This window comes from Bombyx mandarina, chromosome 16 (assembly GCF_030267445.1).
Source record: "Bombyx mandarina strain Sakado chromosome 16, ASM3026744v2".
NCBI classification, from domain to species: Eukaryota; Metazoa; Arthropoda; class Insecta; order Lepidoptera; family Bombycidae; genus Bombyx; species Bombyx mandarina.
This window is the reverse complement of record NC_143222.1, coordinates 9361614-9604074: the sequence shown is the minus strand read 5'-3', so window position 1 is coordinate 9604074 and position 242461 is coordinate 9361614. Positions and strand designations below refer to the sequence as shown.

Genomic DNA, 242461 nt, shown 5'->3' with positions numbered 1-242461 from the left:
TTAATATACTATTTGATATTTTATTAAGTTAAATTTATTAATAAATGGCAAACATTTCATAAAATTAAATATGATTCTACATTTATCTATCATTTGTAGATGCGTGCAGGTATCTATACTATAATATTATAAAGAGGAAAGATTTGTTTGTTTGTTTGTTTCGAATAGGCTCCGAAACTACTGGACCGATTTGAAAAATTCTTGTTCCATTAGAAGCCGACATTGTCCCTGATGAACATAGGCTACTTTTTTTTAAATTTTTTTATTTTTTTATTTTTGGTTTCATGTGTGTTTTAATGTTTCCGAAGCGAAGCGAGGGCGGGTCGCTAGTTTCCAATAAGTGCAGGATATCTTGCTGCAATCTTTCGCAAATATTGAGAGCTGACAAAAACGGACAGTTTAGTATTGTTTTATATTGGATAGATTTGAAGCTAATATAGGTAAGTTACTACCTACCAAAAGGAAAAATCTTCGATGGTAAAATGTTGAGACATTAATTGCGATATTCGATGGAATGCGCATATCGTTTGTGCTAGGCCTAACTTGTAATTAAAGAATTTAGCCCACTGAGTTTCTTGCCGGATCTTCTCAGTTAATATCTTCCGATCCGGTAATAGATTCTACGAAGCACTGCTCTTGCTAGGGCCAGTGTTAGCAACACTCCCCGTTTAAGCCCCGTGAGCTCACCTACTCTCTCGGTTACGCTGACATGGGCTCTCAATCTCAATAAGGCTTGGGTGGATGAGGTTAGGTAGGAAAAAAAACCGAATATCGCATATTATTTTATCATTTTTTATTTCTAGTTAATCTACGTCCTGACCACAGACTCTACTAAGAGATGCATGGCTGACTGACTGACACTGACAGTGAGTGCTGAAAGGTGATGTCGAATTGTGTCAAATTGATTTTGATATGGTGGACGGGCGACGGACGTGGCGTAGATCTTTTTAAATTATGTTTTTTTAAGAAAAAACTACATTTATCACATTAAAATGTCTGAAGCAATTGTGCCTAAAGGTCAACCGATACCCGGGGATCCTGAAAAAAAAGGATGGCTTTTCAAATGGACGAATTACCTAAAAGGATATCAACGAAGGTGGTTCGTGTTGTCCAACGGATTATTATCCTACTACAGGTATATGGCTAAACGAATTTGTGTGTCAACTAGTGTCCAAATGCTAATATACAAACCCTTTTTTAATTTGTTATCAACACCGACTAATCATATTGATTGTTTGATTTTTGCTGTTTCCATATGACGCATTGGATCTTCACGTAACTTTTTTTTGTCCAACCACATAATATTATTATCAACTGTAGTCAATAACTCCTATAGCATTAGAGTTTTCAGTTGTGTGTGTGTTGTGTAAGTTTAAAATTTACAGTATACCCATATATCTTGCCTGAAACTACAATATTTCTTTAAAGAAATAATTCAATTTTATTTATTTAACATTGATAGAGGCTCAAGGACAGTCGGTCCAAAATTTTTCAAATAATCCATTGACACAAAATTATCATTTATGATTCATTAATTTTTAACAATGACCTTGCCTGCATGTAAACTTCAAGGTTATAGTGATTTCCTCAGTAGTTCTTAATATTGTTAATTAAACAGTACATATTTACATCATGTTTAGTTATGGATTGACCATCTCAAATTGCTGTGTAAAGAAAACTAAGAACTAAGTGCTGAAAAGTGGATAGTAAAAATGAGTAATTACTAAACTAAGTAACATAAATCAGTACCTACTCTTAAATTAGAGTCTATGCAGTTTCCAATTATTATTTTTATTTTATTAGCACTGTAAGCCACATAATTTTACATATCTCTGTTTCTTAGTTAATTGCTGAATTGGATATTTGATTTCAGTTTAAAGTTGAGACAAACTTATATTAACATTGATTGATAAGAACTATCATTGATAGTAATTATTAAATGAAAGACTAATAAGTTGACCATGATGGGTAGAGAAAAGGCTTACATTTCATTTACGGTTAAGTAGTTACCGAATATGAAATGTGACACTAACAGAGCTGACAATACAGAACATACCATAGTAAATACTAAAATATGTGTTAGACTAAAAGTTTAAATATCAAACATATAAAATTTTGTGGTTTCATTCTTCTTACACAAGTTTACCAATAAAAATTAATTATTACTTATTTGCTAAAAAGAATGAGTGCTTGCCATTATGCATGAAGTCTAGTAAATGTGGATCTGATCTTATTCTTGTTATATTTTTAAGCCATACATACATACATATATCTTTACTGTTTTTGTGAGTCGTTGACATATTTATTAGGAGATTTATATAATATAATTTATTATTCTCATTATAATATTTACCATGTGCCTGTGACGAAAAAAAAAATACAATTATTGAAAACAGAAATAAAGTAATAAGAAAAATAAATGGAAAGTTATCATTTGTCGATTAACCCGAACTAATAAATGATTTATTTGAATATTAAAATAAAGATTTATAAATTAATTTTGCAGGAACCAAGCAGAAATGGCGCATACGTGTAGAGGAACTATTTCACTGCTCGGTGCTCTTATTCACACTGCTGATTCATGTACTTTTGTCATCAGCAATGGTGGCACACAGACATTCTACATTAAAGCTCATGATGAAGTAGAACGTCAGAGTTGGGTTACAGCCCTAGAATTGGCCAAGGCTAAAGCTATGTAAGTACCAGATGAAAATATCGATTCAGTAATTTTTTTTTTTTTTATTTTTTTTATTAGGCTCATAATACACATCACAAGCTAAAAGTATACATAAAAAACACAAGTAAAAAGAAACAAAATCTGGCTTGCAACATAAGTTATGTGCGCACGACAAAACAAGACATAGTGCTGAATTTGTACAACAACGTTCCTTACAATTACGACAAAATAACACGATAACGAAAAGTAATCTAACTTATAATGTAATGAAAAAGAAAATTATGTCACAATATAATACATTAAACAATTACATTAACCTACGTATTACTAACGTGGAGGATGCCCTTGAACATTTTTCTAAACGTAACTAACCTACAAGTAAAAATATCCAACTCTGTTTACAGGGTTTAAGGCAAATATCTACTATAGAAACAGTAATAATATAGAATATAACCATAAACTAAAAGCAATGCTAATTTAAGTATTTATGCTGAAGTACAAATTAATATTTGCTGGACCTGAATAAATTTAAACAAAAGTCAGTAGTGGGCAAACAAATTTCATATCTCACCATTTAATAGCCTCAGAATAATCATGACCAATATTAGTTTTCGTGAATGTTTCCATTATTTATTTTTTGCTAGTGTAGGTGAACATCATGAGGTTAAATAATTAAAAATTTATAATTTACTTTACCAAGTTCCATATTTATATGAAACCAGGAAACTACCAAAAATAATGCATCTATTGGGCTTGAATTGGTGTAGCTAGGGTGTGCTAAAGTTTTCAGTATATATACCTAGCACATTTTCACTAATTATTTCAAGCTGAATTAATAATGTATTATAATAAAATAAAGTCTTATAAAGTATAATAGGCTTTATGCGAACACTCATGGGTATTTGTCATTATCCTCATTAATTCTGCCCATACCATTAGCATTCTAGCTTGAAGTGTGATATGTATCAGACAATCAGAAGACCTTGTGTCTCAAGGTAATCATTTCACTTGAATCATGGGGTCCAGGCTGTCCAACCTGGCTATAAGTATTGGCTGCTTTTGATGATAAGAAGAAAATTTCTGTGACTATAAAGACATACTTTTTTATACCAGCATATTGTTACTGTGCAAATCTTTTTTTACTCAGTTTATTTAAATATAATTGAATTGGCTTTTACAGTTCAATCTCACCGTTATCATTTTCATTTTAGCATTTCATATACCTTAAAAAAAGAATTGTAGTAATTATGAAAAAGTAAATTTAAATGGGTTATTTTCAACATAGTATGTCTTAAGTTGAAATGCATTGATCATACGCTAAAAATATAACTACTGTAGTTAATTTATTTTCCTAATACATATATAATGGTAATTACGGTATTTAAATAAGAAAAGACGAAATTGCGTTTCTTCTAAACAACAAGAAAAAACATTTAATGCCCTTTCTTCAATAATTCTTTAACACACATTTCACAACGTCCATTAACCGAAAAATTATTTAAACAACTATCAATTATTGTCATATGACAGATTGACATTCAATCATTCATTACATCTCCCCCGCTGAAAAGACAATTGTAAGAGGCAGTGAATGGTTTTACAATTGTTCAACACATCAGATAGACACTGGAGACAACTTTGTTATATGGTAGAGGTTTGATTCTGCTTTTTTGTGTCCGGTGTCAACTTCATAGATCGATTCTGAAATCTTCTTTAGTATTTTGTATGGCCCTGTTCTCAATTCATCCATTTTCTTCCTGTTTAGTTTATTTCCATTCTCCACATAAACACTATCTCCTTCTTCCAATTTATACCCTTCTCTGTACTGGTCAAATATATTTTTATTATAATTGTGAGATTTTATTGTGTTTTCTAAGGCTAATTTTCGATCTCTTCTCAAATCTTCTGTTGTACAACTTGTTTTCAAATGTAGTGGTAGAATACTCACATTTTCACCCTCTAGAAGGTACCTGGGAGCAAACTTTGTAACTGTGTGTTCTGTTTCATTATATTTTTCTACGCATTCTTGTGCAATTGTTGTCCAAGATGTCTTCTTATCGCTTTCGTTTATTTTACATCTTATCTTATTTGTTAGTGTTTGATTTAATCTTTCGTTAAGCCCATTCGAAAAAGGCGCATCAACAGCTGTGAAAACTATTTTGATATTATTATTCTTTAGGAATTCTTTAAATTCTTTTGAATTTATGCCAGGGTATTGGTCTGTTAATACCATATTAACGTCATAATTTTTTGTTACCTTTTGCATTAGCTTAATAAAATCATTGGAGCCTTGAGTTTTTGATGTACAAATATAGGCATACCGTGTGAAATGATCCACTAGAAGATGCAAATACCTTTTGGTTGATCGGGATCCTCCAAAGCCCCCAATAGTATCGATGGATACAATTTCAAACGGGTGTGTGGCTGGTCCCAAATGTGACATTAAACCATATTTCGACTTCCTCCTGGACTTGTTTTTAATGCAGGTTTCACACGCATCACACATTTTATTAATGTTTGCTGTAATATTTTTGGCTGAAAAGAATGGTGTTATTTTATTTGTCATCTGGGTTCTTCCAATGTGGCAGTATGTGTCATGGACTTTTTTTATTAGAGCTTTGCTAAGTTTTTCTGACAGTATAATCTTATTTCTTCTTTTATTTTTCTTGTAATAAACTTCATTCTCTAATATGTGCTTATTCTTTTCTTTTTGTAGGTCTGGATTTGTTAGCTGGTCATTCTTTATTTCTTGTAGGTCGATTAAATTTACGACCTTTAAAAAATCGTCGTTATTATCATTTGCTTCTAAGACAGGATTTCGGCTTAAGCAGTCCGCTTCTTGATTTGATTTTCCTGGGTTGTATTTAATTTCAAAATTATATTGTGATAGATAATATGTTAAATCACCTAGTTCCTCATCAGTTCGAGCTTTAATGTTCATATTTTCCAGGGGCTTATGATCTGTGTATACCATAAATTCTTTTCCCATAAGCCAATGTTGCCAGTATTTGACTGCTTCTTTTATCGCCAGACATTCTAAGTATATTGCCTTCTTCTTTTTCTGTGCTTCTGTTAATTTCTTCGAAAAATAAGCAACCGGTTTACTCACGCCGTTTTCATCGTCTTGTTTCAACACTGCTCCAACTCCTTTGATACTAGCATCTGTGTAAATTCTTATCGGTGAATCTGGGTCAAATATTTTTAGGATTGGTTCTGAGCAAAGCAATGCTCTAATTTTATCAAATGCTTCCTGGCATTCTGCCGTCCATACAAATTTCACATCTTTCCTTAATAAGTTATGTAATGGATCGAGGATAATTGCACTATGTGGTACAAACTTATGATGAAAATTTACTTTTCCCAAAAACTGCCGTATATTTTTCCTTGTTTCTGGAATTGGGAAGCTTTTGACAGCAGTTAAATAATCTTTCAGAGGTCTAACTGAATTGTCTTCTATTATATGACCCAAGTATTTAGCATGGTGACTTGCAAATGTACATTTTGAAAACTTCAGTCTAAACCCTTCCTTTTGTATTGCTTCCAGTAGTCTCGATATGTGTTGTATATGTTCCTCAAAAGTTTTAGAAAAAATTAAGATGTCGTCAATAAAGTTTACTGCAAAGTTAGATAGTCTGTGTTTTCTTATAATATTGCTCAATATTCTTTGGAAAATCGCTGGTGCAGTCTTTAACCCAAATGGGAGACAAGTCCATTGAAAATGTCCTTCTTGTGTCACAAAAGCAGTCTTATGTCTATCTTGAATTTTCAATGGGATCGACCAAAATGCTGAGTTTATGTCTAATGTAGAATAATACTTACAGTTTACTGTTTTGGTCATTAAGTCCTCTATAAGTGGGAAAGGTTGTGATTGTGGAACTACTATTTTGTTTAAATCTCTGAAATCTATGCATAATCTTGTTTTTTTATCATCTTCTTTCTTATATGCTAGAGTTACAGGAGCAGCAAACGGGCTGTAAGATTCCTCTATCAAATTTTTCTGTAGTAGCTTCGATATTTGACTTTCAATTTCTGTTCTGTCTTCAATTGTGCATCTGTACGGACGCTTATAACAGTATTTATCTACCATCAAGTCTATATGGGCTTCATAATCCTGCACAGAGCCAACATCATATTTGTCCTTAGCAAAAACAGATTTGTATTTATCTACTAACTTCTCAATTTTTGATTGCTGATATAAATCTAGATGATTTACAGACATTTGAAATTCATCAATGTTTACATGTTCATTGAAATTAATTTCACACAATTTGTTGGTATTTATAGTAGTACCCTTTTTTACTATCTCAGAGTATAGTTCCATCTCTATCTTCTCTTTCTCTTCTATTCTCTCTTTAAATTTTTGTTTTTTATTTTTGTCACCTAGTACATCAGGAATTCCGACATTTGTTACATTATTCTCATTAGAAAAATGTTCATTTGAGATTATGCTTTTCTTTTCGGGATATTGTATGATGTTAAGTTCTTCATTTTGTATTAATTTGAATTTTTTTATACAATCCAAACCAATTAAGAAGTCATAGTTAAAATTTTCATTATCCACCACAAAAATATCCATATTTCTTTCAATATTGTAGATTTTTATTTTTAGCGTTACCATACCTTTCGTTTTTTTCTCACCATTAATAGTTTTTAAGTTTACAACTTGCATATCATTTGTCTTCTGTTTCTCTTGTATTTTCAATAATCTTGCATTAATTAAAGAAACATTAAATCCAGAGTCATAGATTCCAGAAACCTTCAAAGTGTCATTTATTTGTAAACTTATTTTTATTAATGGTGGTATTTCTAGTTTTTTGGATTTTTCTCATTCAGTTCTATTTCCAATTCTGAATTATTTACTGTTTTTACCACAGCTTTTTTATTTTTTTCTTTGAACCAACAGCTGTCCTCTGGGTGGAACCGTTTCCCTTTTTTCTCATTTAAACAGATTGGGCATGGTTTCTTTTCGTCAATCTTTTTCCCTTTATTATCTAAATTATATGAGCTGTTCCTTTTTTCATATTTATTTTTCATCACCAGATGTTCCAATTTTCTTATCTCATTGTAAAGGTCTTCCGTTCTTTGTAATGTTTCTTTGTCAATCTTGTCCGCCACATAATTGGGTAAACCAAATGCTATGAGATCAATAGTTGTTCCGGTATCCACTGTCTTCCTGACTTCCAACAATAATTTCTCCTTCTTTAAAGCATACTCAAGTAAGGATCCCGATTGATATTTAAAGGCAAGAGCATATCTAGTGGAGGACCATCCTTTGTTCGCAAATGTCTCACAAAAAATTTTCTCCCATTTGCTCCATTCTGATTGTACTGTAAGCTTCATCAGCATACAACTGTATCAATCTACACTAGCATTTTCTAAGAAGTTCTTCAAAATTTCAATTTTTTGTTTATCCTCGTTTATTTGAAAACGTTCACATTCTTTATTAAAATCTTTGATCCATTGTAATGCATTTAAATTACGACCGTTGAATTTTTCTATAATAAAATCCTTTGCAATTTTCCCTAAATTTTGTTTTTCTGATTTCTGCTGTTTTTGTTCTTGTAGTTTTTCTAACAGTTTTTCAAGCATGTGATTAGAATCACTAGATGTCGATTCGTAACTAACAGGTTGTTCTGAAATCTCTTCCAAATAACAATCATTGAATTGCAAATTTTGTTCTTCATCCAAATATGTTTTTGAAATTTCCTCCGTCACAGTTATCCATATTTTCCTCATTTGATGCCTTTTTACTAAAGAGTTTTTTACTCTGGTGTAGTTAGGAGTAGTTGTGATCACCTTATGAAGATTTACGGGTTGATATTCGACTGGAATTCCAAAAACTTGTCCACTTGGTGTAGCAATGGAAGTTATGCATATGACGTTTATTTTTCCATCCGCCATTGATTTCATTGTAAAATCAAATCTTAATTTCTCCATTTTCTCAATATATTAGCAAAAATGTTGTTTTATAATGGTAATTACGGTATTTAAATAAGAAAAGACGAAATTGCGTTTCTTCTAAACAACAAGAAAAAACATTTAATGCCCTTTCTTCAATAATTCTTTAACACACATTTCACAACGTCCATTAACCGAAAAATTATTTAAACAACTATCAATTATTGTCATATGACAGATTGACATTCAATCATTCATTACACATATATTACTTTAACCTGTTTTAGAAACCAGATTGACCAGATTCATCTGTCAATTTATTTTAATATATAATATGTTGATATTCCTAACTCATTCATTCATAGTCGAGCTCAAGAATCAGACGATGATGAAGACCAGGTGGCATCTGGAGCAGTAGTAATTGGTGGGGCTGGTGAAGGTGAAGGAGAAGACACTGGCGGCATTGCAAGAGAACTGGCAGCAAGATTTCATGACCTGCGTACCTGTTCAGAATTAGTAGCAAGACATGGAACAGCACTACAGAGATCACTTGTTGACTTGGAAATACCACCTTCGGATACAACGAAGCAAGTTTCTGAACGAGCGACACTCTTTAGAATATCCTGCAATGCAATGATGAATGTAATAATTTCTTCTGCTATATTAAAATTTTGGAATTTATTAGAAATGAATTATCAAAATCTAACTCAGACGGACAGCCCTAAGATTCTTCTGTGCCATGGACCTCAACTCTAATCGAATGCCTATAATATTTTACATAGAATCATAAAAAAGTATTATTTACACAAAAAATAAACCAAAATACTTAGATAATATTTTTAATAGAAATTAATGGCTGCCCATTAATTACTTTTTTATACATACTAGTAAATGAGTTCATAGTTCACAAAATGTGAATACCGTCACCTGTCTTGAGACAAGATGTTGAAATGTAGAGTATAACTGCTATCTCGTCATTCAAGACGTAACTCATTACTACTTAGAGGCAAACCGGGCAAGGTGCGCAATACCTACCCGTGCAAGCTCTCACATCACGCTTCCGCCAATAATTATAAATATTATAATTCATACGAATTTGATTTTTAATACCCAACGGTATTCCCTCATTGTGGAAATTGTTTATGAACATGTGTTAAGAACTGATTTCATTACAGTAAATAGATATCTATCTATGGGATGCATATTCTGTATAGTCTGTGGCATGTGTAGTACGGGATATTTGCATAACTTCATATGCTTAAACCCAGCTCTTTATCCTTTAAGTCATGGTAATGACAAAGATTATTTTACAATTATGATTGTTTTACCCCTAGGCTTGTTCTGAGTTTATGAGCGCAGCAGCCGGATCAAGCGCACGACTTTCGCGAGCTTTGCAACACGAGCGAGAACAGAAGCTCCGTCTACAGGAGGTGGTTGAACAACTCGCTAGACAACATGATACGCTCGAAAAGACGGTCACGGCACGCTCCACCCCGCACACAGGTAAGCCACTTCTCAATATTTAGAAACACAGTTTCTAACCTTGGTATATTAAGAATTATCATCTTTAAAGAATACTATTCACTGGATACTTTTAATGTAAAATATTTCAATTTTAATGCAATATAACCATTTGAATAATAATTAAAAATGAATATAAAAGATTTCATATGCAAATATGTTGTAATGTATTCTTTTCCTATATAATGAAATAAAATCTGGGAAATTTGTATTCTGATAAATACGTAGTTGATAGTATAAGACTACGTATCTGTATATACTAGTTTTTCTAGTTATCAACAAACACTGTTAACAAGGATTCAATTTATGCAATATATCATTTTTTTGTTTTATCAAAGTCTTCAATGTCTACTGAACAAAAAAAGAAAATCATTTGACAAATAGAGGAGAAAGTTGTACATACCTTATTGTTTTATCTTTGTCCATTTACTTTTTTTTTTTTATCCCTAAGCTGAGAGCCTTGGGATGCCATATCAGCGTAGCCTTAATTAGTAGGTGAGCTCACGGGGCTCAAACCTGGCGACGTTGCTAACGAACCCTAGCAAGAGCCGTGCTTCGCAAAATCCACCACCGAATCGGAATCGCGACCCACTGAGAAGATCCAGCGAGAAACTCAGTGGGCTGTGTCTGAGGGTTAATTTACTCGTTGAGTCCTTCGTCGCAAGCGACGGGTTCGACGAGAACGATGACCGGTGCTTGAAGTACCTAAAAGCACCGTTAGTGGATCGGGAGGATCCGAAATGACGTGCTTGGGGCGACGCGACATCGACTGCTTTCCATTCTGCCCGGATGGGAGGATCGGGAATGTAGTTACTGGCGGCCACGATGAGAGGGTTTTCGTGTCGTGCCGTTCTATCGAAGTGGGTCTATTTACATTTTTTTTTTTTTAATATTTACAAAAAAAATCACGCCACGTTAACTGGTCCCGTGATAAGTTTGTAAAGAACTTGTGTTACAGGTACCAGATAACGGATATAAATGTAAGATTTTTATTATACACATACATATATTTAATAGACATCCATAACCCTGGAAAAGACATTTATATTTATCATACAAATATCTTCCCTTGGCGGGATTCGAACCCGCGACCCCCTTGTGTAGTGACCATGTCACTTACCACTACACCAGACGGCCGTTAAACATTGTGTTGTTACTTATAAGAAAAAAAATCTAAACACATGTTTGTCCTCAGTGGACCGATGGTCTGAATGTTTTTGTATAGGGGATTCACGTATATATATTTTTTAAATTTTTAGTGACTTAAGCTTTTATCTATTATTAAATTTTATCTATTTGCTGACACATAGCACTGAAACTTTGTATAAGCCGCGCCAATAAAGAAACGAATCGAAAATGGCGTCTATGTACCTGCACTGACAGATGGTAGGGTCAACAAATAAAAAGAAAGATAGAAAGAAAAAGTTGTTTATTGGAAAAAATAAAATAAAAAAAGGTGTGGCACTAGGGAACTACCACGGTAAAGCTAATGGCACAGCATTTTTTATCAACTCTTGCAATTATAATTAGACAATGATAATTTCATATTAAAACAATAATAAAACAAGACCACGCTATATTAAACATTAATAAAAGCAAATCTTAACTGTCTCCTTCACACTCATAAGCTAGACCGCGCGAGAGAGATGGGCAGACTTTTCATGATGCGCATGCAGTGTGACGTCACGCCACGCGCTTATTCACAAACACTACACAAGCGCAACGTGTGAATGTGTTGAACGCGAGCTACATGGTAGGCGGAGTGAGGGGTGTAAGGTATTTTTCGTTACGGAATTTCATGATTCGGTCGCCGCGCTCAAGGCCCGAGATAAAATCTATGCAATAGCTTAAAACAAATGAGAATGTACTTTACTTTTGTGCCCTGGCAGAGGGGGAGGTGTAAAATAAATAACAAAATAACCACGAAATAACGAACAAATGCAACAAATAACAACAGAATTTGAGAGAAAACAGAGCGCGTCTGAGAACAAAGTCAGAACTGATATTTTTTTGCATGCAGTACGCGTCGTGTGCGACTAAAGACAGCAATAGCTTAGAGTGAGCACGTATGATCGCCGCCGCCATTTTAGATTCGTTTCTTTATTGGAGCGGCTAATGCAACCCTTTTCACCTAAGAACCGGACCAGGACAGTAACTGTAAAGATTATGCTAACATTGGGCTAAGTTCTTAAAATATGCCATTTAAAAAAAGGTAATAACTTTTGTTTTCTTAAAAATCTAATTTTTTCGTTTTATTCACTCAAAAGTTTTCTACTGACTTCAATAGCAGTGTCATTTCTCTTAACTAATGGTAAGTACTGTTCACCGTCCATAGATACTGCTACAGGTACAGCCAAGCCGATGCGTACTGAAAATTGGCACACGCTTCTTGATATATAGATTAGAGTAAAATACACAATTTAATTTCACAACAATATCATAGTTGAGTGTGTGTGTGTGTGTGTCACACAAGAGTGCACATTTGTATATTCGGATTGAAGGATAGTTTTAATAATACAGTACTATAAATAATTCTACCTCTTACCTCAAAACCGGTAGCAATATTCACTTTCTGATCTCTACGAATTTTAGTAACCATTTAACGCGTGTTAGATTTGAACTCGTGAACCACCAAATAAATATGAAAGAAGGTTTATTAAAGCTGAATATAAAAATGAGCTTATTCGCTACATTTAAAATAAATACATGACATTAAATCTTAATACTGGTAATAAATAAGTGAAAATAGTTTTAGTAAGTCCATGAATTACGGTAACAACTGCCTATAAGTTGGGCCATGTGATCCTCTACATCAATTACAATAAAAACTAAATTATTAAACTATAAATTTGTCTAAAAATTTTATTTTGGTTATTGCAAATGTCTAAGATAAGACCTTAACACACGTCAAAATTTTCAAATTAATCCTGTGTTTTAAGTTGGTAAAAATTATGTTGAAAAAATCGCTTTCATAGATGTATAAATAGATATAGTTTTGTCAGGCAAAAGCATCAATTCAAAAGCGAAATATCTACCTACCTACCTTGGAGGCAAATGTGTGGCAATAATGAATTGATCTGTCAGCTGTCAGCTGTCACAATAAGTCGATTAATAAATTTACAAAATTCTACGTGGTATGGAACGCACTATCAAGTGACGGAAGAAAAATCGAAAAATATTTTCGTTTGACTATAAAATTACAATTTTGGAGAGTTTCCCACGAATTGTTAAATAATTATGCGTACAAAAATAGTGTACTAAATATGTGTTAAGTGATAAAAAAAACTGACATCGGTACGTAAACGTTGAAGCAAAACGGCCAATTTGTCATTTATAGTAGACAGTTTTTTTTTGGCGAATTCAAGGTTGTTTTCCTTCGCAATGTATTTCAATAGATAATTGGTAGTGCTACGTACACGTTTAGCAAATTATCGTCTGCTGTTTTTGAATGAGAAACGAAACTACAACGTGGCGTTCATTTTCCATCTACAAGTGGTAAAATATTAAGAATCGTATATTTTCCTATGTATAATATTTGCCTTGTTATGTGTGTGTATTCGTGCTTAAAAAAATCTTGTCGGCTTGAGGTTAGGCTGTGAATATTTGGCGGTTATGGGCGGTAAGTCGAAACTATAACGAAATTGAATCGTCACAAATGCTTGATGATGGATTGCTTTGAAAACACGATTCTCTTTTGAATATTATAAACACAGAATAGTGAATTGCATTCAAAACAAGCATTAATCAAAGCGTAGTTTGATAAATAAAAATTCTACTTCAACAATAAATGCAAATTCTAGTCTAATTCTAGAGTCCACAAATAAATGCATCAAAGCACATGATGAGTTGCACGTCACATACAATCTGATAACTCTGCAGTACATAAATGCCAGAGTAATTCATGTTTTTTTTATTCCTGATATGTATACAAGAAGAACATCATTAGTACACTGCTTGAAATAAATCACAATTTACATGTTTTAGGTTTTAAAGAGGTGGTTATGCAAGAGATGAGCAGTACTTTGCAATGGTGCTTTAATTACATATTGAATATGCTCTTTCCGCTGCAGAGCCAACAAAGTGATCATTATTTATTTAATATTCTTTTCTTGGTTACTCGTAGAACAGTTACACTAGTTTTAGAATATATTTGGTTCCATACAATTTTAATTTGTTTCCTGGGAATACATTTTTGGATCGGGTTCTGTTCATCATACAATGATTTCATATGTAGATTTCTTGTTGAGCAATGTAATATTAATTATCGGTATAAAATCAATTTAAAAATGTATTAGTATGAGTAAGTAGTTACCACATGGAGACTTTGAAAAGCAAGGAATTAATTTTAATTATTTGTGTTCATTATTCATTCATCATTCATTATTTGATTAAATATGTGCTATATGTGTGAAATAAAGGAAAATAGCAATATGTATTTTAGTATTCACAAATTAGAATGTGGCATTATTATAGTATATTATTAAAGGTATTTGAAATAATTGAGTTCCAATAAAAGTAATTGTTGTTTAAAATAAAGAATGTAGAAAAAATTAAATTTTGCCATAAATCTGCACGATATGTATTTTTTTTATAAACTCAAAATTTAACTATATAAATCTAGGGAAGGCCTATGTTTGGAAGTGGATTCCTTGCATTATAGCTTTAAAGTAATAATGGCTTTAAAATAAACCTGCCACATGTTGAGATTCTTAAATCTTAAGAATACAACAACAAATTTTTAAATCTGACATTACTTTTCTTTTATAGGTGGTAACGGGACAACTCAAGGAAACGAAACTGAGGATGAAGACCATGAATTCTTTGACGCAGTGGAGGAGGGCATCTCAACCAACATGGATGATAAGACTTCATTTGTAATTAAAGTACCAGTGAGTAGCAGTGTTTTAAGTAAGATCTACGTATCAAGTGATGTCCTTTCTTCCATACTACTATATTATTTAATGACACATGACATGCTAAGTGCCACTATGTTCGACTTGGTTAGGTGTGTCCTCTAGGTGGGAACTCTTCCAGTTCACAGCACTGCTGGTGCTATGTCGTCACCGGAGCCCATAGACATCAGCAACCTAAATGCTGTCTCCCAACTTGAGACATGAGTCTCAGTTTTACAGTACAATAGCTGTACCATCCTTCAAACGCATTACTGCTTCACAACATAAATAGACAGACTTGTATAAGTAATGGTTGAAATGATTAATAATAATTCATTTTTTTTCAACAAACATTTCACTGCAAGTAAACTTCTTCAATAACAAGTACATTACAGTGGCTTATATAAACTTTTCTTCACAAACCTCCAATTTCTGTATTTTGAATTTCATATACATATACGAATTTCAAGCAACAACGATGACCATACTCAACAATAAACAAGAGACGGCCTTGACTGAATACCAATGATGACAACCTTAACAAAACATTCCTTTTTTCATTTATATAATAAATATAATTGTAACTTTTTTTTTGTGAAAATTAGTAATTCGATATTTAGTATCTGTCATGCTATTTTGGAGTGTATTTTAAGTGATCGAATCTGTATTCATGAAATGTGTATTCCATAATAAAACTTTTAAAATCGCTAGCATGTTGCATCCTAATTACGTGAGTTCATCGTGACCTTCAGAAAAACATTAAACATAAAATTATTCATCGCAGCTAGCAAGGTCAAATTGAAACTTAGAATAGTGTTGTTGCACCATCCGAAACTGAACATTGACATTGACACATTTGTAATGGTAAATGTAAACTAAGTTGTTAGTAGATCCTAGAGTACTAGCCGATAAAATGATGTGTAAATCTTGTGTTTAATCTTGCCGTGGCAAATTTTTATAATAACCGTTGTAGTTTAAAGATAGTTTACACTTTTAATAAGATTATGAAAGATATACTTAAAATTACAATAAATTAACCATTGTAATAATGACTGTTATTCGTTTAGTGGTGATGTCACTCTTGTATTGTTTACAGGTTAATAGAAAAAACAAAGTGAAGGACGGTGAAAGTTCGGATGAATCAGAAGGTGAAACAGTGACAGAAACACAACAGGTTAGTTGTCTGAATATAATTCAGAACTTTCACCGATTGCGACCTCTTTGAATTTACATAAATAGGTAATCAATAAATCAAACTTGTTACATAGCTGGTTGGTAACAATATTCAGTATTGAATGGATCATAATAATAGTTATTAGTAAATAAAAATCATAAAAGTTATGTGATATATTCCTTGAAATGCAATAAAAATAAATTAAGGAATAATAGCTTAGATACCTTATAACCATGTACTGATTCCTTCCTAGGCAATTAAATTATCTAACATGTAGATTTATTAGTAGTTAAGTAAATTTATGGTTTTTATTCTCAACTGAATTGTGTTATTATCTAACGGTTATCCTACTACAATCTGGAACATATGATAGAGTCATGTTATAAACAGGCAAGACCGAGCAACTGGTTCTGAGCCATGTGTATCCCATTTAGAGGGAGTTGGGAGAGTAAGAGCAGAACATTAAGGTAGAATATTGCCGTTGACATATAATGAAAAAGTTTTTGCGGTGGCATTTTGATATCCATGGAGTAATGCGGCGGCCTTATCACAACTATTTGGTTTTGTGTGTAATGTTTTATCTAGTGTGCCTTATTCTTTGCATTTGACTTGCCCATATGGTTCAAGGAAACAGAGCATCTTTAAATTAACAAGGATTACATCAGTTTGAAGCAAAGATTAAGTTTGTGGAAAATATTTGATTAAAGAAATGACCCAGATAAGAGTATCGCAAAATCTAAATTTTGACAAAAGCACGTGTTTTAACTTTACGATAATGGATAACAATTGGATTGAATTTGACCGCAATCTATGGCCGTTTTCCAATTACAGCATAAAAGCGCATTATGCGGCACAATGCTCAACTAAGCTTCAGCATAATTCGGCATTGTGCGTCCCTGAGTCGCATTATGCTCTTTAATGAACCATTACTTAATGGTAGTTTTCCAATTACAAAGCATAATGCGACTCAGTGACGCACAATGCCGAATTATGCTGAAGCTTAGTTGAGCATTACGCCGCATAATGCGCTCTTGTGCTGTAATTGGAAAACGGCCTATGTGTCTATACAGATAATTCAAAAGTGTGTTTGTTTGATAATACGTCGTAACTAAACAATCGATGACGATGATTTTGTACACAAACGTCATTGTGCTGACGTTATCAAGGGTACAAAAAAAGGACATGAGTACCAGGCTCATAGGGTTTCATGTAGACAAAAAGAACGATTCCCGAGGGATGTTGTATCGAGGCTTGAGAGGCTATTTGGTATAAGCGACATTTTTGCGACTTTACAGGAGAGCCATTTAAAGTTTAAAATTTGGAAAAAAAATATAACAAAAAACTTTTTCGCCTATTTGAATGAGGTAAATTTAATTGAAGTTCAATTAAAAACATTTAATTTGTTGATACTAATCCCAAATAAAACAGATCTTTAATTAGTAAAACTTAAACCAAAGTATTAATAATTAATATGATTTAATTAATTATTAAGTTAAGTTTAAAGTAATAAGCGAAATGTCGCATAAAATCAAATAGCTTTTCTCCCCTCGATATATTTGTTGTACATTAAAGCGTTTTTCTTTTATTTAATTTATGAAAGCACAATTCACTTAAATAATGCATAAAGCTCTCTTGCTCCATAGACCTATATAGTAGGGACACGACATATTGTTCTATACGTACAATTGCTTATATAAATAGCACCCATTTTGAAGGCACACACATAAACATATATCTATCTCGTTCTTACTCAGCACTTTAACTCGCAGGAAAACAATATAACAGTATTTCAGTGCGTACATAAAATGAAACATGAATATACGTAAATGTCTCCGTCTCCGTCTAATGAGGCCGAAAATCCGCCATGTTTAGCGCGCCAAATGTCATTGTCACGTCAGTTCGGCCGTCTGTTTTGGGTTGTACATTATTTAATGACTTTGATATCGATTTAATATGATTGCTTATATAAAATATATAATTTTATCATGCTTAAAACATACAAAAATAATAATTAAAACATATTTTATAGGATCTCAAGAAAGTCGATGCCCCAAAACTATTAGCTATATATATTTAAATTCATTATGGAGCCCTCATCCGAAACATAAATTATACACTGAATATATTTGAATCCGAAATATCGGACACCGTTTTTCGGTCGGAATCTATTCATCATGACACTAATCATAAATACCTCTTTAAAATATGTCATCAAAACATATTTAGACATTCTGTTTAGATATTTCGGGAAAAAGGCTACCGACAAAATCTCTTCGGAACTATTTAAATAAAATAGTTTTATTCCGCAGTGAGTAAAACACTATTGTAAATTCGTTAAATATTTATTAATTAAGTGATTTTAGAGAGGAAGTCACAAGGAATGACGTTTGTAATTTCATTAACGAATAAATGTTCTGTAGATGTTTTTTTTTATCAGGCGGTCTCTTGATAAGTTTAAAATTTGCGTGCGGTGCGGTAGTGCGGTGCACCTTCCTTGAGGTGCGCTGCGGTAGTGTGTTACGGACTTTAGGTCAGCAAAACAATTAATATAGATTGTAATAGTCTAAGAAAAACACGTACTCAAAATACGATAACATTCAGCATGCTAGAAATGGGCTGATGGCACTGTACTATGCCATATTTTTATGTTTTGCGGCAAACGACAACTTTATAAAATCAGTGTAGCAAATTTAAAAAATCGTCATATCGTTTACTTGGAAAATTTGAAGCACGAACTCGTCTTAGATTTCACATAATATCTAAATCACATCATCTTTGCACATAACAATATACTTACTTCCTATTAAAGTATAAATTCTACAAATACATTAATACTCAACAATATTTAAAATAAAATAAGCCAAGAACGTTTATCGATAAAACCTACTAACATTAAAATCTTCTGGGCAGCACTAAAGCCGCCATGTTTTCTGGCCAGATGACGTCACAGTGGCACGATTTTTTTGTTGACGTTTCATTTCCATAGGTTTCCTACTTCAGTGTCTTGCTCACGTTTATTCATCAAACGATTACTGGTGGTAGGAACACTTGTGAATCCGCACGGGTAGGTACCACCGCCCTGCCTATTTCTGCCGTGAAGCGTTTCGGTTTGAAGGGTGGGGCAGCCGTTGTAACTATACTGAGACTTTAGAACTTGTATCTCAAGGTGGGTGGCGCGTCTACGTTGTAGATGTCTATGGGCTCCAGTAACCGCTTAACACCAGATGGGCTGCGAGCTCGTCCACCCATCTAAGCAATAAAAAAAACGAAGCAGCAAAACCACCACGTTAATTAATAGTTTATGAATCACAGATAACTTATTCGCTGTTAATATTGTACTTGTAACGTAGGCTCAATTCGCTATCGGCATATCATTAAATTCCATTAAACGCCCTAAAAAGCATTCTTCTGGTGAACATTAGTTTTATGCTTCGTCAAACTCAACTACCTACACGCGTGGCGACCTAGATTTTTAACACGTCTTTATTGCTTTGACCTGTATCTATCTATGTACCGGAATCAAAAATCTTACATAGGTTAGGTGAGATATGTTGAGGTGTATATTTATATATGTTTATTTGTTGTTGATGATTTAAAACGAATTCTATCATTAAATGATATTGATTTAATTTTTTTAATATTTAAAATAATGCCCGTGTTTTTGTTTGTTGACTAATTGAAAATTTTTAACAGTTTTGTTGACATATTTCGTGGTGGGTTTTATCATAGTAGTATCAGATTACGACAGGTAGGCATGCTTGTAGTATTGGTTTAATCACACGTTAAGGGACAGTCACAGAGCGTGATCGGGCTTCACTATTAGTATACGCTATGTTATATGTGCAGGTGATATTTGTGGAGGATAAGGAGCGAGCGGAGAGCGCGATGGGAGGCGCCGACGGAAGCACCACACCGTCGCTTCCGGCCAAAGACACCGACATTGTCGTCTGGGTACGTTACAGTCATATTACATGGAAATCTTCTCGTGAAGTAACCTATTTTATTGTGGGACATCAAAAAATACTTGGCACCGAAATTGTGGTCGATCTACCGGTGGGGGGAAACACAACGGCTTATTCAAAGTTCCGACTAAGCTACCGGTCGTTAAAAGCGGAGTAGAGTTCATTCATACTACCTGGAGCCACTGCGGTCATCCACAGTGCGTTTCCAGAGGTCTTTTTTGCCACGTACCATCCGGCTATGGAACGAACTCCCCTCCACGGTGTTTCCCGAGCGCTATGACATGTCCTTCTTCAAACGAGGCTTGTGGAGAGTATTAAGTGGTAGGCAGCGGTTCGGCTCTGCCCCTGGCATTGCTGAAGTCCATGGGCGACGGTAACCACTCACCATCAGGTGGGCCGTATGCTCGTCTGCTACAAGGGCAATAATAAAAAAAAGCACTAGTGTTATTTTCTAGCATATCATGAAGATTCTATAGAAGTAATGTCTAGCCACAACATAGATGATAAACTATTTTATACATAACCAGATTTTAACTGCTAAAAACTGGTATTATGGTAAAGTGCGTCACTCGATTCACATGTAAATTGGTGCTAAACTGTATGAATCTGGATATGAAAACTCATTGAAATATATATCGAAATGTAAACTCATTGTTTAAGCTTACGTTAATTACTGGTAGTAGGACGTCTTGTGAGTCCGCACGGGTAGGTACGACCGCTCTGCCTATTTCTGCCGTGAAGCAGTCATGCGTTTCGGCTTGAAGGGTGGGGCAGCCGTTGTAACTATACTGAGACTATAGAACTTATATCTCAAGGTGGGTGGCGCATTTACGTTGTGGATGTCTATGGGCTTCAGTAACTACTTAACGCCAGGTGGGCTGTGAGATCGTCCACCCATCTAAGCAATAAAACACAAATTGAATGTGGCACGTGTCGCCCGCAGCCGCACGTGTCGCAGGCGGCGGGCTGCGTGGACGGGCGCCCGCGCCGCACGCGCGTGCCCGACAAGCCCAACTACCCGCTCAGTCTCTGGTCTATCATGAAGAACTGTATAGGTGAGGAGCTGCACATTGTATTTTTTTTTTTCTTACCTAAACTGATAGCCTTGAGAGGCTATATCAGCGTCGCCTTAACTAGTAGGTGAGCTCACGGGGCTCAAACCTGATGACGTTGCTAACACGAACCCTAGCAAGAGCCGGCTTCGCAGAATCTACCACCGGATCGGAAACGCGACCCACTGAGAAGATCCGGCGAGAAACTCAGTGGACTGTGTCTGAGGGTTAATTTACTGGTCGAGCCCTTCGTCGCAAGCGACGGGTTCGACGAGAACGATGACCGGTGCACATTGTATTGCCACAACTAATCAACTAAATTTAATGCGAACAATTTATATGGAGAAGCAATTAAATGTTCAGCAATTATAAAATTTGGTGAGGCACAAAAAAACAGCATTGAAATAATATGGTCGGCATACAAAGATAGATTTTGTTTGCAATAAAAAAAGTCAGGCAGCAGTCCTTGTTCCGCAAATAATTTTGATAATGGTCAAAATTTAAATCATAAATAGGCAGCTTGCAATAACATGAGTTTGCATAATAAACATCCAGTCCGCAAAATAACTATTTGATCAGCAAGATTTCATGATTGATCAGCAGAGAAAATATGCCTTTAAGGCTTAAAGTTTAAGCAGTGTGTTTCATTCATATGCATTTTTAAAACATGATGAGCAAAATTACTAATTGAATTGCATTTTTGTTGAAAAATCGACAATGTACGTCAAAAGTGCGAGGAGTCGTCGTGGCCTAACGGATAAGACGTTCGGTGCATTCGTGTTGAGCGATGCGCCGGTGTTCGATTCTCAGGCGGGTATCAATTTTTCTAATGAAATACATACTCAACAAATGTTCACGATTGACTTCCACGGTGAAGGAATAACATCGTGTAATAAAAATGAAACCCGCAAAATTATAATTTGCGTAATTACTGGTGGTAGGACCTCTTGTGAGTCCGCGCGGGTAGGTACCACTACCCCGCCTATTTCTATCGTGAAGCAGTAATGCGTTTCGGTTTGAAGGTTGGGGCAGCCGTTGTAACTATACTGAGACCTTAAAACTTATATCTCAAAGTGGGTGGCGCATTTGCGTTGTAGATGTCGTATGAGCTCCAGTAACCACTTAATACCGGGTGGGCTGTGAGCTCGTCCACCCATCAAAAATAATATTTTTAAACTATAGGCAAGGAGCTGTCGAAGATCCCTATCCCGGTGAACTTCAGCGAGCCGCTGTCGATGCTGCAGCGGCTGACGGAGGACTACGAGTACTCGTCGGTGCTGGACCAGGCTGCCAAGTTCGATGACCCCGCGCAGCAACTCGCCTACGTCGCCGCCTTCACAGTCTCCTCGTACGCGACCACCGCGTGCCGGTACGTATGCCTACTCTATGCTAATTCTCCGTCTTTTTTTAAGTGGTTACTGGAGCTCATGGACATCTACAACGTAAATGCGCCACCCACCTTGAGATATCAGTTCAATTTTTTTCTATGATGTTTTATTTAAATCCTAGATTGTTGTACCTCGTTTGATAGCTGATGAAACGTAGATATTGTTAAGCACATCTGCCAAACAGGCGTCATAATATTTTTTTAAGATATCCTTGAAAGAAAAATAATCTTTCTAATTTTTTATTAGTTTTTATAAGTTTTAATCGTCTAAAACGACTTGTTTATTCATTTTACGTACAATATTGGTTATTGGAGTCATACAGCATCTTATTTTACAAGTAAGAATCATGTAATAATAATAACAACACTTACCCATTTCAAAAAATCAAAAAAACAATTAAATTGAAATATCTCTAAATCGGTTAGATTTAGGGTAGGGTGTTTCATAGTCAAATCAGTCAGAAACGATGTAAGCTACACGCTCTTAACGGGAATAGGTCGACCTAACCTGTAACCCTGTGTATATTTATATTTATATACAAGAATTGGTAATTTAAAAATATAATATAAGATAATAATAATATGGGTGTATTGATGTGGAAGTTGATCGTTCTCAGGACAAACAAACCGTTCAATCCTCTGCTCGGCGAGACGTTCGAATGCGACCGCATGGCCGACCTCGGCTGGCGAGCCATCTCCGAACAGGCAAGTACAATAAAAAAATCAAATCAAAAAAAATTTCTTCAACATAAATGAAAGTACATACTTGTTGAACGTCAAAAAAACTAGCCTCCATCCTGAGAAAAACTGGCAAGAAACTCAGCGGGCATGTCTTTTTTTTTAATTCATAAAAACTAGCCTCCGTCCTGAGAAGAACTGGCAAGAAAATCAGCAGTCATGTCTTTTTTTTTTTTTTGGATTATTTTTAAATATTCATTTTTACAATGAGTATTATAACGTAACATTTATTGCAATATTGAAATGCCCGGAGCGAGCAACTCATTCCCACTTTGTTCAATCTTCTAAACCTTCTTTATTCTCTATCATCTCTTTTTAATACGCTTTCATTAGCTTCAGACGTTATGTTAGTATGTGTAACGGAATCTTTGAACATGATTTTGACCCCCTTTAAAACGTCGGATTAACTCGAAACTTGGTATACTTATTAAGGACCGATGACAATTCAATATTTTAAAAAAATATTGAAAAAATGAAAGTTAACTAAAAATAAATGAAAAATAAATAATAGTTTAAAAAAACTAAGAAAATACGCTTTTATAGAAAATCCAACTAAAAAATAGAAAATAAATTCGAATTAAAAGTAGTGTAAGAAAAAATTATTTTATTGTAAAAAAAGCGTGGGGTGCTTTTCAGGATATTATCAATTATTTATTTTTTCCTACCTATGCTGATAGCTTTAAGAGGCTATGTCAGCGTTACCGGACGAGTAGGTGAGCTCACGGGGCTCAAACCTGGCGAAGTTGCTAACACTGACCCTAGCAAGAGCAGTGCTTCGCATATGATTTCAATAAGCTTCCACCGCACGGGAACGGGTCACTGTTGTCCACGGACACCGACGAGGCTAGGTCCCTGCCATGAGTACCTTCTGTACCAGAACCTATAGAGTGCTTGATTTTTGTAGTCGCAAAATAAACGGATACAAGCGAATATCGGTTTAACTCTGTGAAGCTGATAAGGCAACGTGAATACAGCCTTAAACTGTGAGGAATTCGGTCGAACTTCCAATAATAGCACAGCTGGTTCGCTGTTCAAGAGGTATTAATAGTTGACAAAGTGGAAGAATGAAGTAGACTCTATTAAGTACGGAAACTAAGCCATAGCCTTCATTGCTACGATGCAATTTTCACAAGAACACTTATTTTTATTGCCCTTGTAGGCAGACGGTCATATGGCCCACCTGATGGTGGGTGGTTACCGTCGCCCATGGACTTCAGCAATGCCAGGGGCAGAACCAAGCCGCTGCCTACCAAGTGCCTACCTATATAGACTTCTTGCACGAAACTAGGATATTAGATTTTTATTATTTCGCACGGTTCGTCTTACCGATGTCATCAGTACATTCATAATGATTTTCTTAAATTAAATATTTTTTAAACTGACAGTCGGCTAAAAAAAAAAAACATTTTTCCTCTCTTTATTAATTAAAGTTCCGTCTTTACTCATGTTCTCTATCATCTTTCCCATCTCATACATTTTCATAAACATAAAATCTAGGTTTAATTCTAAAGTAATGTAATTTTTTAAACATATTTTGTTTTTTTTTTATTTATTTCATTAATATAGTTCCTTAATTTAAAACTTTATGTTGAAATCGATTAATTTATTTAGTTGTTAGAAAATTACATTAATATCGTTTGTGAAAGAAACTGTCCGAGCCTAATTAATATGAGAGATTTTGGAATACCGCCTTTTTTTAAATAAATTCTTTGTAAAAATCACCTCCATTCATAAACCATTATTTGTATTTATTTCATTAACATTAGATATGTAACCAAACTTTATTTTACATGGTGTTATGTTTTTTTATGTTTAAATAAATAATTATAAAAAAGTGTAGGAAAGTTTACATATCGAAGGTTGAAAGGTGGTTTAAGTGACATTTCGCTCAATACCCGATATTTATCTTTGTAATTAAAGGTCCATTTTATTTGGTATTAGCATCAACAATTCAAGGTTTTTAACTTCAATTAAGCTTACCCCATCCAAATAGTTTCAGAATTTTTTTTTGTTATGATATTTTTTTCAAATTTTAAACGTTAAATGGCTCTTCTGTAAAATTGCAAAAATGTCGCTTATAATAACCAAATTCCACCTGTCGATATAATTTTTTTCAACACACAAATAATGTAATTTATAATTCTTGTTAACTGAGAAGTGGTTGTTGATTCAGTGGAACAATAGAAATCCAACGTCAGGAACGTTTTGTTAAAGAGGAGATACCAACGCTTCAAGAGGAAACAGGCTTCGATCAAAATCAAAATATTTATGACAATAAAAAGGAAAATATATAGAATGTTTTATAGGAAGTTGTGTATGTAAAGATGTGGTGGGGTACGTAGGTATCGCATCACCCGCCGATGGTGGCGCAGTTCTGCGAGGGCACGTCGGGCTGGCAGTGCTGGCAGGAGTTCACCATGACCACCAAGTTCCGGGGGAAGTACCTCCAGATCATACCGCTCGGAGCCGCCTCCGCCAAGTTCCTCGCGCACGGAAACAAGTACACCTGGAGGAAGGTAAACCCCCCCACCCCCGCCTTCGGACGATGCATGCTGCTTGACAAAATGAAATCGACGCAATTGAACTTAGTTTTACGGTAATTGCCGTGGGATCGCTGGGATAAAGATAAAAATCAAAATTAAGATTTTTGTTTCCTCCATTAAAATGATCGCAGTGTACGTCACTTTGGGACTGAATAGTCTCAACAAAGAAAGGACCCTTTCATCCAAAATCACGTCAAGAATAACCCTTCAGATTTGTAAATAAGCTAAAATATAAAACTCAATTACCATGACCGCATTTTACAGTGTAGGTCACTTTGAACAGCCGTAATAAAGAAAGGACCCTTTCATCCAAAATCACATCAAGAATAACCCTTCAGATTTGTAAATAAGCTAAAATATAAAACTAAACCTTTGCATGACTGTGTGTGTATCTATTTAACTATGTGTGAGTGTTGCAATACTAAAATAAATCTATTAAAAATATAATTATAAGCTGCTACATTCTCATTAAGGATCTGCGTGTTGTAGTCACGACAAAAATAGGTATGTATAAGTCGATTCATCCGTATCATGGAGGATGATAGAACTAAGGAGTACCGTCTTGAATAGGGGACCAGTTGAAAAAGTGTCCGTCTGTAAACAGGAAGTTATTGTTGGAAGATTCACCGTGATAGCGCCAGTGTTGGAAGTGGAAATGATATGAATATAGCAGTTTTAAACAGTGTGAAGTGTGTTTCTTCTTTCTGGTCGTTCCCTCAATGCTGAGGATCGTGACTGTATGTCAATCTTCTCCACTCGGTCCGATTCTGCGCCATATGTACCGCTCCCTGTATCTGGCCTCCAGTCACCTCCTTGAGTTGGTCCACCCATCTAGCTGGAGCTCTTCCTCTAGCGCGCTTCCCCTCAATTTGTCCGAGAATGATGAGTTTCCCAGGCTGGCAATGGGGATTGCATTATGTACCCAAAGAAACTTTCCTGGCACGTAGTCAGCAGGCGCTTGGTGACCTTCGGCTCTTCGAGGATGGAGATCTTTCCACGCGCTACTATGGCGTCGCGTTTATTTGGCTCTCTATCAACGGGCACTTTTTAATACACTAAGATGGTGCTCCGTACTTCTCTCCTCCGTGATCCGTATCGAACTTACCATAGTAGTCACAGATGTAATAATAAGGCAACGTTATTTTGAATATGGCAACTGTGTTTTTTTTCTATGTGAAGTTTTCTATTTATATTATGTCTGTGACTATTCTCATAGTCGAGATAACGATGAGTAAAGACGGCACGAAAACTAAAAGGTTTGTATTCTAGAAGCTAAGAACAATTTAAAATTTCAGACAATTTAGTTGTAGTAAAAAAAAAACAATTAACATAAGAACAGTTTAGGTACTTTTTAAACAACACCAATATGTTGGCAATGTTCATCGATAGGTAACTCGTTAACGATTATGAAGTTTATTTCCACAAATTCGTGAAAATCTTGGATTATTCCAAAATTATCCTTTTAGTATTAAATTAGTCTTCCTATTTATTACTTTATTTACCGTAAAACGGGGGGAATCGGGCGGGACACTTTTTAAGTTCGACATTGATTTTTATCGTTTTTTTTTTGAAGTTATAGCAATAAAATGGAAATCATAATGGTTCCGGTAGTTTAAGATATATTTTATTAAAGAATACTCATAAAAAGTTACAAAAACTCACTTTCCCTATTCACCTAGGCGTTGGGTGAATCGGGTCGCTTAAGGGGTCAATAGGGGTGGCAATATTTACTTATTAGGTAGGTACCTAACATTAGGTAATTAACTTTTTAATATCTTTAATGAGTTACAAAACTTTGATGACTAAATTAAACTATTGAATATTCTTAAACACTAAATAAAAGTCATTTTTTGTTCGACAGAGTTAAATCTATCAATTCAAACGTATTGTGACATCCCAGATTTATCCTTAGTCCCCCCAATCTACTGTACCGACTTTAACAAAAAGTCGATGAGAAATTTTGCATCGACGTAAAAAGCAAATAGAGATCAAAATATGAAACATCACGTTGACAAAGGTAAGTGGATAAAGGTGGAGCACCATCCGCCCACGAGCGCGCTGCACTGCGAGGGAGCTAACGGGTGGGTCTGCTGCTACTCCTGCTCCCTCTCCACCTGCTTCCGGGGACAGTTCATTTCAGTCACACCTTGCGGCGCCGCCGAGGTCGTCTTCCTCTCCACGGGAAATAAATATCAGTGGAGTAAGGTTTGTGAACAACTCCGTATTGCTTGTGTGTGTGTGTGTGTGTGTGTGTGTGCGCGTTTCTACTAAACAACGTCACGCTGTGGCGACTAGTGTGCTTAGTGTGAGTTTCTTAACGTTCTAGATAGCGTAAAAATTAACCCAATTTTGTATGCAGTTGGAACAGCGCCCCTAGCGGCAAACGTACGCAAACGATCCCATTCCATACTTTAAATATGAGCTAACTTTTACGCTATCGAGAACGTTAAAAAACTCGCACTAAGCACACAGAACTACCCATACGCTGTTTAGTTCTATTGATTAATACATCGTTTTAATGACATTTTTATGACAGTGACGTTTGAGTGCGTTCAAATGTCTGTCTGGCGTTGACGTCAGCTGAACGAATTCAGTAGAATTTGCATACTAGAATTGTTAGCCTTGTACATATATTATATGATACTATTTTGTAATTATATTTCTAAGTCGATATAAAAAATATGTTTTTTAAATTTTCCTTTTGATATAGACTTGGTGGTGGTGTTGCATTTGAAATTTGTAATTGAAACTGTACGCGGTGTGGACGGATCTTACAGGTGACCACCACCGTCCACAACATCATTGTGGGCAAGCTGTGGGTCGATAACCACGGCGATATGGACATCGTGGGCGACGCCGGCCCGGCCACCGGGTACGTCGCGCACCTCAAGTACCTGCCCTACGGGTACTTCAGCAAAGATACACAACGGAAAGTGACGGGCGTTGTCAAGGATCCCAACGGCGTGGTACGTCTCTCTCTCACTCACTTTCTATGCCTTTACGATAATGTATAAAGAAAATTTAGATAATTTCCGATGCTTTTTATTTATTTGTTTAATATATTTTGTATACACAGCTGTTAGAAGAAACACGACAATAAGGATACAGAGTACAAGGGCACTACTTATTTCATGTTGAAATCTCTTCCAGTAGGCCCACAGAAGGAAAGAAGAATTAGGAACACAAATCTAGTGCATACAGTGATACATAGAATACACACACACACCATATACTTACTTTATATTATAATACATTATACAAATATATATAGTTTTATTTTTGTAATGTTTCAGCCGAGGTACGTGCTACAAGGTCACTGGGACAGCCGCGTGGAGGTGGCCCCCGTCACGAGCACGTCGGCCGACAACTCCGTCTGCAAGACCGGCAAGTTCGTGACGGCGTGGCAGCGCGTGGCCGCCCCGCCCGACTCCGACAAGTGGTACAACTTCACCGTGCTCGCCGCGCAACTCAACGAGCCCGAGCCCGGCGTCGCGCCCACCGACTCGCGGCTGCGCCCCGACCAGCGCCTCATGGAGGAGGGCTGCTGGGACGAGGCCAACACGGAGAAGCTGCGCCTCGAGGAGAAGCAGCGGGGGGCGCGGCGCCGGCTGGAGGCGGAGGCCGAGGCGGCGGCCGCGCGCGGGGTGTCCGCCCCCGCCGCCCCGCCCCCGCTCTGGTTCACGAGGGACGCGCAGCCCGGCGCCGGGAACACGCTGCGCCACCTCTACAACCACCGCTACTGGGACTGCAAGCGCCGCCAGGACTGGACCGGCTGCCCGGATATTTTCTAGCCCTTGCGAGGCGAAGCTCTGAACTTTGTTCCCAGATACGCCGCGCTCCACCTCTGTACATAAAGCTTTCACCCGCGTCGCGAAGATTGCGTCATTCTCGCGAGTAGGTCATTGGACTCGACGCGAAAAAAACCTCGACGGGGCGTCGTCCGAACCCACGGCAGCCGGGGCTCCGCAGACCGTGTGTCGCCGTCACCGTGCATGCCGTAGGGAAAGTATCGATCCAAAGCTTCCTCGTGTTTAATAAATTAATATAGTGTATAGTGCGACGGTCGCCACGTTCCGTCGGCTGGTGCTTGTGTAAAGATTTGCGATTTATATTTCGTCAAGCTTACGAACTAGACGATAAATTTGTATAGGCGTCGATTTAAAATGTAGCAGCGGCGTCCCCGAAGCAGGGCGCGTCCGTCGTCGGTAGATGAGCGATGAACGTTATCTAAGTTATAATCTGCGGCGAGTCGTCACATCGACTCGTCGGCCGCTAGGATATTGTAAGATCTACTACGAATGTACATTTTCAACTGGTGTAAGATAATTTGTTAATATTTTTATTATATTAAAATAATATTTGAATAAAGCCATAACATCTGTATCATGTTGATTATAAAAATAAAATATGTCACGCATTCTGTAGTTTACATTACCCGTACAGCGCCATACCCTATAGAAGAACCCTCGCTTATAATTGCAAAGGATGAACGGTAAAGACACTATTACCATTTTTTTTTATTGCTTAGATGGTAGCTCACAGCCCACCTGATGTTAAGTGGTTACTGGAGCCCATAGACATCTACAACCTAAATATGCCACCCACCTTGAGATATAAGTCTCAGTATAGTTAGTTACAACGGCCTCCCCACCCTTCAAACCGAAACGCATTACTGCTTCACGGCAGAAATAGGCAGGGTGGTGGTACCTACCCGCGCGGACTCGCAAGAAGTCCGACCATCCAACAAGTAATTCCGATTGAAACCAAATCGAGACAGTATTTTCAACATTTTTATTAAGAAAACGGAAACAGTGAAAAAGTTTATAACTGTAAATTGCGGTTGGTTACAATATTGTTTTCGAATAAACAATCTTTTACAGTCAAAATCGATGTTAAGTTTAATTAACTCTATTCACAAAAATGTAGACGAAAATAACGAAACCTAATCCAATGAAGCGAAACCAGATCTGATATTAGTTGAAGTTCTACTGTAGAATTGTTATATGAGTCGACTATTATCAAAGCCGGCAATGTGACTTTTGGACAATTATTGGTAAATCAGAAAAACGAATTATTGACTTTGTATTCCATTGGCAGTCACAAAACTCTTCTGAACGACATCTTAGATAAATAACAGGTTAAGTATTAACCTTTATTTAATGCAGGTTTTGAACAGTATTCTTTGAAGGAGACGATTATATTCAAATCAATCTGTATTGACATATCAATAACATTTTTTTGTCCAAATGCACAGATTGCCACCTTTGATAATAGACGACTTATATACAGTAACAAATGTTAACAATTTCGCATTCTTCAAATGACTTCAGCATATTTTAATTTAAGCTCCCAAGTACACAATCGTATTGTACTTAATTAGTTTCATTCTGATATCAACACCTCAGTTGCAAAGAATAGGAAATTTAAAATTCAGTAAAATTAAGGTAAGTATGCGGAATTCTTTTCTATTAATTATTATCAATTTGTCAAAACAATTGAGAAGCGAATCTATAAAAGAATGCCGTTTAATTACAACCCCTTTCTCAACTACGCATTATTTATTTTCCATAAACTATTAAACAAATTAAAAAAAAATTAAAAAATTTTTTTTTTAATTCATCATCCCAATAAGCGTTAGTCATCGTTAGCCATAAATTATTATGTACACTCTAGATTAATTTAGAATTACTTAAAAACACGAGCGCAACTACCCTGACTCATTTAATTTCCATATTCTCTCAAAATAACTTACCAACTGAGATATCGATATTATTATTATTATTATTAGAACAGATAAAGAAAAGACGACTTAACTTCTAACATTTAAGAAGAATAGAGTTAAAACTTAAATACATTATAGTTAGATGTAAAAGCAGATAAATAAAAAATTCTCACATAATATGATACATGTCGGTTGCCTCAAACTCTGAACAAAAGACTAACCCTGACGTCTTAAAGAAACACAATATTATTTCACAATAATTGCCGAGGTTTTATTGTCAAGCGAATGGCGGTCTTTGTTGAGCTTGCTTCTGAAGAAAAAAAAAAAGTCCCAATTGACAAAGTCACAGTGAAACGTGTTACACAAAGCTAGCACTAATTACACCGGAGCCGTCAAGCCGTCGACGCAACCTCGGCCTACAAACAGAATTTCATCAGAGTCTAAGACAACCGCCCTCTTATACATATATATATTTATATATACCAGCATTATTTTATATATTTTATACATTTACATTTCGCCAAATAGCTTTCCTAAGCATTATCACTCGATTACCTCTATATAAAATAATTAGATTTCAGCTCAATAGAAACAATTAGTTTTTTATTTCATCCACATTCTCGTATGAGTAAAAGATGGCGAAGTTACCATTAATAACAAACATATTCAAACTGTAGTTTATATCGATAGAAGATTACGTTTGTGTTGTAGGGACATGTGTTACATTTTATTAAATTATTTATAACAACAACTAACTATTTGTAAGAAATGTTCATAACATGTTTTGTATTGTGCCTCAAAATTCCCGCCATATACCCAATACAACATTCAATACGTAATCTTAACCACAGATTAAATATAGTATTGATAAGTGATCATGAACCTTCATGAAACAAAGGAGTACCGCTGTCACTTAATAGTCGTAACGTAACGCGAATAACGCTAAGAAAATATAGAAAAAATCAGAATTATATGTTCATTTATTACGTGTTCAATCGTGATCTGCAGTTTCCATTACAGTTCAATGGCAGAGATCAGTGCTCTTTATAGTCTACAAATGTACTAACAACATAAAAAAAATCCGTTAATATTCTGTTTACTATTTACATATTTTACACGGGAAAGAAATAATAAATAGTTAACCCTTTAAATTTAAGTATGTTTGTTTTATTCCCAACGTAAAAACAGAAACACACTATATATTGTGGCCATGTTTTGTTGGTTTCAATTTTTTTTAATTGAAAATCTGATTTATAATTTGAAGACATTGTTGGGCAAAAGGGGCATGGGCATAATGCTAATCATATACATTCAAATATTTGAGTTTTAATTCTTTTATATGCACGCAGGTGTGGGCTTGCCTTGATCGTAATATTCTGCAGATATTTAATATTATTGTTGTAAATTAACGCTAAACCTACTGAGAGTTCTTATGTAGCTATTCCTGCCGCGTTCCATCTTTTTTTCCTTTCTTTATTGCCCTTGTAGGCAAATGAGCATACGGTCTACCTGATGGTGAGTGGTAACCGTCGCCCATGGACTTCACCAAAGTCAGGAGCAGACCCAAGCCACTGCCTGCCTACCATTTTATTGACCAGTATTATTCAAAGCAAATAAGGGTCTTTTTTCATGAAAAAAACAAAAGAAATATATAAGTGAAGTATTAGTAGAAAGAATTAAGGAGTGATGAAAACACTATATGCATGTTCTAAGAATCATCAAATAGTTTGTTAACAGTATTACAGCAATTACAGGTGTTCATTTCATAAAAGTTTGAAAACGGTCAATTTGACCGGTAGAGGTAGGTTTAGTGTTAATTAATACACAATGGCACAGATTATTAATATTATTAATTGTGAATATAATTTTTTGTGCATACTCAACTTGTCTTTTTTATTTAGAATGATGATTCCAAGTCCTGTAACGTTTTAAGATATTACAACATTTATAAGTTTTAGCTACATAACCCCTTCTTCCAGTTTACTTTTAATTATTCTATAAGCATATTATGGTTAAAATTTTAAAACTATAGCACACAAGAAAACTTTAAGTGAGTGAATCTTTCTAAATTAATATAAACGTAACATTCAAACATGTAGATTTATAAAATCGAAATTAATAATTATTTTAATAGACAAATCATATATTTTTTTTTATATTTTAGAATCAGACTTTTATTACTTTGATGCCAACTTACATAATATTTTACTCGTTAGAATACATTTTCATATTTTTTGGTATATATCAAAGATTTTCAACAGAAATTTGTCATGCGTTTAAGGATAATTTTTTCTAAACTATTATTGTTGCCTTTAAGTAAAAAAGATCATTTTTCATTGTATTATATTTTAAATAATTTAATATATAGTTTTGTGTTCTCGTATATGTATTCTGATAGTTTGAGCAAGTATTTAGTTTTTTTTCGCAGATATGTAGACTATTCGAATTGAAAATTAAACTATTTAATGTGGAGTGGTAAAGAGTTAGTCTGTCTGTTTGTTACATAGCTGAATCAGGAAAGAGTGCAAAATAGATTAATTAAATCCTACTCTCTCATATCACGTAAGCAATTCAGGAGCAAAAACAATCAACATTAAACAAATGACAGACAAAAAGCATCAGTTCCTGAACAAGTCCACAACAAACCGACTCTTAAATATAATTATTATCACTAAAAAATTTTTTATAGTATTTAATGAGTTTATTGTTTTTTTTTATGTTTTTTTTTCAATTAAGAGACTAGTGTATCATCAATTATTGTTCGCGTATCGACGTGGATGCGTCAGGAACATTTAAAAATAATCAAAATAAAAAAATATGGATCCGCTCATGTAAACGCTTCACATACTTCATACGAGCATTCGTTCACTGTAACTAAATCTGACATTTCGTAGGTATATATTCTGGGCGTTTTATTAAAGAGAAGTTTCTCGAACACGTGATGAATAATTGGAATAGAACGTTCTAGCGAAGTAGGTACAAATTTAAGTTCATGAGCGGCGCATTTGCCTCTAGGTTTAGGTTCCAGTTGAAAAATGTTGAACCAGTTATTTTTTTTGAAGACCTTATAACGTCAACTGTTCCTTTCATCAAAAGGGGGCTTGTTTGTGTTAGTTTGTAGCTAATGGCTTCATAACACCTCTGTTAGAGTCCAAGGGACACGAGTCTTCACTTTAATTCATGTTTTATTTTATTAGAAATATCATTTATTTTTCGTAAAAATCACTTTTAATGGGATGGTGTCAATTTATTTATGTCTGGATAATAATTGTTTTAAAAAAAATTATGAAATTATTTATTCTCAGATCTATTTCATAATAAATTATCTCATGTTCGAGAAACATTCCTTTTGGTTTTCCGCCCTCAATCAATAATTTGTTTGAATCACTAAAATAGCCTACAAATTCAACATTGACTTATGAGCCAAGCTCGATAGACTTTTCACAAGTTATTTACAGAAGGGAATCCGTACCCAAAGGTCTATGAGTTACAGTTCATTATTCCATAACACGTATGTATACACATATACAATGTTTTTATTAAGCCTCACACAAGATTTTCGTATATGGGGATTCCTTTAATATAATATAAACTTTAATAATGATGTTACATTTGAAGCTCGCCTTATACTATTGAGACATCTTTGGTTTTAACATTTAACTTTAAACAAATGAAAATCGGTAAATAAAAATTAAAGTACTGCAGCAATTTATTTGTCGGATGAACTTTAAATATTTAAGTTTAATTCAAACTCTTTTAATTCCCACAATCAATGGTTGTTATTAGTATATTCATATACAGTGTAACATCATATTAATCTCGATGAGAAATCTATGTATTTTAACAAACGTAGATAAAATATATATTCTCATTAGAATTTGTCTCATTTTAGCTCAACACGCTCTGGCAACACTCGGCCGGTGAAGTAATGTAAGTGCCAATGGACTTTGTATCCGTCTAATAAATAAATTAAAAAAAGAAGTAATGTAATTCATTACAAAAAAAGTTTGATTAACAAGTATACTGCAAATTCCGTTTTTTTTTTTAAATTTGTGATGTCCGAATACTGAATATTAAACGTCTTCATCATAGGCGATTTTTTTGCGTCGGTATTTCTTCATGAATATTTAGTACACTAATTGACCGGTCGAGTGTAAAGGGACAGTCCACGCGCTGGTGTCCCGGCAACATTTCAAAAGATCTCCGATTTATTTACATTAAAATAGGTGTAACTTAAAAAATACATAACAAAATAAACTCGAGCAGTCGGTCCTAGGACCAACATCAAACGTTCGCGATTAGTTGGGGGGCCGGCCGCGGCGGCACACACTACACCAGTGCAAAAATAGTAATCTCAAAGTCTCTCTTACACGTTTAACGTTCAGCAGAACGCGAGGCGCTCGATCGGTTCGTGCGGCAGTTCGCGGCAATTCGCGGCACTCGCAACAAAACACTTTAGTCCTGTCCACCCCGGGGCACTAGGCTTCCTTGTTACGACAAGAAGCGATCCCACAGTTCATTTTGTGTCCGGTCGCCGCCCGCCCTACTCGCTGTAGTACCGCACCTTGCCGCCGCCGCACCGGACCACCTCCTCCCAGGCTGCGAACAACAAACGTCATTGGTCAAACACTACAAAATTACTCTCTTACATAGCGACCCTAAATAAAAAAATAATCCACAAGAAATTTACTGTTTTTAAAAGAAGTAATAGAACCGGAGAGACCATGCGATAAGACATATATTTTAGAGCGTTTAATGTCACGCGATGACAAACTGACTAGATGTTGCTTTTTTACAAATTTTAATAGTACCTACATTATCTAAAGGATAGTATAGTAAGGTAGTAAGGATAATTTAGTCTCAAAATTTTTGAATTCAACAAATCCAGTGTTTGCAACATTACCATGGATTAATTAAAATGAGGTCTTAAAACTGTTGCTGTATATGAAAATAATTTGATAAAAACATTAATTACATGCATATTTTAAATACATGTAAATTAGTGAAAGCGCCACACGCACCGTTGCCGACGTAGTCGACGATCTGCAGCAGGTGGTGCGTGTCGGCGGGCGGCGGCGGCGGCACGTAGCGCACGAGCAGCGCGCCCGCCCGCACCGCCACGCCCCCCGCCCCGCGCGCCGCCCCCGCAGCCCCCGCCGCGCCCGGCAGCAGGTCCACGCGCCGCCCGCCGCCGCCCACCAGCTGCTCGTTCACGTCGAACCCGAACGTCACGCCGTCCATGTCGGGCGGCCGCGCGCCCGCGTCCAGCAGGATGACGGCGGGCCGCCGGTCGGCCACCACGTCGGGCGCGGGCGGCGACCGATCCTTGCCGCGCTTTGCGTTCGCGGCCTTCCCGTCACGGCGGGGGCGGACACCGCCGGTGCCCGGCTTGATGTCGGCGGGCAGGGTGGGCGGCTCCGCGACGCGCTCACCCTCCTCCTCGCCCTCCGCGTAGTAGTTGCAGGACTCTATGAGGTCGGGGATGTTGTGCCGGGTGCGCGCGATGTCCGCGTAGGATGCGGGAGGAGGGGCGGGCGGCGCGGCGGGTGGCGGCGAGTGTGCAGACTCTAGCTCGTCACCAGAGTCGTTCGGGCCGGTGTGGTCGGAGGGGGGCGCCGGGGGCTCGTGGCGGCGACGCGGCTGCTCGTCGAGGCGACGCCGCGGCTTGCGTCGCTTGGTGACGGTCTGGAAGTCGGTGAGCTCTCCGACGGGCACGGGGTCGGGATCGGGGTCGTCGCGCGTCTCGCCCCAGGAGCGCCGCTCGGGCTTGGGCGCGGGGTCGGCGCGGGGCCCGGTGAGTTCCTCGAGCGTGGTGCGAGAGAGTTCCTCGAGCGAGGAAGCGCGTTTGGCCTTGTGGTCTTTGTCTTTGCGGCGTTCGGTTGACCGTTTCTTGGCCGCCTTGTCGTCGTTGTCGTCGCGGTGCTTGGCGCGGCCGAGCTTGGGTCGGGCGCTCTCTGCGTCGGACTCGATGAAACGCAGAAGTTCGTTGACGTCTTTGTCGCCCTGGTACCCGTCGATCTGCCTACAATCGATTACGGTTTCATTTTTCGACGACTTTTTCCTCCTCGGCTTCTTTTGTTGCCCGGAGCCCGCTAGAGGCGAACTAAACGCCTGCACCGCGTTCCCATTCTCGTCTAAAGACTTCTGTAAACGATAAAGCACAATTAGAATCGGTAGCCGAATGTGTCTTTTTATTTATTTAATTTAATACACGCCGATGCCGCGCCAATTTATGTGTTAGTTTGGCTAATAATTAGCTGCGAATGTGAATTAATGGATCGTTGGGAATGTTGACGTGTGCAATTTTAGTAATAACGGGGGTAGTTTGATTGCGAAAGATGTAATGAATTAGCAAGGGAAGCGGCGGCAGCGCGCGGAGTGCGTGAGACCTTGTGTTCATCGCTAGCGGTCGACGCGGTCGAGCCGTAGTTGGGGCGCGACAATGGCAGCCCGTTGAACGCGCTCGATATCACGCCGCGAGGCTGTTTGCAAACAAAATATTAAATACTACATATAGGTAACAAGAACACTAAGAATGCTGCAAATAAAAAAAAAAACTAATTCTACAACATCGAACGGCGTAATGAAATATACATAAGTACATAATATATAATTAAGATATATTAAACATAATTTTCGATTGGAAATGAATTCAACTGTTTCCCCCTCCTCTGTATTACTTCATAAAACGTTTCATAGAAGACAGCACAATGAGACAGAAACACAAATAGGGATCTGTTTTATCGTTGAAAAAAAAAAGGTTGTTGTACAACTCATCTCCGAGCTGGTCACATAAATAAATCAAATACGTTCAAAATAATTTAAATTATTTAATATCAATTAATTTTAAACGTTTAATTTATAAATTTATTCTCATGTTCGTAAAACTCATGTCAAATCCCTATGCAGCATTATGAGACTACATGCTGCACCGACCCCAAAAATTAGTGGATAAGGACAACAAGAAAAAGATCCACTTGATACCACATTCATATGTATAGATCTTCTCTTATAACATAGCATGCTATATTCTAGAGATATTCATTTTAAAAATTTATTAAAATTAATAATAAATTATATTCTAACAGTAAACAATTTATTAATTTAATAAGTACATCCAATTAAAGACTATATTTAGTTAGAATGATTATTTAGTTCGCTTAAATTGTAACTGTTCTGAATATCATCTAAAGGAATTTAGATAATTGATTTAGAATTTAATTTAAATAATTATTAGTAACATAGAAAATATCAAGATAATAAAAAATTTCAGAATAAAAATATTGTTTGTTAAAATTAACGATGATTTGTTCTACCTAGGTATAGTATAGCTGTTTATTATTAAACATAAAATAGGTCCAGTTCTTCCAGTGATCAATCGAAGCAAACAAACAAACAACTTCTACATTTCTTACCTAAATATTAACGTAGAAGGGTAGATAGATAGTTAGTTACCAAATAAACGCATAATCAGTTTTCAAATAAAATATAAAATACAAATAAACATTTTGTGATGCGAAACAATAAAATTAATATCCATCTACTGCAATGACTGAAGCCACAAACTATGTAATTGTTTATTTACCAAAGCGTATTTGAAGGGTAGTTTTAAAAAGCTGCAATTAGTTTGTATAGAACTTTTTGGCGGAAACGCGAGGAGTGAAGTTGTGTGATTTGTTTTGTCTATTTAGTATTTCTTCAGATTTAAATGTGTAATAACGGTGGTTTATTGACTGTTTAGTATCTGTAAAAGTGCACAAATGTGGGAAAATAAAGCCGCTGGACGTAAACTTCTCTGAATCTTACAAAAAGTCCACTGAAAAGTCTCAGTAAATCACCACCATTTTACTGAGATTATATTTCATCCCATATCATTCCATCTCATTTCATTTAATTTCACTCCATAATATAATTTTTCATAAAAATAAGAATATAAATTAAAATACTAAAGTTGACCTTAAAGGTCCTAGTTACCGGGTCATAAAATCCCTTAAAAAAAGTATGCATGGCGTCATGGATATATTTAAGAGTACGAGTCACCTTTGGATCGACGGCCGCCGCCGACTGCGAGGCGGATGGGGTCGTGTTGCAGCCGCTCACAACCTCCGGCGTTGTGATGCAACTGAACGGTATAGCGGAATCGACCTGCGAAAACACAAGCATCGTCAGAAACGTATCCTTCGAGGCCACAAACTATTTCAATGCTTCATTTGCTATTAGGCAATCCTACCTCTTTATCGTTATCAGTAGCTTGCCCGTATTTCCCTGACTCGGTTTCGTCATTCCTATCATCGTCATGAGAAAGATCTTCAAACAACAAAACTTTTAGTGCGTTTTTGTGTATTAAAGCATCTTTTTTCAAATTAACGTTACCGGGCCGTGGCTTTTCTTTCTTTTTCTTATTCGCTTTCGTTGCTGCGTTTTCCGAGACGTACGGTTTGATGTTAGTGCTTTTTATTATATCTTGTATTTGTAGCTTTTCATTATTGTTATTGAGCGAAGCTAGCAACGTGGGTTGTGTTAAAAATATATAAGCATTGTAAGGAAAGTCAGTTATTGTAAACTTTTCAACCGGCTTTCTATCTGAATTTCTATTTTGGATTATTGCTAATTCTTTATTATCGATCTCATCGTCGTTATTATTGTTCGTAACTTTTTCTATACAAGCTATTTCAGTACACTTATTTATGGTGAGATCTATTTTAATCTCTTGTACAGTTTTTTCTTTACACTCAGCGTCAGTTATAACGGAATGTTCTGGAATGTCTTTGTTGATGTCTTCCACGACTGATGTGGACGCGTTAGCCTCTTTTACAATATTACTCTCAGCCTTCAGCGCGTCCATAAGTTTTTGTTGATTGTCCATATACTGAGTGAAATTCGATTTCAAGTATTCATCATCTAAATTCACATTAGATGGTATAACCACCATTTCTATTCCATTTTCCGTAACAATATCCACGGTCTTACAATCTATTACCTCTAAAATTTCATAGCAAACCTCGTTTGGCGTTAAATAGTTATCGTAGTTCACTAAAGCTAATTCAGATCCTTCTTTATCACAATAATCATCTGTAGATTGTTTTACATCTACAGTTAAATCTACATCTACAGTTTGGATGACCTCTGTACGTTCTTGAGAAATTTCTTTAGGAACTTCTACTAGACTAGAAGATTTTATGGAAGGTGACTTAATTTCATCACCAAGCAAACTAACTAAGTTATTTTCATTATATATTTTTTCAAATTCTTCTTTATCTAGAGAGCATGTTTTGTTTTTCGAAATATTCTCATAACTATTCTTTGGTGGTGCTTTTTCTACTGCACTAATATTATCTTTGGAGATAGAGCAATGTAAATTCGTCGATTGCTTTATATCATGTGTTTCTGTAGTATTCATACATTGATCACTAAGGCTTTCATCATATAAGTCTTCTTCTTTTCTAGAATCTTTAGAATAAACGTTTATTTTAGTACAAGAAAGAGTTTTATCGACAGAATTTATTTCATTCTTCGAAGGAATATCATCCGTGGTTCCAGATATTGTTAAGCTTTTAGAATCTTTTGAGGTAAACGTAATTGTTTTGTCTATTTCCTTTTCTAAAGTACTCTCATTGTTATCTTTTACTTCTATTATTTTGTGAGAAGATTTTTTATAAGAGTTACAAGACTTCTCATTCTCATTACTTTTTACATTTTCCACAGCGGAAGGCGCACTTATAGTCATAACTCTAACATTGCGTGGATTTATTGCCGACAAGTTCGGCATAACTAAATCTTTTCCTAAGCGTTCTCTACATCCATTTTTAAACCTAGTAACACTTTTTGAATTAGCGTCCTTGATATTTTCACAGAAACAATCACAATTTATATTTGTTGTTTTTGCCCGAGGGACTTGATAACATTCATCGGGTGTAGCTTTAGAACTTTGTCCTCCATCATAACTTCGAAAATCTTGTGACGAGTGAAATTTTAAAAAACTATTGTATTTAATTTTGCTTTCTTTGTCGTCGTGGATTTCATGGGAGGAGTTACGTCTCTGCGGCCGGCCGACCATCTCATGTGAAGCGGCGTAGGCGGCCAAGCCTTCGTACCACGAGTCCACCCAACGCAGCCAGTCGGCGGAGCTGGAGTCCGGGCCGCGCGGTCCGGCCCCCCCTGCTGCATCGCGGTAAGGTCTCCGCATGTTGCGGCCGGGCTCATCGGGCGGAGTGCCGGCCCGCGCCCCGCCGAGACCCACCTGACGGCGAGGGAGAGCTCCGTTTTGGTGTTTGCGTAAGTTTGTTGGGCGCGTTAGTGTGGGGGGCGACTTACGCACCTGGTTCGAGGCGGTGGTGGTGGTGACCGCGCGGCCCGAGCTCACGCTGCCGCTGCCGATCTCCAGCGTAGCGCGCGCCGTATACGTCATCGGGAACATCGGCTTGCTCCGTCTGCGAACAATGCCGCTCGGTTTCACTAGAGGTCACGCGAACGATACCCGACTCTTTAATCTGCGTCACGCTTTACAACGAAAACAATTGAAGTGATCATACACTATCGCGATACCGTAGGTGATTAATGCAAGCGACGTTTACAACTTAACGTATTTTAATTATTATTGACATATGCTTTTTTTATATTTATTGTGTGTGGTATAGAGCTTGACTTACCTGTTGAGCGATTCCATTTCGTGGGGCGAGTTGGCGTCACTGGCGGACACTCGGCGTTCGGCGAGCGGCGGCGGATTCACACACCGCACAGTGGCCAAATAACCCGCGCCCCGGGCCGGTTCCTCGCACAGGAGTGATGCTGGGTTGTGAAGACGTAAATGTGAACGTTTAATCGAGCGCAGCGTGAAGCGGAACAAATTGCATAGCGTTTACTAACAGGTATCAACTCCGGATGGGAGGCTTCCTCCGTGTATGGCCCGAGCGGAGACGGAGGCGGTGGCGGGCACGTGGGCCGCGTGTCGGGCGTGGTGTCGCCGGGACGTGGGCTCGGCGGCCAGTGCGGCCACGAGGTCCTGGAGTGAGTTGGAATGAGGGAGGGGTGGCCGCGCCCTCGCCCCTCGTCTTGACCCGCGTCCTCCTCCCGTGCACCGCGCCGCCGCCTCACATGCTTGCTCGTCTTGTTCCACTTCCTCAAGAAGTTCCTGTACCATATTCAAACACGCTATTCGCAACTTGATACTAGTATATTAATCATTAATTTCAAATAAATTGACCGTAAAGTGTTAATTCTTCGTATCATTTTCATTGAAGCACTTCTTTGAGGTCTGGAAATTGTTTTCGATGATCAGAATTCGTGCATAAACATTTTCTTGCTCTTTTCATTTTTACAAGTGTATTATCGCCATTTACTTCTGTTAAATCTGTTTGTTATACAATTTCTCGTATGACATTTGAGAGATCCTTTCAGTTTCCTGTATTTTGTTATTGTCTCCTAATAATTATAAACACAAGTGACACACAAAACAATATTTTCCCTCTTCCGCATAGTACCAAATACAAATCTATCGCTTTTAATCTATAATATGAAAAATTATGATCGAGGAACACTTAAATATTTGTACCTAAACATTGGCATGGGAAACGACATTTTTTTATTAGGATTCTGTATCTCCAGATCAACACCCCGCATATTGGGGCAGTGCTATGTCGGTGTTAAGCCCAATAATAAAGCCCTTACTCTTTTTTTCACCATTTTGTACTATTCCTACATAAAGCAACACCTGCTCAAATATAACTTATACCATACTCTTGCGCCCTTGTTTAAGAGATATATAAAAAAAAAACACTGTGTTTAATTCCCACATCGAACTAACGTTCGTGAGGCGAACAGATTTGTTTGCTTTTTATCAGATATCTATGTATACAGGGTGTCCTAAAACTCAACGATAACCTGGTACCGGGCGAGAGGCCAAGGTATACCAGTTATGAAAAAAATAAGAAAAAAATCTATGTCACTTAGTCAAGCGATGATAGACATTTTTCACATACATAGTGTAGTACATTTTTTTTCCAACGTAGAGTGTCAAAGTTGACTGACATATATTTTATAAACCATAACTCGTCAAAATATAATTTATTTCACTTAGTTAACAATGATTATTACTTTCATTTGTGGTTACGATTAATAGCACTGTTATTTGAGATAACATTATTAAAAAAATCACTGTAAAATTGTGAAAATTGCGATCACAGTACCTAAAAATGCGACCAAGGGTGTCAAATTTTTTACTTTTTCGAAAAATGTTTATCATCGCTTGACTAAGTGACATAATTTTTTTTTTCTTATTTTTTTTCATAACTTGTATACCTTGGCCTCTCGCCCGGTACCAGGTTATCGTTGAGTTTTGGGACACCCTGTATATTTCAACGCTTATAAGTATGGCTTTGCGTTTCCAATAGTTCTGGGAGATCCTTTATTAAGACCTGACGACTATGTAATTATTTTTTTTTGCCATATCGCTTGTTAAGGTATATTCAATTTCGGGATTGTCCGAAATATTTTACAGCATAAAGAAACAGTAAGAAACCTTCTGAGAAACAATAACGTTTCAGCAATTGCCGGATAGCAAAATTGGGGACTGACCTTGAAAAGACTGCTTTTGCCCTCGCGATCTTTGGGACATTTGTACGTGATGGCTTCATCGAGGAGCGCTCGAAGCTGACCGTCGTCCAAGGTTTCGACATGTTTATTGTTCTGCAATGAAGTTTCCAATAACTTAATATCAATCGAGCAAATAATTATTGGGAGCAGTTGTGAAAGATTAACATATCGTCACGGCAACCATCTTGTATCTAAGCGTTAATCTTATTAGTTGAAATGTCAAAATCTCCAAGTGCACATGGCAGTAATGAATTTGTTCAGATGAAGTTCGCCTTTGAAATTTACTAAACTCTTTTGTATGGCACCGATAGCGAAATTTAACCACTCTCCAAATCACGCAAGAGAACGGTAGTAGATTTATCGGTAGTAGATTCATTCGCGAAACAATTGCTCTTGAGTTATTAGGTCTCCTTCGGAGGCGCTCGGGCAGTTGTAAGCAAAACCCACACCTCCTGGCTGAGCATTTGCTCGCCCACCTGTCCTGGTGAAGCTGGAAAGGCATTCGGGCCACCAGTAATGTTTCGATCATAAAAAAAAAAGCAAGAGAACTAGGGGTTTTGCTGTTATGAATCTGGCATATGCTCACCACGGAGTAACGAATATTCCTTAGAACTTCAAATTATCGAAGAAAAAAAAAAGATTTAGAGAATGCTGAGTAACTTCAGAGCTCGATCTACTCTTGCTACCAGTCTTTTGGAAGTGGTAGATATTGAGAGAGGTGTGTCCTGCGGAGAGTGAATGTGGGGGTTTTGATGATGATCAAATACTAAAAAATGTTGCGTGTTAGATACAAACAAATAATACGACTATTGAAATGTCACTGCGCAATCTAATTAAAGTATACAGCACCATTTATTTGATTTTGTTTCAAATCTTCGGAAGGAGGTGTCCTATTATTCTAAGACAGTGGGATTCATGTAAAAGGAAACTTTTTTGTTATCAATGCAAATACTGCATTTTGTTTCTCAAATAAATGTTTTTTAAAAATAAAATATTTTCTATTTGTCTTTCAATCTATTGTTTACCAACTGCTAGCTTTTTATTTCACTAGTAAAAAGATAGAAAGAAGTTCGACGCTATCATTGTATTATAAAAAACGGTGCGCGTGCAACTTGATGCACCTGAATGAAGTGAAGCTTCTTTACTAATTCAGTTGAATATAGAATAAGGATGTGGTTGCTTGTAAATCTCACTGTCGGTCTTAATCTAAAGACAGAATATAAACAAATTCATATCATAGCAACAATCGCGATTTGGGCGAAACTATAAAGTCCAACTATCGACGCAGCAATATTACATTAATGTCAAAAATAAATAAGCCTTCTTTATCTCGCTCACCAAAATGTCTTGTACCTATACGGTATAGTAAAAAAAAATGTATTATAGACAATTTAAATATATATCAACAGGGTGATACAATCCAGAAATGGCGAACATAATAATAATTCTCAACCTCGTACATCTAATATTTACGAGTATCACGACCGTGTTGCTCCTCTGTGACACAATCATATTTAATTAGGTCGTTTTCAAATTTGGGGCCAAAAGCGAGTTATTTGATTTAATTCTCATAACCTTAATGTTACCGTAATTATAAGTACAGTAAATTTGTTGTCATGACAACAGGCACTTGCTCCTATAACTATACGAGTGTATTCTTAAACACTGTTAAATTCGGAGTTATACATTAAAAACTACCCCCAATCTCATTCGTATCACTGGTTCGAAATTCAAATTCTAAGTTGTTTGCTATTTTTCCACTAATGCGTGTTAAAATTCGGCAATTTTATTTAACCAGTATATAATACAATAATAAAGGAAAACTAACTGGATATTAGAATATTATTAAAGACAAAGGAAGTACGATTTCTGAGCTTTTAAAAAAAGTTCCTGTTTAAAATGTCATCCGTGTTGGCGTTATTAAATGCGTGAAATGAAAAATGTAAATGAATATTATATAATATTGTCAATAAATGTGTGATTGACTTGATTGTGATGAAGCATTTTTTATTCGGAACATGCCTAAATACAAAAAATTGGAAAATTAGAGAAGGTTTAAATTCATGAAATCGTTACTTTTTTTGGCCGCGTAATTGGAAACGACTAAGTTTAGTGGTGGAACAAAATCGGACATTTTCCACTAGATCATAGATTTTTCCTGTCAATTTCAATGCTAAACTGAATTTTGGCACTGTATAGGGAGGGAGTTACAAAACCAGAAACAGTCCAGAAAACAAAGACAAAACTGGTGCTCACTCTGGTCTTTTCCATTTTTATATACGGAGCGGAGACCTGGACCCTTAAAGCAGCTGATCGCAAACGCGTGGATGCTTTTGAGATGTGGTGCTGGAGAAGAATGCTGCGGATACCTTGGACAGCGAAGAGAAGCAATCAGTCTATCTTAGATCAACTGCAGATCAAGACTAGACTGTCCACACTCTGCCTTCGCCGCGCACTCGAGTACTTCGGTCATATTGCTCGGAAAACACCGGATAGCTTAGAAAGACTATTCGTGACAGGGAAGATCGAGGGAAAGAGACCGCGCGGGCGCAGTCCGACAAGGTGGTTCGACCAAATCCGCACCACACTAGAGATCCCATTCCACGACGCCCTTCATGCGGCCAATGATCGGAGGCGCTGGCGGGACATCACAAGGAGTAAAATCATGTCGAATTATAATGGTCACGACCCTCGGCAGTGAGGAAACGACGCGAGGAGGAGGGAGTTACAAAATACGTGCTAAGCATTTTTGTTTCTTTTAAACGATTTTCACTACCACCAAAGGAGAACATTTTATTTAGAAAATTAATGGTTCTTCTACAACCAGTTCGACAAGGAAAGCTGATATGGACAACATGGCAAATCCATCCATCTTCCAATCTGACGTATGTACGCTTGTACGGTTGAGAAGCTGAGAAAACAATTCCTTCTAATTATCTTATCATTCAATTATTAATATCCTCATTAATAAATGAGGATAATTTTTAACACACACTTTCATTAACTACTTTAAGTTACATTATATATTAAGTGGCAATGGGCTGGCCATATATGCCGTAGGACTGACGATCGCTGGAGCAGACGGGTTCTCGAGTGGAGACCGCGCAGTGGAAGACGTAACGTGGGACGCCCCCTGGCTAGGTGGTGCGATGACCTCCGAACGATGGCCGGCAAGAAGTGGATGAGGAGAGCCATAGACCGGGCTCAGTGGACTGGGAGAGGTATATGTCCAGCAGTGGACGACTCTGGGCTGTTGATGATGATGATGATGATGATGATGATGATGATGATGATGATGATGATGATGATGATGATATTAAATAATATTAAGTTCTCATTCCAAAGTTGCGAGTATAAACTAGTCCTTTACCAAATAATCGTTTTGACGTCAAGAGGCGATTACGATAATTTGCGGGTTCAATTTATGTAATACTTTTGGCAGATTTCTTAACGGAATAATGGTATTTTCGTCATCTAATATTATAAATGTTATTCGTTCATAGGATCACTGAATAACGTCTCGATCGTATTGTTTTTTTTAATTGTTCGAAATCATCTCGAATTATTTTAAATGGGGATTTGCACAGGAATAATCAAAACCTATCTAAATTTAACGAGACATTTTTTATTCCTTAGATGGGTGGAAGAGCGCACAGCCCACCTGGTGGTAAGTGGTTACTGGAGCCCATAGACATCTACAACGTAACACCCACCTTGAGATATAAGTTCTAAGGTCTCAGTATAGTTACAACGGCTGCCCGACCCTTCAAACCGAAACGCATTACTGCTTCACGGCAAAAAAGGCAAGGTGGTGGTACCTACCCGTGCGGACTCACAAGAGGTCCTACCATCAGTAAATAATTAGTCACTGTACTAATACAGTTTAAAAATATAAAAACAAGTTATGACACAATATTTAATTTTCGGATCCTAAAATTATACATGTTCTTGTGGTCTAGTGGTCAATTATACTAAAATAAAGCAGGACCGCGAATCTAACAAGAGTCAGAGTCGCTGACTGTTTAAGCTATATTATTATATGATATCCCGGTGTAGATGCTACCATGTTGTATGTATTCTTATAATGATATTCTTATAATTATAAGAATGATTATATAATAATCTATACTAATATATAAATCTATAGTGGTTTTTACGGATGTTCCGTTATAACTACTGAACCGTGCATCCGATTGACTTGAAACTTGGTATCCATGTAGAAAATACATGTACTTAATGGATAGGCTATATTTATATGAATGTTAGACTCCCTATCAGTTTCGGGGGAGTTAATGATGAGAGTTAATGATGAGAATCTTTGTGGGGGTGAGAAATAATAATGTTAATTTTAAATGCCCAGCGAAGCGGACGTGTACAGCTAGTTATTTTATAATTCCAGGTGCAGCGGCTTGGCTATGTCCTGGCATTGCTGACGTCTATGAGCGACGCTAACCACTTACCATCAGGTGGGTCGTATGCTCGTCTGCCTGCTCGGGAAATAAAAAAAATAGAGTACTTCAGAACGAATAAACAATAAAAGACTTAATTGCGTTTACTGTTATATAATAAAAAAAACAACATTTAAAACCCTTAATCTCTTTTAAAACTAATATTTTAAACAAACTGAACTTTCTTTTAGACTTCACTGAATGACACTGAAGAAAAATCCTTTTTAAAAACTATAGAGTTTTAAGTAAATAATAAATTTAAATTCTGATAACCATATAGATAATCATAGCTAGAAACTTCTAAATATTAAGGTTTCTACTAAACTAGACTGTAAATTATTTTGTCCCCTGCGGTCTACGCAACATATCAAACAATATCTATATATATGTCGTGGATAACGACTTTTAGTAATATTAAGATGGTGGTTTTGATTATTATTTTAAATGATGAAATGTTGTTTTGATAAATATCACAAAATGAAGGGTAGACTCCGTAACGCCACAGTATAAAATGGCGGTACGTGGACAGAGTCGTGGCATTCGTGTCAGACAGTGATTCCGTCCGTCTCAGCAGTGAGTCTCTGACAGTGAGTCAGTCAGTCAGTCAGTCAGTCAGTCAGTCAGTCAGTCAGTCAGTCAGTCAGTCAGTCAGTCAGTCAGTCAGTCAGTCAGTCAGTCAGTCAGTCAGTCAGTCAGTCAGTCAATCAGTCGGTCGGTCTGTCGGTATGTGCAACGAAACTGTCGGTTTATCCTGTCATCCTGTGAAAGTTGTGTGTTGAGTTTCAATAATTATTATTGAAAAGTTTTATTGACTAAACTGAGTTCAATCGAATACGAGTGATGACGAAACTACCGCTCAGCCATCCCTGACGTGTGCCGACATATATATAAAAGAAAGTTGTGTTAGTTACACTATTTATAACTCAAGAACGACTGAACTGATTTGATTGAAAATTGGTGAGGAGGTAGCTTAGAACTAGGAGAAGGACATAGGATACTTTTTATCACATTCCCTTGGGACTTGACATAAAACGTGGTAACTATAACAAAACGCAACTGACAGCTAAACGTAATATACTCTATGGTTAATTGTGTTAATTATAGTAGAATAACTTTTTGGCGGGAACGCGAGGAGTGCAGTTGTGTGATTTGTTTTATTTTGTCTATTTAGTGTTTCTTCGGGTTTAAATGTGTAATAATGGTGGTTTATTAACTGTTTAATATCTGTGAAAGTGCACAAATGTGGGAAAATGAAACAAAGCTGCTGGACGTAACTTCTCGGGTTCCTCCAAAAAGTCCACTGAAAAAATCTCAGTAAATGACCACCATTTTACTGCGATTATATTTCATCCCATATCATCTCATTAAATTTCATCCCAGTTGATTAATGTCTCAAATCAATCATCTTCATTTCATTTCACTCCATATTATCATTTTTCATAAAATTAAGAAAATAAAGTAAAATAAGCCATGACTTAAAGGTCTTAGTTACCAGGCCATAAAATCTCTTAAAAAAAAAAATTATAGTAGAATTTTGAAGTTGACTGGTTGATTGATGTGTTTGAAACAAACCGTGTGGCGGAACAAAGTTCGCCGGGTCCGCTAGTTGTTTATATCGAATGACAAAACACTTTCGTTATCAACACAGTGATAAACGTTACGTCATACACAATAAATATATAGTATCGTTCAAAAACCGATTTCGTTTGAGCTCGAATTCCGAATGATTAAATATTATATAATATACTAGCGGATCATACACGCACCGTCTTAAATACGAAATTTCAAACGTTTTCATATTGGAAATAAATAAATAAAACATTTTATACTGGATCGAATAGCGAATCTAAGCCATTCTCGAATCCACATAAACACACACACACACACACACACACACACATAAAAAAAAACATCAAAATCGGTTCACACGGCAGGAGTTCAGTCACAGTATCCTATACCTATACCATGGGGTTCAGATTCAATTTCCTATCAGAGTCAGTTTTTCTTATAGAAAACTGTTTCATATTCAGTGTCTGGGAGTATTTTTTTTCTCGGACAGGTGAAAGAACCTCACGCATGAAGTTTCCGCACCCAGAGGGCGTGCGGGGTATATGGGTCTTGACGGTTCGCAGATGTTCGGAGTGGATCGCAGGCTCAAGCAAACTTTTAGAGTTTTACCCATCAAACGACTCCTCCTGCACTCTCTCACCCGACTTGAAAACTCAGGGGTTAGGGGTCAAGACCCGGGCAGAGTATGGGGGTTGCGCGTTCAACACTATAACCCAGCTTTTCTCAAAGTGGGCGATAACGCCCCCTTGTGGGCGCTGCAAGCCTAAAGGGGGACCGTAAGAGATCAAGAAAAAAATGGGGGCGTTGTGTAGATTGGGAAGCGAGTTGTAATTTCATCTACGGGTACTCTTAGACACCGACTAGCACATAATGGTTTTTAGGTAGGTGAAAAAAGGGGGCGCTAAAAAATAATTTATTCTCAAAGGGGGCAGTAAACAAAATAACTTTGGGAGCCCCTGCCATAACCAGAATCGTGATGCCACCTCGAGGACGCCCGACCGACGGATCGTCGACGACCATCGACGCTGGTCTTCGCGGTACCATAGCCAGTTAGGCGGGCCGGGCGTTGTCGCTGGTTTGGTCTAGATGTATTCGTTACGTTTTTTTTAAAATAGCCACACGGCCAAAAAAACGTTAGGCGTAGTACAAAATAATAGATGTTAACAATTTTGGCAGTCAGGGGCTTTGGAGACAAACGAATTGAAGATTTAAAGTAGAACCAAAGATAATTAGAGGTATGGATGTACTCAAGCATAAGTCATTTGTGTTTTTTTTTATTAATTGCTTAGATGGGTGGACGAGCTCACAGCCCACCTGGTGTTAAGTGGTTACAGGAGCCCATAGACATCTACAACGTAAATGCGCCACCCACCTTTAGTTATAAGTTCTAAGGTCTCAGTATAGTTACAACGGCTACCCCGCGCCCATAAAAGCGAAACGCATTACTGCTTCACGGCAGAAATAGGCGGGGTTGTGGTACCTACCCGTGTGGACTCACAAGAGGTCCTACCACCAGTAAAATTTCCTAGGCTTCAAGATGTTGAAAGAGGAATGTTTTTGTTAATTAATGAAATATCTTTAATTACCTTTCAATAGACATCGGCATTGAGAAACTATTAAGACAGGCACTCATTATAAATGCAATCTGATTATAAAGTGCGTATTTATTTTTAATCACAAAAAGATCACGTCTTTTCAAAGAACATTGACAGCGATCGTTAAACGGGACCGTTTAACAATCACGTTGTAATCTCGTAAAAAATTCACAATCATCGATGTCAGATAAAGAGATAAATGAAAACTTTAAACATAATTTTACTATCGTGCGCTTTGACAAAAAGTAATGCTCGTGGACAGATGCCAAAGATTCGACGAAAGCTTAGACACACAGTCTCAGCATACCTCTTTGTTATTAAAAAAAACATCATAAAGACTGAAACTATTTTCACTGGCACGATGAGTGTTTTAAAAGTGCATAAAATGAATAATTCGCAAAATTTGACAATTACTCATGTCATTTTTTTTGTTTTTGTTTTTTGTTACCTTCGACTATTTCGTTGTAGGTAAGTATTTAACCCACAGACACAGCCCACTGAGGTTCTCGCCGGATCTTCTCAGTGGGTCGCGTTTCCGATCCGGTGGTAGATTCTACGAAGCACTGCTCTTGCTAGTGTTAGCAACACTCCGGTTTGAGCCCCGTGAGCTCACCTACTAGCTCGGTGAATCTAGAATAACCCCTCGAGATTACTAGAACAGGTAGGAGGAAAAAAAAAAGTAAGTATATTTTTGTCAACATTTTTTGATATGTCATCATCATCTCAGTCTACAGCTGACCATTGCTGAACATAGGCCCCTCCAATCGATCTGCAGTGCGGCCGGTTCGTTGCCAACTGCATCCAACGTGACCCAGCGATTTTCACTGGGTCGTCGTCCCACACTGCGCTTGCCAGTACGTGGTCTCCACCCAAGAATTTTTCTACCTCATCATCCTTACACATGAGTGTGCTTAGTGCGAGTTTTTTAACGTTCTCGATAGCGTGAGAGTTAACCCAATTTTGCATGCAGTTGGAACAGCGCCCCTAACGGCAAACGATCCCATTCCATACAAATATGAGGTAACTTTTACGCTATCGAGAACGTTCAAAAACTCGCACTAAGCACACTGTTTATAATAAAAGTGATATTATAACATTTGCTATTAAGTTTGTTTGTTACGCTTTCACGTCTCAAGCTCTCAACCTGAACCTGAAATTTTGTATACATGTCATGATGAGTATATAAAAGGATACAGCAAATCTTTTATTCAGTAAAAAACACCATTCGCGAAAGATAGATTATTTCGGACTATCTTTAACAAAGATATTAACGACGATAGAGAGCCGGCAGTGTCCTAACAAGTCACTAGACGGTAGACCAACGAACAGATCGAAGAAGACAATTCGTCTGTCTGCCGTAAAAACAAATCTCACTAACGAGATTTAAAAGGTGGCAACGAAAGATAACAACATAATATACACAAGTTCGGAACATCAATGGTCGGATTATCGGTTTACCGACCAAAAACACACTCGCTCCGTGTAAGATCTCTTCTCTGTCCTCACCTATAAAATTCAATGTTATAAGTTATTTTCCCGGCTAATATTTACAATGACCTTTTTTTTTACTGTTAAAAAAATTAAATAGCCGTTATAAAATTTATAATTTTATTTAACCATAAAAAAAACATATCCTATCTCCCTATTATCCTAAAATTCCCAGGGCCTCTTATTAATTAAATTAACGACGACCTTTTACTTAAAATATCATACAATAACCGAGAAACAAAATCGTGAGATTGCAAATGTAGTAAAATTAAAATTGCAAGCAGAATAATTTATACGTATTGTTCTAACTAAGGTTCACTTTTTTGATTGTACAATGTCATAATTAATGAATTAAAATCGGTTAACCTTGAAACTAAATCAATTCGTTTCGGTTTTAACGCAATAAAACATGACACAATTGCATCAACTTCAACTGTTATTTACTTTACAATTAAACATATTTTGTTTCTTGTCAGGCGTTACGAATCAAATTTAAAGAAATAAATTATAAAATTCGAACCGAACATAACAACCGACCGCGATAAACATCTATGTGATAAATGAGTTTCAAATCTATATATTAATACGTGAAGCAAAAACTTTGTATCCCTTTTTACGAAAATTGCGCGGACGGAGGAGTATGAAATTTTCCCTACTTATAGAGAACATAGAGAAGAAGTGCACAATGCTAATATTTTTTTAAAATAATGCATAAAAGATACATTAAATCAATAAAGAAAACATTACACACACTACATACCATGTATTTGACGCACACACGCATGCATACTATTTATTGTCAAACTTTTGTTCTTGACGTCTGTGGTCAAATTGAGAATAGATTAAATATTGTTTGTCTTTATTAATATTTTTTTATAGTGTAGTCTTGGCAAAATTTGTGATTATAGAAGTATAAAATACAATCATAATAGTGTACAAACTTACAATTCAAATTAATTATAGTCGAATTTCGACTACTACGGGACCTCTAGTATTATTTATTATACCAGTTTTTTACTGGTGGTAGGACCTCTTGTGAGTCCGCGCGGGTGGGCACCACCACCCTGCCTATTTCTGCCGTGAAGCAGTAATGCGTTTCGGTTTGAAAGGTGGGGCAGCCGTTGTAACTTGAGACCTTAGAACTTGTATCTCGGCGTTGGTGGCGCATTTGCATTGTGGATGTCTATGGGCTACAGTAACCACTTAGCACCAGGTGGGCTGTGAGCTCGTCCACCCATCTAAGCAATAAAAATAAAAGTTAATTATACTCCATCAATTAGGTACGTTAGATATAAAGCGACAAAAATTGTTCTCTTGAAATCCTACGGAGCGTGTTATTAGATATTAACTGGCGCGCACAGATACGCCACGTGTGTCAACGCGGCACGATGCTGATCATAGCACTTCCCACACGGATCGACTTCTAATTTCTTAGATCACCATTGGAAGCATTACTGAGTAAACAATTACTCATGGCCTATACACAGAATGTTGAAATTTGAGCCTTGCGATGCATTACAACAGTTAAATTTTAATTCTTTTTTTTCTTTCTTTCAAATATTTTTAATTTTGTTTTCCTACCTTTTTTTATTGTTTAGATGGGTGGACGAGCTCACAGCCCACCTGGTGTGAAGTGGTTACTGGAGCCCATAGACATCTACGACGTAAATGCGCCACCCACCTTGAGATATAAGTTCTCTAAGGTCTCAAGTTACAACGGCTGCTACATCCTTCAAATCGAAACGCATTACTGTTTCACGGCAGAAATAGGCAAGGTGGTGGTACCTACCCGCGCGGACTCACAAGAGTTCCTACCACCAGTAATTAAGCTAATTATAATTTTGCGGATTTCATTTTTTCGCTAGTAGCCTAAGAGGCTGTTCCAGCTACGTAGCGTACGTACATAAAGCGGTAGGCAGCGGCTTGGCTCTGCTTCTGGTATTGCTGAAGTCCATGGGGGACGGTAACCATTTACCATCAGATGGGCCGTACGCTCGTCTGCCTACAAAGGCAATAAAAAAAAAAGTCCAGACGGGTTCTTTTTAATATACATATGATTTATGCACAATCGTTATACTGCCATGTCAATAGCTTCATCAAGTATATATTTAATAACATAAGTTCATTTAATGTACAATTTTTTTCGACTCTAATTTAGATTGCGAAGATTTTCTGTTATAATTATCATCATCATCATCATCATCATCAGCCAGCGGCAGTCCACTGCTGGACATAGGCCTCCCCCAAAGCTCGCCACTGAACCCGATCTTCGGTTCTACAATCCAGTTACTGCCAGCTGCCTTGCGCAGGTCGTCGCTCCATCTAGCAGGAGGGCGTCCTACACTGCGTTTGCCGGTTCGCGGTCTCCACTCCAGAATTAATATAATTTTATAATATAGTAATAATTATAACTTACAATTATTATCAAGTCCAATGTACTTAGCTAACAAGGTAGGGCTTATTCAGAGTACTTGGGTAAACCGTCGTCACAACAATTTCCAATTTTGAACGGCAGATGACCCGCGTTCTCAATTACAAAATATACAAGGTCATACTTGTGGACTTACCGAAAAAAACTTCCTCTATTAATCTTATTCAAATAGTTTCGCTCTAAATATGTATTTGTAAAACAAAAGAGTTCGTTTATGCTTGCGATAGTCCTCAAATTATGTCCAAAAAGGCCGGATGTTTGTTTTGTAATTTACCATAGAGTGGAGGCATATTTTTAAAAAGTTGATAATATTGTGACTAATTCGGGAGATAAACAACAAGTAAGAGATAAGCGACAGCAATCATCCCAACTCGAACGTCTAAAAATACAATAAGGGAAATTCAAATTACCCACTTTAATATTATATGTTAAATCAGTTACTATAAATAAATAAATAAATAAATATAAACATAAATATTTACTAACAATCACACCACGTTAACTGGTCCCGTGATAAGTTCGTAAAGAACTTGTGTTACAGGTACCAGATAACGGAAATAAATGTAAGATTTTTATTATGCAAATACATATATTTAAGACACATCCATAACCCTGGAAAAGACATTTATATTTTTCATACAAATACCTTCCCTTGGCGGGATTCGAACCCGCGACCCCCTTGTGTAGTGACCATGTCACTTACCACTACACCAGACGGCCGTTTAATCTAGATAAGTACAAACGATTTGTTTTTGAGCTGTAAAGAAAAAGAGCACTCGCCGTTGCACACAAAGACTTTTAAAATTATCTTCACAGTTTCAGTTACACGCTCGCGGGCTTACTGTTTCAATATAGCGGCCGAATAACGGTTTCCTCATCAAATGAATTTTATAGTTCACGGCTGCAGCAGCGCTCTTTCATTTTCTGCCTTCTTTAGGTTCGAAACAATCCGTTTTTAATCGCAATTCAGTTTAATATTCAAAAACCACATCAAATATTTTGGAAATATAGTTCTTAGACGTTAGGACTCTTCACTACATAGTATAAAACAAAGTCGCTTTTTCTGTCCCTATATTCCTATGTATGCTGCTTAAATCTTTAAAACTACGCAACGGCTTTTGATGGGGTTTTTTTTAATAGATAGAGTGATTGAAGAGGAAGGTTTATATGTATAATAACATCCATTAAATAGTGGAGAAATCAATAATAAATTACAGTTTCCGAAGCGAAGCGAGGGCGGGTCGCTAGTTTTTTTTATATAATTTTGTATAGCATTTACGTCATTTCATGTAAACGTCCGTTACAGTTTTGAAATGGTGTAGGCGAGAGAAATTATTCGTAGATACAGGATTAATCGTAAATCGCAAAATCCGTGGGTGGATGTCGACGTCACAGGTAGGTTTCCCGCTGACGTCATGAGTGTGGCTCGCGCAAGCAGATGAGCGCACGGGGACATCTCTCTCGGGTCAGGGTCAAAACTGGAATCATTACGGGGTCCATCTCGCGACCTTTTCCCGTTCGTCAACGTAATTCCGCCTTTCAGTAGCTGTCTGTAGACCTGTTATGAATTTAGCTTCTTTTTTTTTATTCTCTTTGTAGGCAAACGAGAGCATACGGCCCACTTGATGGTGAGTGGTGACAGTCGCCCATGGACTTCAGCAATTCTAGGGGCAGAGCCATGCCATTGCCTACTGTAGCTATCGATAAGACAAAATATGTTGTGATAACAAAGGTATGAAAAGCGCAAGTGACTCATTAGCGAAGTGCAGCTAAGTTACATCTCTGTGCCAGGAAATCGGAATATTCAAACTGTACTAAAATTTTGGATCAATGCCAAGCGAACGGTTCGAGAGGATCACGACGAGCTGTTCTGCGGTCGAACTGCGACATATTCCGTAGAAATTGTAAAAGTACGCGCTTTCGTTAGTTCCCAAAATTATTTACTGGAACTATAGTTTCTTTTCGTACATCGATTAAATCAGTAATCAGCATTTAAAAAACGTTATAATTGATGTTCGAATTGAATGTTACAAGTCAGTAAAGGTCTGTTGTTATCAGCGCAAAGGTAATGGTAATGGTCAAATGGTTAATGACATTCGTGATTATTGCATTTATGGTTAACGCACTTAAAACGACCGATTGTTTCGTTATTATTTATTACAAACGACAATATTTAATATTAATATATAATATTATAAAGAGGAAAGATTTGTTTGTTTGTATTTAATAGGCTCCGAAACTATTGAACCGATTTGAAAAATTATTTCACTGTTTGGAAGCTACTCTATTCCCGAGTGACATAGGCTATAATCTTTTTTGAAAAAAATCAGGGATCCTTACTAAAACTCCAATAATGTAACCCAAGGTGTAAGAAAATTACCTAAAATATTCTTTACATGGCGTGCCCTGCGAAAACTATTGATGATAGAATAAAATAATGTACTACGACTTTGTAGAACACACTATTATTTACAAAAAGTGTCGCGGCATCATATGTCTAACTATTATAGTTATGCCGCAACAAGTGTTCTTTTATTTAAAAAAATAAAACAACGTCAAATATCGTTGAAACTTTTGTTAAAGACCCGAGCGAAGCCGGAGCGGGTCGCTAGTATTTAATAAAACGGTCAGACCACCGAGAAATAAAAAAAAGTAAACTTATTTTTTTTATTTTTTATCGAATGTTAAATTCATTTTACATATTATTAGATATAGGTGTAGAGCAGTGATTCTCAACTTTTTTTTTCGTTGCGGCACATATTTAACGATTTCAAAATTTGGCGGCACACAAAAAAAAAGATAAAAATTATTTACTTACTACAACACACTGCATAAATAGTTTATCAAAAAATTTTAATATGCGAAATAAACTAAAATATACTATAATTTTTTTTTGTGGATTTAATTATATATTCATGTTTAAAATATTTTTCTTTTAAAATGATATAATTTAATAATGTTAACATTATTATATATTCGCAAAATTTGGCGGCACATTTTTGAAATTTGACGGCACACAAAAGTGCCGCGGAACAGTGGTTGAGAATCACTGGTGTAGAGTATCATTTAGCAGGTGCGCCCTTCACGTGTAAACGAGACATTTGGGACTAGATGTATTTTCGTTTATAACGCAAATGGCACGCTGACGAATACCAGTAGGCTTAGTGCGAGTTTCAAAAATCGAATCGAATGACTCGCATCGAGTGTACGCTCTTCACGGTGAAACGTGCGGAGCTCTGAGTGCGAGTTACTCGATTTGCAGGACGTTTATTCATCTTTAGAAGCAATAATTTTTTCTTTTATATTGGTAGCACGCAATTTTTTTTTTAAGGCGTTTAATTGAAATGCTAAGCTTTCTAACGATATTTATAATTAGTCGGGTAATGGGTAATGTACCTGTGCTTAGTGCGAGTTTTTTTAATTACTCAGTCGATGTTAATGTTATGTTTAATTTGTGTGAGTTTGTATCAGTGCCACCTAGTGGTAAGCTTATGAATCTCATTTTGTGGGAGAGAGAAGGTTTGTTTATGTTGCTGTCTCATGTATCGAATAGCTTTACCGAAGTGAGCCTCTCGATTATTGTATGTGCGAGTGCGAGTTACAAATTAATGGATTTTGAGAGTATTTCTTCACTTTCAAGCAAGTTAAGTAGTCACTAAATATTTTGCCGTGAAACCAATACAATATCAAGATTTTTTCTTTCATTTTTAATAATAATGTTGTTTTTTAAGGTTTTATCTATTCTAATGGTTTATACACATATATTTTTTCGGTTAGAAAATTTTATAGACGTCTAGCTAGTTGTAAATACATATTAATTCTTTGCTTTTTCATTTAATTCTTATTAAATCATTGCTTTTTTTTAAAGAGTTGTTTGATGAGAGAGAGAGAGCGAGATAGAGTTGTTTTTTTTTTATTGCTTAGATGGATGGACGAACTCACAGCCCACCTGATGTTAAGTGGTTACTGGAGCCCATAGACATCTACAACGTAAATGCGCCACCCACCTCGAGATATAAGTTCTAAGGTCTCAGTATAGTTACAACGGCTATCCCACCCTTCGAACCGAAACGCATTATTGCTTCGCGGCGGAAATAGGCGGGGTGGTGGTACCTACCCGTGTGGACTCCCAAGAGGTCCTACCACCAGTGAAAGAGTATTCTTTATTGTACACAAAATTAATAAATATTGTGAAATATTTTTTCTTGGTCTTATCGCTAAGAGTGATCTCTTCCAGACAACCATTAGATGGGCAAGAATAATTTCGAAATGAATTGCACACTGTGTATCTATCTATTATCGAAATATATACACACACGCACATACACACGCGCACACACACACACACACACACACACACGCGCGCGCAATATACATATTTACAGGTACATACGTACAGATTTATATTTATAAATTATATAGAAATTTGAACAATGTAATAATAATTTTGCTTCTTTACACATTTATAAATAAGGATGGATGCTCGTAATAATTTTAGTATATTTGGGCCACCTAATGAAGATCATCAACACTATTACCGTAAATACAATCATTTTATAAACGTTCAACGGGTAAAAGATTAAACCTATGTAAAACATAATTTTTTTAATTAAAAAAAGCTGAAATAATTACCTATTCCAAGATTAATTATGTTAAGTATGTCTAAATATGTAATTACAATTAAATAAATTCTATAATAAACTTCTAATTCTAATACTTCTATTAAAGTTACTAAAAAAATATGTTTATGCTGGGCAGTTTTCGTGCATTTTAAAGGTTACGCCATTACGGCAAAGTTTTTTTACGAAATTGCACCCTTAGAATGGAAGTGGTATAACTAAAAAATTTAAGATTAGTTTTATATTTCAAAACACTTATGTATTATTATTAAGAACCTACATTTTAAGTAGGTAATACGTGCAGCAAAAATGTTGGACTCCTTTTTACGAAAATTGCGCGGACGGAGAAGTACGAAATTTCCCACACTCATAGAGAATATAGAGAAGTAGTGCAGATTGCTAAATTTTTTTTTTAATTGTGCATAAACAATAAAAAAATAAACTAAATGAATAAAAAAACCTTACACACATTACCATGTATTTGACACACACACACACATGCATTTATACTTTTTTTGTTTATTGATTTATCAATCTGTGGTCAAATTGAGAATAGATTAATATTTTTTGTCTTTAATATTATTTTTCTATAATGTAGCCTTGGCGACATAGAGCAATGATTATTATAGAAATGATGATAATAGAAAGGTGACAATAGAACTATATTAATGTTCAAACTTAAAATTTAAATAAATTATGGTCAAATTTCGACCACTGGACTACCATTAGTAGATAATAATAAAATCATTTATTGCCTTTCACACAGATTTAGATTATTACAGGCAGCCTACAAGGAAACAACAAAAAAACAAAGCACTATTATATCATTTCTGGCAAGCAGCTCAACATTTGCACTTGTATATTATTAATAGGAATTTTATTAAGAATATTGACAATTTATGAGGAATTTGACAAATACGGATTAGTTATAGATATATGTAGTTACATATTGTAAATTAAATTAGTTTTATAAGTGCAATAAAAAATAATTTAAATGATAAAATGATAAAGCCATACCTTTTTCCAATGTGACGATTAGAGGGTATCCTATTATTCTTTTCTATATTATTCTATCAGCTTATAAAATTAAACAGTCTCTTTTAGTCTAGAAAAGGACAAAGTACTCTTTCTGTCTTTTTCAAATAAAATGGCATGCCTTAAAGTGTTTAAACCGAAAAACTAAAAAAATACAATTATTGTATTACAATATTGAAGTTTACCAGAAACTAAGAATTTTGGGTTGAGCCACTTTAATTCTAAAGGTACAAAATAGTATTGAACACGTGACATTACCCGAATAATTTTGAAAGTAGTTGGTTCCCATTAAAATGCTGTTAAAATGCGTTGTATTTCATTTAGACGGTCTAATGCCAAAACATCACGTGCTACCAATATACGAGAAATAATATTATTGCTGCTCTCGGTGAATAAACGCCCTGCGAAGCGAGTAGCATATCTCAACTCACACTCACAATTCTTCATTTTTCACCGTATAGAACGTAAACTCGATTTGATTTTGATTTATTCATTTACAATTGAACAACTAGGAAAAAAAGGTGAAAAGACATTTTGGAGGGAACGCGAGGAGCTAAATTGTGTGAATTGTTTTATTTTGTCTATTTAATGTTTTTTAGTTAATGCGTATTTAATATTTCTTCGTGTATAAGTGTAATTTTGAGACCGTCATGGCTTAAAGGTTAAGGCGTCCGGTGTATTCGTATCTTGCAATGCACCGGTGTTCTAATCCCGCCGGCGGGTATCAATTTTTCTAATGAAATATGTACTTATCAAATGTTTACGATAGACTTTCACTGTAAAGGAATAGCATCATGTAATAAAAATCAAACCCGCAAAATTAATTTTTGTAATTACTGGTGGTAGGACGTCTTGTGAGTCCGCACGGGTAGGTATCACCACCCTGCCTATTTTTGCCGTGAAGCAGTAATGCGTTTCGGTTTGAAGGGTGGGACAACCGTTGTAACTATACTGAGACCTTAGAACTAATATCTCAAGGTGGGAGGCGGCATTTGCGTTGTAGATGTCTATGGGCTCCGGTAACCACTTAAGATTAGGTGGGCCGGGAGCTCGTCCACCCATCTGTGCAATAACAAAGTAACGTGGGTTTATTAACTGTTTAGTATCTGTGAAAGTGCGAAAATTTAAAAAAATTAAACAAAACCGCTGGACGTAGCTTCTCGAAGTCTTCGAAAAGGTCCACTGAAAAAAATCTCAGTATATAATCAGCATTTTGCAGAGATTATATTTTATCCCATATTATCTGATCTCATTTCATTTCATTCCATGCCAATTGATTAATGCTTCAAATTAATCAAATCCATTTCACTCCATATTATCATTTTTCATAAAAAAAAATTAGGTTCTATGGCATGATATTTTTGCCTCTCTAGTTAGAAAAATAAAACTACTAAAGAAATACTCGATCGAAACGTTAAAATCCACTAATTTGTAACACGCACTCGCACAAATGTCATTCGTAGTACTCATTTCGGTAAAATTACTCGGTTACGAGATCACAACGTTAATATGAACTCGCACTCACAAAATAACACCGAGTACGTTTGCCGCTAGGGGCGCTGTTCCAATTGCATACAAATTTGAGCAAACTGGCTCGCTAGTGAGAACGTTACAAAACTCGCACTAAGCACACAGGTATTCAAGTTTTGTGGGACCGGTGACGAAATATACATAGACGACAGTGATGTATTTCGGTGACATATCAGAGACTACTGCACGTCGCACTTCACTATTTGCATCCTTGTATTTTTTTTTTATTGCTTAGATGGGTAGACGAGCACACAGGCCACCTGGTGTTAAGTGGTTACTGGAGCCCATAGACATCTACAACGTAAATGCGCCACCCGTCTTGAGATATAAGTTCTGAGGTCTTAAGTATAGTTATATATATATATCCTTCTTCAAACGAGGCTTGTGGAGAGTATTAAGCGGTAGGCAGCGGCTTGGCTCTGCCCCTGGCATTGCTGAAGTCCATGGGCGACGGTAACCACTCACCATCAGGTGGGCCGTATGCTCCGTCTGCCTACAAGGGCAATAAAAAAAAAAAAAAGTTACTACGGCTGCCCTACCCTTCAAACCGAAACGCATTACTGCTTCACGGCAGAAATAGGCAGGGTGTTGGTACCTACCCGCGTGGACTCACAAGAGGTCCTACCATCAGTAAAATCAATGAACGATTGTTTATTCTCACAATGATGGTGCTATTTTAATATACTTTTAAAGTACTCATCATCATCATCATCAGCCTATATCAGTCCACTGCTGGACATAGGCCTCTCCAATTGCACGCCACTGAGCACGATCCTCAGCTTCTCTCATCCAGCTCCTGCCAGCCACCCTGCACAGATCATCACTCCACCGAGCCTGAGGGCGTCCTGTACTGGGTTTTCCAATTCGCGGTCTCCACTCAAGGACGCGTTTACCCCAACGGTTATCGGTTGTCCGGCTAATATGGCCAGCCCCCAAATACTTATCAACTGCTTCCCAACTTCGTAAGCGACTTTAGTTACTAATGTAACGATCGATAGAACGTTATTATTTGTTACTTAAACAATTTTCAACTAGTGACGATAATGCAAAGTGTCGTTATCTTCCCGAGATACTGTGTAGTAAACATAATATTAAAAAATTTCTCTTCGTAACAACGAGTTTCAAATCAATCTGCTAATTACTGGTGGTAGGACCTCTAGTGAATCCGCACGGGTAGGTACCACCGTCCCGCCTATTTCTGCCGTGAAGCAGTAATGCGTTTCGGTTTGAAGGGTGGGGCAGCCGTTGTGACTATACTGAGACCTTAGAACTATATCTCAAGGTGTGTGGCGCATTTACGTTGTAGATGTCTATGGGCTCCAGTAACCACTTAACATCAGGTGGGCTGTGAGCTCGTCCACACAGCTAAGCAATAAAAAAAAAAAAAAAAAAAAATACAGAGTTTAATGAAGATTTTAGTTTTTATAGCTAAAAAAGTAATCCTGAAAAAAATAATTTCAACAACCCCAAATTTTGTTTATGGCCGACCTATGCACTTTCATATCTTCCGTGCACTCTTATCAAATGATTCGAAAAATATTTTCTCCTCTTTCCTATTACGAATTGAGTATTTAGTTAAACAATCAATTAAGATAACTTCCTTAGACTATTCTGTTCATATTTTCCCCAAGTACTATTCCATTTGACTGTTCCAATATTGGTCTTTTAATGCAATATTAATTTGAATATTAACAGAAATAAGAGGGACGTTTCTGAAACATTAGCAACTTATGAATTGGGTACAAACCACAAAGTTACCCGCAGTTCACGCAACGCTAGACTCTTAATGAAGCTGTCGCGTATATTATGACTAATTAAATGGAATTAATGAACTGTATTCGTGCTGTGGGGATCTCTGAACGTGGGTTATGATTTTTTTCTTTGTTTAAAACATTACAGTGCATTAATTTAATATACAATTATAAAAAAAATGTTAATGTTAATGATACTTCGATAACGCATCACTTTATTATTATTCTGTGACCGAGAATATCAATAATTTTCTTTCTATGAAAATATATTACGATAAAACGCAAACTCTTTTAAAAAGAGAATTTGTATATAACGAAGTTCTATTAGATTAATCATTAGTTAAGATTACTAACCCACGATCGAGGACACAGCATTACAGATATGCGGCAAGCCAGCGACACAGTACCTGTTCAGCCCGTGACGGAAGCACAATGAGGTACCTACCCACCCGCAAGCTTCCGTTACATGGCGCCGGCCCAGAGCCAGGTAAACTTACACCGTCTGTGGTCACTATTGTCACAGATACAGAAAACGGCCAGCTCATTTTTCTTGTTACCATGGATACGCGAGGATCCATACGTCTATCTCTATCTAATACCGGATACGGAACTCTTCCAATCTCTCTGGTTGGCACAAGAGTTAACAAAAAGTATGCTTTTCGTGAAATCCAATCACGAATAACCAAGTTCTGTTAATTCATTAAAACACAATTCGCCTAGTAAAGGGTTAAATAAAAAATAAAAAGTCCTAATGTTGCTATTAAACTATAGACACATTCAGGAAACATTCATAGACTTAGTCCCTTGATGATCAACATTCGACTATGTTCACTGACATCAGAAGATTTAAACTATTTTAAGCGTTACATTTTCTCTTTCGTTTTGTTATTAACAAACCAATGTCTTCAATGATTACTAAATAAAAAAAAAGAAAATAATTTGAGAAACAGAGAAGAAAATTGTACTAACTGTTTTGTGTGTTTTGGCTTTTTATAAGTAGATAATTGATACTGATATAACAAAAGTGCGCGAAAACGGTGTTATGCTACATTTTTTGTCTGGATCGTATTAAGCATTATAATTCTTTATTCAGTGGACGTAGTCACGTCTAGATAAATTTAGCACAGGAAATTCGGCACGAACATAAAAACGTTTATTGGTCCGATGCCGCGATCGGTACACGCGAAGCCTGACAAATTTCAAACGGACTTTCGCTGTGATTTCAATTTAAGATTCCAATAACTGTAAGCTCTAATAAAAGCCGATCTTTTCACATACGAGATTTATAGTAAGTAATCCGGAGGAGAAAGACAATGTTAAGCTAATAAAAACTATTAATTTAAGATGTGTCCAGATGATACACATTAAAAAAAAAACACGTTAATTTTTTTTTAATACTTAAATACGTTTTTTTTATTGCCCTTGTAGACAGACGAGCGCGCATACGGCCCACCTGATGGTGAGTGGTTACCGTCGCCCATGGACTTCAGCAATGCCAGGAGCAGAGCCAAGCCGCTGCCTACCGTAAATGCATAATATTTACAGAATTTATAACATTCAAGCAATTCTTGCGTTTTGGCAACAATGCTCGCCAGACGGGAAGTTTAGTCTGATTCGGCTTTCGCAAAAACCGATTTCTTTGTCGGTTGTCATTGTAACCGTTACCGATATGTTTTCGGACACGAAGATACGAAATCACGTCCTTTTTAGTAGGTGCTTGAAAGCCATATGGTCGAGTCAGTTTGAAATACATTGTTTACTGACACCATTTTTTTCGCTCCTGTCAACGTAGCGTAACAATTTTTTTATTTTTTTATTGAAATATTTAAACGACACCAGTTAATGTTCTGTGAAATATTAAACGCGATCTTTTTGATGACACGGCTTACAATATCAATGTTTTCACTCTTTGTATTTCGGTATGTTAAGTCGGTAGTTATGTAGGTAGTTGGTACAAAAATTACTACCCGAATCGAGCGTGTAAAATAAGTACCGAAATATTTTATGTATTATATTACTAGTGGTAGGACCACTTGTGAGTCCGCGCGGGTAGGTACCACCACCCCGGCTATTTCTGCCGTAATGCGTTTCGGTTTGAAGGGTGGGGCAGCCGTTGTAACCATACTTGAGAATTTAGAACTTATATCTCAAGGTGGGTGGCGCATTTACGTTGTAGATGTCTATGGGCTCCTGTAACCACTTAACACCAGGTGGGCTGTGAGCTCGTCCACCCAAATAAGCAATAAAAATATATGTATAGAAAATTTACCCACAAATCTGTTACATTTTTACCATCCGAATTGTTTGTTAGAACTGAAATCGAAAGTGGACCTTAATTAGACGCGTTGTTAGTTTTACTTAAAGTAAGACTGTGTGCCCATTATCGCTTCCGCAACGGTACATTCTAACTGCATTGTTATAATTAAGACCACTCGTAAGAAACTAATAGTGATAACGACGTCAGACGATTAAGATTTTGCGATAAAAAAAAATCTATATATTAATACGTGAAGCAAAAACTTTGTATCCCTTTTTACGAAAATTGCGCGGACGGAGGAGTATGAAATTTTCCACACTTAGAGTATAGAGAAGAAGTGCACAATGCCAATTTTTTTTTAAATAATGCATAAAAAATACATTAAATCAATAAAGAAAACATTACACGCACTACATACCGTGTATTTGACGCACACACGCATGCATACTATTTATTGTCAAACTTTTGTTCTTGACGTCTGTTGTCAAATTGAGAATAAAATATGGTTTGTCTTTGTTAATATTTTTTATAGTATAGTCAGGCGAAATTTGTGATTATAGAAGTGTAAAATACAATAATAGTGTACAAACTTAAAATTCCAATTAATTATAGTCGAATTTCGACTACTGCGGGACCTCTAGTTTTGTTAATTTTTGGATACTCAAGCTAAATAGGAGGTATTCGTTTTTTTTTAATGAAGGAAGGATTACTATGTCCCGAAGGCCTTTCCAGTTTCACTAGGACAGGTGGGCGAAGAAAGACTCAGTCATGGGGATTTGTACTGATTAATTAAGACATTATTATAACGCGAACTAATAATAGAAATTGAAGGTAAAAAGAGTCCATAGCATTCCCGTGATATTGATACCATAAGTCAAATAAAATCGAGGAAATTACGAATATAGAACAACGAACAACAATAACAAATACCAGGAATGTTAAATACATTAAAACGATCATTCAAACGCTATTTTTGTGCAATATTAAAAATTTAAAACACCCCAAGTATTAGAACTAATCCTATACAAAAACAGTCAATCGGACTCCGTGACGACATACATTGTGGGTAATGTTGATCTTTAGTGTTCATTCTATGGTTCGATTATTGTACGTATCGGTAACGATCCATTTGCAGAAGTCGGTCAATGTTACCAAAATCGACATGGAAAGCACATTCTATGGTCAGTCCGCCCCTTATTATCGCCCCGAATGACGTCACACGTAATAAAGCTCCGATCAGACGCCTTTAGTAACGTTTGCGTGGCAATTTCGTAAGATAAGTAAGTCCTTTCCGTGGTGTTATCGTAATAATTTTGCATGAAGGAGAATAAAATACTTAATATTATCATTTTGTTTCATCAATGTTTTCAACAATACACCGTAAAAAAGAAGTAAATTTAGTACGATAGGTAACAACCCTCTAGTTACACTGGTATTGCCCAGGTCTACGGGCCACTTATTATGAGGGTCATTGTGCAATTTTTTGTCGAGGGTATCCTGAAAAAGCAATAGGTGGAGTACTTTAATAATAGACCTTAATAATAGATATTAATAATAGATCTGCAGTAAGAGTTAAGCCCGAAAAACTAAAAGCTAAAACTGAAAACTTTAACTTTCGTTCATTTTGGACGATTGTTTAGGGTTTAGAAAAGTGATAACCGTTTCCTATTTTCATCGGAAGTAACGAATACGAATACCTATCGGGATCTCCGCACTAATGCTGAGTAATAAGCACCCAGCACGTAACGGGCTTCGCTCTAAGCACGTGGTATTTTTCTCATTTTGACACAAATAAAATTGTTTTGTCACTTCCACCGAAGGCTGCGTTTAGTTTTGAGGTGATTTGAAATCTGTTTCAACTAAATACATTCCCAATTATTCCAGAAGCTTCGGGTCTTATGCATAAATCAAACTTTTTCAAACAAAAACGCATCGTACGTTGCCCAGTGGTAGCCGGCCCCAACAAAATGTCGATTCGTACTTTGAATTCAATCCTTAACGACCGTCAACATTTATTTTAGAGAAACAAAGTTTCCCAATTAAAAGTTACATTTTATATTCCTTATTCCTTAATCAGAGCAATCAGACGATCTGTATTCGCAACAAAGGAAAAAACAATTTCGAAAAATAAATTAACCTGGAACTTAAAATTGTAAAACAAACTCCGGATATTTGAGGTCAAAGTTGCCAGTGATAAGAATCCGAAATTCGAATCCGAAAAAATATAAATGATCTATCTAGTTTGGTTTTGAATTTTTGATTTTGATGATTAAAGATTTCCCGCGTTAAGTTCTTCAAATTGTACAATAATATTATTAGTGAGCCTAAAACTCTTTTAAAACAACAATTTTGTTTAACGAAGCTAAAAAAATAACTCAAACAAGTATACATATTCTTCAACTAAGTAATACCATTTCCTAAACTGTTCTGAATCACAAGCATTATTTATTTTTGTCTTCCATGTAGCTTGTTACCAAGCACAGTCAATGCTTTATCTATCATCGGATCAATTAATCTTACATTGATATTTTTTTCATATAAATTTCGATCTCTCAAATCTAAATCTATAATTAATCTGCATCGCAATTTTGGCGCCATGAATCGAGATACGAGACGCATTCACTAACGACGCTAAGAATATACATAGAGTGGTCAGCTCTGATGAACGGTACGATTCATTATTTATCAGTAGTAGTTTTCAATTAATTGGTCATGCAATGATATGTCACTGGATCTTTAAGCAGATGCATTCAAATTGAATACTCTAATGTATTCTGATTTTCTGTCTGAGTGCAAAATGATGTGTGTGCTGGAACGATATTTGCCATCAAGCTTCATCAAGGCGGGCGAAATGTGGATCTATTGGGTGACCTAGACTCAGGATCCTGTCATGTGATACCACCCAGTGCCCTAACTTGCCAGTAAATTAAATTAGTTTCACAATTAAGGCATGTTGTTTACTGTAATTATTCACATTAGGGCTTAAATAGGGATCATTGCAATAATCTTAATAATCATGATGACCATCATGAATTTTAATAAACTGATAAGACCTAACAAGCTATGAGGAGATAAATAAAATGCAATAGGTTAATTTAAAGTATATACTGGACCAAATGTATGTGTTTCAAATTGTGGTCTACACAACAACAGTACTGAGCAGATATTTGGCCAGTGTAAGTTTCTGACTAAGAAATGCAGACCTGCTTCTACTAATTATAGTCACTTTATGTACTAAATTCATCATCCATACTAATATTGTAAATGTGATATTGATAATTTGTTTGTTCTTTTTTATACCGAAATGGAGCGACAGATTGACATGTTTTTTAAAAGTGATAATATTCAGTCCGAAGAGTGGCATTGGCTACTTTTAATCTTAAACAAACATCTTATTCCACTGGGAAACTATACTACCACATTTCCTAGACAATGTGAGGTTAGGCCCGTGTCTACCCTGCATTTTCAAATATTAGCTGTTACCCGTGGTAACATTTAGTATTTTATATTGTAATATCAAACAGTAAAAGATTTGAATTTTGCAATATTTTTCAAAATTACTTATTATTCTCAAATGCTTAAGCTTAGGCACAAGCTCTTATATAGACTATAGAAACTGCTAAATAAACAAGTAAAGCTTGGCAATGATTGCATTAAATCAATAATACATATCTGATCGCTTTTAGGATTTTCTTTTTTTCTTTTATCAAACATTTTTTAAAGGTATGATAATCCTGAAGACCTATGATATTGCATTCTGTGACAGATTTTTTCTGCCAAAGATATGGTTATGAACCGCTATGCCCTAAATATCAGACACATTAACTTGAGTTCCGCAAAACATTACCAACAATATTAGGATAATATAATTTTTTTCAGAAGATTGATTTTTACTTTGTATTTTGATGTAGCATCAATCAAAATAGCATCATAATTTCATGATCTCTGTTGATTTAAATACAAGCGTAGTGTGCACAGATGGTTTGCCGAATCATATTCTGACACCCCAGCCGCATTTATATTTCAAACCTAAGCAATGTTCTAAATCCCTCACCAACAGAGAAATGTATCATTAATATAAAGAAAATTTATAAAACCCTATCTGGTTTGCTTAAATGGGTTTTCTCCAAGTTCAACATGTGTATAAAGACTTTGTAAGATATTTGTATATACAGATTGTGTAATCTGTGCATTAGATGATTTGAAAGATTATACAAGATATATAACATCAAAATGAAATATATATACATCATTTATTCATTATCTACCAAGTTTAGGGCTTAGTTATTTGAAACTTGTCATTGAATTGAAATCAATTAAACATTTTATGTCTCTGCAAAATATAAAAATAATTTGTTTGTTGCTCGACATTTATCACAAAAAGCTAATGAGAAAAATATGGCTTATATTTTAGAACATTTAATGTGAACATGTTTTTGAAGATGGTTTTAATGTGAATAATTAATATGTTAAAAAATGAAGTTATGAAGAGCATCTCATGTCACAATAGACAGTGAACATGTTCAGAAATAATGATGCCTATATTCACATCTACCAGACATATAGTAAAGCTTGGATTTACTGGAAAGGACTGAACTTCCCCTCTCAATCATGAAAACAAACTTTAAAGTTATTTCTCTCTCTAATCTCATCTTCTCTATCATTCATATCAGAGCTTTATTCACATATTTAAATTATTTCTTGAAGCCATATATTGCAATTACTTCTGTTCTTCACTAACCAGTTTTAATAAGCTTTAAATTAGGTAAATCTCTTAGTTTTGTAAATAATTTTGATTTTGTAAATAAATGCTAAATATGTTAATAAAATGATTACCTCACTATATGACTTTTTAAGATTAATCACCATGCACTATTCTCTCTTTTGATCAAAATAGTATTCAGTTTTTGCCTAAATTTGTTTATTTTTCGGACTGTGAAAAGCTATAAATACACATTATTACAGTGACATTAAAGAATAACCTTCCCCTAATAATTTTATAAAACACAGCCTGTCTTATCCTGCACATTTAAATTATTATAACTTTACCTTTCGCCATTTTCAATAACCTACTTGCTGAAGAAAAAATATTAATACATCAATTTCGCTTTAATACGATTTCAACGTAAATCTAAAGACAATTATTAACATAATCATTACGAACGAATTCATACGAAACTTCAAAATTAAAAATAATAAGAGATCGTCTTACCTCCACGTCCGAGTTCCCAATTGAATTCATCGGTTTGAGATCTGAGTTCGTTTGTTGGTCAGTCACTAGATTATGAAGAACTTTTGTATCATCACTAGATACACATGTTGCACTTTTATCCGGGGCTTTCGGTTCCTTATCATACTCCGGTGAAGGAGCCATCTTGAAGGAAGAGTAGTCAGATGACACTGGTCTTATGACTTTTCACACTAAAATTACTCTACCTCGTCAGAGTCTATCACGTAAACTAGCTATTAAGCCCATTAAACCGGGTCATTTCGAGTTACAGTTCTACAGCCAACATAAAGTCCTAGACATCTGTAATCATTAGACATCTTTTTCGACAGATTCCAAGTTCTGAGTCTGACCAACTTTTTCAAAGATGACGGCCGATGTAGATGCCCTCTGGCGAATACAGGTTTGCTTGAAAATATTAAATCGAAACAAAAATATTTGAGAATCGATATTTTGGCCGATTTTCATAATCTATCGATTTGTTTCCAGATTTTACGAACTCCATTAAATCGCCATAAATTCACAATAAAACTAGTAAGATTTTGTACATTTGTCACGTTTGATTGCCGCGATGTAGAAACAAATATTTATTAGTAGAAAATAGTAAGCTGTTTATTGGACAACGAGTTTCAACCAATAATTCTTAGGAGAGTTCCTTGAATAAGTTAAAACCTTTTTTTTATTTGTTTTTTTTTTGAAAAAATGCTAAATTTCTATACTAATAAAGAATACTAAACTACTATATATAATAAAGAATACTAAACTACTATATATAAAGAATACTAAACTACTATTTCTTGTGAGCAATACGGCATACCAAAATATATTTGCTAATGAAAAAATATGATACAAAAATACTTTAAAAATAATATAAGCAAGCTGAGATGTGAACTACACCCAGACAAGCTTACGTTAGTAAAAATACAACATAATATGTTCAACTGTGAGTTACTCTTGAAAATTACTATTCCTTTTTCTCTAGTCTTTTATCCACTGTATAAATGAGACGGTTAGAAATAGAAAATACGACTTTTGTAGTTTATTATTTAATTGGTCTTTTGGGAAAATTAAATGTGAAAATAAGATTATTACACTATATTATTTTTTTATTAGTGCTATGATTTTTCTTACTACTTAAATAATCAAAGATTGAGATTTCAATGTAAAGAAATCGTCATCTTGAAATTTATAATTTGCACTACACTATTTCACTATTCTACGTATTACTTAATGACGTATAAACTTTAATTATTTTTTAACAAATTTTTTTATTCCTTCTCACAAGAACATAATTATGCTTATCGACAATTGTTGGACGGTTATATTTGAGGGGATTGGGTGCTGTAGGTGATGAGGGGCTATTTAAAACACACTGCTTCATTATGATTATATTGCAGAAAGTTTGAACTGTACATACATACATACTTACTGTTACACAATTATAAAATTATTAACTTTATATTTTTATAAAACTCTTACATGTTTCTTTGACCGTGTATAACAGGGGGGTGCAACTCCCATACAAAGGAAAATAACATACAACTAGCGTCATCTTACTCCTGTGGCGACGTCATTTTTGTAACTTTTAGGCATTAATGATCTAATAAACTCACTAGATGGCAGATATGAGTTCTGACTCAATAAAAAATGTAGCGTACTTTGAAGCAGTGCTTCCACTTTTAGGGAATTCTCCCTTTTTTAGGGAAAAATAGCTGATATTTTGGATGATAAAGACAATTTAAAAAATACCAGGATTTAGGATATTTCGGGGTAAAAAGCAAAGCCTATACTAGTAACTGTTGTGAATTTTAAAATAAACGATAATTAAAGTAAAACAATGAACATTTTATTTTATGGAGAGAGAATGACATTAAGTCGAGTTGACAAGTAAAAGAATAAAACAGAGTTGTGTATAAAAACTATAAAGGTTTGATTCAACAGTAACCCTCTAGTAAAGTAAATCATAGATTAAGCCACTGCTTTTTCTTAGGGATTCCCCAAAATCCCAATAAGTATAATCCGCCAAATTTTTATTTACCTATTTTCGTTGATGTCACCAGAACTTACTTGTATTGTAATATACAGGTACTTCATGTACCATGAAAGATTATCATGGTAATTTCATTTACGAAAACCTTGTAATTGTCATTTCACTTTTGCTAGCAGTTCCTTCTTCAAAGACTGAGGTGGAAAGATTATTCAGTGTTCTCAAATTTAAAAACTGACAAAAGAAACAGGCTTTCTAATGAAACCCTGAACGGCTTGCTTCATAGAAAGTTCCCAACTTTGCCAGCAAACAATTGCTCAATTTTAGAACCGAACAGTGTTAGGTTGTGCAGCAAAAGAATATAAAAGCAATGCGCCGACTTCCTTGAAAATTCTAATCCTATAGATCTATGATCTTCTGGGGGCGTTTATATTATATATACCTACATTAAATAATATGCTGTGGTTTATTTTCTGTATTTTATTTACGCTTTCTATATGAGTCGTCTATTATCAAAGGTGGCAATCTGTGCATTTGGACAAAAAAAATTTATTGATATGTCAATACAGATTTATTTGAATATAATCGTCTCCTTCAAAGAATACGGTTCAAAACCTGCATTAAATAAAGGTTAATAGTTAACCTGTTATTTATCTAAGATGTCGTTCCGAAGAGTTTTGTGACTGCCAATGGAATATAAAGTCAATAATTCGTTTTTCTGATTTACCAATCATTGTCCAAAAGTCAGATTGCCGGCTTTGATAATAGTCGACTCATATAAAGGATTTATGAAAGTTGTCTAGGAAATTTTAGGGTAAATTCAAAAGAAACTAGGGTAAAATGTGTTAAAAAAAACGTAAGTGGAAACACTGCTTTGAAGTTTTCAAAATTCCAGGGCCGTAAAACAATCTCAAAAAAAAAAAAAAGTTTTCAAAATGTCGTAACGATTTAATTTTTTAAATCGTTTTTTTTTGGTCTTGGTGTGAGTTATTTTACGTTGTAGTATTAATTTAGAGCAACTTTTAGCTTTATGAGAATATTAGACGATTAGACATTGAGAAACTCTGTTTTGAATTCTCTTTAGACATAACTTGGCTCCAATACTTTTTTCTTCGTTAGCGTTTCGTAAGCCTGTGTAACTATTTTCATTTCTTACAGAATGTTTATTATTAAAAATCAGCATGCCTCGAAGATCGAAAATGAAATGCTATTTCGGATGCCTTGATAACGGTGAGTTTACACTATTTTCCCGGTATATTATTTGCTAACATAATTATTATTCATAATATAATTAAATGAATTAGCACCAACTAATGGTCCTTCCTATTTCTGCTGCCTAGCTATCATATATGTTAAGTTTTGATCAAAACAGTCGGTATTAAGTCTCGTACTATCACACACACACCTCAGATAATAAAATTGTCTCGAGTGGGTGGAAGTATTTATGTTTTGCAACTCAGCGTATTATATGCTTATTGTCAAGTGGGCCCGAACTAGTTTTTTGGAATGATCAATCAGTCATGCTTTCCTGTTTAAATAAAATACAGCACAATTGATCTCACATCCAAAGTTAGATGATGGCATTCACGTTTTGTTTCCTGGTGTTTGATAACTCAATTACACCAAGTGGCCTGTGACCACGTTCATCCTTCTACCCAATATAAAATAATGTTTTTATTTTTGTAGACAAAGGTTTGATAATGACAAAATTTTATGGAAAAATTATAAGGAGCACTAAAATGTCTGAAACATGAAAATATTGATGCACTATATTTGAACCAGAACGTGTTATGTAATATATTAATTTGTAAGTAAGATTACATTAACACTAAATTTTTCATGGTCGTATTTTTTCAATATTTGTTACATACTTAAGATACTTTGTTTCTCCGTTTCAGAAGAGAAACTGATTCAGCAAGGAACGTGAACTCTCAAGGGATCTTAATTTTTTTTAAATATGTTTATAATTGATAAATTAATAATTGAAATTGAATAAGAACTAAATTGATGCCAATTTTGTTTTAAAATAGGTTGTTTAGTTCTTATAGTTATAGTATTACGTTTGAATAGTTGTAATTAGTAAGTTAGTAATATATGAAAATACTGATATAAATTTTTGTAAATAACCTTTTGTAAATTCTACGAGAAGATGATTTTAATTAATGATCAAAAGTCAACGGTCTTTAAAAGCATTATTTGCAATTATTTAGATTTACTGTGGAATATATTTGCTAAGTTGTGTTTTCTGTATGAGCAGATATAAATGAAAATGCCCAAACATGATTATGTTTCTTACATTTTCATTATGTGAAATCAATATGCTTGTGACTGAGTATATTAATAATTTATTAAAACTTAAGTGATAGACAGCAACCCCTATGGCACTGCTGAAGTTTATAAGCACTGGTGACCACTTATCACGGGCCGGGTTGCGTGCTCGTCTGCTGTTGAGTGCAATAAAAATTTTCGAAACCCTTTCTATTATTTAGATGTAATATTAGTGTACATTTAATTTGGATTAAAAGATAAATTTACATTTTATGTTTGCATGTGTATGTTTATAATTCATTTGCATGTAACGAACACCAGTTTCTTTTTTAACAAAATGTAAACTAATGGTTTGTAATGAATGTAATTAACTTTAAGATGATTTTCTTTCAATCTGCTGTTTGTTTCATCTAGTATTACCAAAGCTAAAGCATCAGAAACGTCAGAATAGAAATAATTTAGATAGGGAATAAAAGTATAACTAATGTAATCATGTCTAAGATTACTATAAGCGTCATTAAGTACAAACTATCAATATTTAAGAGTACTTTAAATCATCATTACATTTTTTAAACATTTTTTGTTTTTCAAATCATGTAATAAAACGTTTGTGCAGAACAAAATGTCACATGTTATGAACATGATTGTGGGTTAATCGTTTCTTAAATTTCTAAATGTTTATAAGAATGCTAAGAATAATTTAGTATTCACTTTAGTGTGTGTATTATCTCTACAATGCTAGTATAAATGACAATTATTGTATGACGAAGCATAGGTAGTGTTTATAGATGTAATATTTTCATACAAGGTCATGATCTGTCACGATCAACTTTAAGCAAGAACTGCTATAGTTAAGAAACAAATTTATTAAATTTAATTCAAATTGTCTACTATGTTTGTAATGGAAAGCTGACATGTTTATATTTCGCACAAATGACTTAAGTGACATTGAATGATTTGATTATCTAGACTTAATTAACTTTTAGATAACTTTCGATTTAATGTTATTAAGTACTCTAGTAGGATTAATCTAGAGGAGTTATTGTTATTCGAAATTTTATACAATTGTACGTTCATACTATCTTTTAACAGTAAATTGTTTGTAATATAGGGAAATTAAATAGCTTACAGAGAATTACAGCTTTTTATTTAAAAAAACTGTTTTCTCTCTGTATGAAAAGGTCTTATCGATTAGAATGCTGAACACAATCAAACGTTCTTTAATATTTCATAAGTACTACCGGGAATTTCAGCGATTCTAAACGATAAGATTTTTTCATAAAGAGAGTTAATTATAAAAAATATTAAAATTACTAAAAAAGCCACCTGGTGGGGGGTAGGGAGATTAATAATCGACAGCAGCGACGCCTGCTGTCCTGGGCTCTAACTAAAGCAAAAATAAAAATGAGAGTTGCGCATCTATCTCAAATATATTAAGTGTATAATCTATGGTGTATAAATTAGAAGTTCTGATTTTCTTACGAGAATACAATCATCTGTTTTTTAAACATTTAAAATAATTCTAATATTCGAAATCTGTAATCATGTGTCAAGTGTTGCCTGCCATTACATTTATATTCAAACTCCAACAACAATCAATTAGATTTAGACACCTAATTTTCTACAGACTATTTCGAATAAATGAATTTCGCTGCCTTATTAATTATTTGATTTCAGTACTCCTGTGCATATGTAGCATAGTAGCACAAGGCATTACTGACAATAAAAAACTACATATAAGTAGGCATTATTGAAGATGCAGTATAAATAAACATCTCTATGAATCCTATGTTGTGTTTGTCACACAAAAGCATTACTTCGGTCTTTCCTTTAAAGGGTTGTACTGTCTGGGCCCTATTCCCTTTACCTGTCTAATGAGCGAATCAAACAAACAAATATATTTGTATGTCATTGTCATTCTTTCTTCATACTTTATTGTGTTTATACGAAATTTACTGTAGGTAGGTACGGTACGTATTTAACTACGTTAAATCAATAAAACATTCATCATGGCTGAAGTGAAGGAGAATATCTTCTTATTTGTGCCCAACTTGATTGGTAAGTTTCTACAAATTACTGACAAGAAATTGTTGCTTCTCTAAATACTATCAATTTCAATTTTTTTCACAAGGAATAATCATTTCTGTCTTTTAGGATTTGCGCGTGTGATTCTTGCGATCACATCATTTTATTTCATGCCTACACATTGCATTTTGGCGTGTTCCTGCTACATCATCTCTGCATTGCTCGACGCCGTGGACGGTCATGCAGCCCGGTACTTTAATCAGAGTAAGTATTTTATAAGGTACCACAGTAATTTAATTAGGCAAACACTTTGGTTATCGGATATCATCTACATAATTAAATTTGCAAGTAGTTTTTTTTTTCTAATTCTGATCACGAAAAGAAAAATAATATTATGAAATTTCAAGTTTAGGAAGGATCTACTGTAAGAAAAGGGCGTGGGACAATAAACTTCCTATCGTGGCCGCCAGAAACTACGTACCCGATCCAGATGACTAAATGGTAAACAGTCATCATCGTCCTGTACATGTCATTTCGGATCCTCTTATTGATTCTTTTAGGCATCCCAAGCACCCAGTTACCATTCTGGTCGAACCCGTCAAACATAAGATATAAGATTGAAGTTTCAAGAAGTAGTCAGCTTTTATTTCTTTATTGTTTAGATGGGTGGATGAGTTCACTGTCTACCTGGTACTAAGTGGTTACTGGAGCCCATAGAAATATCTATGTGGTGTGTGGTGGCATTTATGTTGTTAGTAAACATCATAAATGCCACCACACACCTTGAGTTATGAGTTCTTAGTCTCAGCTCTATAGTACAATTTATAAAGGCTCCCCTATTCTTAAACCATAATGGGTTCCAACTGCGTGGTAGAAATAGACAGGGTGGTGCTACCTACCTGTGTGGGCTCACAGGACTTCCTGCCACCGTTAAGCATACAAATTATATATTTTTTAAGTATATTGATGGAGAGCATGCTTGAATGTAGGCTACTGTAAGGTAAATTGTGAGCTTAACAATTATAAAATTTAAATGAAATTTGTTTCTTTTAATTTCAGGTACTAAATTTGGTGCAATGCTTGATCAATTGACCGACAGAGCTGGCACCTCCTGCCTCTTGGTGACTCTCGCAACATTCTATCCCCAATACACATTCTGGTTCCAGCTATCTCTAGCCATTGATGTGACTTGTCACTGGTTGTACCTTCATACGTCAATGCTCCAGGGCAAGGCTTCTCATAAATTCATTGACATGTCTGAGAATCCTATCATGCGTGCCTATTACACCAACAAATGGCTCCTTTTCTATATGTGTGCTTGCAATGAAGCCTTCTACGCATCGCTGTACGTTCTGCACTTCTATTCAGGACCAACAAGTATGTATAAAATATACTGCAATTTGTCTCCTAATCTGCCTCTGACTAAATTCTGTTGCAATTTTTCATAAGTAACAATTTAATCTTTGAATAATAAAAAATTCCTTACCTATTAACCGGTAGCTAAGGGGCTGTTCTAGCTACGCACTAGCTGCTAGTTGATCCTACAGGCTCAACCTGGGAGAGCTTATAACCTAGCAAGAGCAGTGCTTCGTAAAATTTACTACAGGATCTGAATCACGACCCACTGAAAAGATCCAGCAAGAAACTGAATCACAAAATATATATATATATTTTTTTTATTGCCCTTGTACATTATAACTTTATATTGCATTTATATTGTTTATAATTTGCCAGTTACCACCCGTATTAATTATTGGGAACAAATGCATTTATACGCTTGTATATTCTTTTTGTTTAACTTATGAAACCTTCAGTTCTAGGTGTGGAGCTGTATAGGCTGATTGCCATGGTGACGATGCCAACTGCGATCGTTAAGACTGGTATTTCTGTTCTTCACGGCTTTGTCGCCTCACTAAACCTGGCAACTATTGACGTGAACGAGCGAGCTGCTGCTATTCAAAAGAACGAATAATTTGTTAAACAGATAATAATCATTCATTATGATGTAAAAACAATATTTCTTCATGGTTCCTAGAACTTTCTTCTGTGAAACAAGTTGTATTTCTAGTCACTAAAACGAAAAAATACGTTGTCACTTTACTTAAATAGACACATCCATATGAAAATCGATTGAATTAATATTTTTCGATTTAATTATTTTACAAAAATAAATTATTGCTCTAACATGTAACTGTTGCAAAGGGTTCATTTTTCAGGACCACATACGTCGTATGCCAATTTACGTCACTTCACACGTAAATCACCTACATATTTGCACGTTTTTTTTTGTTTATAATTTTACCCATAAACTGCTGAAAGTTTTGCTTAAAATTCTTAATTATACTATGTTTTGTCAATTTAATTACGGTGAACATATATTACAAAATTTACAACATGCTTTTTCTTCAATATAACCTCTGAATGTATTATGTTCATTCTATTTAATTAAGCATAAAATTCTAAACCAAATATTATGTCGTTAACTTTAGTGTAATAAATCTCGAGTAAGTACTCATTTAATCTGAATGGTAATAATAAACACTAATATAAGGCGATGGGGCGAGGCACTAAATAGCCGAGTTTTTTTTCCAAAATTAATAAAAGTATTAAGATATCTTTAAGGAAATTCCAATAAATAATTCCAGTATACTTTTTTTTTCATAAGCTTGTTATTTGTGCAGATGCTGTACAGCTAGTGTAGTTGTGTGTCAAAACACGTAGGTAATGAAACAAAAATTTAGTAACGCGCGAGGTTTCCAAGATCTCTTGTCATATGAAGAACCGCCTTCGATTTAAAAGTATTGATGTTAGTGATTAGCTTAGCAAATGAATATTATATTTCGAATACGTTAAAGTACTATTTCTTCTTCCAGTTTGTTGTCTCGTATTAATCCATAACTTAAAAAACGAGGAATATAAAACTATGGAAACTTTAATAAGAAAAGCGTAGTAATTAACCAGTTTATTCAATATTTGGTGTCGTGTGATAGATAAATAAATAAATTTGCTATCTTATATTAAATGCATAGGTAAAAAGTTTATGTATGTTATGATATCTCAACTTTTAATATAAGTATAATTGTAGTAAGTATTGGTGATAATAGGAGTACTAATACACTTTCAATTCTATTGCACCTTAGCAACAATTGTATCTCAAGAAGCCGATTGCTATAATTAAAAAAAAACACTTTGTTGTCAGTTCAGTCAAATTTGTAAAGTTTTCGCGGTCTTTTTCACGTGCTTTTATAACCTGTATACGTTTCATCATCATAGTTGGTTACTTTTAGCAGAAAATTTGTGGTCAATTCGAATCCTAATTATAATTTTATATTATATTTTATATTATTATTATTAATTAATATTATTATTATATTTTAAATTATAATATTATTTCTGCAGTCCAATGAGACCAAGACCTTAAAAATATTATTAATTTTTGTTCGGCTTGCTATGTGTGGGTATTTTTCGTTTTTTTTAAATATTTTTGAATATGGAACAATAACTTACTGACTGGAGCAACTAATTATGCATTAATTGACTGGAACAATTAATTACTTACTGGCCGGCTTGCTTATAGTAGTTGTCATGAAGTATTTTAGAACGGAATATAAATTTGTAACATTTAAATAATCTGTTCTGAGTATTTCCCTTAGAAAAACTTCCTAAATCTGGCCAAATTTTTGATAGTAAGTACTTACATAACCTTTTTATGATTTTAATGTTTTTGTTGATTATATTACTATATCTAAATAAAAATTATAAATATTATAAAACTTATAATTAATAAAAATTATAAAGGACATCGGGCACCTTTGTATGGGACACTTACCTACAGCGAACAAAAATGAAATTAGGTCTGGTGGATAGGCAATTGAATCTAGTTTACAATGGTATAGGTCCCATATCTGTGAGCCGTGGGAATAAGGAGAAACTGGACATTAAAAAAATATATTTTTTTTTACTTTTTTGTGCAATAATTCAAGAGGAAAAAAGGAATAAAAAAAACATGTTTTTCTCTTTACTTTTATTCTGCCGCATCCAAATCTACAAGAGTTTCGTCTAAAAACGCCGCAGGTGCGTGAAATTCTTCTTGATATATAGCCCAAGATAAAAAGTATACCACACTGGCGATGTGCGCGCAACTCCCTACAGTGCGGCGGCCGTGTATACAGGAACAGTAATACCCTTCGAGGCTTTGTCTTCCTTGCAATGCCGGATTTATTAGTATATATGTATAATAGCGTTTTGCTCTTATGTGACGAGACTGTATTCTGCCTCGTATTAATATTTTATTTTCTACCAACTCTCTGCGATGGTATAATTCCATTATATACACTCCGTTTGGCCGCATGTGTTCATGGCAATAAGATTTGGCCAATTTCAAATGGTATATTCCCAAGGTAAATAAAAATAGCTCGTCGTAAGTTAATTGTGGAAAATCTCTTAATTCGGGATTGTTTGCCTCTATCGGCGTGAATGCAACTCTTTGCCTGTTTAAGTTGTTTCGAATCACGTAATCAGCCAATTCATTTTCTCTATTTATATTCTCATTTATTATATTTATAAACTCTGCGGCATGAGCGTTATCTCTATATGGCTGATAAGTGGCATTGATAAGTGCTGCAGTTATTTTAAAATCAGTCATCATATTTGTAAGCGCTACATTAAAATAAACATGGCGGAATATTTTGAAGTCTTTTTTAAAGCGACCATTAATAGTCTCTACCACCCAACGACACATAGTGATTAGACGTGATTTATTTGCATCTACTGTGCTCAACTGCTCTCCTCTCGTCCTTGTTGGCGGCATATGTGCATCATATCCATGCTCTTCGATGGCAGGGATAGAGTCTCTAAAGCCGCGGTCCAATATGAAAATATCGTTGATATCAGTCAGGTTGACTTTACGAAAATACCACGGAGTGATATTTTAACTTACTGAGCGGTCATATTTAGTAATTAGGACAAATAGTCAACTTAAAATATGAATTTCATTTTACTTTTATTTCCATTTTCCCATTGTTATGAATTAAAATAACCACATAATATTAAATATGATTGGAAGCACTATGATTTAAAAGTGTTTTGGTTTATGTTCGCGACTTTTAAAAAAGCGGGTAAAAAACGCCCAATGATCTTTACAAATGTAAAACCTAGTTTGTAAGTAATATATGAAAGATATTATAGTATCAAATTCCATCACTATGAATTTTGACTAGATTTTTTCATCAAACTAAAATTAACGTATTTTATTAACGGCGTTTTTTTACTGGTTCTATTTATTTATTGTATGTTGTTATATTACAATAAAATCGATTTGTATAATTTGCGACAAAGGTCCATATGGTGGAATTTGGTGTAATAAGTTCCTTCTCTCATTTCAATGGTATGCATTGTGTATGTTTACGAATTTACGACTTAATCACAAAATTACGACCTCCAAGAATATTGCTAGCCAATGATTGGATAGCATGTAACATAGAAGAGAAAAAATGCTTTTATATAAAACGACTTACTTAAAAGTATAGGTTGCTATTTTTATGACAGAACACTAACGTCCTGTATGAGACTATCTGAGACGGAATCTTATAAAAGTCAATAGCGAATGTGAACACGAGCTGATGCTTCTGTAAATTCGTCGTCCGGTGCATTCATAAAGTGCTTACTGGAACCTATAGCCATCGCATTATGGCTATAGGTTCTAGGTAGCACCGTTGCCCTGCCTTGAAACATGAGGTCGAAGTTTTAATAGTTGTATAGTATCACAGCTATCCCGCCTTATAAATTGGAACAATGATTGTATCGCGGTAGGACCAGTCAAGACGCTGAGTGCTCATTCACGTTGACTGGTGGTAGGACCTCTTGTGAGTCCGCACGGGTAGGTACCACCACCCCGCCTATTTCCGCAGTGAAGCAGTAATGCGTTTCGGTTTGAAGGGTGGGGTAGCCGTTGTAACTATACTGAGACCTTAGAACTTATATCTCAAGGTGGGTGGCGCATTTACGTTGTAGATGTCTATGGGCTCCAGTAACCACTTAACACCAGGTGGGCTGTGAGCTCGTCCACCCATCTAAGCAAAAAAAAAAAAAAAAAAACACGAAATATCAAACATATGGCGTAATAAGTGTTCACGTACAAAACTCACGCGCGGCCTAAGTAGCGGGCAAGCTAGCGACTTGCGCGCGCGGCAATATCAAAAGCGTGAGCTGTATGTGTATGTTCACGTCGAAATAGCCGCGAAGCGCGCGATTCACTCGCGACGTCTTTTTTTCCCTACCTATGCTGATAGCCTTGAGAGGCTATTTCAGCTGCACCCTAACGTTTGTACGTGAGCTCACGGGGCTCAAACCGGAGAGTTGCTAACACTGACCCTAGCAAGAGCAGTGCTTCGCAGAATCTACCACCGGATCGGAAACGCGACCTACTGAGAGGATCTGGCGAGAAACTCAGTGGACTTAATCGCGACGTCAGGTTTGTTCAATCAACCAGTATGAACTTGTCGCTAGAAACGATATCATGTCTTTCAGTATAGAAAAAATATGAATAAAGTATGAAATTCACCATACCGTTCTCTTTCTTTATTAATTTCATGCACATCGGTTCTAATTGTTACCAACTCCCACTTTAGGTATGAATTTTCGGTTAAAAATAAAAGATCGTCGTCCAAGTTTTCAATCTCTGAAAACAATCAAACTCGCGCAAACGCCTGGCGGCCAATGTGAATACGAACTCGCTACGTCTACCGCACCCGCACCGCACGTTCCTACGTGACTCGCGTGTTTTCCGCGTTCTTGCAGTGCTGTGTACATTCTAGAAGGGCCCGTCTTTGACTAAACAGAATACATACTCGACGAACATATAAAATTTACTACCCAGATTTTGATTGGTTACTTCCAGCTTAACACCATCCGCATTACGAATCTATTCATAGACGTAGGTAGCAGCTCATTTATAAATGACGTACGACTGACTGCCACGTTCACTTTTATTTATTTCCAAAATATGAGAGAACTATCTACAAAAATGTTACAAATAACCATAGATTGGGTTTTTGCGTAACGCCCGGAGTGTTTGCATCACACACGGTTCTTATCAATATTTCTATCACGATTTGCTGCAACGTTCCGGGTTTCATTATCCTATATTATTTACCATATTTTAAGTAGTTATGTAAAAAAAAGTTAGTCGCTGAATTTCACATCATCATACATCACATGAATTCGTTTTTTTAGTTTGGGCTGAAGTGATGGCTAAGATATTCGTTAACTATGTTTAGTTACCACGTAATCTTTATTATTCTGAGTATAACTCGAAAAAATATCACGTGACTTTTTTTTCAAGTTTTCTGTAGAATCTTCATGGAAATGTCTTAACCCTTAAATGCATGATTTTATGCATGATTTTATTTTTAGACCGAGAAAAAATATATTTTGGAGCCATGAATATGCTGATTTAGGGAAAAATAATAAAAAAAAATTTTTTTTTTATTTTCATAGCTATTTTTATTAAAAACCATTTGTTGCAGAACTACAACACTATGCACTCACTGGACAATAACTACATATGAAAATTTTTAAAACAATTTTTGGTTGTGGTAAGACAAAGAGCTACTCCACACTTCTCACACCTGTTTTGCGTGTATCCCTTGCATCCAGGCATTTTGCATCTGCTGCGAACACAATTACCAGGCCAGTGACCAACATTATCAGTCCTTATGTCCTTAGGAGGAATATGTTGAGCTGGTCCTCTCCTTTTTTTTGCTTGTATTTCCATTTCAACACTGTTGCTGGTACTTGGCCTTCCTCTTTTGTTGCAGAGTTCAAATGAGTTATTTACTTTGGCTAATACCTCAGCTAGTTCCAGTCTATAGTTACATAGGTTTAGAACTGATGAATTGGCTTCAGTTATCCACAATCCTTTGAACTATTTCTGATGTAATAAAATGTGAAAAAATACTATAGGGAGTACCAGTAGTAGCCTCATCCTTCAGTTCAGGTGGGTATGTAGTGTCTCCATGAAAAGCTGTCTGGTCAGAATTCAAAACAATTTTTTTTACCTTCCATACGAGTCCTCTCATAGTTGCTCGGCGACTAGCTTGACTTGTTGAGGGGAATGGAACCTGTGGCACTTGATCATTTGCTGTAGGTTCATTTATCAATGGCGGGTCTCCTGCCATGAATGGATCATTATCGGGGTCATCATTTTCCTCTTCTAATGGAATCTCAAGATCGTGAAGCAAATCGTCTCCATTTTCATAAAAATTCTCATTACCTTCTGTATCCGAGTCCTCAAGATCATCTTCCGAAATCTCTCCATCATTTATTAGAGCTAAATACTCTTCTATTTGCTTTTGATTCAAGTATGGCATCTGAAAACCAATAAAAGTGATAGTTAGTAACTAAACAGGGACATTTTCTAGTAAATGCATATTGTTGCAGATTTACAACAACAAAATAAACAAAATTTCCGAACACACCAAAAGTTTTTTTTATAACTTATAAATTGTACTGAAAAGAAGATGAATTATTACGTAAAATAACTAATTTTGTTTGAACGTACCTTCGAAAACCAAATAATTACACTGCAAAGCAAATACACAATTTTCATCCGCTCCAAAATTACGATCGGCTTTGATTTGTCAATGTCAATTTAAATTTGACAGTCGTGAAGAAAAAAAGTGTGTTGACACTCGATTAAATATATCACCATGATAGTAATAATCCTGCAACAGCATGCATTGAACTCATACTAATAATTTTATGGTCGTTTGAATGGTATGTTGCAGTTTTACTACTTTATGCATTTAAGGGTTAAATTATCGATTTAAGTACATTGTCGTTTTTTGTAATTTAAAAATACAGTGGATGTCATCCTTTGTTTGAAATTCAACGTATCATGACATACAAATATATGTAACACTTAAATTGGTACTATGCATTTATGTCGTCTCAATAAAATTCAACAAATAAATGGGCTTTTATTTTCCAAGAAAAACCAATCTTAGTAGTGGAAATTATTTATTTAGTTAATTATTAGTAAATATGCTCTGATTCCACTTCTAATCAGAAGTGCGAAGTTAGCGTAGATTGTAATAAGACAATTCTACATAAAAATGCAGTTACAGTTGAAAGCAAAATGATAAATGAGTGAAAGTAATAGCAGAAACTCGAATGAACCTCAGAACCTCAAAATAAAACATTTGTTTATTATTATCCTTTGAGGCTGCTCATTCCTGCTCTCATAATCTCGTCTACAAGGAGGAGGTTGCTTGCGATCACTGAACAGGAATTCAATATTTGTTTTTTCACGATATAGTTGTCCAAAATACCTAAGTCTGTAGGTTTGAATGCTTCACCTGTACTCAAATCTAAGCCAATAGGCTCAGGATTAAGGCGTGACTCTTCCTGCAACTTTACTATAGTATCTTGAGCATCGTAACCAGAGTTAACGGCCAGAGTTTTAGGAATAACCAAAAGAGCTTCGGCATAAGCTTGAATTCCAAGACGGGCCTTGCCTTTAACAGTGTCCTTATATTTCAGCAGTTCCGTGTTAGCTTTGATTTCGAAGGCCGCAGCACCGGGTATGACGCATTTATCTTCAATGGCGTTATTAATAGCGCGGAGGCCGTCACGAACTGCATCTTTGATTTGCGTCAACGTATGCTTGTTGGGTCCCTTGATGAGGATGGTGACAGATTGTGGATTCTTGCATTGTTCAACAAAGGTAAACTTGTCTTCTCCGAGCACGTGTTCGTAGACTAGGCCTGCAAAGCCTAAAGCGTCTTCAGTAAGATCATCGACAGAGTTAACAGCGGACCCCCCGCACGCTAGGGCTAGACGTTCCATATTGCGCCGTTTTGCTCTGCGTAGTCCAATAATACCTTCTTTGGCAAAAGCATCCAGTGACAAGGGGTCGATTCCTTTTTGGTTGATAACGACGAAAGTCTTGTCAGTACCGTCGCATAATTTCTTTTTGAGAGCAACGATCTAAACAAAAACAATTTACCAAATTATTTTTACAATTCAATCAGTTGAAGTTATTGTGTATATAAAATACAAGCGGCCTACTCCAGCTCCGCGCGGGTCTTTAACAAAAATTTCAACGATATTTGACGTAGTTTTATTTTTTTGAAATAAAATAACTCTTATTGTGGCATAACTATAATACTAAGACATATGCTGTCGCGACATTTTTTGTAAATAATAATATGTTCTACAAAGTCGTAGTATTTATCCTATTTTATTTTATCCTATCATCAATAGTTTTCGCAGGGCACGCGATGTAACGAATATTTTAGCAAATTTTCTTTAGACTTTGGGTTACATTATTGGAGTTTTAGTAAGAATACCTAATTTAAAAAAAAAAAAAATTATGCCTATGTCACTCGGGGATAATGTAGCTTCCAAACAGTGAAAGAATTTTTCAAATCGGTTCAGTAGTTTCGGAGTATATTCAATACAAACAAACAAATCTTTCCTCTTTATAATATTAGTATAGAAGTATAGATTGGTTTGTAACTAAGATCTCCTTCAGATTTACTATTACGTCCTGATGATTTGTTCATAGTGGTTTATGCTTACATTATATTCTTATATTTATTTTATTATTTCTATCTCAAATAATATTAGCAGGTAGACTATTGTTGTTTTGTCTCAAAACCATCGTCATGTTCCAATCTGAACTGTTTTTTGTAATACAACTATAGCTTTGAGGTAATGTTTTAAGTTCACATTAACCAAAAAATTTACTACCAAATATAATTATTATTAATCACTCACCTTTCTTACTCTTTGATCAATAAATTCCCTTTCAGCAGCAACAAGCTTTTCTCTATCCTCAGCAGACTTGTAGAAGAAGCCAGAATTTACTTCTGTTTTTTCATACTCTAATGACACATTACATGTGAGAATGTATGCATTTTCTACACGCTTTGGCATATCTGGGTGACGTGCACCATGATCCATTACTAGACCTGAAAATGAATGAATTCAATATGATCAGTAACGTAAGTGTTGTTTGTCTATATGACGAAACCGAGTTTTTATTACATAAAAGAACCACTAGTATAAACATACACTTAAGCCTTGTTCGGACTAGGCGAGTATTTTAGTCGAGTACCGAGTAATTTAGTAGCTAAATATGTCTGAACACCAAAAATGTAGTTGAGTAGGTTAATAAATAATTTAGTCAAGTCAATCCATTTTGTTCTAGTTTTTCGGGCGAGTAGCGCCTCCCACCACGCGTCCTTGCTCACTGCCTCACTGACTAAACAAGTCCGAACCTGTTGATTAGTCGAGTTCATTAGTGGCACTTCTCAAATGGGTATCTTTGCGCTGAATTTGAGAGTGTATTTTCGTTAACAGAAAATTCACACAACTTTCGGATATTCTCAAACTACCGAAGTATTCTTTGGAATCTCTTCCAATGCTAATTCTTTAATAGCTCCTACTTTATCTCTTCTATCGATCAATTTTCGTACCCATAACTTATTTTTCTTAATCACAGAAATTTCCTCATCCACCTCTTCTAAAATAGCCATTACGATTAGCTTAATCAGTTTATTCACTCTATTGCGTTGCAGCCTGTTCATCTTGCAAAACACCAGTCACTTGTGTACTCTACTGCACCGTAATGCGAACGATTTCTGTGCAGTAGCGAGTAGCTTAGCCACTAAATTACTCAGTACTCGGCTAAAATACTCGCCTAGTCCGAACAATGCTCTAGGGCTACTTACCTTTTACAAGTACAGTTTCAGTAGCCGTCTTGTGTTTCATCTCCATAATTTCAACCATGTGCAGATCAACAGGTTTGCCTGGAGTTCGAATTGTGAGTACCGCATCAACGCAAGCATCAGTTAGAACATCTGCCAAGCTTGGGTGGACCTGAGAAACCAATAAATTTTATATACCTACTTTGACATATAAAATTGACAGCTTTAAAAGTATAATAATATCATTTATCGTATTTTTTAACATGTTGGAGATGGCAAAGATGGTTACTATATATAACTATTGGAATGCCAAGTCAAGTTAGTATATCTCACGACAGGTGGCGACATTTACATTTTGATGTCTACAGACTGCTTCTACTCAATCTTGTCACTCTTGACAGGGTCGTCTTAATCGTCATGTGGTGTTGCAGGGGGTAGACTTGATGCTTCTCACAATGTCTTGCCATCTCTCCCTGCTTGAGGTCATTGTGCTGCACTAATTTAGGGGACTTCCCACTGAAGTTTTAATTTGGTCAGTTCATCAACTTACTATCGACTTTAGTAACCACGTAACAACAAATGGGCCACACACACTCACCAGTCTATGTAATGATAATAATAATTTACACAATATCTCAAGAAAAACTGACTCATCAATGGACAAAATTACTGAATAGGAAAAGAAATATTTGGACAGTATCTTAGTAGAGCAGACTCACTCTTAAGACATCTTTTACATCTCCTAAGCCAAAGACTCAATACAAGTTCAATGTATAACTATATCTAGTAAAACTATTTAAAAAATTTATATATATAGTTAGGTTTGACAAGTTGTAGACATAATCAAAACAATTTTTAAGGTTTTATTTTGCATTTCAAACACTCCACAGTTTTCATGAAAATATATAACTGACTGCAAGTAAAAGTATATAATAGTTTTAATGAAACTTCTGCTCCAGCATTTGCTGGCACATTTTTATCCCTGATGTGTGCAAATTGTGAAATAAAGTTTAAGGTTGTGAAGTAGATAGATTATTTAAATTGTTATGGCCCTAACTTCTTATGCACATATGATTCAGCAAGGGCTTATGTTTTTAACCCCTATTTAGTAATCTACATGAATAGAGCAACGGACGAAAGTTAGTAATTAATATAGTGAATGCACCTTAGTCTTGAGTGAAGTACGAGCAACATCAACTAAATTCTCACGTGCAACCTCAATTGGAATCTTCATAGATTCCAAGACTTCTAATGACTTGTTGCGAGCTATGTCAAAGCCTTCAGTAATGATCCTAGGATGTAAGCCTGTAAATTAGAAAAATGTACCTTATTAGATTTGATTGGTCAAAAAGAAAATGCTACTACTGGGAAAGCAGCAAAAATACGTCTGGAATCGATATTTTGCTAAATCTCAACTAGACTCAGAAGACAAAAAAATGTGACTTTTACACAGAACCATTTTATATGTTACATGAATTTATTTCAAAATCTGCTTGATTTCCTGCACCTTTATCCTTTACTTTTTATTTATCACCTTTCTTGGTCTTCTTAGGTTTTAATGACAGTTTCATAGTATAATGGCTGCCCCATCTTTCAAACTGAAACGCATTATGGCTTCATGGCAGCAATATGCTGGGTGGTGATACCTACCCATGCAGGCTTACAATATATCCTATTACCAGTAATTCTTACCATAGAACGAAATTTATAAATGAGGAAATGTAGATTGAACAAGATAGGTTTGTTGATAAGATGGTTAGCCAACTAACTCAATAAAATAAGGAGATTCTCATCGTCTATGTTTGTCTTATACATTAACTTCCACAGATCAGGACTATCTATAAATTTCATAATGCCGAGGTGTGGTATGGAACTAGTTACATATTCTTGCGGTATATGAGTGCAGATTAAGATGATAAAATCGAAGAAGTAATAATATATTTTACTTTTGTAAAGAATTTGATGTGTGTCAAATTGCCAGAACCTCATTTGAAAATAAACACATAACACATGATAACAGCACACTCATAGGTCTTAATCATATTTTCCAATTATATTAACCAAAAAGAGTATTAAATATCCATTTGCCTTAAATACCTTTGTAATTGCTAGTCCACCAAACCGAAAGCAAATATGGTCGATCTTCAACATTAACAATAATGCAGGCGTAGTACACACTATGAAAACTATTATCAATGACCAAGTAAAGTGCAGGAATGTAGGTTATTATATAATATGTCAGAGATGGTCATTAGTCTGATAGCAAAACAAAGCACAGCACTATCACGATGCCCTCAGAACTCAGTTAACTTTGTGCTACAACAGAGCCTAGCCAATGGAGCGCACATAGACGCACTTACAAACCGGCTTCTTAGGCAGTGCCTCCAACTTAAGAGCTGCCATTCGTTTTCGTTTGCTAACATCAAGAGAAGATTTTTGAATTGTTCTAAGATCACAAACGTGATTTGTGTACTCAATATTTCTCTTAACTCGATCTCCCTATTCGCCCCCTTCGTCTGACGATGTTTTTAATAATGCGGTTTCTCCGACATATAGATAAAAAACTGATAAACAGGCCAATGCTGGTAAGCTGACATTCTACAGGTGTGCTTCATTGGAAAGGTCAGTAATCTGCAGGAATTTTTACTGGTGGACCTCTTGTGAGTTTGCGCGGGTAGGTACCACCACCCTGCCTATTTCTGCCGTGAAGCAGTAATCCGTTTCGGTTTGAAGGGCGGGGTAGCCGTTGTAACTATACTGAGACCTTAGAACCGATATCTCAAGGTGGGTGGCGCATTTACGTCGTAGATGTCTATGGGCTCCAGTAACCACTTAACACCAGGTGGGCTGAGGGCTCGTCCGCCCATCTAAGCAATAAAAAATAAAAAAAGGAAATATAAAGTTAAATACAAAATATATATAACAACCTTCACTGATGAATATGTCGGCCTGTTTAAGTAGCTCTCCAATGAGGAGGACAGTAGATGTTGTACCATCTCCAGTGGCATCATCTTGAGCGGTTGACGCTCGAGCAATCAGTGAGGCTGTAGGGTGCTGGATTTGCATCTCATGTAACAAAACATTGCCATCCTTGGTGATCTTTATGTCCCCAGCACCAGAAACCAACCTGGAAGGAATTTAAATAGTCATTGCATTATTAACAAAATGTTACACAATATTGATTTCTCAAAATGAAAACCAATAATAATATTATGTTGTTTAGAAAATAATGTGACAATTATTATGGAGGCCAGCATTTTAAGTTATTGGAATAGTAAAATGTTAAAGAGCTAGAGCTGGAAAGGTGGCAATTTTTTGTTGTTGTTGCTTAATTGGGTGGAGGTTGCTTAAGCTCATGGTCCACCTGGCGTTAAGTAGTTACTGGAGCCCATAGACATCTACAATGTAAATGCTCTTACCCACCTTGAGATCCAACAGCTGCCCCACCCTTCGACCGAAACGCATTACTGCTTCATCGTAGAAATAGACAAGGTGGTACCTACCTGTGTAGACTCACAAGACATCCTACCACTAGTCATTATGCAAATTATAATTTTCAGGTTTGATTTTTATTACACTATGCTATTCCTTCACCGTGGAAGTAAATTGTGAACAACTGTTAAGTATGTATTTCATTAGAAAAATTTGTATTCGGGATTTAGGGATTCAAACACTGATGCATCTCTACATACAAATGCACTAGACATCTTATCCTTTAGACCACAATGATTATCCATACAAGTGGTTTTCTAGTATTCCATTGGAAGCTAACAAATTATAACTTAAAAGTTTAACTTCATTGATACCTAATCTATGAAATGTGTATTTGCAACTAATGGCCTAAATACTAACAAACTTCAGGATACTTTAATAAAAGACAAATAAAATGGGATGTATGGCTTAAAAACGGCTTAATTCTAACAATAGAGAGACTGAGAATGTTTTAATTACAGATAGCAATTGACAATTCCATAGCATATTAAGTTTAATCATAGTTCTGCAGCAGAGCCTATGTCGTTAGGGAACAAACTATAGATAACTGCATAGAGCCAACAAAAAACTCTTTCAGTGCTACTGTATTGAAATAGAAATATTGTTTTCCGAAAGTTTTTAATTTATTTATTTATTACAAATTGTAACAGTCTAACGTATTGTACAGGAGTATAATAGAAATTCAAGTTTTCTTTTAAATAATTTTTTTCTTTTTCTTTTTTTGCCAATATAAACATGTACCAATCTCTTTTAATAACTTTGGATAAACTGTGGCAGTAAAGACTTTTTTTTTGTTTAGTTTTGTCATTGAATAACTCAAAAAAATAGAAGATAAAAAGGTCTATGTAGATGATTAAGATTTAAAGTTATTTGAAACACCAAAATTTGATTTTATTTAATCTATATTATACAAAGAATAGTGCACTATCGAAATAATCATTGTTCGTTCACCCGTTACGAGTTAATTCTGGTACATGTTTGGTTTTATGAAATAAATGATGTTGATGAGGAGGGGGTGGTGGTGGATCGCTTTTTATGAATACGTGATATGCTTCTCTGGTATTGTTCAAAATCATAAGATTTGTTTAGACGGAATCGTAATCGCTCAGGCTTAATGTTTTTTAAAGTAAAGCATGTAGGTGTTAACCAATCTTTAGTATGTGTAGCGCCTCAAACATGTGAATTTTGAAAGGTGTATATACCTGTAATTACTTAGTTGTGAAAAAATGTTTTAGTTGGATATGATGTCAAAGGCTGAAAATATTGTGTTCTACAAATTACATTAATAGTTTTAAACGTAAATAGCTCTACAACTTACATTTTCATCGTGCCTTTCGGACCAAGGTTAGTTTTCATTACATCTTGAATTCCTTTAGCTGCGGATATATTTACAGCAAGTGCCTGTGCAGCACGAGCGAACTCGGCTTTAGGATTTAATAAACTAATGGCAGCCATTTCGTTTAATACGTTTTCAGTTTCAATTAATCACGAGGAAACTTTTTCGTACAAGCCGATATCAAAAATGGATCACAGATTTTACCATAGATTATAAATTTCACAGACTACAATTGACGTTGACTACATAGAGATCCTACGTGCTAGTTTCCATTAAAATTGTTACACCGGTCATTCACATGCGCACGAATACGCAAACCCACAAGTGTAGGACGACATTTGCGAATGATTATGCAAAGTTTTTGCTGCATTCGTGGTTTTCCAAGCTGTGTCGGTTTTTTAACAGACATCAAAGCGCGCGAACCTCGAACCTTCGCGTAGTCTCCCACACATTCGCTTGCCCAGTTGCGCTGACGATTGCGAAGGTAACGGACGTATACTATACGCCATTTTCATAGTTAGTGACGTCTACTGTGTAGCGTATCTTCATCAAAAGAAATCCCATAAAAACAGCATGGCTGTTAATGATGTCTGGGAAAGAATTAAAAACTCTTTTTCTGTTCAATGTTCTATTGACGAATTAAAAAGGAGGAGAAATTCGTGAGACATTCGTAAACAAGTGTGGGAGGAAGCGCAAACGGGTTCGCAAATTGAGTACCGAACCCATTTGCACAGCTGCTAGATTTGCGAACGAATGTTTGACGGCCCTTCACATGTGCGCAAACATTCGTACAATGTACGAATATTTGCGCGCATGTCAGTGGCCGGCATTAGAGTTTGATTAAGGAAGTAATGGCAGGCAACACTTGACACATGTAAGATAACATATTTAGAATATTGGAATGCTTTTGAATGTTTAAATCAAACGATTGTCTTCTCGTCAGTGAAGACAACGACTTCTCATCTAGACACGGTCAGAGCAACATCTAAGAGTTTTGTATAGATAAAATATTATAATGGTGTAATAGTGTTCAAAGTATTTGCAATGTAATTATATTAATCATGAAGCAGAGTGTTTTTAAATGGCCCCTCACCTACAGGACACAGTCCCCTCAAATTTTACTGTCTAACCAAAATTTATAAATATCGAGATTATATGATTCTAAAACTCGATGATGACGAAGCTGTTTTTAAAAGTTCGCTTTTTTATTGCTTAGATGGGTGGACGAGCTCACAGCCCACCTGGTGTTAAGTGGTTACTGGAGCCCAAAGACATCTACAACGTAAACGCGTCACCCATCTTGAGATATAAGTTCTAAGTATAGTTACAACGGCTGCCCTACCCTTCAAACCGAAACGCATCACTGCTTCACGGTAGAAATAGGCAGGGTGATGGTACCTACCCGTGCGGACTCACAAGAGGTCCCACCACCGGTTAGTGTTGCCGTTTTTCGCACCGTGCTCAGTTTAATCTCATTAATTCAGTTCGATAGCATTCCCCATTTCTTGTCATTCCAACAGCTCTAAATAACGCCGACCGGGTCCTATTAAATCCCCCAAAAAATCTAAAAAAAACACAAGCAGAACCTTCGTAGTATGAATATTCGGCCGACATGATAGCGTAGATTCATGATCGGGCAGTCCCCAAACTTTTTTTTTCTATAGGTTGCTGTATGTATTGAATCTATTTTTCATTATTGGCCTCGATGCGATAAAGAAAGCCCATCCTCTTGTACTTCAAAATTACGCCCTACAGCATTTGTTTTCTTCGACTCACAATGAACGCAAATTCCATGTATATGAATCTTTCCCAACGCATGCAATGGTTTGGAATATGGTGATTAGTTAGTAAGGACACAGTTAGGTATAAGATCAGAACCGCACAATCAAGAACGATCCATCGGCTAAAATCGATTAAAAAAATCGAAGTTTTTCATCAGTAAAAAATATCTCTAAAAAAAGAATCTCAGATCGACATCCCTAGTTTACACATTGGGACAAAAATAAAATTCTATTTTAGTTCGTCTTGAAATGAAACCACCAGATTTTACCAGAATAATCTTCATTTACATTAAGCAGGCTGTAAAAGAACTGTGAAGAATAAAACGGAAATTGGCTTCGCAGATAAACGGACTACACGATGGTTGTTCAAGAGGAAGCAGAGTCTTACAAAAATAAAGGAAACGATGCTTTTAAATCTGAAAACTATCAGGAGGCAATCACTTTTTACACTAAGGCGATAAATTTGGCCGAAAAAGGCAGCCGAGACCTTGCAACATATTTAAAAAATCGGGCCGCAGCCTACTTAAAGACCAAAGAATTCGAAAAAGTGATCAGTGACTGTGATAAAGCTCTAGAAATAATACCAGAAGATCCGAAAGCCTTGTTCCGGAGATCGCAAGCTTTTGAATGTTTGGAGAGATTTGAAGAAGCCTACAGAGATGCCAAAACAATATTTACTGTGGACCCAACTAACAAAGCTGTCCAACCTATTCTATCACGTCTACACACTGTAGTACAAGAGCGAGCTCGCCAAAATGCTCAAACAAGCAATAAAGTGGAACAAATGTTTAAGTTGGCTTTTGGGTTAGGTGAAGATATTGAAAAACGTGAGAAGGCCATGGCCAACCTATTAGTTTTAGCGAAAGAAAATAGTGGTGCTGAGGTAATGTTAAAAAATGGTGTAGTTCAAAGAATTCAACAACTACTAAAAGTGGAAAAAAATTCTGAAATTTACATCAATGCTATCCGTGTCATAGGTCAAATTTGCAAAAAGAACATTGAAAGAACAAGAGCGGTTCTGAAAGTTGTTGGGATACCGTGGATTTTAGAAATCATTGATAGCACTGATGAGAAGAGAGTTAATGCGGCTCAGTATTGCCTTCAGATCATACTTAACTCATTTTCAGGGATGGACAATAAACAGGAATCAAAACCTGACCCTAAACTTTGTGAGGAAAACAAAAGTGAAATAGATACTCTACTCACCTGTATCACCTATTGCATCACCAACAGGGTTATCAGTGGACAGGCTAGAGATGCTCTCATTGAACTAATCATGAGGAATTGCCACTACAGTGCAATCAATTGGTCAGAAAGATTTGTTGAAATCAAAGGGCTGCACAGATTATTAGAAGTTTGCAGTGAACTGGATGAATATAAATATGAATCTGCCATGAATATCACAGCATCCTCAAGAACCATAGCAGCAGCTTGTTTAGCAAGAATATATGAAAACATGTACTATGACCAGGCGAGAGAGAAATTTAATGAGCAGGTAGATGAATTTGTTAAAGACAAACTGCTCAGTCCTGATCTGGAATCAAAAGTTAGAGTAACTGTAGCCATCACTTCTCTACTTAGAGGCCCATTAGATGTTGGTAACTATGTTATATCTAAAGATGGTATTATAGAAATGATTCTTGTTATGGCTCAAACTGATGACCTACTGCAGCAAAAAGTCGCCTGTGAATGTTTGATAGCAGCTGCATCCAAGAAAGACAAAGCCAGAGCCATACTTACTAAAGGTGTTGATATCTTGAAAAAACTTTACCAGTGCAAAAATGATGCAGTCAGGGTAAGAGCCTTAGTAGGCTTATGTAAAATTGGCAGTTTTGGTGGTGATGATGCTTCTATACGCCCATTCGCAGAAGGTTCCACAAAAAAACTAGCAGAAGCCTGTAGAAAATTTTTGGTAAATCCATCTAAAGATAATGACGTGAGAAAGTGGGCTGCTGAAGGTCTCTCATATCTAACCTTAGATGCAGATGTTAAGGAGAAACTAGTTGAAGATAAGCCAGCTATTCAAGCTCTGATTGAGTTGGCTAAAACTGGTGATCAGTCGTGCCTATATGGTGTTGTAACCACTATAGTTAACTTGTGTAATGCATATGAAAAGCAGGAAATGATGCCTGAAATGTTAGAACTAGCCAAGTTTGCTAAGCATCATGTACCCGAACAGCATGAATTGGATGATCCTGATTTTGTAAGCAAGAGAATATCAGTATTGACAAAAGCTGGTGTAACCAGTGGCTTGGTAGCATTGGCTAAAACGGAGAGTCACAACTCAAGAGAACTCATAGCTAGAGTATTCAATGCTATTTGTAATTTGCAAGAATTGAGAGGCCTAGTTGTACAACAAGGTGGAGCAAAAGTTCTAATACCAATGTCTCTTGAGGGTACTCAAAATGGAAAAAAACAAGCTGCTCAGGCTTTAGCCAGAATTGGGATAACAATAAATCCAGAGGTGGCATTCCCTGGTCAAAGAAATTTGGAAGTCATTAGACCTTTACTGGCATTATTACATCCAGATTGTACAGCCTTGGAAAACTTTGAAGCATTAATGGCTTTGTGCAATTTAGCTGGAATGAATGAGACAACCAGAAATAGAATAATCAAAGAGGGAGGTTTATCTAAGATTGAACATTACCTATATGAAGACCATATGATGCTTATTAGAGCAGCCACACAGTGTATTTGTAACTTACTTCAGTCTGAAGAAGTTGTCAAATCATATGAAGGAAAAAATGACAAAACCAAATTCTTATTCCTACTGTGCCAAGAAGAAGATGAGGATACAGTCACCGCTGCAGCAGGTGCTTTGTGTATATTGACTTCAGTTAGTAAAGTTTGCTGTCGAAAATTACTAGATGTCGAGCAATGGCCTGAAACACTAAGGTGTCTTCTAGCAAATCCAAACTCAGAAATACAATACAGAGGAACCTATATGTTGTACAATATAATAAAAGATGACAAAGATTTCGCTGCAAAAGTATTTGAGACTGATATAATGGAAATATTAATGGCACTGTCTAAATTAAATGATGAAGCACACATCAGAGCCAATGAATATGCTCAAAAATGTTTAAATGCAGCTGAGGACTTAGGAGTCATAAGAAAGCCTGAGGCATAATGATTGGTGTTTTTAAGAAATTCCCAAATAAATTTTGAAAGAAATAAATAATATTGTAGGATTGTTTTGTTAAAATATTGAAAGTAATATACATACATTATTTAGTTAAAAAATTGTTTGCATAGAATTTGTAATTTGTATTTATAATTTATAAATAATTTTTTTATTAATGGCATATTTTACCATCACAGGTTAGTTGCCAAACGAGCACCGAAATTTACCCACAATATTAGATTGAGTTCTTTTCGTTTGAAATAAGTCACACTTTGAGATATGAAGTCGAAACCTCATTTATTTCGTCTATCCTACTCTTAAAATTAAAAGAGATCCCTTCCATGATCGAACTATATAACTCGTGTGACCAGAACTACACAAACTTACTTGTTAATGTTACCCACTGGATTTCTCGCCGGATCTTCTCAAGTGAGTTGCGGTTCCGATCAGGTGGTAGATTAAATAAAGCACTGCTCTGGCTATAGCAGTTGTTGGCAGCTTAGCAGCCTGAAGAAGAAAGAATAGCCCCACGAACCTACCGACCAAAAAAGTAAAAATAAAATGTTGAGACGCCTAAGTATGCTTGTAAAATTATTTGATAAAATAAAGTTATGAACGAATCATAGTTTAATGACTTTATTTCTTAAATAGCATTTTTTATAGAGTAGATGTGTGAACGACCGTGTGGGTTTACGTGGTGTTAAGTATAAATTACCACTTGGCTACAAGCAAGTTATTATAGCGTAAATACGCGCAATTAGAGCGAAGGCAGCAAATTTTCAATTGAATGCATTGCATTGCTAAAAATAGTAACATAAATTTTGCAATCGCAATTACTAATGCTTTGGAATAGGAATCGTCGCCGAAATGATTTGGAAACAGCTGGTACAATCGACTGAAGTGTAGACTGAGATTTGTCCGGAAATTTTAAATACGTTTTAAATATGGCGCGTTTTACTTTTTCTCATATTATTATATGTTGCGATTGGGCTCTGACTAGCTGAGCCGCAGCCGAGATGGATCGGGTGTAGGTGGGAAACATCTATGGTATGTACCGAAAATATATCTATGAGTCTATGAGACATACGCTGTGTCGGTCCTAACGATCATTTAATCACCATTGAATTTTACAATATTTTGCTTAATTTTTGGAAATCAAATTCTTTTAAAAGTCTTTTTTTATGATGTAGGTACATACTACAAGGATATTAACATTAGTAGATTAGTATTATAAATTCGGGTAAAATGTAACGGTAAACTATTTTTTTTCGGAACGCAACACGCCAAACTCCGCCAGAGACCTTTCTTTCAAAATGACAGCTTGATTTGGTTTGGTTTCCGCTACTGTACTGTTGTGCTATTTTTCGATTTTTAATAGGAAAATCCAAAGAAAATGTCGATTTCTACTGCTACAGGTATGCACCTTACTGTACTAAATGAACACATTTAATTTTTTAAATCTATTTCTTAGTCTTTACCGTCGAACCTGGTGGAGTTGTGTTCTTGTAGAAATGCCATGGAATCCCATATGGCGGTCCACACTTCACATGATATAATGACGCTATTCAATAAATCAAACATTTTTTTTGCTTGACCTACTCAATATGCTCTTAGGAGTAGCGGGAAACAATTATTTTTCGCTATTTTTTCACGATGTTTAGGTTACGATGATTGTCCGGTTTTTACTAGATTTCTAGTGTCTTCGAAAAAAAAAATAGACTTTTTATATACCGAAGTTTTTGTTACGTATATTGTTTTGACTTACATTCCTGAATATTAGTTTGTGTTCAGAAAATTTTAGATAAAATAATCAAAACATTACTTTAAAATTTCTTGTTTTGTTTTTCTAAGTTAAGTAGAAGATAAGGCCTAATTACAGTACAATAAGTAACCACTACTACAAACTTCTCTACATTAATTTATTTGAAATCATGAAGGTGCTAATAATAATTTATTAGTTTACTTTGATATAAACAAAACTGCTTGCAAAGTATTAAATTAGGTAAAAATTAACAAACAAAATAACACAATTGACACTGTTACTTAAATTAAAATATTAGTAGTCAATGAGTATTACATTAATAAATAATCAATATACACTACAGTAGTATATTTTACAACTTCAGTGCTTTTATTGATGAAAAGAACAGTTTGAAATAACTAGTTGCATTTACAATTTACAGATGAACGCACAGAAGGTGATGATGACACCTCACAAGGAAGCCACCCAAAAGAAGACAGTAGTGACTCTGAAAATGAGACTGAGCCTCAAAATCAAAATGGAGGCTCTCCCGCACCAGAAGTTCATGAAATCACTAGTGATGATGATGAGGAAGAGGGGGGTGTAACAAATGAAGATGATTCCTCCAACTCAAGTACAGTAAGTAATGATAGTTCAGAAGGATCCCAACACAGTAGTAAGGAAACAGAGAAGAAAGACATTGAACATTTAGAAGAGAATGGTGCTGATGAGTCTGATATTGAAGAAATTGCTATGGAGGATCCATTAAACCAAACACAAAGCATTAACAAACCTATTGTGATAAATGATACAAAGTGTTTGGTCAACTTAGCTTCTAAACAGACTAAACCAAATGGGGATCAGAATAAAGAGCCTACAGTTGTTATTATTGATACAAATTCAATACTTGCTGGCAAAGGGCCTCTCCCGTTGCAAAGCAAAATGCATACAACTACTACTACTAGTATGATGGATCAACAGGACTTGTGCCAAAGCATTGCTGCTCGGGGCACTACTATCACACCAGTTAGTAATAAGACTGCAAATCAGAACAGTGCTCATAATAGTACTCCTGCAGCTCCACCTCCCAACATACTGCCATCTCTCACAGATGATATGTTTGTTGTTGAAGCACCATCCTTCATTGTTCCATATGTTTATGAGAAACCTTCTCTAAAGCCTTTTAGAGAATTTGTGGACAAGCTTGGTAAAGAGCTTGAAGAACTCAAAATTAAAGAAGAACAGGAAAAAGCAGAGAAGGAAAAGATTGAGAGGGAAAGGAGAGATAAAGAGAGGAAGGAAAGAATTGAAAGAGGAGAAATAGAGGAAGATGATGAAGTTAAGGAGTCCAGAAAACTAGAAGTTGCACAAAAGAAAGAGAAAAAACAAGGACGGAAACGCACTGATGATGATGATGATGATTCTTGGGACGGTGAATCATCCTCTGAGTCAGAGGAAGAAGCTCTCAGTGATGATGATGCTGTAGTAATTAAAGAAAAAGAGGACAGTGACACCACCGACCCAATCAGCCTTATTGCCAAAAGCCTTTCAAGTGGAAAGCCAGACAGTTACTTTGATTGTTCATTAGGACAATTTTTTATTAACATTGGACTGAATTTAGTGCAAGAGTATGTTCAAACTGATTTATTAAAGCAACAACAGCGCAAGCTCTATAAAGAGAAGAAATCAGGACGCAGTACCAAGTCAACGGAGGCTGCAATTGCATCTTTGTCACAGAACTTAGATTTCAGCAAGAAAACAAATGCACCATTTGCTCTTTCACACAGAAGGTGTGATTTTTGTAGTTTTAAAACTGAATCTATGTTAGTTATGGCTCATCACCTTGAAGCACCTCACATGAGAAGTAACATATACAAGTGTAATTCATGTGAGTTTGAAATACGAAGTCCTCATGATATATTGTTCCATATGGAGGCAGAACACAATATTAGGGGCAGGTTGGAACGGGCTCCTGCATACCAGCAATGTGCTAACTGTCATTTTGAAGACAACAGTAAAACAAAACTGGCTCGACATTTGATTGCTTGTGCTAAAAAATTCAAGCCAGAATTTAACCTAGGACCTCCCCTAGAATGGGAACCCCCAGCAAAAATACCAAAGTTAACCAGAGCACGCAATAATATGATGAGTTCTTACCAATCAAATTATAATAGACCTAATATGAATAACATGGGCAGGCCTCAATTGAACATTACAAATGCCTTGCCTAATATGCCTATGTTGGGAAGACCGCGAGGTCGTCCTCCCCTTTCAGGTCCACCACGTCCTTCTGCTGTGTCAGGAATGCCAATAATAAGGAGCGGTGTCATGATTATGCATAATACTCCACCTGGAACGACAATCTCCAACTATCCAATCGTAAATAATCAAAGCAATGCACCTGCAGCCCCTAAAATATCAATCACTCCTTTACCTCGAGCCCCACAACCTTCTTCCTCACAATCAGCCCACAATTCTAAAGCCACTTTTGTCATCTGCGAAATATGTGATGGTTATATTAAAGACTTAGAGCAGCTAAGGAACCACATGCAGTGGATACACAAAGTGAAAATACACCCTAAGATGATATATAACAGGCCACCATTGAACTGTCAAAAATGTCAATTTAGGTTTTTTACAGATCAAGGCTTAGAGAGGCACCTCCTTGGTTCCCATGGTTTGGTAACAAGTTCAATGCAAGAAGCAGCAAACAAGGGTAAGGATGCAGGTAGGTGTCCCGTGTGTGGCAGAGTGTATCAGTGGAAACTCCTTAATCATGTGTCAAGGGATCACAACATGACACTGAAACCAGCCCATTTATCGTACAAATGCACTGTGTGTACTGCCACTTTTGGTATGTATAAGCAGTTTGAGAATCATGTATATTCAGCTCACAGCGTCGTAGCCAAACGTGTTATGGACAAGACTAAGACTACTACTCCTGCAAGCAAACCTGCTGACTCTGAATCACTTCTTAAACCTTTAAAAATTAGTGATGAGATCACAATAATACCGCAGCCTGCAAAGTCATCACTAACTATTACTGCTAAGGGTAAATAACATAGGTGTTAATGAATCTGATGACTTTGAGAGGAAAGGAAGTAATCACATTTTATCAGTGGCTTATTGGAGCAGTATTTTGTAAATAAAATTAAAACTGTACCGACCGTATTTAAAATGTTAAATGTTTGAAAGTTGACGGTAATATTAGAGGGATAAATGTAGACATAAGTGTGAATGATTTGTTTGTAATAAAAATTAAGTGAATTTAAATGTAAGTTGTATATTGAAATGTGTAAAATAATTACATAAACCAATAATCAATAGTATAACCGTATTGTATCTTGTAGCTTGTTATCATCATTTAAAATATTTAAGAATAGCGTGCAATGCGATGATTCGAATGTCACAAATCCATTGCTATTAAATTATTATAGATCTGTCAACCCTTCCTGTTAATAAAAGTTGCTGGATTTACATTAATTTCATTACTGTGTTTTTAAATGTTATTTATTTTAATACATATATTGTTATTATATTATTAGAAATCACTAATTTACACTCTTTAATAGAACACATGATACATTATCGTAATAAAACGATTCTATACTTATTGTAAATTTGCCTAAGTAGACTTTCCATTTCCTTTGTAAATCACTTAAGATAAGTAAGTTAGCCTTGATTAGTTATAGAGAAGTATAAAAATATATGTACTAATTTCTCGCAAATTACGGAAATCACGATAGACTACCGAGACTGGGAAACCAGTTGAATATTTTCTGATCTCTGGTTAAACGGGCTAGTGTTGATTTCGTAATGCTGTACTTATACAGAAAACAGAAACCTGAAAATGTATTTTTTTTATTTAAATAAAAGACCATTATAACTAATAACGTATTTTCCTTTTATTTTCTAAAGCCTATTACACAAAATAACAAAATCATTCAATTATGGAACCTGTGTATTTGCAAAATCTAGTCGTATTTAATTGGAAGTTATATGTAAATCTAAATTACATGTACCTATCTATCTACTTCATAGTACATGGTCCATAATTTTCTCGTCTAACAAAATGGCGGAACGCGCATGACGTCATCTGGCATAATCAGAATACCATTTGGTATAAATACCTACCTATTTTCAAAAAAGCGCGCGCTTCATAGCTTGAAAAAAAGTAGCCCAAAACGATACGTCGACGTGGCGACGTGACAAATAGTATTTTTAGTAGATATTAAAAAGCATTTTTTGGTATTATGCATTTATTGATTCTTTATATCGCTTTAGATTGCAAGATAAACACGCGGTCCGCCGGGTGTTCCGGCAGCTACTAGACAAATTTGAATACTAACCTTATGACTTGATAATTCAACATGAGTTCGAAGTCTCAATTTACAATTACTGTTATTAATATTTAGACTTAAGTATATGCTTATCAAAGGCTATAAGTGATTTTACAGCGGTCCAAAGTTAGGGACTAAATAAACAAATTCAGAAGATTAACAAATGTTTTTGTGCCCATTCCTTTGTACAGAAGATTAACAAATGCTGAAATTATTGAGCTCATTCCTTTGTAATTGAGGTTCTATATTTATGAGTTACAATATCCATACTTAATATTCTAAATGCGGAAGTGTGTTCATTTTTCTGCAACGCTTTCACGTCTTATTTAATCAACCGATCATTTTGAGACTTTGAATTCAAGTTAACAAAGACACAAAACAACCTAGACTAATTTTCATCGGGATAAAGTTATATTCTCGCGGAATAGTTTTCTATTATCTAAAACATTCAGTCGGTCGCTCTACATAACCACTAGGGCTACTGGCATGAATAAATTGCAATAAGCAGGGTGTCCAGTAAATAGCACGATATAGGTAGCTACTGCAGAGGGTGATAGCTTGGGTCAATACCTACCAAAACAACACAATATAATGTGTTCAGTAAAATATTACGGATTTACAGTTTTACAAAGTTTTCCGAAATATCGAAAAATCTCGACCTTTAAACAGATTTTTAAGCATCTCGTAATGAAAAATTCCTTTTCTAGTATTTTTTTGACATCGCGAGGGGGAGGGTGACGCTTGTGAGGTGAGGAGGAGATGGTGCACTCGCAGAAGTCGAGCATCGCCTCCCACGACTCGTCGCCGCCGAGCATCGATGCCACAACACTCGGCAACGACAAGTCGTTTCCTATTTTTGCGACGAGGTCACGACGCCACTCGTCCCATGCGGCGCAGACGACGACCGTGTGCTCCGCCGTGTCCAAGTCGCAACTACAATAGTGACACTCTGCCGTCGGCTCGACTCCGATCCGGTGCAGGAACTCACCAAAGCAACCATGCCCAGTGAGCACCTGCGTGAGTCGGAAAGTGACGCGTCCTCTGTCACGATTCACCCGGTCCACAAAGGCTGGGCGAATCGCCTCGACGGTCCTACGACCAGCCGAAGGATCGGCCAGCCGCCTGGACAGATAATAGGGGTATATAGTATTTTCTCTGGTTTCCGCGAGCCGTAGACGTAATTAGAAACCCTTTAAGGTTTAATCTTTCGTTTTTATTATCGTCCGTGACCAGGAAAATTGTGACCTGTCCTGGTGAAACTGAAAAGGCCTCCGGACCACTTAAAAAAAAAAGAAAACTGAAGTTCGAAACGTCGGAAATAATATACCTAATTACAAGAAAAAAATGCGTGATTAAACTGTAAACGTATGGTTACTAGTAGGAGTACCTATATTTAGAAAAGTCTTGCTTTTACGATCCACATGAATATGTTCATGACCACGTAATTTGAACTTAGATTCAATGTCTAAAATTTGTACGTATTGGTATCAAATGGAAGAACATAACAAGAATGGAAAACGTTATTTTGGGTGCTGCCATATAAAGCAGCGTTCTAAAATAATGCCGTTTCTGTTTGACTTGATTGATAAAATCTATGCGAGCGCATTCGAAGGTAAAAGCTCACATTTACATTGTTTAATGCGTCTTATTGGTGGTAGGACCTCTTGTGAGTCCGCGCGGGTAGGTACCACCAACCTGCCTATTTCTGCCGTGAAGCAGTAAGTTTCGGTTTGAAGGGTGGGGCAGACGTTGTAACTATACTTGAGAACTTATCTCAAGGTGGGTGGCGCATTTACGTCGTAGATGTCTATGGGTTCCAGTAACCACTTAACACCAGGTGGGCTGTGAGCTCATCCACCCATCTAAACAAAAAAATATATATATATAAACAAACACATTTGATTCCGGCAGTTAACGCATTTCGGTAACACCCGGAGCACTGCCATTCTCTCATATCTCTATTTATTAATTGTCTATTTTAAACTTATATTATAAATCAAAATGCAAGGTAGTTTAATAACCTAAAAGTACATAATATTATCCGCAACATGCTTCGTCAGATTATAGAAACAGAGTTATCAGCAACATTCTTTATTCACTGCTATACTATGTACTATTGAGGATTAAAATTCCAAATTGATTAGTGGTACTTTACCATTGAACCTCTACAGGTCGCAGCCTATATGATTACTAGATAGTCTTCATTTTATTAAAATTGTTGAAGCTTCGACTTTTAGTCTCAAAGTGGGCGTCGGTATTTAATTTGGGATGTCTGTGGGATCTTACATATCCTTTATTTGATACAGAAAAGAAAACAAGATTTTTTTTCGACTCCCCAACATATTCTTTATTCATTTTTTTCCATCGCTGATGTGACGATTTATCATTCCCGATCCTGCGGACAGAATGGAAAGCAGTCGACGTCGCCCAAAACACGTCATCTCGGATCCTCCCGATCCACTAACGGTGCTTCTAGGTACTCCAAGCACCGGTCACCGTTCTCGTCGAACCTGTCGCTTGTGACGAAGGACTCGACGAGTAAATTAACTCTCAGACACAGCCCACTGAGTTTCTCGCCGGATCTTCTCAGTGGGTCGTGTTTCCGATCCGGTGGTAGATTCTGCGAAGCACGACTCTTGCTAGGGTTCGTGTTAGCATCGTCGTCAGGTTTGAGCCCTGTGAGCTCACCTACTAGTTACGGCTACGCTGGAATAGCCTCTGTAGGCTACCAGCTTAGGTAGGAAAAAAAAAAGGTACATTTATTAGGTAGGTAAATTAAACATATCAATTCTATTAAACGTATTTACAAACGTATTTACAAATTATATCAAACTAAAACGTAACTACTTAAAATGACTAATTATGAAAATTATAAATGTTTATTTTATAAATCTCGCGACACACTTGACATAAGCTTGCGACATTTCTATGTGCCGCACGTGTTTGAGAACGGCTATTTTGGTACCGCAGCATCTGATAAACTGCTAGTAGTCCAGATCTAAACTCAGATCAGCAAAAACCTTTAAAATTAGATGTCCAGATTTTAGTAGAAACATGACTTAGACTCAATAATTTCGTATTGAACAACAAAGTAGAAATAAAATTTCTTTCAGTATTTTAAATTCGAAACAAGTCGATACATTGTCGCGGAGAGAAATAGGACTTGATTCGATTGTTTTTCAAGGTAGGTACAGCAGTGGAATCCAAGTTGCAATGGATTTTTTTATAGCTTAGGTAGGTGGACGAGCACACAGCCCACCTGATGTTAAGTGGTCACCAGAGCCTATAGACATCTTCTACAACGTAATAGCCGCCACTCACCTTGAAATATGAGTTCTAAGGTCTCAGTTGTAAGAGCACAACGGCTGCCCCACCCTTCAAACCGAAACGCATTACTGCTTCACGGCAGAAATAGGCAGGGTACCTACCCGTGCGGACTCACAAGACGTCCTGCCACCAGTAAAGTGTTTTGGTTTGATGGATAGGACTGCTTAAATGAAACATAGTTCCTACAATTGAACTATCCGTATTGTACCATAGATTTAAAAACTACTGAGGAATAATAATGTTTAGCAAAATTTACGATTGGTAAATAGATCACTATTAGTGTAACTCAGGATTTTTTCTAGACGGAAGGTGTTAAAATTTATGAAATAATTTGATTCGCTATTTAAGTGATGCCTCGTAGAAAGAAAAAATAATTTGAATGTAAGCCTTTAACGCTCTCGATATTTCTAGGTTAGGCAATCCGTTTTGTCAGATGGACAACGCCCAACTTCTAACCCACGTCTATTGTGCGATTTGCGATGTGGGAATGAGATGATCGCTTTAAAGCTTTTCTTGATTATTTTAATTTTTATTATTCTACAATGGACGGTACCTATTGCATTTTAAGATAGTCCAACACGATGTAATCTAGCTTTACAAATGTTTTTATAAGCACTTGTAATTTTATTCCACACGTGCCTTTATTATTATTAATACTTTATTTCAGTTTTTTTTTTTTTAAAACCATATCAGTTTGTTAGTAGTAATTACTTATATCTATGTTAGTAACTTAAAAAATCTAACACATACTTAACTATCATTATATACATTTTATACCATTACATTTTTTTTTTTTTTTTCTCCTTCCAAGTGCCTACTGCAAAGGCTATTGATCAGCAGTCCCTCGATCTTGCTCGATATGATTCTCAAAAGTCTGTTGCCACTGTCACGTACTCGACGCAATAACACTAATAATATTTATTGTAAGTATTATGAAGATCTGTCTTCTTTCCTGTAAGAGATTCTATAGTCTATATTCATGTAAAGCATTTTAAAGTGGATATAAATTATGTTTCATATTGCATTTAATTCTGCTCTAACATTACGTATGATTCTTAATGTGGCGGGATAGATGTAATATGCTCTGCGTAAACCCTGTCCTGCCGTCTCAATAGCTCCGACTGGGCTCCGGTCCGGTCCGGAGTAGGGCGCCGGCTGTGAGCGGCAGGAGTTTTTAGTGAGGTTCAACTCCCACATACCCGCCCGCCGTGCGGGTGGAGATCCGGCGATTTTTTCCTATAACAAAAAAAATTTATCCTTAATGTGTAATTAACAAAGTTATTGTTTAATGCGGAGTTTACATTACGAAATTAGTGTCATGCATGTTGAACTCAGTTTCACGAAAGTAATTTCCATATATGCGAAAGTAATTTCGTAAAAAAATTAAGTGTCGCGAAATCCACAGTATCGCAGTAGCCGTGGCGCCATCAGCAACAAAGCTATATTTTGTTATATTCCATGTAGCTAAAGAAATGCTTATATACCTATAAACTTAAGACTATCAAGAAAGAAAAAGACCTTGGTAGATTCGAGGATGGTTAACAAGAAGACATTTAGGTGCAATGAAGTTAGTCTCTGAATTAGCAGATGAAGATCCTGAAAGCTATAAAAACTATTTTCGAATGAGTGAAAATAATTTAGATTTTTCACTGTAGGTGTTTCGGGTCCTTGTCGCCCTTGTCGCTGATATTCATTATTGAAATCTATATTTTTATCTGTACTCCATCGTTGATTTGCCATTTTCAACGCTCGAAGCGCGCGCGAACTGAAAATACACACGTCCACAGTGACACAGCGCAGTACCCTTCGCGACATTAGTTTCACGTCGCGTCTACACTATGAAATTAGTTGCATGACACTAATTTCACCAAAAAAATCGCGCAGGGCACGAAACTTATTTGCATCCATGAAATTAATGCATGCATTACGAAAATATTAAATTACACGTGAAACTGTTGGTAAAACTAATGTCATGAAATTAATTTCATGCCACTAATTTCGTAATGTAAATTCGCCTTTAACATATGTTGTGCGCAATCTGCGGATATTTGTCTCAGAAATTACCGATCTTGCATTTTAATGTTCGTTTGAGGTGAGGTCGAGGGATGCTCATGATGCAGGAGGGATGATAAATATCACACAGCCCACTGAGTTTCTCGCCGCATCTTCTCACTGGGTCGCGATTCCGATCCGGTAGTAGGTTCTGCGAAGCACTGCTCTTCGTAGATAATACGTATAAACTAGTTATGTAACTGCTGCTCTTGCTAGGGCTAGTGTCAGCAAATTCTCTCAGGTTGAGCCCGTGAGCTCACCTACCCGTCCGCGTGTAGCTGGAATAGCCCCTTAGGCTACTAGCGAATATGTAATAGAAACAAAACTCTCAAAACATAATGCACACATCGAAGTTGCAGTGTATCGAGTACAAATGTATACATATTTTCGAAGCATCGAATGTTAACATTAAGTATACTTTTGAGTTATGAGGTTAAAAGTCAAATAACTCAATAAGCCGAAATATTTATTTGAATTAAAAAGTTTTAATGGTCTTCAATAATTTAGAGACCTCAGATTTTCAATAACTATCATTTTAGCAGACTTCAAGTACACTAATAAAATATTTCAGATTTTCACAATTACATTTATCTATCTAAAGCACTTAGTTCCTAATTATTTCGTAGTACTATTTATTCTATTAAGTGATAAGCTCATATCTAAAACTTTACATTATAACAAAGTACTAATATTCACATTCCATTATTTTTTCCTACCTAATCTGATAGCCTTGAGAGGCTATTTCAGCGTAACCTTAACTAGTAGGTGAGCTCACGGGGCTCAAACCTGACGACGTTGTTAAAACGAACCCTAGCAAGAGCCGTGCTACGCAGAATCTAGGTACCACCGGATCGGAAACGCGACCCACTGAGAAGATCCGGCAAGAAACTCAGTGGGCTGTGTTTGTGGGTTAATTTACTCGTCGAGCCCTTCGTCACAAGCGAACACATGGTATTCAAAAGTTCATATCGAAGTTCGCTACAAGTGACATAATTTCGAACACCACAGTCCAAAAGTAATTGCACATTTGCACAGGGTCAGTAGCTGTCGCCAGTGCTGGCGCTGAAAACTGGCTCATACGATTTATACGCGAGGATATTTCTTATGGTGTATACACGTTTTATTTGTAAAGTCAGTGCGGATAAATGAATTCTCAAAAACAGCAAAAAATCAGAGTTCATAATTTGTTGAGAAAATGTAATGGATGAAAAGTAACTGGTATGTTAGAAGAAGATATATCTAACAAGAAGGGAATTTGGGTAAGAAAATAGATAGATGACAGAGATCAAATTGGAGGCTCAGCTCTGTTGTTAACCCAGTTGAGAATTGAAGATCCTGGGGAATACAAACTGGCTTTGAGAATGGCGTCAAAAGACTTTAATGATTTGCTTACGTTATTATCAAACTCTGTTCAGTGTCAAGACACATTTATAAGAGACACCTTGCCAGCCAAAGTGAAATTCGAAATTACACTGACAATTTTGGGTTCTGGAATGTCGTTTCGAAATCTTAGTCACTTTAATATTATTATTATTCTGTACTGCTGTTGCACGCATTTCTTTATTTATATAATTTTGTGATTTATTATCCCACAGGCATTCATTATCGCGGTATAGTTGAATAATCTTTAAGTTCTTCGTGTCATTTTGTGGTGTGGTTTACTGGTGGTATGACGTTTTGTGAGTCCACACGGGTAGGTGCTACCACCCGCTTCTGCTTCACAGCAGAAATAGGCGGGGTTCGGTTTGAAGGGTGGAGCAGCCGTTGTAATTATACTGAGACTTTAGAACTTATATCTCAAGGTGGGTGGCGCATTTACGTTGTAGATGTCTATGGGCTCCAGTAACCACTTAACATCAGGTGGGCTGTGAGCTCGTCCAGCCATCTAAGCAATAAAAAATGTAGTGCAACGCAGCGCGGTCTCCGTACAACAAGGCGGCAGCGACTGACTTAACTAACTTAACTTCGGCATTTACACGCCGTCAGTTGCGCTGGCGTGGGTGGCGGGGGGAGCGGACTTACGCCGAAAAATACACTGAAGTAGGAAACCTATGGAAATGAAACGTCAACAAAAAATTCGTGCCACTGTGACGTCATCTGGCCACAAAACATGGCGGTTTTAGTGCTGCCCAGAAGATTTTAATGTTAGTAGGTTTTATCGATAAACGTTCTTGGCTCATTTTATTTTAAATATTGTTGAGTGAATGTATTTGTAGAATTTATACTTTAATAGGAAGTAAGTATATTGTTATGTGCAAAGATGATGTGATTTAGATATTATGTGAAATCTAAGACGAGTTCGTGCTTCAAATATGCCAAGTAAACGATATGACGATTTTTAAAATTTGCTACACTGATTTTATGAAGTTGTCGTTTGCCGCAAAACATAAAGATATGGCGTAGTGCAGTGCCACCTGCCCATTTCTAGCATGCTGAATGTTATCGTATTTTGAGTACGTGTTTTTCTTAGACTATTACAATCTATTTTAATTGTTTTGCTGACTCTAAAGTCCGTAACACACTACCGCAGCGCACCTCAAGGAAGGTACGCCGCACCATTTGAATCACTCTCACTTGAGAGTGATTCAAATTTTAAACTTATCAAGGGACCGCCTGATAAAAAAAAACACCCACAGAACATTTATTCGTTAATAAAATTACAAACGTGATTCCTTGTGACTTCCTCTCTAAAATCACTTAATTATTAAATATTTAACGAGTTGACAATAGTGTTATAAAACTATTTTATTTAAATAGTTCCGACGACTTTCTTGAGATCCTATAAAATATGTTTTAATTATTATTTTTGTATGTTTTAAGCATGATAAAATAAAATAAATTATATAAGCAATCATATTAAATCGATATCAAAGTCAATAAATAATGTACAACCCAAAACAGACGGCCGAACTGACGTGACAATGACATTTGGCGCGCTAAACATGGCGGATTTTCGGCCTCATTAGACGGAGACGGAGACATTTACGTATATTCATGTTTCATTTTATGTACGCACTGAAATACTGTTATATTGTTTTCCTGCGAGTTAAAGTGTTGAGTAAGAACGAGATAGATATATGTTTATGTGTGTGCCTTCAAAATGGGTGCTATTTATATAAGCAATTGTACGTATAGAACAATTTATGTCGTGTCCCTACTATATAGGTCTATGGAAAAATATGAAGCGGGAATATTGATGTCAGTACTGACGCGACAGTACTGTGCTGACTTGAATCAATTTATACGATGGCAGTGCCAGGTCACCACTGACTCAGCAGCGCACTGACTCAATGTAAATCTGCCTTAAGCTGTAATAAAATGAAGTATTTCCGAAAAATATCGATCTTTGAATAGAAGTCTGATGAATCGGCTTAAAAAATCGATGCCGTGAAGATGTATTTCTCTCAAATCGATATACTCGGACCGCAAATGAAGCAATATCTGCTACCTTAACACTGCTCACAGAAAAAATAAAAATTCATACAAAAGCTTTCTTTTATTTCTTTAAATGCGAGATAAGGTGATGAATGATAATTTAAGATGTGAGGCTCTGTCGAGATAATTTGTGAATATTGCAATTTTTATCATGTGTTTGGGTGCACTCAGTAAATCAATTAATCACAAATTATTTTATATTTGCACTTGAATTGAACACAAAGTATTTTTATGGTCCATTTCATTGGTTAGTTTCGAATGAATAATAAAATTATTTTGGTCCAAAATCGAAATTTTGAAAATCGATCTGAAATCATCATCTCTATCTGAAACAATTTGTACGACACGACCGTTAGTTAGTCTTTGGTCCTCGTCAATCCGTCAATTCTTTTAATTAAAATTGAAAGTGATCGGCATGGTTCGAACCTCAATTGGTTTATTATGGATTTTCTATAGTTTTTTACCACCGTGAATTTTGAGTAAGACTTTTAATATTTAATAAATGCAAAAATTAATTATAATCGCTAATTGAGTGCTCTGTACTGAACCTTAATTTCATAAGTCGACCACGTGCTGCACACGTTCTGTCCAACTCTTAACTTTTAACATTAACCAGAATATATTAAATAAATGTTTATATTGAGTACAGCTTATCGATAAGATAAGATTATTTGTTCAGGTAAATTTCTCACCAGGAAGTTATTTGAGGAAACTACAAACGATCACTCGATAAAGGATACCTCCAAATTCTTATCTATGATGAAAAACCACACGAGCCGAAATGTGTTGTTATGATAACTACATGATTCTAAATGATAGGACTGATTTTTTATTAAGAATATAAAAAACTGGACAACTAATTACTATAACACTGTATTAATTTTATTCTTTTCTTTTCAGGAATAGCTGAAGTCACTTTGGTAAACTTCATGGTAAGTTGATGGTTACATAAATATGTTTGGATAAGTGATCTTAACATAAAACTTAATAACCATATGTTTGAATAAGAATAATAATTTTCAAACTAATTAATGAAAGTGAATAATTGCTTTTTTCACTGAAATTAAGTCAGTCAGTTAATCATATTAAATAGGTGGTATTCAATGATGAGAAAACTACACGAGCCAAAATGTGTTAAGTATGATACAACACATGATTGTTAATGATAGGCCTGATAATATTGTTTTTTTTGCCTAGTAAAAAAATTGCATTGAAAGTGTTTAATGATAAATTAATTTACAGGACCAATGCAGTTCCTGAGAGGCAGAATATTCTACTAATGGTTGTAACAGGGTAAGCATAGATTAAAATTAGCCCAACAATAAACATTAAATCTAAGTTTTTAATGTAATTTGCACAGAACAAAAGAAATTTAATTAGAATTGTGACTATAGTGTAGTTATAACTTCTTTAACTGCTCTGAGAACAAAGTATATATATGCAAGTTCCATAGCTATAATAATAACATTCCACACAAAACTACTATCAGTTTGAAAGATTAAATTGAATTAGATTTGTTTTTTATTAAAATGATGAAAGTAAACACGAGCCGATTATGTGTTTTGTTTGAAAACCATATGATACAGAATGATAGGCCTGATTCACTGATGCAGTCTCGAATAAAAAAATAAAAATTGTTTATTTACATTCAACCAAGTGACTTCACAGGTAGCTGCATGCAAAAAATGAAGACTGCTGATAATGGAGAAGAATGCAAGTTTTTTGTTTGATGATGCTGATGACCGGGCTGGAGGATACCGTGATGCTACAGTTTTGTAATAAAACAATGAATATGGATATGCTTTTTTTATTTAGATATTAACATAAAACGGGTCACTTAAGTAGGTTAACTAACTAAATTATGTACATTTAACATTAAAATATTCTAAGATGAATACATCAGCCTTTTGGTTTTTTAAATGCTACACTTAAATAAAAAATCGAATTTGTGGTTTAAGACGCGTATTTCATTTTAATTTTGCGACATTTTAAACTGACATGGGAGGGTTCCGTGGGTTAGGTTCGGTGACGTTTTGCAATTGAATAGTGATGTCCTGCAAGCCCATGTTTGGTAAAATGAAGTCCTGGAGGCTGGTGGCGCTGCTCGAGGGTCGATCGAACGGGAATCCCATAGCGCGCCTATCAGGGTATTTCTTATCCTTTAATCCACAGAAGCTCGACGCTTCCACACAAGTGAGCTGTTTTCCGTCATCTTGATCGATCTATATATAGAAAGAAAATATATTTCACTACGTTAAAGGAAAAATTCTGATACAAAAATTTTAAGTAGTTTACATATTAAAGCAATAAATTATCATTTTTAAGTGGACAATTAATTTCGTTTGATACATTGTAACTTTTGTACACCAGCGAGATTTTTCAACCGTAATTCATTGAAAATCTTTTTGTTAAGAGTCGACGATAATATCTTTTGGGAAACACCGTGACTGAGCTCACTCTTGAGCTTCGTTCGTAGCAAAAACTATAAACTGGCGATGTCCTATTCTCGGATGAAAGTTGGTGCGATGATAAAAGGACTATGATCATCTGTACTTCTATACTCTATACTAATATTATAAAGAGGAAAAATTTGTTTGTTTGTTTGTATTGAATAGGCTTCGGAACCACTGAACCGATTTGAAAAATTATTTCACTGCTTGGAAGCTACACTATTCACGAGTGACATAGGCTATAACCTTTTTTTTTTTAATTTAAGGATTCTTACTAAAACTCCAATAATGTAACCCAAGGTGTAAAAAAATTACCTAAAATATTCTTTATATCGCGTGCCCTGCGAAAACTATTGATGATAGAATAAAATAATGTACTACGACTTTGTAGAATACATTATTGCTTACAAAAAGTGTCGCGACAGCATATGTCTAACTATTATAGTTATGCCGCAATAAGTGTTATTTTATTTAAAAAATAAAAGTAGTCAAATATCGTTGAAATTTTTGTTTAAAGACCCGTGCGGAGCCAGAACTAGCCGGTAGTTTTAAATAATTCAATGGACAACTTACCCGGTCTAAATCATAGTTGGATAACATAACGAACAGTTGGAAGGGCATGCCGGCTTCAGTGCCCTTGGGCACGAGCATGTGCTGGGGCCAGCCGCAGCCGCAGTAATTGAAGGTAGCGAGGTCGTCGCGTCGAGGATCATTGCCCTGAGCGGATAAGTCGCGGAATGTCTGTTCAAATGGAATAGTTATGGAAGACTCCGTCGACTGACGGACAATATTATTCTCTCCGGCGTTCACTGCAATAAAATAAGTTCGTTATTAGGTTCAAGATTATTCATGAATTTGTATATTTGTACGATATACACAGGTGAACCTCATACAACATTTACTGGTGGTAGAACCTCTTGTGAGTCCGCACGGGTAGGTACCACCATCCTGTCTATTTCTGCCGTGAAGAAGTAATGCGTTTTGGTTTGAGGGGTGGGGTAGCCGTTGTAACTATACTGAGACCTTAGAACTTATACCTTAAGGCGGGTGGCGCATTTACGTTCTAGATGTCTACGGGCTCCAGTAACCACTTAAAACCAGGTGGGCTGTGAGCTCGTCCACACACCTAAGCAATAAAAAGAAGTAAAATTTCGGTTATTGCCATATATTGTGATTACAGCGCAATACAATTTTCTAAATAATCTTAAATAAAAATCTGTTTATCGTGTTGTAAAATTCCGTGTTATAAGAGGGTTACTTGTAGGTACAATATCTACATTCGGTAAAATATAGTTATTTGAAAGACGTTAGTTATCTAAGGGAGCCGAATAAGAACTCGATTGCTTTAGGTAGGCTGTTAGGTAATTGTACCTTAAGTGGCAAATAATGGATTTTACAATCCAATTATCTGGGAATACATAACATTTTTGCCTGAAGAGTTCAAAATATAATATAATATAAATATAAGATATGTACATATATAATAAATAATATATACAATAGAAAGTGTCGGGAGCGGTTGATTCGCAGCTGTAAAATTTGATATTGAATCTCTACGGAACCGATGGATCAAACTTTGTATATGTTTACACCAGACTTATCGAGTATGAGTAATCGATATTATTTAATCACACCTATAATTATCGCCTTCGACTATTCACGCGATTTTAAAATTACACAAATCAAGAAGATTAGCTATGACGATAGCCAATATGAGACAAGAGTATTATTTCCTGATCTGATAGTATTGTCGCGTGCACGTTTTTGATAAATTCTTGTGTAAATTTGCCCTCAGGAAACCCCAATGTAATCTCAGACAGTATAATCTATAATCTTGTAATGTTTACTGATAATAACGTCACTATTGACACCAAAATGATATATGAAATGTTGTATTAATTTTGATTAATACAAAATGATAGTGAATGATAAATAGGCACGGTTATTTCAATTTGTTTTTTATTATTTATTAGCGGTCCTATTTAATAAATAAAAGCTTAACGAGGTTATAAACCTATGTTAGTTATTTTAAGCAAATCGAAGGTTTTTTGTTTCCGGTTCTTCCGGTTCAGGATAAGTCATTAAAGTTTTATAAGCTGGTTACCAGAAGCCTGTCATTGAGTGTTATTCATAACCGATAGAGCTTTAAGCAGTCATTAGTCTGATAAATTTAAAGTGGCCGGGAAGGATTATATCGTAGATACCAAATAAATAAAAAAACCATTGGCTTCGTAAAGCTAGTCGTTTCTTACTATTTTCAGTGATTTTCAGTATTGCAAAAAAAAAAAATCTTTTTCCAATGTCCATAATTTATACTGCAGCTAGGACCGCTATTTTGTGAAATATAAAATCAGAGATAATTCTCCAGTTTTATTTTTTATTACGTTCTACCGTGGAGTCGGTTGGCCCTGGCTTGATCTTACTACAGAAAAAAATTGAAAACGTGTTAATGTGTGGTCGCACGACTGGACTGGTTGGGTAGCGTAGCGATGGCAATTGCAGTGTAAAGCTGCTTTCAGACTACGCTATACTATAGTGCCATATAGTATAGCAGCGTATATAATTTAAAGTACAGTACAGTGTGAACGTGTCCATAACAATGTATGGTGCGCGATATTGTTGTGCTATAAGCTATATACTATACTAGCGACCCGCCCTCGCTTCGCTTCGGAAACTGTAATTTATTATTGATTTCTCCACTATTTAATGGATGTTATTATACATATAAACCTTCCTCTTCAACCACTCTATCTATTAAAAAAAACCGCATTAAAATTCGTTGCGTAGTTTTAAAGATTTAAGCTTACATAGGGACAGACAGAGATAGGGACAGAGAAAGCGACTTTGTTTTATACTAAGTAGTGATGCTATTATATTATGGCGTAGTCTGAAAGCAGCTTAATGTGGAAGGTGCGGGGCGACCGGGGACGTCCTGAACTGTTAAGGAAACCGTGGTCGAGGGACATCCGGGAATGTATTGGAATTTGACGCAAAACAACACTGTTTCTATCGACCTCCGCTAACATAGGAGGCATTACAAGAAGTACTTGAATACTCACGGACAGTGACGAATCTGTCCATTTCAATACACATCTTGCGTTGGTCGGAGAATATCCAGGGGACATTGCGCTCGTCGAACTTCGGAGTGATGAAGATACGCACTGTGGTGCGACGGCTGCTACCGGTGTTGTTCACGTTTATTCTGAAAGAGATTGGTGGTAAAAAATGGTTTTTTACTGGTGGTAGGACGTCTTGTAAGTCCGCACAAATCTATAGTTTATTTTCCTAAGTTGATGGTCTAGAGAGAACTAATCAGCATCACCGGGCTAGTAGGTGAGCTCATGGGACTCAAACCTGACGATGTTACTAACACGAACCCTAGCAAGAGCCGTGCTTCGCAGAATCTACCACCGGATCGGAAACGCGACCCACTGAGAAGATCCGGTGAGAAACTCAGTGGACTGTATCCGTGGCTTAATTTACTCGCTGAGCCCTTCGCAGTGTGACCATCTCTAAACTATAGATCCTGCCTTACTTTAGTTGAAAACCTGCCAAATCCTGCCAACGTCTGTAGTAAAAAATGCCTTATAAATGCCAACTTTATTAACCGTTTTAATAAACCAAGAAAAGTAAAAATACAGGAGTTTCATATTTTCACATACGCTCTTTCATATTTTCGCTTCATCACCACCACCAATAATAATAAGTATCGCCCAAGAAATGTCACTAACAAGATATTATCACCTTAAAATCTAAATCGAATTTATCTATAAGTATGTCTTTATGACTGATTAAATCTATATATTAATACGTGAAGGAAAAACTTTGTATCCCTTTTTACGAAAATTGCGCGGACGGAGGAGTATGAAATTTCCCACGCTTATAGAGAATATAAAGAAGGAGTGTAGAATGTTAATATTTTTTTAAATTATGCCTAACAAATACATTAAAACAATAAAAAAAACATTACACACACTACATGTATTTGACGCACACACGCATGCATACTATTTATTATTGTCAAACTTTTATTCTTGACGTCTGTGGTCAAATTGAGAATAAATTAAATATTGTTTGTGTTTATTTATTTACCTAAAGTGTAGTCTTGCCGAAATCTGTGATTAAAGAAGTATAATAATTCTTTGACAATAGAATCATAATAGTGTACAAACTTATAATTTCAATTAATTACAGTCGAATTTCGACTACCGTGGGACCACTAGTTGAAATATAAACCGTAAACTCGTGTTTATGAATACTCGTTTTAAGATTATCAACTTTCTAATTCAAAGTTTTAAAGTTGTTAATTGAATGTGATACGAATGTAGCACGAGGGCGGGTCGCTAACTCACCTGTAGCTGAAATGCCTGTAGTTGAGGTGAGTGAAGCGAGCGTACACGGGCCCGTTGTCGGAGAAGTCGAGTCCGCGCGACAAGTTCACGTCGCTGAGCATCCAGTACGTGTTCAGCGTGTTCGGTTGTCCGCCGGCCGTCTCCACCGACACGGACCTCACTTGCACGCCCGGGTTCTCGAGCTACGGTAAGGCGAGGCAAGGTTTTTCTTGGAAGACGACTTAGGACTTTTTTTCCCCTTTTTTTATTGCTTAGATGGGTGGACGAGCTCACAGTCCACCTGGTGTTAAGTGGTTACTGGAACCCATAGACATTTACGACGTAAATGCGCCACCCACCTTGAGATATAAGTTCTAAGGTCTCAAGTATAGTTACAACGGCTGCCCCACCCTTCAAAGCGATACGCATTACTGCTTCACGGCAGAAATAGGACTTTCGCAGTCCACTGGGTGTACCAGAGCCAAATTGCCCTTAAAACCGGTATGAATAATTTATGTTACACAAGAACATTTCCTTCTTGGCATTACGAAATGCGCAACTAGGGTTCATTTCAAACAAATTAGAAACACCGCGATCGTCGATAGTGCGTTTTCGGATATATTTTTTTACCAAGAAACATTCGGCTCTGGAATTGACTTTGCTTTATAATGTTTCTTTAGCTGAAAAGTTCAGCGGCAGGGGTTTGGCATTGCCAAAATCCATGAGCAATGGTTACCACCCCAAATATATGTATGTCGTCAAACGCATTTAGAAATATTTATCAAAAATTAATTTAATTTAAGATTAGAACATTTAAGAAAAATTTATCAACTAAACCATTAATAAAAAACATTTAAAGAAAATCACCTCAGATCGAGTGTAAGGACGCACGTAGGCAGATTCCTTGTGCCTCTGGAAAACGTCATCGATGTAGGCGTGCCAGCGGTAGAAGAATGGATCGCGCATCGTTGTGGCCTCATCAGCGATAACCCCAAATTGTTCCTGTAAAAAGAGATATCTGTAGCGTTTTTCGTCCAGCAGGTCAAGCGAAGGGATACCCTGTGTGGTGTCCTAAGAGAATTACTGATTTACCTAACTTATGGACATTAAAAGTGTTTTAATGATGAAAAAGTTCAACATACTGTGGCGTGGACTTGTAGGTACCTACCTGAGAGTATGGAGGGTAGAACTAAGGAGTATTATCTCAGTATATTAAAAAGTATTCGCTGAAAGGGAGCCGATTAAGATGGCGCCACAATAGCAAGTGGAAAGATTTTAAAAACACGCCTTAAGCTACCGCACTTCGGCTGTTCCGTAATGCATTGCGAGCATTGCAAGGTGTGAAAACGAATGAAGGGAGCGAATAAGGAGCTTTTACTGTATTTAAAAATTGCATAATAATATGTCATTTGAATTAATCGTATAATAAAAGGAATAATAATATTTAGTAAACGAAAATATTGTTTTCCAAGCAATTCAATGTATAAAGTAACTGAATTATTGCAATAAGCTTATGAGTTCTGTTTTCCAATGCAATTTCGACTTTTACCTCACATGTTTCAAAGTAGGCGACCGTATTCACATATATTCGAGACCCGGTCAATAACGTTTCAAATTACTTCAAAATATATACATTTATCGATATACTAATATTATAAAGAGGAAAGATTTGTTTGTTTGTATTTAATAGGCTCCGAAACTACTGAACCGATTTGAAAAATTCTTTCACTATTTGGAAGCTACACTATTCCCGAGTGACAGACTATAATCTTTTTGAAAATAATTAGGGATCCTTACTAAAACTCTAAAAATGTAACCAAAGGTGTAAAAAAATACCTAAAATATTATTTACATCGCGTGTCCCCCTACGACTTTGTAGAACACATTATTATTTACAAAAAGTGTCGCGGCAGCATATGTTTAAATATTATAGTTATGGCGCAATAAGTGTTCTTTTATTTAAAAAATAAAATAAAACAACGTCAAATCTACATTCTCGTTCAACTACTACCTGTTCATAGATTTAAGAAAACTGTTAAGGAACGTTTGTGCAACAAGGCATATTATAAAGTTAAGGATTATTTACTAGATGGCACTACGTGGGAATGAGGCGCTCGCTCCTGGCCTTTTCATTTTTCATTATTATTATTATTTTTTTAGACTTGTTTTTTCTTTTATTGTGAATATTTCTATTTATTTAAAAAAAAGAAAATATTTGAGAAAAAACAAAAAGAAAAAAAAAGCCCGCTGAGTTTGTTTCGCCGGTTCTTCTCAGGACTGTGGCTTTTTTTGGAACCGGTGGTAGAGTTAACATTGTTATTTGTATTTTGACATTCAACAAGTGTGTCATACTGACATCTAAGTTGAAATAAATGATTTTGAATTTGAATTTTGAATTTGAATTTGAAATATCCTTGAAATTTTTGTTAAAGACCCTAACGGAGCCTGAGCGGGCCGCTAGTCTTCATTAAAGTGGCTGCTTATTGTTGCTATTTTATGAAAAACAGGCGCATTACTCACAAGGTATCTGTGTTCCGGGTCGTGCATGTACGCGGTGAAACTGTGCCCGTTGTTGTGTATCGAACCGTACAGTTCTCTGTTCGGCGAGAGGGCGCTGGACTCCAACATGTTGCCGAGCGTATCGATGTCAAGAGGCCGAGTCTGCCCGTTTGGCTGTAAACAAAAAGTATTCATGTAAAATGTATTAATCCTTCATGGTACCAATGGTATAATACTTCTTTAATACTGAAAAAAAAAAAAACCAATTTCAGAAGGGTTTGAATATTATAGAACGTTCATTCGGTTCCCATTTTGAGTACAAACGCATTAAGCGGCCAGGTTCCGGCGGTCGCTAACTTCTAATTTGTCTTTCATTTAATAGGTTGGGAAAAAAGTCCATGAAAACAAACCGAAGCGCGATGATCATGAAATAAAGTCAGTTTACGTAGACCGAAGAATCTTCGTGGTGTTACTGTGCCCGGAATTACAATAATACCATATTGCATATTTAATGCATCGAAACATGATTCAAGAGAGTATGATTTTAAGAAGTCGTCGTGGCCTAAAGGATATGACGTCCGGTGCATTCGTATGTAGCGATGCATCGGTGTTTTTACTCAAACGAGGATTGCGTCTCCGACCGGAAATCCGGAGCCTGGGATGCAGTAAGTGGTGCATGCAGTTACTGGTGGTAGGACCTCTTGTGATTCCGCACGGGTAGGTACCACCACCCCGCCTATTTCTGCCGTGAAGCAGTAATGCGTTTCGGTTTGAAGGGCGGGGCAGCCGTTGTAACTGTTACTGCACTGAGACCTTAGAACTTATGTCTCAAGGTGGGTGGCGCATTTACGTTATAGATGTATATGGGCTCCAGTAACCATTTAACATCAGGTGGGCTGTGAGTTCGTACACCCATCTAAGCAATAAAAAAAAAATGCGTATAAGGAAGGCTAATGCAGAGAATATTTACCAATCTAACGGTACCAGTCGCGATAGCTTCTTCAACATTTCTTCTCCAGCGTTCCATTTCGTCAATGGTCACAAATAGACCTTCGGCGGCACGATTCAGGTCCTGCCATTGCATACCGGACTGACGCGGCGGCCATCCACGCGACGAAGTCAAACTGTCAAGCTTAGGGAAGTAAGCCTCCGGAATTGGCTCCCTCCAGTTGCTGAATTTTTTAACTCTTTTTAATGAATTGCACAAGCGCTCGCAGTTGAAGCGGGCTATCACTTGCTGGTGCATATAGAAGAACAACTCCCCACGTCGGTCCTTAGCTACGATTGAAAGATCGTTGGCCGTAAACGGGTAGACCAAATGCCAGTGATAATGATGCAGGTTGATGCCGATATCTTCTCGCCAGTACGCAAGGCGGTGTTCTTCTTCTAAGTCTGTCGCAGTGTAGTCTCGTGGAATGATAATAGGTATGCGCTGTAAAAATGTAATCTGTTATAGCGTCTTATGAAATAGTTCATTTTTTACAACTACGTTAAAATAGAACGCGGATTTCAAAGAATTGCTATACTGAAATTTTCTCTAAATCTCAATCAGATACGTTCCGTGTTTCTATTTAGACTCTGCATATTCATCGGACAATGTCCTAATCAGTTAATTCATATAGTGTAGTCGAATGAAACGTAATTGGCATGATCACTATAGAGCTGTCATAATTTCGATTATTTTTTATATCAATAGGAATTCAATCATTTCTAATTTTCAAACCCATACTCAATTATTGGTAATATCTACCTAACTGTAAATGATTCATGTTACTACGAGTATTATGGATAGGTTGAAAAGAAAGGCTTCACAATTTTCTTTACTTTCAAAGCTGAGTGCACTGCGCTGTGGCGCACGCCGCGCTGGCAGGCATGCGTATGATTGAAGAGAGGAGAAGGTAGTTCAAAAGGACTGGTTTTTGGTTGGCATAATATTTTTAAATTTACTAACTATACGAGGACTACATTCAATTAACAACAGATACTTAGGTATTCCCTAACAAGTTGCCTTCCATTCCTATTTTTATATTTTTTTTTCAAAACCTATTGATAATCGTTATAAATTTTTTTTTCGAAAACTATAATATTTTTTTTACATGTAAGAATAATAAGTTAATTAAAAACTAAGTGATTACATATCATTCCCAGTTTTGGAACATATCGAAATATAAAAATAAAAACCGCATGATCAAGTAGGTGGAAATAACAATTCGCTGCGTAGTCTGAAACGTACGCGCTCTTGCAAAAGTCACGTAGGCCAGTGCGCGTGCCGTGCAGTGTTTATATTTTGATGGAACAAAATTAACCTTTTTTATTTTTTAATGACCATGTTCTAATCTAAATAATATTATGGAAGATTTTACCAATAATCCTGGTATAGTTGTTATACGTGCGAAACCGGAAGGACAAAGAAAGACTTTTAAACCCAAAGTTAGATCTTTAAATAAAATACCTGATGATTTGTTGAATGATCCCCTGCTAAACAGGGCTTGCGCGGCTTTACCAGAAAATTATAATTTCGAAATACACAAGACGATATGGAGAATACGGTCTACAGCGGCAAAACGCGTGGCCCTACAGATGCCTGAAGGTATGGTACATTTCATACTTTTTCATAAAAGGCTTACAGAATAGGTTTTACAAAAAAAATATTTAAGGTTTGCATTCAACAGTTCCAAGCAAGGATATTCTATAGTTTTAGGGTACCGGAAACATAATTACATGAGATGATAACCTAAGCACTCTCGACCCTAGAATAACTTTAACTTTCACATGGAAATTAATTTCAACCACAAATGAAACCCGTCCCTATTGAGAATCATGATGAGACGAACAAGATCATGAAAATAAAATTGAAATATACTCATGGTTTCATGTTTCTAAATTAATAATTCCAGGTCTAACTATGTTTGCAACGACTCTCTGTGACATAATAGAAACATTCACCGAAGCCGATACTGTGATAATGGGAGATGTGACATACGGAGCCTGCTGTATAGATGACTTCACTGCTGTGGCACTCGGTGTAGACCTCCTTGTGCACTATGGACACTCTTGCCTAATTCCCATAGATCAAACTAGTAGTATTAAGGTTCTGTACATATTTGTTGATATAAAAATTGATCCGTCACATTTCATAGAAACGATAAAACTAAACTTTCCATCTAAAACTCATTTAGCATTAGTTAGCACAATTCAATTCGTAACCACTCTACATTCTGTAGCCAAGAATCTTCGTATTGAAGAATACATGGTGACAGTGCCACAAACTAAACCCCTTTCACCAGGAGAGATACTTGGGTGCACTGCTCCTAAATTACAAGCAGATGCAATTGTTTATTTAGGAGATGGAAGATTTCATTTAGAATCTATAATGATAGCAAATCCTACAATAAGTGCCTACAAATATGATCCATATGATAAAAAATTTACAAAAGAAGAATATGATCATGTTCTCATGAAGGCCAACAGACAGAAGCAAGTGAAGACTGCGGAGTTTGCAAGTAATTTTGGCCTTATTCTTGGCACTCTTGGAAGACAGGGCAGCACAAAAGTGTTAGCAAATTTAGAAAAGCAATTATCAAACTCTGATAAACATTATGTAAAGATATTGCTATCAGAGATTTTTCCTAGCAAACTTGCTTTATTTGGACTGGATGCATTTGTTCAGGTAGCCTGTCCCAGATTGTCTATCGACTGGGGTACAGCATTCCCAAAACCATTATTAACACCTTATGAATTTGCAGTGAGTTTAGGCAAAACAAAATGGTTGAAAGATGATGGTACTTATCCAATGGATTTCTATTCTAATGACAGTTTAGGACCATGGACACCAAATTACAAACCTGTGTTGTGTTCAGACAATATTAAAGAATGTGATAATTGCTGTGGAAAAAAGGACAAGTGAAAACTCACTGGAACATCTGGTGGAATAACGGCTGCAGTTTCACGAGCTTGAGTGAATACTTGGGAATCCAAGAATTTAGAGGGAAATACTTCTGCAAAATTCTTAACTCTGACTTTTCTGGTATCACGTCTGCAAAACGTTAATTAGAAAAATAATTATGTTTATAATTTATTCTACTTAAGTATTTTATTGTTAGTATTTGTTGAATATCTACTTAATTTTTAATATTAAAAATAAATAATAAATGTTAGTAAATGCATTTCAATAACTAAAACAGAAAACATTATTTTATCAATTGTGTTTTTGTTTTTGTGATTATACTAATATCAATACCAGGTTGAAGAAATTAATAAAATATCTGATATTGAATCCCAAAAAGTCGTTTGCCTATTAGATACATTTTCGGCTCAAAAATGTTTGTTCGTGATCTAGAAGTTAACGGGTCATTCATCAGATCGAAGCTGAACCTAAGGGTAGGTTTCTATGTATAAAATAAGTGGCTCAAAAATTTTATCTAGCCTCAACGCATATAAAGCACTTTGAGCTTAATTATAAAGCTTGTAAATAAATAAATAGATTACCTGTGCATCAGTGCCACAGAGTAACAATAGTTGAACAACTGAGGGTTCAGGTTTACTCGTGCAAAGGCGCATGTCGATAGCAAATCTTGTAATTCGTTCTCTGGTACATCTAAACGGGGATAAATTGTTACCATTTATGAATGAATAGTTTAAATATTAAATTTTTATTATTTTCATATATGATGTTTTATTTATTCCGAATGGTTATGAACTTTCGCGATTTTGCGGTATTAACCCGTGATCATGGCAGAATATTACCGAAATATCGGGTATTCCTGAAATGTTAGGTCGCTGACATTTGAAATTTATTTGTGACGACAATTTCATGTTTTTTTAACACTGTTGGGAAAACATCGATTTGTATACCATCCCGATTTGAGACAAGTTTGAAGAACAGCACGATTTAAACTAGTACTTTGCGTTTATATGCTTGGCATTGATCCTGTAATTTCATTTTTTCGCATCAACCGCGTTCAGAGGAATTCATGTAATAATGACCAACGTTTAAATGTATAGATTTTTTTTACCAAATGTGAGGCGCATTAAATCTATGACAAAAAACGCCTTGATCTAGTCCTAGTTAGGTTTCGATCAGAATTATAAATTGCTTACCCATGAGAACGCCAAGAAGTTCATTTGCCATTTCTTGATGTTTAGGTAGAAACAATGAGAATTCAGCGTCCTTGGGTAGTTGAGTTGCAATTTTAAATTCTGGGAGTTTGCTGAGGTTCTTGAGGGGTATCTTCTCAGAAGCATCGTCACCGAAACGGTTGTTTAATTCGATGCCGTTGTTGGCGTAGTCCTCAGTCTAAAACAATACAGTATTCAATTACCTGCGTAGCATATATTGAAGAAATAATAAATTGATAAATACTAGGTATATTGCCCATCGAAAGAGGAAAGTCTGGCTTACCGAACTTCATAGTTACACGCGCGTTGTTTTATTAAGTTTCGTTTCGACTTTCCTCGTTTGGTGGGTGTACAATTTTTATAAATGTGGAAGCTTAAGTACTAAGGTTCATGAGCAACTGCCTTATTAAGGAAGAAAAAAACAAGATGAAAAACTGACCAAAAATTGTTCTGTGAGTTGAAACACAGAATTGTTTTCGCCCTTGGGTGTGATGAGCGGCTCATTTGGACGATCGAACAGCAACTCGAGACTTTCAAAAACGTCAGCCATTTTTTATAATATTGAACTTAAATAAAAAATAAAACGCGTTCTTTATATTACTTTACACACTTCACAGAAGAACTGTGAAGTGAGAATGATTTTCGTTAAGGCCGTGTCCGGTTTTATAATCGGGCGCGTATTAGTTATGAGTGCAAGCATGCGGTGCGAGTTGTGTGCAAAACCGCAAACAAATATTGGTTTATTATTGAAAATGACTGTTGATAGGTGGTGTGATTTTACATGTTTCGTTTTATCAATGTTAATAGAAGTGGAGCATATTGTCGTGTGGCAATGGCGGCGGAAAACGAATACGTTGATCATATTTTATGTCTTCTAGTAATTAGTGCAAACGCCTTATCCGGTAAAATCTCGCTTATCTTCTTCTTCTTCTTCTCTATATATAAAAATGAATTGCTGTTCGTTAGTCTCGCTAAAACTCGAGAACGGCTGGACCGATTTGGCTAATTTTGGTCTTGAATTATTTGTGGAAGTTTAGAGAAGGTTTAAAAGGTAGATAAATATGAAAATGCTTGGAGTTAAATAAAAATAACAATTTTGTTTTCCCTTTGATGTGTCCTTCGTCGGACGGATTCTTTTGTTTGTTTTATGTTTATTTTATACAAAAGTTTCGGTCTTTTATTTATCGATTGAGGCACTACGAAGTCTGCTGGGTCAGCTAGTGATCTAATAATTACCACTACTTTGCATTTGTCAAATAAAATTTAAGTTCTACAAGATTTTTATGTTTAAGTCATCAGGTAATGCCGATTTAGGTAGGCTTGAACTCGACGCGTGTATCTACTTACATATCACACACATTATCTACCTACCTACTTTTTCAATTGTATTGAGACTTGACCTGAATCAAATACCATACATACAACAGTAAAGGTTTAAAAATAATATAAATGAAACTATGCACTGTAATCCCCGCAATAACACAGTAGATTGGTTTCGCGTTATAGGAAACGCAGTGTAGGAGTATTCTCGCATAATAAGTGACCCCATATAACGCGTTATGTACAACTATAATAGACATATAAATAATACAGTATAACCAATGTTATTACAATTCAAAAACTAGGAACAAAAATTTTATAAATTAATTTAATTTCATTTTATAACAAGACAATTGACACAATGTGCAAAGGTACGCGAAATTAATTATTATGAACTGTACAAATCATTATAAATTTGACAGTGTACAGAAATATAACCGGGGAAATTCCCGCGTTATACGGGGGAAAACTCGTGTTTTTTTATTTTTTATTGCTTAGATGTGTGGACGAGCTCACAGCTCACCTGGTGTTAATTGGTTACAGGAGCCCATAGACATCTACAACGTAAATGCGCCACACACCTTGAGATATAAGTTCTAAGGTCTCAGTATAGTCACAACGGCTGCCCCATCCTTCAAACCGAAACGCATTACTGCTTCACGGCAGAAATAGGCGGGGCGGTGGTACATACCCGTGCGGACTCACAAGATGCCCTACCACCAGTAATTACGCAAATTATAATTTTTCGGTGTTGAGATTTTTATTATACGATATTATTCCTTCACCGTGGAAGTCAATCGTGAACATTTGTTAAGTACGTATTTCACTACAAAAATTGGTACCCGCCTGCGGGTTTCGAACACCGGTGCATCGCTAGATACGAATTCACCGAATGTCTTATCCTTTAGGCCACGACGACTTCGAGTTAAACGAGGGACTGAAATCGCGTAATATGAAAATGCTTTGTAAGAGTATCATCTTTTAAGGGGGATAACTGTAATACGAGTATTACTTTGGCACTATGTCGGTCCTGCCCGGACTCGGTCTTTACTTGGAGATATTATTATTAGCTTATAAAGGATTTGCAACGTTTGGGTCTACGGAGAGACTGGTTTTTATGGTAATGCGTGTTCCACGGAGAGTATGTACCTACTGAAGATTTGTTAGAGATGTTATTTCTTTTCAACTATTCTATGAAATTAGGGAAATTTTATCCTTTCTGCTTAGATACTATCTCTCAAATTTCTGCCAGGTACCATTCGTTGTTCAAATAAGTTCTTTTTCGCGGTGTTTCCAGCGTTCCATGATATTTTCCTGTTTAGCGATTGGTAGCGGATTATTTTTTATTTTCATTGCGATGGATGAGAAAACGAAGATCTCAGTTCACCTGATGTAGACCGCACCGTTGCCATTACGAGAGTCCACAGGTTGTATTGCGCTGAATGGGGGGGGGGGGTTCCAAACTAGTTCAATCCAGTTTTTAAAGGGATTTTAGAACTTAAAAGCAATGTAATGTGAATGCCATCACCGCCACCTTAACTGACTGACTCAGTCAAGAGTGTTCATTTGTATAATTTAGCAAATTGGCGTTGCTTGTTCTTATTCTAAAACCTGAGATTGCTAGATAACTACAGAGAGATTAGCTTAGATAAACAACTTCTATACGGCATTGAGGTAGAATAATCGTTTGTGCTTTCATGAATTTTCATTAATAAGCTGTCTTGATGCTGCACATTTATTTTTATATTATAAATACCTACTAGTTTGTATTTTGTCACTAATTTCCTGTTTTGCTTAGTCGTTAAGTACATTACGGAGCATTTATTGGCAGGATAATTGTTAAATATATCTAAGTGTTATTGCTAAAACATAACATAATACCTTCTTGCTGATAGGCATAAGGAAAATACATTAAATAATATAATTTGTAGGTAGGTATGTACTACATTTTATTTTTGGTACAAAACCAAAGTATTATCTTACCACATACGGGCGAAGCGGTACAATTGTAACATCAATAATAAATATTTAAGTAGATAACGATTATTACACTGCTTTTATAAATTTATGTTAGAATATTACTGTTGATAAATGTCAAAAAATAATTGAAAAAAAATGTACCTAGTAGATAATTTGGCATTGCTGAAGTCCATGCGCGACTATAACCACTTACCATCAGGTGGGCCGTATGCTCCTCTGCCTATAAGGGCAATAAATTTTTTTTTAGTACATTACTGTTGTAGGTTTCGTAAGTAGTCGTAAAGCTTATGTCTGAGTTGGGTTTTCGTATTTATGTTTTCGTGTGTTGTTCGTTCCATTTCCTTGCACTACTGCTTTTTTTTATTGCCCTTTTAGGCAGACGAGCATACGGCCCACCTGATGGTGAGTGGTTACCGTCGCCCATGGACTTCATCAATGCCAGGGGCAGAGCCAAGCCGCTGTCTACCGTTGCATTCATCCAAACTGCTTTTCCAAACATTAACGTTGCCACGCAGCCTACCACTTTCTACTCTACTTGAACTTCAGTTGATGGTGTTTCCAGAGTGCAATAAAAAGTTTTCTTCAGGGGAGTTTTGCAAAGAGTCTTAAGCTTAAGTCTATGTTTTTTGTTATTGTTTAGGACGGTATGGGTGGCCGAGCTCACCGCTTTCCTGGTGTTAAGTGGTTAATGGAGCCCATAGTTTGTAGATGTCTACAACCTAAATGCTGTGGCCCACCTTGATACATGAGTTCTAAGGTTTCAGTTTTTACAGAAAAACGGCTGCCCCACTCTTCAAACCGAAACGCCTTACTGTTTCACGGTAGATATAGACAGAGTGGCGGTACCCTGTGCGGACTCACAAGGCGCTGTGACACCTCTAATTACTTTTTTTTTACAAATTTTGTTTAGGGTTTTAGTTTAAATTAAGCTTTTGCTTTTAATACTGTCCCAACTTCAAGGAAGGGTGATTGCGATCAACCACATTTATCATGCCATTTAAAAAACAGCGCTCAATGAGGTCCATACCAATTTAGAGCCAAAAAACCCATTCCGACATCGGTATTACCCTATCATGTATGGAGGATGTATGAAACAATTTTCTATGTGTGGGTAAAAATGAGCATCTTATGAGCTAACACGGCCCATCCTTTTACCCTCGTACCTATTTCTGCCACGAAGAGATAAAACACTCGTTTGGGTTTGAAGGTAGCCTCATGTTTCAAAGTGGGCTGTAGTGTTGTACACTTTATCGGGTCTTATATGCTCTAGTGATGCCTTTACTGGCCCATACGATCGTCTTCTCTTCCACACCATTAACCCTAGCTTGGTGACTCTGATATGGTCTCTCTAGACCATCAGCTTAGTTAGGAAAAAAAAACACACACGCACACACACACACCATTAAAAAATATGAGAGGATTTGGGGATTTTTTTATTAATTTAATTTTGGACTTGGTTCTAATTTTCCAAAAACTCATAACAAAAAAAAAACAATTGTCAAGCTCAATCACGCGATAACACAGTTCTTGTGAACACATTTTGCTGATTTTATCTTTCTATCAAAGGGCACTGATTCTATTGAGTGCTACTACTACTTCTGTAGTCTTAGACCTATATTTCAATATCATTTTTCCGTAAGAAATTTGGAGACAATTTCCAAGAATTTTTCTGGTTTCTGACTGTGCACCCAGTGTCCAGCTCCTTCGATAAATATTAGATCTGCTAGTGGAAAATATTCTTGAATCTCGGGTAAATCATTTTTACTGCAAGAAAAAATGGAAATCACATGTTAAAAAAAAAATTGTAATATCTACAGAACTGATAGAACATTAGTAAATCACAGTAACAGTTAAGTACTGTAGTAACAAGGTAACTATAGCATCGCTTCAAAGTTCATTGATCAAAAATTTTCAATCAAGGTCACCATCAAATTAAATTTACTTAATCAAATATGGTATTAACTTTTGTATTTCAAAAAAAGTTTATTGTTGTTGTTTTTCTTAATACGAAATATTGTACTATACTGACATAATTTATATAGCGTTCATACCTATTATAAAAAAATTAGGCATAAAATATATTAATAGACTAGTTGAACCAGAATGTAGTCCTTTTTATGTTTTGAAACTCGGAATTTTCATAAAACTGCCGTAAAACACATACTAAACGTCCCTCTGCCCGAAAACCCAATCTCCGCCTGTAACCCGAGTGATATAGGAGGGATGACAACGGTCAACTACAACAAGATGCTCCAGAAGGCCCAGTACAGAGACGCCTGTCTGACAAAATTGTCGCCGCACAATGACTACGTCGACCATTTCGGTTGGCGGTCGATCCTTGTTAACGGAGGATGGCTAGTACTGGTAGCTCGTCACGCCACCCTAATAATCTCTGCAATTACCGGTGGAGGCCGTCTACACGGGCCAGAGCTGTGTGCTTAGTGCGAGTTTTTTAACGTTCTCGATAGCGTAAAAGTTAGCTCATATTTGTATGGAATGGGATCGTTTGCGTACGTTTGTCGCTAGGGGCGCTGTTCCAACTGCATACAAAATTGGGTTAACTTTTACGCTATCGAGAACGTTATGAAACTCGCACTAAGCACACTGAGCATAGTTCTACGTCTGGTAAACGGCCCGAAGGTGGGAGATCGAAAAGCGAAGAGCTCTCTCTCTCATGCTCCGCAACCTCCTTTTGCGAAATGGTGGACTCGCAGGAGCCGAGCATCGCCTAACGTGATGCGTCGCTGCCGAGCGTTAGAATCACGATTTGTCACTTATTTTTTTCCTACCTATGCTATAAGGCCAAGGCTATAAGCCTTGAGAGGCTATTTCAGCTTCGCTCTAACATGTAGGTGAGCTCACGGGGCTCAAACCGGAGTGTTGCTAACACTGGCCCTAACAAGAGCAGTGCTTGGCAGAATCTACCACCGGATCGGAAACGCGACCCACTGAGAAGATCCGGCGAGAAACTCAATGGGCTCGATTTGTCACAATTTGGGGTCCAAGAGGCTACCGCTCTCAGGTGGGGCAGATTGCGAGCGTATATTCTGTCCTCGTCGCAACCACAATAGCGACACTTCGTCGTCGGCCCCCTTTAGGAAATGTGTTGCATGTACGAAATGTGGCCGACACAACCGTGTCCAGTTAGCACCTGCGTTAGTCTTAAAGTCGTCGTGGGCTAAAGGATAAGACGTCCGGTGCATTCTTATCAGTGAAATGGTCACGATTGACTTCCACAGTGAAGGAATAACATCGTGTAATAAAAATAAAACCCGCAAAATTATAATTTGCGTAATTACTGGTGGTAGGACATCTTGTGAGTCCGCACGGGTAGGTACCACCACCCTGCGTATTTCTGCCGTGAAGCAGTAATGCGTTTCGGTTTGAAGGGTAGGGCAGCCGTTGTAACTATACTGAGACCTTAGAACGTATATCTCAAGATGGGTGGCGAATATACGTTGTAGATGTCTATGGGCTCCAGTAACCACTTAACACCAGGTGGGCTGTGAGTTCGTCCACCAATCTAAGCAATAAAAAAAAAAATATATATATAAAAAGTCGATCGTGAGACGTCCTGGGGCACGATTCACCCCGTCGCCTCTTCGGATCGGCGGTCGGGTTCGCCAGACGAGATTACGATTTTAATATGGACTGCCAAAATTGGAGCCTTTGCGCTCGGATCGCGCCCAGACTAAGGGATTGTCGCGGAGATCGCGTCGCAATAATGCTGAGCTTTTAATCTTTTTTGAGTTGCTATCAGCTAATACTTTAAAAAAAATCTGTTCCATAAATCCAGAGGTTTTTTCTTGTAAACCAATTGAGTTTGAGTGTTGAAATTTTTATAATCTTATTATTTCATTAGTATCCTCTAAGTATACTTTAAATATCTTTCTGTTTTACCAGTTTGTTTGCCTTTAAGAGTAAGTTTTTTTAAAATATTTTATCAGTTGAACAATCAAATGCTTCATTGCTTTTAATTATTCATGGATGTCCGATCTAGTTAATTTGTTCTGCTCATTACCTGAACTTGAACATAATAGATTGTTAGACTATCAAATCTCACGTTTTGTTTAACAATATTAGTCCATTTTTGATGTTACAAATCATGTGTTAAATGAAATTGACTAAATTAAAGATTTGGCACTCACCCAATATAATCAGATAGTGAACCTCCAACAAACAATGTTGGTCCACAATACTGAAGGCCTTTTAAGTTTGATGGGAAGGATGAGATGTGGTTTTGAAAATTATCTTTTAGAGCCGGTATATTGACTCTCCAAGTAAAAGATCCTGCATTCGTTTGTACTAAATTAGTTATAAGAAAATTCCTGAGATTTATATCGGGTGTAAATGATTTAAGTTGGTCATCTGCAAGTTTTCGTGCCTTAGACATAGCTATACCAGGCCTTATTGACACTGCAGTCATAGCATCAAAAAGGGTGGCCATTGAGAATATTTGAGGACTAGTCTTCACTGGTGAGATGTCCACCACAATTAAACTGGCAACCAAGTCAGACTGAAAGAAACATACATTTTTGTGATATAAAAAACCAACATACTAATTTACTGCTACATTATTTATCTTGTTTTCAATAATACTTTTCTTGATTAAAAACATGTTTAAATCCTATTGTGTTTGTATTCTCTTATGCGTATTATGAGAATTATGCAGTAATATTTTATTAATATACAACTAAATGATGACAGAATGCTACGTACAACTTACACATAGCAGTGATAGCACCATGGCAGTTCGGCCTCCCATACTGTGCCCAAGCAGTGATACCTTTGACAACTCTAATTTCTTTAGCAGCCGCATTACATCATGAGCCATATGTACATATGTGTGCTGGGGTGAATGTCGACTGTCACCATGATTACGAGCATCAACACTTATCACTTTTCTGCCTGTTGTCCTATGTATTGCTTTACTCATGCTATTCCAATTGTTCTTAGAACCTAACAAGCCGTGTAATATGACTAGAGGAGGTTGTGATGAATTTTCAGAGTCCGATGTGCTCTCGTAAGAAGCGTAGGCCAAATCTACTGTTTCTGCGCTTGATGCTGTAGAATTCCAGCATCTTTGGACACTGACACTGAGTAATTTTGTGGAACTACTGAAACGGGTAAAAAAGTTTTTGGGACCTAATATATTGAGTAGCATATTTATTCGATAACTTAATCTAATTTTGGTAACTAAAAGTCTAAAGGTTATGTTATGATTTCGACATTTGTTTTTGACGTTAGTATTGTATTTGACGTTTTTGACGTTTAAAATATGTGCACTTGAATACCGAACAGCTGACTTCCAGGCTATCACATTAGATAGAACAATCTACAAATTACTTTAGAGTATGTGTTGGACTGTAGGTAGAACTTGTAAACCTCAACATGAAAGCGGCTTTGTTCGTAACGCGGATAAATTTAAATTCAGTACTTTAAGTGAAAATGGGGCTGTGCATAATTCCAATTGTTTCGGATGCGTAAAATATATTAAAAAATGATCTGGTAGGATACTATAGAATTTATTTTTAAAATGAAGGCTGCAGAATTTTCCGAAGGTGTGTTCTAATCTACAGAAATTATAAACGTACATCATCAGCCCACACTCGTCGACTGCTGGATATAAGCCTCTCCCAATGTACACCACTGAGTACAGTCCTCAGAAGAATCTATTTCTTGCTGGTCACCCTACGAAAGTCATCGCACCATATGGCCGGGGCCAGCCCACCTGGATCTGTGGAATGGAATAACCTCATTCTTGATTTTATCCTTCAGAGAAAATCCGAACATGGCTCTTTCCGTGGCTCGCTGAGTGACCTTGAGCTGACAGGCTAGCCGCCCTGTTTCAGAGCCTTCGATTCACCTTGAAGGCTCCGTCGGCTGGGCGTCCTTGGGGTGAGCCGCGCCGTCTGGTTGTAGTGTTGACCGCGGTAACCCCCCTACCTCATCCGGGTTCTGACCTCGGAGGGGATCGGACGTCGGGTGTAAGAGTGCAGGGGAGTCGTTTAGTGGGTGGGCCCTAAAATCCTTGGGCCCGCGGTCTGCTCATAACACCATGCAGATCGTTGAGTCTCACATACCCCACGCGCCCCTTTTGCGCGGGGACCTCGTAGGAGGTTCGGCCCTCTACCCGAAAAAAAAAAGGCTAGCCGCCCTGTGAGTGTCTACGTCACAGCTCTGTAAGTCATAACTGTTAGGACGAACAGGTTTCAAATTTTCGTTTTCCGGCATTTTATTTACACCGACAACCAGCTTGTTTCTCTACCATCAGGATTCAAGTAGGAACTAGGAATTTAAATAGGAAAACGGATAAACTTAATGTCACCGCGGGCGTATTAGAGTAATGAAGTATTATTATGACAGTAGCAGTAGATGCAATAAGTTCTGATTTATAACCAGATAGACTATAAGCGCTATGTTCCTTGGATTTGTATGTGCGTCTAGAGCGTCCAGTGGTATTTCTCACATAAATTGTGCAGTAGATGAATTAAGTGTGTCGAAATAGAGCATAATAATATCATTAGTGTAATTTTAATACTTGCCCCCGGAAGGGGGAACACCTCAGATGTTTGTTCTAAATTCTCAACTAAACGTTCCCAATTAAAAATTTGAATTTTAAATTCAAATATTTGGAATTAATTACTAGAAACCTAACTTGGTTAATTTCAGATTAGACTTTCGATCAAGCTCTACCTAAGATCTGCATACAGCAGAAACTTCTTTGGTAGAGTACCTTAAATTTTTTGCCTAGTCAAATTTTTGCTTTCCTATAACCCTACACTATCTTTTAGAAGAAAAGTGGGTCTCTGCAGTGGAAGCTTTGGGTTTTTTTTTGCTTAGTTGGTTGGACGAGCTCACAGCCCACCTGGTGTTAAGTGGTTACTGGAGCCCATAGACATCCACAACGCAAATGCGCCACCCACCTTGAGATATAAGTTCTAAGGTCTCAAGTATAGTTATAACGGCTGCGCCACCCTTCAAACCCTTAAATTGAAGTTCAGCTAATTCTATTATGAGGTCCGTTCCAGAGGTTTCTCCAGATGAATGTTCTGCTATCATTCGTATTGCGATGAGTCCCAAAAGACTTTAAGTAAATGAAATACAGGAAGGAAATTTTTCTGACTCTAAGCGACTTCTGACAATCGACATCTGAGATACACAAAGCGATGGCTAGCCGCAGAAGCTATTTTATCGGTCAATATACTATCAGCTGTTGTTCAAACTATCACAAAATGAATTGAAACCACCGTTTTTAAAATGCTCCATAACTTTTGAAAACAAGTATGCGATGGATTTAGAGGTAAGTAATTTGATAGTTTCATCTGGTCACCCTGCTTAGGAATACCTACGAAAACGAGAAATTCTACCCTATCTTAATTTAGCTTGGTTCATCTACGCCATCTGCGTAGAGCACGACCTCAAAGCTATCGGTGTCAGGAAATGGAAGGAGAAAGCCCTGAACAGAGCAGTCTGAAGAGACATACTGTACCAGGCTGTAAGGCCTAAGATGATAATTAATATAACTTATATTCGTAGCGTATCATAAAACTTATGTAACATAAAACTAACGAAGTAGACATTCGAGGACGGAAATAAGCAAGCAATATATATGTTCAAATGTATTTTTATTATTAAGGTCAAACTCATCAATATTTTATAAGGAACTGGTTTACTAATTTGAGAAATGTTTTAGGATCCTCTGCATGCACGTTGTGACCTACGTTGGGAATATATTTTAATTCAGCTTTGGGAAAAAAAATTCTTATGCCCTTTATATCTTCTGGCCTAGAAAAGAGCACCAGAAATAATTAGTGAGCGTAGAATATAAAAATTAAACAAAAGAAACACAGCTCCGTAATCATAATCTGAAAAGTACGCTTGACCTTTAAGATGCCGCGGATCATAGTCATGGATGCCTTGGTCAATTCTGGGAGATATATTACAAAATGGAAATTAGGTACATACTTCGCTGTGTGCGCGTAAATAATTTCCATTATGAAGGTCATATTATTATGCTAAACTATAACCATAAAAAATATAAATATGCAAATACAAAACAGTTTAGTTCCTTTAATCTGAACGATGTTAGTTGTTTCTGTTTAATACATAGATGTTGATGAGTTTTACAGTTTAAAAAAACCTGTCTTTTCATAAAAACACACACCAAAAAAAACATAACCTACCTAATTAATATTTAAGACAAATCTAAATCTTGACATGCCAGTATTATGATCGAATTTCGATTTCGGGGTGGACACTAGTAGCAATAAACCTAAAAAATTTATAAAGATTCTTCGTATATCAACCTACTGTTAGTTTGGTCATGATGTGAGCTCGATCATTAGGTATTAAAATACCGCAAAGCCGGCACCTACTAACTTGAAGACTAGTCTAGCGATGATGACGTTGAAGCCTGCAATACAATTAAGACTTCGGTCACAAATTGGACCATGGCAATCATGTTGTCTAACACTAAATAAAAAAAAGGCCGCCCTGAAAACCGGAATTCGTAAAATAGTACATCGACCGAGATGCTGGAAATTCTCATGATTCCAAGTACCTACCCCTAATGCTATTAGGTATTTTCAAATGAGAACTTTCACTGTTTAACGGGTTTTTTCTCATATTCATGTACTATGTGTAATACAAAATTTATTTTTTACAATTATTTTTACTGTTTTTTCGCATACAAGGTTATTTGATGTGTTGTTATTGATTGGTAAAGCGTATGTTTGTACGTATAAAATTATGTTAATGACTCATGAATAATTTAGCACCGATGTCTGTAAATTAATGGTATCTCAATTATATTACTTTACATAGTTTGGTTGCAAAATCTTACGGAATGTATTTAGAATCTCCGCCGCCGATAAATAACGTGGGGCCTTTGTACGTTTTGCCTTTCATTTCCGAAGGGAATGTTGCTATACTCTCAAAATACTTTTTTAACGTTTCTACATTGCAAAGCCAGCCGATACGTTTGTTAGGTTTCAATCCAACATTCAATAAAATGAAGTCGATAGAATCATCATGTTTCATCACCCCTGACTCTATTATAACTTTTTTCACAGCAGCTCTCGCCTTTGATATGCTTTCTTTTCCTCGGAATTCCATGGTCTCCATTACTTTTAGAAGTTCTGGAAAGAAATCGTTGAGTAGGCCCGCCGTTGAGACCGGAGATATGTCGACAACGACCAAGCTTGCGACCTTGGGATTCTGTAATACGTAACCTTGTTAAAAAACAATTTAAATGATAATTTTGATCAAAAAACCATTAAGGTAACTCGTCAAAGAACAAACGTTGGAAATCCGATAGTTTTGGAACACAAGACTTTGACATATTCTCTGGGTTGCTTCTCACCTCAGTCAAAGCCAGTACCATTGCCGTTCTTCCGCCCATACTATGCCCAACAATCTTCGCTCTTTTTACGGAAACTTTCTTCATTAGATGGGATATATCAGCGGCCAATTCTAGGTACGTATGTGAGCTCGTGTGAGGACTGTCGCCGTGATTACGTAAATCTACAGTGATGGCGGTATTCTTCGTGGTGGCTGCTATGTTCTTGGCGATACTTTCAAAGTTCTTTTTGGAGCCCATTAACCCGTGTATCACCAGTATAGGAACACTGTTCTTAGAGAGGGGCTTTCCGTGTATTTTGTATGCCAAGTCCACAGTTGAACGTTTGCAAAGGAATATAAAGGATATTACATTTCTTTTCAAGAGCAGTTTTGTCTCCATTACATTAATTATTCATCGAATTGAGTAATCCATTTATACCATATATAATAATACCATTGTTTAATTTAATTTTTTTACAGACAACCACACTACAGGACTTCTTTATTTTGATTAAAATTTGAACGGATAATGACAGCGATTGTTAGTGATTAGTGACACGATAAATTTAGAAAAAACTTTGGCTATGGCTTCGAAAATAAATAAAAAACTTATTCTGCTGTACTCCGCGCTGCTCTATGGGTATGAATGAGCACTTAAATGAGTTACGGTAACATAAATGTATTTCTTCGGGTGTTCAATACCAAGCGAGAGTGGCTTCGATAAAATAATTTCGCCCCATACTCTATGGTTCATTTCAACGACTTCTTTTTTTTTTTTGCTTAGATGGATGGACGAGCTCACAGCCCAACTGGTGTTAAGTGGTTACCTGGAGCCCATAGACGTCTACAACGTAAATGCGCCATCCACCTTGAGATATAAGTTGTAAGGTCTCAATATAGTTACAACGGCTGCCCCACTCTTCAAGCCGAAACGCATTACTGCTTCACGGCAGACTTCAACTGATCATAATTTTCTTAAGCGACATTGAGCAAAAGTGTTTTTATTTGTGTTTACGGATCGGAACTATCCAAAATGCGATTTGTATTGTGCGATTTGTATATTCGTATGCTCGCGAACGATATCCACTATGTAGAAATAACATAGGGTATTTAACTAAATAAAACTCGTAACATCAATACGTTTGCTCAATGACTGGTGGTGGCGCTGAATGTAAGACTACACTGGTATGTACCAATGATTAATCTGGCTATTTTTGACATCAAAGTCATTAACACCGGCTTCAAGGGTGCCGTGGAAACCATTTTACCACACAAAAGGCTTTAGCCTCTTATCTCAAGGTAGAGGTGGCATACAAGTTGCGAAATTTAAATGGACCCAGTTACCACTTAATACCAGGCTGCCTATGATCTTGTCTGCAAAAGAGAGAGCACTAAATAAATAAAAAATAAGAGAAATTAAAAAACATTGAAAATTTTACTACATATTTTTCATACATTATTATTTTATTGACTGTAACATACGGACGAACGGAGAACGAAAGAAACAGTAACAGCTCTGTTCTCATGCGAATACATAAATCCTGTGAACAAAGCCTAAAATTATAATTACGGAACCGGCAAAACTACTTCCTCGGTGTTGCTTACGTTTTCACGGACTGTATTTGTCATTAAAAACAAATTGACGGTTAAAATCCGTGTTTATTAATACGCTTTTATTAGCTTGCTCCTAAGTCCTAAGTCTAAGACCTAAGACCTAAGACTAAGTCTTCAATACTAATTTATAAATCTACAGTGGTTTTTACGGATGTTCCGTTATAACTACTGAACCATGCATCCGATTGACTTGAAACTTGGTATCCATATAGAAAATACATGTACTTAATGGATAGGCCTATATTTATATAAGCATTGGACTCCCTACACCAGTTGCGGGGGCGTTAATGATGAAAATCTTTGTGGGGGTGAAAAATAATAATGTTAATTTTAAATGCCCAGCGAAGCGGACGGCTACAGCTAGTTATTTTATAAAGTCAAATGTGACGTTTTGATTAATTTGATTTCAATTAATCTAATTCTTTGAACCTCATTGTCTACAAATTCTTGAACAACAATACAGTAGTTTAGTTCAACGATAAACTAGACTGATGTATATTTTAGTGAAAGGTGAAAAAGTTAATTAAAGAGGTATAATTTGCTGCTGGTATGTCGTCTGGGTGATGGGTTCCGGATTGGGTGGGGTACAGCCGAAATAATATATCATATAATCCGTATTATATAGTACTCAGGTCTCTTCTAGTCCCACGTCTGTTGTCCGCTTGGGGGGTCCCCCGTCTGAGGACCGCGGCCACCTTTCTATTCTTTAGGGGTTATACCCCACCCCCACCCCCTTCATGGGGTTTCATACTCGTCCTCTCACCATCAATATTGTAAGCAATGGGGAGAGGACTCCAGGGAAGAGTGCGGCTTTGCTTCTCTCCTCCTCTTAGGTAGCATAGGTTACTATAACTATGCAGCTACAACTTCAATAATTAATAGTATGAATTTAGTAGGTACAAAAATTAAAAAGTTATATTAAATCATGGTTAAAAGCCTTTTATCCCATAACTTTGACATCTTATTTTAAAAAAAAGTACTGTATTTAACGCTGTAAAAACGCACGTTATTTCCGTTACTGCACGTTATTTCATAAAAATGTCCCATTTTATTTTGATTTGAAAATGTTACAACGTTTGCTGTTTCTCTTTCTATAAAAGAAACTGTCAACATTATCAAAAACTTGGGGCCTTAAAAAATTCGACAATAAATTATCATAATAAAACAGTTAAAAATATTGTAATGCTTATATTTCCTAAACTTAATTAAGTTTACAAATTGTTTGCCTTCAGTATGAATACAGGCTCTGCATCACCTCAGAAAAGATCTTTTAACCAATCGTGAGTTTATTTCTTCTGCTGTTTTAGCAATTTTGCGGCGTGGTTCGGCTAGATTTTGTATTGGCTTCATGTGCACTTTTCTCAACATGTTTTTATGTTGGATATTTAAGGTAGACTTCAATATGACAATTCACTTCTTTCGTTTCGCTACAGGTGACCCGTACGCGGTTTCGCTACAAATAGAATGGATTACTGACCATAGATAACAACACTTGATTACTAAATTGCCTTCAAGCCGTCTTTGCAAAGTTTTGATACTCCACACGACTTTTCGAGAACATTTCCGACAATACTAGTCATTTTGATATCCGTTTTCGCTATTTTACAACAGATGGAGTTAGTTGTACTGCCAAAACACTATTCAACAAAAAATCGTACAAGAAATTGCCCACGCACTGATATATTGTCAGCGGTGCTCATACACATCAGCAATAGCGGAAGCATACCCAAGCCACTGGGAATCCGCGCGCTGCGTTACCGGCACTTTAGCGCGCTGCATGCCAGCAGTTTTATAGAGGAGTGACCGGTTGACGGTGTATCACGTTCCGCCCTGCAGGCTAGTTCTGGTCTAGCGGGGTATTCCGTCACGTCAGCAGCAACGTCCGAAGGTCTGTCGTACCGAGATGGCCGTCGTAGTCGTCGACAATTGCTTGACGAAATCGTCGGCCGGGCGTCTTTGGGGAGATCTGCTTGTCTTGCTGTCTTGTTGATCCTACCTGTTCTGTTTCGGACGGGGATCGGGAGTGGGGCGAGATTTGCAAGGAGCTCCGTTAGTGGATGCGCCCTTATTACCTTCGGTTTCTTCTTCTTCTCGCTTCGTTTTCCTCAATACTGTGGCTAACGGCAGGAGATTCGGCTAAAAGGAGATTCGGCCCCCGACCCGAAAATAAAAAGTTAAGTACCATTTTTCCTATTAAGCATAAGTATTCGATGAAATGAATTCCACGAAGCAGGAACAGCACCGTGTAATAAAAATCAATTCTACAAAAAAAAATGTATTTACGATACGAGTATTCGTTGTAAGCGTATTAAATCATTCTTTATCCTAATATGCAACTGGAAACTTCTTTCGAAATTGACAATTAATGACACGAATCATTTAGAAATCGATTTGCGGTCATTGATTATCATTATTACGGTCGCATATTTAAGAAATTACTACACTAGTTTGGGCAGGTAATTGAACCATCTGTTAATTGTAAACACAATTCATTAATGTAATTCAGTTCAGCACGAGGTACGAGGTGAGTTTTCGAGGTTCAATTGTCGGAATTAGTCACAATCGAGTGCTGATCACCAGAGGAACAAGACGCCCTGCAAGGTATTTTAAAGCTGTATACTTTTGTACTAGTTCGTAAATTTTGTAAATTTAAAAATATAAATAAACCATACACCCAACTAAGCATTAAAAAAAATTCGATAATATTAATTTATTTCTTAAATTTATTTAATTTTTTAAATTTATATTTATTATTTGTTCTCTGATTGAATCTGTCAGTGAATAGTGACTGTCCCTGACTACTTGACCGTGGGTCGTGGGGTTTGATTCGCGCGTCGGAAAAGCATTTTAACCGTGCCGTGAAATCTATTTTTTTTTTATTGCATCGATGAATGGACGAGCTCACGGCGCACCTGGTTTTAAGTGGTTACCGGAGCCCATACACATCTACAACGTAAATGCCGTCACTCACCTTGAGATATGAATTCTAAGGCACTAAGCCGAAACGCATTACTGCTTCACGGCAGAAATAGGCAGGGTGGTAGTACCTACCCGTGCGGACTCACAAGAGGTCTTACTACCAGTATATGTAATTATCTATTCGGAAATGTAATTATCTATTCGGAATGTTCAATTTTTATTCCTGCTTCACCCAAATTAATGCGCTTTCATGAGTTTAGAGGCTATTTGTTACTCATGTGTCAAAAGGAAATGAATCCGAGCCGGGTGATATTTCGAATAGTTGTCTTATGCAGGCCCGCATACTATAGAAACATTTTTGTTTAACCGGAAATTTCACTATTTTGGTGAAAACAAAAAACGTGTTAGTGAATATTGGTAGTAGTTACTTCGAGTATAGAGTGACCCTCAGTTATCTATATATTAATACGTGAGGCAAAAACTTTGTAGGTACCCTTTTTTACTAAAATTGCGCGGTCGGAGGAGTATGAAAGGACAATGCCCAAAAGTGGGCCAACTTTATGTCTAAACTATTTGTACTTGAAAAACTATGCCTTATTTTTTTACGTTGTTTAGTTTAGGCATTAACATTTCTTTCGCCCAGGTATTGTTTTACAAAAAAATAAATTACTTATTTGATAACATCCCAAAACTTAGTGCCATAGTTTTTAAATTCGTCAATAGGCAAAGGGCTTGTTAGTCCATACAGCCTTATAGTAAACCTATATGCTGCCAAACGAAAGAGTTGTCTGTGACTTGAACAACAAATAAAAAGCTAATGGTTATAATTCACAGACTTTTTAGTTTATTTTTGTTCAATTCAATATTTATATATTGTAATGATAATTATTACTTAAAACCATGAGTTATTTTATTTAATATTTTTAGATATTAATGATTCCATTAGTAAAAATCTCAATGGCCTACCATTACTCTATTCTTATTATATATAATATGATCAGAGAGTTTTGGCAGCAACCCGAGTGAAGCATCACTTGAAGTTTTATTTTAATGTTTTTTTAATAGTTTTTTGTGTAATTTGTATTTGTAATATTGTGTATAAAAGGTCTGCGTAAACTCATGCTCAGTCAATGTGGTATTCGTCAAGTTGACGTCAACACTCCCAAAGAGCAATAAAAATAGATACACCGGCTTTTTATTGACATAAAAAATATATATAACTTCGACAGACTAGGCTGTATAGGCTACGCTCTTTGCCTGCTTATTGGTGAATTTAAAAACAACAACAACAATATCGTTGCCGGCTTCCGGATTTTCATTTCATTTTATTATTAATATGAGGATATAATAATAATAAAATGTACGTAAGGGCTTATTTCTAGCAACATTAACCACAATTAACTTATTTAATACTGTAAATAATTATGAGAGCGATTATTGATTTCGAAGAAAACAATTAACAACTTAATTTTAGCTGCAGAAAAAAACAGATTTCTCTTAAACCTGGGTGAGAATATAAAAATCGTTTTCTGAATATGAAACGATATTTCTCTGTGGATATCAAATTAAGTTAAACCATCATGACAGGACAACTTTTTTTAGGGGCCCAAACGCCCATACAAAATGGGCATTGTCCTTTACCCCACTTATAGAGAATATAGATATAGAGTGCAGAATGCTATTTTTTTCTTAATTATGCATAAAAATACATAAAATCAATAAAAAAGACATTACACCCACTACCTCGTATTTGACACACACCCATATATACTCTTTTGTTTATTGTTAAATTCTGTGGTCAAATTGAAAATAGATTAATATTGTTTGTCTTTATTTGTCTATAATGGAGTCTTTGACAATAGAACAAAAATAATGTTCAAACTTATAATTTCAATTAATTATAGCCGAATTTCGACTTCTGCAGGACCACTAGTATTCACTAGTTGTTTCAACTAGAAACTAGAACTACCATAAAAACTAGTGTTTGCGTTTTTGTAAGTCGTCACAAGTTGTCAGTTGTACAGTGCACTTCCGATTGGGATCAGTTATTTCATAAACATAAACCAATAAAAAAACAATTGAAATTATTCTTCTTTAACTTTGGAAAGAAATAAACAGTATATACAGTAATAAGAATAAGGTTTGTATTATTTCTAGAAATTTATTTTTAAGGTGTTTTTTCAATAATTATTTTCTCAATTCCTATTCAAGTTTTATTGATGGCAGCGCGTTACAATTAGTATAGCTAAAAATAAAATCTAAATGTTAACGCGAGTTTTTTTTTATTTTTTTTTATTGCTTATATGGGTGGACGAGCTCACAGCCCACCTGGTGTTAAGTGGTTACTGGAGCCCATAGACATCCACAACGTAAATGCGCCACCCACCTTGAGATATAAGTTCTAAGGTCTAAGTATAGGTACAACGGCTGCCCCACCCTTCAAACCGAAACGCATTACTGCTTCACGGCAGAAATAGGCAGGGAGGTGGTACCCACCCGCGCGGACTCACAAGAGGTGCTACCACCAGAAATTACGCAAATTATAATTTTGCGGGTTTCATTTTTATTACACGATGTTATTCCTTCACCGTGGAAGTCAATCGTGAACATTTGTTGAGTACGTATTTCATTAGAAAAATTGGTACCCGCCTGAGATTCGAACATCGATCCGTTGGGCCACGACGACTTCATATTTATTATTAGGACTATAATTTAAGATATCCTTTGCTTTTGAGTGCTGGTGAACACACGCCCCACAAGAATATGAGTGCTCACCGTTGTTCATGGAGATCATCAGTCATTACAGCATCATTCAAGCTACTTTCTATTGAAATATTTAAATGTTGTACCCCAATATGGTAGCTGAATTGGCTACTCTTATTGTCATTAGTACTAATAATAAACACGGACTACTGTTTATGTATATTATCTACATAACTCCAGTTTTTACACATAAACGATATTTTATAATATAATTAGTTTAACTAGAGGTCGCGCAGTAGTCGAAATTCGACTATAATTAATTGAAATCATAAGTTTGAACACTATTATGGTTCTATTGTCAAAGACTATTATACTTCTATAATCACAAATTTCGCCAAGACTACTAAAGAAAAATATTAATAAATACAAACAATATTTAATCTATTCTCAATTTAACCACAGACGTCAAGAACAAAAGTTTGACAATAAATAAACAGTATGCATGCGTGTGTGTGTGTCAAATACACAGTAGTGTGTGTAATGTTTTCTTTATTGATTTAATGTATCTTTTATAAATTATTTAAAAAAAATATTAGCATTGTGCACTTCTTCTCTATATTCTCTATAAGTGTGGAAAATTTCATACTCCTCCATCCGCGCAATTTTCGTAAAAAGGGGTACAAAGTTTTTGCTTCACGTATTAATATATAGATATTAACATTCTTTATATATTAATTATTTTAACATTCTTTTTTTCAGGAACAGTCATGGGCACGCTAATCAAAAATATCACGCATTATTACCATTTTGTCAACGATGACTTGGCTGGTATGTAACGCATTTATTATTTTAGTGCAGTTGAAGTATATAACATACCTTTAATTGCTTCTGTGCGAATTTTTTAACTTTTTCGATAGCGTAAAAGTTAACTCAAATTTGTACCCTCGCCCACCCGGTGAAACTGGAAAGACATCAGGGCCACCAGTGCTGAATAATTAAAAAAAAAAAATTGGGGTGATCGTTTGCCTACGTTTGCCACTAGGGGCGCTGTTCCAACTGCATTAAAGAGTTAGAACGTTAAAAGACTCGCACTAAGCACACTGGTCCCGGTCATCGTTCTCGTCGAACCCGTCGCTTGCGACGAAGGGCTCGACGAGTAAATTAACCCACAGACACAACCCACTGAGTTTCTCGCCGGATCTTCTCAGTGGGTCGCGTTTCCGATCCGGTGGTAGATTCTGCGAAGCGCGGCTCTTGCTAGGGTTCGTGTTAGCAACGTCGTTAGGTTTGAGCCCCGTGAGCTCACCCACTAGTTAAGGTTACGCTGAAATAGCCTCTCAAGGCTATCAGCTTAGGTAAGAAAAAAAACACTGGTCGTTCGCTTGGATTAACAAATGCAATACACTCCGTGTAAGTACCGTAGAGGGTTAAGATAGAGAAGATCTGACCTTGTCAATTGCAGTTCGAGTCTCCATCTCTGAGCTACAGGCAGTGGCTGTGGACCTTGAGATGCGACTTCGATATTTAAATTAGATACAGGATCTGGTTCGAGGATATTGAACAGAATAATAAATAGCTTAACAGTATTTTGGGAAGATACGGGTGGTATGCGTGGCAGGGCGTGAATGAGGTTAAGTTAAGGGTTGATGCTGTCCTACAATTTTTTTCTGTGGAAGATTTCGTTTTTAAGTCTTGCCGAAAATGAGCAACGGTAACTTGTTCATAAGTATGCTATTGATCTAATTATAAATAAACAAAACAGTTAAATAACATCTATTGTTTTTTAAATGGTTTTTTTCTTTTTGCTTGGCGTTTATTGATTGACGGGGTCTGTTACTTTCTTTGTTTTTAATGTGTCAATTATAATAATACAAAATATATTTAGCACGTATATCAAATCTAAGTTTTGAAGATGCAGTAAACATGGTCGAATTTCGATCAAACAGTAATTTTATTCATTAATTAAAAGCGATACGCAGTATTCAATGCAAATTTTTCGCTTTAACAAAGAATATTGCTAGTACTACACATTAAATTACAAAAAATCTTGTTTTGATTCTTTGCACACCACTATTGAAACAATAAAATCACACGTAATTGTTAAAATATTCAAATGTTTTGACATTAGGTTTTCAAAATTCGTTATAAGTGCTCATTTGAAAATTATTATTAATTGTAGGCACCTAATTAACGTTATCATTAGTACTGACAACACAAGGCTGTCGTAAAATAACATTACACCGTCAATGTGACAAAAGATAAAATCTTAAGCCAAAGGTCAGAAGTCGCTAAATGATGGCAGCCACAGCATATTAAAAAACGGAATGAATAAATAAATAATATTTTACATATGAATAAATAGGAATACTCATACCAAAGACCTCTAGCAAGTCCCTTCTACATGACTATCCCATTTATCATTTCGGGCTTCGCCAAAGCGAGATTTAGCTTTTATGAAATATCTTTTTATTTAAAATTGATTTACCTATGTATGTTCCTAGACTCCGAAACGGCTGGACCGATTTCGATGGAATTTTCTAGAAATATTCAGTTTGCTTAAACCCAAAAATCTAAGATGGTATTTTTTATGTACAATCAAATATTGGGAATGTTCCTATGCAAAAAAAGGCAAACGGCTATTAAACTTTTTTTTTATCGCTTAAATGGGTGGACGAGCTCACCTAGTGTTAAGTGGTTACCGGACGCCATAGACATCTACAAAGCAAATGCCGCCACCCACATTGAGATATGTGTTCTAAGGTCTCAGTATAGTTATAACAGCTGCCCCACCTTTCAAACGCATTACTGCTTCACGGCAGAAAGAGGCGGGGTAGTAATACCTACCCGTGCGGATTCACAAAACGTCCTACCATCAGTAAACTTATTCTCTGTTTCGTCAACAGATCCACGGACGAAGACTTTCCCTTTGGTTTCAAACCCGATACCGGTGCTCTTGATCTTGTACGTGTACCATCGGTTCGTTCGCTCTTGGGGCCCGGCGCTGATGGAGAACCGGCAGCCCTTCAAACTGAAGACAACGATAATCATATACAACCTCGTGCAAATTTATCTGTCCTTGTACTTGGCAGCTCAGGTATGTTCAAGCAGAATTAAAAAAAAAAAAAACGCACTCCAATCAAACAAACAGAATTTTATTTTAGTACTAGCTGATCGGGCAGACTTCCTCAATCGATAAATAAAAGACCTAAACTTTTGTATAAAATAAACTTAAAACAAACAAAAGGAATCCGTCCGACGGGGGACACGTCAAAGGAAAAACAAAATTGTTTATTTTTATTTAAGTAATTCCGAGAACTTTCATATGTATCTACCTTTTAAACCTTCTCTGGACTTCCACAAATAATTCAAGACCAAAATTAGCCAAATCGGTCCAGCCGTTCTCGAGTTTTAGCGAGACTAACGAACAGCAATTCATTTTTATATGTATAGAAGATTCGATAAATCCAAGGTAAGATAGTTAATAGCTAATGATTAATACATAAGTACATTCTGTAACCTTTATGACATATTTTATATTAAAGTTTGATGAAACGAAAAATCGACACTAAAGAAAGATAACATCTATAGGATCTTCTGGCAAGCTGAAATCCTATAGGCTTATGAATAGTAAACATATTCCTTATTATCTTCCTATAATCTATCATTTATCTATCTTCCTATAATCCTTATTATGTGTTTCTTTTTTTTCTGGAATATATGAACTTACGATTCACGCCCCGTTCGCTGTTAAGATGAGAGCTCATTGGAAATCTTAAATTGAATATCATAATAACATCATCAATTGACTCGCGGTGCATTAACCCATAGACACAACCTCCTGAGTTTCTAGCCGGATCTTCTCAGTGGGTCCCGGTTCCGATCCGATGGTAGAGAGGCAGAATAGGCAGTTGGGTAGGCAAACAAAATTAATGGCGAAGTTAGCGCCGTTAGTGTGATGAACAGGTTTGTTCTCTCTTTTAATATCTCTCTCTATCCATATCTATTTAACATCCACGTTATGTATTTAAACGTATAAAATTATGTTTATCAGTCTCTGGTTTCCATAGCACAGGGAATCCTAGCTTGGGACCAGACGACTCCTCCTCCTTGCGTCGATAATCCTCAATGCTGAGGGTCGTGGCCTCCTCTAACAACTTTCTCCTGTATTATCCTGCGCCATTCCTGCCTATCCTCGGCTGTGTGGATAGCAACATGGACTGAAGTATTGAGAGTCGAGCGTATCTGGTCCGACCAGACGACTATGTATGTCTTATTTCCGGCGTTATATTAATAATATAGACAAAAAAAACACTGCGATACCCTTCCCAGCGGACCAACGGTTTTATCGCGGTAGAGACGGGCATATCTGTGGCTGGTCAAACTTGCGCCAGACATTCAATAATATGTATAATGTAATTAAGTTTCATAACGAAAGTTCATTGACGTTACACGAGCAAGTTGTTATTAATTGTACTTTTTTTTTTACTGTAAGCACAGAACTCATTCGTCCTTTGTTGTTCACTTACAGTTTTAAATTTTGATCGAGTTTTTTTTTGTAATTCAATATTATTGTCATTTTATCACTGGTGGTAGGACCTCTTGTGAGTCCGCACGGGTAGGTACCACCACCCCGTCTATTTCTGCTGTGTAGCAGTCATGCGTTTCGGTTTGAAGGGTGGGGTAGCCGTTGTAACTATACTGAGACCTTAGAACTTATATCTCAAGGTGGGTGGCGCATTTACATTGTAGATGTCTATGGGCTCCAGTAACCACTTAACACCAGGTGGGCTGTGAGCTCGTCCACCCATCTAAGCAATAAAAAGAAAAAAAGAAATTTATAAATTATAACTTTAATGTTTGTAAATAAACATTTGTGCTGTTAGTATAAAAATATAATGCTAAAAATAGCCGAACGTATTATATTTAACCTTTTTTTTTCCCTGTTCAATTTATTATAAAATATTATTACTTGTTTTAAAAACCGATTTCTCAAAATCGCCTTTATTAAAAATCGTAACTGGGTAGTGTGATAGCGATGTGAATATTTTTAGGTGTCAAGGAAACGGTTTTATATATGAATAACATTAATGAACAAGGCAACAAAAATGACATGCGTGTTTTAATTTATTTAAAAAAAAAAACGTGCATTGAGTTTTTTTTTTCGCTAATACGCACGACTAAAGGTCTTTTAACCCTCAGACACAGCCCACTGAGTTTCTCGCCGGATCTTCTCAGTGGGTCGCGTTTCCGATCCGGTGGTAGATTCTGCGAAGCACGGCTATTGCTAGGGTACGTGTTAGCAACGTCGTCAGGTTTGGGCGCCGTGAGCTCACCTACTAGTTAAGGTTACGCTGGAATAGCCTCTCAAGGCTGCCAGCTTAGGTAGGAGAAAAAAAAAGGTCTTTTAAGAACGGAAGCTTCATTTAATTATGTCAATATTCTAACATTCAAGACGTATCTGCATAATATGTTTTAGCGATATTCAGTTGAAATAATCTCTTTTGAATTGCAATGTATTGTACTGGTAGGAAAGTATTTTTATTACTTCAACTAGCGACCCGCCCTCGCTTCGCTTCGGAAACATTAAAATACACATGAAACAAAAAAAAAAAAAAAAAAATTAAAGAAAGTAGCCTACATTTTCATCAGGGACAATGTCGGCTTCTAATGGAAAAAGAATTTTTCAAATCGGTCCAGTAGTTTCGGAGCCTATTCGAAACAAACAAACAAACAAATATTTCCTCTTTATAATATTAGTGTAGATAGTATAGATAGGCACATGAGCACACGAACCAGCTGTTGGTGAGTGATCACCGATACTCATGGACATCAGCAACAACGCATAACTGAGGCATTGCTTAGGACTTTTATCAAGCCTTGTTTGAATAAAGGCATATCATGGTGCTCAGGGAAATACCGTGGAGGAGAATTCGTTCCAGGTCTGGTAGGTCTGTGGTAAAATCTGTTAAAACGAACTACAACGAACTGCAACTCAGTGCTTCCTATTAGTGGAGTATAGTGACACTGATATTCTATGGTAGAATGGAGATGTTGGTTTCCTCTCAAGCAATGGTGGTAGGACCTCTTGTGAGTCCGCAGAACGGCACAAATAGGCAGAGTGGTGGTACCTCGGGTAGGTTTGTGAAGCAGTAATGCGTTTCGGCTTGAAGGGTGGGGCAGCCGTTGTAACTATACTTGAGACCTTAGAGCTTATATTTCAAGATGGGTGGCGCATTTATGTTGTGGATGTCTATGGGCTCCAGTAACCACTTAACACCAGGTGGACTGTGAGCTCGTCCACCCATCTAAGCAATAAAAAAAAAAGAAATAAAAACAATTCGAACATTTCCCTTCCATGTGAAGTCAAATGGAGCTAGCCGGTATTTGGGAGCCCGTGGGTGCCCGCCTTTATGGTATAGTGTTTACCAACCCTGGTCACTGCATCCCAGGCTCTGGATTCCCGGTCGGACACACAATACTCGTTAAAAAGATTTGATATTCGGTGTTTGCACTTGTTTGTTTTTCGTATGCGAATAAAGTACTCATAACAAGTACCCATAGGGATATTGTAACTTGGCTGTTGAATGTCATCCATGTGTGTTTTAAAAAAAAAGAAGGAAAAACAAAGAAACATTTGAAATTCATGTTTGCTCCCCTGTTTTTCTTGCAAAATTAGAGTCCGTGACCATTCTCTTTGTGAGTGTGGATTAGATGAGGGTACCCTGGACCACATTTTCTTCGACTGCCCCAATATCGTATCCCCTCTTTATGATATCCTTCCCAATGACATTCCCCGGCCTATTAATATTAATTGTTTATTAAGTTTAGTTTATTCTAAACATGTAAATATTCTGTGTAAATTTTTATCTGCTAATAATATTTATCTCTAAAGTAGTTAGTCTAACATATATTTGTTTGTGCTGTTCATAAAACCACAGATTCGCGTATGGAAAAACCGACCAAACTTATTTGTATTTAGATTTAGTAATTTTTTCCCTCTCTAAGCACCTGTCATTTTTGTAAATACTTTGACATTGGCAAAATCAATGCCAAAGGCGTTGGAGCCAAATTATCGAAATGAAGAAGAAGTTAAGCCTTAGTCTAATTCTAAATAAATGAAAGTTACCATCATTAATGAAGTAATTTATATAATATGACCCGAAGCGATATTTCGTGCTAAATTTGAAGGCCGTATTTTAAACAGAAGGTTGTGTAGAAACAACTAGCAAGAGATGATTTCAAATCTCGGTCAAGTTCACGTGTTCGGATAGTAAATTTAGAATATCACGATTGCTTTTTGAAAACTCCTATATATTATTGAAAGTAGTAAGCACGAATATCGTTTAGAAATGCCGGCCTATCAAACACAACTGTACGGAGAACACGTAAAGTTAAAAAAAAAAACTGCTTTTTTTTTAAATGTTAACTTTGTAACTGCTGTTTGGACTAAATAAATATTTTATGTAAATGCGCCGTGGTGTTAAAGCCCTTTTCATTAAAACATCGATTCGGGTATTCAATTAAAATTCGAATTCAATTGTCGTTTCATTTATTTTGACAATGCCCCGTTTGAGGCAGACTTTGACCTCTGCGTGTGTATTGTCTTTTAAGTCCATTGAAGCGGAAACGTAAAGTTTTTTTTTTTTAAATTAAATTGATTCTATAATTAAACTTGAATGAACTACTTTAACATAAATTAACATAAACTCAATTTATTACTATTTTTCAGAGACGTAAGTAAATGTATATTTAATGTTCAGTTATGTCTTAAAAAAAAACTAAGGTTCGGACGAGTCTCATTTTCGTGATGTTAGAGACTTTGCGATTTTGCTATATTCGTTTGAGTTTGGTCATCGCTGTGTTGGCCATCTGTGTCCTTCTCCTTATCTCTCCCTCACTGCCCCCGCGGTCGGTCAGTGTGCCGTTGGTGTGATCAAGTAACCGCTCTAACTGAGTTGCCAGTCGCAACCGCGAATTCGAGAAGCTGAGGACCGGACGAGATGGAAACAGCTTCCGAGACAGGCCACGGTCAAGTTTCAGGGACACGACCTTCAGCAATGAAGAAAGCGACGAAGAAGAAGAAGAGAATGTCTTAATATGTGAGTTTCGGCCCCGTGCCTGCAACATGAACAATATTGTACTCTTCTTGTCGAACCACTCTTTTCGATATCGAGTGGAGGGATCCTGCTCCTCGCCGCGTCCTGTCACGGGCAAAGCTCCGTCCTCTCTTCACTCCTTTTTAGTTCATTTATTAATGACAATTACCGATCTCCGCCGACCCATTTAGCCTTATTCGTCGATTATTATTATTCGAGCAGGAACAAGTCTCTAATCACGAGTAAGCTATCGACATTAATCCAGAGAAAAGTAAAGCGGTGCTCTTTCAAGGGGGAAATTCAACCCGTGCCTCCTTCTGTATTAGGCGTAGGAATCTCACACCCCCGATTACCTTCTTCGGCCAATCCATACTTTGGGACACTAAGGTCAAGTACCTGGGAGTTATTCTGGATGCCTCTATGACATTCCACCCACACACAGAGTCTGTCCGAGACCACGCCCCATCTATCTGCGGCGGGCTTTACCCCATGATTTTGTAATCGGAGTAAAATGTCCCTTCGGAACAAGGTGACACTCTACTAAACTTGCGTACCATCCGTTATGACATATGTGAGTGTGGTGTTTGCTAACGCGGCCCGCATCTGGATAGACACCCTCCAATCCCTACAATCCCGCTTTTGTAGGCTAGCCGTTGGAGCTCCGTGGTTCATGAGAAACGTCGACTACACAATGATTTGGGCCTTGAATCGATCAGAAAATACCTGAAGTCAGCGTCGGAACGGTACTTCGATAAGGCCATGCGTCATGATAATCGCCTCATCGTTGGCGCCACTCCCCGACTCCGACTCACGCAAGAGCCAGTCACCGTCGCGAAACTGGCAAGGTCTCTGGGCCACCAGGAATCTTTCCTTCCTAAAAAAAGATATTATACCCCTAACGAATTAAATTTTAGTAAATTGTCACTTTTTTTTGTTGTTATGCAAATCACGACATTTGGCGTGCCCATCTAAAACTTCCGCATGTGTTAATACCGGTTATGAATTATCTTTATCCGAAATGTCATACAAATTCGTGCAGCGTGATTGCATCATAAATATCCAGAAATAATATTTCTTGAAAAAAAAAATGTTATCTATTAAAGACACTATCGTAAACTAAATGTCGGGTTACGAATATTTCACAAGAAACCACATTGCCGTTAGTCTATACTTAACACAAAATGAATATTAAAATTTAAGCATTTTGTTGTGGTTTTGTGGCCCTAGAACGAGTTCTAGGACGTCTTACTGTCGAAACCTTTCAAGAACTTCATTTTAGACGACTCAAATATTCGTTATTTAGAAACAAAAGTGCCTACATTGACGCTTTTGACAGGCACATTACTTTACTGCTAAAATGTTGACAGACGAGAGAAGTATTCCTACGCTTGCTCATTAATATTATTGTTTATTATGATTTGAACTCTGATTTTTTTTTACTTTTTTCTTTGTATATCTATAAGTATATATTATTAATACGTGAAGGAAAAACTTTGTATCCCTTTCTAAGAAAATTGCGCGGACGGAGGAGTATGAAATTTCTCATACTTATCTATACTTCTATATCTATACTAATACTAGCTGACCCGGCAAACGTTGTGTTGCCTTAAATAAGATTTCTAGGGAAATTCTACTGTAGAAATAAAAACCTCATTTAACTACATAATACCTCATTATAAACAAAAAAAATATATCCAAAAAATTAAAATAAAACATAAATGTTTGGGGTGGACAACCCTTTTCACTTAGGGGTATGAAAAATAGATAGTAGCCGATTCTCAGACCTACTGAACATACTATTGATACACAAATAAAACCAACAAAACATGGCTGAAAAATATATAGTATTGTATAGCTCTCAAATATATTAAGTGTATAATCTATGATGTATAGTGAGTAAGTAAGACAGGAGACCGGCTTCGTCCCCATCCCTACTACGTGATGTTTGCTGGATCAGTGGTGACACCTGGTAGGGATAGCTGATCGATTGATAGTTGATCAGTAGTCGACCGGCGAGCGCGGGAGATCAAATTCAATTTAAAAAAAATCATAATTAAAGGAACTTGAAATTATAAACTCTGAATAAGAATTTATCGTACTACAATTATAATATTTGATTGCCATCTTGCAACCTTATTGCGGATGGAAAAATAGGGGTTGATCGTATAAGAGTGAAAATTGAGAGTAATATGATTTTTTTTATTTTAAGTCATGATAAAACTAAATAAAAAACTTGCCAAAAAAATTAAAGTTTATAATTAACAAATAAAAAATAGGGGTTGATCGTAGAGGGGTGAAAATTTCAGAGTAATATGATTTTTTTTATTCTACTTCATGACAAAACAAAAACAAAATTCTCGCAAAAAAATTTAAAGTTTTTAATTAGCAAATAAAAAATAAGGGTTGATCGTAGAAGGGTGAAAATTGAGGGTTGTATGTATTTTTGTATGCTGTATCATAAAAAAATAGAAATTAAAAATTTTGTCTAAAAAATAAAAAATAAAATTTTGGGGTGGACTACCCCTAACATTTAGGGGGATGAAAAATAGATGTTGGCCGATTCTCATAGATACCGGATAAGCACAAAAAATTTCATCAAAATCGGTCAAGCCGTTTCGGAGGAGTATGGAACGAAAACTGTGACACGAGAATTTTATATATTAGATTATAAAGAGGAAAGATTTGTTTGTTTTTTTGTTTCGAATAGGCTCCGAAATTACTGGACCGATTTGAAAAATTATTTTTCCATTAGAAGCCGACATTGTCCCTGATGAACATAGGCTACTTTTTTTTTTTTTTGTTTGTTTCATTTGTGTTTTAGTGTTTCCGAAGCGAAGCGAGGGCGGGTCGCTAGTAGAGAATATAGAGATGGAGTGCAAAATGTTAATATTTTTTTTAATTATGCGTAACAATACATTAAATCAATAAAAAAAGCATTACACACCTACCATGTATTTGACGCATACACGCATGCATACTATTTATTGTCAAACTTTTGTTCTTGACGTCTGTGGTCAGATTGAGAATAGATTAAATATTGTTTGCCTTTATTAATATTTTTCTATTGTGTAGTCTTGGCGAAATTTGTGATCATAAAAGTATAATAGTCTTTGAAAATAGAATCATAATAGTGCACAAACTTGAAATTTCAATTAATTACAGTCGAATTTCGACTACTGCGGGACCACTAGTAACAAATAATTAGATTGACAATAAATGCAGGTGATATGTATTGAAATTCGACGAGGATTTTGAATTTTTATTATCGTCCGCTACTTCTATCTTGAACTTTCCGTTGTCTGACGAAAAACACTCATTATTGATATGATTTTATTTTGTTATACATATGCTGATAGCCTTGAGAGGCTATTTCAGCTTCACCCTAACGTGTGTAGGTGAGCTCACGGGGCTCAAACCGGAGTGTTGCTAACACTGACCCTAGCAAGAGTAATGCTTCATAGAATTTACCACCGGATCGGATACGTGACCCACAGAGAAGATCCGTCGAGAAACTCAGTGGGCTGCGTCTATGGGTTAATTCGCTCGTTGAGCCCTTCGTCGCAAGCGACGGGTTCGATATGACGATAATTAACTACGCATTTACAAAACTATCCAATTTTGTTTTTATTGTTTAGATGGGTGAGCGGGCTCATAGTCCACATGGCGTTAAGTGGTTGCCGGGTGCCTATGGACCCCGTTAACCACTCAACCGATGGTTCATTCAATGAAATAAAAAACCGGAGCTTAGCTTCGTGCTTTGCGTGCATTTTCCGAAAATCCTCATTCAAGTTTGAGTGAGATAGCCGCCGAACTTTCCGTATTGCACGACCCGTACCATTTTATGTAATCACTTGGATACAGAACACGTTGCCGCTTGATTAGTCCTAAAAGACCTGAAATTTCTTTAAAAACTAAATCATTAAAATATTCCGCAATAATAGCACATGTAATAAAATAATAATAAAAAAAAAACTTGTTTAAAACAATCCATTAATTAAAGGACATAAAGCCTTACTTACGTTGTAAATTAAACAAAAAAAAAAAATTCTGCGTTTAACGACAAATGTAATTTGGTTTATGTATAAACATTCAATTAGGTAGTTTTCCGCTTGTCTGAGATGGCGGCTGAGGTGGTGTTGGTGCGAAGCGTGTGATGATGACGCGTGATTGTATGGTGAGAAACATTTGACATTGACAGTAAATGCTATGAGAGCGAAGCAATTTCAGTGCCGATTTTCATTGGCAAAAGTCTCAACATAAAAAATAAACTTAAAATTTAAGAATTCACAATTTTCCATTCCGACATGCTATTCATATGTGCATAAGAAGCAGAAAAATCAAAACACCAATGTATTTATGATATATTTGACAAATTTAAGACGAATAGTTATATTTTTTTGGTTTGAACAATGAAACGAATTGAGGTCTGAAGGTACATGTAGTGTTTATCAGTTAACACCTTCCCTGCGCTATCATTTCCAATGAGCTTGTGCTTTGTAGACCTAAAAGACCTCGTACTACTAACGTACTAACCTACCATTTGGTGCGTTGGAGACCTAACTAATCTACTAAAAATATAGTTTAGAAAATAATTTATATCTTCCAAAAAACAAATAACATATTTTTTTAAGTTTTTGTGGGTCAAAGATAGCCTATTGCTCTATATTTTGCTAGGTTTGCACGCAGTTATGACATTAGAATAAACTACAAATACCAAAAAAAATTTGCTCGCTTACAATGTTTCTGGACTTCGATGGAATGTGAAGCCCCTCCCCGTTGCACTTTCGCTGGGTTCAGAAATAATGTAACCGGGTTGTAGTAACCTTTATAGCTACCACTATTGTATTGCTCGGTTACAATCAGGGACGTCTTAAACTAGGATGGGGCCCTTGGGCACACAAGAATTTGAGGTCCTTTTGGAAAGTAAAAAAATCGAATTATAATAACATTTTTTTACTGAGTTTGAGATCATTTATTATAGGTAATCAAATACAGTATGATATAATATGTCATTAATGATATTAGAATGCTGCTGGTTTTTTGGTTACGATTTCGATAACGGTTTCTTTCGGGATTTCTGTTGAGCAAAATCTTCTATCATAGTCATAGTATATGCCTTGTAAATACCTTCTGATTACAGATTTGTGAAAAAAGTGTAATGTGCCCGACAAAAATGTTTTGAGAATAAACGTGTGAGAGAAATTGTCGGTCTTTCGGGCCCCCCTGAGAATGGGGGCCCTGGGCACGGGCCCCGTGTGCCCTTATGGTAAAGACGGTATTGGTTACAATATCTCTGGACCTCGATGGAATGTGAAGCCCCTCCCTGTTGCACTTTCGCTGGGTTCAGAGATAATGTAACCGGGTTGTAGTGACCTTTATAGCTACCACTATTGTATTGCTCGGTTACAATATCTCTGGACCTCGATGGAATGTGAAGCCCCTCCCCGTTGCACTTTCGCTGGGTTCAGAAATAATGTAACCGGGTTGTAGTGACCTTTATAGCTACCACTATTGTATTGCTCGGTTACAATATCTCTGGACCTCGATGGAATGTGAAGACCCTCCCCGTTGCACTTTCGCTGGGTTCAGAAATAATGTAACCGGGTTGTAGAGACCTTTATAGCCACCACTATTGTATTGCTCGGTTACAATATCTCTGGACCTCTCTGGAATGTGAAGCCCCTCCCCGTTGGACTTTCGCTGGGTTCAGAGATAATGTAACCGGGTTGTAGTAACCTTTATAGCTACCACTATTGTATTGCTCGTTACAATATCTCTGGCCCTCGCTGGAATTTGAAGCCCTCTTCCCGTTTCCCTTTCGCCAGGTCCAGAGATCAGATGTAACCGTGTTGTATCCCGTACCGCAATCGAAGATAGTTCAATATGTGCAGTAAGTAGTGATGGGAATAAAATAATATCTCAGTTGTCGATTGAAAAAGTTTTATTACGTAAACACTTTGATTATTTGAATTGCACGCAAATGGTAACAATTCTTTTAGCTTTTTTAGCAGCGTCAGCGTTTTAATGTGTGTCCAACCCACACAATGCCTTTTTCGTCGCCACGTTGGAAATATTGATCTGTACATCTTCCTTCGAGGAATTGTGTAATCAAATGTATTATATAAATAAACAGCATGCAACCACGTCAGTGAAGTACATACAATGAAATCTAATTTTATTAGTTTTTCTAATAGTGAAAAGTTATTCGAGTGTCTTATGTGCATTTTTGTTCTTGGGCTGTTGTGCTTTAAAAAAATATATGGTTTTATTAAACTAATAACCTTTTTTGAAACGAGGAGTAGGTACGGAAGCAATAACTGAGCATGTTCTGAATATTTAAAAGTTAAAATAGATTTTTTTTCAACGTTTGTATGACGGCATAAGCATTATTATTATAATAATTTAAATATTCGCGATTTCCCACGTCGATACTATGATAATACTAAATCGAGTCACGCAGAGGCCGCGCCCCCACCTTCCCACTCTTGCGTCTACGAGACGTACGATTCCACGAGTATCGATATGTCTCTTAACGCAAGGAATGAAAATAATTATACTACTGTGCGTCAGGGACCTAATCCATTTCTAAATTTTTTTCCTCTTGAATTCACTTTTAAGTAGGAAGCAAATATGTATATTTGTCTTAATCACACTTAAAGAACTTTACACGTTAGAGCCTCCCGCAAGGAGTGAAACAGCACGATTATAGTCAACGCATAATACAAAAGTCCTGCTAGAGATCTGTGTGCTTAGTGCGAGTTTTTTAACTTTCTCGGTAGCGTAAAAGTTAACCCAGCACCCCTAGCGGCTTCGATCAACAATAGTAACTAGATTTCGGGTCGGTGCAGAAAATCCGTCTCGTCAAATAACAGCTCACTTGAAATGTGAGCTGTTATTTTGTTTAGTTCACTTCAAACACAGCCAATGTCAACCCGTCTCACAATGCCGCAGTGTGTATTCAAAAGTTGCAAAAATAATATGTCTTTTTGTTGGTAAGTGACAGGAGTAATTTATTGCTTTGCTCGTTTTATGTGACGAATGATCGTAAGTATTAGATAATGTTTTGGAGATTTGTGACTTTATTACTAAGTGCCATAGTTGTAATTAGTTTGAACGTAAAAGTGTTTCAAAACTTTTTTCTCCGTTTGTTAGTAAACGAATATAGCTATATAAGTATACATTCACGCGGACAGTTTTTGCTTTAATTTTGTACGTATCCCTTTATCTAGTTACTATTGTTGATCGAAGCCTAGCGGCAAACGTAGGCAAACGATCCCATTCCATACAAATATGAGCTAACTTTTACGCTAACGAGAACGTTAAAAAACTCGCACTATGCACACTGATAGATCTCGTAACGCAACGAACCTGTTGAATGTGAACAAGGAACTAATATGATCGTACTTATTAATATCTCTTCTAACACACAATACATAGTAATACATACTAACGAAATATAAGCTTGATGATCATTTCTAAATTATGCAATTCGGTATTTCGAACACCAAAACAGTGATTGACGTTTGAATGTGTTTTTTCCAGTGCGTCACAAGGTTGTATTGGTCAGGATATTACAATCTTTGGTGTCAGAAGATAATATTAGAAGACACGCCACTGGAGAGAATTGTCGTCAGCAGGGTCTGGTTGTATTACATGATTAAGATCATTGACCTATTAGATACGGTAAGATTTTTTTTGCTTCAGTGACGTTTCGTAGTGTCTGGTTTAATGTCTAAGATGTTTACTGGTGTTACGCACCTCTTGTGAGTCCGTGCGGGTAGGTATCACCACCCTTGCCTATTTCTGCCGTGAAGCAGTAATGTGTTTCGGTTTGAAGGGTGGTGCAGCCGTTGTAACTATACTGAGATCTTAGAACTTATATCTCAAGGTGGGTGGCGCATTTACGTTGTAGATGTCTATGGGCTCCAATAACCACTTAACACCAGATGGGCTGTGAGCTCGTCCACCATATAAGCAATAAATAAAAAAAGAGGGCGCGTGCCCATATCGAAGCAGACAAAGGGTAGCGTGGTACAAGTCCCGACAAAATTTCATATTTATCATTTTGAAGATGTCGTGACCTAAAAGATAAGAAGTCCGATGCATTCGTATCTAGCGATGCACCGGTGTTTGGATCCCACAGGCGGGTACCAATTTTTCTAATGAAATACGTACTTACAAAATGCTCACGATTGACTTCCACAGTGAAGGAATAACATCGTGTCATAAAAGTCAAACCCGCAAAGTTACAATTCGCCTAATTACTAGTGGTAGAACCTCTTGTGAGTCCACGCGGGTAGGTACCACCACCCTGCCTATTTCTGCCGTGAAGCAGTAATGCGTTTCGGTTTGAAGGGTGGGGCAGCCGTTGTAACTATACTAAGACCTTAGAGCTCATATCTAAAGCTGAGTGACGGCATTTACGTTGTAGATGTCTATGGGCTCCGGTTACCACTTAACACCAGGCGGTTTATGCGGTCTAAGGATTAAAAAAAGAAATACAAAAACCATTCTTAGCTCATTTTTAATAAAGAAAAAACAATATTGTAATAAAATCAATCAGCAATATTTACTTTAGAGTATTTAGTAGTAGAGGGTTTATTTAGAGTGCTGACAGATCTCATGATTTATGTTTGTTTTGAAGTTCGTGCAATACGGCAATTGTTGCCTTTTACAGACTATCACGTCCGTACGGATCCATCAGATCCAATAACCTTTGCATTAGACGCCTTCAGCTCTAACACTAGGAGCAGGCTTAGGCACCCCGGTAACCGTAGGTACTCGTCGAACTCGACAAAAAGGTCGACGTGCAAGCTAACCCATACGTCAGCCCGCTGAGTTTCTCGCCGGATCTTCTCAGCGGGTCGCGATTCCGATCCGGTAGTAGATTCATTCGCGAAGCAATTGCTCTTGAGTCGTTAGGTCTCCTTCGGAGGCGCTCGGGCAGTTGTTAGCAAATCCCACCCCTCCTGGCTGAGCCTTTACTCGCCCACCTGTCCTGGTGAAACTGGAAAGGCGTTCGGGCCACCACAACTGCTTAGACATAACGTTTAACCTAATTAACGATGGCTAACTTGTTCTGTTTCATGTTAAGGTTTTCTTCGTGCTTCGGAAGAAGTTCAATCAGGTGACGTTCCTCCACGTGTACCACCACTTAGGAATGTGTCTTCTTGGTTTCGTCGGAACTAAATATGTACCAGGTACTTCCTTTTTGTGTGGTCTGATTGAACGAACTCTTTGTTAGTGCTTCGATAGACAGACGAGCATGCATGCCATCTGATGGTAAGTGGTCACCGTGGCCCATGGATATCGACGATGCCGAGGACACGGCCAAGCCGAGTGTTTGCTACTTGCGGCATGACCATGAAGTCTTTAAATGTAAAAAAAAAATGTCCCAGCCTCCAGGCCGAATTTTACTTGTGTTGTGCGTAGGAGTGGGCGATATAAATCGTATCTAGATTCAATATCTATACATCGCAGCAATATCGTTGAATCCGATATCGCCCCGCACGAAATCTATATATCGATATCGGCCGATACACGATATTGCTCGATGTGATGCGCATCGGCATATCGTACCGATTCGTGAATCGAAATCTATATAACGATATCAGCCGATACACGATATTACTCGATGTGATGCGCATCGGCATATCGTACCGATTCGTGAATCGAAATCTATATAACGATATCAGCCGATACACGATATTACTCGATGTGATGCGCATCGGCATATCGTACCGATTCGTGAATATCAGCAATATTCGTTTGGTTCGTATCGAATCGGCCAGAGTGAGTGAGCGCACGATAGGGATATCATGTGATGAATGAAACAGAAACAGGCATTATCCATACAATTGTAAACCTTATATTTAAGTCCATATGTCTGTAGATTATTCTTAGCGTATCAGCAGGATACAATTTAGGAAAGAAGTTTCAATTTTCGACCCTAACTTGAATGCAGTATAGCCTATTTGCATAGTTGAATTTAATTTCACGCGCTTTGACCTTGAACTACAATTTTTGGACAAGTGTTTATAAATACTTAAAAGTTTTTTGTGTTTGATTTTTAAAGTACACATTTTTCTATTTTTAGTTGAATCCAAATAATTGAGTTTATTTCTTGTGTTTGTATTAAACTTTTGAAATCTACACTCTTTTGGTATATTTTGTAATTTTAAATTAAGATACAAAATACTAAAAACTGAAAATAATGTAGCCAGTCCTAAGCCTGATAAAAGCATGAAGGAAAGTTTTTTTGATATTTTTATTTTCATGTTCTTTTTATTACTTTAAAATCATATTATAAATTGATATCAGAAAACCAACCGTATAACGTTGACTTAAATCTATATCTACTACGATATTATATCAGTGTATCGTTTCAAATCTCAAATATCATGAATCGAGAAAATCTACTAGCATCCATCAATATATAGATTCAGAAAATATATAGATTCAATATCCGATATTGATACTCGATATATAGATACGATTCGATACGCGGCAAAACCGATATTACCCACTCCTAGTTGCGCGATCATTCTCGTAGCTTCTTATATCGATATGTATTTCGTAGAGGTGTAGACCCCTCTACAGGTCGTACTATGACGTAGTAATTTAATCGTATTAAAAACGGAATGAAAAAAAAACCAGAATACAATCACTTTTCAAACTCCAAAAAAAAAACCGGCCAGATTTTCAGCTAAGCCTTATTGTGTTTTTAATGTTATTATTGTCTCATTACCGAATAACACATCGACAGTACTGTAATAACAGGCGTCTACATTGTAAATGTACTGTCTAAAAGCGAAATAACATAACAGAGTGGTCGTAGTCGTAAATCAGTATCATTTCTGTGGGCAGAAGCTGCGCCAAACGAGCAAATTTTTGTTTATAAAACTGTAAATTACTATTTTCATAGGTTTTCCTGAGCTAAAACTGCTTTTACGGTTTAATCTCGCGTCTATTATTTCGACGAAAACTGCTCAGTTTTCGAAACGTCTAGTAAATATAATAAAATTTAAAATAATACACACTGGAGATGAAACCGTAAATGTAGTTATGATTAGGTATAAATTACCTAAGCCGAGTGTATTTGTGATATGACTTTTCCCTGTTGCAGGCGGTCATGGCGTGATGCTGGGTTTCATAAACTCATTGGTGCACGCGGTGATGTACAGCTACTACCTGGTCTCGATAATCAGGCCGCTCTGGGTGCGGCAGTGGTGGAAGAAATACATAACGCAATTGCAAATCGTAAGTTTTATTACTAACGCAGCACTTACAGAAACTCCATAGGTTTTTTTTTTTATTGCTGAATGGGTGGACGAGCTCACAGCCCACCTAGTGTTAAGTGGTTACTGGAGCCCATAGACATTTACGACGTAAATGCGCCACCCACCTTGAGATATAAGTTCTAAGGACTCAAGTATAGTTACAACGGCTGCCCCACCCTTCAAACCGAAACGCATTACTGCTTCACGGCAGAAATAGGCAGGGTAGTGGTACCCACCCGCGCGGACTCACAAGAGATCCTACCACCAGTAATGAATACGTAGGTTAAATTAAAAATGGCGGGAAATTATGATTATCAATCTAGAAAAGTATGAAAAATTGAGTCTGTTAAGAATTTCACAAACGAAAATCAGATTTCGGTGGAGTTGATTAGTAATGTAATTCAAAGAATAAATGAACTCTGGCTTTCACTTTAAGCTTCGTCTTGGTAGCGTCAGAACGGTACTTTGACAAAGCGGCGTTGCACGAAAATCCTCATAACGTGGCCGCCGCTAGTGACATATCCAACCCAGGCGACAGAGCAAAGTCGCCACCGCCGGAACATGTCCGAAACAGTGGTGAATTTTGCAAAGCACTGCTCTTGCTAGGGCCGGTGTTAGCAATTTTTTCCAGGTCAAGTCCGTGAGCTCGCCTACCTGTCCGCGCGTACCTAGAATAATCTTTTAACCTACCATCAAACAGCTGTACGTTAGTTCCCAGACGAAAAAATCTATAATCTTTATCTTAGTGTAATCTTAGCATAAAATAGGTTAACAAACGTTCAAATTCATGGAGACAAATTTCATAGTGGTAAAGTAGATCACTAGACGAGAGCTGTGTACAATTAAAAAAACCTAATTTCAATCGTTTTTTTCCTTTAAAAAAGGTCATGCACTGTTTGAATAAAGCTAATTTTTTATTAATACCTAATATAAGTCGTCGTGGCCTAAAAAACGTCCGGTGCATTCGTATGTAGCAATACACCGGTGATCGAATCCCGCAGGCGGGTACCAATTTTTCTAATGAAATACGTACTCAATAAATGTTCACGATTGACTTCCACGGTGAAAGAATAACATCGTGTAATAAAAAACCAAACCCGCAAAATTATAATTTGGTAGGACCTCTTGTGAGTCCGCACGGGTAGGTACCACCGCCCCGCTTATTTCTGCCGTGAAGCAGTAATGCGTTTTGGTTTAAAGGGTGGGGCAGCCGTTGTGACTATACTGAGACCTTAGAACTTATATCTCAAGGTGTGTGGCGCATTTACGTTGTAGATGTCTATAGGGCTCCAGTAACCACTTAACACCAGGTGGGCTGTGAGCTCGTCCACACATCTAAGCAATAAAAAAAACAAAAAAAAAACCTATTTCTCTTTGTAAGTAAGTATACGATTTTGTACTTCACCTTAAACATATAACCTTAATTCTTTCCGTTTTTCTTGTTACAGTTACAATTCTTATTGCTGATCCTACACTTCGGGCACGTTCTATTCGAACCCTCGTGCGAATATCCGAAATGGGTGTCATTTGTATTCCTACCGCATAATATATTTATTTTATTCTTATTCTCCGATTTTTACATTAAGGCGTACATTTTAAAGAAAAATAAAAACAAGTAGTTAAGTTACATAAATTAAGTAAATTATATTTTTAAAATGTTTGTATTTTTTTAATCTTCTACCCTCTTTTTAGCTATTACTAGCGACCCGCCCTCATTTCGCTTCGGAAACTGTAATTTATTAATGATTTCTCCACTATTTAACGGATGTTATTATACATATAAAACTTCCTCTTCAATTACTCTATCTATTAAAAAAAACCGCATCAAAATCCGTTGCGTAGTTTTAAAGATTTAAGCATACATAGGGATATAGGGACAGAGAAAGCGACTTTGTTTTATGCTATGTAGTGATGATTAATGGTGATGTGATGAGTGATGGTGATTAACACGTTCACAACACCTCGCCCAGCGCGATTTGATTGAGTTTTTCGCCAGGTCCAAAATTAACTATCGGTGCGCTGAGCCGTAACGTAAGCAAGTGACGATAGAAATATCAATAATGTGACCCAAGTATTATAGTAACAGTTATATCATGATATTATTATCTTTTATCAAAAATAATAAAATATAAAATTATCTTCTGCATATTAATCGCAAATAATTTTGTTCCGAAATGGGAAATGCCATACACATGTAAATGCCATAAGAATTTCATATAAAATTTTAGGCAATAAATTAAGTTTTATAATTATTTATGCATGAATTTAGAAATAATATCGTAATAAGCAAAGAAGGGTCACAATGGATATCTGAAATCTGGCTTTAACATTACTCTATATTATTTTCATAGTTATGTCATGTATTTTTACACAAGTAAAATCCTGAACCGGAACAAAAAATGTTTTGGGTTATCGCAAAAAGTATCTATTTATATAAAAATGAATCCCTATTTCCCTTGGTCATAAGAAATAAAAAAATAAGAAAATTGCGCAGAAAATTAGGAAAGTTAAAAAAACTTATTCACCACATGAAATTTTCTAATGGAACCTAATGTTTGACATAACATTGACAGAATGCGTTCTGCAAATATCCCCAAAGAGGATGTAAAAAACTGAATATCGTTTTAAACAAATGCTTCGGTTGAGGTTGTATTGATAAAATACTTAAGAGGATGTAAAAAAAGCTGAATTTCACAGTTCACGGCAAACCGTTGCTATTGGACCTATAAACGTTGTGTGCCAATATTTTAAGGCATTTAAGTATAAAAATAAAGCTCCTGGATTGCGTTGTGCGAGCGGTCAAGTCAAATTGACGCAATTGGTACCGCCACCGGAGCCAATACATTCATTGGTTTGAAAATGAGACATTCATTGGAAATAGACCAGATTCTAAACATTTTTAACTCATATCCAGCTCATATACACTAATTGCTTTTAAATGACGTCATTTGGAGCTACAAAAGCTATTCAAGAAAATTTTATGCCAACTTTCAAGGTAAGTAAGTATATTTAAAAACTGCAAAATCCGCTGGCAGGCTTCAATTGAAATGGTGTATCAATTGAAAGGGTGAAAGTACATTTGTAGCTCTATGAATTGCCAGAAGCAGCCAGAAGTGACTAGGCAATAGATAGGGAATAGGGGAATGACAGTGCTGACAAAGTACTTTGAGAGCCACGTGGTAGAACCTAATGGTTGTATTACACAATATTCAAAAATCAATATACAATATAATACAATCGGCTATAAAATATCCTATATTACATCATTTTCTCAGGTTCAGATTTGTAGAAAAGAAAAATCAATAAAATCAGTAATACATGATAGTCCCTCAAGTGAAGCGAGGGCGGGTCGCTGGTTATATACATAGACCTATATAGTAGGGACACGACATATTGTTCTATACGTACAATTGCTTATATAAATAGCACCCATTTTGAAGGCACATACATAAACATATATCTATCTCGTTCTTACTCAGCACTTTAACTCGCAGGAAAACAATATAACGGTATTTCAGTGCGTACATAAAATGAAACATGAATATACGTAAATATCTCCGTCTTCGTCTAATGAGGCCGAAAATCCGCCATGTTTAGCGCGCCAAATGTCATTGTCACGTCAGTTCGGCCGTCTGTTTTGGGTTGTACATTATTTATTGACTTTGATATCGATTTAATATGATTGATTATATAAAATTTCATAATTTATGCTTAAAACATACAAAAATAATAATTAAAACGTATTTTATAGGATCTCAAGAAAGTCGATGCCCTAAAACTATTATCTATATGTATTTAAATTCATTATGGAGCCCTCATCCGAAAAATCCATTTTTCGGTCGGAATCTATTGATCATGACACTAATCATAAATACCACTTTAAAATATGTCATCAAAACATATTTAGACATTCTGTTTAGATATTTCGGGAAAAAGGCTACCGACAAAATCTCTTCGGAACTATTTAAATAAAATAGTTTTATTCCGCAGTGAGTAAAACACTATTGTAAATTTGTTAAATATTTAATAATTAAGTGATTTTAGAGAGGAAGTCACAAGGAATGACGTTTGTAATTAATGAATAAATGTTCTGTAGGTGTTTTTTTTTTCACGCGGTCCCTTGATAAGTTTAAAATTTGAATCACTCTCAAGCGAAAGTGATTCAAATGGTGCGGCGCATCTTCCTTGGGGTGCGCTGCGGTAGTATGTTACGGACTTTAGAGTCAGCAAAACAATTAAAATAGATTGTAATAGTCTAAGAAAAACACGTACTCAAAATACGATAACATTTAGCATGCTAGAAATGGGCTGATGGCTTTGAACTACGCCATATCTTTGTGTTTTGCGACAAACGACAACTTTATAAAATCAGTGTAGCAACTTTTAAAAATCATCATATCGTTTACTTGGCAAATTCGAAGGACGAACTTGTCTTAGATTTCACCCATCTAAATCATATCATATTTGCACATAACAATATACCTACTTACTTCCCATTAAAGTATAAATTCTACAAATAAATAATACTCAACAATATTTAAAATAAAATGAGCCAAGAACGTTTATCGATAAAACCTGATAACATTGAAATATTTTGTACAGCACTAAAGCCGCCATGTTTTGTGGCCAGATGACGTCACAGTGGCACGAAATTTTGGTTGACGTTTCATTTCCATAGGTTTCCTACTTCATTGGTTATATATTATTATAATTGACAATAGGGGTTAAAGTATTAAAGTGCCGTTTTATTGTAATAGGTACTCAAATTGATATAGAGCCTTCATGGTTTGAGATTTTTGAGTGAAACTTTTTTCAAATGGTACCTATGAGGTTCTTTTTTGAAAAAATGTGCAACATTCAGTTGCTTTTCTATTCAGCTTAAACAAGAAAGATGGATACTTCGAAAATTCGAGTGATTTTTAAATATGCGTTCCGACAAGGAACTAACGCTGCAGAAACAGCTCGCATATCAATGTTGCGTTTGGAGAGGAGTCCGCTAATGAACGCACCGTGCGATTACCGTACGCACCGTCGGAACGCGAGGAGTGAAGTTGTGTGATTTGTTTAATTTGTCTATTTAGTGTTTCTTCAAGTTTAAATGTGTAATAACGGTGGTTTATTAACTGTTTAATATCTGTGAAAGTGCATAAATGTGAGAAAATGGAACAAAGCCGCTGGCCGTAACTTCTCGGGATCCTCCAAAAAGTCTACTGAAAAAATCTTAGTAGATGACCACCATTTTACTAAGATTATATTTCATCCCATATCATCTCACTCATTTTATTTTATTTCGTCCCAGTTGATTAATGTCTCAAATTAATCATCTTCGTTTCATTTCACTTCATATTATCACTATTTATAAAAATAAGAATATACATTAAAATAAAACACGACTTAAAAGTCTTAGTTACCAGGTCATAAAATCACTTTAAAAATTGACATTTGTCAACAAAACTATGTGACATGTGTCACAACAGTTCACACTACAACACAGAAATTAAAAATACATAAAAGGAAATCTAGATTATTGAACCTATTAGGGCATTAAAAGCCCTAAAAATATCTTTCTGTAGTTTATTTAAGTAATTTTTGTAAACGCACATTATTAAACAAGCAACAAACATTATAAAGAATGTCTGCTGGAGGAAGCGCTATGAGGCCTGGAGAGGCAGCATTACAGAACATGAAGCTGTTGAAAGCTGAGACTACTGTGTTCAAAGTACCAAAAATACCCAAACAGAAGTCGGAGAAGAAGAGCAAGGTTTTAGAGGAAGATGCTTATGTGGAGGCAAGTTGTGCTATATTTCTAATGATGTTCTTTTAAATCTTGAATTTTACAAAACACAAATCGTAGAGAGAGACTGTTCCATTATTTAATTATTTTTAGAATTACACAACAAAACATTTAAAAACATTAAAATATTGTTGCCATATTTTCAGGGCATAGCAAAAATTATTCAAAGAGATTTCTTCCCTGACCTAGAGAAACTGAATGCACAGAACGAATACTTGGAGGCTACAGAAAACAAAGATTATCAGAGACTTCGAGAATTAACTCAAAAGTATAGTGGGAACAGACCACCTACAGAACCATGTTAGTATACTAATATTTCACTTTTCAGTTGTTCTCGAAGTAGTAAGGGGTGTGAAATTAAATGTAAATAGAGTCAAAGATTTTTTACTGGTCATATTGTGAGCTAGCAGGGACGGGTGTTATAATCCTGTCTAATTATGCTGCAGTAATCATGTGTTCCAATTTGAAGGATCGGACAGCTAGTGCAGTATAATTGAGACTGACCACATGTATGAAAACGGCGGCACATACAGCATGTATATGAGTTTTTGTTACCATTAAACTCTGAGTAGACTGTGAGCCATGTAGACATAAGCCCACCTAGTGATTGATGTTAGTAAATGTGTGTCCGAATCTTGTATTGACCAGTTTGAATTATGTATAATTATATGCTGTGATTTATTTATTGATCAGTAAATAAATATGTCTGTTAATAAATTATGAATTTGCAGAAAAACAAATAAAAAGCAAAAATGTTTAAAATAATAAAATGCAAATTGTAGAAACATAAATAAATGTAAAACAAATGAAACACAAAAAAAAACAGAAACTATGGTACATTGCAATTTTTTTTATTTTTTTTATTGCCCTTGTAGGCAGACGAACATACGGCCTACCTAATGGTGAGTTATTACCGTAGCCCATGGACTTCAGCAATGCCAGGGGCAGAGCCAAGCCGCTGGCTACCGTGCCAATAGATATATGCTGCATATAATATGCATATATAACCAAAAAAATGTGTCATAGAGCAGGTGGTTGGTTGTACAACTCATGTCAGATCCCTATGCAGCAAGAAGAAAAGGAAAGTCATGCTTATTAATCATCAATTTTTTTTATTGCTGATATCGGTGGACCAGCTCACAGCCCACCTGGTGTTAAGTGGTTACTGAAGCCCATTGACATCTACAATGTAAAAGCGCCACCCACCTTGAGATATAAGTTTTAAGGTCTCAACTATAAATGCCCCACCCTTCAAACCGAAACGCATCAGTGTTTCACAGCAGAAATATGCAGGGAGGTGGTACCTACCTGCGCAGACTCACAAGAGGTCCTACCACCAGTAATTGCACTATGTTATATTATGTTATTGATCCTATGGCTATAATTTTTTTAAATTAAATTACAGATAACACCCCAGCCACTTTTGACACGCCAAACATTGACCGGCCATGCACTCCTGCTACCAACAATGAGGATGCTCCCAGACAAACAAAAAATGCCACTAAAGACAAAACCGCAGATATTACTGATAACCACAGCTTAGGTAAATATTTTTTAATTTAAATATCGGTAAAAGGAGCAGGAGAGAGGACAGCTCCCGAATTCATAATATTTGTTTGTAATAGTTGTTTGTCTGTTGAATGTTCAGCCGAATAAATAAAAATTCCCACGGAATTACTAATTAAAACTATTTAATACAACACCTAAGGTACACTCCAATTATCACAATTCACTCGCTTCGTTTCGCTTCGGGAAATCCGTTTGTGGTTTCGCTTCGAATAAAATTGATTAATAACTAAATTCATATCTATAATTTTTCATTCATTTCCGATAGCACCTGTTACTTACTGCTGTTAGTTACTTGTATAATATTTTTTGCCATTTCACGTTAGATGGCGTTACTAATAATGATTAATAAGCTGTGTATGTTTGTGTAAGCTTAGGTACTGACCGAAATAGCATTTCAGTTTAAGTGACTTATAGACTTTTACTTATAACATGGATTTAAAGGAAACAAGTGATTTTGAAAAGAAACTCTTAAATTGCCTGCCTTCTATGTAGGCTCTATGATTACTAAAACACTTTATTCAAATTCTAGTTTGTAACATTTTAGTTCTTTGAAGTAATTACACTAAAATGCTTTTCATACTTTTACCGTCAACTTTTAATGCAAAGTTATAATATTAAGAAAATTTTCTGAACATAATTTAAAAAAAAGTGATCTTATATATATTTTTATATTTTGGAATATTTAGTATATATAGAACATTTAGTGTATGTATAATAGTTTTGGTATACACATGTTTTAGAACACAAGTTTTTTTTATTACTAAGAGGTCCTGCAGTAGTCGCAATTCGACCATAATTAATTGGAATTGTAAGTTTGTACACTATTATGATTGTATTTTATACTTCTATAATCACAAATTTCGTCAAGACTGCACTATAAAAAATATTAACAAAGACAAACAATATTTAATCTATTCTCAATTTGACCACATACGTCAAGAACAAAAGTTTGACAATAAATAGTATGCATGCGTGTGTGCGTCATTATACACACTACATAATAATAACACAACTACACACTACACAATAAATGGTATGTAGTGTGTGTAATGTTTTCTTTATTGATTTAATGTATCTTTTATGCATTATTTAAAAAAATATTAGCATTTTGCACTTCTTCTCTATATTCTCTATAAGTGTGGAAAATTTCATACTCTTCCGTCCGCGCAATTTTCGTAAAAAGGGATACAAAGTTTCTGCTTCACGTATTAATATATAGATATGTAAAAAATTCACAGATTCCTTTCTGGCCAAACACACGAGCGAGGACAACGAAAGCTACAATCGAGTTATATCGTTGGAGCAAAAGAAGCGTGCAAACAAAATAGCATCGCAGCTTCAAGCCGAGATCACGTCTGCAACACTCGCAGATGAAGCACTAGCTTTACCCTCCATAGAACAACAAGCCGATCAAACGGAAAGGCCACATGAAGTAAGACATTTGATTATTATTCGTAAGCACAGACTTTACATTTCTAATATATATATTTTATTTTATTTTTATTGCTTAGATATGTGGACGAGCTCACAGCCCACCTGGTGTTAAGTGGTTACTGGAGCCCATAGACATCTACAGCGTAAATGCGCCACACACCTTGAGATATAAGTTCTAAGATCTCAGTATAGTTACAACGGCTGCCCCACCCTTCAAACCGAAACGCATTATTGCTTCACGGCAGAAATAGGCGGGGCGGTGGTACCTACCCGTGCGGACTCACAAGAGGTCCTACCACCAGTAATTATGCAAATTATAATTTTGTGGGTTTTGATTTTTATTACACGATGTTATTCCTTCACCGTGGAAGTCAATCGTGAACATTTTGTTAAGTACGTATTTCATTAGAAAAATTGGTACCCGCCTGCGGGATTCGAACACCGGTGCATCGCTAGATACGAATGCACCGGACGTCTTATCCTTTAGGCCACGACGACGACAGAAATAATAATAACCCCTGAAATATTTGTAAGACTAATGCCACCAGAGTTTATCTTCGAAAACTCATATCAACCACATACTAACAATTTGTATATTGCGTAGCATATTTTTGTATGTTAATAATTAATTAGTTGTTTTTTTTGTCTGTTTATGCGGGTAGGTTTAGATAGGAAGGACACTAAAGTTAGAAATTTGTTTTACCATGTATTTTTTTTTTAGCAAAACGAAGTATTTCAGTATAGTAGGTACATGCATTTAAAAAAAAGTTTCCAATAAAATGATTACTGTTCTTAAATATGTAAGTATATGTTTTTTTTCTACCCCTGCGGACGGGCAGGGGGGCACACGGGGCTTAACCTGAGAAAGATTATCTCTGGCAAGAGCAGTGCTTCGCTGTATCCACAACTGAAACTTTTTTTTTATTGCCCATGTAGGCAGACGAGCATACGGCCCACCTGATGGAGAGTGGTCACCGTTGCCCATGGACTTCAGCAATGCCAATGATCGGAATCGCGATCCACTGAGGAGATCCGTCGAGAAACTCAGTGGGTTGTGTCTCTGGGACGAAAACCACATATGAAAGGAAAACCGGACGAGAGCAGATATCAGTAAAATTTGCTACTTACATATTTTGTTAGATAACAATTTTTGCTAATTTTCTTTTCCGTAGTTGGACACTTGGCGTTACAAAGCTCGTAATTACATAATGTACGTGCCTGACGGGGCGGAGTCCCAGCGCCCGCCGCCGAAGCCCGAACTAGTCCACCAGAACACAAGGCTAAAAGCTCAACCCTTCGACTACGCTAAGAACAAAGAGACAATAAGCGCCATCGCGAGGAATCAGGTTTGTGTGTGTGTTGTTTTGAAACATTTATTCATTTATTCTGGCTGGGTGGCATTCATTCTTATGAGGGCAGTAGAAATAATTAAAAAAGATACTCTATCATTGGTGGTAGGACCACTTATGAGTCCGCACGGGTAGGTACCACCGCCCTGCCTATTTCTGCCGTGAAGCAGTAATGCGTTTCGGTTTGAAGGGCGGGGCAGCCGTTGTAACTATATTGAGACCTTAGATTCTATATCTAAAGGTGAGTGGCGGCATTAACGTTGTAGATGTCTCCGGTTACCACTTAACACCAGGTGGGCCGTGAGCTCGTCCACACAGCTTCTCGTCTTATACATAAAAAAAAAGTTATAATAATTAACCTAGTTAACTTGACTCACTTTCTTTTTAATGAGCTAGCCGATTCATCGAACTCACAGTCCATTTGCTGTTAATTGTTTACTGAAGTTCAGAGACATTCCAATGTGTATGCCGCCGCGCACATCCATAGTTCCAGACCAGACAGACAGTTGTGTAGCAAAACGACTGTTTGACCCTTAAAATCGGAACGCAAAGGTCCTTGATCGCAGGACTAGGCAGCGGTACCCGCTCACAAGATGCCCTAACTACTTTTGATTATCCAAATTATAATTTAGGTGGATTTCAGGTTTTTTATTACATGGTATTTATTATTCCTTCATGTTACAAAGATCTTGTTTCTTAGAATTAGCATACGTCTTCGGTATTAGATTACAGTGACTTATCGCGGATTAAAATTCTCTGATAAGTCCTCAGGTCGATGCCCTTAACGACAAACAAAAGTAATCTTTTTAATGTTTTGAAACGAAGTTCCTTATGGGACGATGCGGAGCGGTACCCTAATCAGGAAAAAACGTCCGTAACGTAAGATTTTTATTAGTAATGCACGCAGTGTACGACTTAACTTTGTAATAACGTACAAAAAATATAATAATATCTGTTTTTATCAATCATTGCCCACGATCTCAGAGCGTTCGTTTGCGCAGTACACAAACTCTTATGCAAACAACGGTGAATGAAGTGTACCACAATAAGTTCGCACGTTACCGAATGACGGTGGGTTGTTGCGAAACCTCCAGTTTTATTTTCTTTATACCTCGAATAGAACTTAAAATTAATATTTTTATAATAAGGAACTTCGTTCTTATTCGGTGTCCCACGACACCACACATTTTTTCATTTTATTTTATTTCTATGTTTCTTTTTTATATCAGGACGCGACAGTGAACGGCAGGATAGGCGTGGACGGTAGCAGTTTGAGCTCAGAGAAGGAGGAGCGCTATCCGATACTGCAGACCCCGTCCCCCCGCCCCGGCGACGGCGCGTCCCCCCTCATGACGTGGGGACACATCGAGGGGACGCCCTTCAGACTCGACGGCGGGGACACGCCGCTACCTGCGTAAGTTACACTTTGACATAATTAAATAAACTTTTTTTTTATAGCTTAGATGGGTATTAAATGGTTACTGGAGCCCATAGACATCTACAACGTAAATGCGCCACCCACCTTGAGATAAGTGCTGTAAGGTCTCAGTATAGTTACAACGGCTGCCTCGCCCTTCCAACCGAAACGTAACTATCAAAAATTATTGGAATAAGTATGTAATTCTTGAATATCGGTATAATATCTTATTTGTTTATTTCTCTGGATGTTTGGATGAGTTCATGATCCACGCGCCCACAGACACAGCCCACTGAGTTTCTCGCCGGATCTTCTCAGCGGGTCGCGATTCGGATCCGGCAGTAGATTCATTCGTGAAGCAGCTACTCTTGAGTTGTTCGGTCTCCTTTGGAGGCGCTCGGGTAGCTGTTAACAAATCCCGACCCTCCTGGCTAAGCCCTTGCTCGCCCACCTGTCCCTGTGAAACTGGAAAGGCCTCCGGGCCAACAGTAAACCCTCACTCATAAAAAAATTATCGCAGTAGACAATGTTAATGAGGGTATCTCCGTATTTCTTACTGGTGGTAGGACCTCTTGAGAGTACGCGCGGGTAGGTACCACCACTTCTATTTCTGCCGTGAAGCAGTAATGCGTTTCGGTTTGAAGGGCGGGACGGCCGTTGTAACTATACTTGAGACCTTAGAACTTATATCTCAAGGTGGGTGGCGCATTTACATTGTAGATGTCTATGGTCTCCAGTAACCATTTAACACCAGGTGGGCTGTGAGCTCGTACACTCATCTTAGCAATAAAAAAAATAAAAAATAAAAATTCAGTGTGGGGGCGGGAGTGGCGTACAAGATGCTGGAAGGCGGCGCCCGGGAACGGATCGCGCTGCAGCTCGCCGAGCAACTCGCCAAGAGGAGGCGGCCCACCACCCCGAGGATACCTCCGCCCTCGCCGAGGTATCTACCAACATCTATACCTATTATACTAATATATAAATCTACAGTGGGTGGTTTTTACGGATGTTCCGCTATAACTACTGAACCATGCATCCGATTGACTTGAAACTTGGTATCCATGTAGAAAATACATGTACTTAATGGATAGGCTAATATTTATATGAGTGTTGGACTCCCTACACCAGTTGCGGGGGCGTTAATGATGAGAATCTTTGTGGGGGTGAGAAATAATAATGTTAATTTTAAATGCCCAGCGAAGCGGACGGGTACAGCTAGTAGTATACAAACTTATGATTTTAATGAATTACAGTCGAATTTCAATTACCGGGAGCCACTAGTATTTTTAAATTGGAAGTATTGTTACGCACCGGGGTTCGGGATAAATAGAACTTCCACCGAAATACAAATTAAAACTCTTATTTAATACTTAGAACACTTATAGAGCACTTTCCAATTCGTAATTCGTTTCTTCCGCTTCAAGTAGATCCGATTACTAACTGCATTCCTGCAACGCTTTTATAGTCGATACGACATCCCTAGAATTATCGAGAATATTCCGGGCAGGTCGAGTAGTTTCGATGTGCGTTTCTGATATTTGATAATAGATGGCGTTGCACTTCACGAGCGTTCTCGTCTTTTGATAATCGCTTCGGCTATTCGACGATAGATGGCGTTACTAATTTTCCTCCCGCTGTACAGGGAAGGAAGTGTAACTTTTTCTACCTAGGTACAAGTGCGCATGCGCGTTAGTGTCTACGTCTGCTCTCACGCACCTAAAATTCTCCGCCGTTGTTGTGCTCGGGTGATTTGCAATATTGTATTTAGTGTAAAGTGAAATAAATAAAAGGCAATAAAATTTAATAGTGAAGTATTAAACAAATATGAGTTCATCAGACAGTTCTTATTCAATTAGTAGTAGTTTATTTAAAAATTCAAAAACAGTTAAATTGTTTTTTTATGAGTATGGGGGGGCTCCGCCCCCCTACCCCTTGCCAGGGCTTCGCCCCTGGATCCCGACTCGGTACTCCACGAACTTTCGGTCTGGTAGGAGAAAAAAATAGTATGTGCACCGCGGGAAAAAAGTAGGACATCTCATCCCGCGTGTAAAATTGCCACATGTAGGAGGAAATGCCCTACTTTTCTCCCTTGGTGCACAATGTACTATTTTAATATTGAATTATCTTTGTTCTTTAATAAGTATACCAAATTTCGAGTTAATCCGAAGTTTTGAAGGGAGTCAAAATCATGTTCAAAGATTCCGTTACAAACATACATACGTCTGAAGCTAATGAAAGCGTATTAATAAAATTCCTTTGTTGTCTAGTTTCCGAACGAGCACCGAGCGCCTGGCCAGCATGTCGCCGGCGGCCAGGAAATTAGCCGCGAAACATTTACTAACACCGAGACTCAAGCTGACGCCAAACGACATGGGAATTTTATCGCACGCGGCAACACCGAAACGAACACCAACACGGCGACCGTTAGTGGCAACACCGAGCACGAATAAGAACACGGCAACATCGACCCGTCCTTCAGATTCTGGCAACGTGAACAACAGCAGTACTGTGATAGAAAATAATCTCACCGACAACTTGCTGCAGATTAATGTGTGCAAAAGGAATAGATTAAAAGCTAAAGACTTCTTCGAATAATCATTCGTTGAGTTATTATAATTAAAATATATTTATACTGATTTTGTTTGTTTTATTTTAACATATCTTTTTCTACGAGTCCACCACGCATCAAAGTTAATTAATAATTTCATACATTCTTCACTTATCTTAAATAACAAATGATAATAAGACACGTGTAATTATGTATACATTTAACACATTCATCCATAAAACTTTTATTAAAAGATGGGGCTCGTGAAAAAGTACAAACTCTTTTTTCTGTAAGTTCCCAGAAAGAAGTAGTGATTAAGAAAAAAAAGCATTTAATCGTAAAAAATGTGGGGTGCTATTTAAGATGTTTTATAATGTCTTTACTTTACCAATATCTTTCAATAAAATAATTGACATTTAAATAGAATAATATTAAAAATAAATATAAAGTACAAAAATAATATTTAAAAAAAATCGAAAAATTAAGAATAAGAAAAAAAAATGGTATGTTATTATACGCCTTTTTTCTTCTACTTATTTGCTGGTTGGTCGGACAGCACGAGAGCGTCATGCTGTTTGCCGTCACGGCACGTAGTTCCATTTGCTGTGTACCGTTAGATGTTATTTTATATTCATGATTTTAAACGTCTAATTACTTAACATACACAACAAATGTTTCCAAGAAAGCAATTCTTGGGGTAGGTACAGAAGTGCTTTTAAATTTTTTCAAAGCTAACCTTTGCCGATTTTCTTCATACCAATTCCGATTTGTGAAGTCTTAAATATACCTACGTAAATGTTGAAAGTGAAATGCCGCAACACAAGTCAAAAACGGCGGGAGTTAATTAATAGAGTTATCGACGGATAACCTTATCACTATCACGAAATAAATACGTCTTTATAGAGAAAGACGACAGCCGTGCATTAAAAAAAAATGCAATCTACCATTTTATGTCAGAAAATTTATTTCACTTAAACAATTATCGTCATTACATATTAACTATTGTACACACTATAAAAATCTTAACGATTAAAACTAATTGAATATGCAATTTCGAAAAGGGCACACGTCGATAATTTTGTCAAATACGTTTTTTCATATACATGTAGTTTTAAGGCTTACCTACACCCATTTTATAATAATTCCAGTAATTTTCAATTGCTAATTAACACTAAAATATATCTCAAAAGTTAACATTTTAAATTTTACACTGCTTTAGAAAATAATCAGTTTTTTTCATTTCCTGAACATTTTACATTTTCAGAGATGTGCCCTTTTCGAAATTGCATATTCAATTATGTCCGTGACATTACCGTACTTACGTACGTTTTTTGTTTGAGTTTATCAACATAAACTTGTCCGTGAAGTTATTTTAAAAGCATAGTAAATTACAACAATATAACTATCCGATAGTAATTATTACTATACTTATTAAAAAAACTAATCGTTATTCAAATAGGAATTGCTCAGTATAAAAACACTTAACACGAACATATTTCACTAACATTTATTTATCTAATTCCTTGTCCTAAGCAAGGAAAAGGCATATACTAAATAAAGAAGTGGTCACAACCCACAGCTCACCTATATAGACATCACAACATGAATACCACCACCTGTTTTGAGGTATAAGGTCTTGAGTCTTTATTATATAGCATGACGTCTGATCCATCCTTCGAACCGAAACGCACCACTTGCATCGCAGCAGAAATAGACAAGATGGCGGTACCTACCCGCGTGAGCCCCCAATATACGTACCACCAGTAAATCATGTTTGCGGATGAATCGTGGAAGTCATACGTGAACATTTGTTAAGTACGTATATCGTTCGAAATATTGGTACTTTGATTGCCGGATTCGAACACCGGCACGACCGCATCGCTCGATACGAACGCACCGGGCGTCTAATCTTTTAGGCCGCGACGACTTCAAAGTTAATTATATATCACGAATCAATAAAATAGCAGTTCCAAAACTGTTCTGTACCACGGCGTCGGCTCCTGTGGCTTATAATATTCAGAGTTGATCTTAGGCTTAGTGTCCGATGTAAGGTCCTCCACGAAAATATTCACGTATGAATTCCTAACGCCGAATCTGAAGAAGGCCAAAAACGGGAAGTACCTCATGAGGAATAAGCTGAATTTGAAATTGGCGTTGAAATACCAACGACCAATGAATGTGGAATAGAGGCACATATATATGTTGAAGCACGCCAGTTTATATTTCGATTTGAGGCCGAGCTGTTTGTAGGCCGGTGCGGTCTCGATCGTGTTGTAGTCGTTGTAGTAGAGGAGACGTGGCGCCCGTTCCGGGAGACCATCGACGGCTGGTTGGCTCATCAGCAGCGACGAGTCTACGCCTGGGTTTTTACGAAAATCCGCCATTACACCCAAGTCTCAGAGTATAAGCACATATGAGGCCGTCAGCACAAAAGTGACTTAAGCTTACCATAGTTAGTAGTATGGAGATAACAAGGCTTTTTTTATTGCTTAGATGGGCGGACGAGCTCACAGCCCACCTGGTGTTAAGTGGTTACTGGAGACCATAGACATCTACGACGTAAATGCGCCACCTACCTTGAGATATAAGTTCTAAGGTCTCAAGTATAGTTACAACGACTGCCCCACACTTCAAACCCAAACGCATTACTGCTTCATGGCAGAAATAGGCAGTAGGTAGTACGGACTCACAAGAGGTCCTACCACCAGTGTTAGTGGATTTACTTATACATTGCTTCGCAGGCAAAAACAATACGAGCAAACATAATGTTTACAAAGCCATTTGTTATCTATGGGTGAAACTAGTAGATAGGCCGGTGTTGCATCAAAATTTATTATGTTTTAAATAATGTAATACGTAAGCACGAATATGAAAAATTGTGGGTTAGGCCACTTTTGCGCTGTCGGCCTCATTATATACACAGCGTTAATGGCTCGCTATTGAAAAATACCAGTTTATCACCTTTTATATGTTAAAAATACGAGCGTGTTGCTATACGAAAATCTCAGCTGAAATGCCAAGAGCAAATGTGAGAATTTGTTTTAAGCTTTTACGATTATCTACACTTACAGTTCTCGATTTAAGATCTTGGTAGGAACACATTAAATAATAGTGTGTATAAAGCTAATTTAATCAATCTAATATAATATACATATATTTGAAAGTGGCAAATAAGACTTGGTGTTGGGTCCAAAAAGAAAAAAGAAAAAAATACATATATCGAGGGGTAAAAAGTTATTTGCTTTATGTGACATTTCGCTTAATACGCAATTGTCTCTTTCCAAAGGTCGATGGGCCATTGCGGCCCGGTACTGTACCGACATATCTACCAAATACCTTCGACATTTCGCACACAAGAAAATGACCTTACGCGACTAACACTTACCGGTATCAAGGGATTTCCCTTTTAAATGCTTCTTCAATTTCTGTTGTAGCTCTATCCTGTCGCGCTCCGTGTAGATGTACCCCGGGACGTCGGCCAAGTATCGGCATCCGTACATGTTGGCTTCGAGGTCGACTGTAGGATTGATGCACCACATACCGTCGAGCATAACGCGGGCCATATGCTCGAAATACTCGGGCGCATTCTCCAGACACGGCGTGTAAACTCGGTCCAATAGCAATTGGCATACTTCGCGAGTCTCCTCTATTGTTTCACGACAAATGTTGTACCTAAAAGAGAATTTCGCTTTAAGGATACGGAGCCAAGGCTATGTTTGGGGCGGCTTAGAGCGGTCGTAAAAGATGACTGTGACGTGCGTACTACAATCCCCGACCGGTGTGCTAATGGCGGTCGAGTGAAACCCCACAGGCTGTCATCACCCTATCGTTTTTTTTCTTAGATGGGTGGACATACTAACGGGTCATTTGGTGTTATCGTAGCCCATAAACGCCAAAAAAGCAAATGCCACTACCCAACTTGAGACATGATTACTGGTGGTAGGACCACTTGTGAGTCCGTACGGGTAAGTACCACCCCGCCTATTTCTGCCGTGAAGCAACAATGCGTTTCGGGTTAAAGGGTGGGGCAGCCGTTGTAACTATACTGAGACCTTAGAACTTATTCAAGGTGGGTGGCGCATTTACATTGTAGATGTCTATTGGCTCCAGTAACCGCTTAACACCAGGTGGGTTGTAAGCTCGTCCACAAATCAAAGCAATAAAAAAAAACGAGTTCTAAGCCTCGGTTTTCCATTACAATGCCGGCCCCACTCTCCAAACCGAAACCCATTACATTGCTTCACGGCAGAAATAGGCAAGGTGCGAGCTCACAAAACGCTCCACCACCGGTATAATTTCATTACCAGTAGCATTTACGATTTTTTCTCGCCTTTATTATTTCCATTTTACATAATTTCGAACACCTTACAGTTTGCAGAAACCGGTCTTGTTCGCCATAATTAGAATATTGTGTTCACTGTTCTCTTACAAACTACTAGTGCTCAATCAATGTTAAAGTTAAGTAGTACTTTGTCCAGATTTTATAATACCACAGTACTTAAAGTGAATTATGTATTATGTAAGGTGTTTCTGTATATGAAATTATATACGGCCTCGTTTGTTATTCGTAATTAGTATTCCTACGTCATTCAATAAATAACTTCCACTTCAGGGTTATCATTTAAACAGTGTTTATTCAGAACTTAAACATTGTGATACAGAGCAGTTATCTAAAACGTTTACGGCCAAAAAACGTGTGCCATGTAAAAATGTTTATAGATTCACCTGTCATCCAGCCCTATCATGTATCCTATGACCCTCCAGAAGTGATTGTAAGCTTGCCAGTCGCCGTCGCCCAGCTGCCTTATGCTAAAGAAGTCGGGTTTTAGTACCGAGAATCCAATGAAGCCAAATTGGGTGAGAGCGACGTCTCTCTGCGAGACCACTCCGGTTCCTTTAGCGTTTGAGGCTAATGATGCTTTGACGTGGCGACTCCTCACTGCGTACAGTGACCTCCAGGACCTGAACGTACGAAGCGTATTGTAGTTCTCAACATCAAAGGGGTATATTTAAGAACATTTATTTCTTTCAAAAATATTTTGTATGGTTTTTTTTTGGATGCTGCAAATAGGCAGAGCGTGAATAGGATGTTAGGTGGTTATCTGCTGCCTATGGACACGGTAACGAGAATACGACTCACTTTGGAACATTAGGACAAAGTATCAACAGTATATCGGCTGTTCCACATTGAAACTCATGACTGTTTTAGCAGATATACTATTGCTCTGTCAAGAATGTATCGGGAAAAGATCAATAATACACAAAACGTTCATTATTCGTCGAAAATTTATTTTATCACCTTCAAAGTGTGCTCCTTCAGATATAATATATATGTATAAATCATATTGCAGGACGTTTGAACCGCGGTTGCACTCCCACGTCGCAGGGGGGCAGTGTGGGGAATAATTAAAAGCTATTTATATGTTTTTTATCGTTAATTAATTATGATCTTATCATTCGAAAGGAATGTGTCAATAAAATTCTAAAACTTTATCTCGTATCACGATAGACTGTGTAATTAGAAATGTAGAAAACAATTAAATAATAAATATATCTCGATTGATAATTCGACTTATGTGGTGGGCGCCTAAGAATACCCCCAACACCGACTAAAAGCCAAAGCTTGACCAAAGTTAATACAACTTAGGCCCAAGGTCAACAAAGGCATTCTCAAGGAGGATTGACGTCAGATAGGCGGTCGGTCATAAAAAAAATTGCCAAAACTAATTGAGCAACATGACGACGAATAAAAAGAAGAACGACAGGGCTACGACGTCCCCAAGCGATGCTCAGTGCAGCATAGTCTCTTATCCAAAGCAACGACGAACTGGATCGTACTGTGAAGCATAGAATTGACGCAGGATGGATGAAATGGCGCCAGGTCACAGGCACCACGTGTGACTCACACATTTCTCTTCCCTTAAAAGGTAAGTAATATATATAAGACTTTAATAAGGCCTGCCGTGACGTGTGAAAGTGGCGGATGAAGGGGATTGCATGCAGCAGAGATGCGAATGTTGCGATGGATGTGTGGAGTAACAAGAATGGATAGAATACGGAATGAATATGTTGGAGGAAGTCTAAAATGGCACCTGTGAGAGAGAAGTTGAAAAGCGCGCATTGGGGATGGTATGGACTTGTGATGAGACGAAATGATAACGAGGTTGTTAAGAGAGTTTTAACTATGAATGTGGAAGGCTTTAGAGGAAGGTAGACCTAAGAAAAAATGGATGGATTGCGTGAAAAACGATATGTGTAAGAAAGCAGTGAGTGAAGAAATTGTATATGATAGACGAGTATGGAAAGAAAAAACATGTTGAGCCGACCCCAGGTGTCTGGGAGAAGGGCATGAGGATGATGAAGACGATGCTGGAAGTGTGCTCCTCCTTCAGAAACGATACACTTACGCCAACTTGTAATTTACTAATCCAAATATTTTTAAACAATATTGAGTTCAGTTTTCGCCCTTATTCTCCATTGTCTTCTACCGAATGAAAACGGCGGCGATGAAGTGGCAATTTGAGTTATTTGAGGTAATCGAAAAATAAAGATTTCGGCTGAATCTATATCTCGTGAATAAGGTGGGTTGCTCGTATTTGTCAAGTTTTTGGCGAAAAATTCGTTGATAATGATGGCCTTATGCGAAGGCGCATGGTCGTGATGCAAAATGCAAGAATGTTCGTTCTTAACAACGAAAATCTTAATAATTCCGTTATGGCTTGTTTTAAACAAGTTTTTTTTTTTATTATTCTATTACATGTGATATTTACTACAGCATATTATATTGAACATAAGAAATTATTATTTCGCCGTTAAAGGCTCGAAGGCTCAAGGCTGTTGGCTTAATTTAGCTGAGTTTTTGCACAAATCTGGCCTCTTTAGTCGATTTGTTCTCGTAATCTCTTCTGCACAACGTTCAAATGATTTTACTTATTCTTTATTTGTCGTTTGACCTTCCGGGAAGGATTCCGAGTGCACAGCAACGCGATATTAAAAAAAAAAAAACAACTTTGACTTTTGATCGACTTTGGCGTGGTTTTTCCGGTTTCGGTTCAGTTGGAAGGCGCCACTCCGAATCTTGTCGACTAATTGGCATATCAAATTCGTAAACCCACGTCTCGTCAACAATAACAATGCGTTTAATGAATGTTCGGCCGTAAATAAAACAAAATTCAGGTCTCTTGGGACTAGCCGAGCGCAAGATGTCTCATACCCAAGTCATTATTTAAAATGGCACGAGTGGACTCGTGAGACAAATAAAGTTCTGAAAGAAATGAGGATTTCCTGTCACAATTTTTTTCACTTTTGCGATATAAACCTAAAATGCAGACGTCAATGGCCTATCAGAGCGAGGCCAATCATCCACCACATCTCGACAGCTTTTCAACCCTTTGTATCGCATATAAGAACGTGTATTTACATGAACCTTCTGCAGCATATTCAGTAACTCCGAACACGAAATACCGTTAGCCGTGCAAAATTTAAGACAAACTCTTTGTTTGATATTTTTTGCCCATTATGAAATTTTTAATACGCACTAGATATGATATTATATCTAAAAATACAGTACTAAATTTAATGCTATAACAAACTCCGCGCCAAAATGGAAGACAGTTGTACCAACCTAACAAAAACAAAAGAAAAAATATATTTTGAAACCATAAACAAATAATCTATTCCCGATATTTTTTAATACATATTTTCTAGGAATCTCTTCGATTTTCGCGAGCCGTGGTGATAATTAAAATCATATTTACGGCTTTATCTTGCTTTTATTGTTGCCCACATTTGGAATAGTACTTTATATTTCTCTTGGACACAGACACAATCGTCGGTTATCGAACGGTAATACGAAATGATGTTCTAGGCAATCTAGGCAATCTGAACTTCCTGCGAACAGTTGATTTAAACAAACGGGAAATACATTGTTAAGCTTCAATGAAGAGCGACTCTATTCGACGTTCCCAATGACAATATGCCCTCACAGATCACAATCGAAACTACACATTTAAAAATGTGTTTTTCCAAAATTACTCCGTGCATCACCTGATTTGTAATGGCTATTTGCTTTTTTTTTAAGAATTTAGATTAAACCGCCATTGTGTTTTTTTTTATTATGACTAAAATTGACGAAAATTGAAAAAAGCACATTAATGATTTTTAATAAATAAAGGATGGTTATAAAGATGTCAGAAAACAGCAGTTTTGTTGGTCCATAGCGCTGGTGATGTCAATAAGGCACAGTAAAAACTTACCTCTACCGTTAACGAGTTACGAGTGTTCGTACTATTATCGATGAATATAAAACATGGTGGAACATCACTAGATGCATTCCTCCTCGCGTCGATAATCCTCAATCCTGAGGGTCGCGGCCTCATGAGGCTTTCTTGGTAAAATACACATGGTGGGTTCCCGCGTCCTTCCACGGCAGTGCTTTTGGAAGAGATTTAGCTCTTCAAGGCCGCTGAAGCCTTATTTGGGCCCGGCTAATTAACCGCCGCCAGACATTCGGCGTTGACTGTTTTACGGTTGAAAGGTCGAACTCCAAATCAAGCCCTCATTTTTTCTCATCCGGGCTCGGGATGCATTATAAAAGTAATAATTACTGATGGTAGGACCTCTTGAGATTACTGGTTGTAGGACCTCTTGAGAGTCCGCGCGGGTAGGTACCACCACCGCAGCCGTTGTAATTATACCTGAGACCTTAGAACTTATGTCTCAAGGTGGGTGGCGCATTTACGTTGTAGATGTCTATGGGCTCGAGTAACCACTTAACACCAAGTGGGCTGTGAGCTCGTCCACCCATCAAAGCAATAAAAAGAAAACATTATAAAAGTAATAAATGCTTCTCTCGACTTACATGCTTCCGGGCTTCAGTTCGTGTTCGAACCAGGAGATCGTGTGCAGAAGCGTGGATAGGTACCGCTTGTAGGCCGTGAACACGGAGCTGGAGCGTCGCGTGCCGACCAGGACACGGAGTATAGAAGGCACCGAGAGAACAGCCACTAGACCCTGTAGCATGGACGAGGAGAACGAATAGCTGTTCTCGTCGTAGAACTTCCGCGCCCTGGACACAAGAATATTTATTTATTTATTTTATTTACTTCAGATTTTTCATCCATATTGCACTCATTAACATTTCATTTATACTAGAATCAAATAAAAATAATAACTACAATCTCGGACTAAAACAAAAGCAATAATAATAATAATAATAAAAACAAAAAATCAAATACATAATATTAATAAAACAAAAACTCAAAATTAACATCAAAACTACCTTAACCTAAAGGCTGGTATGGATCCAAAGTGGATCCAAACATGAAAATCCAACTAAAAAATAGAAAATAAATCTATATATTAATACGTGAAGCAAAAACTTTGTATCCCTTTTTACGAAAATTGCGCGGACAGAGGAGTATGAAATTTTCCACACTTATAGAGAATATAGAGAAGAAGTGCACAATGCTAATATCTTTTTAAAATAATACATAAAAGATACATTAAATCAATAAAGAAAACATTACACACACTACATACCATGTATTTGACGCACACACGCATGCATACTATTCATTGTCAAACTTTTGTTCTTGACGTCTGTTGTCAAATTGAGATTAAATATTGTTTGTCTTTGTTAATATTTTTTATAGCGTAGTCTTGGCGAAATTTGTGATTATAGAAGTACTAGCGACCCGCCCTCGCTTCGCTTCGGAAATATTAAAACAAACATGAAACCAAAAAAAAAAATTTAAAAAAAAATTAAAAAAGTAGCCTATGTTCATCAGGGACAATGTCGGCTTCTAATGGAAAAAGAATTTTTCAAATCGGTCCAGTAGTTTCGGAGCCTATTCGAAACAAACAAACAAACAAATCTTTCCTCTTTATAATATTAGTATAGATAAAATACAATCATAATAGTGTACAAACTTACAATTCCAATTAACTATAGTCGAATTTCGACTACTGCGGGACCTCTAGTTTTAATAAATTTGAATTAAAATTAGTGTAAGAAAAAATTATTTTATTTAAAGAAAGCGTCATTTTTTAGTTGAATTTCAATTTTTTTAATATTTTAAATATTGAATTGCCATCGGTCCTCAATAAGTATCCCAAAGGACAATGCCCAAAAGTGGGCCAACTTTATGTCAAAACTATTTGTACTTGAAAAACTATGCCTTATTTTTTTACGTTGTTTAGTTTATGTATCAAGATTTCTTTCGCCCTGGCATTGTTTTACAAAAAAATAAATTACTTATTTGATAGCATCCCAAAACTTAGTGCCATAGTTTTTAAATTCGCCAATAGGCAAAGGGCTTAGCCCATACAGCCTTATAGTAAACCTATATGCTGCCAAACGAAAGAGTTGTCTGTGACTTGAACAACAAATAAAAAAAAATAACTAATGGTTATAATTCACAGACTTTTTAGTTTATTTTTGTTCAATTCAATATTTATATATTGTAATAATAATAATTATTACTTAAAACTATGAGTTATTTTATTTGATATTTTTAGATATTAATGATTCCATTAGTAAAAATCTCAATGGCCTACCATTACTCTATTCTTATTATATATGATCGGAGAGTTTTGGCAGCAACCCGAGTGAAGCGTCACTTGAAGTTTTATTTTAATGTTTTTTTAATAGTTTATTGTGATGTATAATATATAAATTGGGCGTTGTTTTGTGTATTAAACGTCAATAATCGTTGTTCACGATTATTGAGGCATTGGAATAAAACTGTGGCTAACATAGCAGTGACTGTTTTTTTTTTTTCAAGATAAAATGTCTGCGGAAATTCATGCTCACTCAATGAGCTATTCATCGAGTTGACGTCAAAACTCCCAAAAAGCAATAAAAAGAGATACACCGGCTTTTTATTGACATAAAAAATATAACTACGACAGACTAGGCTGTAGGTATAGGCTACGCTCTTTGCCTGCTTATTGGCGAATTTAAAAACAACAACAACAATATCGTTGTCGGCTTCCGGATTTTCATCTCATTTTATTATTATTATGAGGATATAATAATAATAAAATGTACGTAAGGGCTTATTTCTAGCAACATTAACCACAATTAACTTATTTAATACTGTCAATAATGATGAAAGCGATTATTGATTTCGAAAAAAACAATTAACAACTTAATGTTATCTGCAGAAAAAAACAGATTTCTCTTAAACCTGGGTGAGAATATAAAAATAGTTTTCTGAATATGAAACGATATTTCTGTCTATCAAAATAAGTTAAAACCATCATGACGCGACAACTTTTTTTAGGGGCCCAAACGCCCATAGAAAATGGGCATTGTCCTTTCGAGTTAATCCGACGTTTTGAAGGGGGTCAAAATCATGTTCAAAGAATCGGTTACACCAGCGCGGCAGCGGTCGGGAAACTTTTTTAATTATTACCCCAAAATATTTTTGTGTAAGTTGATATTACCCCATGGCGAAGAACAAAAAAAAAATGAAATCGCTACTTTTTAGCATCTTTCATATTATAGCTCCCGTGATAATTTTGAAAAGAAAACAATAACTAAAAATTTAACGATCTAACGAAGTTTGACTTCAGTATATACCTACTTTTTACTCACAAAAGTTTCATTTTTAACCCCCAAAATTTCATTTTACCCCATTTGGGGTAATTTACCCCGGTTACACTAACATACATACGTCTGAAGCTAATAAAAGCGTATTAAAAAGATGGATTTTATTCTCAATTTTTATTGGATAATGATCCTCACAGTCTTTGAAACTGGAAAACAATAGCTTTGCGGCAGAAATAAGCGGGATCGCAGCACGCTCTACCAGTAAGTAATGTCTATCGCAGTATGCGGGTATAATTCTCAGAGAACGCGATTCCCCATAGACGATCACCACACGTGGTGTAGTGAATAAATCTACGTATTAAAATACTATGCAATAGTATGCAAATTCGTGAGAGTTATAACACATTAATTCCATTGTGTTATTGCATTGCATCATTCCGTGAATGGTCCCTAGTGAATGAAAATATATGCATAAATAATAAAGCATGCATGTTATTATGCAAATAGTCTAGCTTCATTACGCATTATGTGTATTAAACAGTTTCGTAATGTTAGATATTTTTAATATGTTACTAATGGTATGTACATTTTTTATTTCTTGCTTTATCAGGCAGTCGAGCATGCGGCCCACCTGATGATAAGCGGTTACGGTCGCTCATGGACGTCAGTAATACCAGGCTTCTGTATAGTTGCAAAAATGTCGTTTAAACCAAATTGCCTTTAGCCATCGATTAGTCTTGTCGACATGGCGTTGTTTAAATGATAATAATCCGGCAGGTAATACGAATAAATTTATTCGAAGGGCAGGTACCAGTAGGTAATACAAACAGCTAAACAATGAAGTAACGAAATTACTCGTACTTAGAAACAAAATTAAGAGTCAGAGAGTAAGAGTCAAGAGAAAGAATTAGATATACATACAGAGATGAAAGTGAGAGAGAGTGAGAGTGAGAGTGAGAGTGAGAGAGAGAGAGAGAGAGAGAGAGAGAAAGCGAGGGAGAGGGACTTTATTATGCACCAAAACAATTAAAATTGAAAATTAGTGCTTAGACAAATACAAATTGTACAATACGCGGTCTTATTGCTAAAACCATCTCTTCCAGATAGCCGATTTTACATTAGAAGATTCAGTAAAAGATACGGCAGATCCATATGTCGCGGTGTGCTTAATATACAATTTACTGGTGGTAGGACCTCTTGTGAGTCCGCACGGGTAGGTACCACCACCCCCCCTATTTCTGCCGTGAAGCAGTAATGCGTTTTGGTTTGAACGGTGGGGTAGCCGTTGTAACTATGCTGAGACCTTAGAACTTATATCTCAAGGTGGGTGGCGCATTATGTAGATGTCTATGGGCTCCAGTAACCACTTAACACCAGGTGAGCTGTGAGCTCGTCTACCCACCTAAGCAAAAAAAAAAATCTGAATAATATTCAGTAGACAAAAATAAAACAAATTAATTAATTAATTAATTCACTAATTCACTTCGGACGCTACGTAATCTATTCATTTTTTTTATCTTTTGACAGGATTTCATAAAACTTGACGTTTGTAATGCCTTCGTAAACATAATTATTATTCCGATACCAAAATGAGACAAAAGATGCTTCTTTGATATCAACCAAGGAAATTTGCAAGACATTTCTTTTGCTTGGTAATTAAAGGGACGGCTGCGCCAATGTCAACACAGTTATCATGCGAAAATTACGCCGTATAATCTGATGTTCAACCAATGGCGGATCCAGGGGGAGGGTCATGGGGGTCATGACCACCCCCTGAGCTGGGTCCAGGACTTAGGTGGACCACTAATTGAATATAATTTATTTATTTATTTATGAAGTTGCACCAACAAAGTGATCATCAATACAAAACATTGAAAAATTGACAAAAGTTCATGGCAGATGTCACCTCAATTATAGGTGCAATCGACAGTGCATTAACATCAAAAATAAAAAAAATATACAGCTAAGATTTTATTTATATACTTTGTCACCATACAGATTTTATGTAACTACATACCTTCAATATTTAATTAATTAAATATAATAACTTTGTATAATGGTAAACGTTTGGGAACCAACGCATCTAAATTTGACTATGTGACCCCCTCCTGGCGCCAAAACTGGATCCGCCCTTGTGTTCGACTTACTGGTTAAATTGTTTTTCGTCGAACCATTCCGGTAGCTCCATCACCAGTTCTTCAGGTTTAACATCATCGGAGGGTTGCTCGCTGGCTTCCTTAGACAGGAGCTGGTTTACGAACTCCTCCGCTGTTGACAATTAATTAATACAAATTAGCATCCAAAAGTTATGGAGTAATTAACGCAGTTGCAGTTGGAATAATTCCTTAAAGTAAACGTGATGACAGAAAACAAAAAAAATATGAAAAAATTGAAATTCAACTAAAAAATGAATAATAAATAATATATTAGTTTAAAAAAGTAAGGCGTTTCGGTTTGAAGGGTGGGGCAACCGTTGTAACTTGAGACCTTAGAACTTATATCTCAAGGTGGGTGGCGCATTTACGTTGTAGATGTCCATGGGCTCCAGTAACCACTTAACACCAGGTGGGCTGTGAGCTCGTCCACCCACCTAAGCAATAAAAAAAAAACGCTTTCATAAAAAATCCAATTAAAAAATAGAAAATAAATTTAAAAAAAAAAGCGTAAGAAGAAATGATTTTATTGAATATTATATAAAATTATCAACAAATTAGTGATTGACTTGATTGTGATGAAGCATTTTTTATTCTGAAAATGCCTAAATATAAAAAAAAGAGAATTAGAGAAAGTTTAAATTCATGAAATCGTTACTTTTTGGCCGCAAATTTGAAAACGACCCAATTGCGCTGAGGGGTTGTATGATTATTAATCAACTATGGGATCATGGTCACTTTCATTGAGTTTCTGCAACCGACCGAGGTGGTGACGTCACCACATTTTCTAACACTATCCTGACATAGCCATCCCACCATTCCCATAGATTTAACTCAGGAAAGCAATTGTAATACTGTGCACTAAAACCAAAGTAGAGATGTATTCTTGATATATATTTATATATTGTTCCTCATGCACTCCAATGTGTATGCAAAATTGACAAATGTTAAAATATTATCAAAGTACATCCAGTAACTAGCTTATGAAAATGCAAAAAAATTATACGGATATTCCCCTTTAAATCTGGTAGGTTAACAGTATTATTTTTTTGCAGAACAAGAACGCGTAGCCAGAAAGAATTAAAGATAAGGAGCGTATTAAAGAAATCATTTTACTAAAATCGGCTAAGAAGATTCTGACATCTTAACGATTAAAATTTCAGAGGAGATACTCTTTCCCCACATATTTTTTACGGTGTTCTTGAACGTTGACGTCATTGTACATAATAGAACTTTCTGTACGATATGAGGTTAAATAGGAATCTGAACTATTTTTACTTAAAAGAAAGAGAGCGAGAGACAGAGAGAGAGAGAGTATCCTTTATTGTACATAAAAATAAACACAAGTGCAAAACATCAAATACAAAATCGCAAAGGCGATGATAGGATTTTGCGACCTCTTTCTGAGGTGGACAAAAATCAATTCAGGAAAGAATTTAACCGCGATGTGCTTATCGATTGACAAAAAAAATGTTTTCCACATAGCATCATTTTATTAAGACAGTACAAAATATCCGTCAGCACGCGAATTACGATAATTAATCACAATATTATCTACAAGACACATGTAGGCATACTTTGATAATGGCGATATGTAGATAAAGGATTTATTGACGTTCGTGCGAAATAATTATAATAATCGTAGACAAATCACTCAGGGTCACCTGGCCTCTTCTGGCGTCAACAAGCCAATATACATAATATACATAAAAGATATTGACGTAACTCGTCTAAGAATCAACAAACACTTGACATATTACTACTAATTTAAACAACAATTCTCTACAACTTACTTCACGCCTTTTATTCCAAGCACTAATATATATTATTATTAATACATATTAATAATTTGGAGTAATAAAACCTTGAGATATAAGTTCTAAGGTCTCAGTATAGTTACAACGGCTGCTCCACCCTTCAAACCGAAACGCATTACTGCTTCAGGGCAGAAATAGGCAGGACGGTGGTACCTACCCGTGCGGACTCACAAGAGGTCCTACCACCAGTAATTACGCAAATTATAATTTTGTGGGTTTGAATTTGCTCGAGTACCAAGATTCAGAACAACCACAGATCTGATTTGTCTGAGAAGTGTCATTATGATGCTCTTAAGGGTATTAAGGGTATATTAAACCCAATTCATTATGTTGGTTCAGCGAACGAACACTGAACGGATAAAGAGCAATGCCCTTTAAAATATTTCAGTGCAAAGCTATCGGACCATAATTGAAACAGTCATGTTGTTTAGTTTCATTTAGTTCTTTTATAAAACCGAGAAAGTTTTGTTCTGAACATAGTAAAAATATAAGGTACGCGATTTTGAGACCCTCGTCGCGAAATCTCGCATAAGAATTTTTTACTTATTTAAAAAAAAAAAAAAAAAAGCCCGCTGAGTTTGTTTCGCCGGTTCTTCTCAGGACTGTGGCTTTTTTTGGAACCGGTGGTAGAGTTAATATTGTTATTTATATTTTGACATTTAACAAGTGTGTTGAATTGGCATCTAAGTTGAAATAAATGATATGGCATCTAAGTTGAAATTATTTTTACTGGTGGTAGGACCTCTTGTGAGTCCGCACGGGTAGGTACCACCGCCCCGCCTATTTCTGCCGTGAAGCAGTAATGCGTTTCGGTTTGAAGGGTGGGGCAGCCGTTGTGACTATACTGAGACCTTAGAACTATATCTCAAGGTGTGTGGCGCATTTACGTTGTAGATGTCTATGGGCTCAAGCTATAAAAAAAAAAAAATTTGGAATTTGAATTTGAAAATCAAAGTTGTACACAACAAATTAAGGGACAACAATTATTATGCCACCTAGTGACATCAATACTGTTGTCGTTATGCTCGGAGTCTATAACTATAGGCACTATTGTATTGTTTACATCCAACTTGATATTGTGCGATTTGCTTCAGATATAAAGCTTTAGGTGGAAATAGCTCTAATAATATGGAAAGGAAGCTTAGGGAAGTAGCAACAGGAGCTCAGGTGCCGGTGGCTTCGAATGAATTATCGGATCCTCTTGACTGGAGAAACTGTATTCTACAATACCAATTCATAATTTAAGACACATACATAGGATCTAGTCACTAAATCTATACATATAAATAAAATTGGAGTGTTTGTTTGTAATATTGAAATAACCGCTTTTTACTACATGTATATGAATATATACGGTACATACACCAAAAAACATTTTTTACAATTTTTGTATGTCTGTCTGTCTGTCTGTTTGTTCCGGCTAATCTCTGGAACGGCTGGACCGATTTTGACAGGACTTTCACTGACAGATAGCTGATGATATAAGAAGTAACTTAGGCTACTTTTTTTAGACTAGCTTCGCCCCGCGGCGTCATCCGCGATACGACAATAACCGCGGTTAACATCGCGGGACTCAACTATTCAATAATATTTAATGTTTCCGAAGCGAAGCGAGGGCGGGTCGCTAGTTAAGAAATATAACTCTATTTTTACACAACAAAAAAATCACAGTCAAAAAGCAAACAAAAGAATCACAAAATAAACAGTCATTATTCTTAAATCTTTATTTGATAACCTTCTCTTTGTGATATCGCTGTCACACCTTGTTTTTTATTGCGCTGTTGTAATCATCGAAATTATGCTATTCATCCGACAGATATTTCATTGTCGATAACCACAACATACCCTAGTTATCTGCTGTTGACCGCATGCACATATTTATCATGAGTTAATTAATGGAATGCGATCGTTTCGCCAAACAAAACTATGATGGATTATAAACAATCCATCATATTATATCGTTTCAGTTGCACTTTTCATTTATCTTATCGTTATAACGCATTAAGAATGTAAAAAGATTATATATATATTTAAATATACGTTATCTTATATATGTTATCGAATCTAATCCTGGGATAAACGTATTAAAAGACAATAAGTGTTACCGTCATAGTATATTTATTGTTTTTTTTTTTTTTTCCTTCCTAAGCTGAGAGCCTTGAGAGGCTATTTCAGCGTAACCCTAACTTTTGTAGGTGAGCTTACGGGGCTCAAACCTGATGACGTTGCTAACACGAGCACTAGCAAGAGCCGTGCTTCGCAGAATCTACCACCGGATCGGAAACGCGACCCACTGAGAAGATCCGGCGAGAAACTCAGTGGGCTGTGTCTGAGAGTTAATTTACTCGTCGAGCCCTTCGTCACAAGCGACGGGTTCGACGAGAACGGTGACCGGTGCTTGAAGTACCTAAAAGCACCGTTAGTGGATCGGGAGGATCCGAGATTACGTGTTTTGGGCGACGTCGACTGCTTTCCATTCTGTCCGCAGGATCGGGAATGTATTTATTGTATTCTAACATTACAATTATACTGAAATTCATCCTTAAAAAAATCGGATAAAAATTAATATGCTATCACAAATCAAAATATATTTTTCAATGTGCGTATAATTATAAGTACTAGTGGTCCCGCAGTAGTCGAAATTCGACTATAATTAATTGATATTATAAGTTTAAACATTATTATGGTTCTATTGTCAAACATTATTATAATTCGATAATACAATCACAGTATTCGCCAAAACTGCACTATAGATCAATAATATTAAAGAAAAACAATATTAATCTATTTTCAATTCGACCACAGACTTTAAACAATGATAAAAGTTTCCCAATTGACAGTAAACAAAGAGTATATTTTTATGTATGTTTGTGTCAAATACATAGTGGTGTGTGTAATGTTTTCTTTATTGATTTAAAGTATCTTTTATGTGCTATTTAAAAAAAATATTAGCATTGTGCACTTCTTCTCTATATTCTCTATAAGTGTGGAAAATTTCATACTTCTCCGTTCGCGCACTTTTAGTAAAAAGGATTACAAAGTTTTTGCTTCACGTATTAATATATAGAAGAAATGTCATACTCCTCCGTTCGCACAATTATCGTAAAAAGGGGTACGAAGTTTTTGCTTCACGTATTAATATATAGAAGGAATTTCATACTCCTCCGTTCGCGCAATTTTCGTAAAAAGGGGTACAAAGTTTTTGCTTCACGTATTAATATATAGAAGAAATTTCATACTCCTCCGTTCGCACAATTATCGTAAAAAGGGGTACGAAGTTTTTGCTTCACGTATTAATATATAGAAGGAATTTCATACTCCTCCGTTCGCGCAATTTTCGTAAAAAGGGGTACAAAGTTTTTGCTTCACGTATTAATATATAGAAGAAATTTCATACTCCTCCGTTCGCACAATTATCGTAAAAAGGGGTACGAAGTTTTTGCTTCACGTATTAATATATAGAAGGAATTTCATACTCCTCCGTTCGCGCAATTTTCGTAAAAAGGGGTACAAAGTTTTTGCTTCACGTATTAATATATAGATTATTTAAACGAACTTTTACATTTCATATTGCACGTATCTTGTAAAAGTTAGCCAGGATGTTGACAACATTGTGCCGGACACAAATCAAATGCATTCTCGTCGTTATCTCTTTTCCTATGCATCATCATCATCTCAGCCTGTCTATTGTCCACTGCTGAACATAGGCCTCTCTTACCTCTCTCCCATGCACACCCATATCCTATCCTATAAAATAGTGACCGGGGGCATCGGGGGCCTCAGCTATCAATGTTGTTGTTGTTGTTGTTATTGTAGTCCTAGGGTACCCCGCTGGTACATAGGGCCCTCACTAAAGTTTAATTTTTCCGAAGCGAAGCGAGGGCGGGTCGCTAGTAATGTCATCATAAGTCATAAAGATTAAGTGGGAACGTTACATTAATTCGATAAAGACTATGCAAATTCTGATAAATAAAATTTTATTTAATTAAAATAAGACTTTCTTGTCCGAATATATTGACGGGATAATTGATATCTGTCGACCTCAAGAGATATCGATATAATGAACTGAAACTTAAAATCGATTCTGTAGAAAAGAAAAAAAAATGTATAATATTTCCACATTTAAATTATTTAAAGCACTAAAATTATACAAACGTGGTGGATTTAAATATTGAAATACTGGTTATATTTGTTCAACGTTGTTACGAGTCGTCATAAACCCCCACTGTATTGGTTTTTTCTGTCATAAGTATCAGATTGGATGAATCCTGTTTAAAATCAATTGCGCGTATGATAAAAATGCTTCCACTTCCTTGCACTTCTGTCATTAATCTCTTTTCTATTTCTCGCAAATTTTTATCACTTAAAATGTAACGGTCTTAAAAATTAAGAACACTTCAAGTTTCATTTTCGTAAAAAAAATCAAATTTTTTTAAAGATACATACCGCCTTTAAAAACGTCGTATAAAGCGATCGCTTTCGCTTATCGCTTAAAACGAAGAAACTTTATCGATATTCGTCGGCTTAAACGAGCATCATACTTGTGGCAGCAAAACAAAACAGTACGAACAATTTTCAAATTTATAAAGGAATGTTTTGATTTTAATATTAGTACAGTTACTAACGGTGGTAGGATGTCTTGTGAGTTCGCACGGGTAGGTACCACCGCCTTGCCTATTTCTGCCGTGAAGCAGTAATGCGTTTCGGTTTGAAGGGCTGGGCAGCCGTTGTACTGTTAAAAGTGAGACCTTAGAGCTCATGTCTCAAGGTGGGTGGCGGCATTTACATTGTAGATGTCTATGGGCTCTGGTAAACACTTAACATCAGGTGGGCCGTGAGCTCGTCCACCCATCTAAGCAATAAAAAAAAGCTAAGAAGTTTCTCTCACCCGATCCATACCTGTTGCGTGTTCTTCACCATGCGACCTTGCATGTTTCACGACTTCTTTAGTGCATTCGTCGACAGCGTGAATAAAAGGTTGATTTGATAAATTTTTGTTTTAAAGATATCTCTCTATCCCAAGAAGAGGACGATGATGATATTTGTCTAACGAGAATGCTACAATCTTCTACAGATGAAGATAAAAACGTACTACTTTTTGTTTAGATGGCTGATGGCTAGAATGGCTTTTGTTTAGAAGCTCCACCTGGTGCTAAGTGATCCCGGATCACATAGACATCAAACACGTAAATGCTGCCTCGAGACAAGAGTTCTAAAGTCGCAGGTTTACAGTACAACGGCTGCCCCACCCTTCTAACCGAAACGCATTAATGCTTCACGACAGAAAGGTGGTTGGTACCAACCCGTGCGACCTCACGAGACGCCTTACCAGCAGTCATTACGCAAATTATAATTTTTGCGGGTTTTACTGCCGATAATCACGTAACACCATTTGAACCGTGAGCTCGTCCACCCGTAAAAGCAACCTGTATTTGTGTCCACGTGAAAATTAAGTGATTCTATAAATGACCATTAAAACTGTCTCAACGTTAAACCTCCGCCTGCCGCGTGAGATTAGAAAAAAAAACCGTAAAAGAACAAGAAGGAAAAACAATAAAAAATTAAATACAATCGCGAACAATGGTGAATCGAGCATAGAATTTGTAAACATCAGTCGATCTGCAATTGTTTCATTCGTAGTCCCGAGAACTGTGGAGGTCCGCGTGCTAAAATGAATTCGATTGGAAAGTACATTTTTTTATTTGCCATCCACACTAGCTCTTCCGATTGGGTAAGTTAAAATAATTCACGAAGGTTAACACATATTAGGCGGGTGACGCGAAAACTCGTTTGTCACTTCCTAGTATTGAAGCGCGGTAGACGATAAAACCCGTTTTTTCTTCTTACTATATAGCGGTAGAGCACGTGAGACGTGTAAATAAAAAGGCGAAATAAACAAAGTACTGTGCACTATCAGCCCACTGAGTTTCTCGCCGGATCTTCTCAGTGGGTCGCGTTTCCGATCCGGTGGTAGATTCTGCGAAGCACTGCTCTTGCTGGGGCCAATGTTAGCAACACTGTTGTTGAGCCAGTGTTTGAGCCAATGTTTGAGCCCTTGAGCTCACTGACATGTTAGAGCGAAGCTGAAATAGCCTCTCAAGGCTATCAGCATAGGTAGGAGAAAAAAAAAGCGCACTATCTATTGCCGGCGGATCGCGAAGTTACTACCTGCCGATACAATGACTTTGGGACCATATGGAAATAAGACATAAAAATAGGTCAATTAGATCAAAAGATATCACTTTTCCGCGGACTATTTTGACGCGAAAAAGTTTGAAAAATATTCACACGATTCGGCGAAAAAGTGGCACCATGAAAAAGTGTTAATTGTTACCGCATGTGATTTTCTCAAAACCGGTCTTCATAATAATGCTAAGCATTTACTTAAAACAACATACGTTACATTAGTTAGATTAGTCATCAAGAACTGTTAATGAATTTTAGAATAGTAAATTCATAATTAAATATCTGCTATGAGTGTTTTGTAAATTCTAGTGATGAGTAGGCCACGTTGCGAGCATGTAGAGTTGACACTGCCCCGTTTATGATACATTACGCTAAGACAAAAGCTACTACACAGTGTTCTTTTTTTATTGCTTGGATGGGTGGACCAGCTCACAGCCCACCTGGCGTTAAGTGGGTCCTGGAGCCCATAGACATCTACCAGGTAAATGCGCCACTCACCTTGAGATATAAGTTCTCAAGTCTCCGTATAGTTACAACGGCCGCCCCGCCTTTCAAATCGAAACGCATTACTTGCTTCACGGCAGCAATAGGAGGGGTGGTGGTACCTACCCGTGCGGATTCACAAGAGGTCCTACCACCAGTAAGAATTGTTACTTCTTCTCATACATTAAGGTGGGGTTATATGGTACAGGTCGCGATGTCCACGAGAAACCATCTAAAACCAGGTGAATCGTGCGCTATCCATCCACGCTAACAATAATGCCTAGTAATACATCTGAAAGATCGACGAACATTTAACTTTTAGCGATAAAGCGTATTGTACAAATTATACCAATCCGCTAACTTATTTTCAACATTAATTATGTTTTTGTGCGTAATAATCGTAAATAGACATGCTTTAACAAAAACCGATTTCAAATCGAAAAAATAATGATATTCCAAAACAAATTAATACACACTAAAAACAATAATCATCGAAATCGGTTGACGGGATATTGAGTTATTGAGTTATTCGTCTATTCGTCGCGCACGTACTTAATGGAAATGTAAAACTTATATGGTTTTCTTATGGATACCATTATCAGAACTGGACTCCAAAATGGGACATAAAATGGGGGAAAATGGGAACTTGAAATGGGACCACACGGGAAGCGTCAGCTTTCTAATAAAAAAAGAATCATCAAAATCGATTCACCCAGTCAAAAGTTGTGAAGTTTTTTTTAGTTTTTTTTTATTGCCTTTGTAGGCTGACGAGCGTACGGCCCACCTGATGGTAAGTGGTTACCGTCGCCCATGGACTTCAGCAATGCCAGGAGCAGAGCCAAGCCGCTGCCTACTGCTTAATACTCTCCACAAGCCTCGTTTGAAGAAGGACATGTCATAGCGTTCGGGAAACACCGTGGAGGGGAGCAAACATAAAAAAAATACAGTCGAATTGAGAACCTCCTTATTTTTAGAAATGGGTTAATAGAGTACGCTCTATCTCTCTTTCTCTCTCTAATATGCGAACGACACTATTGCAAAACAAAACGTTTGTTGACTGTGAAGGAAATCAAGTCTGATTCGCCTAAAGTGCCTAGACAACCTTGATCCTTCAGTTGTTTGCCCTCTATAATTACAGAAGTAACAATTATGTTAATAAAAAATCTTGTCTATTTTTATATCTTGAATAATCTCTTGTAGTTTATCATTTATATGAAAAAAAATTACCGATGTTGGGGCGTATTGTAAGCCCACACGGGTAGGTATCGCTGGACTGCCTATTTCTGCCGTCAAGCTGTCATTTGTTCCGGTTTGAACGGTTACAGCCGTCATAGAACATAGGTGAGACATCATAATAACATTATAAGGTAGTGGCGGCATTTACATGGTTGATGACTATGGGCGCCAGTAACAACTTTATAACACGTGCATCTTGAGGTTGATCACCTATATGAGCAATAAAAAAAACAGAATCGGTTATTTAAAAATCAATTACTAAAAATATTATACTAGATGTTAACCACAGCCTCACCCGCATTTTCTAGGTGGCAGTGAAATTTACCGTTAGAATACGATATATTCTCGGGATAAAAGGTACCCTATGTCACACTCCACACCTAAGGTTATCACTTTTAAAAAAATCATGTCAATCCGTTGCTTTGATTCGACGTGGAAGGTCAAATAAATAAACACACTTTCATATTTATAATATCGAGAGGTTTAAGGCTATTTGGTTTAAGCGACATTTTGCTTAATACGCAACATTTATCTTTATAATTAAGGGCCCATTTTATTTGGTACAACTATCAACAATTTGATGTTTAATTGAACTTCAATTAAGTTTACCCCATTCAAATAGCTGAAGAAATTTTTTGTCTTGATATTTTTTCCAAATTTTAAACTTTTAATGGCTCTCCTGTAATATTACAAAATTACGCTTAAGCCATATATATAAACTTTCAACCGTCGATATTATAAGTAAAGTATGTATTAGTATGAAAGTACATAATGTATTCATTCATAAAGATTACAATAATTCGACAAATTCTGATAAATACCATTTTTATTTAATTAGAATCGATTTCCTTATCCGAACATTTTGACGGGATAATTGATATCTGTCAATCTTAAGTGATATCAATATCATCAAATTAAATAAATATAAAATCGATTCTGTAGAGAGAGAAAAAAATTTATAATATTTCCACATTTAAATTATTTAAAGCATTAAAATTATACAAACGACGTAGATTTACATATTGAAATACTGGTTATATCTGTTCAAGGTTTATTATAATTCGTCATGAAACCGCCACTGTATTGATTTTTTTCTGTCATAGGTATCAGATTGGATGAATCCTGTTCAAAATCAATTGTGAGTATGATAAAAATGCTTCGACTTCCTTGCACTTCTGTCATTAATCTTTTTCTATTTCTCGCAAATTTTCATCATTTAAAATCGATTTTGAAAACACTATTTTATTTCATCAACTGAAATTTGAGTCGTCTATTATCAAAGGTGGCAATCTGTGCATTTGGCCAAAAAAGAATTATTGATATTTCAATACAGATTGATTTGAATATAATCGTCTCCTTCAAAGAATACGGTTCAAAACCTGCATTAAATAAAGGTTAATACTTAACCTGTTATTTATCTAAGATGTCGTTCAGAAGAGTTTTGTGACTGCCAATGGAATACAAAGTCAATTCGTTTTTCTGATTTACCAATAATTATCCACAAGTCACATTGCCGGCTTTGATACTAGTCGACTCATTTAAGAAATCAATAAATTGTCAACAAATACATTTAAAGATACCTAAGATCTACATCTCATATGTTATTGAGCTCTGATTTGAATATCTAAAAATATCTTATGAAATAAAAAATAACAAATAGCGGTCGAACAAATGTTATATACATATTTTGCGATACTTGCTTGAGCAACGTTTTGTTTTCTGTGTTATGTGATAGATAAAATTCAAGATCAATGAATATAATATGGGTTTTTAGTCCTTGCAGACAGACAAGCTTACGGTCCACCACGGTGAACACATTCCATCTACGTGTTAGTTTAGGGCTTCAGATTTGTAGCCTGGGAATAGCTTTTTTTGTTGCCCTTGTAGGCAGACGACCATGCGGCCCACCTGATGGTGAGTGGTTATCGTCACTCATGGACGTCACCACGGCAGGGGTAGAGACAAGCCGCTTTTTTTTGTCCTACCGAAACTGATAGCCTTGAGCGGCTATTTCAGCGTAACCTTAACTAGTAGATGAGCACACGGGGCTCAAACCTGACGACGTTGCTAACACGAACCCTAGCAAGAGCCGTGCTTCGCAGAATCTACCACCGGATCGGAAACGCGACCCACTGAGAAGATCCGGCGAGAAACTCAGTGGGCTGTGTCTGTGGATTAATTTACTCGTCGAGCCCTTCGTCGCCAGCGACGGGTTCGACGAGAACGATGACCGGTGCTTGAAGTACTTAAAAGCACCGTTAGTGGATCGGGAGGATCCGAAATGATGTGTTTTGGGCGACGTCGACTGCTTTCCATTTTGTCCGCAGGACCGGGAAGACAAGCCGCTACCTACCGCTAATTAGTTTTTATCTTCAGCGCTTTAAAACCCACTGCTGGGCACAGGGCTCCCTTTTTTACATCATAACGTTCCATCCGCCATTCTGATTCACGTGCCATAGGTCTTCCGGCACCTCTAAGACCTAATCTTGCTCATAATTCCGTCACTGTCTTACTCCATGTTCAACTTCATTTCAGATCCGATACTCTACTAATTCCTAATGACTAGGTACTACTAATTACTTTACTTTAATTCCTTTATATTCATTCAAATAATAGTAGTGTGTTTAGATAGAATAAGATAGAATAGAATGAGTTAAGCTCGCCTTTGTACATAGTATTTAGACATTCTTTAAATCTGTTTTTATTGTATTTTCTTTTTGTGTACTATAAGTATAAAAAATAAAAAAATATCTGTACTAATGCGATATAAATGCGAAAGTAGCTGTCTGTCTATCTGTCGCGCTTTCACGCCAAAACTCCTGAACCATTTAAATGAAATTTGGTACACACTTAGTCTAGAGCCTGAGAAAGGAGATACGTTACTTTTTACGGCGAAAAAGTGTTGTAAAGGGTTGAAAGGGGGGATGAAGTGTTGTATGGAAGTATCGCCATTTTTAGAGCTAAAAGCTTTCAAGATTTCACTTATTTACTTATTAATTTTTTACATACTTTATACTTTTAATTATGTTTTAGGCTGTGGATTCGATATAAATAAACATGACTAAGCTTACACACATCAGAATAACAAATAGGCTATATTGGCTATATATTTATAAACATATAGTGTGAATTACCCAAAATATAACGATAAGTGTCAAATAAGGAAAACATTTGCAATCTGCGAACTTTTTGCGGCACATGCAAAACGCAAAAATAGTTGCACAAAATAGTACATGCACGTAAATATTTATAACAAAAAAAAAACCCGTGACAGCATAATATATCTATCTTTTATTTATGAGTCATTATCGCCAAAATAGTGATCTATAAATATAAGAAGAGGAAAGATTAATCTTTTTGTTTGTTACGTTCTCTTTTTTAATGTGTTTATTACTGTGACGACCTGATTTGTGTAAAAGAACATTTAATAAGATCAATAATAAAATAAAATACATATAAAATACCTTATATCTTAAGAATAATCTTAAGAATAACCGTATCTTAAGAATAATCTTAAGAAACACTAATACACTTAGATGTTTTAAAATCATTGCTTACAGTGAAGACCAGCAATCAACACCGGTTTACGATTTATTAAAATCGGTCATGGATCACGATACAGATCTTCAAACATCGACGAGCCTTTACGAATCTTACAAAAACGACGGAAAGATCCGTGAAAACAATGAACTATCTACGGATGCATTGAAAACGAAACTTGAAAATACGATTAGGAATTCAAAAATACTAGCGGAGACATTGAAAACACAGATCGACGTTATAACAGCTCGGGAGAACGCGTTGAAAGACGCCATCGCAAATGGAAGGTAATTATGAAAGGGCTTATATAGACCAAATACGCAGCCAATTATGACATCTATTTCTAAGGAAATTAGCTCGATTTTCGGTTATTTTTTGTCATAAAGTTATTATTCTATCGATAAACAAAATTGCAAGAACATTAAGAATATTTTTAGACTCGCTTAGAAGTAATTTCAATTTAGGAGAATGATAGTTTCCGAATAGCAGAAAATATGTCGAAAGCTGTTCATAGTGGTTTATGACGTCAGTGCAGGCGTGCGACAAGGATAGCGAAATGATTTTTTTCTAAGCTTTAACGGTTGCAAAGTCATGGAGATTTAAAATTACCTCTTAAGGGGGCGTCCATAAATTACGTGAGGTGTTTTTTTAAATTTTCTGCTATGGTGAGATCTTCGTTCAACTTCGTTCTGATCTAGCCACTCTAAGCCATTGGCACTTGCACAAAGTAACTCATTAGCTCGTCTTGTGACAATCCGTGAGGGTCGCACTTTGCGGAACATACGCGCTTGCTTAGCTGGTGCAATGTGGGCTGATCGCCTGTGCTCTGCAGCTCTTGTGCTAGATGCAAAGTAAATACCGCATGTAATGACCGCATGAGTGAATGATCTTAATCGTATTACGATTACGCTCAAGATTAAATCTTAAGCATGTACAATCTGGATGAAATGGACCAAAATAGTATTTTTTTTTGTTTCAATCAGAAAAAAAATTGCGTGATATTTGCCGAGACCCCCCCTTTCTCCAACGTAAGATTAGATGAGATTTGACTCGACCCCCTCCCCCCCTTAAACACCTCACGTAATTTATGGACGCCCCCTAAGGCCTACTTAATTTAAAAGTATCTTGAGCTATTTATACGCAAATTATATATGCAAATACTAATAAAAACTGAGTTGCTTTTCAACAAAGTTTACAGGAAGTTATAAGTCCGTTTTAAAATAGCTACCGGACGACACTGCAGACACAGATCTAATCTCTGCATCGAAAACAAACATGAATTCCAGTTTATAATGCAACGTATTTTAATTAAAAAATTATACTGAATAAAAACTGTGTATAATAGTTTAAAAACTTAAAAAAAACACGTTTTCAAAGTAAACAGGACTTAAAATTAATCTTAATCACTTTGCATTCTGGTCGTTTCTTGGTACGTGGATTAGGGAGGTCAAGCTAATAAAATAATGTTAAAAATGAACAATGCTAAATTTAATCTAGAATACTCTATATACAGTGTGATTCTTTATAATGTGCACAAATCGAATATGAGGGAATCTATGCTTACTTTAATCGAGGGAAAAATATAAAAAAAAATTTTTTTTGTTATTTTTATGGTTTTTTTTTTTTTTTTCTCTACTGTGACTCCGGTGTAAACAAAACGGTGTAACTTTGAACTAAATGATCTATCGCGCTTAAACAAATTCCATAATGATTGGAAGTATTTAGGCGTCCTCATAAAATGAAAAAGTGGGAGAAAACCTCCCCTCAATTGAAAATAAATATGTTTTTTTAGCATAAATCTGTAATTTTTTCATCAATTTTTACAACAATCCTAAAATTTCTCAAAAAGACGCCCCCTTTACCCACTTTTTTATTACTTAAAATTATTCTACATCGTATTAGTAAAAATTTCATGTTTATAACTCAAACATAACTTTTTCTATTAAGTGTGCCATCTGCCCGCATCTTCCAGGAAGTTCACAGAAGGTTGTCGATCACTGGACTTGGATCAAGTAGAGATCGTCGCGAGCCGCCATTTTCATTTTATGAGGATGCCTAAATACTTACAATCATTATGGAATTTGTTTGACCGCAATAGATCATTTAGTTCAAAAGTTACAAAGTTTTGTTTACACCAGAGTCATAGTAGTGAACAAAAATTTTAAAATTCCATAAAAAATAAATATTTAGCATTTATTAAATATTTTTCCCTCGATAAAATGAAGCATAGATTCCCTCATTTCGATATGTGCACATTATAAAGAATCACTCAGTATAATGTAATTGGGACTTCCAACTCTTGTTTCAAGGTTGGCGACGGTAGGTATTATTAGTTGTAATTTGAATAGCGTACACGTGACTATGCCAGCAAAATAGCAGAACATATATAATATTATGTATGTGTTTTTTTATTACTTAGAAGGGTGTACGAGCTGACGGCCGACCTGGTGTTAATTGGTTACTGCAGCATATATATATATGTTGGCACACGTCAGGGATGGCGGAGCGGTAGTTTCGTCATCACTCGTATTCGATTGAACTCAGTTTAGTCAATATAACTTTTCAATAATAATTATTGAAAGTCAACACACACAACTTTCACAATGACAGGATAAACCGACAGTTTCGTTGCACATACCGACAGACCGACTGACTGACTGACTGACGGCCAGCTCACTGCTGCGACGGACGGAATCACTGTCTGACACGAATGCCACGACTCTGTCCACGTACCGCCATTTTATACTGTGGCGTTACGGAGTCTACCCTTCGTTTTGTGATATTTATCAAAACAACATTTCATCATTTAAAATAATAATCAAAACCACCGTCTTAATATTACTAAAAGTCGTTATCCACGACAAATAAAAGTCGTTATCCACGACATGTATATATATATCGGTTTTTCGTCGTCGCTGTCGTCGCCGAACATACTGTGGAAGAGCAACCCGGTCGGCGGTGTATCGCGTTCCGACCCGGCAGGCTGGTTCTGGCCCAGCGGGGTATCCTAGAACACCAGCGGCATCGCCTGGGCGGCTTGGCAGGGCCGCCGTACCGCGGAGACCGACGTCGTCGGTCGTCGACTATCGCCTCGACGACCCGTCGGTCGGGCGTCCTCGGGGTGGCGCCGTGTGTCTGGTTGTAGGGTTGACCGCGGGAACCCCCCTACTCTGACCGGGTTCTGACTCCGGACGGAGATCGGACGTCGGGTGTAAGAGTGCAGGGGAGTCGTTTAGTGGGTGGGCCCTAAAAACCTTGGGCCCGCGATCTGCTCTCAACACCTGCAGATCGTTGAGTCTCAAATACCCCGCGCGCCCCCTAGGCGCGGGGACCTCGTAGGAGGTTCGGCCCCCGGCCCGAAAAAAAAAAATATAAGCATCAATAACATAACTTGCAGAAACAAAACTAATCTCAATTTTACTGGTTGACGTTGTTAATGCCTTGACAGGTTTGGGGTGACATCGGCGACGGTTTCGACTCTGGGTCAAGTACCCCGTTCGTACATAATCCGCGACGGACGATGGACTCTCTGCACCTCGCTGATACAAACATCAGCGGAACCTTTAACAGGACCGCGATGTACTGGACAAGAGGTCAGTCTATTTTAGTTTGTTAAACGAAGCTAAGCCTTCATATTTTATATGCATTAGTCTGTATTGTTTTCTTCGTTTATTGTAGACTAGCAACCCGCCCTCGCTTCGCTTCGGAAACTGTAATTTATTATTGACTTCTCCACTATTTAATGGATGCTATTATACATATAAGTAAACCTTCCTCTTCAATCACTCTATCTATTTAAAAAAGACCCCATGAAAATCCGTTGCGTACTTTTAAACATTTAACCATATATATATAATTTACTACTAAAACTATAAGTCTACGGGCACGAAATTTGCGATGGCTGAGCGATGGCGGCAGCGGGGCGACGCGACACGGAGCGGGTAGGCAGCAATATCTCGCGCGGGCACGAAACAAGCTGGCGGGCAGTCGCGCTTGAGCAGTGTTGTGCGAATCATGAGTTTACGTCGAAGAGAACTATTGGAGCCTAGTCTCCTATTGAGAGAATTATTATTACCTAGAGATGGTGTTCATCCAATAAATCAACGAAGACGCAATTTGGGAGAATTTTCTACGCTTTATTACGAGCTAAGGTGTCATTCAATTAAATTTTAAATTCCTTGTTAAATTATAAATTCCTCATTATCAATTTCCATTACTAAAATAAGAACTGAACACAACACTGTGTACCCGCGCAAACGACGAAACCAAAGTAGTTTGTTCTCGTCGCTTCCGCGTCGCCGTCGCCCCATCATCGCCCGTACATCGCTCGATCGCCCCGCTCCGCCATCGCCCGTTTCGTGCCCGTCCTTTTTTTTTTTATGATTAAAGGATTACTGGTGGCCCGGAGGCCTTTCCAGTTTCACCAGGACAGGTGGGCGAGCAAAGGCTCAGCCAGGAGGGGTGGGATTTGCTAACAGCTGCCCTAGCGCCTCCGAAGGAGACCTAACAACTCAAGAGTAGCTGCTTCGCGAATGAATCTACTACCGGATCGGAATCGCGACCCGCTGAGAAGATCCGGCGAGAAACTCAGCGAGCTGATTCATGGGTTAGGTTGCACGGCGAACTCTTTGTCGAGTTCGACGAGTACGGTTACCGAGGTCCCTAAGCCTGCTCCTAGAGCTGAAGGCGTCTAGTGCAAAGGTTATTGGATCTGATGGATCCGTAAGGACGTGTCTAGGGCGTCGACGGTGACTGGCTCCTGCATTATCAGGATTCGGGGAGTAGTCAGCGGCGGCTACGATAAGGCGATTATCATGACGACGTGCCCGTCCGCATACTGTGCAATGCTTTTGTATACATCGCCGTCGCGCCGCTGTCGCCATCGCTCGGCCATCGCAAGTTTCGTGTCCGTAGACTCAATGCTGAGGATCGTGACTGTATGTCAATCTTCTCCACTCGGTCCGGTTCTGCGGGATATGTATCGCTCCCTGTATCTGGCATGTGTTATTATTAAAAGGACTAGTGACATCCACTAGTCCTTTTAATAATAATACCCATTACTAATAATACCTATTCCGCTTAATCGTTTCACTCTTGACATAGTCTTCGTGATTGTTACGTACCTTTGGAAGGGGCAGATCTGACGCGTTTTATTATCTTTTATTTTAGATCAATTAGCGGTATATTGTTAATGACAAGATGGTTCGGTATAAACAGCTTCGAATTTATTGTTGGACTGTCAGGAAAGCATTTTTTTTTAAATAAGGTTTATTCTTCTTCTTTTTTTAAGTTTCTTTTTTTTAAATTTTTCTTTTGATTTTGTGTGTCACATACGCATGTATGCGACGCGCATTTTATGGTAAAACAAAAGACGAGAAAAAGTGAGAGTGAGTGAGATAGTCCAAATGCAAACACGGTCAGTTTTTGGACAGTTTCCGGTACTGTGTTTGAATTAGTTAATAACAAATAAATTCAAAAGCAAAAAGCGCTATAGATAATAATTCGTGTCTTTGTAACGATTGAGCAGATGCAAATCGAATCGCAAAAACAATTGAAAAATCTTTCTGCAATTTTGCAAATGAAAACATTTTAAACATATATACGGGTAAATGTCAAATAATCAAGAACTACATAATAATGTGTATACATAGACGTATGTACGTACAAATAGGCTTATTCACGATTCAAAATGTTTATATACTATTTATTTATTTGGGAAACCAACAATACAAAACAAACATAATATTAAAAAAACATAGCTAAACTAAAGCTAGCTAAATAACTATGTACGTACAAAGAGCATTATTCTCTGTTCAAAATATTTATGTAATACTAGCTGACCCGGCAGACTTCGTAGTGCCTCAATCGATAAATAATAAACCTAATCTTTTGTATTAAATAAACTTAAAACAAACAAAAGGAATCCGTCCGACGCGGCGACGGGGGGGGGGGGACATCAAAGGAAAAACAAAATTGTTATTTTTATTTAATTCCGAGCATTTTCATATTTATCTATCTTTTAAACCTTCTCTGGATTTCCACAAATAATTCAAGATCAAAATTAGCCAAATCGGTCCAGCCGTTCTCGAATTTCAGCGAGACTAACAAACAGCTATTCATTTTTATATTTACTTCTTATTTTAGATATACGGACTGTTTTTTGCCGTAATTCTTTTAGGCGTTGTAGTAGTAATGTTAGAAACTTGGCTCTGCACGTTAGCGATATAATTAATCTTGCTACCGGGCTCAATAAAAAAGTTAAATACACCTCGAGGAAAAAAAAACATTAGTTATTGATAAAAAATATAATGTAATGTAGGTAAGAAAATCTAGTTTTGATAAGTTGAATGTGAAAAAAAAACCTTAAATTAAATTGTTATTATAAAACTTTTTTCATATGAATTGCGAGTTTTTTTTTTTTTTAAACCCAATTTTACTAGAGTTAATTACTTCAAATGAATGAAAAATGTTGCGACAAAATAATTCGGTAACGATTTCAAAAATATTAAAGCAATTTCTAATAAACAACACATTGCACATGTGTAGTGTAGTAGATCATCACCATGTCGCGCCAATCGTAGACATAGTTTTTTTTTTTTTTTTATTGTGGACGAGCTCACAGCCCACCTGGTGTTAAGTGGTTACTGGAGCCCATAGACATCTACAACGGAAATGCGCCACACACCTTGAGATGTAAGTTCTAAGGTCTCAGTATAGTCCCAATGGCTGCCCCACCCTTCAAACCGAAACGCATTACTGCTTCACGGCAGAAATAAGCGGACTCACAAGAGGTCCTACCACCAGTAATTACGCAAATTATAATTTTGCGGGTTTGATTTTTATTACACGATGTTATTCCTTCACCGTGGAAGTCAATAGTGGACATAAGTAACACTATTTTCATGATACATATTTATAATAATATCATGGCGTTTTGAAAACTGTATTTTCGTGATCTCACCGAGCTTATTCGTCGGTACTTGAAAGTATTATAACAAATGCGCGATTAAGTAAAACCAACTCTGATCACATTAGCACCACAGTGGTAGCACTGTAACGAGTTGTAAGCTTTACTGGTGGTAGGACCTCTTGTAAGTCCGCACGGGTGGGTACCACCACCCCGCCTATTTCTGCCGTGAAGCAGTAAGGCGTAACGGTTTGAAGGGTGGGGCAGCCGTTGAACTAAACTAAAACCTTAGAACTCATATCTCAAGGTGGTTTACGTTGTAGATATGATATCGTAAATATAATGTAAATGTCTTAGCATAATTATGTTGATACCTCTACTATCCGACGTTGGCAAAGTTGTACTTAAACCTAAGTAAAAAAAGCCAGAAAGAAAAAAAAAAACAGGTACGTATTTCTAAATGAGTGGGAAGTGGGGAGAGGCTTGTGGAGAGTATTAAGCGGTAGGCAGTAGGCAGTATCAATGTGTAGTCGTCTGCCTACAAGGGCAATAAAAAAAAAATACAGTTTGTGTTTAGGATTGTTTTATATCATGGATAGGCAAACGTGCGCTACCACCACCACAAGGCATGAGAGCGCAGTCTCAAGTTCATCAAACCGTCCCGTCAAGTCGGAACAAAGTGACTGCTTGCCTACAGAAATGGGCAAAATTGTACAGTAGGTACCCGGCAAAAATATAAAAAAGAATCGATCGGCTGATTTCGGCTCTCGTAGAGCGTTGTCCCTGTCGCACACTTCATATCTACGGACTGTTAGTGTTGCGTGCAACAGAGAGAGAATAAAGCCGAAATTAGTGGACAGTCTCTTTCCAAAAATCGATGTGCAATATTTATCGTCAGGTACTGTACTCATTCGGGCTCAGAATACTCCCTACCTACCAATCGTTAATAAGTAAACTAAGAAATCATCGCGTCGCATTTGTTTTGCTACTTCTAATTTCACTTAGACTTTTCCGACTTTAGTTATTACTCGATTAAGTTTAAATTAGTTATTTCCCGATATTAATTACTTAAAATGCTAAAATAACTTTGTGTACGGCTTCATAATTTTTTTTATTTAATAGGTATCAGTCAAGCGAGACCCGTGCGCCTTTAACTCTGTTATTAAATACGAAACGATACCGACACAGCGACGACTTTTGTACGTTGAGGATGACTATTTATGTTTGAAGACGAACTTCAAGGACACGCTCGAGCGATATCTGAGCGTCACGACACGAATCCTCAATGAAACTTGCGTAAATGGTATGTTAATTTCTTGTCTACAGTAGTAGTAATGCAGCGACCAGCGGATGTTGCAATAATCGTGATAAATCAGTATGAACTTCGCCGGCAAGGTAAATTCAACTTTAACCGCGTTTGTCGACGTTCCAAAATAAAGTTTATTGTTTTTTATCTTTTAACTTTATGCTTTTGCGTTTATGAATCGTAAAAGTTTTCGAAGTATTGCTTGCTCTCTTACATTTTATTTATTGCGTGCAACACGGATGTAAATCCCATTTGATGTTGCGTGGTTACCGATGCCCACAGCTGATTTCACTATATAAATGCCGCGACCCACCTTGGGCAGTGGTCGGCAGCCTTGTTAACCAAAAGAGCCAAATATAGATAACACACAATTAAAATTTTAATCAAAGAGCCATTTTTTTAACATATCGTCTTTTCCCATTAAAAGTGTACAATTTCCAAAAATATTCGAAATTGAGTTAATATGCGGAATTATTTGGTATCATCAGTAATTTTCTCATAATAAATACTGTCCAAAGAGCATAGTTTAGTTTTAGTTTACCTATGTTTTGACTACTATTAACAAAATTAATAAATAATTTCTTACTTTAAAAGACAGATGATGTAACTGGTAAAAAATAAAAAATAAATGTTGCAAAGATGATTAATATTAAAAATATCACATGTTAAACCTTTAACGGTAAAATTAGTAAGTTTTGAGATTATACAGTTTTAATGCGAGAAGACGATATATTTTTATAGCCTTCCTTTATAAAAATGGTTACTTCGTCTCTGACAAGGCAAGATAATAAGTAGGTAATATTCCGTGCCTGAATTAAATATTTCGCGGAAGAGCCGTAGCCGAGAGGTCAAAGGGCCGCAGGCTGCCGACCACTGACATTGGGATATGAGGCCTAAGTTTCAATGTTATAGTTATAACGACTGTTTCACCCTTCCAACCGGAACGCATTACGGTTTCACGACAGAAGTAGCAGGGTGGTACTTTTTTTTTAACGGTAATCCATTTACGGATACCCGGTTGAGGGGGGTAACTGACCAGGTTATGTCGGACCCTGGCGCCTCCAGAGAGGAAGAGGGAGCCGAGGGAGGTCAAGGTCCTCCACCTCCCCCAATTCCTCACAGGAGACTACGCCTTGGGTGGTACCTACTTGTGTGAGCTCATTAGAGGCCCTACCATAGAATATAGAACAGCATAAAGATAAGATTAAGCAGTGGATTAAAATTATTAATCGATAACTTTTGCGTATATTCAAGGTACATTAAGGAGTCTTGCTGATAACGTATTGGAGTGCGGTATAAGGACTCTGACCGAATACACCTTTTATCCTCAAGGAAGCTCTCCTTTTAAGCTGCCCCTTGAATACTGCGCGGAAGGAGACGGTTCTTGTAAATTGATCGTCGCATGGCACATTTCCAATGCAACCATAGAGAATTTTGAATTCTTTAAAAACGAACAGGAATTCAAGAACTATTTTATGAAATCCGGACCGTATTTTAATCGTATTTTTTAACGAAACAAATTTGAGTATCGATTACATAATTAATCGATAATGCGATTGATTTTTAATTAGAAATCGGAATAGAAAAAAAACCCAAAATACTTATGTAAAAAATTTGCAATAAAAAAAGCGGGGTTTGTCTTGTATGAAATAAATGTTTATTTTTGTTTTTTAATAATATGTTTTATTACAGCTAGTACAGTAAAAGTCCCTTATTAGCACTTCCTTCAATCGCGTTTTCACTATTCGCGGATTACTCAATTACTATATTCGGTACATGTATTCGGTATATGTAACCGGTACATTGGTAAAATAAAGCATTCCATTAAGTAGGTATCCAACCAAATATCCTTTGTACCATTACAGTTCAATATTCACGGCAATTTTGCGAATAAAGATATTTTAGATATTATTATGTATGGTAATATAATAAAGCAGAAATAAGATTACTCTATCATAATTGAAAATTATTATGTCTGTACATTCGAACATCGCTCAAAACATCGCTACTTGACCGATTAAATAAAACTAGTAAATTTGTATTAAATTAGAATCGATAGGTACATATTTCATTATCGATCAATAATAGTGATCGAAGATATTTATATTTTATCTCTGGCGACGGTAACCATAGAACATTAACAAATTAAAATCTTCATCAATCATCAATCTGGCCCTAAAATCTTCATCAATCATCTTCATCAATCAAAACGGCCGTCTGGTGTAGTGGTAAGTGACATGGTCACTGCACAAGGGGGTCGCGGTTTCGAATCCCGCGAAGGGAAGGTATTTGTATGATAAATATAAATGTATTTTCCAGGGTTATGGATGTATCTTAAATATATGTATGTGTATAAAATCTTACATTTATTTCCGTTATCTGGTACCTGTAACACAAGTTCTTTACGAACTTATCACGGGACCAGTTAACGTAGTGTGATTGTTAGTAAATATTTATTTATTTTATTTATTATTTATTTAATCTATATTGAGTCACTTTAATAAAAAAAAATTCATTCTGTCTTAAATGTCATAATTGCTGTGAAAAAAATGAAGACGTCGTGGCCTAGAGGATATGACGTCCGGTGCTTTCGTATCGCGCGATGCGACTATACCTACATCCTACATGTGTTCTAATGACAGCTACCAATTTTACTAATGAATTACGCGCTTGAAAAAGGTACACGACTGACACAAGTTTGGCTGTGAGTTCGTCCACTTATTTTAGTAACAAAAAAAAACCGGTTATGGTAATACTAACAAATACCTACTTATAAGATAACAAACACTGCACAAAATCACGATTTTAAATTTACGCACACGGTGTACCTTACATCGGGGTTTCTCTGGGATTCAATTATATCCACTATTATTCTATTAAAAAACGAAATCTCAAACGCCTATATTTTTAGTAAGAAAACATCAGCCGAAATAGGGAGTACGGTGTCGTTGCTCCTCTGCCGATCTATAGCACTAGCCGTCGAAAGCGAAACGTTTATTTATTTCTAGTGTTTAATGTACCATTTTAGTATGTATCAATAAATGAATACAAAAATAACAATAGGCTTCAACGTTTTTTTACTTAGCATTTAATAAAGAATACTGAAAAAACCACAAAAAATACTTAGTCATACCTTTTTGTTCTACTTAACGAAATGCGTTGTTTTTTTTCCCTACCTAATCTGATAGCCTTGAGAGGCTATTTCAGCGTAACCTTAACTAGTAGGTGAGCTCACGGGCCTCAAACCTGACGACGTTGCTAACACGAACCCTATAGGTGCCGTGCAGAATCTACCAGCGGATCGGAAACTCGATCCACTGAGAAGATCCGGCGAGAAACTCAGTGAGCTGTGTCAGTGGGTTAATTTACTCGTCGAGCCCTTCGTCACAAGCGGGTTCGACGAGAACGATGACCGGTGCTTGAGGTACCTAAAAGCACCATTATATTCCACTAATGTAAGATTATTAACTAATCTATTTAATGAACAGGTCGTCCGGAGATTAATAAAGGTAATATTTAACACAAACTTTATGTTACACAATCACGAATCGGTAATGTGGTAGCTAAACTTTAATTTTCCTTAATAGCTTCCACGAATGGAATCGAGTAATATAAATCGAACTTTTCAAATTTATAAATTTTGCGTAAGTAAGTACGTTATCAAAAATTCATTATTCATTTACTGGTGATATTGGACAGAAAACTCGCCCGAATACCACAATTTTAATATTTTTTACTACCATGAAGATATGAGGGTGGAATAGCCGCTTCGACCTCATGTCTCAAGATGGGCAGTGGCATTCGTGCGACGAATATGGTCTCCGTACCCACATAGCATCAGGTGGCGCGCAAGTTTGCCCAAAAATCTAAAGAAATATTTTTTTTATTATTTAAATTAATTTATATTTTCTATCTATTAAATATATTCAGCACAATGTTATTCGTTTATATACTTACGGCTTAATTTCATTGTTCGCACTTCACCTTACTGTACGAAAAAATGTTCTACAATATTTAATTCACTAAAATTAAAATTATTAGGAACTGAAAACGAGATAGGTTTTTTAGTTTCGTTTCAAACTTTCTCCGCGGCATTTATTTTAATTAAATCCAGCTAAACAGTAAAACACAACCTCACTTAGTGCATTCACGGACAAATCAAGTTCATTAATAACAAAAATTCTCTTAGTAGTCTGTGGAGCGTTTATTTTATACAGTTAGTAGATCACCGAGTAGGGCCACGAATAACGGTCTGTTGTAAGTCGTCAGGTGCACATACTTCAAACTGTTCTATATTCAGTATTACCATCCACATACCTACTGTCGAAAATAAATAACGGAACTGTTCATTTCGAGACATCGATCGATATCAATAGTCGATTGAATTGGGCGCAACATTGTTCATTCATCAAATTAATTAATCGAGATGTTATTGAATAGACTATTTCAAGTCAAATAGTGGTTCCACGAGTAGTGGGTATACAATCATTTCAACTACCATAATGACTCAGTTTTCTAAATATCTTTTGTTTCATACAATAAATGCAGTACTGCGATAAGATTGAGCGAGTACTCACTTAGCGATAACTAACTGTAATTATGATTCGAAAGTCCTGCCTATTGCTATTGTGACAAGATAAATATTAAAAAACCGTCTTTTAAAATACTTTATATATACATGCATACCATAATTTCACAATAGATTTTATGTGATTATCATTCACCCTAATACACAATAAAAAAGAGGATGGTTTGTTTATTTCTACTTTGTATCTGTTGTTTAATATAACCATAGGGTATTATAAAATAGGTAATTTATTATTAAACAATAATAAATAAATCAAAATTTTCTCTTTATTGATTTTGTTACAATGGTACTAAATACAAAATATTTCTGTATAGTCAAACCATCAATAGTCAAACTATCAATATGTAGAATAGTTCATAAATATTTACAGTCCAATTTTTAAAATAATCATGTGGATGAATTTTCTTTGGATCATTTGGATCATTAAATTATCGTCGCATCACGAGAACTGTCAAATATCTGTCACTCGTATCATCCTATTAATACCTGGTATCTCAGTAGGTCAGGATCAGGAAATTAGACAAAAATTTATAAAAAAAACATAAGTAATCCTTATGATTGATTTTAAAGCCTAGAAATGAATTTAAAGTAGATTTTAGTTAACTTTCTGAGGAAGTCAACATAACAATGAAGTGTCACGTTCCGGGGCCTAATGTTAAAGGTAATATAAAGTAAGGTATAAAGTGTGTGTTATCAATACTGAAATTATGCTGGCTCGGAAACAAATATAATTTTTATATAATTTTAGTTTTAGCGAGAACAGTACATGCCTTAGCTCGATTTGGAGATGAATTATATCTGGAGTCATTACCTGACTGTATATTATTGAGAACATTGAATGCAGCCGAATCCGCCTATGCGATGATTAAATTTAACAAAAACTTCTTTTCATATTTTAACTACAATTATTACTCGACTGAAGATAACGAAGGTCTGAAATGCAAAATATCGATGAAGTCTGCTTTAAACGCCTTTAAATCTCCAGCTCACATTGATAAACAGGTAGAAAGTTTGGAAATGAAATTAGATCCAGAATCTTGCAAGTTAATATTTTGTTTGAAGTGCAAGCATGGTATAGTTAAGACACATTTTGTATCAATATTAGACTGTAAAGCGATGCAGGCTGTGTACACTAAAGATACAGTACCAAACAGGTAAAAATTGTAACCAAAATAAAATATTAATTTATTTTTATCACTGTTAGATTGTAATGAAATATTTTTCAGAATTACTTCACCTCAAAGAATACTAAACGAAACACTCAACAGCTTCCAAACCTCTGATGACCAAGTGACACTCGAGGCCACAACTAAGTCACTGGTAATAAAAAATTATATAGATAGTAATATGGATCTGACAAAAATAATTCGAACACATGTAAGCTTAGATCCTGCCGAATTTGACAACTACATCATAGGAGAGGAAACCACTATAACATTTACATTAAAAGAGTTCAGAGCCCTACTTGCGTTTGCTGAAGCATTAAATTTGCCGTTGCAACTGCATTTTGAGACTACAGGTCGTCCAGCTGTATTCATAGTCCATAATGGAACTATTTTTGAAGCACATTTTGTATTAGCAACATCTAAACCAGACAATGCAACACAAGCAACATCAACACAGGGCACTACCACAAAGGAAAGAAATAAAAGAAAAGATACATGTAATACTCAAGGTTCAGTAAAAAAGAAACGGCATATAGATGTTGAATTTTCTAAGTGCTTAGAAGAGGACTCTCATCTATTTAATTTTGTTGATATCCCTGATGATATAAATCATAAAGCTAGTGATAATTTAGATAATGTTAAAGAACAAATAGACTTTGATAATGTTATTCCAGCATCTCCAACTTCAAGGACTAAGATAAAATCAGTATTTAAGAGATGTTTTGAAAGTACTTTTGATCCAAAAAGTATTCAAGGTGTCATTTTAGCTGAGAATTCAGACAGTGAATAAAAAAATAAGGTTTTTTAAAGTTGTTTGAAAGCAGATTAAAAAAATTAAGATATTCCCAATTTTCATCAATATTATCTTATCTAATTTTCAGCAATATGGTCTTATTACATTTGTTGGGAGGATCATAAACCACTTCAAAGATTATGGCTGATGTCTGGTTAATAATTTTGATTAGAGATCTCCCCACAAAATAATATGATTTATATTTTTTATGTTTTCTTAAAGGCATAAAAGGATTCAAATAAAATATAGAGTTCACTGCATTGATTTTATAGCAAAAAATATACATACAGAGAAACAGTATACACACATTACAAATCAACGATCATGATGTAGACCAAAATAGGGGTTCATCACTATGCATTTCTCACTATATATGTATTTATCTCGGTAACAATATGTATTGATTTTATATAAAGCGTATGTTTAAGACACCATCTCAACTCTTTGAAACAAGATACAAAACTCAAAAGCTTAATGATTTAAAAAAACCTACTTCATTGCATTAAGGCAAAGTGAAATTGATACAATTTTTACAGAAAGTAGTTTTTATTTAATGAAAGTATTAGGTATTCATGTGGATTATAAAATCAGCACTACATTAATTTGGGTTCGTAAAGCACGAACAATGATTATTGAATACAAGCTCTTCAGTAACCAATAATTTAAATGTATTATGCACATTCTTTAAAGCTGCTATTTTCATACTTTGAATACATAAAAAAACATTTTGAAATTTGGTTTTTATCATATAGAGATCATACTTCAAAGCAGACAATATAGGGGGGGATTACGAAGAAAAAAATGCAGATTTATTTTTCTATAAAATTACCTTACACATTTCATCATTATAACAATTGCTAACTAACATGTCTTAAAAAAGATGAAAAAAAGACCTTCAATTCTATTTTATTTATAAAATACGGCAGCGATACCATCTCATTATTATAAGTATTTATTTTAAATCAATTTGAATATAGTCTCTGGGCCAGGCGGGGGCGTCCGCTCAGCGTCCTAACCACATCTCACCAATCACTCTCACAATCCAAACAAATTATGAAAAAGGGCACTGTTATTAGGAACAATCCTCTTGGCTCTTTCTCACACACTGTGCTACTTTCCTTTTAAACTCCGAATAGGATTCTCTCCACTCTTTCTGCAAAAATGAAACAGAATAAGCAAACACATCAGCTGTGGACGTGTGCGGATTTGGTGTAAGGGGATGCGTACGGCGATGCCAAATGTATAACGTTTTTCAGTGTTTGTAGTAAAATGTTTGCCGGTGTCACAATGGCCCTTTTTCAGCAATATATATATTCTTTTCTAAATATCCTTTTGCTCCTAGAAGCAATCTTCTTGACTTTTCCTAACACATCTGGCAACTTTCTTTTTGAATTCCGAATATCGTTCTCTCCATTCTTTCTGTGGAATCAAACAATGGTTAGGTGATTAGTTCTACACAAATACATCTACATGCACAAACTAAGTGGAAGTAATTACTTCTGTAGCTTACAATACAGTATGTCACTCCAACACAATTGAAGAAATGATGATGAACAAGGTTTTTTAATAATATATAAAGTATATTAGATAAATGTGATGTTTACATATGAAAGATTTATTATTTCTTTGAAAAGATGAACCAAAATACTTAATTTATACTTCAATACTTCAAAACAACAATTTATTAATTATAACCTTCTCAATAGAGCAAATATTAAAATCAATTTTTCTAATTTTCTTTCATTATTCTACTTCTGTGTTCAAAAATCATTATATATTGTGAGTTGAAACTTTACACTTATCATTGGTTCTGCAGAGGTGTGGCATAGTCATAACTGTACAATGGGTGGGGTATGGACAGTTTTGATAAATCAGTATATTTGTAATGTTCCTTATAATCACAACAAAAAGCATAGTGTCACTGTTTAAAAATAACATTCAAATTCAATGTGCGTAAAGGTATGTACGCCCACATATTAAATGTTCAGATTCTATATTTATAGAACAGTTTCTATTCTCTATCAGTTTGAATAATTGTACTAAGATTCAATTTGAATTTTGCCTGGCTTATATCTTGCTTATGCATAATTTGTTTCTGAGCATTGCTAGGTTAACACCAGATGGGCTGTGAGTCGTCTACCCATCTAAGCAATAAAAAAAAAGGTTTGTACAAGAGAGTTAGTTAGTTAAATCAACTATCTACATAATACAAATTATTCCTATAGAAGCATTTTATATTTGATAGATAAAAGTACAACTTTGTATTGATAAATATTTTATTTCTTTATTAGGGAAACCAAGAGTTCAAAAAATATACATATCCAAAATTTTAAGGTATACTTCAGAAAAATAATGATCGAGAATAGTAAAGATATCTAGTTAGGGCAGATTATATTATGCCTCTCTTAGTACAAAAGTAGTGTCTTTGTGTGTGATGTGTTTAAATAATATGTTAGTAATCGCTACCTGCTTAATTCCCTAATGATATACAAATGTGTGTCTGAAACTTTAAAATGATATTAATTTTTAAATATTAATGAATTAAATTTCATTCATGAGTTCATTCATTAATGAATTAAATTATTAAATTCAATTAAAGAAAGCGAACTGAAATATCAGTTTTAATTTTGGACATTACCACATATTTTTCTAATAAAAACTGATTTCAACTGTCAAATCAATTATGATATTCAAAACATTAAAAAAAATATTATGCAGAAAACAGTTTGCCTATCAACTATTTGGTATATTAGCATCATGTTCTGCCTGCTCTAAGCTATATAAATTGCTACAAATGCATTTAATAGGTTAAGTAATATATAATATAATATTCTGTAACAAAAACATTTACAACTACAATGAAATTATTGAATTAAAATGAAAACATTGTACGTGCAAAAAAAAAAACCACTTACTGCAGCATCAACATTAGCGGGACTCTCGTCATTTGGATCAGCAAGCATTGAAATGACACTGATCAGTATAGTCTCAACTGTGTGCACAGGTAACCATCGTTCTGAAGCTTTTTCATAACCCCATTTGTCATCACCTGGCTCGTGGAGTATTGATATGCAGACATCACCATTTTTATCAACTGAAAGTCATATTTTCATTACATTAATTACATAAATAATTCGAGTGTAATCCACATTTGTAGGGACTCCTTAAACCTGCACCATAAATTCCTCTCTACAATATAATAGAAGGCACCCACATAGTAAATCCATGGTACTAAGAAGTTCACCTTTGCTTTTTTATTAAACTCTTTATTTATTTATTGGATATATGAGTCAATTGTGTAATGGTCCACCTGGTGTTATAGTTATATATAGTTACCAGAGTGAAGATCCCATTTTGTAAATGTCATTATCCAGTTTTAGACATCAAGTCAGTCTCAATTGTATTGTATGACACTGCTTTGAAACAGAAATAGTCAGGACAGTACAGATTCGTTTGGATGAACAATATGTTCAATAAAAACTTCAGAGGTGTCAAGGGACACCCGGATGGAACGAAGTTCCTTTCGATTAATTAGTGAAGGAATTGTAATTTTTTTTTAAGATATAATAATAAATTACGGCATTATTGAGAAGAAAAAGACAATACTATGAACTAAATTACTATTGTCGAAACGCTATCTCGAGAAACTGTACTCATTACGCGGACCAATCGGATACGAGCAATGTCACGCGATAAGCGCCTACACCTTGATTGGTCAGAATGATGGATCTAAAAAGTGTCGTGACATCTTTTCGTAAGAATTTTTTCCATCTAGCCCCCTTTCACAACGCGCGATAAGGAACTTCGTTCCAATTATAAATACTGTAGTTTTCATATTAATTTTCTATACAATATTTATTAGCTGTAATCATAATGAATTTGTACCAAATCAAATTACCCTTAGATTTTAATGAGTTAAGCACTTTACAGTAAGGCTATATTTTTCTAATTCAGTGAAAAAGATGCAAATTCAAAACAAAACAAAGAATACTTAGACATCTAATTTATGATAAGCACTTGCAAAACAAACTTAATGGGTTTAACTTTAAGTCAATATAAAAGTAATCTAAACTTGAAATGTTAAGAATACTCTACTATTATTAACTAAAAAAAACATCATCGTACTCACTATTTGGATGCCATATTTCAGTCACAAATTTCATCCGGGGTGGTCTCAAAGGATATTCCTTGGGAAAATTTAAATGTGCTTTAAAGAAACCTCCCTCGCTGAAAATTATTTTTATAAGAATAAACAACATGTCTCATAATTTAATACTTTTCTTTATTAAATAGATGGTTAAAAAACTTGCAGCCCGTATGGTGGTTACAGGAGTCTTTAGACATCACAATGTGAATGTTGCCACCTGCCTTGAACCATCAGAACTGAAGAACTTGAAGCTTCTTTGAAGAAATATGCAGGATGATACACATCTAGACATCTTAAAGGCCATACCACCAGCATTTTTATAAACATTACAATATGCAAACAATTAGTAATAGTGATTACTGAGAGATATAGCTTTGAACTATATATAACTTGGGTATTTACTCACTATAGTGTGTCTGGGGGACCAATAATGAGAACTTCCCATTTGTATATATCATTGTCATCTATTAAGCCAGCAGAAAAGCCTTCTACTGGGTTTTTGTTCAGTTCTGAAATAAATAAAAAAATAAAAGAGACTCATTTTACAAACGACAAAGCACAGATCGGAAGATTATGGACATTTAACCGCATTGTGTTCGCGAGTAATGTGAACCTTTGCCAAATCCAAATCGTAAATACACTCGATCTACAGTTTGACTTTGGCAAAGTGTACCTGTCATCGCAACGGATATTGATTTTATTTTGCAGGTTTATTCCTCATTAATTAACCTAACACCATTAGACCTGAAATATAATCTATAAATGCGTTAAATACTACAATTAATAGTTACCAAATTTGACTCGATAAGGTCAACGAATTTCGTTCAGAACTTGACTAGCGCGGTGACTGGCATATTATACACGAGTTTTATGTTAAATAAGAACTTACCAGCTAATTGCTTTTTTAATAAAAGCGAAGACTGTGGCTCTGACATTAATTACAATTGTGAAATTTACCCTGAAGACACGAAACAAATGATTTTTCGACAAAAGATGGCTGGCAGAGTTTTGAGCAGGTTGTGAAACATATGAGTTACTACTTACTTCCGGTTGATTTTGTGTTGCCATATATCTTCTGTGTCATTCTACTGTCACTGATTAATCTTAATTATATGGTTTGGTTTACAGCTAAAATATAATTTTATTATTCTTTCAATATTGTTTTTTACTATCTAAGTAACGTAAAAACTCTTGAGCTCTGGTAAATGCTTTGTATTGTATATGTCATAAGAAGTTAGTAAATTTAAGAAAACATATCGTTTCGTTTGAGCCTTTCTACACGCCTAACTTCATATTGATTACGACAATTCTGTTGATTAGGTTTAAATAATGCGATGAAATTAGTCAAAATTTTCTGTAATTTTTAAGGAGGCAAAGAAATGAAGCTATTGTTCAAAGCTTAAGAGTATTAGAGTCTAGTCTAGTTACTGAGTCCCTTAACTGTCACAAAGTGCATGCCCTTAAAAACTAAGAAATATTTTATCCAAAACAATGGTATTTCATGTGTTCAATCTTCTAATAACTTTATTTGGTCTAGTAACTCAGAGCGGATATTTATAACGCCACCTATTGAGCGTTTCACAGAGTGTAATAACCTTTTTTTATAGATGTCGCTATGTATGTATGTATACTAGCTTTGGTTTTAAATAAATTATGTTTGAATAACTTATATCCAAACTTAGTCAAAGTTTGAATGCATATTTTGAGTTAATATTTTACTAAACTAAAGGAAAGAAAGAAAGACGAAATATTTTAATTATGTAAAATAATTATATTCATTGTGAAAATGATAAATTATACAAAAAATATTTTACAAATCAACGTGTTCAGAATCTCTTCGTTTTTTCTTTCCGTGCGCATCAGCGTGTCCGTTCATGTGTTCTAGTTTTCTTTTGTTTTTTATATTATTCTTTAAATTTTTTTTAGGCTGCTTACTCGCGATTTCACCATTTTTACTATTTTGGTTAGTCGCATTAGCTTTTTTATTATTTTCACTCGCTTTTAGTGTACCCTTACAAGAACCTACGATTTCTAACAAAGTATTAAAATCTAAATTACATTTAACATGGCCGCTCTCGTGGAAAATTTTCATGCTGTTTATCAATTTTTTTAGTAATAGGAAGAAATTGTTTTTGACAGCCAATTGCTGTTGCCCCTTCAGTGTTTTTCTTAATGTAATATCAAATTTATTTTCCAAATTATCTAGACAAGCGAGCGCTTTATCCGTTTCGGGTTTGTTTCTCTTCAAGGCTCGATACAGGCCCGCCAAAAGTTCCAATCCCTCGTTGCGCCGGAACTGTCTAACTTCGGGATTGAACACATTCTCGATTACGATCGGGGCTAACTCATAAATTCCTTCCCATTCCATTTGTAGAACGTTATGAAACAGAATGATTGGTAACAAGCAACTGCGGTTCTGGAAGTAGTTTTGTGTTGCTTCCTTTAGCAGTTCCATGATGGGAGATGTTTTAAGCTTTTTCGGTGACTTTAAACTACTGCTTTCGATTTTTTGTGAGCAATGTATTATAAACGTCACAAAGTATGTTACAACATCACCTAAAGCTTGATACATAAAGTGGGATCTTTCCCCTTTATCCATTACCGATCTCAGATAGTCGCTGAGTATTTCTGCAGTAACATCATTTGTCGAAGAAAACTTCCTTATTTTCGTCAGATTCTTAATAGTTTTCCTTACGCGGTTTTCGAGCTCACTCAACTGGTTGTCCTGTAAGCAAAATTCGAGGCATCTTGTCAACGGCGCAATCATCGCTAGACAAATATCCATAGATGGGTCCTTCTCCAAATAGATATCTATCAAGTCTAAGACGCGTATTCGAAAGTCTGAAAGCGCTTTTTTATCTTTACGGTCCTTTTTTGTTTTCTTTGTTTTACCTTGCTGGTATTGTTTGAATGCTTCCGCGAGAGCTTCGTCTAATTTCTTGCCTTCTTCTTCATCGAGCATATCTGCGTCCACGCTTTCCGTATCAGAGCTTGTGGCGGCTGCTCCTAATGCTTTTTGAACTGCCATCCGTAATTGATTTGGCGTTTTCATTTCCTCCTCATCATTTTCTTCGTCTACTTCACTATCACTTTCATCGTCACTGTTTTCTTCAACGTTCTCCTCTCCATCTGATTCTTCGGGTTCAGATTCGCTATCCTGAGTCAATGGATTAGATTCACTTTCGGGGTCTAACACGGATACAATCTGTTCGATAGCTGATGGTGTTAAATACTCCCATAAAAGCCTAAATACGCACTGTACTACTGATCTCAGTACACTTGACTCAGCTGACAGTATCGATAGCAAAACTTCCACTAAAACTTCAATCCACTCTAGATTCCCATTAATGTCAGTATCCTTCATAACTTTCTTTTTCTTTTTACCTTTTTTGTAGTGTTCATAACAACTCCTTAATTCCTTTATAGAACTTGTTGCAATTTTTACATGTGTAGGTTCGGAAAATAGAAACAAACCGAGTTGATAGAGTAAGATAAGAAATACATTCTCTACTTTGGACTTTGAGTTATTCTTTTCTATATTCGAGCAGACCTCCATTAGCATTTTCCAGCATTCCATATTTTCTTCGGGAAACTGTTTTTCGAGTTTAGAGCGTATTTGTTCTTTTTCAAGTAAATTTCGGATGAAGTCACAAAGTGATGATAATACAGAGACTAAGTTATCGACGTTTGAGAATCGGGATGTGAAGCAACGATAGAAACAGGATTTTATTGCCACTGAAAAAAAAAAGTTTTTATTAGGTTGTTTAATTAAATTTTAATTATCAAAGTGAGAATCTTATGTGGTCCGATCCAAATATTTCTATGGATGTTTTCAGGTGTGGAAATCTATAAACTTTTACAATGATTATGTTTGGTCAATTATACTGTAAATGTATGTTATGCAAAGTTTAAGTTATGTCTGTAATCTGTGGGAACTTCAGAAAATGTTGAAATACATTAAAATAATAATTACCTGATAAATCTATACTGATAGCAACATTTTCATCACCACCAATTTTGAAGAAGCCAAAACACATGAGCAGTTTCATGTATGTTAATTTAAAATCTACGTCGTCTTTAACTACCTCGTGACTTACTAATAAGATAGCATTTCAGCTGCTTTCACCCTTTCATTATTATACCAGATTCTCTCTGTACCTTCCCTGATGAATTTCTTTGAAGAATTCAATAAGACTCCTTTGAATAGCTTGGCCATTTTTTTAACACCATCCTTGTCTAAATCAGAGATAATGATTTTAACCACAGAGGTGCCTGTTATCTCAATGAAATTCATCTCTCCAGGATTGAAAAGTAGTTTCTTTAATATTTCAACTCTTATTTTTCCATCAACTTCCTCAGACTTCAATGCCTTTGAGAGTGAATTCAGAAGTTCTTTTTGTTTCTTAATCATAATTTTATTGTCATCCTCATTGTCCTTTTTGTTTCTTATTTTACTAGCTGTCTGCAAGCCTTTGAACCAATCAATAAAAAGTTTGAAGAAATTGCGACTTATCAATTCTGGTAAGACCTTATAATTTTTTTCAATGTTGTTGAATATCGTAGTTAGTATGTTAACAGCGACCAGTTCTCTGTTACGATTGTGTTTTGTGAGTTGACTGTCAATACCCGATAACCAGAAAAGTTGCAGATGTGGTGAGTTTGCTATTTGTGCTCCTATCTCTTTGTAGATAGGATGGTTCAGTGAAGAAAAATCAACACCGGTCTGAAAAAAAAATTTCAATACAGGAAATAAATCAAAATTATCATCAACTTTCTATATGAAACACATCCAATAATTAAAATTAGTTATGTCGTTAATCTCAAGGTAATTATTTGATATAGGAAATTAAATAGTAGTTAGCACTAGTCATTATGTTATTCATAATAATGAATAACATACACCTTAATTATTTGTTATCATGAAAACTGTAAATAACAAAATTAAAATAAAAGCCCCAGATTATGATTTTAAAGTAGTTTTTTTTATTGGTCTTGTAGGCAGACGTGTATGCAGTCCACTTGATCGTGAATGGTTACCATCGCTCATGGACGTCAGCATTGCCTGGGGCAGAGCCAAGCCGCTACTTATCATTTAATACTCTCGCCACAAGCCTCGTTTGAACAAGGACATGTCATAGTGCTCGGAAAACACCATAGAGGGGTGCTCATTCCAAAGCCAGATGGTATGTGGCACAAATAAATTATGTCGACAATTTAAAAAAACTGTAGAAAATACTACAAAACAAATTATAAATTAATTAAATTTTTGAATGAACTATTTAAATCTTAGTGTACATACCATTAGTTTCTCACATACTGGTTGGATATTATCTTCACACAGTATTTCAGAAGTGCCAATTAATTTCCTGAGTTTTACTACATCTGGAAACTTTTTGTTTGCAACCATAAGAAAGTATAGAGAGTCGAGAGTATGTTCGGATAATTCTTTCTTGAAATCTTGTTTTATGTTTGACCAAACAATTGAGGTGAAATTTTCAACATCTAACTGAAAAAAGAGAAAAAGGATATTTGTAGAACAATTTCATATCATGTATGCATCCTGTACTTTCATGGCAATACTAACCACCACTCACCGTATTCATCAAATAACAATGATGAATACGGTGAGTGGTTAGTGTTGCTCATAGATATCAGTAATGCCAGGGCCACAGCTAAACTGCTGCATATCACTGTGAACTATATACAAGTCTTGTTTGAAAAATTAATTGCTTGTTTGCCAAAATTTATACAAAAATTTAAACAGCTAACACTGATGTACCAGCTGAAATTAATTATAAACATTGTTTAATTTTTAAAATTTTCTTTTATTGCTTAGATGGGTGGACGAGCTCACAGCCCGCCTGATGTTAAGTGGTACTGGAGCCCATAGACATCCAAAACGTAAATGCGCCACCCTTTTTTTTTTTTTTCGGGCCGAGAGCCGAACCTCCTACGAGGTCCCCGCGCCTAGGGGGCGCGCGGGGTATGTGAGACTCAACGATCTGCAGGTGTTGAGAGCAGACCGCGGGCCCAAGGAATTTAGGGCCCACCCACTAAACGACTCCCCTGCACTCTTACACCCGGCGTCCGATCTCCGTCCGGGGTCAAAACCCGGTCAGAGTAGGGGGTTCCCGCGGTCAACATTACAACCAGACACGCGGCGCCACCCCGAGGACGCCCGGGCGATGCCGCTGGTGTTCCGGGATACCCCGCTGGGCGAGAACCAGCCTGCCGGGTCGGAACGCGATACACCGCCGACCGGGTTGCTCTTCCACAGTATGTTCAGGGACGACAGCGACGACGAAAATGCGGACCGCATCGCAATCCGCAGCCGCCGACGCGTCGTCCCGTCCTCCTGGTGCCAGCGCGCTATAGTGACGGTAGCGTGCGGCGCAGTCTCAACCCCCTTAGGTCGCCCCGTGACCATCACCGGGAGGAGACTGCCTCCTCATAGGGGCCGGAGCTGGACAAACGCCCTCCTCCGACCCCCGGCTCGACGGCGGCGGCACGGCGCCGAGAGGGAGGAAGAGTTCTCCCTCTCCCGTTCCTCCGCCTCCTTCTGCGAGATGGTGGACTCGCAGAAGTCAAGCATCGCCTGCCAGGACTCATCGCTGCCGAGCATCGCAGCCACGACGGTCGGAAGCGACAAGTCCGGTCCTATTTTTGCAACGAGGACGCGGCGCTGCTCCGCAAAAGCAGGGCAGTACGCGAGCGTGTGCTCCGCCGTGTCCTCGTTGCAGCCACTGCAGTGGTGGCACTTCGGCGTCGGCTCCCTCCGGGCAACGAGGTGCAGGTAGCGACCGAAACAGCCGTGTCCCGTGAGCACCTGCGTCGCTCGGAAGGTGAGACGTCCTCGGTCGCGATTCACCCAGTCCGAGAGGACCGGGCGGATCGCCTCGACGGTCCGTCGCCCGTAGGTGGGGTCCGCCAGGCGGCGAGACCACGCCTCGAGCACGGCACGCCGAGATTGAAGGTTCCGCGCTCGAACTTCCGCCGCGCCGGGACGCGGCTCCCCCTGGAGCGGAGATCACATCGCCACGTGTAATCCGCAGCGAGCGCCTCCGCTTCCTCCCAGGGAGGCGTCCCGGCGAGCGCGCACGCCGCCTCGAACGAGACGGTGCGGTACCCACGAACCGCCCTGACCGCAATCGCGCGCTGCGGACGTCGCAACGCTGCGACGTTGTCACAGGTCAGGGCGTGGCACCATACGGGAGCCCCGTACAGTGCCATTGACCGCACCACCCCGTGTAGAGGCGGCGCACCACCATGTCGGGACCCCGACGTTCGGCAATAGCCACCCACCTTAAGATATAAGTTCTAAGGTCTCAAGTTTAGTTACAACGGCTGCCCCACCCTTCAAACCGAAACTCATTACTGTTTCACGGCAGAAATAGGCAGGGTGGTGGTATCCACCCGCGCGGACTCACAGGAGTCCTACCACCAGTAAAAATACAGTAATCTACCTAGTATTAAGTATTAAGAAAACTAACTTATTTATAATATTCAGGAAGACTAATCCTGAAACAATAAGCACTGTTAAATACCTAGATTAACATTTAAGCAGTGGTTCTTAAAAAACCGAAAAAAGTAGTGTGAAAACTGTCATTTGTTAAAACTAATAAATTAAGATGCACAAGTACAAGTTTGAATTTGAAATTGCTGAGACAATGTAATTTTGCCAGCTGTGCATATTGTTGAAAAATTAAATACGATTAAGCTTAAATATGAAATTAAATATTAGATTCATCCCATCATCCCCTTGTTTGTATTTAAATGATTCTTGGTAGATTATTAAAGTGTTTAAAATAAACTATAATATATTATTAAAGTGTACATTGTTACAAACTTTTACTAGTTTTCTTATAATCTCAGAGTTTTAACAAAAGTATTGTATTTAACAAAAGTATGTATTAGTTAAGAGCTCTCGTTACTGCAATATGATTTTTATTAATGACGCAAATTAATGTTTAAAATGTTGAACAAGTACAATAATGAAAACAAATTAATATGCAAAAAAATGAAACATACACCATTGATGAAATCCAGGAAAATAAGATAAGCAACAGTGCTTAAATATGTTTTTTTTTTGCTTGCACTCATTAAGAGCTTAATAATTTCAGCTTGTTCTTCAGTCTTGCATTTCATTATCAATCCAGATCGGAAAACAGCTCCACACACTAATATCTGTCCCAGAGCGACATCTCCTACTTCCTAAAACATTAAGAACGTCATGGGTTATCAATATATTTACAACTAGTCGACCCGGCAGATTTCGTAGTGCCTCAGTCGATAAATAAAAGACCTAAACTTTTGTATAAATAAACTTAAAACAAACAAAAGGAATCCGTCCGACTGGGGACACATCAAAGGAAAAACAAAATTGTTATTTTTATTTAATTCTGAGCATTTCCATATTTGTTAACCTTTTAAACCTTCTCTGGACTTCCACAAATAATTCAGGACCAAAATTAACCAAATTGGTCTAGCCGTTCTCAAGTTTTAGAGAGACTAACGAACAGCAATTATTTTTATATATGAGTCGACTATTATCAAAGCCGGCAATCTGACTTTTGGACAATGATTGGTAAAGCAGAAAAACGAATTATTGACTTTGTATTCCATTGGCAGTCACAAAACTCTTCGGAACGACATCTTAGATAAATAACAGGTTAACTATTAACCTTTATTTAATGCAGGTTTTGAACCGTATTCTTTGAAGGAGACGATTATATTCAATCAATCTGTATTGACATATCAATAAATTTTTTTTGTCCAAATGCACAGATTGCCACCTTTGATAATAGACGACTCATATATAGATTTAGTAATAACAAAATTTTAAATTATTCATTATTATAATTTTCTTTAGAAATATGTGGTATAAAATTTCTAGATATGTAAATTCGACTTTTTTAATTAAGCACATAGTAAACTTGAGCTTGACCATTGAACTGAAACTGGTGGTATTTTCGTATTGTTTGTTTCAAACATTATTTTTGGTTAATTTCAGTGTTGGCTCAAAGTTTTAGAAATAATCTGGTCTTGTAGGTGAAGCATATTTCATAACACAACCAGACAGAATATACGGATATAAGACTTTTGGGTTTTACAGAAGACAGGCTTAAGAGAAATTTTCAATAATTTAAAAGCATTTGAAACCATCATTTAAAGTATTATTTAAACTGATGAATATTGCGTGCTGTTGCTTTCAAAGGATTTAATTTTGGATTTACTGAATGCATTTTGGATGCACTAGTGTACTCACACTTTTTGAAGAGCCATTAGCGTGCAATTCTTTTTTCACTAGTTCCAGGAGCTTTGTTACGGTGATTTGATCGAATTTTGTTAGCAATGCGACCAGGGTGGCGAAATATCCCGTCCTCATATCCGGTACATTCGCGCCTAAGCTTCGAACAAGCCTTTTCAATACATATTGTACGTCTTTTTCATTCTGTCCAAACAAAGGTGATTATTTCATTAACACATTACTTTTAAAATGGTTACAAAACAAGTAAATTTCACTAATTTGGTGAAAATAACAAAAAACTAACCTCATTGTCTTGCAACTGTGTTATAATTTTGGTACCTCCTGTTAATCTAGCATCGTCTTTCGCAGCTTTAAGTAAATCAAACGATTCTAGCACAAAAGAAGTTACTTTGGCCTGCGTTTGAGGCTTGTTCTCTTCACTTTCGTCTTTCATTTTGAGTTAAATTGAACAATTCAAACTAAACTAAATTACTAAACTTTCCACATGGAGCACGAGTTCATGTTGCATTTACATTTGTGTATTATCTATGCAATTTCCAATGATTAGACACATGACAGTGAGGAGTTCTATTTTTCCAACTGAAAAGGCAAAAGTATTATACCATACAGCCTAATCTTTTGTATATTCTTTTTATGAAAAATGTTATTGAGCGAAATGAAATGAAGTTAATTAATTTGAAACATTAATTAATTTACGAAATTAAATGAAATGAAATGCGTTAAGATGATATGGGATGAAATATAATTTTAGTAAAATGGTGTTATTTGCTGAGACTATTTCAGTAGCCTTTTTGGAAGATCCCAAGGAGCTTCATTCAGTGGCTTTGTGTCATTTTCCCACATTTGTGCACTTTAACAGACATTAAACAGTTATTAAACCACCGTTATTACATATTTAAACCTGAAGAAACACTAAATATACAAAAAAATAACAATTCACAAGTTTCGCATTCCCGCCAAAAAGTCCTTGACATAATATAACAACTACTGATTTAATTATTTGTGTTTAATCTATGATATTTATTGGGATTGCTGTTTTGTTTCTTCATTGCTTAGATAAGTGAACGAGTTCACGGCCCACCTGGTTTTAAGTAGTTATCAGAGCCCCTTGAGATCTTGATGCCGCTACCGATTTTGAGACATAAGGTCTGAGTTTCAATTGTATAGTATAACGGTTTTCTCATCCTCCAATCAGCAAAGTCTTGCTGTAGAAATAAGCTGGGTGATGCGTACATAGACACCCAATGACAGTAAAAAAAGTTAGCTAAGAAATCGTACTGTCGGCCACTGATCAGCTGGAGTTCAAATACTCCAGGAGACACGTAATTATTATTCGTTCTTTCCATCATATACCGTCTCCTCCCAGGTGATGCCTATTAAAAGCAATGAAATTATCGCGATAAGCCTGGAACCCGAGGTTTCCGACCAGTCACGCTTTTTAAAGATGGCGTGGACATGAGCGATGTTCCATTAAGACTGAACTCTGTTTAGTGCTGAGAGGCGATACAAACGCGTTAGCGCAGAATCAAACCAGGGGGCATATTTTCAATACTATGGCAGGGTGCAATCTAGCCCGTTCGATCTATAACGTCCAGGTATGCTTGGTAGCATGGCTCCTTCGTCTTTAATAGGCGAGTTTGAGTTTGATATTGAACAGAAAGTCAGCTTTCTCTTTCCTACTGTAGGCCAGACTGTCATCGGACTTGCGCAATGGTGGAAGACGTAAAAGTTCTCTCATACAGCTTGGGCGAATGACCAAGCGTTGCAGCTCCCAGAGGTACATTTCATCGGTCTTTCGTCAATTCTCGCAATGTACTTCGATTTCGCCATGGCAATAGCTCTCTTATAGAACCTAGACGCGTTTTTAAGCTTCCTCCTGTCCTACTGGGTGGAATTCCAACCCTTCCAGGGATCATTTCATGCTGCCTATGCGGATCGCTTGAGACGTGAAACATTCTTACTGGCGTTATTGATTACCTTTTGACACCCTTTATTGATTGATAAAGCCCCTCAGTGTTGCGTTGAGGGTCGATACATTTAATTATTGAAATGTTAGATGATCTGACAACGTGAATTTACCGAAATTTCAAGAACATTTTGAGGTATATTTCCATTAATTTTATTATTTTAAATGTTACCGCAAATGTTCCAGTATAGCGCAAGTTGTCATGTCGCATGTCGACGCATCATTATCTAAAAAATATCATAAATTTGATATTTTTTTGTTAGCATTTTCAATTGAATTTACCTGAAGCTATTAAGAATACAGATATGCTTCGTATTATGGAATATGTATATTGGAATATTTTGTTATTTTGGAATTTATATACACATGTATACTCATAAAATAAGAGGTAGATGTACATATGTGCGCATTGTGTTGTTTTTTTTTGTAAACTTATATTTGTAAATTTCATTTTTCTTTGTGCACTTTCTACTTATATGTGGCTTTGATGGTGGAAACTTGTTTGGTTTTTATTTTAGCTATTTAAAAAAAAAATTTTTGTTTTGTACTGTTGGTTTCCCAAATAAATAAATTATATAGTCCCCAAAAAAGTAAAATAGAAGAGTAGCTTTTATCAGATTTCTACGAATCATCATTTTATGACCAAACTATAAAATTTAAGTACCTACATATCTATTGAAAACGGAATCAAATCAGCGAGAGATCGAAGCATAATAATATTTTATCACAATTGCACATGGTGACTTGAGATAGTTTCGTATAAAGTTGTTTGTTATTTTATTTTCTACAGTTTTTATTTACTGGAACATTCCATACGCACCTCTCCATCTGACGATATATGATAATCAAATATATTTATTTCATTATATGTACGTCGAAGTCGTCGTGGCCTAAAAGATAAGATGTCCGGTGCATTCGCATATAGCGATGCAACGATGTTCGAATCCCGCAGGCGGGTACCAATTTTTTAATGAAATACGTACTTAACAATTGTTCACGATTGACTTCCACGGTGAAGGAATAACATCGTGTAATAAAAATCAAACCCGGAAAATTATAATTTGTCTAATTACTGGTGGTAGGACCTGTTGTGAGTCCACACGGGTAGGTACCACCACCTCGCCTATTTCTGCCGTGAAGCAGTAATGCGTTTCGGTTTGAAGGGTGGGGCAGCCGTTGTAATTATACAGAGACCTTAGAACTTATATCTCAAGGTGTGTGGCGCATTTACGTTGTAGATGTCTATGGGTTCCAGTAACCACTTATCACCAGGTGGGCTGTGACCTGGTCCACACATCTAGGCAATAAAAAAAAACAATTTTCAATTACATATAATGAAATAAAACAATTAAAATTCAAAGAGCTATAATAACATGTTACCTTTTTATTAAATAATGTATTAGTAATAAGAAAGATAATAAAGATTATAGACAGTAATAATAACGACTTTTGGAACCAATATATATATATATATATATATATATATATTATATAATAATAATTTATAATATAACTCAGGATGTTGTTTTATTTTAAATATATTAAAGTGTTTTAGTTCATTCCCGTGGTAGGTTTTGCGCCAATTGTCGTAATTTCGCGCGGGCCACCTTTCCCACGGATGTCATCGGTAATTCGTCCATGAATATAACTCCGCCTCTTAATCTTTTTGAATCCGACAATTTATCTGTAAATGTATGACAAAGTTTGTTTGTAAGGTCGATTCGTTGAGAGGGGAGCAAGGGACTGTATCTGGGTCAAATGACAGGACCGGTCGGCTGTTCCGAGTACTCGTAAAATGTTACCTAAATCGCTGGGGGAACGTTTCGGGGCACTCTGCGTGGGTTCCGTGTCGCTCACCGTGAGTCTTCACGACTGAATCGCGAAGAGGTCAGTGTGCTTAGTGCGAGTTTTTTAACGATCTCGATAGCGTTTAAGTTAACTCAAATTTGTATGGAGTTGGAACGTTTGCCAACGTTTGCCGCTAGGGGCGCTGTTCTAACTGTATACAAATTCGAGTTAACTTTTACGCTATCGAGAACGTTAAAAAACTCGTACTAAGCACACAGGCTACAAACTTTTTTTTTACTCATAGGGTACAAACTATTTTCGTATCTCTTCAAAATTCGATTCGGAGGTTCGGTTGTGAAAACTTAATAGATTAAGAGTTACTTTATTTGCTATGTACCTAGCTTCTAAGATTTTACAGCACAAAATCTTGAAATTAGGATATTTTTATGCGAAATTGGTAAATAAATTACTACCTCTGATAAATACGACAAGACATCAAACAGACAAGAAAGACATTTTAGCCCGTTTTCAGTAGTTTATTACTGGCAACATCGTCGTATCTCTGCTGCATACGATTACATCGGGCGTCTTACCTTTATTATGAGTTTGAAAACTAAGATTTGGAAAATTAATCAAAAAGTGTTTTAAAATTATTCACCGGCAACAAGGTCTTTTATCTCCTCTGCTGTGACGGTGGCATCCTTCCGTCTCACCACACACGCTACGGGATGCTCGCCGTCTTCTTCACTAGGTATACTGGTAACACTAACATCCAAGACTCCTTCGTGTGTTCTGATCACGCCTTCGATTTCGACAGGTATAACCTAAAATGTTTCGAAATTTAAATTGATCGAACACCGCCTGTTGTAAAGACGAAAAAATAATCATTGCAAAAGTTGTTCGTAGAAAAATACGAGTGGCGTGCATTTTTTTTTTTATTGCTTAGATGGGTGGACGAGCTCACAGCCCACCTGGTGTTAAGTGTTTACTGGAGACCATGGACATCTACAACGTAAATGCGCCACCCACCTTGAGATATAAGTTCTAAGATCTCAGTATAGTTACAACGGCTGCC

General features: G+C 36.4%; 20 protein-coding genes and 2 long non-coding RNA genes across 31 annotated transcripts in view; 11 read left to right on the top strand and 11 right to left on the bottom strand.

The window, feature by feature from the left end:
- Positions 1-864: 864 nt before the first annotated feature.
- Osbp (oxysterol binding protein) lies at positions 865-30261 on the top strand. 2 transcript variants are annotated; one of them, XM_089734035.1, is made up of 13 exons: positions 865-1135; positions 2507-2695; positions 8941-9217; positions 9910-10078; positions 14864-14985; positions 16085-16162; positions 20009-20113; positions 21068-21179; positions 22359-22545; positions 23181-23268; positions 27876-28049; positions 28622-28810; positions 29138-30261. In XM_089734035.1, the coding sequence occupies exons 1-13, from the start codon at positions 993-995 to the stop codon at positions 29633-29635; spliced, it is 2331 nt and encodes a 776-aa protein (XP_089590161.1). In that variant the 5' UTR covers positions 865-992; the 3' UTR covers positions 29636-30261. The 2 variants fall into 2 exon arrangements, with proteins under 2 accessions (XP_089590161.1, XP_028036582.2); XM_028180781.2 differs by lacking the exon at positions 27876-28049 and adding an exon at positions 25644-25817.
- Positions 30262-30616: 355 nt separating this feature from the next.
- LOC114247708 (uncharacterized) lies at positions 30617-72615 on the bottom strand. Of its 3 annotated transcripts, XM_089734033.1 has the most exons (10): positions 72093-72614; positions 44140-44250; positions 42433-42697; positions 42216-42354; positions 41885-41996; positions 39797-41806; positions 39607-39711; positions 37956-38048; positions 36588-37710; positions 30617-36165 (listed from the first exon to the last, which is right to left on the bottom strand). In XM_089734033.1, exons 1-10 carry the CDS (start codon positions 72252-72254, stop codon positions 36110-36112), a joined length of 4176 nt encoding a protein of 1391 aa, XP_089590159.1. In that variant the 5' UTR covers positions 72255-72614; the 3' UTR covers positions 30617-36109. The 3 variants fall into 3 exon arrangements, with proteins under 3 accessions (XP_089590159.1, XP_089590157.1, XP_089590160.1); XM_089734031.1 differs by having other exon boundaries at positions 39797-41996; positions 72093-72615; XM_089734034.1 differs by lacking the exon at positions 37956-38048 and having other exon boundaries at positions 72093-72615.
- Positions 72616-74960: 2345 nt separating this feature from the next.
- Positions 74961-77497, top strand: LOC149501337 (uncharacterized). The gene is made up of 4 exons (XR_016324315.1): positions 74961-75076; positions 75253-75324; positions 75781-75901; positions 75993-77497. It is a non-coding gene; the product is annotated as an uncharacterized LOC149501337 (long non-coding RNA).
- Positions 77498-78272: 775 nt separating this feature from the next.
- On the top strand, positions 78273-81107 carry Pis (phosphatidylinositol synthase). Its single transcript, XM_028180765.2, has 4 exons — positions 78273-78420; positions 78517-78651; positions 79447-79764; positions 80202-81107. Exons 1-4 carry the CDS (start codon positions 78372-78374, stop codon positions 80357-80359), a joined length of 660 nt encoding a protein of 219 aa, XP_028036566.2. The 5' UTR covers positions 78273-78371; the 3' UTR covers positions 80360-81107.
- Positions 81108-82396: 1289 nt separating this feature from the next.
- LOC149501336 (uncharacterized) lies at positions 82397-83311 on the bottom strand (the record flags this gene model as incomplete). The annotated part of the gene is made up of 1 exon (XM_089733943.1): positions 82397-83311. A coding segment is annotated over one exon (900 nt), but the record flags the coding sequence as incomplete, so codon positions are not given.
- Positions 83312-85361: 2050 nt separating this feature from the next.
- On the bottom strand, positions 85362-87074 carry LOC149501335 (uncharacterized). Its single transcript, XM_089734030.1, has 2 exons — positions 86948-87074; positions 85362-86756 (listed from the first exon to the last, which is right to left on the bottom strand). The coding sequence occupies exons 1-2, from the start codon at positions 86993-86995 to the stop codon at positions 86289-86291; spliced, it is 516 nt and encodes a 171-aa protein (XP_089590156.1). The 5' UTR covers positions 86996-87074; the 3' UTR covers positions 85362-86288.
- Positions 87075-87388: 314 nt separating this feature from the next.
- CCT6 (chaperonin containing TCP1 subunit 6) lies at positions 87389-95516 on the bottom strand. Its single transcript, XM_028180772.2, has 6 exons — positions 94909-95516; positions 93026-93225; positions 91264-91403; positions 90123-90270; positions 89167-89360; positions 87389-88374 (listed from the first exon to the last, which is right to left on the bottom strand). The coding sequence occupies exons 1-6, from the start codon at positions 95043-95045 to the stop codon at positions 87598-87600; spliced, it is 1596 nt and encodes a 531-aa protein (XP_028036573.2). The 5' UTR covers positions 95046-95516; the 3' UTR covers positions 87389-87597.
- A 1382-nt stretch (positions 95517-96898) lies between these two features.
- Positions 96899-100012, top strand: unc-45 (unc-45 myosin chaperone). The gene has a single exon (XM_089734028.1). It carries the CDS (start codon positions 97066-97068, stop codon positions 99835-99837), a length of 2772 nt encoding a protein of 923 aa, XP_089590154.1. The 5' UTR covers positions 96899-97065; the 3' UTR covers positions 99838-100012.
- An 884-nt stretch (positions 100013-100896) lies between these two features.
- Positions 100897-105465, top strand: LOC114247704 (MOG interacting and ectopic P-granules protein 1). Its single transcript, XM_089734029.1, has 2 exons — positions 100897-101246; positions 102015-105465. Exons 1-2 carry the CDS (start codon positions 101225-101227, stop codon positions 104630-104632), a joined length of 2640 nt encoding a protein of 879 aa, XP_089590155.1. The 5' UTR covers positions 100897-101224; the 3' UTR covers positions 104633-105465.
- Positions 105466-115058: 9593 nt separating this feature from the next.
- On the top strand, positions 115059-116523 carry LOC114247697 (uncharacterized). The gene is made up of 4 exons (XR_003624900.2): positions 115059-115205; positions 115627-115658; positions 115969-116019; positions 116395-116523. It is a non-coding gene; the product is annotated as an uncharacterized LOC114247697 (long non-coding RNA).
- On the bottom strand, positions 116518-129824 carry PPO2 (phenoloxidase subunit 2). Its single transcript, XM_028180711.2, has 11 exons — positions 129564-129824; positions 129107-129302; positions 128495-128603; positions 127922-128042; positions 124977-125438; positions 124028-124180; positions 122375-122509; positions 121529-121710; positions 120236-120378; positions 117750-117985; positions 116518-116948 (listed from the first exon to the last, which is right to left on the bottom strand). The coding sequence occupies exons 1-11, from the start codon at positions 129672-129674 to the stop codon at positions 116715-116717; spliced, it is 2082 nt and encodes a 693-aa protein (XP_028036512.2). The 5' UTR covers positions 129675-129824; the 3' UTR covers positions 116518-116714.
- Positions 126224-128672, top strand: Dph1 (diphthamide biosynthesis 1). Its single transcript, XM_028180712.2, has 2 exons — positions 126224-126596; positions 126904-128672. The coding sequence occupies exons 1-2, from the start codon at positions 126356-126358 to the stop codon at positions 127911-127913; spliced, it is 1251 nt and encodes a 416-aa protein (XP_028036513.2). The 5' UTR covers positions 126224-126355; the 3' UTR covers positions 127914-128672.
- Positions 129825-133839: 4015 nt separating the features above from the next.
- LOC114247739 (sn-1-specific diacylglycerol lipase ABHD11) lies at positions 133840-137717 on the bottom strand. The gene is made up of 3 exons (XM_028180763.2): positions 137151-137717; positions 136573-136940; positions 133840-134188 (listed from the first exon to the last, which is right to left on the bottom strand). Exons 1-3 carry the CDS (start codon positions 137586-137588, stop codon positions 134050-134052), a joined length of 945 nt encoding a protein of 314 aa, XP_028036564.2. The 5' UTR covers positions 137589-137717; the 3' UTR covers positions 133840-134049.
- Positions 137718-139942: 2225 nt separating this feature from the next.
- Positions 139943-144372, bottom strand: LOC114247762 (sn-1-specific diacylglycerol lipase ABHD11). The gene is made up of 3 exons (XM_028180791.2): positions 141789-144372; positions 141270-141643; positions 139943-140212 (listed from the first exon to the last, which is right to left on the bottom strand). Exons 1-3 carry the CDS (start codon positions 142164-142166, stop codon positions 140074-140076), a joined length of 891 nt encoding a protein of 296 aa, XP_028036592.2. The 5' UTR covers positions 142167-144372; the 3' UTR covers positions 139943-140073.
- Positions 144373-145671: 1299 nt separating this feature from the next.
- On the top strand, positions 145672-170529 carry LOC114247746 (very long chain fatty acid elongase AAEL008004). Of its 2 annotated transcripts, none has more exons than XM_028180773.2 (7): positions 145672-145981; positions 149762-149830; positions 151906-152096; positions 164641-164781; positions 166193-166298; positions 168224-168357; positions 169826-170529. In XM_028180773.2, exons 2-7 carry the CDS (start codon positions 149770-149772, stop codon positions 169994-169996), a joined length of 804 nt encoding a protein of 267 aa, XP_028036574.2. In that variant the 5' UTR covers positions 145672-145981; positions 149762-149769; the 3' UTR covers positions 169997-170529. The 2 variants fall into 2 exon arrangements, with proteins under 2 accessions (XP_028036574.2, XP_089590152.1); XM_089734026.1 differs by lacking the exon at positions 145672-145981 and adding an exon at positions 148338-148439.
- A 3289-nt stretch (positions 170530-173818) lies between these two features.
- Es2 (ess-2 splicing factor homolog) lies at positions 173819-182576 on the top strand. The gene is made up of 8 exons (XM_028180735.2): positions 173819-174165; positions 174318-174471; positions 175577-175714; positions 176979-177172; positions 178347-178520; positions 179753-179937; positions 180755-180883; positions 182208-182576. The coding sequence occupies exons 1-8, from the start codon at positions 174010-174012 to the stop codon at positions 182533-182535; spliced, it is 1458 nt and encodes a 485-aa protein (XP_028036536.2). The 5' UTR covers positions 173819-174009; the 3' UTR covers positions 182536-182576.
- Positions 182577-183429: 853 nt separating this feature from the next.
- Positions 183430-221957, bottom strand: LOC114247711 (uncharacterized). The gene is made up of 6 exons (XM_089734023.1): positions 221628-221957; positions 196190-196310; positions 191349-191555; positions 187214-187450; positions 185874-186160; positions 183430-184847 (listed from the first exon to the last, which is right to left on the bottom strand). The coding sequence occupies exons 1-6, from the start codon at positions 221638-221640 to the stop codon at positions 184441-184443; spliced, it is 1272 nt and encodes a 423-aa protein (XP_089590149.1). The 5' UTR covers positions 221641-221957; the 3' UTR covers positions 183430-184440.
- Positions 203476-219621, top strand: LOC114247710 (uncharacterized). 2 transcript variants are annotated; one of them, XM_028180731.2, is made up of 6 exons: positions 203476-203743; positions 207021-207055; positions 209478-209744; positions 212906-213050; positions 217487-217667; positions 218925-219621. In XM_028180731.2, exons 1-6 carry the CDS (start codon positions 203684-203686, stop codon positions 219179-219181), a joined length of 945 nt encoding a protein of 314 aa, XP_028036532.2. In that variant the 5' UTR covers positions 203476-203683; the 3' UTR covers positions 219182-219621. The 2 variants fall into 2 exon arrangements, with proteins under 2 accessions (XP_028036532.2, XP_089590150.1); XM_089734024.1 differs by lacking the exon at positions 203476-203743 and adding an exon at positions 205938-206022 and having other exon boundaries at positions 218925-219620.
- Positions 221958-222719: 762 nt separating the features above from the next.
- On the top strand, positions 222720-224472 carry Rad9 (cell cycle checkpoint control protein Rad9). Of its 2 annotated transcripts, none has more exons than XM_028180724.2 (3): positions 222720-222919; positions 223007-223412; positions 223485-224472. In XM_028180724.2, the coding sequence occupies exons 1-3, from the start codon at positions 222886-222888 to the stop codon at positions 224212-224214; spliced, it is 1170 nt and encodes a 389-aa protein (XP_028036525.2). In that variant the 5' UTR covers positions 222720-222885; the 3' UTR covers positions 224215-224472. The 2 variants fall into 2 exon arrangements, with proteins under 2 accessions (XP_028036525.2, XP_089590147.1); XM_089734021.1 differs by having other exon boundaries at positions 222734-222929.
- On the bottom strand, positions 224469-229463 carry Ube2g1 (ubiquitin-conjugating enzyme E2G 1). Of its 3 annotated transcripts, XR_003624902.2 has the most exons (6): positions 229254-229460; positions 228771-228873; positions 228347-228444; positions 227133-227311; positions 225445-225636; positions 224469-225370 (listed from the first exon to the last, which is right to left on the bottom strand). XR_003624902.2 is itself a non-coding variant. In XM_028180725.2 (5 exons), exons 1-5 carry the CDS (start codon positions 229297-229299, stop codon positions 225556-225558), a joined length of 507 nt encoding a protein of 168 aa, XP_028036526.1. In that variant the 5' UTR covers positions 229300-229463; the 3' UTR covers positions 224469-225555. The 3 variants fall into 3 exon arrangements, 2 of the variants coding, with proteins under 2 accessions (XP_028036526.1, XP_028036528.1); XM_028180725.2 differs by having other exon boundaries at positions 224469-225636; positions 229254-229463; XM_028180727.2 differs by lacking the exon at positions 225445-225636.
- A 651-nt stretch (positions 229464-230114) lies between these two features.
- On the bottom strand, positions 230115-238172 carry Mybbp1A (MYB binding protein 1a). Its single transcript, XM_028180734.2, is given in 7 exon segments — positions 230115-232099; positions 232338-232469; positions 232472-233087; positions 233664-233870; positions 236393-236575; positions 237630-237815; positions 237916-238172. Coding segments are annotated over 7 exon segments (3399 nt in total). The 5' UTR covers positions 238066-238172; the 3' UTR covers positions 230115-230174.
- Positions 238173-240952: 2780 nt separating this feature from the next.
- The window catches only part of LOC114247768 (luciferin 4-monooxygenase), an 18234-nt gene continuing 16725 nt past the window's right edge, over positions 240953-242461 (bottom strand). For both annotated transcript variants that reach the window (XM_089734047.1, XM_028180803.2), the window contains 2 exons: positions 242045-242210; positions 240953-241282 (listed from right to left, as the gene is read on the bottom strand). In XM_089734047.1, coding sequence (XP_089590173.1) covers positions 241155-241282; positions 242045-242210 — 294 coding nt within the window. In that variant the 3' untranslated portion in view covers positions 240953-241154. The remainder of the gene's footprint in view (positions 241283-242044; positions 242211-242461) is intronic.

Bases quoted from the DNA above. Each gene is read 5' to 3' on its own strand.
- LOC114247704 (XM_089734029.1), top strand. From the start codon at position 101,225: ATGTCGATTTCTACTGCTACAG. The intron at 101,247-102,014 runs GTATGCACCTTA...TACAATTTACAG, and splicing joins GTCGATTTCTACTGCTACAG to ATGAACGCACAGAAGGTGAT.
- PPO2 (XM_028180711.2), bottom strand. From the start codon at position 129,674: ATGGCTGACGTTTTTGAAAGTCTCGAGTTGCTGTTCGATCGTCCAAAT. The intron at 128,604-129,106 runs GTAAGCAATTTA...ATCCCCGTTTAG, and splicing joins ACTTCTTGGCGTTCTCATGG to ATGTACCAGAGAACGAATTA. The intron at 122,510-124,027 runs GTGAGTAATGCG...CTCTTTTTACAG, and splicing joins ACCCGGAACACAGATACCTT to GAACAATTTGGGGTTATCGC.
- Pis (XM_028180765.2), top strand. From the start codon at position 78,372: ATGGCTGAAGTGAAGGAGAATATCTTCTTATTTGTGCCCAACTTGATT. The intron at 78,421-78,516 runs GTAAGTTTCTAC...TCTGTCTTTTAG, and splicing joins ATTTGTGCCCAACTTGATTG to GATTTGCGCGTGTGATTCTT. The intron at 78,652-79,446 runs GTAAGTATTTTA...TTTTAATTTCAG, and splicing joins AGCCCGGTACTTTAATCAGA to GTACTAAATTTGGTGCAATG.
- Es2 (XM_028180735.2), top strand. From the start codon at position 174,010: ATGTCTGCTGGAGGAAGCGCTATGAGGCCTGGAGAGGCAGCATTACAG. The intron at 175,715-176,978 runs GTAAATATTTTT...AAAAATTCACAG, and splicing joins TACTGATAACCACAGCTTAG to ATTCCTTTCTGGCCAAACAC. The intron at 180,884-182,207 runs GTATCTACCAAC...TTTGTTGTCTAG, and splicing joins ATACCTCCGCCCTCGCCGAG to TTTCCGAACGAGCACCGAGC.
- LOC114247746 (XM_028180773.2), top strand. From the start codon at position 149,770: ATGGGCACGCTAATCAAAAATATCACGCATTATTACCATTTTGTCAAC. The intron at 166,299-168,223 runs GTACTTCCTTTT...TCCCTGTTGCAG, and splicing joins CGGAACTAAATATGTACCAG to GCGGTCATGGCGTGATGCTG. The intron at 168,358-169,825 runs GTAAGTTTTATT...TTCTTGTTACAG, and splicing joins ACATAACGCAATTGCAAATC to TTACAATTCTTATTGCTGAT.
- LOC114247710 (XM_028180731.2), top strand. From the start codon at position 203,684: ATGAATTCGATTGGAAAGTACATTTTTTTATTTGCCATCCACACTAGC. The intron at 203,744-207,020 runs GTAAGTTAAAAT...TTTCTGTCATAG, and splicing joins ACACTAGCTCTTCCGATTGG to GTATCAGATTGGATGAATCC. The intron at 217,668-218,924 runs GTATGTTAATTT...CGTATATTCAAG, and splicing joins CAATGAAACTTGCGTAAATG to GTACATTAAGGAGTCTTGCT.
- CCT6 (XM_028180772.2), bottom strand. From the start codon at position 95,045: ATGGCTGCCATTAGTTTATTAAATCCTAAAGCCGAGTTCGCTCGTGCT. The intron at 91,404-93,025 runs GTTGTTATATAT...TCTAATTTACAG, and splicing joins CGACATATTCATCAGTGAAG to GCTTACATCCTAGGATCATT. The intron at 89,361-90,122 runs GTAAGTAGCCCT...ATTCATTTTCAG, and splicing joins TGAAACTGTACTTGTAAAAG to GTCTAGTAATGGATCATGGT.
- LOC114247708 (XM_089734031.1), bottom strand. From the start codon at position 72,254: ATGGCTCCTTCACCGGAGTATGATAAGGAACCGAAAGCCCCGGATAAA. The intron at 44,251-72,092 runs GTAAGACGATCT...ACTTCATTGCAG, and splicing joins TTGGGAACTCGGACGTGGAG to AACAATAAACATGTCGAAAC. The intron at 42,698-44,139 runs GTCAGTCCCCAA...AATATGGTACAG, and splicing joins GCAAAAGCAGTCTTTTCAAG to GAACTTCTTGAGGAAGTGGA.
- LOC114247762 (XM_028180791.2), bottom strand. From the start codon at position 142,166: ATGGAGACAAAACTGCTCTTGAAAAGAAATGTAATATCCTTTATATTC. The intron at 141,644-141,788 runs GTGAGAAGCAAC...TACGTATTACAG, and splicing joins TGGTACTGGCTTTGACTGAG to AATCCCAAGGTCGCAAGCTT. The intron at 140,213-141,269 runs GTAAGATTTTGC...GCTCTTTTCTAG, and splicing joins GGAGATTCTAAATACATTCC to GCCAGAAGATATAAAGGGCA.
- LOC114247739 (XM_028180763.2), bottom strand. From the start codon at position 137,588: ATGCTACTCAATATATTAGGTCCCAAAAACTTTTTTACCCGTTTCAGT. The intron at 136,941-137,150 runs GTAAGTTGTACG...TGTTTCTTTCAG, and splicing joins TGGTGCTATCACTGCTATGT to TCTGACTTGGTTGCCAGTTT. The intron at 134,189-136,572 runs GTGAGTGCCAAA...TTTTTCTTGCAG, and splicing joins TCACTATCTGATTATATTGG to TAAAAATGATTTACCCGAGA.
- unc-45 (XM_089734028.1), top strand. From the start codon at position 97,066: ATGGTTGTTCAAGAGGAAGCAGAGTCTTACAAAAATAAAGGAAACGAT.
- LOC114247711 (XM_089734023.1), bottom strand. The intron at 191,556-196,189 runs GTAAGTCGAACA...TCTTGTGTCCAG, and splicing joins GACGAAAAACAATTTAACCA to GGCGCGGAAGTTCTACGACG. The intron at 184,848-185,873 runs GTAAGTGTTAGT...GTAAAAACCCAG, and splicing joins AGGGAAATCCCTTGATACCG to GCGTAGACTCGTCGCTGCTG.
- Osbp (XM_089734035.1), top strand. From the start codon at position 993: ATGTCTGAAGCAATTGTGCCTAAAGGTCAACCGATACCCGGGGATCCT. The intron at 1,136-2,506 runs GTATATGGCTAA...TTAATTTTGCAG, and splicing joins GGATTATTATCCTACTACAG to GAACCAAGCAGAAATGGCGC. The intron at 10,079-14,863 runs GTAAGCCACTTC...TTTCTTTTATAG, and splicing joins ACGCTCCACCCCGCACACAG to GTGGTAACGGGACAACTCAA.
- Dph1 (XM_028180712.2), top strand. From the start codon at position 126,356: ATGGAAGATTTTACCAATAATCCTGGTATAGTTGTTATACGTGCGAAA. The intron at 126,597-126,903 runs GTATGGTACATT...TAATAATTCCAG, and splicing joins GGCCCTACAGATGCCTGAAG to GTCTAACTATGTTTGCAACG.
- Rad9 (XM_028180724.2), top strand. From the start codon at position 222,886: ATGAAGTGTCACGTTCCGGGGCCTAATGTTAAAG. The intron at 222,920-223,006 runs GTAATATAAAGT...ATATAATTTTAG, and splicing joins TCCGGGGCCTAATGTTAAAG to TTTTAGCGAGAACAGTACAT. The intron at 223,413-223,484 runs GTAAAAATTGTA...AATATTTTTCAG, and splicing joins AAAGATACAGTACCAAACAG to AATTACTTCACCTCAAAGAA.
- LOC149501335 (XM_089734030.1), bottom strand. From the start codon at position 86,995: ATGAAAATTGTGTATTTGCTTTGCAGTGTAATTATTTGGTTTTCGAAG. The intron at 86,757-86,947 runs GTACGTTCAAAC...ATTGGTTTTCAG, and splicing joins TAATTATTTGGTTTTCGAAG to ATGCCATACTTGAATCAAAA.
- Ube2g1 (XM_028180725.2), bottom strand. From the start codon at position 229,299: ATGTCAGAGCCACAGTCTTCGCTTTTATTAAAAAAGCAATTAGCTG. The intron at 228,874-229,253 runs GTAAGTTCTTAT...TATTTATTTCAG, and splicing joins ATTAAAAAAGCAATTAGCTG to AACTGAACAAAAACCCAGTA. The intron at 225,637-227,132 runs GTAAGTGGTTTT...TTGATTCCACAG, and splicing joins CCGCTAATGTTGATGCTGCA to AAAGAATGGAGAGAACGATA.